Consider the following 261,952-nt stretch of genomic DNA (forward strand, 5'->3'; position numbering starts at 1 on the left):
ATTACAGAGCATTGGGATTGGAGTGATGACTACAGGCCAGCCATCTCAATGAAGTCAGTGGCACTTAGGTTTGCGTGCGTTACAGCTTGATGTTAACCCAGCACACCATGATAGCAACATCGCAGCATCTGCTGCAGTCCTGCAAGCACTGCCACTGTTGAGTCTTCTACAAAGCAGCCTGAGGCCATCCATCATCTGCCAATGTGCCAGTCAGTGCGAGGGGAAAGACAATTACCCACACAGATAGCAGCAGCAGCGTTTCATTAGACATGCAATAGAAATTGGCTATAAAGGAAATGCAGAGATAAAACCAAATAAAATTGGAGGGCCTGGCAGGGGATCCATCTGGTTTATCAAAACATTTATAGGCTTGGTTTTTCAGTTTGTTTTCCTGCATGCAGCCGCAAGGGAAGCATGGCCAGGGGGACAGGTAGCAACTGCCTTCCACGGCACCAGGTTTTGGACCTTTTTAAGCAAGCTCCTTACAAACAGCTCAAAACTTGCAACCAGCAAGTTAGCAGACTGCTGGTTCTCATACCAGTACCTCTCTCAAACACACGGCAATCCAAGTTCACCTCCGTCCCTCCAAAACTAACCACTCTTGGTTTGCCGTATTTCTTTTCAGCCAGAGAAGGATCTGAATTTCCATCTGCATCATCTTCTGTGCCCAGACAAGGAAGAGGACAGGAACAAGAAGCCAAGGAACAGGAGCACACTTCCTTTCTGGTGGCTAACAAAACTTACAGGGGTTCACAAAGCTGTGACCCGAGCTTTTCAAACAAGCATGCTATTCACTTTGCACAATACCTTGTAACACTCCTATAAAGTCACTATCACATGCACATGCTCTTTCTCTCCAACTTTTGGTTTCTTTCAGAACATCTATTCCAACCAGCAGAGGCCGGGCTGAAACAAAAAGCAGCAACCAGGCTCATCAAAAATGGCAGGTGGGGACTGATGTGCTAACAAAGCTCCAGGTGAGAGAACACTGCCCAAATCCAGAAGTGTCACCATGGGACCCTTTGCTCAAGGGTCACATGTGTTAACCAACTGAGATGTTTTTAACCAATTTCTCACCATCTCCTTGGCCTCATGGAATAGGAACAGTAAGATGTGGCAGACTGAAGGTGCAGTGATGGAAACCTCTGATGTATATCTCCTACAAAATTATGATGGAGATGGCTTGTTCTAGCAAAATACTCCCTCTCCTCCTCGCTCCTCCCCAAAACAAATGTTATCAAATAGGTTGGGAAGTATTTTGCTTATTTACATTTCCTCTGGACAGGAACAATCCAAAACCTCATCCAGTGAGAATACAAGGCAACAGACTACATCACAAACTTCTCGGTAGGGAGACGACAGCCATCCAGTGTCCTCATATACTGAAAGACAAGTGGAGAAGGGGAACTGGATGCTCCCTCAAGAAGAAGTGGTGGCAGTAGATGCAAATGGCTGCCTTCTGCTCCTGTCTCCCCTCCATGGTCCTGTATGGTCCATGTACAGAGATACAAGTGGCTCTGGGGAGCACGGTGCTAGATGCAAGCTGCTGTGGGAGGAGGAGAAGCAGCATTTCTCACAGCTGAATTCTTGCCAGCCTGAGCTGAAGTTCATGAACTCACTCAGCCTCTGGCCCAAGGCTGAGTTCAGCTGCATCTGTGGTCTGATGAAGCGCTCCACATAGTCGTAATATCAATTTCTATTTCAGCTGAGTCCTTCTCTAAGGCAGGAGGTGATTCCTCTTCCTGACTGAAGAGCAGGGTTTAAGCTGTGTTTGCTAATGTATTAGAAGGGATTTGCTCTGTTAATTTTCACAAATACCAAGTCCCTTCTGCGGGCATAATATTTATTTGTACAGAAAAAACTGTAATTTGTCTGGGGAACACAGAGCTTCTCTTTTTCTCTCCATTGTCTCCAGATGAAGTGATCAAGATCTGATAGCAGACAGCTCTTTATTCAAGTAGACAATTGCACAGTGAGATCTAATGATTGGAAACTTAGCTTGGAAACAAGATGCATTTTTTTCTATAATTTATCACAAGCCATTGAGAGCCATTAGCTGCTAGACCAAACTACCACTCAGAAACAGAGAATTTTCATTTCTGGATTCATTTGGTTAAAACTACATATTCCTCTAAAAGGGATGCTGTAGCTCTAACAACTTACAGGTCTGAAGCAGAAATTACTCTGCAGAATGCTACTACCAAAATTACGGAGGCTGGGTCAATCAGGCTGGATGATCTAATAGTTCCTTCTGGCCTTAAACACTATGAATCATGGATGTGGGGTGCCTTCCCTGGAGAGCTTCACAATGCCTTGCCAACACCAGGCTGTGATCTGCTCCTGTACTCTGAGCCAGCCACAGGAGCACCCAACAACCCCAAAGCTGTGTTATATGGCTTTAGTGGCCACCTCTAAAGAGATAAAGTTCACCCATTAGGGAATTAAATATTTCAGAAGAACAGCTACCAAATTTACATGGACGAATTTCCCTTTTACAAACAAGGGCAGACTGGCATTATAGGCCTTATCATCTGAGGGCCTGAAACCCCTCAGGACTTCTTGCCTTCCCTGCAAAAGCACCACGTTGCTTTGAGATGGTTGGCTTGGTGACCTCGGGTAACAATGGTGGTGAAACATCCTCTGATTTTCTTCCTCACAAAAAACTGACTGACCACCTGCCCCACCTCTCTGTAGTACAGGCAACCACAGGGAGCAGAGGTGCGGACCCTCCAGCTTAGGTAGTGCCAGACCAGCAGTGCCACTGGGCAGCACACTGTGCATGGGAGAATACGGTCATGCAGACTCAACAATATTAAAGTATTGTCATAGTGGGAAATAAAACACCAAGATGTGGGCTGCTCTGCAGGAAGGATTTGCTTCTGAAAGCCCAAAGCACTCCAGCAAGACTGCAGTAGCACAGAATCAGAGAATCATAGGCTTGAGCTGGAAGGGACCTTTAAAGACCATCTAGTCCAACTCCCCTGTAATGAACAGGGAAACCTACAGCTAGGTCAGGTTGCTCAGAGTCCCATCCCTTAGGCATCCACCACCTCTCTGGGCAACCTGCTCCAGTGCCTCACCACCATTACTGTAAAAAACTTCTTCCTCATATCCAATCTAAATCTCCCCTCTTTTAGTTGGAAACCATTTTCCCTTGTCCTGTCTCAACCTACTAAAGAGACTGTCCCCTTCTTTCTTATAGACCCCCTTTTAGATACTGAAAGTGTCAGGTCTTTCTGGAACTGAACAGCCTCAGCCTGAACCCAAATTGTTTCCAGCAGAGAGGCAATAGCTTCAGAGGCCTTTTCTGCCTGACTATGTGAGTTACTCAGCAAAGTCTGACCAAGGTGATGCATAGATACCACAGTCACGGAGGAAGTCTTTGCAATTGCTGACCCACTGTGTAGTTTCCACAATATTGATACCTTTCCATTATCTGCTGTACTTCTCAGATAAAGGAAAGCTGATGGCTCCACTACAGGCATTAACAGTGAAACCATACATGACAAAATTAAGGCTTAAAACAAGTGCAATTCTGGAAATTTCTAAAGAAACCTAATCATTGCAGCATCAGAACTGCTGAACCAAGGTTTGAGAACAAAGAGCAGGGAATGACCCTCCAGTGCATCATCCCAGGGCCCTGCTCCAATGGTGTGCAATGAGGCTGCTGCTCATGGCAAAGCAGATTGCATCAAGCCTCCTGAGGCATCCGTCCCTCCTCTGCAGACATTAGACCACACATCTTGTAGGTGGAAAGTAACTGCAGAACGAGCCTGAATGGTGCTCTGCCTTATCCAGACTTGCTGAAGACAATATTGTGCCACTAGATGCAGTATTTTTCCAATTAAACCTGTAGCAAGTGCTTTCCAATGTGCTACTGCATTGTTCTTCATGCTTTTTCTCTCTGTGAGCAGTTCCATTGCTCTTAATGTATTGTTTACTATTAAGTCTTACTTTGACTCGAGGTAGTGTTTTCAGCAGGCACACATCGTGTGAACAAACCAACAACTTAACAGGCTTGTGATTTGCTGATGCTCTTGTTAAGTAGAATAGAGAGCACACTCGTTTTCATAAAGCATTGCTACAGAAAGCACAGCCTATGAAAAAAAAAAAGTCAAGAAGCCTTTGCTCTGATCAAATAATTTAGCCTTAGGTCAGCTGCAAACCCTTCTGTAACTGAAACTGAGTGAAAGAAGGGAGATGAAGGCCTTTGCCTCATCGCTGAGCCTTTTTATCTCCTTTTTGCTGAGGATTTCTGGCTTCTGGAAAGGACTGGGTCCCATTTCTTATCTGCAGCAGACTATGGTAAGGCTGCATTACAGGAGTTATGGGTATGAGGCAGGTGGGAGCTATAAGAGCATCAGCTGCATCAGCAGGGATAGGGTTTAATGTTTCAGAATCACTGTGCTGAGGTTCTTCAAGACTTTGGCAAATAGACTGAGCAGAATACTAAAGTACATACTGAAACGCTTCTTTACATGAGCAAGAAAATCCTCTGAGCTCAACAAAACGTGTGTGCTTTGTCTCAGTTCCCTTTGTGCAAGGGGGGGTCATCACCAATCTGTCAGTGATGTGCTGAATTATGGATTGTGAAAGGCACAACTACCACAGTAGTAGAACTCTATAAACATCCCAAACAAAAATACGTGGACAGACACATGTAGCTGAAGGAGTTTGTATTTTAGTGGGCATAACCACAGCACACTGAATTAAATTCACCCCTGAAAAGTCTTGAAACTAAAAGGGTAATGTCTCCCCATTTCACCCTCTCCCATTTTATGACAATCACGGTCCATCAATGCATCCAGTTTTCAGAGGCAGAATTCTGCAGTCCCTTCTCTTCTTCTTGTGCATCAAAAGGCAGGCAAGAAAAACAACAGCTCAGTCTGAGGACAGTTTGGCCTGCAATATGACACTGGCTTTCTTCCACTCTATTCTCTAAGTCAAACCAGCTGACCAGCTCTGGGATGCCTATCTCTGTAGAGCCTTTTCCCACAGTCAACAAGAAAGGGGAATTGCTTTAGTGGCTGCCTAAATCAGAGCAGCACTTCTGGGATTTTTTCACCCCCTCTCTCTGTATAGAAGAGTCAACATAATAGTGCAACATGACAAGATGTTGAGCCACATTGCCAAGACAACTTGCACACTTTGCATTTTTCCTATTAGAGATGCATCAGTGAGTATGGCAGAGGGAGAGAGAAAATAGTCCTGAGCTGTCAAGCCCAGCCCCAAAAGCCTTTGTGTTTTCACGTTAGCATTGAGATGGAGCATTACAATACACTGATGATTTGTAGCACTCAACTGCTGTAGTAAATCTGGCCCTTTACTAAAACTGTTTTCCCAAGAAACAAATAAAGGAAACAAAACCAACAAAAACATTACAAATGGCCAGACCTGAAGTTCACAAAGTGCAGAGCTAACCTTAACCCTAAGACCAAGGCTTTCTTTCAGCTCCCTCCATCTTCCACATCTGAGTTATTCCCCCAGATTGCAGTATCAAAAATTGTAGGTTCCATTTCTTAACACTAGGAAGAAAGAGATGTTAAATGATGGAGGCTTTGAATACATTTTCAGATGTTTGTTTTTATTCTGAACTTAGAGCTGATTTTAGGCAAGTTTGCCCAAGCTTTTTTAGTTCAAAAATTATATTAAAACTCAAATACGTGAGCAACTACTGAGCCAGAATTTCTGAAAACATTTGTAAGAACCATTATAATGAAACACACTTCAGTGCCAGGTACCTATTTGAGTTGAATTTTATATGATCTTTGGTTGATGAGGATGAAAGGGCAACAATTTACTACCAATAGTCATCCAGCAAGTGGATCGAAGAAGAAAATTCTTCGAGAGAGAAGACAAGAAAATGCTCTCTCTGAATATTTTGTTGGATGAAAATTTGATATCACCATTACCAGGGAAAGGGTTTCTATAATTTACCTCTGCACCCCTCCAAATCCTATCTCTTCCAACATCCAACACAAACGACAGCAGCATGAATCAGATTCAAGATCTGATTGTTGCTCCTTCTTGTTGCACCCGAGCTCTTTCGATTTGCCATGAGCGAGACATGAGTTGCCCATTGCTGAGTAACACTGTGACCAGGATGAGCCTTTCTGCTGCTCCAAAAAGAACAAATTCATTCCTTCACAAACTGAAGGCAGTTCATTTTAAGCCTTTTTAATTGTAAATGAAGTGTGAGATTATGGGGAAGGAGTACTGTACGATGAAAATTGGCTTGATAATTATAAGTCAGAATAATGGAATTATTAGCATTTAACCATTACACAAACTACTGCTCTATTGCTTATACTGACACAGTCAACTTAAATCCTCAGGGCCATTCAAAGAGTTTACTCTGGGAGCTCTTGTTTCCAAGTAAGAAACAAAAATATGTTTGGATTAACCATCCCACCCTCGCTAAAGCTTTTAAAACGTTGCTGATGTGCATCAGGGTTTTAATAACACCTGACTGAAGATGTTGGCTTTTCTATGTCTACAGAATTGAACCGTGTGTTGGGCGATCACCTCTGCATGGCATTTTGGCAGAGATGAGGTTATTGGCTTTACTATTTTGTTGGATTTCTGACAGAACTTTTCTAATCCGGTATACTCTTTTTATAAAGGTTGCATCAGGAAAACACATACATTGCAGAACTTTGTTATCACCTACAAATAAAACCTTGGCTGCAGATCATGAACATCATACCTACTTGAGAAGCGCAAACATATCTATGTATAGAGATATGACAAATCACGTTCATCTTGACAATTAATCGCAGTGATTTGCTTTCATTGTAAGGACAGAGGAGAAAAAAGACAGGTTACAAGCTGTTTTCCAATGCAGCAGCCCATTTTAGCCCCAGCTGAACGGTCAGACTGATATTTGCCAGGCACGCTCGACAAGGAAAGGGGAGTATTTTTCCATTAACAAGAAAATTAATTGGAGGCTTGTTTTGAAATACAGCTGAGCAAAGAGTTACCCTCTGTTAAGATTCTGATTCCTGCACTGAACCATATTTTTCCACATAAACTCTTCTGCAAAAACAGCTTTCTCTCTGATAAGTGTTTAAATATAGAATGCCGTAAAGGAGAGCAACTTTTTCTGAAATAAATCACTTTTTAGCAAAACACTTTCTCTTTTGCCTTGCTTTTCAATTAAAAACAGTCTTCCAAAAACCATCTTTTTAAAGATCATAAAGTGAACTCTAGAAATGTTAGGATTTGGGAGAGCAGAAAAGGTCTTCATTAGATTTTCTTTTTAAAAAAGGAACAAAAGAAGTTGATTTATCAGAGAAAAAAATCCTTTGCACTTCCCTTCAGATTCACTACCATCTCTTTTCTAATTCAAAGTAGATTTTAAAGGAAAAAAAAAAAAGTAGCTTCCATGGTCTTCAAACTTTGTTTCTTGAGAAAACTATTCTTTAAGGCACTGGAACGGCCTGCCTAGAGAGGTTGTCAAGTTTCCTTCTCAGGAGATGCTCAAAACTCACCTGGACACTTTCCTGTGCGACCTGCTGTAAGGCAACCTGCTGTAGCAGGGGGTTGGACTCAGTGAGCTCCAAAGGTCCCTTCCAACCCCCATGATTCTGTGAAGGTATCTATCTACTACCTCCAGTCAACTATCCGAGGCCCACATGTGATCTCAGTCATTTCAACAGGATTTGAGAACTGTGGCTCTGCTGATGTTAAGTAGTACTTTTCGTCAATTGGTTCCTCTGGCAGCAGGGCAGGGGATAAGGGTGAGGCACCCTAGGCATCTCTGATTGCACTGAGGTTAATTGCAGCAACAAAATCGGGAACGTAACTCTCCACACCCTCAGCAAAGGGCAGGGCACATCCATGGGACTGCAGAATCCATAGCACTCAAGCCCTGTGGACGCTTTCGGACACACCAAACGAAGAGGAGGAGAACTTATGAGCACTAGCACACCCTTCTGCATGCAGAGCTCAAGGGGCAATAATAGGCTTGGCAGATACAGCCAGCTCTTTCCTCCAGAGCACATTAACCCATGCCCTCTCTTTCACGTCAGCAAAATGCCATTGCTGTGGTGGGGAATTGCTGGGTCCTGACCATGGCAGAGCTGGAGCAGCCTTTCCTCAAAGCCACCAGCCAAGTGCTGGATGTCCCCTGCTTCTGTGGCCTTGCATTTGCCAAAGGTACTGATTTAGAAAAATCCCTGCAAAAACAGTAACTGCAATAACTGGCACAACAATGTGCATGGGATTTGCTTTTTAGTGGCAATGAAAAACCCAGCATCTCCTCTGTAGCTGGCCGGCGCGGAGTCCTGCAAACCTAGTAGAATAGGAGCCAAGTGTTGCACTGTGTTGGCAGCCACATGCCCTGGTCACCCTTTGTCCGTGTCCACACATTTAGTCTTATGCAAAGACTGCAGCAACTATCAGCTATAAATCATATAAAGAGTTTGTACTGTTAGCATTTCTCCTATCACGTATGGAGTCACACCGTGCTGTTTTTATAAGTCTAGCAATGAGGTCATTACTTATACAACAGAAATGTAAATTCAGTAATCCGAAAGGGTGGGAGGGTGAGGCAGAAGTCCTTAAGGAGCCATAAAAGTTCCTGAAGATAATTCACAGGTACAAAGGGGCAACCAAACAAGAAGAAGAGATATTTTTCTGTATGGCAGAGAGAAGGAACATGGTGATCAGAGCAATTTCTCTAACAGCCACCTTTTAGAGTGGAGGAAGAGGTGAAAGCACTCCAGAATATGGCAGCCCCAGCAGATCCATCTAACACGCTGTCCTAACATGCAGCTAGCAGAGCTGCAGGAATAGCTACAAAAAATCCACGGTTAAGTACAGGCTTTTTTGTTTTCCTTTATCTTCTATAAACTTTATTCTAATATCACACATCCACACTCCTAAATTAACATTCTTTATCTCTCAATCTCATCTATTGAAAGTGCTGACTCTTAAGTAATGTTAAGCAACACAGGTTACTATTCCTACCAGGCTGGAACCTGCTGATTAGTGTGCTTTTGCAATAAGTGATAGCTGAAAAAAACTACTCCCTAGGGTATTGTGAAAGTGGCAGCACAGAGCTCCACTTAGCCACTAAGATAGAGAGGAGGAGTCTTCCAACAGCAGCTGGACACAGAGCCCCTTCTTACATGCAGCAAGAGAGCAGGAATGACCCTGTGCCCAACACTACACATCTACTTAGCAGGTCTGAAGCCTTTCTACTTCATGATAAAAGCGATATAACAAAACCCCATACAGTAGGAGCCAGGACACATATCTGAGGGAGCTCAGGACAGAAGGAACAACATCAGAGCCACTGTGAAGAGAGTAACCAGGAGAATCCCAGCAATCCTACCTCTTGGGCTCAGCACAGTATCTGAGGCAGCCCTTCATCCCCCAGCTGCCTCTCATCATCCTCCAAGCTCTGCACCCAAATGGGCCACCTGAAACCTATAACCTAGGGCTGCCCTTTTTGAACCACTCTCAACCCAAAAGGAGTACAACAGCTGCGTTTTGGCCAGACCTGACTGAAAACCACGCTCCTGCAGGCACCAGCACTAGGCTGGGCTGTGTGCACGTCGGAAGGCTACATGTGCAGAGAGCTAGGATTAGGGCTGTGGTCCCTATGCCCATGTATGAGCTGAGTTGTCTTCGCAATTCAAGCACACAAGCTGGCATAAATCCGCTCAGCTTCCATGACGCCAGTGCTGCTCTGTCGTGTGAGTCCTGTTCTTCACAGCCCAAAAGAGAAGTCTTCATGCTTACTGAGGTTAGGATGGGGAGCAGGATGTGACATCAGCAGCCTGAAATGTTTACATAAATGTAGGCAGCAGCATTCTGAATTCTTTGAGTACTGTTTGTTTCTCTAGAGGCTTTGCCAAAAAGGGAAAGAGAAAAAAGAGGTATGAGCTTGTGACTTTCTACTACATCAGAAAGCTTGAAATATAAACAGCTGCTTTCACCGACTTTCATCGGTGCAGCAGGGCCAGGCTGCCTAATCCTCGGGTAGCAGTGTTGATAAATAGTGCTCAGACAGACAGGTTGGATCAGATTTTCCCATGAGCTCACTCAGGAGGGTTAGCTTTCATGGGCAGTGTGCTGTTATCTCTTTCAACTGTCAGCGCTTGAAAGCCAGCCCTGGTTTTCAAAGAGTCGCTCCTGGGGAGGTGAAGGAGGAGGAGCAGGAGTAGAGTACCTTTCATCATGTACATGACATGGGTGAAGCCATGACTTGACTGATGCCACAGGAGAATACACCATCACTCGCTGTCACGTGGAGCTGGGCTGCTTTCAGCTGGCAGTGATAAGCCTGCTGCAGAGCTCTGGGCTCTCCCCACGGGCACAGGCACTTCAGAGACACTTCAGGGTTTTTGCTCAGGGTGAACGCAGCAGTATGGAGCTGATGTTCTGCACACCTCCGTGCAGGCCAGCAGCATGGCAGCCAAGGGAGTGGGTCTTCCCATGGCAATTGTTTCTGTAGAAGCACCGAAGGAGGAGGACAGAGAAAAAAGACATACATGTTTGCACGTGGGTTGCTCACCACAACATACAAGCTGTGGATGTTAACACCGAATGGCAACAATGCTTCCAGATGGACCCCTGGGCAGACTCTGTCCCTCAGGGTGCTCATCTCACAGCATGGTCACCTCCACAGCGGTGTGTGTGCCTTCAGAGAGAGGAAGGCACGTTCCTGAAGAAGGCATTACCTGCCACAGGATCAGTAATGGGAAGATGAAGTATCAGTAGAGCTTAAATATAAGAGTATGAGTGATCAGAGGATGGCCTGTGTCCAGCAGGAAAGTGTTAACTCAAATCTTACCTGTCAGGGGACACAGAAAATTTCTTCTAGTTCTGCTGCCTTTCATTTTTCCATAAAGTGTGGCTTTAGTTATGAGCAAATTATCGTTCCAGGAGTGTTTCCACAGAATGAGATGTAACAGCACAGACACGGCCACATGCCCTGGGGAAAAATTAGTGCATCAGAACCAAAGCTGGAGAAGTCCCACAATAAGAGTTGATTAAGGAGCATTTTGAAGAATATTATATAAGCCCCGATGCCTGCCATTACCTCAGCATTTGCCCCATGTACTGTCCTCGCGCTGATCTTCATAACATCCTTCATAGCTGTGGGCTGCAAGCTGCCATTCCTGTCAGAAGGCATTTCATGACAAACTTGCTGTGGGCATTTGACGGATGTCTCTGCGCCCAGAGAAGTGGGAGGGAGGTGACATTACTGCAGTTGCAGGAGAAAAAAGTGCAGATAACAAAAACTACAACTGTGTAAACAGTGTTTCTGTTCCATTGAAAGCAAAAGCAAACTCCAAGCCTAAAACTGGTTTTCATGGTAGCCCATGGTAGGATAGAGTGAGAAGCCCAAGGAGTCTGCCTGCCCTACCAGCAGGGCGCTGAGGTGTCCCCCATGGAGCCCAGCAAAGTAGCATGGGGCCATGGCCCCTTTCTCCTGGTTTGGCTGCTTGTTCTTCCTTAGGGCAATCCCACATCACCTGTGGTGTAAGCCCAGCTGGGATCAGACAGTATACCTCCTGCACAGTTTGTGGTTGCCCAGAGAGGAAGGAAATCTTCATTTCTTACCCCTGAGCCAGCTTGGAGAGGACTGTCCTCCCTTGTTGCTGAAGGTCCAAACTTTTGTCTTTACCAGTGGAGAAGTCATCCTACTGACAGTGCCACTGGCAGCCACCCAACCCAAAGAGCTATTAATTATGGCTTCCTTAAAGAAGTAATTACAGCTGGGTGTTCAGAAACTACCTGAAACTTTTGCAGCCAAGCCCCTGCTGTGGGCCCATAGCAGCTGAGGAAACCTTTTGCAGAGGTCAAGGCACAGGGACAGCAGCTCTCTTTTTTTTTTGGCCAAGAAGCTCCCTTTCTTTGCCAAGCTCCCTCAATCCTGAAAACATGTACAAAAGTCCAGGTCTTCGGGGCATCCTGCAGGCTTTGAGGGAGAAATGAGCTTCCTGTTGGCCAGTTTGGATCGCAGGGCTCAGAGGGCTGGCGGCATCCCCAGAGGCAGTACTTGCCTGAGGAAAGGTGATCTGTGGAGATGATTTCTACTGGGGCACAAAACCTCTTTAATCTCAGCTGCCAAGGTCTGCAGGATGGAAGGGAAAGGCAAGCAGAGGCCAGGATCATTAGCCTGTGTCCTCAGGAGAAAAGACCTACTCCACTGCACTCTGCCACTCTCTCTCTTGAAGCCAACTTCAACTCAATTCAGAGGAGTCTCAGAGGCATAAGTCTCAGCAATAATTGAATTTCTACAAGACTAATGAGACCTGAGAGAAGAGGAAATCCAAAGGAAGAGCACACAGCCAAGATGGTGGGTTAGCAAGTGCCACTCACCCAGCTCTTCCCTGCCTGGGCTCCCAGGGGACTGGGGCAAAGGCACAGCCTTGCCCAGAAGCTCTGGCCACACCAGGTCATCTGCTCTTGGTACAGCTGCTCTCTTTTTCTTGCTCTCACAAGACCAAAAGTAACTATCCCAAGAGCATGCAGTGATCCAAATCACTGTTAAGACATTCTTGGGAATTAAAGGAGTAAAAGATAAGATTTTCAGACCATATAGAATCATAGAATCACTAAGATTGGAAAAGATCTCTAAGATGATCTAGTCCAACCACCAACCCATTCTCAGCATGCCCACTAACCACATCCCTCAGCGTTACACCTCCACATTTCTTGGACACCTCGAGGGACAGTGACTGCACCACCTCCCTGGGCAGCCTGTGCCACTGCCTCACCGTTCTTCTGAGATGAAATCTTTCCTAATATTCCATTTGAACCTGTGTCAAATGTGAAGCAATAGGATTATATTCATTATATTAATTAATTGATCTCATGATAATTATATATCTAGCAGGATAATGTCAAACAATACAGAATACTGCTGGGGAGGGAAACTGTTTTTAGAGTTATTGATAGTTTTCAGCTTGCAACTGAAACTTGAGGAGGCAATCCTGTGCTTAGGCAAAGACTTAAACATTTTGGTAATTCATATGAGATACTGGAGTGACCCCCTGTTGGCCAGGGGGTTTCCATGCCATAGCTACAGACTCTATATCAAATTCCATCGCTGCAGCTTGAAGATACACAATTTAGATTGAAAATAAGCTGCATATTTTCAGAGGTGACTTGTTGCTGGTACTCTACACAAACTCAAAGTTTTCTATCGGAGGTTTCTTCACTCACTTCCAGTTAGAGCTGTAGGCTTGATGCAGAAATATCTGGCAGATGACCACAGCAGTCCTTCAAGCCTTGAAAGTAATACATCAATAAAAAATGTAAGGTAATCACTTTCAGTTATAATTAAATAGGTTTCATATATCAGACAGACACTTGCTCACCAGTTCTATTTCTTGATGGCATTACAAGCAAAAAGCCGGGAAGACAACAAAACTTTCTTTACCTTTCTTCCATGCATCACAAGCAAAAAAAGGAGAAAAAAAAATTGACAGGAAACAAACAGCTGCAATCCATTCTTTCACAGACCATTTTACAGACTCCTTCAATAAAAACAAACCCCTCAAGTGAGTAAGGACTTCATCAGGACCTCCAGCACAAGAAAGACATGGAGATGTTTGAATGGGCCCAGAAGAGGGCCATTAAGGGCTCAGAGGGCTGGAGCACCTCTCCTATGGAGACAGGCTGAGGGAGCTGGGTTTGATCAGCCAGGAGAAGAGAAGCTGCGGGAGACCTCAGTGCAGCCTTACAGTACTTGAAAGGACTGACTTTTTACACAGTGATAGGGCAAGTGGGAATGGCCTTAAACTAAAAGCAGCATTCAAGTCCAGGCTGGATGGGCCCTGAGCAGTCTGATCTGATTAGTGGTGGCAGCCCTGCACACAACAGGGTGCTGGAACTGGGTGGGCTGCAGAGTCCCTTCCAATCTAAGCCATTCTGTGATTCCATATTGGAAGCTGCGCAGTTCCTGTCACTTCTGACATGATTTACAGATGTCAGTTTGCTTTGCTTATGGTTCTTGTTCCCCATACATAGCTGGTGTAATTGCTCTTAGTGAGCAGTGAGGCATTTTTCTTTGTGGAAAAAAATCAATAAATATTTAATTCATAAAATTAAGAGAAGTGATGAACAAAAATATTCAACTAATAAAGATAAATGGCTTTTGTATTCATGAAGGCTTCTTATTAAACAGTCAGTGGAAAAACTGTCCCCACTGGGCAAAGAGAACAAAATAAATGGTGGATCTGATACTGCAAGCACAGCACTTGAAAGAAAGAGGGAAAGAAAACAACATTAATGCATCGTTAAGGTTGAGCATTTAAATCTACAGAAGCCAGCACAAACATGAAGGTAGGTTCCTGCAGCAACGTTAATTGGGACTTATTGCGGACTGTGTTATTGATGATTGCATACATTCAGTTGCATAAACAAATTGCCAAAGCTGTATCCAGCTGGAATGCAAATGAGGGATGTGCAGTCATGTGGCTGCTCCTACACAGTGCGATCCACCGGGTACCAAACACCACAGGTCACGGCTGGTAGGCCACCTGCAGGTACACACACATATACATGTGTAGGCATAAAGCAAAAAAAAAAAAAGTCTACCAAATCTTCAAGATATATCTTCTAGTTGCTCGCGTTTATTTATTTGCAGGCAAGTTAACAAAAACTGTAGCTAACAATGCATTCTTTTAGTGCACGCATAATTTCATTTGCTTCATCTGCTGTATCTGCAAATGCTGAAACATGACAAGAATGTAACTTTCCCAAAGTCGTAAAGTACTTCTATTTAGTAATTTCTACAGCCAGATGAAAACTTTGTGTTATTTCGTGTCCCATATTGCCAATAAAACTGCGGCTGAGCTAACACATCCCAACCCCTATGCCTGTTTACCAAAGCACAATGTCCTGGGGACATATTCTCCAAATTGCCTGTAAAGGCTTTGGAACAACACAAAACCAGTCCACAAAAAGGCCCCATCCACCCTGGCAGGCAAGCACTAAAGCTACGCTGGGAAGGCCAGCGTCTGCCTGAGCTCCAGCAAACGCTGTTGTATCGTATCAGCAATCAAAACCTGGGTAACGTCATTTAGCTGATGCTGCAGGAGTTATTACTGGCATCGCTGCCTTTCCCAGAGACCCCAATCTGTGATCAGATTCCTGCTGCACACAGGCAGAGATAGGAAATTGCCTCTCATGTCCAGGTAGGCTGTTAGCACTGCGGAGAAAGGGGTAAGGGGTGCTCATCCTGACAAATGATTCCCATTTCATAGCAAAGTTCTGACGTGTGCTGTGCCCCCCCCAGCAAAGCCTGTGGGTTTTGGTGCCGTAATGTTCTGTTCAAGATAAAATCAAGTACAACAAAGTGATGTCAGACATGTCATCGAGTTGCCCCATGTTGCCTGCTGTGACAGTGACCACAGCTGCCTGATTCCCCACTAGTGTTTCCTACCACTCGTCTTCCTCCTTCTGCCTCCCTGGGCCTTTTCTTTTCTCAGAAAAATAATGGCATTGCTCATGCAGTGCTGCATCCCATTGCTGCTTTTGCTTACAAGTTCCTCAGCAGCTGAGCGTAGGGTGAGTCAGATGGGGGGGGGGGGGGGGGGGGGGGGGCATTTTTCTTAGATGATTTAACTAATCTCATGCAAAAATACACTCAACAGTCTTGGTACACGGTGTGCTTTCACCTGTACAACGGTCAAATCAGCTGAATATTGCTTTTTTTCCCTGAAGATAATAGCATTTTTATGCATTGTTTCTTGAAGCTTTTTGTGCTCACACGCTGAAAAACAGCTTCAGCTGAGGAATAACTGAAGTCACTATACTTAGTTTCTGTCCAGGTAATTTTGTGTCCTCTTCCCATATTATCAGAAGAGGATGTGATGATGATAGGAGATCATTAACGTACCTATTTTTTCTCCCATTCTTACTTCAGGAATATGAAATGAAAACTGCAGTTAAACATCTATCATTACATCGTTTCTGGCTACGTTATATTGCATTTGAGAAGCAGGAAGGATTTCGCAGGCAAAACAAAACACAGAAGCTGGTTTCAAAAAAAAAAATAAAAACCTACCTTCCTCTCCTGGTGTGATTTATGTGATTTACAGGGCCGATGTTTTAGGCACTGAATCCATTAATTTCATTTTTATTCCAAAAAGGGAGATTATTGGCTTCCTGACTGAAAGACACAATCACACTGATGTGTTTTAAGTTTTGTTCAACCAGCATCAACTTCAGACATATTGTAACACACGGTACCAGCAGAAGTAGAATAAAAAATTAAAAATATTGGTCAAAAATCTCCCCAAAAAGCACAGGCCATGCAGCAGCAGCGTGGTATCAGAGTGACCCTGATTTGGACCTTCAGCTTTTAGTAACACCTGTGGTTTAGAGCTGCCACCTCCACCTCCAGTTTGAGAACTCCCAGACATGCCACAAGAAAGTGAGTTGTTGGAAAGGAGTTACTGCAAAATGAAAACAGCGTTGAAGGGTTGGTGCTTCTGTCACTGCTGGGGCTTTTTTGGCCTCATTCATTTTCCAGTTTAGCCATTTTGTGAAAGCAGTATTTGGCCAAAGCAGAATGTGTCTTTCACCAAATAACAGTAAAATATTTAACAAGTTTCTGTTCCCCAAAATTAAAAACAAAACAAAGCACTTGCTGAAATGGGCAACAAGTCCTTTGGGCAACTAGCCAGCTGGCAGCTGCAGCTCCATCAATAGGAATGAGGATACCTGATTTGGGTGCTACACATGCAAGTTTTTCCCTTCCATAAGTTCCTTTAGCCAAATTCTTGTCCTCCAGGCCCCCTCAGCACACATCTAATTGAATGCACAAGCAGCTTCCTAAGCTCAGGAAAGGGCCCGACCCTGCCCCACTGCAGTCAGCAGAGCCAGCTTGTTTGAAGTTAGGCACACGCCTAAGTGCTTAGCTGGATTTTTGCCGAAACTGTCAATCTTTTATAGTTAATCATTTATCACCCTGCTTATGTGCTGGTAGTCATGCTTCAGTGTGCAAATATGTAAATTGCTTTCATAAAGCTCCGCGCACCGAGCACAAATAGTGCTTCCTCAGCCCTTTGCTGGAGTTCTCCCGTCCTGTGACATCTCAGATAGATCAAACAGCACTTAGGGCTGGCAAGGAAGTTATTTTTCCCTTAATTAAACAGAATCATTACTGCGTTCCTGCTCTTATTAGTGAGGCGCATTGGTGGACTTGCAAAATGCACAAATAAATAACGGCATTTAGCTCTCACCTGACAAGCAAAGCGCATTTTGCCTTCAGGAGCGCGTACGTCAATCCATCTTACACACTCCACCACTCTGAGCAAGGATGGGAACAAGCTGTCAAACCCGTGAAAAGCATATTTGCATTACTGTTGTACAGACTAAGTTCGATAACTACTTAGAGTGAGGGTATTTGCAATGTATAACAAGGTAATTCTCCAAACGTCGGTGACCATTCTAATTTTTCTTTCTATTGCTGAGGTTAATTGCTGTGTGAACTATGGGGGAGGTCATCTCCACTTACCTTAGCTGGTTTGCTTTGCATGCAGAAAGCTCACAGCTGCCATGATTTTTCACAAAGAATTAATAGTTACAGCCACTCGGTCTGAATACATCGTGTTAGAGTGATAGGTAGCAGCAGGGCCTTGCTGAAACAGAGCCTTAAAACACCATTAGTGTGCACCTGCAGACTGCTGAGCCAGTTACTCTGCACTCCTGCCCGTGGGGTCCTGCATGCATCCACTAATGGAAAGCCTGCTTCTCCCCAGATGTCATGCACTTCTGCGAGGAGAAAGGACTGAGAAGAGAAAATGACAGAGTCCATTCCCCTGCTCAGTAGAGCAGTTTCTTGAGAATTCATTCCCTGCCAAGCAGAATAAATGCATTCAGCTTTTTTTCTCTAAGAGGAAGCTTGAGCACTTCTTGAGATGAGTCATATGAAAATGAATTAAGGAAACCAGCTACTCTCCTAGTCGTTAATTGAGGAAAAAAAATAAACAAATAAACAGGTAAAACAATCCTGAACAACCAAACAGAAGGAGCAAACCAAGAGAACAGGCTCCAGGGCAACAGACCAGCTACCACGATGACCCAGCGGGATCCAACACATCCCCTGGCCATGGGCACTGCGTCTGCACCAGTGCCTGGCCCCAGCCAGTAGGAGGCTAAGCAGGACCTTTGAGGGAAATTGTTGCGCACCCCGCTCAGAGCAGGGGTCAGCCAGGATTCACAGCAATACTGCCTGGGGGCTGGAGTAAAGCCCCAGGAATCGGGAGCTTTGGATGATGTTTCAGAAAGTTTATGTTTGATTTAGGTCCTGGATAAAGACTTGGCTGTCATCCCAAGTACTAGGAGGCTTTCTTTCATTATTTCATACTTCAAATATGACATGCATATTTTGTTTCTGCTTGCTGTGGTAAATACCAGTCAATTGCTAAGCTACAGTAAAGCAAGCAAATCTGTAGCATTTTTAGGACTAATCTTAGTATAGCTTAGAATAGATGCAGAACAACAACACTGTACGACAAAGTGCCTGGTGGTTACACACATACCTTCTTTCACAGCAGGTCAGATACAAGAAGCTCAAATCTGATTTTGGAAAATATCCACTCACTTCTAGAAATCTAGAGAAACAAACATCCAACCAGTCAAATATAACTCTGGGGAGCAAAGTTTTGTACAGTAAGTTCCAGCATCCCTTAACTTTGTACAAAAATTGATACTGAAACAAAATAGCGGTATTTCCAAAGCCCGTCTCTGCTCACATTCCCACCAGGACAAGCACCAGGTTTCAACCCCAGCTGAAATGACTGCAGTTCTTCTCTTGTATTGTCTCACATGCCAAGAAGGCAGAATAATGATGTCCAGCACAAAAGGACACATCTACTGAGATACATAAAAGGTTACTCCAAAGAAAGTCAATATGAGAAGTGTGCTCAACATGCCTTGTCCTTTAGCATTTGTGCAAAAGCGATAAACTAAGTTTAATTAGAGGAGCTGAGGCCTGGGTCAGAGAGTTCTCCAGCCCTAAATGTCAGCAGTTCGATTTTGCAGCATGTTTCTGCACGGCAGTCCTTTGGATCAGCCCTGGGTTGCTGGAGTTGTGCTGCAGACTGGCAAGGAAGAGGAGCTGTGCAGTGACACACAGCTTCCTCATCTCCTCCCATCTTGCTGCAAGGCAGAAATGGTGAATGAATGCAGCATTTTAAGTTTAAATTACTCAGGCCTGACTCTGCACCCCTCACCCTCTGCTTGGCCAACGGTTGAAGCATGAGCCAGCAGGACTTAGCAACCCAGCTCTTGATCACGGGATGGCCGAGGTCCAGAGGGACCTCACAGCAATGGAAGTGACAGGAGCCTTGCTGCAGATGGCACAAAACTCATGCTCTTTCACTGTGTGGTTCCTGTTGCAGGCACATCTGGTTGGGCACGTCGGCTTGTCATCTTCTCTCTCAGAGGAGTCACTGCATGTATCCAGTCATTAGCAGGCTCGTCAGCAGTAATGACTCGAGCAAACAGTAAACCTGTGAGCCAGCTTCACCATATGTAACATCAAAGGGAATAAAAAGAAAAAAAAAAAAGCATTTGCTCTTACATCTTGTCTGCAGAATAAAATGCAAATGAAATAGTGTGTTTTCCTTGATTTCCATTTGATATTACCCACTGTCAAAGTTAGAAAGTTATGCAGCTTGCTTCCAAGAACAAGTCAATAAATAAATGGAGAAAATATCAACAAGCTTGATTTCAAAGGTCACAGGAATGGGATGAGTGCCACGAGGCTTTCAGCCTTCACCTTCCCCATTCCAGTCCTCTCCAAATGCCAAAGTGCTCTCCTCTTTGCCAAAGGCATTTGAGTGAAGCAACTCTCAGCAGCCAGAAAGGGAGACACAGCAAAAGGAACTGCAGCATCCAGATAGACAGAAAATTCTAAGAAACAAAGAGCATCACACTCTTATGAATCAGATGGGAGGTGAGGGCTCAAATAATACCTGTATTGTGGCTTGGCCAAACCAGACTCAGGAGTTCACAGAATCACAGCATCACGGAATGGCCAGGGTTGGAAGGGACCTCAAGGATCATGAATCTCCAACCCCCCTGCCACATGCAGGGCCACCAACCTCCTCATTTAATACTAGACCAGGCTGCCCAAGGCTCCATCCAACCTGGCCTTGAACATCTCTAGGGATGGGGCATCCACAGCCTCTCTGGGCAGCTGTTCCAGCACCTCACCATTCTCTCTGTAAAGAAATTCCCCCTGACATCCAACCTAAATCTCCCCTCCCTCAACTTCAAACCATTTCCTCTTGTCCTGCTGTTATCTGCCTTTTCAAAGAGTTGATTCCCCTCCTGTTTGTAGGCTCCCTTTAGGTATAGAAAAGCTGCAATGAGGTCACCCCACAGCCTTCTTTTCTGAGGCTGAACAAGCCCAGCTCCCTCATCCTGTCTTCGTAGGGGAGGTGCTCCAGTCCCCTGATCATCTCTGTGGCTCTCCCCCGGACTCTCTCCAACAGCTCTCTGTCTTTCTTGTACTGGGTACTTGTTCAAGTGTGATACTAGAAAGCAAGGATTGGCTAAAAGCATGAAAGCTGATGAATGGATGAGTTCTTATTCAAGAAGTTGTAAGGCAGCTACAGCCTTCAGATAACAGCTGTGGTGTGCATTGTGATTGCCAAAGCTTCTAAAGTCTGATTTAGTCTGTGGGGAGGGTAGGGGAAGTCATTTGGTTTGAGTCATAAGAGGTCTTGATATAATCTAAGCTTCATCATCTCTGAAGAAACAGCTCATTTCCTGGACTTGTATCAAAAGGCTTTGTGCAGTCCTGATAACACAATAGCAGAGAACAATTCCTAGCAGTGAAGATTACAAGATCTTTGTATCGTTTGCTCTTGCATTACAACACCTGATGGGCATTCCAGGTTTACAGTCACTTCTTCAGGGATCCATGGCTCTGAAAGCAAGCATACACAAGCTTTGCAAGCATTGCTACGCTACCAGTATAGTTTAAAAAAAAACAACAATGGTGCAGCCCCAAAGTATTTGTCTTTCCCTGTCCAAGACTTCCACTGCCGGGAGCCTCACCTGCTCCAGGAGTCAGAGAGTCTGCAGCAAGAAAAGGATGGAAGGCAGCAGGGCTCAGTGTAGCTCTACCTTTGTGCTCTTGGCTGAAAACATGGGCCAGCTGATGCTTGCCCTGGCGCACAGGACTCAGCTGGCTCACAACGTGCCTGCACCTGTGCCTGGAGCCCCACTCTTGAAGAAGGATTAAAGACCCATTAGCAGGCAGAAGAAAGCCTAAGCTCACCTAAGTACAAACTTCTGTTCCCTACCTTGGCTACTAGAGATGGGAGAGGACTTTTTATTGCGAATGATGTTTGTTTCTGGAAAGGAAAGGAACAGGCATCAGCAGGAGGCAAGAGCCTACTTTATCACACGCCACATGGGGCTGCGTAAAGTGGCTGAGTGGGAGAATTTTTTACACTTCCCTGTCCTGGAGTAAACCCAAATGTGCAGGCCAAGACTCTAGCAAAAGCTTCCCCTGGGGAGGAATAGGAATGGCACAGCCAGCCCTGCTATTCCACCAGAGATCCTCTCCAGCACTCCCATGGTCTCTGCTAGAAACTGAATGTGCAAAAGGCACAGAGATGCACAGGGCTGGCAGGGGAAGGGCAAAGGTGAGATAAGGTTGCTGCCATGACGGCCAACCAGAGCAAACAGCAAACAAGAATGGCCTCTTCCAGAGAAGCACCAGGGAAAAAAACAGTATGTGTGATGCAAATGCTCATTATCTCCATTGTGTTCTTACAGGAGTGGAAGGAGATAATGAAAGCCACAAGCAGAAAGTTTGACTGATGCAGGTTATACTTTACACAGCCATTTCCATTCGCCTGCACACCAGCGTATTTTGATTATTCTTATTATCAGCACCAGACACAGTGGGGTAAGCCAATGCATTATTACCATACCCTGAGATAATAAAAGATGACCTGAGTTTCCACACCCTCTCTCAGGGGGCCTGCAGCTCTAAGCAGCACATATCTCCAGCGTCTGTGTTAGATAGGTAGGGCATCCATTTAGTCTTGTCATAGATAGCAAGCATTTCTGACATGCCTGCAGAAGATCTGTCTTTGGGATGGCAGCCCTGCGGGTCCAGCATTCCTATTTTTCGAGTCAATTCCTTCATGACAGAGCAAAGCCAGCTGTTCAGTTGCTCCCATCAGTGAATTTGCTCTGCAGACAGTCACTTTACAGAGGAATTGCTCTAGCCAGGGAGACTAGGATGCTCAGCGGTACAGCTGCCTATGGCTGCACACACTGAAGAGACAGAGCTGCAGACAGAGGTCTCAAGAGTTCAGTTAGGTCCCAAAAGCTGGTGGTGGTACCCAATGTGCACCTTTAGTTTGGGGTTACTCAATACGGGTCCAAGGTGGGAATAGCTATCCACAGCAAAAGCTTTCTGGATCCAAGGAGAACAAGTGTGGCAGGTTTCCACATCTTAACACGATGTTTGCTCTGGCAGCAGCTGTCAATATACTCATGGTTACTCTTTGCCTTTGGTATAACAGGGGTGACTGGCAGTAGGCACATGCCCACCTTCCGACACACAAGTCTGAATGTATGTCCTGTAACAAATGTGAAATATGTTCTGTGACTGAGACCAGCTGCACTAGCAACACACTTAGAAGTGCCACTGGACCACTACCTAGCGGAAAAATGGCTCCCTCTCCAGTGCTCAGGCACTCTCAAGAGGCATTCTGAAACCATGTGGATGACTGCAGGCCCACGACAGGATATTCTCCAGCACTCAGCAAGCAGATGGAACTTTGTGACTGGCTTCTCCCAGCCAAACTTCCTGCAGGGATGACTAGTTTCCAAACACATTAAACAGCCGTGTGAGCACGGCCAAATGCCAGATGGCTGGAAAGAATATTGGAGTAGCCCCATGACGAATGTCTAGCCTTGGCTGCCAGCGCCACGCACCATATGCATCACCTCTCAGACAGGAAGGCCTGGCTGCAACTTGGAAGGGTGACATGGGGATACTGCACAGCTGAATTTGTTGGTGATGCCATGACACAATGGAAAAAACTTTTTTTTTCCTTCTTACTTTCTTTACTGTGCATAGGGATCTGCTTCATGGAGCCACTTCACTGATAGTGTGGATGAAAAACACTGCTTCAACGACAGGACACATTACTGTGTAGGCCTCCAGCTGAGCGAGAAGTACTGTTTCTGTTTAACTCTTGCAAAAGATGACTTCAAGGAATGCTGCAGCATCATCGTGTAGGTGGGTGCTATAGTTTGAGCTACTTTATTAACTTTGGGCTAGTGGCAAGGAAGCTGATGTTTGCTGTTGGAAAGGCCACGAAGCTAGAAGACCACTCAATGCCTCATGCAATGGCTTTACAATTACTGGAACCCCAGGAGCACCCACGATAGCAGAAGCTATAAGCCTCCCAGTTCTTTGTGCTCTCCCTTCTAATCAGCATTAAAAGCAGGAGATTTGTGTTTGTGTTTTCTCATGGTGCCACCATTACCCAGCCTGACACTTGCAACTGAGACCAGAACACAAGTGGAAAGGAAAACACAGAAACAAACAAAAAAATTCCTCAGTACAGCATAATGAGCATCTCTCTGAGCAAACTACTAGCTCCAGCTGCAGTTTCACGACCTCTTTATGCCGATCTAACTCTAATCTGTCACTGAAATAAGCAGTCCTAACCTTTCTACCTGCCCTCCATCATGAGCTGGACTGCGGAATCTGTTGAAATACTATTCTACAGTTCCTTAATCAGGTTCATTTTCATTTGGATTGATTACCTCATCTGGCTTAGTGCTCAGCCTGCCCAAGTGTCAGCGACAGAGGCAGCAGACCACAGTTTGCACTCAGGTTAGCTAAAAGCTTTTGTCTCACAGCAAGAACTTCACAGCATACCAATCTTAACCTGTCTTACATACACAGCCTGTCTCAGGTTTACAGGCTTGCAAAAGTTATATCCAGTTTCAGAGATAGTCAAATGCATATGCCATACTGGCAACACACAAAAATCTGCCCAGACTGATTTTATTCATGCTTCAGTCTGAGAAGTGCTTGTGTGAGACGTGCAGTGAAGGTAGGACTTTGCAGACTCCAAATGAAAGCATGCACATAAGATAAACAGCTGGCAGAAAAGTTCTAACAACTGGAAAAAAAAAAACCACAAAAAAACCAAAAAATGATTGCCTCTTTCTTTTAAATCAGACTTTATATTGTTTTTATTTTCAAAAAATATGTGCACTTAGAGAATAAAGCCCAGGTTGTTTCAGCCCCACTGATGTCTAAATGACAATCTCCGAATACAAATTTCAGTCATAGGACAGTATGACTCTGTCAGCAACGCGCTCTGATCCAGGATGGGATTTTGGCACTCAAGTCCATTAACTTATATTTACATTACAGAAGTGGAAGTTGGTTCAGAGGAAGGCAGAGGGTGAACTTAAGGGCAGGAATATTTATTGCTTTATCATGTAGAATGGTGCTTAGTCCTTCTGGAAAGTTCAAGTCTCTTTGTAGTTAGCAGCTGGGCCAGTCCGTTCATCAGCATCATAAATATGGTCAACGACATCACCAGCACATAGTGGCTAATGCTGCAAAGAGGAGACAGACAGAAAACAGAAAATGCAAATTTGCCAAGTAGAAAGAATTGACTTTAACAACCTCCTGATTTTTATTTTTTAAGCTAGGCCTAATTATTGTTCACTTCATATACAACATTTCATACATGCCACTCCAAGAAGATGACTATTATAGCAATACTACCATGTAGAAAAACAAGGCCTGTGGCAAAATAAAATGGTGAGAACAACAGAAAACACAACTGAATGTGTACCAACTGAATAAGAGGTACTGGGTATATTCATTACATCCAAGGGGCTAATTCGATGTATGCAACAAACCACTAAAATTTCTGTTTGCTATAGACTGATAAATTTTGGGAAAACTTGCCATCAGGAAGACATTGCTTGTAGTAATACAACTCAGATATTTAAGTCAGCCAAGTTACAAATATTCTAGAGAAAACACTTCTCCAATGATGAGCAGCTTCAAGAAAACAAGCACTATTTTTTCACTAGCATTTCTAAAAATTGCAGATTTCACTGCTGCAGTAACACAGAGTTTCAAACAGATTAAACAAATTAGTTCAAACACAATATGAAGATGTGACTTCTGAGTGAGGAACTCCTCAAGTCACCAGTGGTTAAGAGGATCACACATAGAGATTGTTCCTAACTTGCTCTAACTCTCACAGTACTTCCTCAGGCATCTGATGTTTACCAGCATTACAGACAACTATTGGTTCAGACTGAGATTTGACTTTTTAACATTCAGCATTCTGTGTTCGGTATCTGAATCAAGTTGGTTGTTAATGTAAGCCATTAAAAAATGAGGGTTCTTCCAGATCATGGAGGTGGCTTAGGTTGGAAGATCATTCAGTTTCAACCCGCCAGCCACAGGCAAGGTTGCTCCCCACCCCCCCCCACCCCCCCAGCTCAGGCTGCCCAAGACATCATCCAATCTGGTCTTGAACACCTCCAGGGATTGGAGCATCCACAGCTTCTCTGGGCAACCTACATCAGTACCTCAGCTCCCTCTGAGTGAAGAATTTCTTCCTTGCATCTAATCCTCTTCTGAAGTTTAAAACTGTTCCTACTTGTCCCATCAGTATCAGATCATATAAAAAGTCAGTTTCCCTCCTGTTTCTAAGTTCCCTTTAAGTACTGGAAGGCCACAATAAGTTCTTCTCAGACCCTTCTTTTTAAGCTGAACAAGCCCAGCTCCCTCAACATATTGTCATAGGAGAGGTGTTCCAGCCCTTTGCCCTTTGTTTCCAGCCCATCTCTGTGGTAATCTGTTCCTCAGATCTGTTCCAACAGCTCCGTATGTCTTTCTTGTGCTGGGGGCCCCAGGCGTGGATGCAGTATACCTGATTGGACCTCACAGAGGGGGACAATCACCTCTCTTGACTTGCTGGCCGCTCCTCTTTTGATTTAGCCCAGATGCAGTTGGCTTTCTGAGCCTCCTCTGCAGGGCTGCTCTCAATGAGTCCTCCCAGTCTGTACTCACATCTGAGATTGCCCCAAACTAAGTGCAACACCTTCCACTTGGCGCTGTTGAACTTCACTAAGTTCACAAGGGCTCACTCCTCAAGCCCATCCAGGTGCCTTTCAATAGCATTCCATCCTTCTGTTGTACCATTCAGCTTTGTGTCATTAGCAAGCTTGCTGAGGCTGCACTCTATCTCACTGTCTACGTCACTGATAAAGATGCCGAAGAGCACCAGACCCTCAGACAGAACACTGAGGGACAACACTTGCCATTGGCCTCCATAGACCCATTGACTATAACCTTCTGGCTGCCATCTTCCTCATCACCCTGGAATGCATGTCCAGTCATTGGCCCAATAGACTTGTATGTGTTCGGTCTCATCAGGTGATCTCAAACTCTGCTTCCATTGAGAGGGATTTTCATCCCCCAACATCCGCCTAGAGGTTCAGGAACATGAGAGATGAGAGATGTGTGAGACCTGATTGAGGCAAAAAACTTGTTGAATAGTTCAGCCTTCTCTATACCTGCCGTTGCCAGTTCTCTTTTCCCACTTATCAGAGGAAGTACGCTCTCCTTGGCCTTTCTCTTCTTACCCAATTTCCTACAGAATCCCTTCTTGTTATGCTTTGCATCCCCTGTCAAGTACAGTTCCATCTGTGCCTTGTCTTTCCCAAACTCTTTTGTACACATCCGGACATCATCCCTGTAATCCTTCCAGGCCACATGTCCCTGCTTCTGCTGCCAATGCATTTCCTTCTCACACCTCAGTTTGACCAACAGGTCCTCATTCAGCCATGTCAGCTTCCTGTCTCCTCTGCTTCATTTCAAAATACATGAGAATGGAGAACTCTTGTGTTCTAAGAAAGGTGTCCTTAAGGAGTGGCCATCTCTGCTCATTTTCTTTATCCCTAAGGACAGCTGCCCAGGGGATCTTCCTCATTACCTCCTTAATCAAATGAAATTTCACTTTTTTGAAGTTCAGGGTTCTGACTCTGCTCTTTGCCAGGACCACATTCCTCAAGATCTCAAACTCAGCCAGGGCACGAGCACCGCAGCCTGGACTACCTCCAACCTTAACCTCTTTAATAAGCTCCTCTGCATTGGTAAGCACTAGGCCCATAATGTTTCACCTCTGGTCAGTTTGTCTAACATCTGGACCAGGAACCTCCTCTGGATTGCTCACAGCTTGCCATGTTGCTTTTTCAGGAGACATCTGAAATCCCCAATCATTAGTTCTGCTATTAAGTCCAGCCAGTTTGCTGCCCAGAGAACTCTTGCCCCGCCTGGTCACGTCTGCCCCTTCCAGCATCAACATACTCAGCATCTTGAAGGTGTGTCTGAGATCACTACACTTCAGCCTAGAGTTTCAGATGAAACATTGCTGCAGTCATCTGCATGAGAGCATCCAGAGCCACTAGTGTAGATGTTTGTTTATTCCTGGGACTACTGAAGACACCAGGCACTCTGACATGAGAGGTATTGATGTCTCCTCTATTTCAAAGCAGATGGTTCCTTAGGATGAGTAGGGTAACTTCAGACTTGATGAAGCCTGAGTTTATTTAGAAAAAAGGATTGCAAAGAGTACTTGCAGGTTTAATGATCTGGAATTTCTGCCTGAGGACTCATTCTGTTTGACAGTTTAGCCACAGAAGAGCAGTAAAGCTCGTAACTGATGCTATCAATCCTCACGACCCCAAGATTGTGACAATCTTGGCACTAGCGTAGCGTAATTTAGTTCTGTGAAGCAGAGAAGAACTGGCTCTTAACAAAGCTTGGCCACTAACCAGTGTGACAGAATAAAAGTAATCCAGAAGTTCACTAATGAGCAGGAGCTCTTCTGCAGCCAGGATATAAGCAACCAAAGGAACTGGTCTGAACAAAGGGTGGAAAATGCTGAGAGTAACTCGACTCATGCTATAAGATTCTTCTGTTTCTGTTGAGTCTGATTATAATCTTCTCACAAATACCTTGCTCCAAATGCATACATTTAAGTACTTTAAGTCCCAAAAATTCACCAGCACAAATATGCCCACAACTCAGCAAGCGCAATCCACCCCAACACCCTGCAGCTTGCATCTGTCAGCTCTCACCTGTATGCAGTGAAACTGACAATACTCCCTGCTGTGAATGAGTGAAGATTTAAATTGTCAGACAGTAGCAATCTTTCCTACATCCCTTTCCTACAAACATCTCCATCTCTAGCTCTAGCTAAGCAGAGCAGCACAGCTACAGGAGCCCAACGCTCACTCTGTTCTGTGGGGAATGTACAAAATCACACAGCAAAAGCACGAAATTGTGCACACACTTTCAGCTGGTTGGTGCACTTTGGACTTCACAACTCACAATGTATTTGTGACTGTCCACATGTTGTGTGCACAACTCCCTCCAGAACAGCCCTTGGAAGTTCACCTGGGTGTGCTGCAGACTCTGTCCAAGTTTCAGTGCTCTATGGGAAAGGACATAATGCTGCCAACAAAGTCAAATCCTCACTGCAGTTGTTTTCACAGTGTAATGTGCCCTGAGGAACTGTACAAGCACTACAGGTACAGAAGCTTGCATAGTATTAAGGAAACAACCACTCTGATGAACAGCTGTGTGGTTTGATACATGATGCAGATATAATATATATATATCAGTATATAATATATATACTGTTAACACCTCAGCTTTTCTATTCACAGGGCACCAAAATTTTAGTTTTTCACATAAAAACAATTCTTACATTCTAGCTTGAAAATGTGAAATCTGAAAATCTTAAGTCAAATGAGGGCCCTGCTTTTATTCCTACAGGTACACTGAGACAGCCATCAGAGGATGAGCTGTTGCTGAAGGCTTGCTGCCATCAGCACAGTACTTACACAGACATCTGATTTCCCCTCTGCCCTTTAAGAAGCTTTACCAGATGTGAGTGCTCATGAATTATATGCAGGGACATAGAGGGGTTTTCTCAAAGTAAAAAGTCTCCGCAAACGCCACTTAGCTATCTGCCAGGGACGGGTCCTTCAGGCTTTTATAAAGAACAGAGTGCCACACACATTTTTCTCTTGCTATACACCACAAGGTTGAATAGCTACACTCCTTTATCAAAATATCAGACATTCAGAGTAAAGAAAAATGTATATATTATGGCACAGAGCACAATTAGAAGCAATTTCAGTCAACTTGTCATGTAACTGCAAACAGCCAGCATCTCTGGGGCTATCAGTAACTCGTACTACAGTGCCTGCAGGCAGTTCTGCTTGGTAAATTAGTTCTCTCTACAGGTAATGCTGTAATTAAACAAACAAACAAAGCAAGATTCCTACAGGTACATACCACAGCAGCAGTGTGGAAAACTTGATCCCTGGACAACACACAACACTCTTGCCTGGATCAGTAGTTACAGTGAAACAGGTAATTCTCAAAAAGAACTTCCTTCATGAGAACTCAAATCTCAGCTAACAAAACAGAGTGTGATTTTAGGCTGCTGTCAAGTTTGACCCATGTGGATAAAGGGAATATACCAAGCACAGTGGAGCTGCAGCAGGGGCAATTGTTATGAAGGATGAGATGGGCAAGGAAAGGGAATGGTAAAAGAAACAGTAGCTGGTGCAGGGGAACATGGACTAACTAAGGTAAGGCAGACAGCACCATTCAACAGAAAGGTGACTGCTCTACGTATGAATCAAAGTGAGCAGGCAACACTAGTGCTAAGAAAATCTGGTATCCCAGAGGCCTATTTTGGTCACAAGTAAGTAGAAAGAAAATATATGAGGTAACATCCTCTCTTGGCTTTGCTCGTGACAGCGTATGTTGGTAAGATGTACCAATCCAAAAAGAGAAGAACCAAATATCACTAGAAAAGGAGCAAAAGTAATCTTGCATCAAACCATGCCTCTTCTCTCAAGTCAGGCTAACTTCTATGATGGCAGACCCGACTGAAAACTGGGAAGACGGAGTAAGTTACTCGGAACTGAATTAGAACAAGTAGAACAAAGTAACTCACACAAGGACTTGGATGAGCTCTTTCTAGAAGAGTTTGAGGACTTTATCTTTATGTATGTGCTGCTTTCATTAAATGCTTGGGTTGGAGGGGACCTTAAAGGCCACCAGGCCCAACCTGGTGCCATGGGCAGGGCTGCCACCACCAGCTCAGGCTGCCAAGAGCCCCATCCAACCTGGCCAAAGCTTCTCTGGGCAACTGTGCCACTGCCTCATTTTAGAGATTGTTGGTAAACACTATTTTCCTCCTTAACCTAAGACCTTTGTTTTAATAATCAGACTTAGAACACACCTATCACAAAACTGAAACTGTTTCTACTATGCAAAAACATAAACTATTTAATCTATGCTTTACCTACAAGCTTTATGTCCACTGACCTTTGAAAGTGCAGTTCAGATTGTACTTACCTCTATATCTTCCAGCAACTGATATAAAAAGATTGGGAAATCATGTCTGGATGAAACTATATAATACTGTCACATAATGAAGTTTCAAGGGTTTATCTTTACCATCTGTTTAAACAGCTATCTACAAACTGCACACACTATACAGCTAGAGTATGTTTTAAAGGCTACATACCTCAATTTTTAGAGCTAGATAGATAAAACAATTTTTAAGCCATAGAGAAATCTATTTTAGTGGCAAAGAAGCTGAAAAGCTATCTATTCCATTTATCTGTTATTCAAAAATATAAGAATCTGTCTGAAACTTCTCATGATCATGTACTAAATACTAATAAATCAAAAGTATTGAGAAGACTGCATTATTCTACCTATTAAATGTAACAGTGAGTTCTTCTACAGTTTATGATACAGTTTAGGGTTACCTCAAAACATACAGGTGCAGGGTAAGGTTAGCAGATCTCAGAAACTTGCATAACCAACTACTAAGAATTTTATGTTCACTGCAAGATTACACCCTGTTCTTACATCTACACAACAAAAAAATCTCTGAAAAATAAGTCCATGCTGATCTTAGTACCGCCGTTAAACAGAGGGGCTTGAACACTTTCTAAGAAGCCATAAATAGTTATGGTAATTCATAATTTCCTGAGAAGAGGAAATCAATGGCAGGTTTATGATTTGCTGAATGTGGTACTACACGACTGTATGTTAGGTGTACTGTTGTTCAGAATTTCATTAATGACCTGGAAGAAAGGGAAAAGTAAAAATGTCTTGCCACCGACAGACAATACTTGCAAGGTATGGTATATTCAACTGGAAGAATAAAGATGTTGTTAAGGCAGATAAGAGGCATGGTAGACTGAGATGCAACAGCCAGGAGAGAAATTAAAAGACGAAAATGTATCAGTTAAGCAAGCATAAACTACTTCCAAACAATAAGAGAGATCCCCTAGGAAACAAAACACCACCGTAAGATAGCAATGAAACTTCTATTTTTTTTTTCCCTGAGGTTTTTAAAATCAGATTTTACATATGAAAATAGTGAGCACTGCTATTGAAAAAACCCAGGTATTACCTAATGAGCATTTCCTACTGAACTTGCATATTCTTACATTCAAAAATTTTGAGGTGTGGTAATTAGAAAATTCAGAGAACTATCACAAAAAAGAATGAGTGGAAATATACATCAGAAACTTTCCAAATGCAAGATATAAAGCATTTCAGAGGATTTCAAAGGAACTAATCTCTTGCTATTCACTAGGCAACTAAAGTGCTGCTTTTCCACTCTGATCTCAATGATCTCATAAAGTAGTAATCTAAAATGAACCTGAAAACTGTATCCCTCCCCCCATCAGTGCCATGAGGAAAAAAAAAAAAAAAAAAAAAAAAAAAAAAAAAAAAAAAGGAAAAGAAAAGAAAATGGAAAAGAAAAAGCTGTCAAGACCCGTCCCTAAGGGTGCTCCTATTCTTTGTTCCATGAAATTCCGCACAGGTTTTGCTGAGATAAAAATGGCTGAAGAAAAAACAACCGCCATTTCCTTAACCGACTCAGTCTTCTCAGGAAAATTCTGGCAACATCTAAAATGTCAGCTGTGAGGGGATATTTTCAGACCTTGCTGTCAAAGCAACAGACAACACTGCAAGAGGAATGCCACAGAGCTGTCACAGGGGCTGTAAGAAGAGGACAGGAAAGAGCCATGTTAGTATCTCTCTCCCACTGATTTTGGGAATTGCCCAAAACCCCACGAAGCTCATTTTTCAGGAATAAACAACAAAGAATCTTCCACTGTTGCCTGCTGATTTTGTAAAGCTTGAGGATCACATGTTGACAAATCTGCTCAGGTTCAGGGGTCAGAACACTGCTCAGGCTCGGGAAGAGAGAAACTGCTTCAGTTCTGCTAAAGCTTCACCTCTTTTCTAATGCAGTCAAGTCAGCTTTAACTTATGTTCCCACACACACACACACAGTATACATAAAGAGACTACAGTATAATAATGTAGATTGTGAAGTCCAGCACTCAAAAATGAATTAATGACAAATTTAAGGCAGCCAGAGCATTGTGCATTACCACATTAAAAATTAATCACAAACACTTTTTCAAAAGAATTCTTTCAATGCTTTCTTCAGCGCTCAAACACACATTGAGAGGCAGAAATACATATGTATGTAATAGGCTCCCCTGAGCTCTCAGGAACAAAGTGTACCTCCAGCTGAAACAGATTCAACAATCTATCCCAGGTGTAAATCACTGCGCTATGAAGACTGTACATCAGAAACAAAGTTTTCTGTTACTTGTGACTTTTTTGTTTTCACTTGTCAACTCCCAATTAGAAAGCTTCTTGCTCAGCTAAGCACAGCTCTTCTGAGGTCTTTAATATCCTTATTAAACTACACAGGAATTCAGCCAAAGGATGAGGCCAACTGACTTACCACAAACTGACAGCAAGAAGGAAGTGTGATGATGTTAAAGCGCTGTTTTCGTTATTTGATCTAACTCAACCTCCTCCCATTAGGAACTCTCAAAACATATAAGCAGGAATTTCAATTTCCAAAAGGAAACAGGCAGAACGTGTGGATGCATGTTTGTATATGCATGCACGTGCCTGAAGAAACACGGGGCTCAGCAAAGCACAGGGTAAACACAGACCAGAGTATTAACAGTGAATCAGTATTCAACTTCTCTTTAAATGACATTTTCAAATTACCACATTGGCTGGATTATTCTGTACGTATTTCCTTCTAAACTTATTACAGAATATAATCTATTCCCCCTACTCAGGGAAGGTAAGCCTGAAATCTCTGCAATCCCAAATAGAAATGCATACCTGATGATGTATGCTGTAGGACTTCGCTATTCAGAATGCATTCACTTGCTATAACTATGATTTGTATGTTTAAATGCTACAGATTTATTCTCCCTGAGCTGAGGGTAGGATTAATTGAAGCGTTGTTACCCACCAACATACTTGCAAAATGTTCATTAATTCACAGTGGATCTTATATGGAAGTTTAACCAGATTCAAGATAATTAACAGCTTTGATAAATTACAACTTTAACAGTAATTAAAACTAATTACAGTGCAAATCAGTAATTAAGATATTTTTTGTGTCATTATTGTTCTTCAGGAAGAAAACAAGTACTGCTGACAGGATTTTTTGCCATGCTAGATTAATTGCCTATTCCATGTTGCTCTGGCACAGGTTTTAAGACACAAGTTTTAGCTGGGGCTATATCTACACGTGTATGTGGGTGTACGTGTGGAACACTCGCATGCGTGTGCATCTGTTCTAAGTACAGGGATCATCACTGAAGCATTTGATAAGGGGAGTAATTGAAAACATTACAAAGAGTTCGAGTAGATAAACAACAATATTAACCTCTGAACCTTCTCAAAATGCAACAGTGGCAAAAAATACTGTACCTTGTGCCTATGTCAAGCCAGCTTCCATAATCTTTAACCAAAAAGAAAAAGTGCTAGGGAATAAAACAACTTTCATTAGTACATCAACAGTGCACAATTCAAAATAAACTCAAAACCAGTGTTTTCAGGTTGTTTACTCCAAATTTCTAATTCAAGTGGAACAAGGGCAGGACCTTTCCAGGAATGCTCATTTGGACCAAACAGAAAAATACTGTAAGAGCCAGAAACAGACTTAACATGGTATCAAATAAGAGCAGCTAAAGATGGACCGAATTCTCTCTCTGTTTGCAAGAAGCAGAGATTACCACCAGCTAATCTTCTCCATAAGTCAGTCCACCTTGCTGCTTAAAATAACAGGTTCCCAAATAACAACTAGTATCAAAAAGGAAGTATACTGTTTTCGTAGAAATCTGCCATAAATGTTGGACAACTCCAACAGTTTTTCATCTGCAAAATGGCAATAAAGTCAGGAAAAGACAGAACTGAACTATTAGTGAATTCTGGCTTATGGTCACATGAAACACATGAAAGATTCAAGACTACAAACTAACGTTCTTCTAATTCTTCTTCTGCTTTATATACACATAGTTCCTGCGTATCACACCTCTTTGGTCAGACCTTCTTTGTACACCAACTGTATACTTATTAATTGTTTGAAAATCATTAAGTTAATATGCGAGAATATGTGAGGTACAAGATACTGGGGCTTGCTACACACCACTACTCGACATACCTGTCCTCTTCATTTTAGACTGATCCCATTAGTGAAACACTGAGTGTGATTCACAAATATTTTAATCCTTTTCCTATATAAGTTATCAAAAATTAGTAAAAAGACTTGCTTGGAATGAAGCAAAACTAAACCTTCTCAATTTCTTACTCTACAGTCAAATTAGTCATTTGGTTTTGTATTTGCTGCTTTTCCTATAAAGTAAGATCCACAGATCACACTATTTTGTACACTGCAATTTACAGTGATACCATATCTGCAATACTCACATCAAAGCGACTAAACTCAACCAGCATACATGAAGAGAAAACACGAGCTCTACCTGCTACTCTTAAACAATTTCAGCTGATTTGATGATACTGTTGTGGTTTAACCCAGCAGGTGGATAAGCACCATCCTGTCATTTGCTCACTTTACCACCCTCCCCCCCTTCCCAGTGTGACTGGGGAGGGAATTGAAGAAAACAAAGCGGAACTCATGGGTTGAGATATTTAGGGGTGCTACTTACTAAGTTGAAGACAGTTAAAGGAGAACTACAAAAATGTACTTTTAATCTGTGAAAACTATACTGGGTTATTATTGTTCGGATTTAGGTTATTTCATCTAGCTTTGATTGTGGACACAAACTGACTGAAGATTTCATTAAGAGTTTATTACGAAGGGCACAAAATCTCTTTTCTCAGACGTTGCAGATCTCCTGGATTCTGGCAACATCAACAAAGAAAACGATACATAACATGTATTTTCCTTTATGTCTCATAGGAAAAGTGGGGGACCATGAGGAGAAGGCTCACATTCCTGAAAAATTAAGCCTGGCACAAAGCTAAAATTGATTTAAGCATTGCCTAAGAGTTTGACTGGAAAGCACATGAAAAGCTCAGATTAAGTTGTTACTTCATTTTTGTCTCTTGCTATTATAAGAACATTATTTCCTTAGAAGCTTTAATTACATGAAATTCAAAGAGTGGTGACTGCAGGAGTGTTATCTCTAAATTATGCTGGGATTTCAATTCGTCACCCTAGCTGCAAAAACTTAGAAGACTGAAACAAATTCAGATCCTTACATGGAGTTAGTAAAGCCCCCTTGGCTCCATCTTATTTGAAGAGAACGTGCAACAACAACTTACCAAAGCCATAATGTCTGAAATCACAAGAACAATGAGGAAAAGGCTGCAAAGAAAAAAACAGAACCAGACTATTATCCAACATACATGCCCACAGACATTGCAAAGCTTACTAAAATCCCCACAAATAAAATAAGATACAATTTCTTGTGCTTGCCTTTCAATCACTCAGCTACTTTTGCATTTATTAGAGAACTATTAAAATACATGACTAGAATATTTGGTATTTGGTATTTGTAATCCCACCCTGCTTGAAACAGACATTTCACATTAGCAGTTTCAATTTTGCAACAGAGAAACCTAACACGAGTCATTTAGCAGAGAATAAGAGCGTGTTGGAAGCAGCGCCTGTCCATTTCTGACACTGGGAGCTCATGCACTAGCTAAGCCAAATAAAGCTGATTTAGAAGCTTGAGGATGGATTCAAGAGGGAATAAAACTGTTCTGGATAGGGAGATAACTGAGCTGATTGGTCCTACTCTGACATCCTCCCTGCTGAACAAAGCATGCCTCCTTTTCCGAGCTCTGGGCTCCCATAAGCTCTTCCAGCAAAGCACAGCATTTTGGAGGCATACTCCCAGACTCCTGGGAGCCTGTCAGGCAGCAGGTTACTTCTGGGAAGTAGACTGCAGCCAATAAAACGAACCAGAAGGGAGCACGTAGAGCTATTTTTTTCCCCATTAACCTAATGTTCTTTTCATTAAACTATGTAAATCCTAAATTGCATGAAAGCAATTACTATAACCGGTTAAAACTAGTTTCTAGTTAATGACACTGAAGCAATGTAGCAAGAAGCTGACCCATTAGCAGAGAAGTCCTTAAGTATAATACAGCTAATTTGCCAGTAGTATCACCATAAATCCATGAAGCCTTTTAAGGGAAGAAGTGTCCTGCTGCATTCAATGAACCTGTAGAGGGGGACACCCGTACCGATGTCTTCTAATAAGGGGTACTGCCATTGCTTAAATCAGCTATATTTCATCAGTGAACTCGCATGCTAGAAACCTACTGCATCTCAGACTCACTGAAAGGCCTCTTTCCTCTTACCTATGGCTCAGATTGGGTGTTGCAATCTTGCACTGTCTAGGAATCACTCAGCTAGAGGGCTGTTTTCACAGGCAAGTTATAGGAACATTCTGACAGAATATTCCCCATGAACAAGAAAAAAAAAAAAAAAGTAATTCTTTTCTCTATAAACAAGGAGTTTGGGAGCAATTCGTTGAAATCACAAAAATCTACTTTCTGCCATTCTGAACTGTAGGAAACCTTTCACAAAGGAAGGACAACACTGATTTCACTGTATGTTTATAACACTACAAAAACAAGATTGCCTCCTGCGATGCCTTAATTTAGCTAGCAGGGGCAGCAAGAGCAATAATGAGAGCGCAGTACAGGCACTGGGATGCACTGAGAATCAGAGCACAACCCCTCCAGGGAACCTGGGCATATCTTGTGGTTTCTGTCTCATTCCCAAGCTGATGCTGTAGCAGTATCTTTGCTATTGTTACCTGAGCAGTTAAACAAAGAAAGCAAAAAATCCCAACCTAAGGTACAGCCACAGTCTCAGAGCTGTAAACGTGTACTTGTGCCTCACAGTTTAAGAAGTTTGTATAATTTTGCCTCTCACACACACACGGACATTTCATAAGAGCTTGCAATAGCTCTGGCATCATAAGCATTCATAAGTTGGGAAACACTGACCTTTATGATGCCTGATCCCTATACATGTAAAGTGCTAACTGATCTTCTGAACAACCCCAGTTCCTCAATGCAGCTCTGCTCCTGTATCACCCTTAGCGAGGAAGGTAGATACCCTTCTTTGGAGGTTCCAATGACAGCTCACACAGACTGCTTGCACAGCTGAGGCAGGAAAGGTTTAGTGGGTGAGCCTTGTGCTGTTTCTCCAAATCTGTCCTGGTCTAAGGTTGCCATGTACATCCTAGTACTGGGTTGCATTGTAATAAGGAGACAACAGGCAGGGCACGGACGGGATGAGAACGAACTGAAAGGCACAGGGTATCACAGTCAACATGGGCAACTTCCTCCAACTTAGCTGAGGAATACGCAGTACAAAGCCGCTACAGTACCCCTGCCACTGTCAAGTGAGACCCTCAGTCAATCTCACATAAGATCCCACTAAGACAAATTCAAAATCAAACGGCTGACCAGGACCTCCTCCATGTCAGCACCATGATGAGCAGAGGTTGGGTACTCTTCTCATACTCCCTCTAAAAAGTCTTTAGAGATGGAGAAAGAACTGGCAGTCATCTAGTCCTACTGCAAGGAAAAAATTATTTACTCAGAAGGCAGTGAGGCAGTGGCACAGCTGCCCAGAGAAGTTGTGGTGCCCCATCCCTGAACGCTTAAGGGCAGGTTGGATGGGGCTCTGGGCAGTCTGATCTAGAGAATAGCAGCCCTGTCCATGGCAAAGGGTTGGGGCTGGGTACGTATTAAGGGACCTTCCAACCTAAGCCATATATTTTTTTTTTTTATTAAATGCTACTCACAATGAGGTCAGTGCTACAAAGCTCTGAATTGGTTACATTATAAATAGGTTATTTTTAAAATATTACGCTATTGGCAGAGTTGCGATATGAAACAAAAGTCAAACTTTAGGTTCCACTCATTTTTCTACATTACGAGGAAGAAAGTGCTCTTTCTGTGTGTTGTCAAGAAAGAATATTAAATATCATTGCCTTAGACAGAGCAAACACTTCCATTTATAATCATTTATCACAATGAAAAGAACTCCTGAGCTTGCAAAATCACTGAACAAAAAATATGAACCACATTAACAAGTAGAAGTAACATTATAACTTGCTTTTTCTTTTAAATTTAGATTGAGATCTGGCAATTTTTAATTCTTGCAGAATAGATTTGTTATCCTTACTAATGCAGAAATACAGCACTTACTGTACCTCTTAGATGACAGCTGTGTTGTGACTTGAACAGCTTCAAAAGCACACGATACCAGAAGAAATGGTATTACAACCTGTTTAAAACACAAACAACATTCTGGTTTATAACCATATTTACAAAACAAACATGGCAGGTTGTGGAAATATTTTCCAGATTTTGAAATTATCACAGAATGTGTATGTTAGAAAAACAAAATATTGGCAAGAAAAGGTGGAAACGCATTCTGCAATAGTATGCTTAACAAACAAACAGAAAATCCCTCCCATAGTTGTAGCTGAACTGCAGTGAAATAAACCATGAGGCAATATGGAAAACTATAATTAAAACACCCTGATGATCCTCGTTTCATTTAGCCCTTTCTTAGCACTGATGATAAATACTTCAGCAAGGCCAAAGGAAAAAACTGTTGAGATGCAAGATCTCACGTGACAGATGCAGAGCTCCAAGCAAAGTAGAATAGGTCATCAAAATAGCCATCAAAAATTAAAAAAAAAATAAATAAATTAGAATATAGCTTGTATTCAGCAAGATAAAAGTTCACACTGCCCTCCAAACCCAAGGAAAGCAAATGAAAACAGTTCAGTAATTTAAGAAGAAAATAAAGCAAAAAACATTAGAAACATGAGCGCTGCCTTTTGCTCCTTCCAAAGTTGACTTGCATTCCTTAAGTTAGATGTGTGAAAGCATCTTGATTCTTACAGGCTAAAAGCTGTTCCCTAGAATCCAAAAGATTTTCACTGACCAGTGTCCTGAAGTATAACTGTAACATAAGCCTGCTTTCCCGAGGACAGAAAAAGCAGAAAGGCAGAGCAGGGACTACTGCATATTTTAAAGAGATCTATGAATACCCTATTTCCCTTCCTGTTTTTCTCATTAGCTCTGCCTTGGGCAGATCAGAAAAGAGCTCCCACACCCTGCCTGTTAGCAAGAAGTGCAATCCAGTCTCTAACAAATCATTAAGATATTAAAAACATGTTAAAAACAGTACTCATTGTAAGAATGACAGCCTAATCAGGAAAGCACTCAAAGCTCGTACTTAATGTAATGTAGATAGATGAAACTAATAAAAGAAGTATATATTCCCTCAATGTTTCCATAGATATTATACTACAGGGAAAACTTACCATTTTAAAAAACAATTTAGAGGTCTTCTTAACATTTGAAACTTCCATCTTAATATAATAAACCAATCTAATGCCATTAAATTATACTTTCCATACAGTTTAGTTTCTTTCCTTTGGGAATCAGAATTTAGCTCTAGAAACATTATAAAGGCTGAAAGCTTCACACATGGATGAGAAGGCTAATGAAGCTCAAACAAAGATATATGTTTTTGTAACTACTACGTACGTGCTACATCGTTTATTAAACAGTTCTTTGAGAAAATTTCACCAAGGTAGAATTACTAACCTTCAAGAGAAGCAAGCCTCCCATTATAAAGGGACTGAACACTGTCAGGAAACAATAGACAGACGCAGGATCAAAACTAGAGAGACATGAAAAAGGCATTACAACATGACTTCTAAATGGCATTCTGCATTTAAAAACATAGCATTTAGTTCATCCTGGGTACACGCATTTTTAAACAATGCTTCCGGATTTCTTTTCTCTTGCTCAAATATTGAATTAGCAAGGATGTTTACACTTCACTTTTCTTTCTCCACAATTTTCTCTGCTGGTGCCTTTTGGGAAGTCATGTGCTGATGAGCCACTAAGTTCTTTCAACTCCTTCCTATGTAATGAAAATTAAGATGACTTGTAACCAGTGTCAGCTCTTAAGGAACAGATTACAGAGAGTAGAAACCATATTATTTGTAATCAATATTATTACCAAATATTGCTTTAATTCTGCTGCCCTAATTTTGCTGACTAAATTTATATTTGGTACCTCAACTGTAGGATGTATTTTTGTAACCTACTGTTTCTCAAATGAATGAATACTACTTACCTGTTAATGGAAGCTATGTTTCCTGTGCCAAAAAAGGCTGTCACTATGAAGAAAACCTAGATGTATTTAAGGAAAACACACCACAGAAACAGTTGCAGTAAAACAAAGCATTTTCCCCTTCAATCCAATTTACTTCTCAAATCCTGTCATGAAACTCTAAGAAGCAGACCCACTATTACAGTTTCACATTGCATGAAGACAATCAAAGCACTGTCCAGCTCTACCCAAATTTCAAATATGACTGTGTCAAATTTTACTGATAGAAACTGCATGTATAACATTTTAGTGGCTATCTTGAAGTCCCCGCCAGAAACTTGGCAGCTTGTTCTCTGGGTTCCTAGCAAGACAGGAACATACCTGGACACAAACAAGCACATGTTTATGCTGACATATTGCATCACCAAACAAAATAGATGACTTTATTGAGGAATCAAATACGGAAGAGGCAGTTGGCCATGAAACAAGACTAAAGGTTGTTATCCCTCCCATAGCTTTGTCCTCCAAAGGTGCTGAGCCTCTTCTTTGCAACATGGGACTCCCACTGTACTCAGGAGGGGTAGGACAACTCTTGCACAATCAGTATAGCTAGAAGTTTTACCAACCTACCTTGTTCATCTAGATATGATGATTGCTGCTATAGCAGCCCATTAAAGATTATTCTACCTTCTGAGCTTATTGGGGCCCATTATGACTCACATCTCTTTGGTCAAAGAATGGTTTTAACTGCTTTTTCTTTTTTATTTTTCTTCTTTTCTTTTTTCTTCTTCATTTCATCAGGCAGAGAGTTTGTGACAATGGCTCCTGCTGCTAGAACACCCTCTGGGTCCTTCCGCTCCTGTTACAGCCACTGCATCAGATCATTTAAGTCTCTGCATAAACAGCTTGCTACCAACTATTCAGCAGAATTGTTGTGATTCTGCACACAATATTTCTGAAAGATTAGGTCAGCATAACTACAGAAATTATATCTCCCAAGTGTATCACATCATTTCAAGTTTAGTAACACAGCAGGCTAACAGCATAGCGCAAATCTGTCAGTTGAGATTTATAAGAACAACAATTCTGTAATAAAACAGAAAAAATACCAGTGGCACATAGGTCCAATCAAAATGCTAAGCATATGCAATTTGAATCTTCTGGAAGATAAGGTCTCAGTGCCCTATATAATTTTGGGCCCTATATACAAAGCTTGAGAGATTATTTTCAAGATATACAACTCACAGGGTTGCAGATGCAACATGATTGTTCTAATAGAAAAGGCCTCTAACAACACTATTTCTAATTGTTGTACATATCTAAATTTAAAACAAGCAAACATCCATGCCTTTTGAACTAGAATGTATCACACCTTTTCTCTGCAAAGGAGACTGCAAATTGTCTAGTTTATTTCAAGACCTGAACAGAATACATTTAAGTGTTTTCATGTAAGATGAGATTAAAGTACCATATTTAAGTGTTTGATATTATGAGGTAGTATACTGAAGTTTTAAAAAGCAATCTTTTCTGGGGGGAGGAAGGAAGAGGGGTTGGTTAATTTTTTGGATCTGACAGCAATAATTTCACTAAAAGCTTATTTTTTGTATAAAATCCAACATCAGTAACAAATGAAACAGATGAACTCACTCCAAGGTCTGATAAGCAGTGCTTCAGATTTCCTGCACAGAGAACACGTGTTCAACACCTAGCATGCTGCCTTAAGAAGGCATGCACCTTCTTTAACAATGAATTGCCTTTTTAATGATGTGACCATCTCACTTCTGCTTCTGCAGATTCCCAAATTCAATCAAATCAACAACACAAACTGCGATTCTGATCCACTCTATCAGGTTTGGTTATTCTACAAACTATAAAGCCTGTTTTTGCTGGAAGCAGTATTGAGGCAGCTTCTTCCTACCTCCATCTGTGACAACCCACCTGTGATAGAAAGTTGCGTATTCTAGTCTGGCTCATTCCAGACTCTCCCACTTGCATACTCATTACCCTTTCTGCCAAATCAAAAAAAAATCATCAGCAGATACAGTAATGCAAAATAACTGCAATGCTAATAAACAAGCAACGCTTCTCCTTAAGAACAAATTTCTTCTAGCAGCAAAATTGAGTGTATCACACATCCTTTCTAGGCCAGAATCTGGCAGTATGTTTTGTTAGATTCTGCAGGAGCTTTTCTTCTCATCTCCCCTGACTGGACATGGCCAATGCCCACCCCCTAACAGTTTCTTCCTAGTACACTGTCATACTCTAAAAATGATAAAACAAGAATAATTTTAATATCACTTTTTCCAATTAATTTATCAAGGCTGAATGAAATACCTGCAGCCAAAATGTAATAAAACACAAGCAAAGTTGAGAACCAGTGTCCTTAGAATAAAGGTTAACTCAACTGCAATAGTCGTCTTTTCCAACCTTAATGATTCTATGACTTTAAGATGCCAAACTTTACCAAGTTGCCAAGAAGATGGATTTCAAAAAAGCACAGTTCATTACAGTTTTTTGTTTGTTTGTTTTACTGCTGCATCAAAAAGCAATGTACAAGACCTCTGCCTTTTGAGCAACATCAGATAAATAATCTTCATTATTTTCTATTTCCAACCACTACCAGACTACAGTTTTTGACTGATTGAAAAAAAAAAACCAAAAACATCTTTTCCTTGGAACACAGCAGCCAACAAAAGGATACAAAGAAGAAAGACCTGCGGATGTCATCCAGGTGGAGCTGTCGAAACTGAGTTATATCAGTAGCATAGGAGAAGTTGAAAAAAGCAAGCTGGAAAGACAGCAGAAGAAATCAATACATAACATAACGGATGTACTTTGACAGACCCACCGTAGTTTTATTGAAATAAATGAGAAATAAGCCTAATTCCCTAGCAGTTGTTATTGGAGTGGTGTTACGATGAGGACTGCAACCTTTCCTTTTTTTCCTCTTATTATACTTTAATGAGTCTGCCAGAAAGACTCTACAGATGAGGTGATGAGATGAACACACTGGAGCTTCCACTGCTATCTACACTAAAAAAAAAAACAAAAAAAAACCCCACAAACCTTCTATGCCTTAGATTTATCATATTTTTCCATCATAAATATCCCTCCTCCTACACACAATCACTTTCAGTGCTCACATGAGTATGTGAAAAAAGACCCACAGAAATAAAAGACCGCAATTATCCTTAGTTGACTTACGCTGTGAATGAGAATACTAAGATATTCTCCATCTCCTTTAGTTCTCATCACAATAACACTTGACCTAAAGAGAACCGTTCATAAAGTTTTAGAAGCCAGTGAACTCCTTTTCATAGGGGAAAAGAAAAAAAATTCAAATAACAGACTTTCAATGCTGTCAACATTTTAATTAATATTAATCTCACATCAGAAAGCTGAGTTGAATTCTCAAGCACAAGATTTATTTTGGCTAAGTATTAACAGACATCTGAGAGATTATTTTTCTAATCTAAAAGTGGGAAGCATGAGAGAGCATTACTGTTCCTTTCACTTGGAACCCAAAGTCAGATGACGTACAGATAGCGACAATGTAAACACTAATTATGGTTCACTTACATTCTTTTCATTTGATTTTTGATTAATGAAGTGATCATCATTGTTCTAGTCTTCTATGTAATACATTGCTCTAGTAGAATTTTACTTAAAAACAACTAGAAGATCAGAACACTGTCAGGCAGGTAAGCACCACAGATTCTGACGCTTAGCAATTCAGATGCTACAAAACATCCTCACATAAAATATCTCAAGTATATACAGTAAAAACAAACAGCAATTCCCATTTTCATTTCTGAAACCCAGCCTTAAATTGATGAATTCCATTCTCTCTCAAGCTTTAAAATCATCTCCCCTGTGGAAGAAAAAAAATCACAGCATTTGTGAGATTCACTCTGGTGACTGCTTTGGCATGAAAGTTGTGTATCACCACTCTAACAAGTGACTCCGGCCATTCCCATGCACTTTCACCCAGATTTTCCCTGACCAGCACCAAGGAGGGCACACTTGGGAGAAATAGGGAAGAACCAGTTGCATATTTGCCTTGCTTCGAGCACACAGACAGCTCTCCAACAGGCACTTTGGCTCTAAACTAATGGCATAGCCACAGCTTGCTAAAACCTTGACCTAATCTAAAAGCAGCAGTGTAAGCAGCATAGGCTTTGGAAATAGCTTCAAAAATTTTAGGGTGAAAGAAGTTGTGTTGCCGTCTATTACAGAACTCTTTCTCCAGGCAAATCCAAGAATGTATGAGTTCCTATTTAGTCTTCAGTTCGCTGTCTGGCTAATTAAAAATAAAGGGCCTTTCTTGATGAAAGTGGCAAGACAAAGTCAAACACGATTTCTGGCATTTCCCATGGCTCATTTCAGAAATAAAAATACTTCTTTTCAGTCTCTTATGTGGACACTCGGTACTGCCATCAGAATAAAGAAAGTACAGTGACACTGTACTTGATCTGAAGAGTTACTGGACCTTACTCTGAATTAGCGTTACAGAAGAGAGCGTTAGTGTCAAAGAAGAGAGCTTTGTATTTGGCAGAACATACTGCTAAGTCAAAATGATTTTCTGCATTCCTAGAAATAGCTCTGATGTGAAACATCTTCTACAAGGTCACATTCCCATTTCATGAGACAGCTGTTACTGGGCTCCCAAGCTCCAAAGAAGAAAATGCAGTCTTGCTTTATGAAAATAACCCAGAACATTTATTGCACCTAAAGGAAAAAGAAGATGCTTCTGATAATTTAAAACTGATATAACTATCTGGAACTGTTACCTTTGGTTTGAGTGAAAGACCATAATGCTGCAATGCTTCTTGTTCCATCTGTATCCATACCAACATCAAACCGGAGAGCACCAGTGGAAATAGAGCTTCATATCTGATGAGCAACATAATAATCACAGTAAGGGCAGTCACTAGCAACCATTTAACATCAAATACCATCATATTTATTTTTCTTTACCCAAATCATACATGGAAATCACAACTGCCACCATTTCTGAGTACCCACAGCTGGTTGGTGAAGTTTAAAGCCACACCACAATTAAATTGTACCAGTAGACAGGCAGAATGTTTCAGTTTTGCTCAGTTGTGTTTTGCATCCATTTCTTCATCTGATTGTTGCCACAGCGTTGGCTGAATTCCCACTGGTATGGTTAATAAAACTGATCCAAATAAAATTGAATTAAAAAAGAAACAGGAAAAAAAAGTCACACCCAGCCCTTGTTTTCTTCAAAATTGAAAGCATTACAGTAAGACTTATTGATAACTGAGAAGGTTCAGACCAACTTAGCATCTAGGAAGTGTGTCTCTTTAGGATCTAATTACACAACCTTATACAGGTGAATTCAGACCAGCTGCCAGGAGAAAGGCAGTTGTGTGATAAAAAGAACATCCCATTTTATTGAACTCAAGTGTCTGTTTTGTTTTCTACGTATCAGTCTATTCCAGCAGCAATATCCATTCCAACAACAGTGTTAAGTCATACTCTAATCAAGGCAGCTCAGCTATTGTAGCAGCTAGACCTCTTGTCTCACAGGGGCATTGCTGGCTTCTACAACAAACTATGAATGTATTAATCTGAGAAATTAAAACATCCTGACAACTTGGGGGTATAGACTTTCATCAGAAAACCTTGTTTTTCCCTGCCTTCTATGTTCCAGGTGCACTTCACAGTGCTTCTCATTTATTTTTTTTTTCCAGATAAAATTCTAAAACAAACAGTGACTGTGACACCAATACTGACAAGACTACTAACTTGTCTAAAATTAAGAAAAAGATTGCATTTAATCCTGGTATAGTCTCTATAATTCCCTGATAGTGTATCTACAGACTGCTTTCAAACTGGAACAAAAGGTTTTGGACATTTCTGTTTTAATTATAAAAATGACAAGCAATTAAGAAATGTGAAAATGACAATGCTTGGGTTGTCAGCAGCAAAAGTAGCTGCAAGCCTCAGAGTTGTTTATGCTTGCCTGCAAACTGAACGTCTTCAACTGAGTGAGTGACAACTTGTAAGCAGCTATGCTTTGCAGCTAGCTTCAATACTTCTACCCAGCTACAGCTAGAAAGGTGCTGAAATATCAACACAGCATTGAGGAGACAAATGCAGAACCTGGATTTTGTTGCAATTTTTCTTCTTTTTTAAAAATAAATTTCTGAATTTGTTGGTCTGTGTGAACACTGTAGGAAAGCACCAGAGAGCAGTCAGCACTGAAGTGGTTTGGCGCAAGGCCGTGACATAAAAAGGGAGGTTGCCACTCTCATGAAAAACAACATTCATGCTTTATCCAGTAGCAGGACAAGTTAAGAAAGTCAAGTGCAAGAGTGTGTGTAATGACAGAAGACTGGAATCACAATTATAATGGTGAACTGCGAGAAAGGGAGATAAAAATTAGAAAGATGTAAGATATTTTATTCCACTTAATTTCCCAGTGCAATTATGTCCAGAGGATAAATGAGAGGGGAGGTGAAAGGGATGGTTCCAACATTCCCCGCTAGTTGTGCTTTTACGAGCTACTGAGTGGACAAAAAGCCAGTTAGCTGACACGGAGTTTTCTTCACTTAAACCTCCAAAGGGTTGTCTTTTGCCCAAGAGAGGAGCAAGCTCTGCTTTTTCTGGGAGCCTAGCACCCTTTTGAAGAAAGTTACTTCCATTACGTTCCACACTTCACTTATTTTAGGGCTACTTGTTTTCCATCACATCTCCTTCACTTTTTTCACTTCTTTTCCTTCTGAACAGAAAAGCATGTGCTAAACAACAGGAGATGTAAACTAAAACAGATTTTCTTATTTTAGTGCAAGACTGTTTGAATATGCATCCTTTCAGTCTCTGTTTGGTCTAGCTGAAAGGAATGTCAACAAAACAGAAAGCTTATAATAAATACAAAGAGAACTGCGGAAGTTCCCCTGAAATATTCGTCAGGGAACTGAAAAAGAAATACACAGTGAGATTAGAGCTGGAAGCAAGCATCACATCTTTAACAGGAATGCTCGTGAGATTCAGCAGACAATTTCACATTTAGCCCCTGATTTTCATATGCAAGAACAAAACAAATAGAGTAAGAAATACCCTGTGCTGAGGAGTAGGTAGGTGGCCATCAGTGAAAGCAGTATGCTGAACAGTCGCTGGAAGAGCAATGTGGGACTCAGTAATGGCAATGCAGAGGAAGAAGCTGCAATAAAGGAAGACCTGTCAGTCATTGCATGCAGAATATTTCCTCCTCAGTAACAAGATAACATTCTTCAAATCTTGACAGCTTTATGTACAAAAATTCTATATTGGTCATACATGCCCTACTTATTTCGAAAAGTTACTTTTGCTGAAGAAAGCGCAAATTTTGGCTTTTCTTTTTTCATTAACCCTTCCCCAGGGTCTCATGGGAGGTGAGAGAAACTGAGAAAACTGAAAACAAGCTACTGGAAGAGAGTGAATGAGGAAGAAGAAAAGTAATGGAAAAGTATCCAGGTGCTTGAAGTCAGGAAAGGAAGAAGGAAAAGAATTGCTCTGATTTGGCCATTTTAAACCTGTGGGGTTTTTTTGTTTGCTTGTTTTTAAAAATGAAGATTTTATGTAATATAAAGGAGTGGACAAACAGCGTTGGTGTGATTCCTCACTGTAAGAAGGTCCACTCGCTATCCAATAACCTCAAAGGTTATTGATGCTTCATGACTTAATGCTTCAGCATTAAGTCATAATTACTCATTCTATTAAGGAACAGAAATCAAACTATAATATACAGTAAGTACATCTGTTTTGTTCTGCTTATTGTCACAGTATCTATGTAACACATCTATGAAAGAGTAATGAGGCAGTTTCTGCAACCTTCATTTCATTTCATTTCATTTCATTTCATTTCATTTCATTTCATTTCATTTCATTACCCAGGGAGGTGGTGGAGTCGCCGTCCCTGGTAGTGTTCAAGAGGCGCCTGGATGAGGAGCTACGAGATATGGGTTAGTGCTTGTGGTACTAATAGGAATGGGAGGGTGGTTGGACTAGATGATCTTTTCATCTAGTCATTTCAAGGTTGTTTCCAACCTTGTGATTCTGTGATTCTGTGTGATTTCCTGGCTTATAGTCTTGGCCACTGCTACAATTACAGAATAATGGACTTCATCTCAACAGTGCTTCAGCCTTCTATTCCATTTACAAGAAAGGCCTGTTAGCCTGACCTCGGTGCCAGGGAAGGTTATGGAGCAGATTGTCCTGAGAGAGATCATGACGCATGTGTGGGATGACTGGGGGATCAGGCCTAGCCAGCATGGATTCATGAAGGGCAGGTCCTGCTTGACCTGCCTGATCTCCTTCTATGATCTAGTGACCCATCTGGTGGATGAGGGAAAGGCTGTTGATGTGGTCTACCTAGACTTCAGCAAAGCCTTTGACACTGTCTCCCACAGCATTCTCCTGCAGAAGCTGGCAGTCAGAGGCTTGGATGGGTACACTCTTGGCTGGGTGAGGAGCTGGCTGGAGGGTCGGGCACAGAGAGTGGTGGTGAATGGAGTTAAATCCAGCTGGCGACCGGTCATGAGTGGTGTTCCCCAGGGGTCGGTGCTGGGGCCTGTCCTCTTCAATATCTTTATTGATGACCTCGATGAGGGCATCGAGTGCACCCTCAGTACATTCACAGATGACACCAAATTGGCTGGAAGTGTGGATCTGTCTGGGGGTAGCGAGGCCCTACAGAGGGATCTGGACAGGCTGGAGAGCTGGGCTGAAGCCAATGGGATGAGTTTCAACAAGGCCAAATGCCGGGTCCTGCACTTCGGCTGCAACAACCCCAGGCAACGCTACAGGCTTGGGGCGGTGTGGCTGGAGGACTGCGTAGAGGAAATGGACCTGGGGGTATTGATTGATGCTCGGCTGAACATGAGCAGACAGTGTGCCCAGGTGGCCAAGAAGGCCAATGGCATCCTGGCTTGCATCAGAAACAGTGTTGCAAGCAGGAGGTGATTGTTCCTCTATACTCAGCACTGGTGAGGCCGCACCTCGAGCACTGCGTCCAGTTTTGGGCCCCTCACTGCAAGAAAGACATTGAGGCCCTGGAGCGAGTTCAAAGAAGGGCAACAAAGCTGGTGAGGGGTCTGGAACACAGGCCATATGAGGAGAGGCTGAAGGAGCTGGGAATGTTCAGCCTGGAGAAGAGCAGGCTCAGGGGAGACCTGATTGCTCTCTATAACTTCCTGAAGGGAGGTTGTAGTGAGCTGGGGGTCGGCCTCTTCTCTCGTGTCATTAGTGATAGGACCAGAGGGAATGGCTTCAAGCTACGGCAGGGGAGATTCAGGCTGGACATTAGGAAGTACTACTTTTCAGAAAGGGTGGTCAGGCACTGGAATGGACTGCCCAGGGAGGGGGTGGAGTCACCAAGCCTGGGGGTGTTCAAGGAAAGGCTGGATGTCGTGTTGAGGGACATGGTTTAGTGGGAGCTATTGGGAATAGGTGAACGGTTGGACTGGATGATCTCTTAGGTCTTTTCCAACCTTGGTGATTCTATGATTCTATGATTCTAGCATCACTTGTAGCTTTCCATGCTTACAGAAGGCCCAGCTTACGGAGGAACTCCAGGGACACTCACTGCAAGACAGAGCAGCTGGAAAGAAATTCAGTGTGGCAACTAGACTCTTGTGAATGGCGCTCAGTGCATCAGATGTGCATCACTCTCTGTATACAATCACAAATGAAAACAGATGTGTGTGTGGCAAATGATAGTTAGCCTTTCCAACTTTCATAAGACACATGAAATATTAACCATCAAAAGACTTGCACACTTCTGGCTGACCTATAAGGTTTCAGTACACGTTCCTTGTACAATTACAATGTGAAATTCCCCAAAACTTGGCTAGATGCTATGGTATGCTGATGAAAACTTTAAAACAATGTATATTGATTTAGAAACATCTGGTAACACTAAAAAGAAGGTTCTGAAGAACATGGAAGTGGCAGGAATCACTCTGTGCCTCCTGGGTTTAGCTCTGTATGTTCGTGGTTACCATACAGGGACTGCAACAACCACACAGTCTAACAGCTGAAGCCAGCAGGTCCTTTTTTCAGGCTTGCAGGCACACACATGAGTAATTTGCCTGATTCCTCCCAAACCAGTCTTTCTTTAAAATTTTAATTTAGGTCTAAAATTATTATTTTTTAAAATACGGTAGGTTCCATATTCATCAGAATGGCTATCTGAAGAGGGGACAACAATTTGTTAGAAAGTCTAAGAAATATCTAGCTTACCATTGTCACGAATAAATACTAATAACTGTATTTCTGGTTGTATAAATAGAGAGGGGGAAAATGACAGCTTAATAAGCAACAGTACTGTTCTTCCACAAGTAAGCAAAAAGATGAATAGACATTTGACCATTTATAGTGTCACCAATCTTGGGAAAGCTACAGTAGATCTTGGTGCCTTATTTCTTATTATAGAATTATAGAATCGTAGAATCATAGAATCACAAGGATGGAAACGACCATCAAGATCATCTAATCCAACCGTCCCCCCATTACCACAGCTACCACAAGCACTAACCCATATCTCGCAGCTCCTCATCCAGACGCCTCTTGAACACTGCCAGGGACGGCGACTCCACCACCTCCCTGGGCAGCCATTCCAGTCCCTGACCACTCGCTGAGAGAAAAAGTTCTTCCTTACGTCCAGCCTAAACCTCCTCTGGTATAACTTGTGGCCATTTCCTCGGGTCCTGTTTGTTGCCTGGGAGAAGAGACCAAACCCCTTCTCATCACAACCTCCCTTCAGGAAGTTGTAGAGTGCAATGAGGTCTCCCCTGAGCCTGCTCTTCTCCAGACTGAACAATCCCAGCTCCCTCAGCCACTCCTCGTAAGACTTGTGCTCCAGACCCCTCACCAGTTTCGTTGCCCTTCTCTGGACATGCTCCAGGGCCTCAAAGTCTTCCTTGTAGTGAGGGGCCCAAAACTGGACACAGTACTCAAGGTGCAGCCTCAGCAGTGCTGAGTACAGGGGGATGATCACCTCCCTGCTCCTGCTGGCCACACTATTTTTAACGCAGGCATTATGTCACATTTTTGGTGGATGCTAATGACAAGGCAGATGCTTGCTGTGGTTATGCAACCGCTTGTTGTGCTTATGACAAGGAATCTCTCTTCACTAGGAGTATTGAGGGCATTCCATTGGATGCCCTAGCTTTTTACCTGCTTAGTTCTGTGTTTAATTATGTAAAGCAACTTCAACAAATGCATAAGGCTCCTACCTTGAATATCATACCCACTTGAAAAGATTACTTCCAGTCTGAAAAATTTTGCTAAAATATTCAATACCAGCATGGCAGCAAAGAGGGTACACAGTTTACTTCATTTTAGCTTTATTTTTGTCACAGAAACAACATCAGCAAAGAGAATTTCTGATATACTTTTTCCTTATAACTCTAGAGTTCTCTGATTTCCCAAATCTCAGAGATGAAAAACACATTTCTTTCACTGTCACACAGAAAAGAATGATAACCTTTACCCTCAGTTCCTGCTACAGTAAGCCAAGCAGGACATCACTGATTTCACTGTCTTTAAAACTGCAAGGAATTAATCCACATGGAGACAAGCATTTAGCTTAATAGGCTACAAAGGAAAAGAGGATGGAAGGAAAACAAAACTACATTATGAAGAGTATTCCCCACACAAACAGTGATCACAATCACTTGTATTGGTCTTGAATTTGTTTACTCAAACAGAAGTAAGACTTCTAGAACTGACAGGATTTGATTAAGTTAAAGCAATGTCACCAGTACAGGAATATACAAAATATAGAGGACGTCCAGCAACAAGAGAAAACAAGTCACAGTTCTTCCATTAAGCTACATCTAAATTATAGGTCCTGACTTCTAGAAAACTACTGCTTTCAAATTTGAAAGGGAAATTTTTTGGTCTAAAACAATTCCCACATTTTGGATCAGACAGGGATAAATACTGCCTAACATTTGCTAATGGAGCCATACAGAAATTATTTTACAGCTGAAATACCAAATGAATTACTTTACTTTATATCATAACCCCAGTGATAATTACATTTGCTCTGTTTAATGATCCTACAATTTTAATTTAAGAGCAGTGAAAAATCCAGACTTGTAATTTTTTTCTTTAATAATTAGCTTCTAACAGATATCAAACATATACTAATTTTACTAGTTCATAAGCATTTTCTAAGTCAGCACTGAAAAGCACATCCAGTAACCCAAGGCTCTTTGCTGTCAGCTGCAGCTTTAGTTTTTACTGAAATACAGCAACATTCTTTTCCTCATGTCCCCATGTTTTAATTGGCTTGTTTGTAGGACACCTCAGATCACTCTTATCTGGCCTCAAGTAAACAAAAAGGGCATTTTTATTACTATAACCCTAAAAAGGATATTTAAAGCAAAAGAAAAAGCTACTTGTAAACTCAGTTGTTAGTGTTTTATAACAACCTTAAAAAGGAGTAATATTTTAGAAAATTTCCCAATGTGTTTATGAGAAAAAAAACTTACCTTAGTAAACACATTATCAAACTTTAAGAAATCATGAAATATGTGGAACAGTAAGATGTTGATACTCAACCCAATCCCTTACACTGAAAATATTATAAAATAAGTTTGGGAAGCAAGAAGCTTACCTAGAGTCATCCAACTGATAATTTGATTGAATACAGGCAATCCTTGCTTGTTTTTAAGACTGTTATGAGTACTGCTCACAACATACGTTGAAAGTGCAATACTGAACATCTTGGAAGAGGAAAAATCAAAGAAACACACAGTTAGTCTGGAATCTCTGCCATTCCATATTAAATATGCAAATATGCTTTCCAGTTACATAAACACCTCATCTGAATCAACAGAAGAACAGGAACCCTGAGGAAGACTCTGATGTGCAAGCTGAGTATTTCTACCATTTTCCACCCATAATTTTTTTTATTAAAATAAGTGCAACTGTGATAAAAGGAACCAAACAAAAAGCCAAACAGAAGTACGCAGAGGAGTACATGCCCTTGACTGGAAGCCATGAGGAATCAGCACAACTTCTGGCTTCACTGCAGGACCAGGTACAGGGTGAAGGGAAAGCGTAGTTAAGAGCTGCACAGTTATTGGGAGAAGAGATAGTAGCAGCACAAACTAGAGGTGTAGTTTAAAGGACAAAGAAGCTGCAGCTTCAGCAAATTGCTCAGATGAAATAGTCTGAGCCACCTCAAGCAGAAACCTCTGCTTTGGAGAAGCAGTAAGATGGAAGGGTTTTGTTTTGGGCTAATTCAGGAGATGTCAGCCAGGCATCAAGTATGAGCCAAAAAAAAAGGGAGGGGAGAAAATTACCACACTCAGTTATTTTGTAAGTGGACAATTACTCAAGAAAACTTTTGGGCCAAGTATTCAGTTATTGTCATTTGTTCACAACAAATCAAGCATACACAGCACTTTGCAAATGCGCCTTAAAATGGCACTCTAAGAAGCAACTACCACTTCTCTGCCTTCACTTTTTACCATATGAATAGCAGCCATTTCCCATCCAGACACACTGACATCTAGCGGTACCCTGCCCAGAGAACCTGCCCGGCAGTCAGGTCCTTTTGGGGCTCAATTTCAGAGGTGCTCAGTATCTGCTCGTTCTGTTTAATTTCATGGCTCAAGAATATCTAAGTTGCATTTTTGTCTGACATTAATAAACTAGATCAAAGGAGTACACCTCCAAGAGCTCAGGGAATTGGCCCATTTAGACTTCTGGTGCTTATTTGGGATCTCTGCTGTACTGTGGCCATATCTCTCTCCCTCTTGATGCATCTTTTCAACTTCTTTTAGTGTCATGAGTTCTGGTAATCCCCTACAATTTCCTCGTCACTGGTGAAGTCACTTTGCACTTGTAGTCATCACCCATAGTGTAACTTATGCCTTTTAAGGTTCATGATGATCAGAGCATGTCAGTAAACTCCATTTACTTCTGCTAGTTTTATCCCAGAGCCCTGGTATCTGCTTCAGAGACTTCTATGTTCACAGTTCAGCTACCATCCAAACTGCTCTCAGTCTTCAAAGCCATCTCCAGGGTTGTGGAGCAGCATGGAAGCAACTTGGATGTGTAAGCAGAGATTTCCACCTAAGAACCTGTCTTCTTTCCCCCTTTAAACCTCCTCTGAAATTCAGAGATTACTCCCGAGCGGTTTATGGGCTGACCTCTGAGAAATGGTCATCTGCAGGTCTCAGATAGAAATAGGAAATCAAGGGTGTCATCAGCACCTCTTTGCCAGCAACTATCCTAAGCACCATACATAACAGCAATACATGAAAAGAACTGTGTAAGAATCAGAATCGTCTGTTGGACTTCTTCTGTTCTGTAACTCTAGAGTTCGGATGTGGATTCCTATTGTGGCTTTAAGTAATTTAGAGGAGAAAATTAATCAGCTGCCACCTTGGACCTACATGAAGCTGAAGTCTCCTAGGAATAACAGTTTGGTCCAGAACAAATCAGCCAGTGGTAACAACAGTGTTTTCAGCAGTGCAACAAAAACTGGACTTCAACTATGAAAGAAGATGCTGGCAAAGAGATAAACTCCAGCAAAAAAATTAAGTCACATGGTAAATTCTTCAGCAGTCCAGCTTATGGATTATAAAAAGACCTCAATTTTCACCATTCCAGAAGCCCTCTCTAAGACAGAAGTGGCACTGACCAAAAAACAACACTCTCCTTGCCACAGCGAAGAAAATTCAGAAACAAAATATTACTCCTGCTTTAATATGAAAAGAAAACCTGAAAATCTCTTGACAATTTTCAGAAAAAGTAAGGAAGTAATTAGTATCTTCTGCCTGCAGGACACAGTGACATATATCAAAACTGCAAATGTAGGTCTAAACATAACTGAAGATTTTGTAACTGAAAGGCAAATGTAATCATAATTAAGTTAGTTAAGCCTTTATATTTACTTTCTTATTTATACCCTTTCATTGAAAAAAAACTTTTTGATCATGATGTTTGATTGTCTGGGACAACTTGTTTTGGTAAGGCTAAGGCAATGTAGGAAATCCACAATCTCTAGGTACAAAAGACAGTTAACTACTGAGTTGCCTGTAAGTGGACTCTCAAGTCCATACAGGTATGCAGTTCATATTCATTTCCAAGTCGTACATTCTGTCCCATCCATGGGAAAACCAACACAAAAACACACAGTTCAGGACTGGATCTGAGGGACTTTGCTTCACTGGGGAGAGCTATGAACAAGCTGTCTATTTTTTTTTTTTTTTTTTTTTGCTTACTCTGTGGATCCCTGGTTACTTACATCTCTTTTTGACAACAGGAGAGAAGTTAATGTAATGGAGCAGAATTTGTTCTTTACCAGTTATAGTGTCTTCACTACTGGCTAGTTCTCAGATACAAAAGGAAGCTCACATGGACAAGAAAGGAGAAAGTTGTCTTCTGAAGAGGAAAAGATCCTTCAAAAAGCTTAGATAATGCTGTGCTTTCCCATTTCTAAATTTAGAAGAAAAGCTAGGACCACCAGCTATTCCTTCTCCATTGTTGAACCTACAAAAAAGGTTAGCAAAGTTGCTAAGGGAATCCCAAGGCACACTGTAATGACTGCATGTACAGAAAGGATGCTTTGTTTTTCCTCCTACTTCAGTCAATGACTGACAGGAGGGAAGCACACAAAGAAGAAAGTACTGTAGCAAAGTAAGCTATCCTTTCATTCATGAGAGAAATCAAACAACCATCTTATTTTTCAGTGTAAGTGGTAACAACGTATCAGAGGAAAGCATAACTTTCAGTGACAGCCTCCAACAAACAGATACATGGGTGCCATAAAAATTATCCGTCAGCAACCTCTCATCAGATGCAAAGCAGGAACCTGATCATGCGTACAAACATCAGTGCCCCAATCAACATCTATTTTTGCAAGCTAGGCACATATTATCTGATGAGAAGATGCCATGAGTTCAAAATACTCCAAATTGAATATTTTCCCCACTTCACTCCTTCCAAAAACTCCAACTCAAAAGAAAAACTAAAGGGAAAGCAAAAGAATAATGTTGTCTAGCAAAAACACCAGTCTTCTGACCAACATTTTCCACTTGCATTCTTGACAGTTCAGAGCAATCACAAACGTTTTAACCATAAAACAAGATCTTAACTGATGAACACCCATAATGCCACTGTAATGCTCTTCTCCCTCTTGGAGTCTGAATGCTCTTCCCAATCCTTTCTTCATCCGGAGTGAATGAGGAATCCCCTATTTTTCACTCCTAAGAAAGCTTTTGAAATAAAAATCTAATGGAGAGTAGTAATTAGATGTCACTGTTGTAAAAATATCCCCTGATTAAGGAGAAATTTGAGGAACTTTACGATCCTCTTGTACATTGGGAGAAAAAGAAAGATGTTTCTCCCTGAACAAGCAGGCAAAACATTGTCATCTAATTAAGCATCTCAGGGCTTGCAGAATTTCCTGTCTCCGAAGCTGGCTCATGAAGCATCTGGTATTACTCCCTGACTACAGATCTGTTTCCACCTCCCTATTTATGAGTTTCTCCACAGTCACCCTGCTGAGATGCTGTAGCAGTTACATGGTGGGTTGACTTTGGATGGCTGCTAGATGCCAACCTAGTGGCACTCTCACTCCCTCATCCAGATCAGTTGTTTCCAAGCTTTCCAGTGAGAAGAGTCCACGGCTGGGTATATATGTACTGGAAATACACAGGACAGGAGCTGATAACTCTTTTCCAAGCAAAGCTCAAAACATTAAGAGAAACCACCTCCATATTACAAACTTGTGCGCACTCAGGTAAAGGCATTTTAAAACTTCAATATTCTTGCCTCTCCTCTTAACAAATCTGAATTCCATTTCTAAAAAAAAACACCCAACAATATAATGAATACTGTGCTTAGCTCAATAGGAAATTCCACCATTTAAGTAATAATCAATAAAGCTTTTAAGAAACATTACTAATCCCAAAATAAAACCATTATCTTGTAAGAAGTTTTTTTTTTTTTTTTAATGAAAATAGCAGACATTCTCGAAGCATTATTAAAATCTTAAAAGCTCTCTAGAACTTAATTAGCAACTGCTATGAGAAGATCTACCTATTTCATGAAGTTGCCAAGAAAAATGCCATCTTCCACCTGAAAGAAGATTTAACAAATGGAACACCCACTCAGAAAATGGAAAGAAATCCTTGAACCAACAAGCTTGTCCTTAGTGTACACAGACAATCCATGCAAAAGTCAGTGTGAATTACATACACATACTGGAGGCAGGATAAACTCTGAAATTCTTGGAGAAGAATATCAAAATGTGTATGCACTTGTATGTACCAAAGCAAATAAATATGCACAGTATGAACTTTGAGAACACAGCATTACGACATATAAAATGAATATCATGAGCATATGGTCCTCTTGAAGAGGACAGTAAAGGGGAAAACTCAACAACAATCAATTCATTCTTGAATAGCGTGGCTTTGGTAGGAAAAGGTTCTCAAAGTATGCAAAAATTTCCAGGTTAAAACACTAACATTCAGAATTACTGCAAAGTAGCAAGTTACCTGATAAAAATATACTTTCAGATCTTCTTTACTTTGGTATTTATTTTTACTTCTAGAAAAAGATGCCAAGGAGAAGCAAGAGATCAAAAGTGTCACCAAACCAGCAGCTACTCTATAAAAACAAAAGAACAAGAAGAACATTGGAAATGTGACCAAAAAGTACCAAATCAGGTTTTTTCACAGATGTGTTCTTCATTAAGAGGAAATAATTTGTTGCAGTTATCAAGACAAAGTACATTAAAGAAACTTTAACATTCAGTTCCTGAAAAACAAAACCCAGAGTCGCCTATGTGTTTTTCAGAAGCTTTGTGGCAAAAATCACCAAAAATCACATACATGCTTTGTTAGCCATCAATTTTAGCTATTTTCAATTACCTCCATTTGTCACTTGGCTTCAGCACAGAAAGACTGCTGTCCAAAATGTCCATTTGTGACTGCTCTACTCCTGGTGTTGTCTCAGACATAAAAATGTACAATTATTTCATATATAAAATCAGTCTGCTCAAGCTGTATTGCAAAGGTAGATTTCATTTAATGATCTACCCAATATAGGAACACAATTGCAGGCTTCTCAGTCACAGAATGGAGATTGGAAGGCACCTCTAGAGAACAGTCCAGTTCAACTCAAAAGTATGGTCAGCAGGTTGCTCAGGGCAATGGCCCAATTGGGTGTTGAATATTTCCAACAATTCAAACTCCACAACCTGTCTGGGCAATCTGTTCCAGTGTTTGACGACTCTCACTGTAAAAAAGTTCTTTATGTTTAAATGGATTTTTTTTTTTTTTTTTTGGTACCTAAATTCATGGCCATTTCTTCCTTTTAAATGGATACCATTCAATCTGATGCCAAGAATCTGAATCAGTCTTTACTTAATATTGGTCTCAGAGCTTGGGGTACACCACTGCTGACTGGCCTGTAGCTGGACTCATGTCACTGACTGTAACCCTCTGAACTTCATAGTTCAGCCATTTTACAATCCATCTGACTGCCCATTGACCTAGTCTGTATATTTTTAGTATTTGTTTGAGAATCATAGCCACATTTTCCCAAATTTCCCTTTCATACTTTTTTGGTGTCTTGCTTGCACTTTACACTCCTCACTACAGCTTTGGCTTTCCAAACTCATTCAGTATACTCAGACTGCAGCTCTATACTCCCCCTTGGTCATATGACTCTGCTTTCATCTCCCATACACTTCCTTTTTACTATTGAGTTCAGTTAGGAGCTTCCTGTTCACACCATACACATTTTACTAGTGCACTCAAGAGGCCCTGGGCTGATCTATAGTGACCCTGTTCAAGAACAGCTTTAATAAATGCACATATTTCTGACTGGCACTTTAATTTCATCCTGTTGTAGCTTTTCTTCCACCATCTCCTTATCTTCAATATCCCGAAGCAACACATATACATATATTTTTCATTGTTACTTCAAATCTTTTCAACTTCAAAATTCTCTTGACAAGACTCAGACAAGCACAAGCTGCTTCAGAGGTAGAATGTTTCATTAGAAGAATAAATAGGAAGATGTATAGTTAGGGTAAGGTGAATGTAAAGAAATGTCAGGGAGGAAGACTTGAAGGTAATTTATAATTTTATTCCATTTTGATTTCTTTTTAATTTCTAGGCTGTTACAAAGAATAATTAAAAAAACCACTTCAGTTTGCACCAGCAAAAATTGGTATATAAAACCAAGAACAAGTGTTATGGCTGTTGCAAATCTGTCTTGAATATTCCTGACATTCCCAAGCAACACAAATAGCAAGGGTTTCCAATGGACAGATTTAAACTATGGTGAAAAATATTGAGGCAGAATGTAAATAATTTGGAAAATATCTGGGCTCAAAATTTTACTGCAATCATATGTTGCTGCTCTCTTCCCATTTTTTTACCGAGGATCAGGCACTACATATCCTGGTTTTGATGGGGCACAGTATCCTCTGTCAGAGAGCAGAAGGAGCTGTTGCAGCCTAGGTCAATTCAGGTCTCTCTGCAGTAGCTAGAAGGATACCAAAAGGCTAACTCCTTCAGGCTAACCAACTGGATTGCATCCAGATAGAAAAGAATGCCCACACAGTGAAAGACTAGCAGATGACAGAACTCTTGTCACCCTGTTTGTTCTATTTCCCTGAATAACTCATTAGTTACAGAACGTTATTCAAAAACAAACTACTCAATATTAGAGGGAGGAATTAAGAAAGATTCTGTCAAAGTAAATTGCTTCTGAATGAATGTTCTTATTCACATCACTGCTATTTACTACATTTGCACCCAAGCAAAGCTTCTCCTTTAACGACGACCCTTATTTTCATGTACAATTTGCAGATTTTGGTATTACGAGAAATGTTTCCCTCCACAAGAAATTACAGAATAATGCAAAGAGCAAATGGCTGTGACTTTCTTTGAAGTACTGCAAGAGTATTAAAAGTCTCTTCTCATTCACATTAGTGAATAACTGAGGTCTCTATAATCAAGTTATTTAAATTCTGAATTTCAATACCTGTCTCAGCCAGCTTTCAATAATGTAATTCCTTGCATATATCAAGTCAGCCTAAATTTTGAATATCAAAGAGGGAAATGATAAGTTTAAAGAACAAGATGAAATTCTTACACCAGAGGAATGTTTGGTTCTCTTCCTACAACAGGCATTAAAGGAAATACTGCCAGGAGCACACACAGAAGAGTCCAGATCAATGTTGTTCTCTAAAGGAAAGAAAGAAATGTGGGATATTTTGAAGTCACACAGGCAGACTATTGTCTAAACGGAAAAGAAATGTACAGTGAACTAACAACTGCTACAAGCACCTCCCAACAGATATCTCCCCACCCTGTATCTATCATTAAGAAAATGAACTGAAAAAGGGCACAAAGTCATTCACATTACAGCTCTTCAATTTAATAGAAAATAATCTCATTTCCACAGTGTCAAAATACTACTGAAGACAATCAGAATTAAAGCTAACCTTATACTTAATAGCATTTTGAGAAAGCGTGACCTTCATACACACTGCAGTCACCAGAAGTCTGATGAACAGTCTTATGGAAGAAAGCAATAAAACTGATCTCATCAGAATTTTGCAGCAGCTAACTAATCGCCAATTCTCTAGTAACACAGTAATATTTCCCAGTTTTTGAATCTGAATGCCCTTTGATTTTCCCACCATAATCATCTAGCTAGTTGTTGAAACTCTGCTATGGGGAAAGAATCCCAGGTATTTTGTTCTCAATGAAGTCAGCAAGAGCTACATCACTTAAAGTTTTCTACCTCAAGTCAGATTACAGACCTTAACAAGGATATTTTTGGTGCTACAATATGCCTCTTCCACTTTAAGACATGCTGTTGATTACTCAAATACAATTAAAAAAGGCTAAATAAGCAAGTACAAACTTACATCTCAAAAGTTCTTGCAAAGCATGACTTTAAATTTGTATCCAAATTGCTATTTCAATTAAAATGCTAATTCTTTCCCAGACCTCTAGGTTTTAGGTAGCCTGTGAAGTAAGAATTTAAATGAACAATTGGAACAACTGTCTCATATTAAAGACTGTGCCACTTCAAATCCATATCTACCAAAGTGGAGTTTGCTCCTGTGAAAAATGGTACAGGAAGCTACCTCTGAGGAACAATATATGCCAGCTGACTGCAGACAACAAAGACATGAGAAGCATTTTTCAGTTACTTTTTTTCTATTCATTAAAAAAAAGCATACTTCTAAAATGGTAGAAAACTTTCACTGATTGTGTATGTCATCGCTTTTGTCATTTTGGCAATTCAACAAACAATGCACATTTCATTTGATTTTAAGCTAATCATTTTTCTTACTTATCACTAACAACAGTAAAATAGTTAACTCTCTGCTATCCTGAAACAAGGACAGCAGCAGGATATCTGACAACTGTGATAGAGAACTTCAGAAAAAAAATCTAGAAAGTTGTCAGACTTTCTGGATTACAACTGTTCTTGCGTAAAAACACCACACTAGAATGTCAGCTGTCAGTCACAATGTCAGACAAATCAGTTTTGATACCTAAGCTGCATTCTTGCTTGTCTAACCTATGAGGAATCTATCCAGATCATATTAAATTCCTATGCTTCGCTACATGCTGCTGACAACGGAGAACAGAGTAAGTGCACAACTGAACAAGAATCAGAAAAGATTTAAACGCAACATCCTTATTAAATGTTTTTTTGGTGTTGTTGTTAAGCAAAGCAAATGCAGTACCTTTGCTTGAACCCACAGCTGTGTGATCATTGGCCAGCCAGCAAAGACAAGAAGACCCACAGTAAGTGTAGAGCGGTAGAAAAAGCTGAAAACCTAACAGAAAATCCAACATCAGACTGAAAACCAACACACATTAAATAAAATTTACAATTCTTCAAAAAGATAAAATGCTAGCAATGAGATACTCCATTGATACATATGAATACAATACTTACCAGTAGTTCAATTCCCAGTATACAAATCAACAGGAAGCCCAAAGACTGACCAATAGGAAGTGACCAGAGATTTGCAGCAGGGTCTTGAATAACACGAAGTCTGTTCAAAACAGTGGAACAAGACAGTGATTATTTTAATACAACAGAAATAATACAGAATTTCAGCTTTGAAAGGCAGGGGTGAAGGCTCAGAGCACAAGAAATGATTAAGGTATCACTGATCCTGCCTGCAGCTAGGAGACAGCCTGAGTGATGGCCTGAGGCGCCTTCTTCCCAGTTGAATTTGATATAAAACCTACAATAAAACCTTTCGGGTTTTTTTCCCTCCCATTTCTGGCATATCTTTGTGAGTATTTGGACAAACTTCAGATTGCTCTTTATCCAAATTGACTCTGAGTTTATGAACATTTTTGGTTATGCTGTGCTTAATGTCAGTCATAACTGATGAAACATTCACAAGCTTTAGACAGAAAAAAAATCCCCAGTTAGCTCTTCCAGTGTTTTATGAGGCAGCTCATTATCTAACTGCAGTTGGTCTCATTTTCCCTGAATAATACCTAGCTGGTATCTACAGAATTGCCAGTGGATTATGGAAGCAATAGCAATCAGAAAATAACAAATCTTTTCGGATGTGGAGCATTCAGTCAAGTTAAAGGAGAGACAAGTGAGACAAGTTTGTTTTGATACCAGAGCACAACCCTTAACATGGCTGGCACATCCTCTTCAAAAGCAAATGTAGTTCACATACTGAACACTTTGCAGGATCACACTATTTAAAAATAACTGAAAGAAAGGGAACAACCCACCCCGTTTTACAAAGCCAGTCAGCTGGCTTTAATTCTCCCAAGTTTTTAACACCCATTTGCTTCAGTTACCAGAGTACTGAAAACATATTGGAAAGACATGAATTTATGTTTCTTAATAGGAAAACTATCTTTAGAACTGGCAGTTGCATTAATCCGTTTGGAAACTGCTCAACACATGAAGTGAAATATAAACCAGAGTACTTTGGAATACCTCAGAAAACATTTCAGCAATTCTAATAAAATTGTATCTATTCTGCTCCAAAACTTACAAGGAATAGTTTAATTGTCAACAAAAAGGAAACACAGATCTGGTTTTATAAGTCATTCTTTGTAAAACATATTCTTTACTCACTCTCTCACAACTGCATACCATATGGGTACTGGCAACAGACAGTACACATAGTAAGTCCAAGGGCTTGTTTGAATCAACAGGAAAAAAACTATTATCATCCCAACAAATGTAAAACCATACAAGGGACCAGTAGATTCCTGAAAAACAAACAGTTTGGCAAACATTGCTGAAACGGCAGTAAAACGGTTTAAACAGCACACTATGTTACACTTGCAAGTTACATCCTAAAGCAAACGTTATGCTGAAATGCTGCTCAAGCTGCCTTGTGACTATGAACACTATGAACACAACTCTGAATGCTATCTCCAGCAAAATACAAACACTGACAGTAGGATTTGAAATTCCAAATATTTCTCTACATAAGATTCTGCAGTAAGCTCTGCAGAGGTAAAGTCCACTTGTAGCACTTGGAAGCCTAATGCATGCACTGTTACATATGTTCAACAGATGCTTGAAATCCAATGGAAGACAGAATTCTTTGCCTTGGAAAAAAATCAGCTCTTAAATTTAGGTTCTAAAAAGAGCCTTGGAGCACAACCTCTTGAGTTCAAGATAATAGCATTAAAAAAATAAACTCTTCAGGATTTAGGGACAACTACTGAAGGTACCTTGCCACTAGCCTTCCACAGCTAAACTCCTCTGAGTTACAAGAGTTTTTTCCATCTTTGGACATTAAACTAAACTAGCCTCAAATTCTATTTGCTGCAAACAAAACAGAGACAAAAGCTGGGACAGCAGTGCAGGAGGTGCTCCATCAGTCAACCCAACTTTTCCTGATGCAAAAACAGGGCGGCTGCTGAAGAGCCCATGGAGGCTGATGGGGACTAAACATCAGTTAGCAGCAACCTCCCACTTGTACAAAGAGGAGCATTAAACAGTCAATCCATTCACCTTTCACTAGGCCAATGAAACACTTTTCCTTATGTAGGGACACTGAGTTAAGGCAAGATTACATACAATTTTAAAGAATTTTATCTTCCAGTATTGCAATTTGAGGTAGCAAAGGCAGCTTTAGTAACAGCAGCCCCCAGCATAATGCGTAGGCAATGGCTTAAGGAACTACTTTCTTCTGTATGATCTGTTTCTTAGAATGAGCTGTTTAGGAAGGTATGTGACAATGTTAAATATGCTGAAGACGACAAGACACTCAATTAGCAGGTCACATTGATGAGTTAGCAGGTTTTGGTTTTCCCCTACTGTAACTGATATAAAACTGCCCTGATCTAAACTGACAGCAAATGCACGTTCTAAATGATTTTTAAAATAAAATTTCTGCTAAGATATGCCATTAAGGAAAAAATGTTATACAGAAAGCTGATCTAATGCAATTTTGTTTTATTAGTTTTAAACTTCACATTTGCAGTCATGTAGGCAAAATGAATATGTATAGCTATGATAGGCACACAACATAATTTATTGTTGAATGAGTAAACACAATCAACGTTTTATTTCATACAGAGGCAAAGATTATACAATCCAATAATTGGTCATGCACTGAAGATGGAAATCAGATTTGCATTTTCTCTGAATGTTTAAAAGCAGATTAAAAGGTTAGGCTTCTTGCTAAGAAAACCAACACACTATTCTAAAAGAAAGGTTTTTTCATAAGTAGCACAAGGAGCCACAAACTTTTATAGATGACATATACAGGATATGAAGTTTCATTATTCAAAGGCTGCTACCAGATTTTATAAGGCTGTGCTTTGCAGAAGACTGTCAGTGGTAGATTAGTTTCTCAGCAATATTCTTTAAGTAGCTCCACTATTATCTATAAACCAAATAACTTCCATGTAAGAAGTATTGGTCTCTTACTGTGACTCTCTAAGCATACAGCAACATAAAAAAAAATATGCTTCTACAGAAAAGGGTCTGTTGCTGAAACTGCATAGAGAAAATTCTATACACAACATTCTCTTTTTTCCACTGTACTGGCATAATGCGTATCTTCAGGGAAATCTCAAAAGAGGTAGGTATCAAATTACTTCAGGATTAAGAATTTTACTATGACTGAAAATATCATGGTTTAACTTCATTGATTCACATTCAGTCCACTTTCTGTAATGATTTAATTCATATCTAACATGTATCAAACATCCTGAACTATTTCTTCTCAGTTATTTGATGAAAGAAATCCTAAGTCATGCACAACACTTATGAATATTTTCCAATTCAGTTTTGTTTGATAACTTTCACTAACGGCCGAGACTCTCTCACTTCATCCTGTTGTTAAAACACCAAGATAGCATGATAGAAATTTTCTCAGAGTAACATACTGAAGGCAGTAAAGATGCTAAGTGAGTGTACCTTCTTATTTATATTAGCAAATTAAACAATTCAGCTTGTTCTGAAGTCTGGGAGGGTTTATTTTTTTCCTAGGGCTTTAATCCTGCCATAGCGAAATGCTAGCATTTCGCCTGTGCACCTTTTCAAAGTATGTCTTTACTGACAAATGACTGAAACAAAAATGAATTTCCTAGGATTTTGTACGTTGTGAAAAATCAAACCATCAATCTTGTCCAAAAAAGTTTCTTTCAGCTTTTATGCCTTCTGCTTTACTCTTGCAAATTATAAATAAAAGAGTAAGCTGATCTGTGAAATCACAGTTCACTTTTCTATTAAAATAACTTATAAATTTTAAAAAAATGCCATCATGGAACCACTTGGAATCTGAAGGCTGACTACTCACTGGCACAGAGGACAGGAAGAAAAGTTACATGCAAATTTTGGGCCTTACACTAGAAAGCAAAAATCAAAATGGAAGTGCAAAGTCTGTATTATTGTAAAAAATTATTATCATTAACAGAGTGCTGGAAATTAATTATTAGCATTAATTGTAATAAAGAAATAGACTCTCTAATAGTTTTAAATCATTACATCTGCATTGGCATTTAGTAAAACGTGTAGCTGTAGGAAAGAAACTCAGAAAATACAGTAATGCACATTGTGATTTATTGATTCTAATTCTAATTCTAAAGGACCAAGTAGTAACACCAGGCAGGATGAAAGCATCAAGCTCCACAGCTTCCCAGTTTCCATGTGCAGCCAAGAGAATTGGGCAGTGGAAGGTGTACAGCTTGGTCTCCTGCACAAAGAGACCCAGCATACAAATAATGCTGAAAACAGAAATCCCAATTTCCAACCTACCTTATTATTACCCTGAGTAGCCTTAATCAAATTGGTGTGAGTCTTAATAATCACCAGAATCACGTAAGTCGTCCATCCCACAAAACTTACTGCAATGCTTAGGCCCAGGAATAACCTGTCATAAGTATGGTAATACGACAGGCCTTCCAAAGCAAGGTTAATCAGGGTTTTGCACAGAGATACCTGGAGGCAAACAGAACATACAAGCATCAGTTTAAAGCAGTCTAAGCTCCGTGCAACAAATCAACCTAACCAACAGCAGCTGGAGCTCAAGCAACTTTGATGCTCTTGACACACGTGTGCAATCAGGTGCAGTGTTTCGGCCAACATGTCTGTTGGAGCAGGCTCTGCTTCAGACTCCTGTTGGACTTAAAATCAACCATCACGTGGCTCCTTCACCACCCTTCTGAGCCACAGCAGTGGTGAGATGATGAAAGCCATGCAGGCAGCACAACTTGAATACCATCTACTATCAAACACATATTTTTCCCATCAGCATTATAACATATTTGACCTTCACAGGTGAGTCATTAAAAAAGCAGCCCTGAGTTTCTGAAGGTACCACATTTAAATAGGAGGAGAGCTATGAAAGCAGCTGCAGCTAGGTTTTACTCAGTTCTAATCATAGGTCTTCTCTATCTCAGTACTTCCCTTGCCAGTTAGCAATGGCTGGGGAGACACCAAGATAAAGATGGCTTGTTTTCCACTGAGCATCATTCCTCACACATGGGTGTGCTGATCCCAGTGATTTTTCCAAAGATGGGAAACTGAGCTGTGCAATTTGCGAACACTTTGTGAACACAAAGAATTCTCTGGTTGGTGGAAAGATGTCAATAATAAGAATCTGATTATTTGTGACGCTTCTTTTATGCCTAGGTATCCAGTAATTTTATTATTTTTTTTTAATAACTTAGCAACTCTATGAATTCACTCAGCACAGTTCTCAAGTCTAGGCACAGTAGTGGACATTTTACATCCATCTCCCAGTAGAAGCAATATTCTTTTCAATTTGAGTGCCTGAGTTCCAGTTCCAGCTCATTTTGAGAAAATCTTGACCAATAATGTGTCGTTACTCCCTATGACACACAAAATATTAGAATATCTCAAAAAGAGAAGTTGTTCAGCGGATCTGCCCCAATCAGATAAGAGATCAGGTACAAGGAGAAGGGCAATAATGTTTAACATGTGTCTTCTTTGAGAAGAAGCCTTACACACAACTCTAGGAAGGGCAAAAAGTTCCTCAAAATAGATGAATTACAGTATGCTGATATCATCTGCTTACTGCTACCTGTTGAAGTGAGGTGATAGATGCTATTTAAGCCATAATATTAGGACAAAATTCCCAGCAGTTATCAACTGAAAGGGACAAACTCCACTAAAATCATGTCATTCAGGATAAACAATCAGGAGCACAATCATTATGTGGAGCGGTTGAGGAAACTGGGATTCTTCAGTCTGGAGAAGAGCAAGCCTGGGGGAGATCCTACTGCTCTGTACAGTGACCTGAAGGGAGGGTATGGAAAGGGTGGGATCAGCCTCCTCTCCAGAATAACTAGCAACAGAATGAGAGGGAATGGCCTAAAGTTGTGCCAGGGGAGATTCAGGCTGGACATTAGGAAAAACTTCCCTGAAAGAATGGTCAGGCACTCATGAGGAAGGGAGAGGAAGCAGGAAAAAAAAAAAAAAGAGCTGACCTCTAGCATCTCATGGAATTATTCTTCCATGTAGTTGCCAGGTTAAAAGCAATCTCACAGATTAAATTTTTCCACATGCTTTTTAACACAGAACTCAGTAACTAAACTGAATGCTAAAATGGAAGACTTCTTTGTACCATTTAGCCCCACCAATTATTTCTGTGAGTGTTAAAACACAAACACTGGGGAACTGCCATAACAAAGTGCCCTGTCTCAGCAAGTGGCAGCAAATGCTTAGAAAAGTATTTAAAAACGGGGAAGCACAGAATGATGCTGCAAATGGCTTTCAGTTTCTGACAAACTGAAATGTGAAACAAAAACATGAACAGGTGGGTCAGGTAAGAGGACTGCAAAACAAAGCAGGGTCTATGATGGAGTGAGACATACTTTTTCATGCAACTAGCAGCTTAGAAAGGATGATCATGAACTACACTCCTTAGTTTCCCTTCAAATGGGCTCTTTTAACAGTGGAAAATATAAACACTGTGCTAATATACTGTGAAATGGTAACAAAAAGATTGAGAATTATGAGGAAAAAATGAGTAAGACAGAATTATTTGCTAGAACTGATGTCATGAAATGCAAGATTTTAGAGACATACGACAGGATTTTTTTGCTGATAAGTGAGATGAGCATCAGAAGGATGCAAAAAGTAATTTCTAGATTGCCTTCAAGTTAAACAAATTGAAACGTATTTACATATAGCAGAAGATCTCAGAGTTTCTAGAAGAGACATAGCAAAGACACTTACTGCTTCATTGTACTTTTGTTGCTGAATATATTCTCTTGCTTTCTTTAAAAAGTTGATCTGTTCAGAATCAGAAAGTGGTCTGTACAAGAAAACAAACATACATTAACATTAATGCTTCTTTTCACAAACAGAGGAAGAGACACAAAAACTACTTTGTAATCAAAAATGACTCTGGAACAAAAAGTATTCAGAACTTCGTAAGGGAATAAGCCATTTCTTCTCCACACGAGTCAACATTTCTGCTAACTAATTTACCCCAAAAACTTTTCATTAAGACTTTTTTTTAATGTCAGGATTCCCATCCATTTTGGTAATGCATATTCTCTCCCTTGTGCATTATTATTGACCACTGCTGTGGACAAGAAGCACTGCACACACAAGAATTAAACCATTTAATTGATTTGCTAGTCATGGTTGTAAGCTGTTTGTAAGCTTATCAGCGTAGAATGAATTGTTCAGGTTCCACAGTTGCAGTAGATGATATCTAACAATCTTCTCTTTAAAAAAATCTGAGAACTTGTCTCCTCTTCCACAGAGAACTATTAGAGTCCCCCAACTAGAGTTACGGTTGCACTGAGGTGTATGGTGAAAACACCTGATATTAATGAATTTGATTATCACCCTAAATAATTTCTATGATTCTTCCTTTACAGGAAATAGCACCATGGAAAAGCAAGCCAGTCAGCCGATCCACCAACCGGAGAAGACAGGAGCTAAGTCCCATTCCACTTTGTTCTAGTTAACCTAGGATGGCAGCAGACAGGATCTCCTAGGCAAGACAGCCTCTACCCCCAACCTCCAGCACTACAGGCACACACACTGACATGGATCACAATGCTGTGATAGCTGATCAACAGTCACAGGAAAGCTTTCCTTCACACCCTGCACAATGCCACTGAGGTACAGCACCATGCCCTCAGCACATAGTGGCCCAGCAGCGTGACACTCTCCCCCACACTCACTCCTCCACATGCCTTGTGCAGAAATCCCAAATTTATGTTTAGGCAGTACCAAATCCAGAGCCAGTCTTGGGGTCTCATTCCTATGATTTTGATCTGCAGTAAACACCTGGGTTGCCTCTTAGTTGAACAACGAGGCAGCTTTTGTTCCCACGCCACCACTGCCTTGGAACTCTTATTCCCAATTGTTTGCTATGAGCTTCAGGAACTACTTCTGCTTTCCAGCCAGAAATAGCTCATGCATCATAAGAATACAGACACTATCTTTTGAGCCCTGAAATAGATGAGAAGGATTCCGTGCTTGATCAATCTGAATTTTCATTACTAATAGTATCTTGTAGTATTTTGCTACTGTTTGCTTTGAGTTCAGAGCACAGCGCTTTTTTTGTAGGAGTCTTCTACAGCAAAATTGGATCTTACAAGCGCATCCTACTTTTTAAAAAGTTAAATAAGTAACTGTATTTTAAATGTTCATGTGTTTTGCACTTAGAAAAATCTAACAATGGTATTTATAAATGAGCAGAGGGAGAGAGGGAGTGAAATTCAATACACTCAATAATATATAAGAAACAGGGCAGGAAAAGACGACAGGGCAATGGCAAGTGTTTGATTATCTTGACTTTGGAGGGGAATTTAGAAAACAGTATTGAAGAGCACCGAGTGAACTCTGATTATTTCTGCACTTACTGATATGTCTCAACTTCACAGCCCCAAAGGCTATAGAACCAGAGGCTGCCACCCTGTAGCCAGAGAGCATGCACCAATGCTAATGATAAATCAATGTGGAATCAATTCTTCATGTAGGGTAAGAAGATGCTGAAGGTACTTCCCCAAAGAAATCTCTAATTTCTCCAGTTTTGCTAAAAGTCTTTTGGCAGAGGAAATTGCCCAAGGAAACAAATCAAGTTGGGAGTTTCCACTGCGTGATTAGCAGGCAGAAAAAGAGGTAACTTAACTTTTAGGTAAGGAATTTTTAAATTTTAAATCTGCAACAAATGTTATGCAGCTTTATTTAGATCTTCAAAACATCAGAAGTGTGAGACAATGCGCACTGCCTCAATGTAACCTAAGGAAACAGCATGGAGCTGTGATAGAAGAGGTTCAAGCTGCGTGTCAGGAAAAGGTTCTTGACAAGAGAGTGGCTAGGCACTGGAGCGGCCTCCCCTGGGCAGTGGTCATGGCACTGAGCCTGACCAGAGTTCGGTGAGTATCTGGACAATGCTCTCAGTCATATGGTCTGATTTGTGGGTGATGCTGTGTGGAACCAGGACACCATGGGCTCTGTGATCTCTATGGATCCTTTCCATCTCGGGATATGTTATGATTCAAATTTTATTGTTGCTGCCAGTTTTACTCTTACCCTATTTAATGCAAAGGCTTGTACTAGAAAAGCTGTATTTTTATCTTTCACATTATACCTTTCCATATAGTCATTTAACTATAAATACCTTAAACATCTTTTTACTCTCAATAGTCGTTTTATTACTAATGATAGTTTTAGAGAAAAGAATAAACTGATCAGTTATTTCCCTGTGTTTTAGTATGCAAAAACCCAGAGGCACTACTATTATGCTAATGTATTCTCAAGGTCATCTAAGGCACGTGTGCCATTAATATTAATAGAAATAAAATGAATTTACTGATCATTATTAGAAAGATAATGAACTCTACAAAGAAACAAAGAAGTTGTTATGGGATTATATGTTCTTCCCAGCTACCCATCACCAAAATCCAGTTCTACCAAATACAAAATGAGAAGCTCACCCAGTAAAATGAGGTATATTTCCATGACACAACAATACTTAAGTTTTATTCTCTCTATTAGCAAAAGCACACAAAAATAATGCAGTTGGTCAACTCAAATTTGTTCTCCTTTCTTTGAACAAGAAAATATTACAGAATACATCACTCATGTAATGTAAAATGTACCCATAAATTTAAACAACTAAGAACTCAATGGTCACATATTATTTATATTATAAGCATTCACAATGTAAGGGCTGTAAAGATTTAAAATTACATTCTCCACGGAAAATGATGATGGCACTATGAAAAAGCCACCTTAAAAAAAATAAAAATAAAATTACTTATCAGAAAATTGCTTATCAGAAATTAGCTCCAACAGGAAAATCCCAGCTTCATCCATGAATAAACACCTTAGTTGAATAAACAACTTAGTTATGGAACAAAACAATTGGGCTAATTGTGCAAGTGCTCATAAACTATCCCTTATGAGATGTTAGCTACCCTTCTCATAAGTGTACCTGACAAAATTAATCTTTCCAACACATCATTCATGCCTTATTTATAAGTTCAACTATTTGACAGCACTCATAGCAAAACTGTGATGAAGGAAGGCTACCATAGCAATGTCAAGGGGACCTCTCCTTGGCCAGTAAGTTTTATTTATCATCATGCTAAAAAATTACCATCCCCATCAGCATGCTACAGACAACCTATGAAATAAAAATCGTGGAACAAAAAGAGACATCTTGCAATTATATCTTTCCCCTCCATTACTAGTATGTTAATTTTATTACGTCTGATTATTTGAGTAATGATTTATAGCCATTATTTCATATAGTACATTTTCCAGAATTATACTATAAAAAAGTAACCCCTTAAGATCTGTAGTAGTTTAACACTTAAAGGCTCCAGATGTAATTATGAAAGTCAAGGATGCACATGCAGAAGGGTAATGCTTTGTATGAAGAAAAATGCTAAGCTTTTTTAAGATTACTGTTAACTGAAAAACTTATTTCAACTGTTTTGCTTCGAACGCATGCAAATGTCCTTGCATGTAAAATTGACTGCTCATGCTTGAGAACTTTTAATTTCTTGCAGGAGGATTCAATAATCTCTCCAGGACAAGCTTCACATCTATGATCCACAATGCACAGATGTGCACTGTCAGCTCATGTACATCTACATCCTATTGCTTCCTACTTTCCTCATTAACAAATAATTATACATATATACACACCCATCCCGTGCATCCTACAACACTGCAATGCAATGCAAATGCAAAGATTGCATTTCTATGACTTGTATCCACCAGCAGCAACAGCAGTAGCTGCTCAACAAACTAAAATCTTCAACTCTTCATATTGCATAGTTAGAGATGGGGGAAAAAAACCAAGCCATTCCTTTTGAAAGAAGTTTGAGATCTAGAAGGTAAAGATTCCTTAAACCTCAAAACCCTTAAGCCCCAGCAAGATGAGAAAGACAATTGGAATAAAGCCTGTTAGGATGTTGAATGTGAGACAGCAGACCTTCTCATCTGCTTTACTATGAAATTTCTAGCCCTAAAACAGTTGGCAGGTAAAGAGGCATCAGATGGCCACCTGCCAAACAATCCCAGTAAACCCTTTTGTCAAAAGGCTGAGCAGCCACAGATTCTCATCCTCTTCTCAAGATGATTCCTGGCATTTTGACAAATTACAACCTGAAAAAAAAAAAAAATGCCCTGAACTAACATTGCCCTTCTCATCACAAAATTATATCTGGCACCATCCCACCCACAGAGCAACCCAAGCTTGCATGGCAGGCACTCATATTTTGCTATGATGTGGGCACCGAGGGGCCAACACTATAATTTCTGCTCTCACCAGGAGGGAAAATAGCCAGCAACAGAAGTAGTTGAATATATTCAGGCTGTTTACGATCTAGCCCACTGTGAGGGAGCCATACCAAGAAGGACAGATTGCTTCCAGTTCAGCAATCCTGCAATCAGCTGAAATAGTACTTAGAGGACCAACTATTACTATTTTGATCCACATCACTGCTGTTGGCAAAATGGCATCTTAAAAGCAGAGAGATAAAATGGTTCTGGTGATTTTGCTGGGCCGCTACTCAAGATGTACCAGTAATGGAGCAACACTTTCTCACAGCTCTTTTCAAAGCAGCAACAAGCTTCAAAAACAAAGTCAGTCTCCTATAAGATGCCTTCATACACTCCCACCATACAACAGACAGCATTTCATTGCACTCCAGGTGAGCAAGGAGAAAGCAAGACAGTGATAGCAAGCAATGCAAGTTCATTTTGATACAAAAGTGGCTGCATGTTTATGCCTGATCCATAACAACCTCATACTAAAAAGCAATCTGCAAGAGCAGAGATTTGATACTAAATATTATTAACTAGCCTAATCTTATCAACCTAAAATTTCTTTCACAGGCATCGTGGATAGCCTTTTAGGAGAAGCAGAATGAAATACATAATATAAAGCCTTGCCACTTCCCCATCAAGAGCAAAGAATCGTCAGAAAGTGAACTGCAAGCAATGTGAAGCCATGAGTTCATTCAGCAAACCAGGGAAAAATCAACCAAATAAATATTTCAAAAATCACATTCTGGAACCATGATGTTTACTTCCCATTGAACTTGCTGTATAATAGAGAATACATGATGCTACTAGAGGCAATGATCAGGAAAAATGACTGTGTTACAGTTCCATGGACTTCACCAAACGGCACATTTACATTAATTTCAATATTCATTCAGAAGCTGATTTTCTCCATTTTTGTCCTCTATCTAGTTCTTTAGATATGCTGGTTCAAAGGACTGCTCTACTGTGTATTCTTCCAAAGATCTGCTGCAAGCACACACTGTGAGAACGAGAAACTCCTTTGCATATATTTCAGTGATCAAACAGTGAAATATCAAAGATTAAACGACTCAATGGGTAACTTGGTGATGCTTAATCTGTTTAGATAGACTGAATCCTAACAATTTACTGAAATGCTTTCTGCTCAGCTACTGAACAGACAAGGCCTATGAAATTTAGTTCTCATAATTCAGAAGACGCACATAATTTAGAAGTGAAAAAAATCATGGCAACAGGGTAGTGTGGTAAAGCTGTGCTTATTTAAAGAAAAGGTACTCCACAACACGTTTATCACATCTGCATAAGGGTCAGGACCCTCAATATCCCCACTACTGTCTTAATCTACTGCTCTCTATTCTCCCACTCCTCCATTGTCAGGAGCTTCAGCTTTGTACTGTTTGAAATTCAGCTGGGTTTTTGTGGTTTCTGGGTTTTCCATCTACTTTGCCAGGGGGCAAATGGGTCAGTATAACTGGAGGGCTGTGCTCAGTTGTCTTTGCAAACTTTTTTCTTTAACAAGCAATAAAAAAAAAAAAATAAAAAAAATCACAGAATGAAAGAAAAGCAGTAAGAACAGCAATAAGAGACTCCTGTTTTAAGATCTTTTTTGCTCTTTTTGTTCTGTAGAGCATAAAGAAGAATACACACCTGCAACAGTTACCAGTAAACATTGTTACTGATACATTTCTAACACTTAGGTTTTCACATTTACAAATATACAAAGTAAGAAAGAGGACATCAACAGAAGCACAAGAAGTGGTCTGACTGCTAATGGTTTAACTCTGGGCTAACAAATCCTAAAAACTAAAATAGCCTTTATTTCCACAGTTCAGCATCCCTGATGAAGCATATTCATATATTCAACAGCAAAGTGCCTTAGGATATTTATGTAAATTCTTCAGATAGCAAAGATGAGAGAAAAGGAGCTAACTGCCAGCTGCCAATTCACTGAACAGAAAGAAACAAGATAACTGGGCTGCATATAGCGTGTGTCTGCACGCAAACTACTGCTGCAGGAGGTGCAGACAAGCAGAGGCCGTACTCTGAAGCGGTCCCTGTGGCCCTCAGCGGAATTGAGCAACTGGAGCAGGGATCTTGCAGGGGTAGGGTGTTCTGTTAGAAAAGTCAGCCAGACTTGATGCAGAAGCCTTGGAAAAAGAAGCAGTAGAAGGGAAGTTGAAGATCCTTGAAGGAACATAAACGAACCATTTTTATAGTTTTCTCTCTTTCAGTAGCACAGGACACACACGCTGACTATCTGATAAAGTACTGTGTATACAACAAGACAGTCCTAATCCCTGTGAAATGTATGAAGATCTATAATCATATATTGAGCTGCATTTAGATATCTGCAGTATTATGGCACGCCATGCTGTGCCACAGGTTGCCTTCTGCTCCATGATCCTTCATGCTGAATACTTAAACACGGCTTGTAGAAATCTACTGCTGAAACATCACCCACCACCTCACTGTGCTCACACTCACTGTTTGGCCTCCATAAACATTCGGCAAGCATTGATGAATGTCAGTGGGCACCACTGTTTCTCACAAAGAAAGTCAGTGAGACACCTTCACTTGATTCACATGGCATGTCCATTTTGGATATCATTTTGTTAGCTACCCCTTTGCTGCCATCTGTCACACAGCAACAAAAAGTAATGGAGTACTGGTGGGAAGGTTCAACCTCTACTGTCACACCACCAATACTCACCTCTGATGTTGCCAACGTAGCAAAATTAGAAGCATTACTTTCAGAGTAGCCCTCGTACATAGGCATGGGGTGTTTTACCCAGCAACCCAAAGGACATCAGATTTACTATTTTCTTCTTATTTTAACTTATTAAAACAGCTATTTTAAGCTATTTGTCGTGCCTTTCTTACTGATATCCACAGAGCCCTGTGCTGGTTCTCTCACCTCACTCACTCAGGAATATTCCCTGCCTTTCCCATGTCACTGCCTCTGCCCATCCTGGATGTGACCCCCATCTTCATTACATGAAGCTTCAAAGTCCAAGAAAAGGCCAAACAGATTTACACAAGGAAGCACAGAAAAACATTTAAATCTTTTGATATATTATCTTATAGATTAGCCTCTTAGCTTCTTCTAAAGACCTTACCTACTTCCCACTGGGTAATAAATCCAATTACGTTCAGTCCTTCTGCACAGAAGCCACTGCCAGTAAGCTTTTCATATAAAAACTAAAAGCTTCTGGGTGTGTTGCTGAAGCCTGAGAGCAGCAGGACGCCTGCCTTCTAAGAAGATTGCATCCTCCCTGATCAGTGTTCAGCAGAGCATTTTAGACACAGCATATCTAGTGAAACAGAAGCTCACTTTTTTTTTACTTTTTTTTTTTTTTTGCCAAAGCACGTACATTTTATAGCACAGAAATTAATTTCTAGTACATCTAACAGTGAAGATTTTTTTTTCAATATAAAAAATTGGTATCATAGCTTTTTTTCCTCTCATAACTTTTTGTTCAAACATACTTACACCAGTTCTTAAAACTAAAAGCAGAAGAGCTTTTTAAAAGCTGTGGTCTGCCTCCCTGACACCAACAGGCTAAAAGTACCCATATTCACCTACCTGTACTGGCTACCTCAGAAGCAAGCAGACACCAAGATCCCCATGTTCTGACACAGTGGTGGTCCAAATAGGAAAAGGAAAAGGCTGGCTGCCTTGCCAGACCTCACTAGCTGTTACCAGAAGTTGCTGTCCCTTATTCTTACCCACAGGACAAAGGGGCTGAAATGTCCTCCGCGATGAATTTAGCAGTGCCTCTGATAAATCAGAGTTCCTCTGGAAACACAAAGTATTCACACAAATGAACAAGGGGAGTAATCACTGTTAGAAATACTCTTTCCTCCTGCAATAGTTCCACCCTTTCTCCTCATATTTAACTGTGAATGTAATATCAGCACATTACGTCTCACTTTCCCAAATAGATGCCATTTATTTGAACAAAACAAGAATGAGATGCTTTAAAGGATGCACTATGTCTAGTGACCTTAAGGGACCCTAACCCTCATGGGGGAGGAGAAATTACTTGTTGCACTTTGATCCAAACGTCAGTTTTGTGGAAATATCAGTTTTGAAAGACAGAGTGAGCAATGTAGCGCTGTGTCTTCAGTCACAAAAAGGAAGAAAAAAGTATTAGTGCATAAGGCATTTTCTGAGTTTGCTGTACATCTTCAGAGACATTATGAAAGAACAATTTTCTATCACCATGACAAATACATGATGTATACCTATGTGGAAGGACTCAGCCTATGTGATTGATATTTCCCTGAATGAAACCCATGCAAATTTTTAAGGAGTCATACATCTCCCTGGAGAGCAGGGAGAATGAAAAGTTGCATTTGAAAGTAGCAGAGAAGCATGGTTAATAGCTGTACACTGCACATATTAAAAATGCTGAGATTTTCTACAGAGCTATAGCTTTGGAAGTCATGGCTTGACTATACGCAAAAAATAAGTCCTTGGGATGATTAAGATGTTGTATTCAAGCAATTAAGTTATTTTAAAGACGTAATATCAATGTGGTATGGAATTTTTCATACATGAGAAGATACTGATCTAACATTAAACCATGCTTAAGCTATTTCCTGAAAAACAATACAACAAACAAAAAAATGCCTTACTGATATAAAATACTGAAGATATCAAAAAAAGCATAGCTAGAGGAAAGCAAGCACTGATTATAATCCAGCTGCTCATCTTCTTTGTATATGATTCTTCTTAACCTAATGCTCCTGCCATCTCGCTGTGTGTCAAATCAGAACCTGAACAGCTGGAAGCAGTCTTCTCCAAAAGCACTGTATGCACTGGACATACACAAAAAGCACTCCTGTGCTTCTATGTAATTTAATATATTAAATCACTTGCACCTGTCTGAATAATCAAATTGCTTTAATTGGTTAAGAGAATTTCCATGCAACACTGATGTTCCCTCTACTCACCTCAATACACCAGTCCTCCCATTCTACACCTCTCAGGATTATTTCCACAGCCCAGAGATGCCAGCTTTGGGAATGCTTTTGCAGCAGTAGCATCTGGCCCCTTGGCATACACCTCTTCAAGCTATGCCAGCTCTGCAGTTGCCTTAAGGTACATCAAGTGGTCAGAATGCTAATAAGAAAGTTCACTATCCTGGATATCAGTTTTCCTCTGTCAGCAGTCTTCAGGTTTGTCCTCCCTCTCTCTTCCAAAGCATCTGGCATTTTTGTACCTGCCTTTCTTAAATATAAAGGTCAGAACATAGCCAGTGTTCCAGCTTCCCAATAAGGAAAGTCTCTGATTTTGCAAAGCAAATAATTTCTGAAGACTCACTTGCCTTTCATAAATAATGGAAAAAGCGAGTAAAAGGAAGCGGGAAGGAAACTCAATTCAGACAGTAAATCCCTTTAGGCATTCAACTAGAATAGACTATAAGTATTATAAACAATTATTCAGTGTAAGCCTCACAAGTAACTTGCATATAAGTGAGGGACATATCTGCTTTGTATATTCATCCCCCATGGGAGAAGGTTGTGCACCTGACCCTGCTGAATCAGCAGACACTTGAAGCTGACTTCCTTCCAAAAGGTGTACCTGTGAAACAGGTAACCCTCAGCACACACTTTTAGAAAGGTTTGCTCCTTGATGAAGGGACTTGGACTAAATGTAAACAAAATCACTTGTCAGCCAAATGCATCCTTATCGATAGATACAACTACCCAAACTCTTGCCTTCCCTCAAATGTGGGCAAGTAGACTAACCAAAGTTTCCATTATACAACTAGATCCCTCCTCCCCATCCTTATCAACTGGACAGACGATTTAGGGGATGCAATTTGGATCCATATAAGGGAACATTCTCTTTCATCCCCTATCCACTGAGCTAATCACACCTCCATTAGAGGATTGATTCCTCATGAAAATCAGAAATCCCAAATTAACTCAAGAAATTTTCTCTCTGCCAACGGTATTGTCTAAATAAGAGAAACAGAGCCCTGTAATATACAAGAAATAGTTTAATGCTTTTAGTATAATAGATTCAACATACAATTCAAACACTTGTTTTTAAGTCATTGCCTCTGAAGACACGAACAATTTTCTAGTCACTTGATAGTAATACACTTGAAAATTCAGGCTCAGAAACAGGATTTTCACCACAATATAAAAACATTTTTTACATGCTGAAAAATTAAGCTGATGTTTTCAGTAAATTCTGCTTTCTACAGAGTATGTTATCTGTGAAAGTACCTCTCTCCTCCTAGATATATACAACCTTAATAGTAATTCTATCAACTTCTCTGAAAATTGAATGTCTCAGCTGGAAGTTTTAGATTCGCTTACCTCTTTGAACTCACACCCACATTTCTGTTATACAGACTTAAGCAACGTTTATTCAATTACATCATTTAAATATTTTAAGAAAAGCAATTCTAAGACATCTTTGTTTATTTTTCCATTATCATGATAGTGAAAGAGAATCTCTAATATTCAAGAACAGAATGCTACATTTTAAATTTCCACATAAAATTGATGGTCCCAAAAGCCATGAAGTATGCTTCACTAACCTCCAATAAACTGGGGAGTAATAAAACATTATGCTTCCTGAGCTTCGAGTTACAGATTTACAGCACCACAAATATTTTAAAAGTACATTAAACTCCTTTCTACAAAAATTCAAATAAACGAACAGATGTAGAAGAAACTACTTACACCTTACTGAAAGGATGGTAGCAGCCAGAACACACAACTGTGTTCAGCAGTGAGCAGGGTCAATCACAGATTAACAATAATTTGTGGACAAACTGTCCAGACAGAGGACAAATCCAAAAAATGCATAGCTGTGCTTAAATACAACCTCTATACAATTACAAATTGTTCTGAAACAGCATAGCAGGAAATCACCTGCTTCAGATGCAAAAGTAAACTATCCAAAGCTTCACCTATTTAATTTCTATTGAGAACAGTAGAGCAGCTGCATCATTCCATACCCTTTTATATGCTAAATAATAAATACTACTTTGCATCTGCAGAGATTTTTGCCTTCTAAGAGGTTGCTAATTTAAAATTATACATAAACAATTATACATAGACTCCTACTAAGCATTTTTTTTCAGTGTAGTAGTATTAGTGGAACAACAGGTATTGTATTAACAGATTTCAGACTGGATCACACGGGCCGTAATGTTGCTGCCTTCTGAGTTTCTAGCCTTCAAAACATGTTTGGTAGCACTACTTAGACATTTTAACTGTCAGATCCTCAGATTTCTTCACACGGACAAAGCTAGCTGTGAAGTCCTGAAATGCACATCTCCTTGCTACCAAATACACACAACCTGACCTACAGTATCACAGAAAAAGCAGTCAGAAGGGGGATACGTTCCCTGAGCATTTCACTCTGGTTCAAGCAAAATTTACTTAAACCATTGATGAAAGTTGGCTTACTCTAACACTACGACATCAGCTACAGCTGAAGCTCAGGCTTACATTTCACCGCTCCCACAGTCACCTCCACACAAAGGAATAGATCTGTAGGTGCCATATGTAGAATTATCTCAGGTTTTCCTTCAGTTCCTGCAAGCTGGACTACTAGGAAGCCATTTGTCTGTTTAAGAATAAGTTTGTCCTCAAATGCTTTACCACAGTTATTAATAAATGGTTGGAGAAGGCCTCTTGGTAGCTTCTCAGACACAGGCCCAGTTTCAGAAATGAAGGAATGCTGTGAATGCTACTTAGCACCTAGGCAAACACTGCACAGTATATGCTGGATGAGTATTTGCATTATTATGTGATGGTCTGCAGTATGAAACTTTTCCTATTTTCCTGCAGTGAAGATACAAATTTATCTTCTTGAGAACCAAATAGAGTCTTTACTCACATAACATGCAACCATTGATAACTTTTGTAAGGTAATTCACAGACCCAAGGAATCTATTTGGCTTCACATAAAAACATTTCCCATGAAACCATTACACTAAATTCTCTTTCAGAAGCTACTTAAAAACATTGAGAGTCAAACAAATTTACTTTTTCCAGCATACCATGCCAAAAAGTAACAATACTTTTACAACAAGTTTTAGTCTTATTTTCAAAGTGATGAATGTCTCAAGAGTTTCAACTTTGAACAAATTAATATATCACAAAAAAGAAAAAAAAACACCAGTTCATAGGGTAACTAGTAGCACTTAGTTCCTTTAAAGATAAATCTAGCATTAAGAAAAACTCATCCTATTTTACTGAACCAGATATTTCTTGTACAAAGGTAAAATTTAATCAAGAGCTATAAAGTCAATCTAAGTCTTCCCCACAGAACCAAAGATGACTGACCATCCATTCCACGCAGCAATTTTGTTCCATATGATCAGTGAGTTCTTTGATAATACTATCGTCAAGCAGAATGTTAATTAAAACATTCAATATGTGCCTAAGATTGACTTAACTGTGGTTGCACAGACTAAGTGTCTCAGAGCCTTTCCCTTTGAAGAAGTTAGTGGTATAAAATAACACAATAAATCTCTGTTCATAAACACAACAATCTTATTTAGCAGTTAAATGTGCTTCACAAGGAAAGATTCAAGTACTTCACTGTTCCTATGACATAAAGATCTTAATTAACATCAGTTTTATGTCTCAAAGGAAAACAACTGCGCTCAATGACAAAGCATTTTTGGAGCACTCCACATAGTGAAAACAGAACTGATCCTGTGCACCCAAAGCAAGTTTTCTCAGACCTTCTGGGGCAGGGGGATGGAAATAGGATAAAGCAGCTTTAGCCGGATAAATCTGAAGGGTGAGAAGGTCACTAACAGCTCTGCACAATAGAACAGAGAGCTCACAGCTAAACAAATCTCTTCAAAAACTCCTTCACGGATTTGGAAATTCTAATACTAGGCAACAGATTCTAAAGATTTTGAACTTCATTTCTAGCTGTAAGATATTTTGTTTATTGGCTTTTGATTAGAACTTAAACTGCAGAAGAAACAATTCTTAGTCCAATTTTGATTCACATACAAACAAGGAAGAGAACAGATTTTTTTTTTCCTAACCCTATAGTGACTTTAATCTCCCAAAGAATGCTACAAGAACATAGCAAAAGGCTGCAGTGAAAGTTACCGTGACTTCTCTATAAAGATATATTGTTAAAAAGGTTAAGCAAATAGCTCTTAAAAAAAGATTAATTGTAAGGAATTAAACTTTTTTCTTAATCTACTTCTAATCAGATCTTTGAAATATAAATGAATTCAACAGTCTTCTTTCTAATGCAAAGTTTCATAGTTTCGTGAACACTATGATTTAATATAGACTGAAGAGACCAGATTTGTCTTTTGTTGCATTTCACTGAAATAACAAAGTGCTGAGACAAGCAAGTTAAGTTTTAAAGGCACTTACTTAAATGGTGTGAACAGAAATGACAACGTAGTTCTCTTTTTCTGACTCATTTTAACCTGCGTAAAAAAAAAAAACAACAGATGCAAGTTACAATAAGAACTGTATGAGGCATTAAACTAAGTCACAGAAGAGACTCTTCTATGGAAGAGTCTTCTAGGAAAAGGAATGAAATCAAGTTGTCAGTATATCATCTGTGCAACTCCTCTGAGCACTGAATCAGTGTTTCTGGAAAACCAAAGCTGCTCCAGTGCAGGTAGAACACAATCCCCACTCCCTCAATTGGTGATTGATATAGAAGGATTTCTACAGTTCTTGGGAGAAAGGAAAGATGTAGCAAGAAATACTAAATGACTTCAGCAACAGTCTGTTATGAAAGAGCCATTATTTATGCTGGACAGGAACTAGAACTCAGCTGCTACAGTGTTCAAACAATACTATTAGATCGATTAACCTGCGCTTGGCTAAAAATAGAAGATTTTGATGACAGAGTCACTTTGCCCAAGGCCCTTCAAAACATCTTTAAGGTCTCCTGTACCAGATTGTCTTGAGTTTGACTGATGGCATAAAACAGAGAGAACTTTCTAGCACAGTGCTCTCAGAATCTGACAGCTTGAAGTAGCAACCCGCATGTCTCATCCTATCCATGCAATACAACATTCTCTCTCCAGGGAGTACAATCTGTGGTCAGGTCACTCCATCACAGAAAAAGTAAAAACTCACTTGGCATGTCTAATCCAATGCACTACTTCTGCTTCAGCAATGAAATGCAAAAGAAATTCACAAACAGTTCTTCCGAAATAATTCTAGAAAAAAGCCACTCAACAAGAAAATAGTCTAACGCTAAGGAATTACAGAATAAACATAAACTTACAGAAAAGTAGGACAAGAGCTACTAACTTTTCCTCAAGAACTCCTCAAGACAATCATTAACAACAAAAAGCCAAGGTACATCTTTAATACTTAGAGCAGACTTTCCTCCAACCATGGAGGCTGTACCAGCACAATTCAGCTTCACATCCAGCCAGTCACTTCCTCTGCTACATGGCAGCTCTCCATCCCAGATTTGGAAATGACTGCTGTTGACACGGCCCATTTGTGATGCACACAAACCATATTTGGGAAGCTGTGCATTTAAGGGACAGAAGGTGCTGAAGGCACTAATCATCACCTTACAGGTGATCTCAAATCAGTTCCTTGCTCTGCTATTGTCACACGCATTTCCTTACGGTTCTGCATGACTCTGCTTTCTGTCAAAATTGAGATTTTGGGATTTGGGACTGTTTCTTACTCCATAATTAGGCAGCATCTAGTGAAATAGAACCTTTTTTGTTTGCTTGGACCATGTGTTCTCATAATCTCCAATATGAGATGAAACAAGATAGAAAGCAGAGATAAGAAACAAAGCAAAACAACAGACACTAAAGCATAAGCTAAAGGTTAATTAACCCACTAATTTCATTTCTTTAATGGACACATGCCTGTTACTTTTCAATCTGTTTGTTGATTCCGCCTGAGAGCCTTGTCTCCCAAACACAGTTGGAAAAGAGATGCCTCTTTTTCTGATAACAGAAGTTGGTATTCAGCTTGAAGCCTACCTACACACTGCCTATAGGTTAGTTTACGCTAATATCAATAAACATCAGCACTGAAGTTAAGAATTGAGAAAAAAAAATTGCTTCTTTTCCTTAAAAAAAAGTTTATTAAAGTCTTTCAAACCTCGTCAGATATTCTTCACCACTAGTCAAGTGGATTACTTAAAGGGCTGCTCTGAAAGTAATGCCTCCAATTTTATTACGTTGGCTCAACATCAGAGGTGGATGTTGGTGGTACGGCAGTAGAGGTTGAACCTTCCCACAGATATTGTTTTGTTTTCATGCAACAGATGGTAGTAGAGGGGCAGTCTGACAAATTGGTGACTGACACAGAAGTGCACATGAAGCAGAAGCATGGAACTGAATTCCTCCAATGAGTTAAAACCAGCACCCACTGACATTCATTGACACTTGCTGAATGTTTATGGAGACCAAACAGTGGATGTGAGCACAGGGAGGCAGTGGGTGGTGTGTTTCAGCAGCAGTGACAGCAGGCCACCTCCACTGGTGCACATTTTTAAAAGCACAGTATGTAGGCTCTATTATTTCACTCTTTGTATCTGTTGAAGTTTCCATAGAAATAAATGGGAGGCATTATTTTCAGAAGGACCTATATAGCATACGCACGCAGTTTTAGTCCTTTGAATTACAGCATGCCACATACACTGCATGTCCCAGAAAACTATTTTACACAGCACAGCAATAATTGTTATTCAAAGACATATACTTCTTTTTCACCATATGCTTAGTTACCTTAAATTGCTCGAGAACCTGAAGAGCATTGGTAAACATGCTCTCTGCTTTGAAATGATCACTATTGTTCAGGTATTCCAGAGGCAGGGTTCCCTGGGGAAGAAAAAAAAGTACTAGTTACATAACTGCCATAATAGCTTTTAAGTATTCTACATCATTTTCCAACATCACAAAGACTGTCCATATCACCCTGACTCCCACAGGAATATAACAAAGGTAAGTAATGGAGGTTGTTACTATACAACATAGCATAGAGTAATAAGACCTCATCCACTAATCTGAGGTCATTTTAAAAATACCTAGAAGCTTTCCACCTAAACCCACACTTGGTCCTGACTTGCCCAGCACTTGTGATGAGTGAGTGAACAATTCATATGCCACCAACCCCTTTCCTCACAGTCTGTATGTCCAGCAAGGACTGCAGTACAGGGGGACATGCTCTTGAGCAGAGTTTATAGTAAAAATATTTTGAAAATGTGTTGTAAAGAGATGTTTTTAAAACAAAATAAGAAGTATGACAGTATGGTAGCATAATGCTAACCGTCAGTCAGGTATTTATTAAACAAACTTTGGGATACCCAAAAATAGCGCAAGCAAATTCAAAGAAAAGGACATCTCAGAGAGGACTCTCACTGTTTGTTAAATTAAAGGCACAAGGTATCATCTGAAAAACCCACCACACTAAATTAAACAAGAAATAATTAAACATTAACTTGCAAGAACTAGCTTGTTTCGCAATCAAAATCAAACATTATTCAAAACATATTCTATTGGTAAAATCCCTAAAAAAATATAAAAATCTTTCTAGCTTAACAGTGTAAAATTGCAGGTTATAAAAGACCAGCTGCCTTTCCAAGTACTATCCATATAGCCTTATACCCCCTCTAGTAATTTTCCAGATTTTTAATCTTTTTCCTTATGTCTTAATCCCAACATCCCTTCCTCTAAGACAAGCAGATTGCTGTAATATGGTAGAACGTTTGTAGTACTTACCACAGAATTCAAGGGGAAAGGAACACCAATGAGGGAAGCCATCAGCGGTGCTATGTCAGCCTGTGCAAACAGAAGCATCCTCATTTTAACATAATTAAAGTTTCTAGGACTAATAAATTCAGTTTATTTTTAACTTTGACAAATGTAGATATGTTAATGATATCATAATGTGAAGCTTTAAGTTAAAACTACTTATTAATATTTCTTCTACAGTTTCCACTTGTCATCATGAAATGGTTAACATGCATAACATGAGACTCTACTACTGATAAAGTTTCAAAAATATATTTAGCTTAAAAAATATAAAACACCATGTTTTTTATTTGAAGGAATTCAATATCTTTCTTCACTGCACTCAGAAGCATGCCATTTTTATGACAATTAATATCAAGAAAGAATGCCATATTTACAGTTTCAGACAACAGGTGGAATACATTGCTCTTCAAAACGCTCCTCTACCCATATTCTCACAGTGAGGATTACTCCTCCCCCTCAAAGCAGGACCCTAGGAGTTTTCTTTTTTCCACTCAGCACTCAATCCGCAAGGAAAACCCTTTATTTACATCAAGGCTTCTCAGAAAGTAAGTCACCATTAACTTCTACCTGTAATGATAAACAATGGTTCTCACTTGGTTCGTATTTTCCTGTAATATATAACTAGGCATAAAAATTCCTCCACTACAAATCTGAAGAAACTGCGCTGAAATCCAAGGCAGTACTGCACAGCTGTGCAGAAGCAGACTCCAAACTGTTATTTTTAGAGGACAAAACATATGCACTGCAATATAAAAGCAGAAATCTAGCTTGCTGTTATTACCTATAATTCCACATATACTATGGAATGCTGGAGGAAGCTGTCTTTGAGGAGTCCATTACATGGAACAAAGTGATGCTTGAGACTCTTCATATTAAAACCCAGTCTTAAAATGACATCCCTGTAATTCCTGACAACCTTGAGATGAAAATCCAGCTCTACCTTCATGCAAGGATTTTGTTGAAAGCAGCTGATCGAAGACTTTCCCACCCTTAAATTTCCAGCACAAGTATCTTTCCCTTGTTATATCACATTTGGAGTCTTTTGTTCATATATTGGGGTTTACAGAATAGGATGAAGTAAGAAGCAAGCCGCAAGTGCACAGATGTACATCACATCTAGGACTTCACAAAGCTTGGCTGATTTAGTAACAAAAAGTTGTCAAACACCCAAGTGGCTGGGCCATAACTATAGACTTGGTCGGAAAAAACAACAGCAATAAAACAATTCCACCACATAGCAAGAATTAGTTTTAATTCAGTGGTGATAGCAAGTTCTGGAAAGAGTAATCACAGAATCACAGAAACAACAATGTTGGAAAAGACCTACAAGATTATCCAGTCCAACCATCCACCTATCACCAATAGTTCTCACTAAACCAATAAAAATACAGATTTCAAAATAGCTCTGAAAAACATCAGTAAACAAACAACATCACCTTAAGTGTAGCAAAAAACACACAGCAGCTGTTCACTAACTTCAGAAACCATGTTGTTCAAGTCACTTTCAGGTAAGCGGTACTGAGCTTCCAAGGAATACCTGACACACTGTATGCATTACAAATGTTCAGAGGGCAGTTCCTGAGATTTAAGTAACATTTTCTAGGGAAACACTAAGTGAGTATGGTGATTCATTCAAGTTCCCTCAATTAGTTTAAATCGCACAAAATTCAAGCTGAACTTTTATGAGTTCTTAAATTAGGTACGTGTGATACCTGATTGACATCCATTCTCTTCAGATTCTCCAGCTTCCATTCTGCAAAGAGATAACAGAGCACATGAACAGCACGTTTAAGTAGATTTGAAAAGAATGATTCAGCTGACATTTAATATGTTGTCGCCACTTTCTGCAAATTGTTGTTACTAAAGAAAAATATAATTTGGCTTTAGGACGCTCGCTCAAGAGAGGTTACAGATGGAGCACAACAGGCGGAAACAATAAAATGTATTTATTTTGCTTCACATTTTCTTTTACCCACCAGAATAAATTGCTGCTAGCAATTGTGACCCAGATCAGTAGAGGGAAGTCCAAGCTTTTTACTTTTTCCAGTACAGCAGAGAAAATAACAAGTAATTTCCTGTGCCAACTAAAAGATCAAAACTCAGTTTCTAGAGAAGAACTGTTTAAATCTCTTCAATAAGGTTTTTTATTGTTTTTGTTTTGTTTGTTTTAAGGAAAGTGTTAACTCTAGGTCCCCCAAATACTGGTACAGACTAGTACAAGTACACTTCATGTTCCCCACATGCAATACTGGCTAAAACTGAGCTAAAGGAAAAGTTCAACTACTTGGCAATCAAAACAACTACAGCACAGACAAAGCCAAGTGTACAAACACCTGAAGCTGTGGTGCATCATGCAAAAAGCTGGTTCAAAACAGCACTTTCCTGCTCACCATTAATTTCTAAGGAAATGAAGTAGTTATTTTTCTTTGGGAGTGGAGACCTATTTCAAAACAGAGTTTAGGAGGGTTCTTTCTTCATGTCTTTTCCCAGTGATTAAATTAGATGACCCAATACCTACAGAAACAATAGGAGCAAATAAACCAAACCAACAAACTAACAAGTAACAACAAACTAACAGCCTCTGGGTTGACGTGAGTGAAAGTTTAAGTGTAGGAGAAAAAGATTTCCTTGAAAGCACTGGTAAACCATACTGCAAAGTTCTGGCATAGCCTCATTATTTTCCAAACAGCAGCATGCATTCAAATCCTAGACTGCAATCTTTCTCTGACTTTCAATACGCTCTCTCTTTCAATACACTCTGAATATATCAGACCCAAACCTAAGCTGAAAATTAACCAGGATGGGAAAAATCTCTGATTTGAGCATTGCATGTACTGAAGTTTCAGTAATTAACTTGTAGCAGGGCAAGCTGCAGGGATTTGATTACAAGTTCATTGTTATTTATGTACTAAGAACATCCTGAACAATAGCAATGCATTTTAACAACAGTAAGAAATAGTTAAAATGAGTTCCCATGGCAACAGAGGGGAAGTATTATGAGTATTAATCATGAATTCTGTGTTAAACTCCACCAAAATGAGTACGGTGGTTTTCTTGTGCTTTCCAGAACAGGAAGCCAGGTTACAGACATTTCTAGAGATAGAGTCTCAGCTATATTTTTATTATATAAAAGCAATGCTTGTTTTTCTTGAATAACATTTTCCAATCAAAACGGTGGTAAAATTATCTATATAAATAGATGGCAAGAATGTTCAGGGCAAGAAGGAACTGCAGCTTTGCTGGAGAAGCTTCTGTTAAATCTAGCAGCTCTGCTTTCCTTATTCAGATATTTTCAACATGAAACAGATTTAAGACATGTCCTGGACCAGGAGCTATAACACATTAGATCCAACTGCTCCCAAGCAATGAGACACTCCTCCAGACTGACCAAACTGGGCTGTACTCCTGAAAATGAGACAGGGTGGATCTGTACATTTATTTTTATTTTTGTAGTTATTTTAAGCTTGCTGTCCAGGTTTCTTGTACAGTGTTTAGCAGTTTACTATCTGAGAAGATGCTTTTCTTATCTTGCCACACTACTACTGCAACTCACTGAGCTCACTGTTAGATGCAAACAATCCAAAGGAACTGCAGGGAAATGCCAGTGCAAGAAGAAAGGCTAAGCATGAGGCTACAGGAACCAAAGGACAATTCATACAAAGCCTCACACAAGCAGAAATAGCAAAGGAATACACTGAGCTACTTCAGGTGAAGCAAATAAGGCTGAGCTTCATCTGAAACATGTAAGACTGTAGATAAAAGCTGCCACCACCACATTTAAAGGCTGCTGAAATGGCATTTCAAGGCCACCCGGCAGGGTCTATGCTGAGGAGCTCTATCTTCTCTCTGCCTTGAAGGGTCAAGCCAATAGCCAAATGGGTAATGCTGTGCATTGCCCACAGGATGCAGCTCTGCCATCACGAATTTTTCCAAAACAATTGCATGGACAGCCTTGAGGGAAGGCAAAACACAGGTGAAGGGACTGATAAGGAGACTGCTGTCACTCTGGAGCAGACACTGCATCCCTCAGGCACCCAAGAAATACACTGATCATTGCATGACAAATTAGATGGACTGAGTCCTGACTGTCAGCACTGCCTCTGGGGGTACGTACCCTTGATGGCAATGATGAGAAAGAGACGATTCACTGAGCTGCCTAGAGCCTGCTTGCACTGAGCAGAGCATAAGTCTGGCAGCATTGAAAATACAAGTTCATGGAGGCAGCACAGTAACTCAGCACTTAGGAAGGATTCTGTCAGTAGAGGCAAGAACTGGAACGCACAATCTGAAATATAAATCTGTCACTTGCATAGAACTGTAATGAAGCAATCTTGAAATTGCAGTCTTCACCTGCACGTGGTTTCAGCTTTTTTTTTTTTTTTTTAATGAGCAGAAGAGGCAAGCTCACAAAGCTTTTCTTGAGACTTCTTTTACTCTTTTTTTTTTTCCTTACACGCCTGGGCTTTATGAAAAGATACAGGTTTGAAACTTAATGAATTAACTGAACTGAGCACCAAATTCCAGCTCAACAATTTTTTTCTTTACATTTGAGCTGCATAGCCTACTGGAAGCTGTAATGTAATGACCTAGTGTCATATCACAGAGATAGTACTTTTTGTTCAAAGGGAGATTAAAACTCTCAGTTTATTCACACAAATTCAGAACTCAAATAGAGATTGTTCCTGGCAATTAAGAACCTGTAACCAGTGTCTAAACCAAATTAGCACCACACTCTTCAGCTGGAAAGATGCAAAGCAAGTCTAGAACAAAGGGCAGCATCAGATGCCTGCCTTGAATAAGAACAAAACAAAGAAAAAAAACCCAAAACAACACAACACCAAAACACCAGTACAAGCAAAATATGAAGCAGGCACAGCAGGGTGCAGACATATTCCTTGCTTTAAAGAAAATACACATTTCCTAACAGATGACAGCCAAGTCTCTTTTCCTATTGTGCACCTAGATATCAGTTCAATACTCATGTTTTTGGAGTGCTCTCACACTATTTTTATCCTTACTTCAAGTCAGACACTCATGTTTACACTCAAGTTAAGAATAAAAACCGACAGTCATAAAAATCTGCTATTATGTATAAACAGAGCGACTGAGCATCCTTGGAAGTCTTGAAGATCAACTGCTGCAGGCTCCAGAGTCTGCCGACGTTATTCTATTCTACTATTTTTCAGTTTTATCAGAGATGCTGTAATTTTTTAATGGAGATGAATGAGCACAATGTAATTATTGCCAAATGCCCTTGTTCAAGGGCAATGGTTTTAAATTATTTTTTATGCATTTTCACTTCTCCAATGTACGAAGGCTACTCCAAAAGTAATGCCTCCTATTTTATTACATTGGCCCACACGTCAGAGGTTAGTGATATGGGAGCAGAGATTGAACCGGCCAACCAATACTCCATTGCATTGTATTGCTGTGTGAGAGATGGCAGCAGAGGGGCAGTCTGACAGAATGGCATCTGGCACGGAAATGCTGATGAAGCAAAGGTGTGTCATCACGGTCCTCCAGGCAGAAAAAATGGCACCCACTGACATTCATCAACATGACTGAGCACAGTGAGGTGATGGGTGGTGCATTTCAGCAGTGGCAACAGCAACATGAAAGACAAGCCATGTTCTGAACAGCCATGTACATTTTCAGAAGCACAGCATGCAGGTCTTCTGGGGAAAATGCATAGCTAATGGTGTTAATTATGATGAAGAACAGTTTTGTAGCTGAGAATTTGCTCTATCAGATGGTGTTTTTATCCTCTTTATACCTGTTATAATTTCCATTGAAATAAATAGAGGCATTACTTTTAGAGTGATCTACATACCTTGACAAAAAATCCAGCAAAACAGGAAGTAATTAGCTCATTGATCCCAAGCAACAACCTGAGAGAATCAAGGCTTCTTAAGATAGAGGAGTGAAACACGTGAAAGAGGAAGAGCTAGTGCTGTTTATCACATCTAGCACTAGAATCTCAAGAAGATTCCAGTAAGACAGTACTTATTATATATATGAAATATTAAATTTTATTTTTTTTTAAATGTTTTAAATACTGATGTTTACTCTTCTTCAAGTATGTAGGGGAAAAATAGAAGAGTCACAGTTTGTCATTGAGAAAGACTGTTTACATTTTCGCAACAGCCACAAGGATGAATGCAAGATAGGACTCCCCTGGCAAGTTCCCAGGGTCCTACTGTAGAGCTAGGAAGAGGTTCTTACACCGTGTCAACTTATCATGTTTCTATACAAATAGCTTTTAACCTCTGGGTGTCTTCATAAAAATTAAATCTCCTCTGGAATTAAATTTCAGGAGGGTAAATAGTCTCCCATACCCAAAGAGAAATTCTTCAGTTCCATGGCTCACTGGAAATTACTCTGATATCATCTACCCAGCTTTACTGTCTCTTCCACGTACATGCATTGTCAACTTTTTTTTTTCTCCACACTTTCTTGCAAGAAGCATGTCACTCTTAGAGTAATGGAACAGATGCTAGAGAAGCTTAACAGATTTAACTGTTGAACCTCATCCATTCCACCAAAATCTCAGACTAAGTTTTATATTTTACATACCTTTCAAAAAATTGTCTTCAAAGAGCTGGGATGTAACTTCCTGTGGATAATTCACTCCAGCACCCCAGGCAATCAGTGGTGTTAAAGTCTCTGAGGGATGACCAGCTCCATGGGATCCTAAGATGCACAGAAACAAAACCAGTGTAAAATTTAAAATGCATAGAGTAAAAAATAAAAATTATATATATTTACACATTTACACATAAAGTTTCTGTTATAATATACTAGGATTCTCTTACAGAGGACCTATTCTAGCTTCACAGCTTTTTTTTTCCCTGTCACTAACAATAAAGGCAGAATTCAAGCTCCACATTGGGAAAGTGGTATCACTTAGGTCAAGCCTAGAAAGATGTAATGTTGAATGCAGAATAAAAAGAAAGAAGAAACCATTAATATAGAAACGAAAGCCCAAGTGGTCAAAAGGCTACAGGCACAGAGGAGTCACTTACTCAAAACACACTGCGTTTGTCTATCCCTAAGCATTCCATGGAAATCAATGGTGGGTGATTTGAGCAATTAGGTAAGTCCCTAGAAATCACATAGGACCAATTTCTTTGCTACCCAAGTAATCATTAGACTTCCTTTTCAAAAACAGAAGATACAAAGCAACTGCCATTCTTTCTCAGTGATGCAAATTCATTTGTTAAGGTTTTAAAGCTTGGTTGCAGACTAAGAACTGATGAATCACTGATGAAAACATCCCAGATTCCCTTCACACTAACATACCAGTTGCCAAAAGAAGAAAAAAACCTTTAGAACTATGACATCTCAATACCAGCTGCGTTGAGGCAAAAGCCATAGAAGCTTGAAAGCAGCTTGGTCATTGAAGCCAGTGGGTGAGGTGCCACAGTAGGACTTCATCCAGTTTCGAAGGCAGTCAGGTTGTTATACAAACTACACTGGTCTAAAGACTCCAAAACAATGCATATTTTATTTTTGTGTACATGCGTGCAGACACATCCTGTTTGTATATATATTTCAACCATTACAGAGGATACAGAATAATGCATCGGTTCAAGGGCAACTTTATTAAGAAATAATTAGGTATGAACTCATAAATAACAGAAGCTGCCTATACAACAACTACTATGACAGAACTAAAAAGCCAGTTCTATGCTTAAGAAAATAAGATTTCTGAAAATAAGGTCTGAAAATAAGATTTCAGACACACTGAAATCCTTTGTAAGGTGTTCTCTGGGCTTGAAAGCAGCAAATATTCTTTTTCACAGAGTTTGGGAAAAGAACAGATGGGGACCATGCTTTCCCTGTCCTCCAGGCATCACTTATTTCCTTCTATTGTAGAAGGAAAGCACAATTTTTGGTGAGTTTTCATTTTAGCTGAGCCACTAACTCTATCAGCATTTTATTGAGATCGTACCTCCATTAACTCTGTAAAACAGATGCAGCTGAGAGAGGCAGCTGTATCCATTCTTATCAATTTAAAGGTTTCAGCCTAATCCAAATTATACAATAGGGAAAGAAACAATGTTCAGCTGGGTCTGTTCCCCAGACACATCTTTTTTCAGGAGAAAGGGAAGAAGATGGTGATGCTGGTTTAGTTTTCTGTTCTCTGGTCCAGCATACATCGCAGCACTATTTGTCTAAGTAAGGCAGCAGGACCAAGTAGCTGTAAGCATGAGGCTCCCTGTGTTGATGGTGAGGAAGCCCCTCTGATCCCAGCTTAAAGGTGAATCTTGAAGTCAGACTGGGAAAGCAAGTGATTTTTATTGACCTTTGCTAACAACCACAATTTCGTTAATCTTGTCAAATTTAGAACATGTTCTCTTCCCTAAGAAATCTTCCCAATCCTCTTAGTCATCTAAATCTGTGCCCATCCCACTCTGCAAATGGTCTGTAAGAGACTACAACAGCTGCTGATACTACAAACTTAAATAAGAAGCCACTGAAATAGCCTTCAGAAGACCAGCTATGGACCTAAGCATTAGTTTTGCTGTTGTGTTCACTGAAGTCAACTTTAAAGTCACTGATGCTTCTGGCAGAAAAGCAAGCTTTCACTTCAGACAGAAATGCATGACAAAACTATGACAGATCAGTAGCTCTTAAAGCCTGAAGACTTACTCCTGTCACCTTTTATTCCCCCTTCAAAGGTTGCAGTACATAATGAAAACACCTAGAATACTTTTTACCTTTTTTTTTTCCTTTTCTTAAATACATGCCTACCTACTCATGTACTGACAGAAAATTAACCCATGATGCAGATGAAAGGTCTCTGAATACAATAATATGGCATCATTCTATATTTACACATGTACCTGCTGAAAAGCACATAGGGCACCCAGGAAGCTGATGGTGAATCGGCAGCACAATCTGGTAGCAAGGAAGGCTAGCAGCACCCTGGCCTTTGTTAATAAGAATAAAGAGAGGAGATCCAGGAAAGGGACTATCTTACTCTGGTCATATTGGATATGTGAAACAGCCCACAGGCACTGCAGCCAGTTTGAGACTCCCAGAACAGAGCAGACATCTGGAAGAAAACCAACCGGAATAGGCACAGTGGTCCTATCCCAGGCCCTAGACTGGTCAGAGGAGCATTTGGCTTGTGAAGAGAGGCTGAGGTGTTGGGATTTGTTCAGCTGGGACAAGAGATGGCTTTGGGGAGGAAGGGGAACCAAAGAGCAACCTGCCTGTACCCCAGTGTCAGTGGGTTGGCAAGAAGATGGAGTCAGGATCTTGCTGTGCAACATAGAGAGGATAAGAAATAAAAAGCATGTGCTGAAACAGAGGGTCAGGCTGCATGTGATGGAAGTTTTTCCCCCTCCATCAGGGCAGGGAAGAAATGGAGAAGGTTTACCAAAGGGGTTGTATAGGCTCAATCCCTCGAGGTTTTCAAGGCCCTAATAGATAGAAGCCAAGCAGCCCTGCCTGATCCCAAAGCTGGCCCTCCTTTGAGGAGGTAATTGGACCTCCTGAGGTCCTCTTGATCGTATATCATTTTACATACATATATATATATACACACACACACACACACACAAGCATTTGCACAAGCACACGTGTATATTAATTAAAAAAACACTACTTGAAAAAAACTGCATGAGAATTTACATATTACTGCAAGTGACGGCCACCTCAACAGTAAAAAATAATCAAAACAAATATTTTGCAGATAATAGTTAGGCTGACTGAATAAATAGGAATAGTTTTGTCATCTCTGATAACAGAAGAAGACAGCGTGTCGTCTGTTTGAAAAGTTTAGGATTTCACACACAATAAGATATTGAATTTTACCACATCCTTAGCATCCCTTGATTCAAAAGCATCCCAATTAATTAAGCTACAATTAATCCCAATAATTAAGCTACAAACACACACAGCATAGGAGGGCAGACTTATTTTAGTTGGTAACACACAAGGACAGGAATGTTCTTAAAATTCTTGGAGAAAAAAATAAGGAAAAAGATTTGTTTAAAGGAGTTCACCACAGGAAATTCTTCTCCTCTGCCCTATATATAGTTACAATAGAATGGCCTCAAGTCATTCAGCAGTTGTAATTGCGCCCTCGGAAGCTAACAGCCTGGCTGAGCCGCCTGCCTCACTCCTGTACTTGCAGCTGCTCCTCCTGCTCTCCAGCACCAGCCTCTTCTAAAGGAATCCCCATAACAGCCCCTCCTTTGTGGTGTGCCTAAAAGCATAAATGGGAGGAAAGACAAACGTGAGTTTGTCACCAGCTCCCAGATTCACCACCTTTCCCAGGCACTTCAGAGCACAAAGTGCTAACCATTTCTTTTCCACTTAGGCGTGAACAAGACCTTGCGATGTTGCAACTAATACTGTGTGTACAACAGGCTTCAAGATACAAATATATGTATACAGAGCCACCAATAAATGACATATAGAAGATAAAAACCTTGAATAATAATGAAAGTCTCTAATTTAAAAATTTTTGGAATTTATAACACTCCTCACAAACCTCAGTCAAAATATGAGGCTATGTGGCCTACTGTTTGTTCTCCATTCTTCACGCAATCCTAGCCTCCAAGGAGTTCTGTCACTTGATATCAACAATAAGCAGAAGGAATGGTATGTCTGTGTGTGTTCACACATGCCCACCTGTGCTCCCCCATTTCATACCAATACATGTTCGCACGTATGGTGTGTCTATGCTTGTTCAAGTGCATGGACTGTTCATTCATATTCACACACTGCATGATAACACGTTCTGGCACTTTTGGGTTCCTGGAGTGTTCACATGTAACCCAGCTAGACACCACGAACTCAGCAGACTATCAAAATTTAAAAATGCTCACCCCAATCTGTCATTCCATGGTCAGAAGTTAAGATATATGCAGTTTTCCCATCATTTCCATAGAAGCTTTCGAGCATTGAAACAATTTCTTTTACCCCCTCATCAACTTTTCTAATATTCTCCTTGTATTCCCTGAAGAAAAAAAAGAAAAGAAAAAAAACGTTATTAGATTCCAGGTGACTTCTGCATTTGGTATAGAGTAAGTTTTACAAATTAAGTTCAGTCCCTTGCGTTTATACAACCTCACTCCTTGCAGAACCTCAAGCTAACAAAAGGCATCCTAGATGTAAAATCTTTCCTGTTCTGAGTCTAATGTGAAATACCACTTGCTGCTGTTTGAAAGTCCTGGAACTACAGTCTCAATGGATTTTTATCTTTATTACATACCTGACCTGTTCTTGACATTAGACAATTTATTACCCAGAGCAATTAAGCAAATTTATGAGGGAGTATAGTGACAAGATAAGGAGCAACAGTTTTAAACTGAAAGAAGCATAGGTTTAGATTAGACGTAAAGAAGTGATTCTTCACAATGAGGGTGGTGAGCCACTGGCAGAGACTGCCCCTCTGTGGATGCCCCATCCCTGAAAGTATTCAAGGCCAGTTTGGACAGGGCTTTGAGCAATCTGATCTGGTGGGAGGTGGCCCTGCCCATGTTAGAGGTGCTGGAACAGGATGATCTATACAGATCCCTCTGAACTCAGACCATTCTGCGATTCTGAATTAAGGGCTAAGCAAACAATAAGGAATTCTGGAAAAATCAAACACCATAAATTGCAAGTTTAGTTACTAGCTTAAAGCAACTTCTGAAGATTTCACAATGCAAGAACTGGCCTGAGGTTATTCACAGACTATCACAGATCCCCGAGTTTGAGACAGGGTAAACCAAGAAACTCATTTTCTCCGTTTAGAGACAGTGACAAGGATTAACTTCTGGCCAGCTAGTTTTCTATTTATTGCTGCTGCTAAAGTCAATTTGAAAACTTTATCTTTTAACATCACAACAAAAAAGAGCATGAAGTATGCAGCAAGTATAAACTTAGGAATGATGTGTAGGAAATCAGAACAAGGATTTCAGAAGTGTGAAAGGATCGAGAGAAAATAAAAGCACAAAATCCTACATTCAAAGCTTGTGAGGAAGTAAAAGCAGAAGTTCTCAAATACCTCACTTCAAGGTGAATCAATGATAAGTACTGTTAAAAATCTAAACTTTTTATTCAAATGCCTTATAAAAACCAAACCATGGCTGACAAATTCTGGTGTCAGTTTTTCTGAACTTACTGTTTTCTATAAACCTTTCTGTAAATCTTAGTCTTTCAGCTATGTGAAACCCACTAAGTGTTTAAATTTTACATGTGAAAATGCAACTATTCTCTACATCAAGGATTAAATGTGAATTAGAGAACCTGCTAAAAAAATCAGATTTGAGAATTATAACCTGGCACGAGATATACGGCAAAATAATCGGTCACTTCTGCAGAGAAGATCTTAAAACAACAACTGCCCAAAAGTGATCATGGTAACACATGTGGCCTACAAAAGAGACCCTCAAGACTGCAAGTCTTTTTTGGTAAAAAGCAAGGTTAAGGAAAAAAAAAGAGTGACTGTATGCACCCAGCACTAATAAGAATGATAAGCTTAACCTCCCCACTTACTTTGAGTACGGCCGATGAGCATGTCCATTTGTATCTATGCCGAGCAAATGCAAGAACAGGACCACTTTTTCTTCATTTAGTGCAGAGAACAATGTTTGATTACTTCTGGAAGAATTAAAGAAGCTCTGTATGGAATAAGCCAATAAGATATCAATCTGAGTACAGTGGAAAAAGATGGCAGGCAGCTTATTAAAACTAAAACTCAGCTGGTTTTGTGTCATAATACTGGTAGTTGTGAAAGAAAGATTGCTTCCTGGTTTACCTATTGGAGGACAGCCACCATTGATATAATCAGTTCAAAGTTTCAACTTAGCAAAGATGGGAAACACCTTTGAGGTGTTTTGTTTTGTTCTTCTAGTCTCATTAGGTAGAAATACCAGACAACTGTGCAGCATCCTTTCCTTGCCTCTTACATAAACACGACTATGCACCATTCCTTACAGCTCTATATAGAGCTACTCACTTCAAGCTGGAAGCAAAGTTCTCAATGCTGTTTCTTTGGAAGCAGGTTCTGCAGAACTAAAATACTAAGCTGCAACCCATTTGCAGAAATCAAATTGAAACAAAACAAGACATGCTTTGGAAATACAAGAACTACAGAAGATGCATCTGCCTTGCACATGTCCTACTTAAGCATCCCCGAGGCAGATGCCGGGGGGTTGGGATCTTCTCCCGAGACTGAATGAGTCTTGACATGGCTATTCAGTGTTAGACCAGCCACATTACAGCAATGCAAAATGCAGGCAGACAGCTATTTCAACATGATCTCCCTAGTCACTGAAATGCCCAAGGAAACAAAGTTGGGTAAGGTTTAGTTCAAAGTAACAGTAACACAGAGAAAAGTGTTTTGAATTTCACACGGGAGCCTAGGGAAAATGTGGGCAGAATGAACCATTTCTGCCACCAAAGGCAAAAGCAACTTACCATATACCTGCATGACCATGGTGGAGCTGCTAAAAACTAAAGCTCACACCTTGTGTAAACTAAAATCATCGTAGCGAGCAGAAAACCAAACTGGCAGCAAGGTGTGTCAGGATACCACGATATTACTCAATTCCACCCTTTATCCCTGAACATACAGAAGTCTCAGATTCATATTTGCATGCTGCCAACTTCAGCGCTTCTCAGAAAAAAAAAGCTTACATTAAGATTTTTTGATGTTGCTGTTTTAAATGCTGAGATGTTTTAAATAAAACACGAAAAAAAAAATATCTGATTGCATTGGCTTAAAAACAGTGTAATTATTTTTATGGATGTCTCCACTTCCCACATGGATCTGTCTTCCTGCACATACCTGATCGCAAACTAAAGAAGTCTCCAAGTGCACACCAATAATTTACAGGAGACAGCATAATTCTGCTTTGTTATTTTTAATTAAATAACGTATCAGGGCAGATACAGGAAATACCTGAAATTACATCTTGAAATATGAATAAGTATTAGAATATCAACCCAAGCAAGCAAAAGAAACTTTCATGAGGAAAACAAGGCCTAAGGTTTGTCTCTCTCACTGGAGAGCTTCCCATATTACTCCAAAAATAGCCCGCTCTCCAGCATCAGCCACCTCCTAACACAGAGCAGCAGCAACCAAAACAGTTTGCCTGACCTCAAGCTAATTAAGAATAAGACAAGACGAGGAATGAAAATGTAACTTGAGATGCAGGATGTTTTCTCAGAGCAAAGAGCAAACTTTTTCCCATGGAAGCTTCTTAAAATTGCATACGGAAAAAAAAGTAAATTGGAAGTTTACTGCAAAGAGTTATCCTAGGCTGCTAAAGGCAACAAGTTGATAAGCAGGACACTGAACAGCTGGGGCAAAAACATTTAATCTTGCACTAGCTGTTGCCAAACTGTGTGCCCAACATGTGTGCCCTCACTGCCTGCTAAAACGCTTCCTTTTGTTTTGGTACTCCTTCCCAAAACTCAAAACCTTTGGCAACGAGTTCCCAAGCTAACATTATATGTTAATTACATATTTCTGTCCCTCTGATTTTTTTTTTTACTTAACTTTTATTTGCTCTGTTCAGTGATAATTACCTTCAAGTGTCTTCAATATGTTTTCGGAATGGGAATAAACTATAAAGCTTAAAAAAAAAATAAATTGTTTAAGGGGATCTCTGAGCCATTTACAGCCACCTACTAGGAAGCTGAAGAGAAAATGGAGCCAGACTCTTCGAAGGGTTTGATGATAGGCAAGAAGGGAACAGACAATTTGAAACAAAATACAGAAAGTTCAAATAAGATAAGGAAACTTATTTTTTAATTGGTTTTGAAACCAGAGTGTAGTCAGATCTTGGAACAAGTACTCAAATGTGATTAGGAAGGCCTGAGAATCCTACTCTAACTGGACCTCCTTCATGCAGGGAGCTACTGCTAGAACTCTCTTTCAACTTCATTTCTCCTATGACTTTTATGCTTTTGAAAAGCTTTACAAGAAGTGGATATCCCCATTTCCCAAATCCAACCAACTTTCTACTTTTATGGCTGCAACTGATATGCAATTTAGTGAGACTAGTAATAAATTTCCGATTAAAACATTCACAATAAACAGAAAAGTTGCTTGTAATGCAAGTACTAACTAAAATATTACAAGAAAAAATTGGTTATAACATCCATAATATTAGTATCAGATGAAATCTTAGTATCATATCCATTCCTGGATAGGAGAAAATAAAAAGAAGCTTACTATGTAGAAGGTCTAGCAAATCCCAATTTACTGATGCCTGAACAAGAGACAGACTCAACTGATGTCTACCAAGTTGCTGGGGACCCCTTGTTCCCTCAGATTGAGCCCTCCTTGGAAGAACAATCTGTTCATAGAGCTGATAAACTGTCGCTGACAGCATGGATGCACAAAAAGAAAGACTGAAACTTCCTCTTTCCACAGAGCTTCCTCACTCATAAATCCAGGACATCTTAATTAAGTTGAATGACGAAAGTTGTGCCCTCTGATCTGTGCTCATGCGAGAGTTGGAATGGTTATGGCCATTTTGAGACACCGACCAAATGTTGAAAGGCAGAATGAAAATACATACGCTGATTTTGTATCAATTGAGCGTGCTTATGCAAGAGCACTACAGAAATAAATAATTCAGCCACTGTACTGCTATTTAGAGCAAAGCTATTTGTACTCAAATCCGCACCAGGTCACGGCACTGCCTGCAGGACCTCAAAGGTCAGTATGATCCAGTTCTGACTCCAATTCCCAGCTTATATGTCCTCAACATATAAGGCACAGTCTGAAGACGTGGTCTGGTCTGCTTCCAGAACAAAGGGACCAGAGCAGTACAACAGTCATCAGGAAATAAGAAAAAAAGAAAAAAGAAAAAAAAAAGATTGCTATCTGTATCTCCATTTAAACCAGAAGACAACTCAATATTTTAAAAGTGTTTTCTACATTGTGGTGTTGATAAATTGTGGTCAGAGACTCATCTCACCTGGAATATCTTAATCGTTTTGTCCTAAGTGTATGAGTTGGATCCTGAAAATTCTTTTAACCAATATTTTTAAAAAACAGAACTGAATAAAAAAGAATTTCATTTTTTTCTTTCACTGTTCACCTAGTCTTACAGTATTTGCTCCCTAATTTCTTTTAAGCACAAAGTCAAAGTATGATCCACATAAAGGTTATTAACTGACCCAACTAGCTGATGGATCACATCCTGCCGAATTCCACTTAGCCACTTCATTATTTTAAAGATTTCAAAGGAAAAAAAAGAAAAAAAAAGAAGAAAAAAAGACCACTAACAGCCCCACACCTACATGGCTCTGGCCCACCCATGAGTTACTAAACCACACATTAAAATTTCACAAAGTTTTGATCCAGCTGCAGATTAAAAATGCACATCATTTTAGTCTATGCTCAGTTTTCTCAGACCCTAACAAACAGATGTTACAGCAACTACAAAGAATTATACATTTTTTCCTGCATTCTTGAGTTAAGCAATCTTTTTAAAATCCGTAGACATAAAGACTAGAGTTTACACGTCTCCTGATCAAGTGAGTTACTGCTACTTTGCACTTCTGAAGAGAACATGCAATTGCAGGAAGCCAGAGTTAGCAGCCCACACCATTCTCCATTTTATCTCCATCTTTTTGAGGGGCAGAGGAAGCCACAGAAGGTCCTCATGACGCCTGGGACATGCTGACTACATAACAAAAAGGGAGTACCCCTTTTCATTCTACTTCCTAGAGCACAAGACAGAAATGCAGGGATCTGAAACGTAACTCAAAATCAACTGATGTGCCATTAAGTATTGAGATAAAATTAAAGTGAGGAAAAAAACGTAGAAAAAGCAGACATCAGATTTCAGCGAATTATCATTGCTAAGTATATATTCTCATCATGTAGCTGAGACAGCTGCTGGAGTTACAACAGGAGTGACATCTGTTTCAAGTAGCCTCAAGTTTCACACTTCTGAAACAATCACTGATGTGTAACTGAGGAGATGATTAATAGAATGAGCATTTCACAATAGTCAGTCAAGTCCTGTCCATTCATGGCATGAAATTTAGTTAGGCAAAGTAAGTCTTGAAAATTATGATGGGTGCTGGTTCTAAGGAAAGTCATCAGCAATGGCATTATTGTTTGAAATGCCATTAGGTGTTTTGAAGCACCGTCCACATAAAGCTGCGTAACTCCAAACGACAGCAGGTTGTAACTTTAAGACAACTGTTTGAGAATAACTGACAGACTCATTTGACTTTTATTATTCATATACATTATACAACCTGAGACAAGTGCAAGTTTAGAAAGGATGGTGTTAGAAAAATAAAAAAAACAACCACAGAAAACAAAACACATCATGTCTCTGCTTGCAAACTCAGGAAATCACTTGCATTGAAAACTACTGAACTATAATGGACTTTTTCACCTCACACCATAGCTTAAGGCAGACCTAGCCTTCGTTTCTCAGTGCAGATAGATACTGATCTGATTTATATATTGTTTCAGTTTTGGTTTCATTTACACTAGTTAGCTCATGTATATAGCCTTGTGGAATAAGTTCATTAAAACACATTTAGCGTTACTGTGAGAATCACAAAGCTAAAAGTCCTGTCTTAACTACTCCACTATTGATAAACAAATAGCCACTACCAGTACTTCTCAATCCAGGACCGGTGAAGTAGAACAGCGTAATACAGATACAGGAATTCACAGATACTGCAACACAGTAACACAGACACAGATGTGCACTGGACATTAACGCAAACAGTGACAGTATCACAAATGTCTGTCAAGCCGAGCAGAGCACCACCTGAATGAGTTATCCTGCTTCAGGGCCTAATTTGCGTTTTACATAAAATTAACTGTGACTCCTTTGGTAGTCACAGCATACATGAGCCTCAAATAATCAGAACTCAACTACATGCATCAGGAAAGCAACACGATGGTCATGATGGATAGACAGAATCTTGACATAACTTAAGTCAATAATATTGTCTATTTGATTTCTAATAAGACTTGTTTATCCTATGCCGTAATACCAATTATGAAATTAACTAAAACACAAGATTTTCAATGGCTCATAGTACTCTAAAAGATGGGTTTCAAATAACATGCAAATTTATGTTTAAAAATATTCTTGGCTTTTCTTAAGGCAGTGCTTATAGTCAGTTTAATTTGCGTTGAATGACATATTATAATCTGTTAATGCTCATGATAAGTCAGGCTTTTTTTTTTTTAAATAGATACTGCTTCAAAAAATTTCCAATTTCTAGATCTAAGGTAAAATTGACATTATTTATGATAGTCATCCAGCTGTGCTTTTTATACATAGGCAAAGTATAAAAAGATTCTTTGCTCACCTTAACATGATCAAATACCCAGGTATCAAGTTTGGCTGCATCTTGTGCTCCAAAGTCTTCACTTTCAGCTGTGTAACAAAATGTATAAACATGATCTCCAGTAGCACCTGCAAAAACAATACAGATTAGAGTACTAGGAGACAACAGAAAGAAAAGTTTTCTTCCTTTTATCAGTCAAAAATACAGGAACAGTGATGCACAGGAGCACAAATCCATCAAGAATGACAATCCTGAGAGAATTCAAAGGGTCTCTCCTTAAATTACTCCTATATTTATATTTTCAAGCCTGGATATCATTTTAACTCATTAGCTTATCAGCATCACTGAGGGGGGTGAGGAACAATGTTATCTAGTATACTCAGGTGAGAAAACGCATGGAAAAGCAAATAGGAATTGAATAAATTCCCGTTAAAGTAAGTAAAATAAATTAGTTTTGAAACAAGGAATTTCACTAAGAAACTTCTCACAGGAAACAATACATCTAGAGCCATATTTCAACACACATTCTGTGCTTTTTTTCTTCCCTGTTTGTTGTTTAAGAAGTTGTACTCAGTATTTGGTTGTTAAACTGAATGCCTGGGCCTTTTGCAGAGGAGATGATAATACATTATGCACAGAGCAGGCAATAGGAGGAATGCAACTTTACTGTCTATTAATTCTTGAAGACAATAGTATTGAGAACAAAGCAGACAACTTCAACAAACACCTTCAAAAAGAAAGTATTCCAAGTCTGCATCTTTAAAATATGGATTCAAAATCTGAAGGGGAAAAGTACAGGACTGTGTTCCAGCTTCATAGCACAACACGATGCCCACCGACGCGAAAACACAGCATCTGGACAAAATGATTTCCAAAAAGCAAAGTAGAGAAAGAGGTGGAAAAAAGATGATGAAGACCTAGAAGAAAGTTAACTTCTGAAGTTACGGAAAGATCTGAAATTAGGTGCAGTTTAAGGAAATCTTTCTGTCACTGGCTGAGCTGTTACAGCTTGGGAATGCTATTTCTACTTTCACTACATAAACTCCCAAAGGGGAAATGTTCTTCTATCAGTTGAAGGCCAGCAACCTTGTAGCTGATTTTCTGGATGTTACAATTATATAATGCCATTTTGTAAGCTCCCAGGCCTGGAAAGGACTAACATCCCAGTATAAGGGAGCTGTTTAACTAAGATTACATCCAAACCCACACAAGTGATGCAGGTTTTTCAGACTAGAAAGATGAAAGCCAGCACAGATCTTCTGCTGCAGTTCCCCCTGGCTTCCCCTCAGAAGATGTTACTACTGCTTATCAACTAGAACTCACTGCAGTTCTCAATCTGAAAAAAAAAATAATACTCCAAGGCATTTAAGAATGAATTATGGAGTACAATTTGGTGGATTAAAGGAATTCAAAAGAAGAAATAAGCTCTAGCAATCACTGTGAGAATGACTAATGTTTAAGGAGGATAGAGTTCTGTGCTGTTCTTCCACAGCACTACAGGACATCTGAAGACATGTTTTTGCAAAGCGGAAGACCAAAGCCTGCCATTTGCAGAATGGGTAAAGGGACACATCAACTACTTATCCATTTCAATTTCTACCACAGAAAAACAAACAAGCAAAAACAAAAACAAAAACCAAAAAACTACCAACCTTGCATTGCTAAAGAGAAACACAATGGCAAAATGAGGCCATACGAGGAGAGATTTGGCATGCCTAGCAAGTTTTATAAAACAAGAAATAAGAAAAAACAACCTTCTAGATAATGTACTTTATAATATATTTCTGTCTTTTAAGAAGTGGTAGGCAACAACATGCCTGATACCATGGGCCAACAGAGAAGGAAGAAAAGATAGGATAGAGAAATAGATAGCAGCCAAGGACGAAAACATTCTTTAGAAGTAGAGAACTCAACTGTTTGTAGGTGCCATTACAGTAATGGAAGCCACTGGAGCTGCGAGAAACTCCCATACCAGATTATCAGCTGTTCTTACTGCAGAATTCTGCCTGGCATTGCAGCCCTTCATATCAAGATTCAAATATTAGAGTTAGGAATAAAATTCTCCTCCTGCAATAAAATCATATCCTTTGGAAATCAAAGCTATCATTCCACTAACAAGACAGTTTTTGTGTCTGACAAGTCTATCATGAGTCACCAGAATCCACGCTAGCAGGAAACTTCTGTTGGCAAATTTTATATGTACAAAAGAGGCAAAAAAACCCCCGAAAAACCATTAAGAGGTGCGAAGACAGTAAGATACTGAGCAAACAGCACACAGACAAAGTCAGATGAGCAGTGTGAAAAATTTGGCTTTCTTCTAGCCCACTGTTCCTACAGCACACCAAAAAGAGGAAACTGACAGGTCAGTTTCAATCCAAACATAAATACCGAAGCAGCACAAACTCTCCAGAATAACCCCAATGAAGCCTTGTCCTGAATGCCCTCCTGGTCTATATAGTACCATTCTCAGGGTTGAAAAACCAACAACATTAGTCCTGCTCCTAGTTCCTGAATTTGTGAATTCAGAGAAAAAGCATATAGTGCATCCCAAGCTTAAAGGTACTCAAGGATCACAAAATCTAATCTGCGGCTCCACACAGCACCACTCAAAATACAAACCCAATGGCTGAGATCGCTGTCCAAATGCTCCTTGATCTCTGGTACTTGGGGCCGTGCCCGCTGCCCTGTGCAAACCGTTCCATGCCCACCACTCTGTGTTGCAGACCCTTTCCCTGACCCCAGCTGCCCTCCCCTGACGCAGCTCCATGCCGTTCCCTCAGGCCCTGTCGCTGTCACACAGAGCAGAGCTCAGCGCTGCCCTTCACTCTCTGTGAGGAGCTGCAGCCGCCATCAGGCCTCCCCTCAGCTCCTCTGCTCTGGGCTGAGCAATGGAACCTCGGCTGCCCAAAGTGATGACAAAACAGTACAGACCTGGCACGCTGCAGACAAAATCTTCAGATTTGGCAAGCTTAGAAGAAAAACTCAGTTTTAAAGAACATTTTGGAAACAGACATTGTAAAAGTATGTTATTTTCACGTCCCATCAAACTCAATCTAAAAATATCTTAGGAACAAACAAAAAAAAGATTAAAATTAAAATACTGAATTAGCATAGTTTGGAAATATTGGAAACTAACACCTTCTAATACTACTTTGGATTAAATAAGTTGCATGCCCGTTCCAGAGATATTTAGTCATTTTCTCAGAATAGTTCTAATCACACAGCCTTCCACCAATTCTGATGTGAATGTGTTTTGCACTGAGAAATCCACGAGTATTTCATTGACCTTCTCCACAGAATCTACAACCGTTTGAAATATTTATTCTATGACAGGAAAAGGACTCAAAGACACATACTGACAGCAAACGGCATTTTTTACTCCACAGCAAGACTCAGGTTGTGTCATGTATTCCTTATTCATCATGCAACGAAAACGGTTTAACAGTTAATGGAATTCTGAACGTTTTGAGACGATAACAAAACCAACATAAAAATTCAGAAGATCTACTCACTTCCAACATGGAAAGAGGGGCCAAATTTAAGCCATGCTTCCCCCATCTTTTTAACTTTTAAAAAAGTGAAACCTACACATTCATAAATAATTGATTCAATTCATTTCTGTGATATAAAAGCCAAAGTTCTCTCTCTCTCTTTTTCAGAAGCTCATTATAAAGAGAAAGTGAATATCTTTAGTTTGATCAAAAATAGGTTGCTTTCAGATAAAGATTATATTGGAGAGAAGGAAGAAGAGGTAAAATACCTTTTTCCACTTAAAATTAAACCATCTTTCTACCATGACAAAGTGATTCACAAACAGCACCTACTTCTCCAATGGTGCCACACTAAACCTTCTCCAAGCAGTGTGGTCATAGGCCTTCGGCAGTTCAGCTTTAGAGAAATCAAAAAAATAATTCCATTGGTGCCACACAGAAGCCATACTGAGCCATAAGGGAACTAGATGGCATTACCCTTGCACATCACCGCAGAGAACATCAAAGCTGTTTCCAGTCCCCTGCTTATCAACAAAAACCCACAAAAGGACAAGGCTTTGAGAAATTCTAGGATTCCTCAAATATTTTCCCAAGACATCTGTTGAAATACAAATAATCTGTGCAAGGGCAGCATACAATCTTTCCTCGCTCCCCAGCCACCATCACAATATTTCTAAATAAAAGCTGTAAGCTGAGGTCATGGGAAAGCATAAGTTGTAAAAATATTTCCTGGTAGTTTATCATAAACTTAAATTTATACAGATCATCCCAGGAACAGTAAAAAGAGGTGTGTGTGGCAAAAGAGATACAGAGAGGATGGAGAGAGACCGAGTTCAAAAAAAGTTCAATAGTTATTATGAGAAATATGACAGATGCTCTTTCTAAACCAATATTAGATTCCACTGCTATCCTCCCAATCTTATTTTTCTAATTTATGTCAACATTTAAACAAAACAACAGCATATACCACTAGTTTGTTCTCATTCTTCCAAGAGAAGAATGAAATTAAATCTCGAGACCTTTTAAGCTGTTGAAATATTGCTCAGCACTCTGTATGTCCAGAGACCAGCCCATTGGGCTGACAGGACTTTCAACACACTGCGCACTAAAAATATCTCAAGTTTCAGGAATAATACCATGCAGTTCCTACTTGCCTATAGTTCTTCCCTTTACCCATAACTGTTCTGGAATTGAAGCCTGCAATAAGCCACTTCTCCAGCACAGACACTAACAAAGTATGGCTCCAATTTTATCATCTCAATCACTGGCGGCTGCACGCAAGACAAAGAAAAAGCCTCAGCTGCAGACCTGGAAGAACTTTAAACCAAAGAAAAACCATGACTTTTTTTAACTATGGGTGTTTTTCCTTCAACGTGTATACAGAATTAAGTAAAATCCATTTAAACGATGAGTAAATAAGGATATTTTCTTTAAAAGTTAGCTTTTTCTCCAGCTGGTCTTGAATTCACAAATTAGAGCAGATATACAAAATAAAATGGAAATTCGTAATTCAACTTCTTTAACTTGAGAACTGCAAGCACGTCTATTTTATTATCTGACAACTGTGAAGAGAGCTCATGAAATTTAAACCCCACCTTTTGCAAACATTGGCAAAATATCTGGGCTTCCCCAGCTCCACGTGTATTTGCTTTCATTGAAAACTGAGTCAAATTCCACTGGATTCTCCTTCCATCCTGTTAAAAAAACATACACGGATTTCAACAGGATTGCCAAAAGATCTCACTGACAGCTAAGACTAATAGTCCATGCAGTCTTTTAGTTCTAGAGTATTCCTTGTACACAACAAAATCCAGCTATGGTTCTCAGTTTTACTCTTCTTTACTGTTATTTGCACTTGACTCCCATTCATCAAGAAATAAGCTGAAAACCTAAGGCAATCTCATCATGCAAGGATTCAAGTATAAAACACAGCTGGTTTACTATCTACAAAGCAATAATTTTCCTGAATTCTAAATCCCCCTTTATTTGATTGCAGCTTTCAACATTTTATGCAGTAACACACATGCGTATTACATTACCAGCAGCCACGTTCCACTCCTTCACAAAAAAACCTTCGAGATTTTCTTTCTGTGATAAAGCAGTTAACAAATTTGAAGATGCTCTTAACAGTAACTCATACCAATCCCACATTTGTGGCAGATGTCAGAAGGAAGAATCTTTTGATTAGAAGTCTGGACAAGATCGCATAATTCCTCCCACTTTCCCTTTTCCAAAAGAGGCAGACAACACTGCAGAAGTTTGTGGGCGAATGCATTGAAGCACCCAAGAAAACAAGTCAGTAATCTGAAGGTTTGTATCGCATTATTAACCACCAAGCATGCAGCAACCACTGTCAGATGAGGTTTTTCACTTTTTGCTGCTAACTCCACTTAACAAAAGTTCAGCTAAAACACTGTAGTTTCTACTCGTTTGCAACATCACTTACATCTCAAATTAAAATTTATAACAGTAAGATGAATCCAAAAGGTTCTTCTGCTTTCAGTATTAGGGTGCTAAGTTTTCCTGTGTTACAAAACATTAATCTGTTTATTTTTACAACCATCAACAGTGAAAAAAACATCCAATAAGAAATTTTCCACATCACTAAAATTTGGAGGACAGTGTTCAAACCTTTGGGGCTGGCATACCTTTAGCAACTGCACTGACATCTTCATAAAACCCAGCTATCAGTGCAACATGTCCTGGTCTGGATTCTGTTGGGACTCGGGTGTGAGAGATGCCCCAGCTGCCATTATTCTCCAGAATAGCACTGAAAACAAGGTACAAAGCAGTTAATGCTTGTAACTTCTTCAAGTTAAACAATTTGCAGACAAAAGGAGTAACAGGTAGACGCTAGGCAGGAAATATAAAAAGCCCAGATTAAAAACAGATTTTTGGTTTAGCCTGCTGTGCAGGAATACAAACTGAACACTAACTTGCAAATAGCTCTGTGTTATAACACTCCACAGACAACACTGCTATTGTGTGGACCATCAGCGCTTCAAAGAAACTAGCTGATGATTTACAGCATTCAGAATTAATGTATAGTTTCTTTCTGCTGCTTTCTAATATGGCTGTTCCCCCACTTCAACACCCAGATTGTTGCTGTCTGGCATTGCTTTTTTTGTTCCTTCCATTTAGCTTGAAAGTACAATCTTCCTTTACTCATTAAATATGCTCAGCTATAATGAGTTCTCGTGACCACGTCTGTCTCCTTTATCCACGCTGAATCTTGGAATCCAGCAACAAAAATCTATAAACCAAATGCAAGTGTAAGGTACAACTCATTTGAGCAACACAAAAAATACAAGCAAACCCTGGGCTTTCTGCAGATACAGTGATGTGAAGCAAAGTACATCCTCAACATATATAATAAATACAGAAGTTGTCTAGGAATTTTGTACGCTCAGTAACTACAACCAAAAAAAAAAAAAACCCAACAAAGAAAATAGAAGACAAAGCCCAAGCATGAGAAACAACCTCAAACTATTCTTGTCTGCTGAAGACATAAACAGCTGGAATGTGCCAGAGAGCATGAAAGTGAGCATTATTATAGGCTGTTTTCTTGTCTCCATCTTCTGGAAGCAGAGAAACATTTACTGCCCACTGTCAGGGCAGGGGGTGAAGGGAAAGGAAATCAAAATGCACCCTGCCATATCATACAGTAATGTTCAGGAAGAAAAAAAAGAAAAAGAATCTTCTGAGCAAATCCAAAGCAATTTGCAGAATCAAAACCACTAGGAAAAGTTGTTTTTGTTCTTTGAGGCATAAGTCACAAAATGTGCTACTGTTATTAAACATGAATACAGACTAACTAGACTCCAAGTTCATGTTTTGCACTTTTATTTTTGATAGATCCACTTTGATTTTATACAGCTGTTATTATGAAATTTTACACTAAATTTCAAACATATTTCTCATTAATAAGAATCTAACTAAAAACTAACATTTAAGGCTTCAATATGCACATTGGATTCATAGTTGCTTTTTTTTAAACTCATATTGGATCTCACATGCTCAGGCCTACTTTAAAGTTCACAGACTATTTGGAATAGCTCAAATATTACAGTGAAAAATGAAAAAGGTCATACAATGTTCTGATGTTATTCCTAGCTATCATCTCAGCCAGGTTTTAAGACAGGTCATGTTGAAAACGGGTACTATTTTGAAAAAAAGGATTTTAGTATCAGCTGAAGTGGTTTCTAATTTATTCTCACTGGAGATTGATCAAGATGTATTACATTAGCGGAAGACTTAAGACAAAGATAAAAGAATTTTGGCTCTCCTCTCACTTCACTGTCACAACAGGTAGGAAATTGTTTTAATTAGACTTTGATTTCTACTCCTTTGGATTACTTCCCAAATCAATTTTGCTAAAGTCAAAAAGTAATCCTTTATCTTTGCTTCTGAGAGGTTGTATTACCAAACCTGAAGTTAACAATAACACAAGGCAAGCAGACTACAGCCAGAATGTATTTTACCTTCTCAAAATTCATTTAGTCATTTTGAATTATTTCAAAGCCCTTCATTGAGAGGAAATTAAAAAAAAACCAATCATTTCCTTGATAGCACAAACACTAGCTACCCATAGCAGTGATGTATATGATATAGCAATACGTATGAAACATGACTGACAAGGATTAGAACCTTTTTCTTGTAGTCCTTAGCAGCAGCATCACAGCAGTTCAGAACACACCACCTGCTGTCCCTTGCAGCTACTTGAACGCTGATGGATAACAGATTTTTCAAGAACATTTGCAGAAGAAAAGCCTGGGTACTTAGCATACATCAGCCAGCAATCTGCTCTAAACACAATGAATCTTTATTAACTTTATATACCTGGTAAAAAACATTGCTTTTATTTATAGCAAATTGCTACATGAGTAGATCTTGTTCATTTAAAGGTGATCTTTCCTCCTTAACAGAACACCTGCATGAGAATCACAGAATCACAGAATCACAGAATTGTAGGGGTTGGAAGGGACCTCCAGAGATCATCGAGTCCAACCCCCCTGCCAAAGCAGGTTCCCTACAGCAGGTCGCACAGGTAGGCATCCAGGCAGGTCTTGAACATCTCCAGAGAAGGAGACTCCACCACCTCCCTGGGCAGCCTGTTCCAGTGCTCCGTCACCTCACTGTAAAGAAGTTCTTGCGCATGTTTGTGCAGAACTTCCTATGCTGCAGTTTCCAGCCGTTTCCCCTTGTCCTGTCTCCACTCACCACTGAAAACAGTCTGGCCTCACCATTCTGCCCCCCACACCTTAGATATTTATAGACCTGGATCAGGTCCCCTCTCAGTCTTCTCTTCCCAAGGCTGAACAGACCCAGTTCACTCAGCCTTTCCTCATAGGAGAGATGCTCCAGGCCCTTCACCATCTTCGTGGCCCTCCGCTGGACTCTTTCCAAGAGATCCTTGTCTTTTTTGTACTGGGGAGCCCAGAACTGGACGCAGTACTCCAGATGAGGCCTCACCAGGGCAGAGTAGAGGGGGAGGATCACCTCCCTCGACCTGCTGGACACGCTCTTTTTAATGCACCCCAGTAAGCCATTGGCCTTTTTGGCTACAAGGGCACACTGCTGGCTCATGGCCAACCTGTCATCCACCAGGACACCCAGGTCCCTTTCCGCAGAGCTCCCCTCCAGCAGGTCATCCCCCAAGAAATTATCTGTTATGCCACAAACTAAAGCAAGTAAGAAAATGAACACATGGAACTTAGTAACAAATGTGCAAAAAAATAGACTTTATGTGCCCTGGACTGCCTCACCTTCTACAGCACACAGCATGCAGCAACATTTTCTTTTCATTATCTCACAAGCTCACACTTGTTTTCAATACACAAGCAAGAGAGTACAAGAGATACATAGATGGCATTTCATTGTCTTTACTCTTAACACATGGAGCATGGGGAACAAGCAAAAAGAGCTACAAGCATGTGCATGCCTACAAGGGCTGGCATCACTGAGACGTGGTGGGATGGCTCTCACAATCGGAATGTAGGAATACATGGGTATTCTTTCTTCTTCAGGAAAAGCAGGCGGGGGAGAAGGGGAGGGAATGCTGCTCTCTATGCTCATCAATGACCAGTTGGAGTTCATGGAGCTCCACCTGGGGGCAGATGAGGAGCTGACAGAGAGCTTATGGGTTAGGGTTAAAGGGAAGGCAGGGGAAGGAGACATCGTAGCAGGGGTCTACTACAGGCCACCCAACCAGAAAGACTAACTGGATGAGGCCTTCTATAAACACACAGGAGCAGTTCCATGTTCATTAAAGACAGTCCTCATGGGACTTCAACCACTTCAATATCTGTTGGAAGGAAAACACAGCAAGGCGCCAGAATTAAAGAGGTTCCTGGAATGCATCAATGATAACTTCCTCTTCCAAGTGGTATAGGAACTCAAAAGAAAAGGTGCTATACTGGACCTTATCTCACCAACGAGGAGAAGCTGGTGAGTAACGTGACGCTCAAAGACAGCTTCAGCCACAGTGTCAACAAAACAGTGGAGTTGAAGATCCTTAGGGTGTAAAAGAGGATACGCAGCAAGCTTGCTACTTGGGAGTTCAGGAGAACAGACTTTGACCTCTTCAGGGAACTGCTTGCCAGGGTGACACGGGATAAAGTTCTAGAGGGAAGAAAGGCCCAAGAAAGCCAGTCAACATTCAAGAACCATCTCCTCCAAGCCCTGCAGCAGTGCATTCCAAGACAAAGGAAAGCAGGCAAGAATGCCAGGAAGTTTAGTTTCTGTGGATCAACAAGATGCTCCTGGACTTTGGCACAAAAAAAAAGTCTATAAGGAGTGGAAGTAGGAACAAGTTACCTGGAAGGACTACAAAAAAGTTGTCAGAAAAGCCAGGGATCAAGATACGAAAGCTGAAACCCAGACAGAATTAAATTTAGCCAGGGACATAAAGGAAACAACATTTACAGATACAATAGTGATTAAAAAGAAGGCCAGCGAAGGCGTAAGCCCTCTCTGAAAGGAAATCAGAGACATAGTCACAAGGCATATGCAGAAAGCGAAGTATTCAGTGACTTCTTTGCTTTAGTCTTCACTGGCAAGGACTCTAGCTGCACCATTCAAGTTGCAGAAAGTAGAGGTAAGAACAGGGAGAAGGAAGATCTGCCTGCTGTAAGTGAAGATCAGGTTCAAGACCATCTAAAGAACTAGAAGGTGCATAAGTCCATGGGACCCAATGGGATCTATTCACAGGTTCTGAGGGAACTGGGGGATGACATTGCTGAGCAGCTATCCATTATATTTGAGAGGTCATGGCAATCTGGTGTAGTTCCCACTGATTGGAAAAGGGGAAACATAACACCCCATGTGCCAAGATCATGGCACAGATCCTCCTAAAGGCATTACTAAGGCACACAGAAAACAAAGATGAGGTGATGTGTGGTAACCAAGATGGCTTCATCAAGGGCAACTCATGTCTGACAAACTTGGTGGCCTTTTCTGATGGAGTCACAGCCTAAGTGGATAAAGGAAAAGCATCTGACGTAATCTAACTGAATTTGTGTAAATTTGTGCATTTGATACTGTCTCACACAATATCCTGGTCGCCAAATAGGGAAAAAAAAAAAAAAAAAGGATTTGATAGATGGACCACTCACTGGATAAGGAATTGTCTGGACGGCCTCACTCAGAGAGTTGCAGTCAGTGGCTCAGTGTCCAAGTGGGCCAGGCTGGGTGGGGCTCTGAGCAACCTGGTCTAATGAGAGGAGTCCCTGCCTGTGGCAGGGGGGTTGGAACCAGCTTTTCCCTTCCACTCCCCCACATTCTTTCAGCACCAGTGACAATTTCTGACTTGAATACATTTTAAAAGAGGACAAAGTAAAACAAAGGCAGTAGAAGTGCAGACTTCACAAACTAATGTACGGTTTGCGTTATCACCAGAAATTACAATAATGCTGAATTACTGAAACCGAAAAACTGAAGACACTTGATGACAAGAATATCCTCTTTCCTAGCTGCTACATACCACTGCTCCTAGAGATGGGGACAAATTCTCGATGCTGAAAAAAAAAACAACTGCAAAAATTTGTCATTTCAAAGGCAGAAGGAAGTACCAAGACACCAAAGCTGCCCTTGTTTCTCTTATTCCTCTGAGAACTCTTTCCAGCATTACAAATAACAACCTCCAGAAATTAAGCATTCTGGATCCAAATTATTTTCAGACGGACTTACCGCAGGTAAGGTGCTTGGGGAGTATTGTTGCTATTCAATTCAAACAGAGAATCTGCCCGCAGACCATCAGCAACAAAGAGTACCAGGCGCTTTGCTGGAGGTGGCAGTGGAGTTTGCTGAGGAGTCATACCATGAACCAGAGGGGAGCTGAAGTAGATGTCAAAAATAGAGGCCATGAAGACAAAATGCACAAGGAGACCAGCAAGTATGAAGACTGGTATACCCATGGTAATCGAAGGTCAGCAAGGAAAAACCCAACACTAAAAGAGTAAGAGAAATACAGTTAGTCATACGAAACTTGGTTTTTATTTATTATTGTATACTTATTTATCAAATAAATGCTATTACTAGACTGACTACCCAGACCCATAACCAACCTCTATTTACATAAAGAAGCTTGTTCAGGGAAATTCTGGTTCTGGTCATCACCTTGTTGACTCAGACTGTCAGATAGCTACATCGCAGCAATACACCTCTGGCATTTACAGGGATATCAGATGGCTTCAAAATACCATAAAATCAGGCCAGCTTCTGTGACAAGCAGCGGCCTTGCTTTATCTGCAGCACTGACAGCAGACCGGGACAAGGCGACGTCTCCATGAACACACTGCCCTCTACCGGCCGACTGCGTAACAGCGTTGTGGTTGTTAAGGCGCGTACAGAGCAAAGACAGCCAGAGAAAGCCATCCTACAGCAAGCACCAAAAGCTGCAAAGTTGCTTTTTCTAAGTTTACCATCAATTCTAGGCTCATTGCACTCTGCTTATACATGGAAATCTAATTTTAAATGAACAAAGATGCTGTGTGTGAGTGAAGAACACTCTTCTAAAATAGATAACAAAAGCACAACAGGTGAAGGATGATGTTTCAGCTGGCTACTAACCTGTGCTTTCACAGTGCTTTCCTACCCTCTCAATCTTATAAGTCAAGTTAGGGATACAAATATGCTTAACATTAGATACACCGAAAATGTATGCATCTACCACACATACAGAGAGTTTCACATGAAGGCAGTCCAAACATATAGGACTCAAGTAAGCTTGGGGACTGTCTGAAAGAGACTACTAGCTCTGTCAAAGTTGACAAAGTCATTGTATAAATGAGCTAATTATCAGCTCTACCCAAAAATCACCTGAATTTACTAATTCAGAAACAGATCTTCCTAATAAATAGCCTGGAAGGTGCAGCAGGCATTCAACTTTGGATATCAATGCACACCTCTCTCCTAAGGAAACTATTCAGAATCTACTTAATGCTCCTACATGAGAACACTTCTTATCTTGCTGCTTACAAAATAGTCAGAAACATGGACAGACAGCCAACTGACAGCCAACACATGGCATTATCATCAAGTAAAGAAGAAAGGCTTCACTACCATATAACTCATCCTCACAAAAACTGAAATGTTTTTGTAAAATAAAAACTTCAAAGAGCCAGGAAAATCACAGAGGATAAAATCCACCAACTGGAAAAGATTTGAAAGTTTTATAGATAAATAATCCAAATTAAGTGTAACTTGTCACAGTAAAATTCAGGCCTCAATGCAGCTCAACTGCAAGTTACAGCTCCTTTAAGTTTGCCTATTGAAATACAGATGCAACAGCCTCCATCCTAATCGAAATAATTAATGCAGCAATTTCCAATTTCAGAGATGGGAGAAAAAAGAAAGGAGACTGAGATAGATAACGCATTTCAAAGAGACATCTGGCAGTCATATCAGTAAAGAGTACATTTTGATCACTTAAGCAGGAACTCGCACACTTCTGTGTCTACAAGTGGGATTCCAATAGAGACCTACAGCATTTTTGAAGCATCTGTTCAGTTATTGCTTTTATAAGTAGTCAGAGTTCCTGCATGAAATTAAATACACAAAACCACAATCACAGAAATACCACTAACATGGGACCTCATTTTATTTTGTTTATTTTCCATAGGGGTGCAGCTTTTGATGCAGTTATGCTGTTTGAAAAGAGAATCTAAGCTATCAAGGCCTAAAACTGATATGACTAAATACCCCACTAAACAAAGCATGTTACTTCAATTGGATTCTTGCCATTGGGTGCTTCTAATGCTAGAATTCCATAGCTTAACATATTCTAAATTCCAACTACAGTAACAGTAACCTAAACCGTTTTCACCACTAGGCATTTCTCTTTATTTCAACTCTCCCCAGGCCTGAGACCAAGCTTGCAGCAGTAAGAGCGTAATCAACACAACTCAAGTTTAATATCATCAGATCTACAGTGATCTACAAATTTAATTCCAAAAAAGAGTTTTACATTTGCAACACAGTCTGATCATATTATAGTAGACTATGCTGGTCACAATTTTAACATATTTAACTGCTCATCACCATCAGGTGACAGCTTCACTATTAAATTTCTTGGTGCCCAGCAAGTCTCTAGCATGATTTTCTCGGTGGGAAGAACAGGGAACATCTATCCCAGAAAAACTCAGACACCCCTTGAGACAGCCTTCATGCCTTCCAGGCACAGAAGAGCACAGGTAACATGTCTAAGGAGCATGCATCCATGCATGTATCCTAACAGGAAGGATGCTCAGCTAAGCACTGTGCCTCTGCATCTCAAGAGATACCGAAATGTAATCCAGCTTTTACAGACCACCACACAAAGGAAAAGAGTTCCTTGTTCTTCTCCCTCCACCTATTGGAAAAGACATCACAAGCAAATTTATCTGTAGAGTCTGGTGCTTGGTGGTTCAAGGCAGAAACCATACAAGGCATGCTAAAAGGAAGAAATAACCAGAATCAAAAGAAAAGTAGGTTATGTATTAGCTTATTTATGAGAAAACGCTAAATGCCAAGAGAAGAAAAAAATACATTAAACACACACAAAGCTCTTTTCACTTTGGATGACAAGTGACTAAATCTAAGCACTTAGTAGTAGTGCAAAATCTATGCCTTCGTCAGCAAAAAAGTAGTTAAACAAACTGAAACTAGAAGACATATCTTACGTCTTCCTGCCAATAAAACCTAAGTCAAAGATATATCAGCATTTTGTTCCACTGATATTTTCCCAGGCACTGAAGTGACTTAGTATGCTAAATCCCAAAATCTGAAGATGTAATCTTCACCCAAATCTTGACTGCATTATTCAGTGTAGCTTTGTGTTTTCTGTCACATACCAAGAGAAAGGAACACGGCTTCTGGACTTGCAAACAACAGGCTGAGGGTCAGGAGCACCTATAGGTTGCAACCTATTTGTCATGCTATTTCTTACAGTCCATCCCAAATGCTATTTACAATAATACAGCTCAGCCAGACAACTCATCTCCTTACAGACCCATCCAAATTAGTAAAGAGAATATCACACTCAGATTTCTTGTTTTATTTCTATATTTGTTTCTCCTACTATCACCATCTCCCTAAACTAAATACAGAGCCAATAATGATGCTGCCCAGCCTCCAGCCTGACAAAATTTAAACCCCACATTTAAAGTACTTTATTCAAACAATTTGGAACCAACTACAGATTTTCAGATATTGACTGGAAAGTACTTAAGAACCATCAGGCCACTCACTGCTTGCAATATAAGTTGTACATGGGAAGAGAGCAAATGGGAAATTAGCACTGCACTGAGCTGGTGGGCTTCACCAGTGTTTGCCACTTCTGTCATTATTGGATTTTGTATGTGAGCAGACAAAAGAGCACACAGATGAAAGGGGAGCACTTGTCCTGAAATAAAAGATAAGACAGAATCAGCAGGCACCTTTCCTGAAGTCTACAAGATTAAAGACAAGCAGCAGAAACCTCCTGGCTGTAATTATTTTTTCTTAGGGGGGGTTATTCGAACAGATGAAAGGGTTGGTTTGTTTGTTTTAAAAGAATCCTCAGAGAGAAAACTCACCCCATCTGCACCAGCCAGGAACAAAAGAGACCTCCTCCTTCTTTGTACTCACATCTATCAAAAATACTGCAGAAAGCCCTCCTGCAGTTGCAAGTTCATCACTAGTGGTCATGGAAGTTAAAGAACTACAGTAATGAAAACTGTGACAGTAGCAGGGGAACAAGACAGCTACAATGAGCCACCAAAGCCCCATCAAAGACAAGAAGCAAGCAATTTATTTCACATTAGCTTTTTATTCCTTTCAATCTGACCCACATCTTGCTAACAAAATGTTTTCTGACTCATTTCAAAGTCCAGTACTTCCTTTGCAGTCAGTTCTGACTGCCACACAACTAGCATCCACAGTCCCATGAAAGATCAGAGCCCTTAAAGCTAAACAGGAATGTTGATATAATTAAGGAAATGAGGCACCTTATCCAAAGGAATCAACATCTAAATTCTATTTCCCCGAACTTGTAATCTCTCAGCATTATAAATTAGACAAAGAAAATCATATTTGCACTGCATCGTATAGTTCTTTGTGAGAAATGTCACATTTCCTTTCCCTGCCTTTTCCCCCCCTCTAAATATGCAATAAAACAACCACAAAATACCACACGGAATATGCCCCATTGGCAGGAATATTTTTTAAGGATAATAAAATGTCAAGAGAGGGAGCTCAAGACACATTAGTCATTTCTTTTAGAGACACCATTCCTCACTAAATATTGTCAAGTCTGTTGCGTAAGATGAAAAAAAATCCATTGGAAAGGCATTTTCAATAAGCATCAATGGCCTTGGTAAGAATCTTTTATAGAAAAAAAAAGAAATGGAAGGGAATGCCTGCTATGTTTCTAGCTGATGAATACATTTTTCAGCTAAACAGTACAGCACATTACATAATTTAAACTGTCAAATTTGTGGCTGTGCAATTTGTCCACATATAACACATGATCCTTTTGCTTAGGGTAGGGAAGCAAAATGAAAGTTTTGCTGTGTGACAGTACTTTAAATGCCGTGGCAATTATATATCATCCAAGACAGCCCTAGCAGCCTTTACGCTATTCTTTCACTAATTTAAATGTTTAAAGGGTTACACTAGTCAAGCAATACAAGCGATTTCCTGCTCTCAAAGCATATGTCCATTGACTACACAGACTTATACAGACTTACCAGCCAGTCTCAGATTAAGCTTTCTTGCATCTTTACACAATACTTAGACAAAGGAGATCCCAAAACCTCACATTTGTTTCACACGTGAAGCAAATAATAAAAATGAATAGAGGCGAGATTATGATCTAGACCCTTTTCCTCCTTTCCCAAACTCCATTTTCTCTCCCGTGAGGTATAATATGTTCTGTCAGATAATGAAGCTGCAATGACAGTATTTTTGCTTGCACCTGCACTGAAGTGGCTTTGGTAATTTAAACCATCTGTTTAAAATGATTTTATGTTCAACACCTCCACTAATTTTATGGATTATAATAGCAAATGATATCTGTTTTAAATTTTAAATGTTGTTCAGTGAAGTAGATCCAAACCTGAGGCAAAGAGCTCAAGGAATATTTAACTTCCTTTTTAACATCATTTGATAATCAAAATTGCTCTGCCTAAAAAAAAAACAACAACAACAAAATCTCTTTTGCTAAAACATTCCAAAGAGAAACCTGACTATGGACTACAAGGCAGAATAACCAACAGAACTTATCTGCAAATCAGTTACCTGTAATGCCAGCCTACACATTTCTCTGCAAATTATCCTGTAAACATGCAATAGGTTTCCACAAACCTCCCAGGCACAAAAACATACTCAAGTACAACACTGACAAGAAGAGAGCACTGAGAAAGGACAGTGGTGGTTTTTTCATGCTTTGAGGCATGAAAGAGAACAAAAGCATCATCCCCTGGTAACGCTTGCCAGCCAATTGTAGAAAAATGGAAGCGTAGAATGCAGCATTGTATTTGTTCATGATGCAGACAGATAAAAGGTCAGATCTCAGAGAAAATAAAACTCAACAGTAACAAGTGCTGTGGGCTTTTTTGTTGTTGTTTTGTTGTTGTTTTTCCCTATGAATCAGCTATTTCACTGATAACAGTATTCTGGGCCACTGACGTGTTTTCGGGAGGTCTTTACAACACCTTTTTGAGTTTTTTTTTTTGTTTGTTTGTTTTGTTTTTTTTTATAACTTCAAAGTCACAGAGACAATTTCTATTACTAAGTCTTCTTCAAGTATCACTGTTCTACAGCTAAACATCATATTTCCATCTCAACGTGGACTACTCAGTTCTTTGTCCTGACAAAAGAATTTTGCATTGCTTTGTATGACTATTCTTGCAGGGAATAAAGACTTTATTTTCATTTTTTCATGCTCTTCTTGCAGGTCTTGTAAACAGATTTTTGATATTAAAAGTTTCATAGGATATTTGGGGGGATAGAATGACACCTGGGAACAGAAACCAGCACATCTGCCACCAGGACTGCTAGGGTCAACAAACAAGTACTTAAAAAAAAAACCACAAGTGCATTGATGGCAGTTAGCCATAGCAGTCTAGCTGTCTCAGTGGAGACCTCCCTGACAATCCAAGGCTGAAAACACCCCCAAGATATTTTTAAAGAGATTTACAATAAAACTACTCAGTAAGACACAGACACAGTAAGATACAAGTAAGATACAAGCACTACAGTTTCTCGCTTCAGAAATAAAGGGCCAAAGGATCGAACACTTGAAAGTCAAATATTAAAGTAGAGCACACAGAGAAAAAAACACACAAGGAAAATGATAGAAGACGACCTTGCAAATAAATTTAGCTTGCAAATTTGTTCGGTACATATACAGAAAAAAACATTCAAAGAAAATGGTGCTTAAAGAAGCCAGTATAAGTAAGGATTTAAAAAGTTGACGCAGAAGAGTTTTGTTTTACGAAGTCACATTTTCTTTTCAACTGTTAACCAAACACATGCAATATCTCCAAAGCCACTTATCTGCTGGATCTTGCACATAGGCCTATTTTACCAATAATTTCAGGGTAAGGAAAAAGGGCAACAAGACAACCTTCTCTATGTCTTTATTACTGAAAGTATTATTTAATGCTTTGAAGTCGAATTATGATTTCACAGGTTCACACTCTTTCAAAGTAGAGTTTCTTAACTTACGAGCTCGTGAGAACAAAAGCACTATTTCAACCAATATACTAGCCAGAAGCATTGTATCCGATTACTCAGCTCAGCCAGCTATGAGAATCGATATCTTACTCCTCTTTACTTCACAAACCTGTTACAGCAATGCCGATCTAGGAAGAACCGAGCGCCCTGCAGACGCCGGACAGTGGTCGGCTGCTCTCCAAGGTGCTGAACTGGCGGCGCGGACCTGCGGCTTCGCTGCTCCGGCAGACCTACCCTGCCCACGGCCTGCCTGCATCACTCCAAGCTTCCCTCGTTGGGAGCTTTCAAAGGGAAATTCCTTCTTTCTGTTATCCTACACTTCTTTCTCAGACTCTTCAAGCCTTCAGAAGGATCTTGCCTCTGCTCCAGCAGCACGTGGCTGCAATTGCAGATCTAAGTCCCCAGGGAAATCCATCTTAAAACCAGGCTTTCAGTAGTTAGTTTTATCGTAAGGAAACCAGCACAAGAGGGGAAAGAAACCGCAATAACTAAATTGCAAAGAGGAGAAAAACATTTAAACATCACCTTCAAGAGAGCATCCAACTTCTAAACCAGTAATGCAAGTATATAGAGTACTTCATCAAGGACCCCGTGAGGTTTATCCATAAATGTTTATGCAAAGAAGTTGTATGGCGTCTTTCTGTCACAAACAGACATTTGCCATTTCCCAATTTCCCTGCTGGCAAAACAAGGAAGTGAGGCAACACTGGTAAGCAGATGATTACGAAGAGTAGACTTATTATTAGGCAGATACTGTCTCATCTTAAGAACACAAAGGCAAGCTCTACCTACATTATGTGTCTGCTCTCACAGAGAAAACAATTAACCGATTCTATAATGACAGCAAAAGCCTACTATTAACATCTGTCTAGCAGTTATTTATCTGTACCCACCATCTGTAGGAACTTTTTCATAATGAAATGCATCTGTTTCCCAAATATGTAAAATCAGCAGGTGAAATACTTTATCTTGTATTTCTGACATAGGAGTAGCAGTTAGAAGACCAAGAGGTTCTGACAGTTACAAATTCTGCAAGAAAAACTAAGTACAGCTGCAGACAGTTGCCCTGTTCCCTGCTTCCAAGCATTTATTCCCATACCAAGCTCTCTCTTTGGCTGGCCCAGCTGTCTGCATAGTGAGGCAGAATGGACAACTCTCAACTGAAAGTAACCTCAAGGAAAAAAGGAAAAAAAAAGAAAAAAAAAGAAAAAAAAAAAAAAAAAAAAAAGGAAAAGGAAATAGTTTAGCTCACCAGTCTAATTCATAACATAAACCTCTGTTGGCACCAGATGAACAGAACATCTTCTTCCAACAGTACTAACTCAGTATGTTCCAAGCACGTCCTCAGATTCCTACTCAGTTCTCCAATTTGTATTCCATTTATTCACACTGTAGACTTCAATGCATAACTTCCACTGTAACTTCCAAATATGCTCACTTAGAAACCTTTAATCACACTTTCCTCCAATACTCGATAGAAGAGCAGCAGGCTGAACAATGCAAGCATTGGCACGGTATCAGTCGTGGTAGCATATTTACAAGTTGGTGGTGTGTGACTCTGTAGTGATAGGAAAAAAGCCACACCTTTTCAATTTCAAGCCTTATTTGCACTTCCAGAAAGCTTCAATAAAAAACACATCAATAAATTCAGGCAACATAGCTTCTGGTGTGAATTTACTACTTTTAAACCTGTGAATGACCTTACAGTGACCATTTTCATACTTGATTTTCACTGTTTCCCTTTCCTACCTATACTGTCCTTCCACATGGATAAGTATGCCATCTTAAAAAGGGAACTGTTAACTTTCACGACTTTCTGATACAGCCCTCTATAAGAAAGATCATCCTTTATCTTCAAATCACTTGTAAATATCGCACATCACCACTAGAGGCTGCTACAGGACATCAGTAACTTTCCTCTCTCTACGGGACAAGGCAGACCGCAAGCACATCAACTTGTAGCAAGCTCGTACTGCGCATGTTTTAAAAGGAAAGGAAAAGTAGTAAGATTTCTTCACGGGTTCCTAACTCCGAAGTACCAACAGTGAATATTTTTTTCCTATTTTACGGTGGTTTAGATCAAATTCTAAAGCTTTTTCAATATACTGCTTTTTATTTTAGGCAACAACACATTCATGTTCCGCTACTCTTTTCCCTATGATATAAACACTATAAAAATTGTATTTTATCAGAATAAAAAAAGGTTTATTAAAGAACAGAATGTAAAATTGATTACATTTTAAAGGAAATTGTATGCAAAATAAGTAGAAGAATATATTTTTTATAGCATACTAATACAAAGACTATAGATTGCAATTATGATAGATAAGCAATATTTAATATCTAATAAACTCCAGTATATTAAGATTGTGGAGTCCTCGGTACAGAAAAGATATGGACATGTTGGAATCCAACCAGAGGGCCACAGAAATGATACAAGGGATGGAACACTTCCCCTGTGAGGACAGGCAGAGTGCAAGGACTGTCCAGCCTGGAGAAGAGAAGGCTCCAGAGAGACTGGTATTTAAATATATTAATAGGGGCTGTAAGCAAGGTGGAGACAAACTCTTTTTATTAGGGTCTGTTGTGACAGGACAAAGGGAAATGGTTTCAAACTAAAAGAGGGGAGTTTTAGACTGGGTATAATGGAAAAGTTTTTTTGTGGTTTTTGTTGTTGTTGTTGTTTTGTTTGTTTTTTTGTTTTTTTACAGTGAGGGTAGCGAAGAACTGCAACAGGTTGCCCAGAGGTGTGGTAGATGCCTCATCCCTGATGAAATTCAAGGTCAAGGCTCTGAGCAACCTGATCTAGTCACGGATGTCACATTTAATCAGCCTGACACAGTGGAGTCTTGAGTTAGCAGAAATGTGGTGCTTTCAAAGAAACGACAGAAACCAATACTGACTCGAATCTGTACTGTTTACAAGTTGAACTCACTTCAGTAGGGAAACATATAATGAAGGGAGCATGTAATAAGAGAATCCCGCCAGGAAACACCAGAGGTAACACTATGGTTTTGGTTTTATCAATGGAAACAACATGCTTCCAGACATACAACTTCTTGCTACTCTAATTCTCAGTCTTGACAGATAAAAGGCAGGCAAAGACACCTCAGAAAAGCAAACTTCCAGTTGTTAAGAGCATTAGCGCAGGGGAGCCCTCGGTTCCATGAGAGGTACAAATGAAAGCTGGAATCTATTCAAAGACACTTTTCTTAAGGCACAAGAACTCTCAATCCTAACCTGCAAGGAATCAGGCAAGGCAGGCAGCAGAGCGAAATCAGGGCACTGAGACAAGATAAAACAAAACTGAAAGGGACAGCAGATAGGAGTACATATACTGGGAAAGCTAAAGTGCTATGGATGGGACTGCAGGGAGGGGACCAGGAAGGCACAGCTAGAGCCAAATTTGGCTTAAGACATAAAAACAAAGTTAAAACGACACGTGTTTCTTCAAGCTCAAAGGACAACAAAGATGAAAAAAAAAAATAAAAAAAAAGCCGCACTTCCCACACCGAGCGATAAAGGACGACCCCAGGCAACCGTCCTCCCTCCTGTGCGGGCCCAGACCGACTTTGCCACACACCCACAGCCCTCATGCAGCCCCACATCCGCACAACACCGGGCTGGGTCCGCCCCAGCCCACCGGACAGCTAAAAACCCTGAGGCTGACGTGCGGGCGACCCCAAGCCGCAGGAAGCTCCCCCTGAGCCGCCACATGCGGCCCCACGCGTAGTCCCGGACCTCCCCCCACCACACGCAGCCAGGGAGCGCCCAGTGCGCAGGCGCCAATACTCACTGCCTCCCGCCGCCAGCTCCGCCGGTATTTACTTCCGCTTCCTCTGCTACGCTCGTGTTCCCGCCCTCTGCACCCAGCCCCTTCTCCCAGCTGCAGCCCGCCTCCCGGAGCGGGCCGAGGGGCGAGGCCTGCGCGTCGGGGCGCCGCTCGCGATTGGTCGGAGAGCTCTCGCGAGAGGCGGGATCCGGAAGCGGCAGCGGGGCGGGTGCGGAGTCCGAGGAAGCGGTGGTTGTCGGGGGGAAGTCGCCGGCGGCAGCGCCCGTAGCATCTGGGGGAGCTGGCGGCGGCCCCGGCCCCGGCTCCGGTCCCGCCAGAAGAGGCTGCTGCTCTGCGCGGCTTTCACCGCGGCGGCGCCTCGATAGCGCCGCGTCGGGGTGCAAGATGGCGGCGGCGGGCGGGGGGCAGCAGCGTGAACCCTTTTCTCAGCGACTCGGAGGAGGACGAGCCTGAAGAAGCCAGGCCCGGCGGCGGCAGCAGCAGCAGTACCGAGCCGGGAGGGCCGGCGTACCCGGCCCGCGGCGGGAGGAGGCGGCGGCCGCGGGCAGCCCCGAAGAGCTGCCGGGTTTGCGGGCGGCGGGCGATGCGGCGGGGGCGGGCGGCGGGGCCGCCGCTGGGGATCCGCCGCGGGTGTCGATGGACGCGATGGCGGCTCAGCTCCTGCGGGACCAGTTCCTGCTGACGGCGCTGGAGCTGCACACGGAGCTGCTGGAGAGCGGCCGGGAGCTGCCCAGGCTGCGTGATTTCTTCTCCAACCGGGCAACTTCGAGAGGCAGAGCGGCACGCCCGCCCGCCGGAGGGGGTCTGGGCGGCGGCGTGCTCGGCGGAGCCGGCGGCAGGGAGCCCGGCTCCGGGCAGCTCAGTAAGTGCCTCCTTCTGGCCGGGGCTGGGAGCGGGACTGTGCTGGGCAGGGCACGGACGTGATTGGGCCTCTCGTGAAGGTCACCTCGTGTGCCTGGTGTGAAGAAGTGTTAGAAACGAGCGTTTTTGTGCCTTCTTTACTACCCGCTCACAAAAGATCAATCCACGCCCTGCTAGGAAAGAGTTGAGCTTAACCATTTTAACCATTAAACCCATCACATAATGTCTGAAATCTAAAAGCTATCAAAAATGGATTGTCAGTGCATTGGAGTGGCTCAGTGGTCCAGAAGTGGTGCTGAATTTCACAAGTATTACCTGGTCGTATACAGCGCAGTGTGTTCAATCGCTGGTGCTGTACTGCTTCCCAAGTGCTGGCAAGGGCAGTGGGGATGGTTGAGTATAGTTTCTGCAATGTTGAAGGCATTTGGAAAACTGTCACGAAGCTGGCCTTAAAAGCTTTTGGGTTTTAATAGGGCGGATGGCTTAGAATGCCAGTGTTTGTGTGCTTCAGCAATACTGCTTTCAAGACCAGTAAAGTTTTAATAATCTGGTAGCTTATGGAAGTCATTTTGGGAGAGAGAAGCTGCCCAGCCACCTGACTTCTGAGGGCTTAATAAACTCATAGGTAGTATTGATGTGAGAGGGGCTGTGGTCATGGTGAAAGACTTGTTAATATATGTGTGTATTCCGAGATACCTAGAGGTATTTGGTAAGCAGTCCTATGATTTCTTTGCTTTAGAAGAAGTTTCAAATGTTGCAAAGAGATGCAGTTAAGATTTCAAATATGGAGATAACTGGTAGTATCTAGATGGCTTGGACAGGAGGCAACAGAGAAGCTTTCAGCTTTTGTAATTATTAAATATATTTTGAAAATTGCATGGTTTTTTCTTCTTGCTGCTTATACTGCACTTATCTTGTTTACAAGTACTTAGAATTTCACACTTGACTTTGACAACCCTTCAGTAAGGTTCTTTTCATGATAAGGTTGGTGAATGTTGGAAAAACTCTGTTTCAAGGCTAGGAACCAATATTAATTTCTGTTTCATTAAAAACAGCATCCTTACAGATTTCAATTGATTCACCCCATTGACTACGCATTCTCTATGTTTTGTTAGTGTATGTTGTTTCCAGTTGTTGGTCACACCTGTATTAGAATTTAACAGCAGCCTGTGTATCTGTGGAGTTAAAGACACTCAATTTACTGACTTTGTGGAGTTCTAGACCAATGTATATTTATACACTGAGAACATCTTAATGATCATTTTGCCAAACTGCTGAATGATAGATATGGAGAGGTTGCCCCACTCCATAGGTTGCCCCTCTCCATGTCCTTTGAACCATCAAAGGATAGAGGAGAGGATCTAAAAAAAATTTTTTTGGTGCTGTGTGATAATTCTGAGGCATAATAAAAGTAACTGTTGTGTTAGACCTTAGGTTAAAAGTTATGAATAAGTGTACTGAAACCTGTAATCTATAATAGAATATTGGAGTGTACCTTTTTGTCTCAAAAATGTTTCAAAAGGCAATTAAGAATGAGTGATATTGGAAGTCAGATGACTTATGGTCATCATCAGACTTCATTGAATCTAGCACAGAGCTAGCCATTGTGTCATTCCTGTTCTTCCTGAGTCTGGTTGATGATAACAAGAACTGATAAGGACTCATGTCTGAATTTAAGTCAATTTGCAAATGTTAAAGAAAAATAGATTGCATAAGACTGATGGGCTGAAAGTTATCAGATCTTTGCAAGAGTGCTTTTTATTTCTTCTGCCCCTCTAGTCTGTGTTGGTGAGACCCCATGTGGGTACTGTGTCTGGATGTGGAGTCCTCAGTACAGAAGAGACGTAAACCTGTTGGAAAGTGTCCAGAAAATGGCCACAAAAATCTTGCAAGGGATGGCACACCTCTCCTATGAGGACAGGCTGAGAGAGCTGGGGCTGTTCAGCTTGGAGAACAGAAGGCTTCGGGGGGGACCTGACAGGGGCCTTTTGATGTCTAAAAGGGGGCTATCAGAAAGAAGGGAACAGACTCTTTAGAAGGATCTGTTGTGATAGGACAAGGGGAGATGGTTCCAAACTAAAAGAGAGGTTTAGACTGGATATAAGGAAGAAGTTTTCTGCAATAAGGTTAGTGAAGCACTGGAACAAGCTGTCCAGAGAGGTGGTGGATGTTCTGTCGCCCAAGCTGGATGGGGCTCTGAGCAGCTTGATCTCACTCTAAGTTTTCCTTGCCCATTGCAGGGGAGTTGGACTAGATGGCCTCTAAGGGTTCTCTTTTCAGTATTTGATATTGTATTCAGTTAGAGAAATAAGCCACAGGTCAAATCCAGCATTGAATCTGTCTGTTTGCCTGAGTTATGAAGTTAAATTCTGTTGAGAGGCACAGACAGTTATTCCTGCATTTGTGGGGACTTGCAGAGGGTTTCTGCAAGAGTATTGCAGTTGCCTTCTCTCACTTCAGTATGCCTAAATGGGTTTGAGAATAGAACAGTAATTTTCTTCGGTAGAAAGTAGTGGAATTAGGCATGATTGTCACTTCAGGGTCACTCAAACTTTGTCTCAGTGGAAAAAATTAATCATGTGGTCAACTTTTATGTAATAGAAGAAGTTCTGTTGATGCCTCCAGTTGGAATTCATTCTCAGCACTAGTCCTGTACCTGCTCCCACCACCACCAACTTAGGTGAGTCTTTGTGGTTGTATGCTGAGGTTTTTTGATAATTTGAGTGGTTGTAGAAAAAGTGACTGGCAATTCTAAGTGGATACAAAGCATGCTTGGAATGCTGCCCTAGGATTTCTATAGCGCAACTGGAAGCTTTGCAGTGTATGCCCAGTCATTTACAGAATGAGAGAATTTCAGTGCAAGTAGCTATTGGCAAGCTAAATATGAGTGCGCACTGCGTACTGGCATTTTTCTTCTTCCCATATATTTTTTGTTTATAGGCTGCTACAAAGAAAGTGTAATGAAATATCACAGCAATTAAACAACATCTTTTGGTAAGGTAGGGACTCAAGAGCCGTTTTGTCTATGAGCCATTCTTCAGAGAACTTGCTTACAAAGCAGTTGATAGTCAGATGACAAGGTTTTCTTGTATTTTTGGAAAAAAAAAACCTCTCTGTTTTCAAACAGCAGTAGTGTCACAGCTGCAAATAGAGATTAAGCTATATTATGCTGAAAAATATGGAAAAGATGCTTCTGTTGTTAAAATTTAGAACAAACTGACTTTGTGAAGGAGTCAGCACTGCTCCTTTAGTTGCACAACATGTCCTTTATATCATGTATTTCAGCTAGATCTTCCCAAACTTCTTGTTTGCCTCTTCAGTGGTTTCAGTAGCAGTGATCCACATCTGCCAGACCATTTTGGAACTGCTTTCTTTAAGCTGGTCATATGAATGGTATAGTGTGGAAATTCTTGCTTTGTATAGTATTGGAGATCTCTTGCAAGACTTTGGTTGTCACCTACATTTTAAATTTAAATTCTTGTCCCCTTTCCCTCACCTTCACACAGTATATAAAAGTGATACTTCAAGTTTAGAAATAATTCAGTGGCTTGAATGTCTCATGTTTGTTGCCCAGACTCAAATGCTGTGTTAATAAATCCTTGTGGCTGACAGCCATAATTTGAGCTCGAGCATCGTGGGCTATGCCTGGTTAATGCTATTTCCTGAAGGGATGCAACTTACACTCCTGGAACCAGCTTTAGTACTAAAGACAAATTAGAATTTGCCTTTTAATTTCCTCCTTGTAAAGAAGAATTTTTTTTAAATTTGAAACAGCTTTGATGACAATCAAGAGAGACAAGAAAGAGGTTAAACTGGGATACTGCGTTTCCTGAGTATTTCCAAAGTGAAGTTGTTTGTAAGTTTCCAGAGAGTTGATTCCAATTATGTTAAATTATCTGCAAATATAAATATATTAAGTTAATTCTGCTACGGTGCAGTAAACTCCAGTGTTTGTTTGTGATTTGGGATTTTTTTGGTTTCAGCTGTAGTGAAGTAGCTCCCTGGTTGTGCTTATAGCCTTTGAAATTCAGTTGGGTCCTGCTGCACATGGGAGGAGCTTATTGATGATGGTGCTGTAGGAAGCGGTGTCTTCTAGCAGCCCTGAATGCTGAGTTGCAGGCACAGTGAAAGTGTGGCTGTGTATGAGCCCTTGTCATCATCAGTGTTTCACTCAGATTTTTGTTCTGAGTATATGCCATAGCAGGGATACCTGTTCACTCAGCTTAAATGGCAGTTTAAGATTGGAAATTAGGAAATAGGTGTAATATCTGTTGTTCTTGTGACTAGTTCTTTTGGTTGGCAGGGTAGTCTTTTTTCTCCTGGGTTTGTTTGTTTTATTGCTTTTGTTATATTAAAATGTTTGCTGATACCTTTATGAAAGTAACCAAAAATACCTGTGATCTTGTTTGCTGCCCCTCCAGGAGCTGTGAGATCATGTGATGATTTGTGGGTGTGATGGTGGCTGCAATATCTGTGTAAGGAAGGGTTCTCCCTTTGTGAGGGATAGGATAGAAGGGTGTAGGTAAAGAGTGAACCAAACCTGTCGATAGTGACAGATGGGGGACAGCAAATGTTGTCTCTAAAGTACAGAAGACTGTTCAAAAAGGAAGATGCTTCTAAGTAATGCCCAAAGAAAGAGGAATGGAGTTGTTGATGCATTCAGTGAGTGGATAGTTTAATCTTTGGCTGGTATCTGTATTGGAATGATTTGGGGTACTTTGATAGATCTGAAGATAGGTTAGTGTAATGGTATAGCCACACAAAGAAGTAAGGTAGTACGAAGTAAGTGTGACAGTGTTGGGCAAAGCAGGGCAGGTTTATATCATGTTATCACTGAATAGCAAGTGTTCCCTATGTTCAGGTTATACTTTACCTTGCAGTAACTCATTTGTGTGTTCTTCTCTTAGGGTGCTACATTCCTTCTGGGGAATGTAGCTGCATGAGTTTGGGCTTCCTGTTCTGTCCCTGTGCCAGAGCTGCTGCTAACGTTCTGTGTGGGGAGAACAGAAGTGAACCTGTGCACATAGGCTGGTGCTGTAGCTAATTCAGTTTTGTGTGAGTTTAACCATGCCTTACTAGAAAGTTGTAGCAACGTGAGCAAACTTTGCACTGAAGCAATGAGTGCTCTTTCCTACCAGTTCTGGTGTTGTGGAGAGAAGGGAGAAGGCAAGAAGATTAGAGGGCTTTGTGTTTGAGAGCAGCTTTTGGAAGCTTCTTAAGCTTCCTTGCATGTAATTTCAGTTCTCTATAAAGTATGCAGAGGTTCTTGTAGTTTCTCTTCCTCTGAGAATTAAGTTTTGCAGTAGAAGATATAACTTGTAAATTCTATTCCACTGAGAAAGTGTTTGCTGGAAATCTATATGAGCTTCATTGCCTGGTATTAAAAGATTTGTCTAGTGCTTGCAGGCAAGCCATGATAAATTAGGCAGTGGTATCAGGGGTATCAGAAGTTGGCTTGTGTGCAGAGTCCATTGTGATTAGTTCAAATGTTGTAACTAGTGTATTTTGTAAACTTGGAATCTATGAAAATATGGAAAAAAAAAAAAAAAAGTATTTTTTGCAGGAAGTTCTCGTACTTTCAAATTAAACTAAGATTTCTAATATGTCCTGACTTAGATTATTTATATATGGAACTATTTTGAATGTAGCACCAGAAGTCTCTTTCCTGTCAGTAGGTAGAGATATCCTTAAATCTTATTCTGTTTTGTTTTATCTTGCAACTATTTACATTAAATGTATGACTTGTATTTGTTTTTCAGATATATTGTAAAGATGCCACTCTGACATAAGCTAAAAATTTCAGTAAAGTTTTTAGGCCTTGTATTTTTAATTATGATACACATTCTGAAACATGACATAAATGTATGCTGAGTTTGGACGAGATGTTTTGTTTTATTTTCTTTGTTTCATCTTAAATAGCCCAAGATGAAAAAGCCTTGGAGAAATACTGAAGTCTCTTCCCCTCTGCGCACCATAGGGGATAGGCAATTTACTTCCTCCCTTCCTGCAATGCACTGCTGCATGATGGTGACGCAACTGAAAACTTCACTTTTGAATTGAAGGAAGTACTATTACGTAAAAACAGAGAGCAAAAGAAATTCTTATTTATGTAGCAAGTAGCTTTTTATGTGGGTTTGATGTTGGTGGGGCAGGGGGAGGACTGGCAAGTGTTCTGATTTGACAGACAACTGTTGAATACCTCGAAGGAGGGCGAGTCCACAACCTCCGTGCAGCCTTTGCCAGTGCTCACTCATCCTGAAAATGATTGCTGATGTTCAGAGGCACCTTCTTTGCTCTAGCTGTACCTATTGCTTCTGCACCCAACATTGGTTGCCATTGGAAAGAGCCCCTGTTGTCTTTGCATCTTCCCTCCAAATGTTTATACGCAATTATAAGATCCAGCCTTAGGCTTGGTTTTTCTCTAAGCTGAATTAATGGAAGGTAGTTTAGCTTGATACCAGAGAATATAACAGGAATCTGGGTTACTATGGAGAATGGAAAAATCCTTGTAATGCAAGCTGATCAATATGCTTGAGGCCAGGCAGTGCTGCAGCTGAGCATATGGAGTTTACTCAATTCTTTTGATGCTTTCTAATTTCTGCTGAGGCCAGCTGGGGTCTGGAGCTGGAAGAAGTGCCCCTGTGCCATGCTCCTCCCTTAGCTCTTGTTTTGGGAAGCTCCGGTAGCTCAAGCACACCGCAGGGAGCCATGCTGGGTTTGGTGTTTTTCCCCAGGGTGCCATGCTGTCTGGATCTCTGCTCGCTGCAGCAGTGCTTAAATGGCTTTTAGCAGGGCCAGCTTGATTCTTTGAGACTCAAATAATTTGGGTTCTGCCTGAGTTTGTGCAGTAAGCTACCCACTGAAGCAGTGTCTTTGTTGTCAGTGTGGCTCTTTGTGTGGTCAGCTGGGGTGCACCTGTGTCTTAAGTCAATTGTGAATGTGTTCTGTTATTTTCCACTTGCATTTCTTCCTTCTCATGAGCTTCTGCTGTGCTTCTATTATGGGACTACTGTAATGTATTTAGCAAAGCATTTGTTACATATACTGGCTATTTAAATTGATCATGAAGCATAGACTTGTTTTTTTTTTCCAAGTAGTTTTAGGGTTTTTACTCTCACATATTCTACAAATTTTCTTAGCTCATTAGAGATACGAAGTAGGTTTCAATTTGGTTTGGATTTCCTTACATGGACTAGTATGATATGAACATCCTGAACACTTGTTAAAAATTCTGGATATCTTGTAAATTAATTGCTCTGATAGCTGAAAGTTAACTTTATTCTGCTAGCTGTACTTAATTTAGTTCAATTTAATGTGATGGTTGGCTGAGAACTTCCTTCTAGCACATAGCAACTTTGAGAATTCATCTGGTCTCATTTAGCAAGAGTGTTCGGGAGAGGGCAGAAGAATGCTTACTGTAGTAAAACAAAGCTCATAGGCTAGGTGTGTAGAATTCAGTGCTCAGTGGGATAAATGACTTACAGGATTCCCATTTCCACATGAGAGTTAGTGTAGCAATGTGAAACATGTTCATCTGCTGTGAATTTCTGCAAGTTCAAATGGATTTTAGAAACCTGACCAGTAAGCCTGTTTCTTCCTCAGGTTTTATGCAAGGTGAGGTAACTGCTGCCATGGATCTGGTTTGCATTGCTGAGTGATCCAGCAGTGCTAAGCTTTGGAGCAGGTTGAAACGTGTCACAACTTTAAAATTCAGCATCCAGTTAAGACTTTTCAAAGTAATGTTGCTCCACGTTTGTCTTACGAAATCTGGTAAGGCTTAGAGTAAAGAAAGCTGCTGTATCACTTATGGGGAATTAAATAGCTCAACTAATTTATTCATTTGTATTGCACAATGTATTACACAATCTATTTCAGTTGCTACACAATACAACCTCAAATATAGGATCTGAATCAATAATTGTGTTTTGAAGTGTTAATGATGTCTGATTCTTTAAATTAATGTAGAAGATCCTCCAATGAAACTGTTCAGGTCTCTGTTTCATTCCACATCTGTGAATGCTGATCCCTCTTGCCAGTTGGTTTATTCACTTACATGTATTTGCATTTGGGTGCTGGTGTGGAGTTTAAATGCAAGGAAGTAATAAAGGAAAAAGTGTATTCCTTGTCCCAGATGGTCTTTGTCTCCACTTTCTTCAGCTTCTGCACCCGTCTGCCTTGATGTTGTGCAGGATGGCTGAGGATGCAGATTATTCAAGGACATGTTTTTGTAGGCTGGTGTCTTTAGAAGAAAGCAAGAAATCAGTTTAGTGACTGTTATGGCTAGTTTAGTCTCGGTTTTGAATATTTAAGGTAAATAGTGTGCCTACTCTGCTGGCTTCTTTAGCAACAACAGAAACAAATCTAAAATGTGTATTCATACACTTGAATTTTCTCAGGCCTGAACCTGAGCTTTAACAGTTGTATTGTACGTGTAGCACAGGGGAAAAAGGATGAAAGCAGCAAATCCAAGTAATTTCTAAGGAATCTTGTCGGTTGGGATCTGTTATGAGAGTACTTCTGGTGTGCCTATGTCTTTTTACTTAAAAATACATTGGATATCCTAAGCATAACAATAAGCAACAGCCTGACATTTCCTGGAGCACAGCTTTTTTTTTTTTTTTTTTTGAGATGGAAGCAGAGTGTTTTTCCAGTGTCTTTGACTTGCAAACCCCTGAGAAACAAGCAAACAACAACAGAAAAAAAAATCTTCGTTCTCCTTATGGCCTAATTTTTCTTTGGGTGTGGAGATTCCTTACACAGAGGAACCTCTGAGGTCAAAGTTGCATGTATATGCTGGGAGGAGGGAGAGCTTACTCAGAACAATAGCACAACTCATCTGGATAAGCTCTTAAAATTGCCACGAATCACACCCTTACTAACCTCAACCATGTCTTGATAATAGCCTGTGGGTTGTAGGTTAAAATTCACTACAGTAAGGAGTATTTTTTTTTTTTTAAAACTTTTTGTTTCTTGTGCATCTGAGAGTATCTTATATTGAATTTTTTTTCTTGATTCTCTCAAATACAGCTGTAATGGCATGGTTTTGTCATCTCTACTTCCCAACTGCTTACTTTGTATGACAGTTAATAAAATGTGGAGTCTCATTTACTGTTATATGTTACTTTAAAGTGAAGCATGTCTGTTGGTTTAATAATCGTAGCTTTTTAATTCCTAAAAATATTAAACATGAACAATTCCCTATTATACTCTTTTTCTGCAAAGCTTATTTTCTATGATCAGTTCAAGAACGAGGAGTAACTTTTTAATCCATAGCTGCAGAGAAGTACAACTTAAGAGTTCTAATGTTAAGGAGGCCTTGTTAAGCTTGAAATCCTAAGTCGTTAAAATTTAATTCAGTGATGAGAGTTTGTTGTCAAATAAATTACTTCTGGTAGATCAGGTTGCTTGTACAGTTCTTCTAATACCAATGTCAGAGCACTTCAGCCTTCTCTGAAGTAAAAGATAAATATGTCAGCGCTTTCAGATGCAAAGCTTCTGGAAATCTGCACCTTAAATATTCAGAATTCTCTATATAAATATTTTCTGGTGTCCACTAGAATTAACAGTACTCCATGATGGGTTTTTTCAGGTCTGTGGTGTTTCTAGGCTGTATTCCTGCTTACTAAGGCTACAATAAACGACAAGTAAAACTCTACTAACTAGCCACATTTAGTGTCTTCCAGAATTGTTGTTTCTGTTGTTTTCTATTTCTGTTTTTTTGTATGTGTGGAAAGTAGTGGATCTTTGTTCCTCCTTCTCCAAATAATGTGTGAGGAAGGAAGAGCCTACGTGATGGCTCTCTACATTTCTGAAGAGCCTACATGATGGCTTTCTAATAGCATGATAGGCTGAAGTTTTTAGCCAAACTAATGGGCTGGGGACTTCCAGTGTCTCCAGAGAAGTTTGTCTTCCTATGCTGTCTTCTTACAGCTGTTTCTTTCTGCATAAAAACACATAATGCACTTAAAACCTGGTCTAAAATGGAAATAATTTGATCCTAGTATGCTGCACATTCAGTAAAAAGCTACCTTTGGACTTTATTGGGAAGTATTCTTTGTGTTGCCTCTTGTTCCGTATGATGCTGATCAAAATAAAATTGCTGGCAGCCATTTATTATTCTGATTGGTTTAAAATGTGATAAGTCTTGCTTCAGGTTACAGATGCTTTGCAGTTCAGGTGAATGCTTACAAGTAGAGATGCCGAGTGGATTGGTCTTTTACGTGTGTATCAACCCTTGTTCTTGTTTCAAGAAGTTCTTGGTCTTCATATGCACTGTTTAGATTTGTTAGGTACACAGTGATATGGCTTCTTATCATCACGGGGAAAAGATGACAACTTCCTAGCTGTTCTACCAGCTAGTTATTTTTAAATTAATTTAGGTGTTTGCAAAGTAAATGCAGATAACTTCTAAATTATTTATTGTTTTTTGTTTCTTGAGCCTTTTTGATGATATAGTTTGTTTGTTTTTAAGTGGTTTAAGAAATACCTCTACACAAGCGCTTTATTAAATAGTCTTTGTGTAAGACAGCAACTTATTCCTGCTTAATTCATGTACTTTAAAACTGTGGTTAGTGTGGTCCTTGTTGGAATCCCTTTAGATAAACAGATGGAAATAAACTGTTTTAACCATCAGAGTGAATGAAACTTAATCTTTTTGGGGTGCTTGAAACTAGATGAGGTAGTTGCAACTAGATGGTATTTAATGTCCCTTCCTACTCCATCCATTGTTGATTCTGTATGATTTTCTTGTTATATATGTCACTGGAAGGCACTACCACTTCTTGAGTTTTAGGGTTTTCTTGTTTGTTTTTTTCCTTAACATTTTCCTCCTTTAGAAAGTTATACTCAACTTAAAGTGAAAGGAGGAGGTGAATGTGTCTGGGGAGCAGAAACTGTCATGTGGAATCTGCCTGCATCACAAGTAACGAGTCTGGGAATAAAAAGGGAATCAAAGTTACTTTTCTCTGGAATGAGGCAGTATCTCAACAAATAAATCAAAATGTGCAAAATGTGATGATGGACCTGATTTTAAACTTCACAAATGAAATTAGAGTAGTTGCATTTTCCAAAAAAATGGATTGAAGAACACTTCTGAACTTTGATCAAGTGTCATTTGTGTGATTCTCAGCTTTCTGATTTTTCTTAATCCCTTTCCAAATGGCTCAGATTTGCCCAGGCTCTGTGTTGCAATCCCGCTCTATTTCATGGCATTTCACTACAGGAGGTCTAAAAAATCAAACCCTATCTTTCTTGCTTGCACACTTGTGACTCTCTCTTGCCACCTTGCAGTGCTGCACTTCATGGAGTTTTTCATACCTGCTTGTCAATGCTTATTGCACTGTTTTGACATTCTGAAACATGAAGCTGATAATGCTTATTTTTTTTTTTACTGATCACTTACAAGGAATTACTGACTAAAAAGAAAGGTGTTTCAATTCAGAACACCAGAGAAACAAATAGAAAATCCGCACGCAAACTGCTAGTAAGAATGTGCATAGTATAACAGCAGGATGGTTTCCTACTACTGTGCCACTTTAGTTTTTGTTAAAGCAGAACCGGAGTTCAGCCACAGCAAGCTTTCTCCCTGCAGGGTTCTGCCTTTATTATCCTTGTCAAATAACATAAGCCTAAGATTTTTCTTTCTCATTAAAAAGACATTATCTAAAGAAATATACATTGTTCCCTACGAAATTAGTGCTTCTTATCAGCTCAGAAAGTAGTTCTTATTAGAGCTGCATGAGTTGAGCACAGCTCTCCCTGTCCTATTTCTTCTTCTAACAGCCCTACTAGTTTTCTCAGTGAGTGAAGCCATGTGTTGTCTGTAGGGAAGTGCTGTTTTCAGCCTCTGTTTCTTTCTGTGTGGATATATGCTTTATAGAAGCGCACACCTTGAGGCTATACAATGTTATTCCATAATTTTCTGGGGGCTGCTGTTAGTCTTTGGAGAAAAGCCATCCACTGATGGCTGCTTGCAAAGAAAGTGGGAGGAAGTGAGACAACAGTTTCTTGCACAGTTGCATTTCATGTAGGTGAAGCAGTGGAGCAGGCATGCTGTTGTTTAGCTTTTGGCAGCCTCCAGCATGTGTGTGCTTTGACTGCTGTTGATACCATATGCTGCATGCTTGTCAGCCCTCACCTTTCTGGGCACCATTTTCAGTTAGCTGTCTCCTCCTTCTTTGCTACCCAGGTGATCTTGCAGGCTGATCCCTCAACATCTATCCAAAATTCCCCTCTGCTGTTCAAACTTACTGTTTACATTTATGTTGGATTTGGTTCTGTTTCTTCAGCAGTTTCAACATGTGAAATAACTCCAAAATTCATCTCATAGTACCAGGAAGACAGAGGTCAGTGGTGTTGCTGTGGTACTGGGTGGAAGGAGGGGATCCTTTTGCTGTCTGCTTTCCACTTGGCTTAGTAACATCAGTGCCCTGGGTAGAAGCTGCCAATATAGCTGAGGTTCATGTGGCACTGACTGCTTTGCAGTGTGAGCACGAGAAGGAGGAGTTGCCAATTGGGCCTCACCTCACCTGGCTATGTTGGGAGCCCGTCTTTCCAGGGGGTGGCAGAAACAAGTTACCTGCTGCCTGAAGCACCTTTGCTGAGGAGCTGTGGCCCAGCAGAGCGCTGGTGACTAAGCTTTCTCTATAGCTGGCACTTGGCAGGGCCCTTAACCTCAGCAGAGATGGCGTGCTGATGCCTGAGGAGCCAGTTTGGCCCGGAGATGTCTCAGCCCAAGTGCTTCAGCCCAGTGGTCTCTCCCCACTGTAGCAGGAACTGGTTGGTATAAGAGCCACACTACGTATTTTAAAGGTGGTGTACTGTAGCAAAGTGGTAATAAAAACCTTGTTACATTGTTCAAGCTAAGCATTTAGCTTGTGTTGCGTTCTAGAAGCTGTAATTTCACAGAATCACAAAATGGCCTGGGTTGGAAGGGACCTCAGGAATCATCAACCCCCCTGCCACATGCAGGGCCACTAACCTCCACGTTTAATACCAGACCAGGCTGCCCAGGGCCCCATCCAACCTGGCCTTGAACACCTCCAGGGACAAGGCATCCACAACCTCTCTGGGCAGCCTGTTCCAGCACCTCACCACTCCCTATATTTTCCTACATCTGCATTGTGTATTGCTTTGAGAGACATTGATCTGAGAAGCTGGTGTTCAGTCTGTGTGCATATGCTGCTATGGTGCTTTTGCTTCAGCGTTTGCTTGGTTGTTGTATGGGCACTGCTGAGGCACGGCTTGAACCTCTGATTGATCACCTGAGGCGAGCCATGAGTCAGCCAGAGGAGCACAGGTGAAGGCAATTTTCCTGTGCTGCCGGAAGGGGTGGAGCCAGGCTCCAGCCCTCCTAGACCTATTTAAGAGCTGGCTACCAGTGGGGAAGGATCTCTTCTGGAGATCAGCTCTGCTGGAGTTTTGTGAGTGAGCCCAGGATAGGGGTAAGCCTTCTATTTATTCTCTTTTGTTATCGTAGTCTGCTTTGCCTAATTCTCTTGCTTATTTTGTGATTATAACATCCTAATATTCTTTGATTATACAGTTGTGCTACACCTCTCTCAGTCTAAATTCAGGTTCCACCACAGTGATAGATAAAAAGGTGGTTTTCATTGTAAATCTTAAATTTAGATAGATTCTGTTAGCTCCACACTGTTGAAGCATACAGACCAAGTTTAATTTACCTGTTTGAGAAGTAAGTTACGTATGAAGGAGCTGTATGTACCAACCCATACGTAAGGAGGGCTTCAGATGTTTCTGTTATTGTCTATACTCAGATGGTGAGGGGGAGTTTAAATGATGAATGTACGAATTTCAAACTTAGAAATTGCCAGTGTGCACATAGGTGTGATGTTTAAGGCCCTTTCTGGATGTTCAAATCATCAAAGTATGTGGTTGTTGAGGGTTTTTTTTGTTTCTGTAAGGACCTTTTATCATGTAAGAGTGGTGCATATTTGCTGGCTGGGAATTGTTAGATTTACAGCTGCTGGTACAATCTTAAATGGTTTCTGTTGTGTATGTCTTGATGCAGAATTAAATTGAAAGATGATTTTTTTTTTCTCTTTTAATTTCTGGTTGCTGTTTTGGTAAACAGGTTTGTGTTTTGTTGCTGGGTTTCTTTTTTGGACTTTGGGATGGAAAATGTATTTGCATGTACAGCTTTGGATGAGCCGTTAATTATTATGTGGTTGGCTTCCTGAAAGTTTGGCAGTTGTTACTCTGATGTTACTGCTGGATAAGAGGCGTAGAAAATGATTCTGTGCGTTTGCCACAATAATAGTATGCATAAGACTGGGTCACCTATCTCAAATGCCATTTTTGTCATTGAAACCTTTATTTGTATGCTGTTTCTTTGTTTAACTTGAGCCTTGAATTCAATTTTATCCAATTTCAAGTGAAATGAATTGGAACAGTACTTACTGAACAGCATTAGGCATCCTGTAATATCAGATCTGAAGACTTTCATGCCATGTATTCAAAAGTCACGTTTTCTTTTGACCTTAATCGCTTCTAACCGTGGTGTGTGTGTGTGTATATATCTACACATTTGTCAGGCACTTCAGTTTGGTGCTGTATTATTCTGCTTGAGCTAGGAAACTTGTTTTCCTGTGTAAAGTTTTGCAAGTAACCAAAACAATGTGTATCCAAATGTTCTGATGTCCTTTTGGAGCTGGTTTATGTACAGAAGGTGTCACAAGACCTTATGTATCAGTGTAAGGCTTAAATGTGCGAAGAAACCCCAAACATTAGTAGATTCTTTAATTTTTGACACAGTATAGAATTACTTCTTTTCCATTTTACATGTTTTCCATGGTGTTAGTCATGACAGAATGTGACTGACAAGGGATGAAATTGCTTCTATTCCTGCTGGCAGTTACTTTTTTTTTTTTTTTTTTTTGACAGCCAAGTGGAATTTGCTCTTTGTTAAAGTGACAACAGTTCTAATGTAATTAAAATTATTTCAGGAGAGCTACACAGAGATTAATTTTGAAAGGAGGGGTGCGGTTTAAAGTACCTGATACAGTGGAACGTGCAAATCATGAATGTATTCTACTTATTTTGGGTTCTGTTGCTGTTTGAGCAATTCTACTGCATATTTTTTCTAATGAAAGAAGGGGGAGATCAAAAGAAAAAGGTAGAGCCAAGGTCAAAGCATTTTGCTGGTTACTGAATTTCTTGATTTAAAAATTAAATTCTAGAGCATGAATATTAAAACCGCAGTACTATGAACTGTGCTGGTCTTGCTTTATTTTTGCTATAACACAGTCCTTGGTTAATGTTCTATTAAGTGGGTATGTACTGAATTTAACAGATGGAGTTGAGAGTTAATACAGCATTTGGCTGTGCTAATGTTTCAAAATTTCAAAATACTAAAAAGGGGAAGAGAACTGCTTGCAGCTTGTTACAGAGCGGTCTGAATCTATTTCTTATTGTTTGCTCGGTTACATCTAAGTAAAGTCTCTAGCCCTTGTGGAAAAGGGAAGGAGCTCTGTATGCTGCTCCTGCTGTATTGTGGCAAGGGCAGAAATGCTGTCTTTACAAGCAGAAAAGGGAAATTTATTTGTCTAAAGACAGACTTTATGGAAAATGTAGTGAAATTCCACTGTTGCAGCACAGTTCACCTTTTACTAATAGTTTTTGAAATGAGATGTTTTGCCTTATTAAAGTAGTCAACTCTTTAAGACTTAAGTTGTTTTTTGCTTTTCGGCTCTTTCTTCTCTCTTAAGATCGCGCTGGAAGCATCAGTACTCTTGATTCCTTAGATTTTGCAAGATACTCCGACGACGGCAATAGGGAAGCGGACGAAAGAGTGGCGGGTAAGTTTGTATGATTTAGGAATCACAGATTGCCAGCTTTACCATTTGGCACGTTGTTTTTAGCAGCAACATAGGTAAATATTCCCGAAGTTTATATTATTTATTATAATATTCCCAAGACTTCTCTGTGATGGTTTACCTAGTCACTTAATGATAGATTAGGTTTCAGATGTTGTACTGTAATGACTGTGAACATTCAGACAGGTGTGCTTTTATATGACTTATGTTACTTATTTATATGAGTAAGGAATATACTTGAAAGCTGGGACCAATCTCAGACAATGATCAATATGTTGATATTGCCTATTGGCTGCAAGCATGCAGTTGAAACGCTTCTAAATCACTGTGTAGCAGTCTGTGGCTATTGCAGAGGTAGCAGCTTTCTCATGTGAAGATTTGCAGTGAGGCAGCTGGTTAAACATAGCTTATGTGTAGATCAAATATGCATTGCCAAACCCATAGTGAATTTTAGATTTTGTCAGTTCCACAAGTCATCTTTGCTACAATCTTAACTGTAGCACTTTTCTTCCCATTTTATTTCTAGATTGTTTAAGATATTTTCTTGTGATAGGACTTCTCGCTTCTTGTAGTTCTCAATTAAGAATCTCGGAAATTTTAAATTTCAGGATTTTCAGTTACATCACAAAAGGTGATGTAAAGAGACTGCCTTTCTTTCATCTTTGAAGTTATTATTATAAGCTTTTTTGCATGTGAGCCATGTTGCTACAATCCACTTTCTTCCTGAGCTTAGTTGTTTAGCTACTCAGCTTCTCTGGAGAAAACCATAAAAATGTCAGTAGAACTTGCTGCTCAGTTTATTTCCAGTGAAATAGTTCCACTCAGTATCGTAAACACTTGGAATTTGTCCATGCTGTGACCTTTTTTCACATTGTTTATCTTTATGAAGCCTGAAGTGATGGAAGCTGCCTTGTTTCTGCTCCGTACTGTTATCTGCTTCAAACCCTTGTGTTTCTCATGGTGAAATCCATGAATGTGAAGCATGTTCAGATACTTTGATATTCTGGCCTGTAACTGTAGGTATTGATTTTTCTTTTGTTTATATGAAAACTGCCAGGTTTTCTAAACAGTGTTTTTAAGGAACCCGGATATTTCTGTATCATGTTCTGGAATACAATGCGAAAGCAAACATTTGCTAGTGGTTTTTAAATTTTCACCATCTTGATAGATTTTTTTCTATATCTAGGCAATCTTTCTTGACAGTACTACTATTGAGAGAGCTAGCTTGATCTTAGCTTGGAGCTGTGTTTTCTGATCGAATTGGATTACAGAAAGTAAGAACTGAGCAGAACTGACAGTTAGCAGAGCCATTCATCTTCTGGCGGTACATTAATGACAAAATATTGATTGTTTACAGTATGAAATCAATGCATCCTAAAATTAAATACTAAGTATAATAAATCGTTTCCTAGAACAAAGATTTTGGAAGACTACAGTATAGTAATTGACTGTCGTCATGTAATAGATAAGTAAATTATTTGTCAGAATATTTAAATTACATGCTTGTGATCTTTAGAGACGTTTTTCCATGAGTTGCTGGAAGTGATGTAAGAATCAAAGCAAGACTAGATAGGATTTCTGGTTGCTTGTAAAGTTGTAAGTTTTCCAAAACATCACATTTCTAGTTCAGTTGTAATTGCTTAAAATATCTTGCACCAATTCTGCATCAGACCGTTTATCCAAGCAGTAAGCTGTCTCATGGAAGTCCATTCAGGAAAATGCAAGTCTTCAATATGCACACAAAAAACATTTCAGTAGAGATTGCAAAGCCTTTATATGCGCAGTTCCTTCTTTGAACAAAAACTGGCTATTAGCTTCTACTTTCAAAGTCAACCTTACCTGCAGATGTGCTTTCAAATGTAAGTCTACCTTGCTTCTTACCGTACGTTTTTTTTCTCAGCAGAGAGAATCAATGAGTAGGCATTAAAGCTGTAATCTATTGCAAGAGCTGCAGGCTGCAATCTGATAGTCACATATTCTTTTGATAATTCTCAGAGTTAGATTAGAATAGTTTCTTTTTTTAAAATACGTTCCTCACATTATTATCTTTGGGTTGTTTTTTTTTTTTTAACCATTTGGACAGAATCCATTATTTCTATTATCCATTTCCTAGCAAATGTCAAATGAAGGATAAAAAAATGAATGCATATCAGTCAGTAATGAATCCTGAGTCAGAAGTACTATTAAAATGAAGTTATTGTGTATCCAGTTACAAATATTTTTTTTTTACATTAGAAAAGCCAGATGAAAAAAATGTCTGTATGGACCGTCCAAAGCCATCATGTTTCCAGTTTTGCTTTTATGGATGGTGTTAGGGTTGGCTGCCAGGTTTCTCCTTTTGGCAGTCCAAAAAATGTTGGAAATAAATACAAGGATTATTGTTTGAAGTAGATTTCAGTATTTCAGTTGTGTTGGTCCAGCTCATTCCATCTGACATTAAAAAGCCTTGAAGCGAAAGTGTTTTGAAGAGTTGGCATGAACTTGTCATTTGGGAAATCTGATCAAAGGAAGTTTAGTGACTCTCATTTGTAATACTGTCATCAGCATGTCTGAACAGATATAATTCACAGAAGCCAGTCAGGATGCGGATAAACATCACAGAACTAATTGTAGTAGAAAATATCTATTTTCTTCCTCATCTACCTGACATCTGCTGGATCTTACTATGGATGTAAAGCGCCGTGTAACAAACTGGATAAAAAAAATTCATAATCCTCAAAGTTTTAACAACAGCAACAACAACAGAAAAGCATCATTGGTGCTTACAATGCACTGGATGAAACAACTTCTTCTGTAAGACTATTAAGTGCTGAACCAGTTGGTACTAAGATAAGGTCAGTACTGAAGGATTTATGAGGCTTAGGGAACCTTCTCCAAATACTTGTTTTCATGAGAATGGAAAACCTACTTGAAGTCATATACCTGCAGTATTCAGTGTAAATAGGTCATCTGACATTCAATCTAAGAACTGAATCTTCTGCCACGTCTTAAATTGACTGTGCAGGTATGTTTGTGACCTAAAAACTCTCCGTATTTTAAAATATTTAGCATTGCCAACCTATCACTGTCATCTACTGTTCTGAGAATCTGCTCGTTTTAGAAATATGATACTGTTCTTTTGGTGATAATAAAATTAATTATTGTCATGTAAGTAGAAATACATGCTGAAAACGTTTACTTTTCGACTTATTTGCCTTTGAGCAACAAAAGCGCTGTTCGTGTGCATCTCATTGTTCAGTATCCCAAACCACAAGTTGCTCCTTATAATTAACTTCTTGATCTATGGTTCAGCAAATTCTGAAGTCATTAAAAAATGTGGATGAATAGGAAGAGATCCTTGAAAAAGCCTTATTTTAAAATTTGTAAGCTGTGCAGATGAGCTTCCCATTTCATCTATGCACTTCTTTTTTAAGGTGTGCTTGAGTAGCTGCCTAAAAACAGAAGTGCTGAATTGTTCTAATCCTTAGTTGCCTTCTTGAAAGACTCAAGTCTTTTAAATAAGGCTAAGTAAATTTTTTTCCCCCGCAGATGGTAGGTGTAATGATTTGAGTTCTTTAAAAGAGAAAAAGCAAGAGAGTCCCTGAAATTCAGAATGCACTCTTCTTGTTGCAAGATAACACAACTATATAGCTCCTAAGTACTGCTCTGTGCCTTCCTATAGAGAGTTAGCTTAATTCTTTACTTTCCTAGCTGTGTGTCAAAAAACTCTTCTGTATGTCATGCTTAGACAGTTTAGCTCCATTCACTAATGTATTATATGTGGTATGAATTCAGTCAAGCATTAAGTTAATATTCAGCTGACTTTATCAATGTTATTGAAAGGTTAAACTTTCTAAGGTAGGTAAACATTAGGAGAAGGAGGGGAGGGAGAGAGAGAGACCAGGTGATTTCTTTTAAAAGCCAGTGGTTGGGAAATGGTTACAAAGGAAGTCAGGTCATTAACAAATGGGGATTTCCATGTTGGTTTCATTGGTGTACGCCTTGAGTTAAACATCTCTGTGTATTTTGGCAAAACAGTGCATTTCCGTATAGTTTCTGAAATAAAGAGCTTCTAATTATAATACAAAACTCTATTAAAATTGCATTGTAAATATTTGGAAAAATTGACTAAAACCTAGGAACAAACTTCTTCAAATAAAAGCTAAATTTGTGTCTTCCAGATGCACTATGGTTTGTATAGTGACAGTTACAATGTTGACATTCCTAAGGCAAGAAACGAGGTACAATTGTGAGCTTACTGTTTGTAGCAGCATTACTGTGGCTGTTATGACAGGCTGTGAAGTGAGTTCTTCACAAATATGGTACGTTCAGAATCTTCCACTGTATACAGAGAAACATGCAGCAGAGTAATCTTCTTAAAAGGTTGACTGGGTGAAGTCCTAATGGCTTCTCAGAATTTTCAGCACCATCAGAGTTTACTAAAAAAGTAATTCTTGCCGTCTGACATGGGTTTGTCTGACATGATTTTTTTTGGCTTTCTATACCTTCAGTCATGTTTTATTCCTATTTTCCTTGATGAGATACCTGAGTTTTTCTAGTTTTCTAGTTTATGTTGGTTTTCTAACTTTTTTGTTGTTGTTTTAAATTTCTATCATTCTAGTGCAGGGCACTCCTGATCTGCAACTGTTCTGGTCATTGATAATATTTTCAGAGAATAAAATGTTAAGAGTCATTTCCATCAGAAAAAAATTAGTCAATTTGAATTTACTGTAATTTGCAAAAACTGAAAAACAAGCAGCTTTCAACTTAGAATCTTAACTGTGAATGCAAGGAAGCCATAAAACGATCAGATGCTTCACTACAAGAGCATTTTCTAACTTTGTTGCACAGAAGTATTTGCAGATCAGCATTGCTGAATACTAGAGATTTCGCATATTTTATTCATCATATCCTCAGTTGTGCTTTTAACATCGCTGCAGTAAAATTCTGTGCATCAAACAAGTTCCTTTCATGTAGCAAATGTGGTGTACTGTAGTTACTCCTTCAGTTTTTATGGAAAAATGCAAACTGAGTGAATCTTTTTTTCCATGCATGCTATTGATCAGAAAGTTCTTAATCACGTGTTCCAAAAAGGAAACCAGTTTTTGTAGTCTTCAGCAGCATTCCTTACAGATGAGTCAATTCAGTACTTCTGCACTGTGCTGTCCTTTGCAAATATTTAAAAATGCCACATTAAATTGTTTCCAGGCAATGATTAAAAGTCTTATTAATATATTCGTATTAAAAGCAACTACAGTATTTTTAGCTTTGCTTTGGAGTCAAAATTAAGTAAATGTTAGGCATTCACTTCAGTCATGCAGACATTTTGGTGTGGAAACTGCTTTATGCTTCTCTCAACTAGTTCATTACAAAGCTCATTCTTTACAGTAGCTATTAAGACACTTACTGTATCTTTTGCAAGGTACAAAATGTTAAAATTTGACACCACAGTACATACATGTGGCTTAAAATTAAAATGTGTGAAATTCAAGTGCAAGCAAAGCACTCCTGGCTCTTTCAGAGAGAGTAACAGGACGTGAGAAACTCACAACAGTGATAGGGCTGAAAGCAGGTGGAAGTGTCACCTAGAATTTTGTGGTTTGAAATCTCTAAAACTTACGCTAGATGGCTAAAAATGTTTTATCCCCAAGACTCACTGGAATATTTAAGGATAATGGAGCAAAGACATTTTTCTTGCAGGCTTCTCTGTATGCACTGAGGGAGCTGCAGATTTTGCTTTTTTTTATTTGCATCTCTTAGATGTATTCAACATTTAAGTCTTAATTACTTCTAGGGTATTCCTGAAAACATGAAGTAAAAGGAAAAAAAAGGTTTTAAAAAGAGATTCATTTGAGTAAGAAAATGAGGCAAGCTTCAAATTCTGCCACTAAAAATAATATTTTTCAATGTATAAATATTTCAGTAATTTCAATATATAAATTCTTTTTCAAATAAAAAAAGAAATCAGTAGTCTCAGTGGGACGGTGCATTCACATTAGGGTTTTAGTTTTGCTACATGGTGACAGCTAACACTGCCACCAACATGTATGTGCATTATTTAGATCTGATCTTTGTCCCCTGCCCCTTAGAAATTAAAATTTTGACAGTACCAGCTGACCATACGTGAAGAAGAAGAAATAACAAACTTTTTCCAGTAATGCAGAGTTAAAAACAAGCAGCCAAATAAAAACAAAACAGCCTACAGCGAGTCCTTGTCAGACAGCTTGAAATTTTGGCTTAGTTAATTAATCCCAATGAACCGATGGAAAACATTCACCAGTTTGCTTTCAGACCAACTCTGCTGCATGTGTTCATAAGTTCCATGAAGACTGCATGCTTTCTGTTGAATACAAACTGTATATTTTTTTTCATACCCATCCTTGCTTTTTATATTTTATTTTTTGTTTCCCTTGCCTTGGTTGGATGCCTGTGTGTGTTTAATCCAAATCCCTGTCCAGTCCTGGAGTTTGAACTACGGAAAGCCAAGGAGACCATACAGGCCCTCCGAGCCAACCTGACTCAGGCTGCAGGTGGTGTACACAAACCTTTTCTTAAGCCTCTACTTTGAACAATGTAGAAGTAGCTGAGCTCATCCTGGTTGAAAGAATAAAATTTAGTTACTGTTTTTTTTTTTTTTTTCCTCCCCAGAAAATGAAGTTCCTTTGCAGGAACGAAAAAATTATAAATCAAGTCCTGAAATTCAGGTAGGTGGCTGGTGAAAACTGAGCTTTGCATGGGCCTTAATGCAGATATGCTTCAGTGGCTTACAGCAAGATGAATCAAAGATGCAGTGTATTGTTTTCTTTTTTTCCAGGAGCCAATCAGACCTCTTGAGAAAAGAGCTCTAAACTTCCTAGTTAATGAATTTTTATTGAAGAATAGTTACAAGCTTACATCAATAACATTTTCAGATGAAAACCATGATCAGGTAAGATTTTCTTTTTTTATTACACATGAATTTTCCACATTCAGATCTTTCTGTAAGCTCAAGTGAGCTTAAATGAGTATTCTAAGAGTTAAATGTTAGCGTTTTCATATAAAAAGCATGGCTTGGAAACAGCTGTTTGTGAAGTACATTCTCCAAGTCTGTAGGAAGGAGACAAGAGTCTCTGCTTTCTATAAAGGAAGCAAAAGAAGGTAATGATAACTATCTCTAATTGTATTTTACTATTCAGCTTATGTATTTAGAAAGGCAGTTTCCAAACAATGTCATAAAATTCTAGAATGTTGAGGTTGGACAGCACCTCTGCAATTCGTCAGGTCCAGCTCTTGCTCAAGCAGTGGCATCGAAAGCAGGTTGTACAAGTCCATGTCCAGACAGCTCTCACCTCTCCAAGGAGGAGACTCCACAACTTCCAACCTGTGGCAGTGCTTGGTCACTCTCACAGTAAATGAGTGTTTCCTGACATTCCAGTTTGTGCCCATTGCTTCTTGTCCTGTTGCTGGGCACCATTGAAAGGAACCTGTCTGCATGTTCCTTGCACCCTTCCTTAGGGTATTTATATACATTGATGAGATTTCCCCCGAGCCACTTTTCTCTGGGCTGAACAGTCCCAGCTTTCTTGGCTGCTCCTCACAGGAGAGATGTTCTAGTCCCTGTCCCTTCACCATTTTCATAGCTCCTTCCCATTACTTTCTTCAGTGTCCGTGTCTCTTGTACTGGGGAGCCCAGAACTGGACACAGCACTCCAGATATGGTCTTACAAACCCTGAACAGAGGGGAGAGGTCACCTCCCTTGGTCTGACTGCACTTGGCGTAATGCAATCTAGAATATCATTAACCTTCTTTGTAGCAGGAGGACATTGCTTTTGTATGTATTTAATATTAAATTTATACATAACCAGACTAGAAAAAAATTGTCAACATTCTTGAAGTAAAAAAATAAAAGCATGAATCTATTTGAGATTTAACTCCTTTTAAGAGAGCATCACAACTCCTCCTCATCAGTGTACGTGCTTATTTGTGTATATAAGTGTGAAATAATCTTGTAGGATAGTTAAGTTACATGTCAGTGAAAAAAACAAGGTCGAGTTGTAACAGTTTGAGATGGAAGGTTGTATTATTGTATTCATCAGTGTACACTGAATACACTTATGTCCAGATTTTGCTGAAAATACACACCCTGTCTATCAGTTGTCTTCAGAGCTATTTGACTGTCTCCTTTTGGAAGATTGTACATGTAAGTGAGAAGGGAACAAAGTGATAGCCCTATCAGTAGGAAGTCTTCTACCACGTTTACTGGCTTCTGTTAGAATTTGATCAATTATACGTTTGATTCTCTACGTTTGATTGATTGATTGAAGTATTTGTATCCTAGAGCACAAAAAAAATTGTGAGCTGTGTGTTTTGGAAGGTTCTCTTTTTTAATACACTGCTTAGAACTGTCTTTAGGGTGAGACTGCTTTAGGTTATGAAATGAGCTCTTATTACTGCAGTGCAGCTTTGACATGATTATTTTGCTCTTCTTTGAATGCAGACCTAAGTTAAACAAGGAAGAAAAACAGTGCTAGAAATAAGTCTATTGTGTGGTTTGTTTTCTCTTATTGCTTTGAAGGATTTTGAATTGTGGGATGATGTGGGATTGAACATTCCAAAACCTCCTGACCTTTTACAACTCTATCGGGACTTTGGAAACCATCATGTTACCACAAGAGATGTGGTGGATGTATCAGTTGGTGTAGATGATGATGAGTTGGAGGCTGCCACCCCTATACTTGGGACAGTTCCGGTATTTGAAACAACACCACAATCAATAGAAGTAAGAGGCTGCACGAAAGAAATTTCAACTGTTTGCATCATTACTTCATTGTACTAACCTCTTTTGTCTCTATCTTGTATTTAGCAATGTTTGATAGTGCAGAAATTAGAAGATCAAATTAGTGTTTTAAACAATGAGAAATGGTCTTTGATGGAACAAATCCAAAGACTTGAGAGGTATGTATTTATCCATCTGCTTAACTGCTAATAAATGTCAGAATAACTTCTCAGTGTTTTTCTGACACATGTATCAAAACACAGTTTTTACCTATAAAACTGCTAGGAGTTCTTTGGAGCAGTGCAATCTTTCCTTTTAGTATGTGGTATTTGATTTGGGGGGAAAAAAACCAAGAGACTTTAAACTGAGTATTTATCTTTTGATTACTGACATTGTTTAATTTTGGAATTAGCTTTGTTCCCTCAGTGCAACTTCTTTATTTACTTAACTGAAAATAGCATCAGTTCTGATGTGTTTTGTGTAGATTTTGCTCCTCAGTCAGCTATATTTAACTCTGCAGTACTGCACTGTGGAGAGGTTGCAATGCTGTTTAAGGTTGTATTTTAAATAATTTATTTTAATATCGTTTTTCTTTCTGTAATAGAAATGACAAGATCTTGAACAACGACGATAAAAAGCCTTTAAAAGGTTGTTCAAAACGTGATTCTGTAAGCTGTAAGATTCCATTCTTCTTAGGAGAATGAATGTTAGAACAAGTTAGACAATTTTTCAATGACTTTAACGACTTGTACTCTTACCATTTCAAAACTAAGTGGGATGCTTTGTACTAATTCTTTTCGTAGTGTTTTGAGTTTTGTACCCCAGATGGGTGTCTCTCTGTGGACAGTATGTTTCAGTACTAAGAGTTCAGCCAGAAACATTATAACACTAGCTCTTGTCACTTATTTATAGCTCTGAATCACTTGTTCTGAATGCAGCATTTTTCCTTCTACTAATTGTTGACTGAAGACCTCTGGTAAACTGGTGCTCATCTGAAAAACTTGATAGAGACTTTGAACGTACTGGATTTGAAGAAAGAACTGTTCAGTGTGTTGTCCTTATTTCTGTCCTTGTTTTGTGATTCCGGCAACCTTGTCAGGAAAGTAACAAAAACATTCATTCTTGGTTTTAACTTTTTCAGTGAAATAGATTTCCTCAAGAATGAAAACTTTGCCGTGTCTACAGTTTATGGTGTAGCTCCCCATCCTTCCTTAGAGCAAGTGCCTCACACAGTCTCAGAGGACAATGGACGGTACTTGGATATCAAGAGCTCTGAGAATGACAGTAAACATGCAGACACTGAGGAAAAAAGCCTTTCTTCATCAGCTGAACATGATACAAGGACTTCAAAAGATGATACGCTAAATTCTGTCCCCTGTAAAGACGCAGAGAAAGTGTCCTCTTGTGCTCCATCAGCTAAAACTGCAGTGCACTTTGATAAACCGAATAGGTGAGCGATTAGTTTTAAAATAAAATGCTTTAAAAATTAAGAAATGTGTAATTTTTCTAACAAAGCCCAGCAACAGGCTTAAATCATTTTTGTTTTGAATATGAATGAAAGGCTTAGCATGCCTTTATTGAACACTGATGATACTTTCACATAGTGTTCCTACTGATTTTTAGGGAGGACAATTTTTAGCATCAACTGTAAGTGCTTCTTTTCACCTCCTACATGTTTCTAAATCTTGCCATAATCTTTGTGTCAAAAATGAAAAGCCAAAATTAAAGTGATGAATGAGAAAACAGGTTGTTTGTGTTCTCCATTACAATTTAGTTTTGTAATGAAATCTATTCCACTTGGAGAGTGGTTGGAAAGACTTTAGTTTTTCCATCTGGAAATGCAGGTTTAGTAGTTATTCTCCTAGGGCACTGAAAAACTTTAGGTTTTTTTTTTTTTGTTTTTTTTTTTTTTTTTTAAAAAAAAAAACCAGAAATAGTATCTACTGATATTCTCTATTGTTTTTTGATGTTTGAATTTGAGGCTTGTCTTCATTAGGTGACTATGATTCTTTTTAATTAAATAAAGTATTCATGTTATTAATTGGAAACTATGAGTCTGTGCGTTTGAATGCTGCTGGGGAAGTCTCTGAAATATATGCAGGATTTTTAAGCATTATAGTGAAGAAGGGAAGTAACTTATTGAATAAGTAAAAGACAAACAACAGTGTACTACTAGGAGTTGAGCAGGCTGCAGAGATAGTAAAGTGTGTACAACTGAGGGCATGCATAGGAAAGTAATACAAAGAAGAAATGGACGTGTGTGGTATTCTGCACAGACAGAAAAATGAATAGAAGCTGAAAATTACTTTCCCTGCTCACCTCCCTCCAAAAAAGAAAGAAAAAAGAGTAACTACCCTTGCTAATAATTAACTTTGCTCACAAATCCTATGTGTCTTGTAAGTTCTCATATTAATCCTGGGAGATGAAGGCAGGTTTTTTTAGAATGGAGCAGCAGGAAAGATATTTGATTTCTGAGTACAGTATGTTAGCGTTACTACTAATTTCATCTGTTCTAATTGAATGATTAGTGCTTAGTAAGAAAGTAAAACTCAGGTGGGACTTATCTGAGTTTTTTCAGTGGTTCCATTTAAACTTTCAGGATTTGTTTAATGTATTTTTATATTTCTTTCATATTCTAGCTGAACACTGAGGCTGTGTAATAATCAAAATTTGTACCTGTCATACATTTATGACTGTAAATTTGCATGCTTGCCTTCGTCTGTGCCTTCTTACAAGTTTCTTTTTGTTCAGTGTAATTGGGACTGCTGGGAGGAATTAAGAACACAAATAGTAGGTTGGTGGTTTGGAGATAGTAGAGGATGAGTATTAAAATAGGATGAGATCTATGAATAAGGAAGGAATTCCAGAGGAATATATGACAGGTTTCTAGAATAGATAATTTATTTTGCTGGCTCACAGGCCTTTAAAACCCATGTGCAATGATGTATGGCTGCTGCAGCATTTTTTTTTTTTTTTTTTTTTTTTTTTTTTAGAGAAACAACTACCCTGAATAAAACCTTCAGTTTACATGGAGTCCATTAATTTCAGAGATGCACTGACACAGCATTTGGTGCACAAATAAGTGACTTGTGTGTAATACGTAGCTATTTTGGTACTGAATTTCCTATTTTACATGTCAGGGAAGGATCAAAGGAAACAATCCTTGATAGTGTTTTATAGATTCATATCTCTTAGCTGACTGCATGAAAGAATTATACTGTTTCTTAATCAATGCTGCTTCTCCCACAGATCTCAAGATACTCATGTACTGCATATATATTTTATTCAATCTAAGGCAGCCATTTGTAGAGAACAATTACTGCAGTTTATTCAAGAGTTGTTAAAAAACTGCATTAAAAGCTAGGACTTGGTTCTCAAAGACAAGACTGTTACTACTGTAGCTAGAGGATGGATTCTTGGCATAAATCTTAACCAGATGGGAAAAGATGATGGGAGAGCAAGTGAGCCTGCTTGATGTGACTGTAACAGGAACAGGTGTGTGTACATGCCCAAAAATGAGGACCTGGGGATCCTTGGAGAAGTGCCTTGTGTAACAGATTGCAGCAGAAAGCACTAGCAGAAGTTTAAATAGACTCCATTGCATATATTTATTCAACTCGTTTTAGGTGTTTGGTAATTTGAACCAAATACAAGGTGTTTTCTTCATGTAGCAGTCAATTTTTCAGTAAATTGTCTCCTTTCTCCTAGTTACGTAGGGAAAAGAGTAGTGCTTGCATTTTGTCTTCATCATGCTTTCTTATATTTACACTTCGTTACTGGCATCTGCTGGTCCTTGAAAAGGCTTTCTATTGACTTGGTGAAAGAGGCCTGAGTTTGTCACTGTTTCTGTGAGGACAGGCTTTATTAAATTTCATAAAGAAGCTTTCTAGAATGTAAACATAGGTAGTAGAACTTATAAAGCCTATGCTGCCCAGAGCTTGCTGTTAATTAACCCCTAGGGAAATTCAAGGGAAATGCTGTCACACTTGGTCTTTTTTTCCTCTGCAAAATGAGGATAGAACTTTGTCCCAATTTGAGTATTTAATTAAGGTTTCAGGTAGATAAGAATTTGACATTCTGTGGAGTGCAAAGGTAAAATTAAAATGAACAGCCAAGACAGATGTTGGCTTTGATTCTGTTGATATTACAGTACTGCTTTGCAACGCTTGCTCCAGTTCTCCCAGTGTAATTAAAGGCTGGAATTGCATCTGCAAATATGGCATTCAGTAATGCCTTTATGCAGTAAGGGCTAGCATATTATTAAACCAAGGTCCTTTACAGCTCACTACCATCTGGATCTCTTATTTTTCTTAAGTGAACTCTTTTACAAAATCAAGCTGATTTGAATTAAAATAAACTGACTTCATTAAAACTTAAAGAGAAGAGGAAGACTATTCTGTATATTTATCTAAATCCTTCTGGTTTAGATTAGACTGTTTTAAGCAAGAAATTAGATTTTTGATGTTGGTGTTTTGTGTTTTTCTTTCTTTGGTTAGAAAAGATTTGTATATATTTCCCGTGGATAATGTAACTTTTCAACCTATTGAATAAAAATATATATGTCCATACATGTACAATCACATATATGTAGGCTTTTCTTCACTTAAGCTCTCAAAATAGCACTTTTAAGAGTTGAAGTATTAAAAGGTGTATTTTCCACAAAAGAAAGAAATTGCCCTCTGCCTGGAGGACAAATGCTCCTTCTCTCTTGAAGCATGGTGGATGAAGCAGTTAGATTAGTCTCTAAATACAGAAGATAAAGGCATAGGATGCTGCTGCCAACAGTTGCCTGTACTACATAATGATCAGTCAGGGTCTTCTGAGGTCATTTCTGCCAAATTATTCTCTTTGGACAAACTAGTTCTGAGACTCTTATCTGAGTTTTGTGTTTGTACTTGAGGCTTTGAGTAGTTGGACTGTGTTTGCTGGTTCAGTGCATATCCACAAGGTGGTACTTCTAGAAATAAACATCGGGGATGAAACAGCAACTTAAGTCAGGCTTTCACTATCCATCTGAACCCAACGTTTTAGATTCTAGATTGGCAGTTTAGTCTGGATTTAATGCTGAAGCTTCTAAGTGATGGACTACTCAAACTTTTTTATCCAGTGTACAAAATTGGAGCATTGAGCAAAAACTGCTGGTTGCTTGCAGTATTTTTTCCTTCAGTTTGCAAAAGAGTATGCTTCCTCTTGTATTGCTGAAACTTCCTTTTCTTTACGTCTTCTTTTTCTTCTTCCTTTTCTATTTTTGTCTGTGAAGCAATCTGAAAGACATTACATTTTTAGGAACTGAAAGTAACTTCTTAATTAGGGCATCTATTGTTTTCTAGTTACAAACTGGAAATCATAGAAGTGAAAGGTAATTGTGAATATTCTACTGCATGCTTCACTGAAAACTGAAAACAAATGCTGTTGAATGTCATTTTATCTAGCTGGCTGAACCAGAGTGAAAGTCATTACCTTTCTGATCCATACTTTCCCTCACCCTCCCTTTTTGATGATATTTCAGGAAATTGTCACCAGCTTTCCATCAAGCACTACTGTCTTTCTGTCGAATGTCAGCAGATAGTCGTTTGGGATCAGAGGTATGTTTCCCAGTTGGCATAAACTAGAAGATTCCTTCTGTATGATAGCAGTAGTTAAACCATCAATTGTTTTGTGTCAACGCTTACCAAGGTACACGGAAAGGGCAGTTTATGGGCATGAAAATTAAGGAAAAAGGATTCTAGCTAAAATATGCTACCTAGTTATAGCTATGTAATTACTGGAAAATTTTGAGTTTCAACAAGTGGATTCATGCTTTTGAAGTTAGCCCACCAGCTGCCAAGCCCAAACGTACAAGTTACTATGAGTAACCAATCAAAAAGGATGTTTTTCTATTCCTTTACTTCAGTTAAAAATATGTAAATATACTCTATTTTCTAGGTATCTCGAATTGCAGACAGTGAGAAAAGTGTCATGCTAATGTTGGGACGCTGCCTGCCTCATATTGTTCCTAATGTGCTGCTTGCAAAGCGAGAGGTGAGGAACCTGGGAATTTTGCTTTTTATTTTTACCAGGATGCTTTCTTCATTTTGAAGATTTTACTTGCAATCGTGTTCTTACTTTTGTGCATGCATCTCTGCTTCTAGAGAATGGTTTTACATCTGTGTCAGGTGAGTTCAGTAAACCTGCATGATGGTATCTGAATATTTCTTCCTTTGCTTAAGGCACCTGTTGGCGTTCAGCAACACTAACTCTTACTGTAGGTCCATCCATTTGTGGTAGCACCAGCGTTTTTGTTAGAGAAGGCTCTGGTTGATGTGGGTCACAAAGAACAGAGGATGAAGTTCAAAAATTAAATTTAATTTTATTTCCTCAGTTTTGAAGCGGATTAAAGCTCAGGTTATTTTGCAGCACTGCGTACTTGTGAAAAAATGTATTTTTCCTGAAGATCCACGTATCAGCCAAGACAATGTTCATCAAAAGCACCTCTTCATAGGAAAATTCCCAATCTTATTCATGCATTTTCCTCAAATTTGTAGTAAAACTAAATAAAATTGAAAAAATGTGATGTTTTGATTCTAAATGAAGTAAATCTTCTATATAGCCATTCACACTGCGTGACGTAGAAAAGGAAGGTGGTGATTGAGGATGGGGGCAAGAAATGCTGTTATGCTTTGCTGTGTAAGTATTGCACACTAGTAAAAGCATGTTTAAAAAAAAAAAAAAAAAGGCAGAAAAAAAAATGTAGCTACCCTATTCTTAACCATAGCAGGGGTATTAAAATAGCATATTTTGTTGAATAAGCTGTAGTCCTTGTTGAGGAGACCTACAGTATGGTACATTTAGTAGGGCTTATTGCATAAATTTGTTTTAAGGCTTTTAAAACTCCTTTAGAAATTTGTACTGATCCTATAATATAAAACTTAGAAGCATACAAGCAATTATTAGTGGTCGACGTGGTCAATTTGACATGTTCCACACTTTGATTACAGATGTACTGTATTTGAAAGTATCATACTAAATAAACTATATTACAGGGTTTTGGATGGATGAGTGCAGCAGGACTTTTGTTTGCTGTTCATGGAAAAGATTTTGTTAGTAATCTTTCAGAAATAATTCTATAAATGTTCTAGGATCAGTGCTTAATTTCTGATTTCTTAATTACTCCTTCCCTTTGCTTGGCAGGATGTGGTATTTTGGCTTATTACTGCTTGTCGCATAGTCTGTGCAGTACACTTAATATTTCCATGACCTTTTAGGCTATTTCCTACTTACTTTGTTTTACAGTTGAAATACGTCTGATTACATTTATTTTTGCCTTGAATGAATCATCTATTTCCATTTGACTGAAGATCTCAAAATTGAGGATTTTGTAACTGGATTGCATGGGATGCTTAACATTCTGAGAATTGAAATTTTCTTTAAAAACAGTTATTGTTAGTTACCACTCATTGGTATAACTATTGTAATGTTCCTTTAGGTGTAATTACAGAATTTGAAGGACATTTTGGGTAGACCATCTGTTAGTATTTTTCACATTAGCATTGTGAAATGCCAAACTAAGATCTAGGCTCTCTTCAACAAGGTACCCTCTTGGGTCTTATCTATACAGTCTTACTGTTAAAGATTCTTAACTGAATTTTATTGATAACTGGTCTTGAAATGTACTAAAAATTCTCAATATGAGCAATATACTTCATAAGTGATCACCAGGCAGTGCTGAAAATATATAGTGGTGGTATTTAAGGTCTTACACTGTCACTGTGTTTAATGTGAGAATTAAACATGGTTTTGTGGTAAATCTCTAAGGTCCTCCCTCATCTTTGTTCCTTAAGCATCATCACATTGTAATTGATTGCAAAATCTGCAGCTGAACATGTGTTGTGTATTGCCATTTTGAAGAAGCTGTTAAGTGGAAGATGACAGTCTCTTAATAGGTTTTGTCCCTAGCCAGGGATTTAGGGGCCATTTCATCAATCCTTTTCACCCTCTTAAAAGTTAGAGGCAGCCTCCCTGACATGGGGCTAAGTAAATATGATCCAGTAAATACGATAGTTGACTTCTGAGCAGCCACTTAGTGTCAGAATGGCTGGCACATTTCTGAAATGGCTTACTCTGTGTATTGGTGCATTGGTTACACTGTGTATTAGTTCTTTGATGTCTGTGGTTTAGGTTCTAATGGAAGATCAAAAAGAGGTAAAAACCTAGTAATGAACAGGGTAGCTATGGAGATCATTGTGGTCGTTTCTGAAAGACCAGGTCAACTGGGTAAGATCAATAACACACAATGAAGGTCATGAAAATTCCATGCAGCAAATAAAGTTTAGTTTTAAATTTATCCCCCAAAAATCCAAATCCCACTTTATCACGACTGCTAGAAAATATGTATGTGTGTTTAAATCTTTATGTTCAATCACCTGTAACAGAGATGTTGCAAGCCAAATGTTAACTGGAACGAGAAGTAGCAAAATGTTAAAAACTCTTCTTCTTAAAAAACAAACAAACAACTGAGTATGTAGTTTGCAATAATGCTTCTTGCAGATGAGCAGTTTGAGTTAATAACATTTTATCTGCATTAGAATCTCACTCCTGAAATATGTTTACCACTTAAACCTGAAGAACATTTATTTAAAATAAAAGTCACCTTGTTTGTCTGGAGGTAAAATATAAAGATTCCATTGGCTAAATTTTAGGAAAAAGCTGTCATTATTTTTTTGTGGTAACAATCAGTTCACATCTGCAAATAAGAATCAGTTCTTAACTGATCTGTCAACCTTAATGAGATGTAAGAATCAATGTCTTTCTCTCATGTAATAGGAAGTACCATGCTTCTGTGTTCTGTGCTCTGAAATATGTAGTCTTTGAGCAGAATTTAGGACACAGTAAAGTTTTTGGTTTAGCATTAGGATCTTGTTCTCAAGCAACGTTCTTCCATGACTATTCTTACCCTTCAGTTCATTGTTGTTTCAAGGTTAGTTTTTCTCACTTGTATGCTTTCATTTGTGTAGTGCAAACTTAGGAAAATGATAACAGTAATAGCTTACTGAATGTCCTCCACTAGTTTTTTATTTCTAATTTCTATTTAAGTAGAATCAAACATACTAAGAACAAGGTTGTGCTGTTGTTTGCAAAGTTGAAGGGAAAGATAATGCTGAATATGCAAACTTTGAGTGCCGTTCACTGCAAGAGGAAAGTAATGCGGTGGATCTAAAATTGTTTTAATTAGCATATAGTAACTGTACATAGACATCACTGAGGTACCTTCATTCTCTGACAGGTTTTATGGGCATTTGTCTCTTAAAAAGTAATTGTGTTGATTTTCACCAGTCTTATCCTCTCAAGTCATAAAATTCCGGCTTTATTTAAAAAAAAAATAATAATAATGAAAAGCCCATTTTATAAACAACCACAGACACAGAAAAACAATACTGCATTTGACCATCCTCCTAAATGAATGTGTGTAGAAGTCGCACCAAGTAAATGTAATGACTGTTTGTTCTGATTGTGTTTGGATAAATGTATGTAAGGTTGAATTCCCAGGCATGAAAACAGTCAGCCATCATTCTCTTCGGAAAGACTTTCTATTTTAGGGGGGAGAATTACAATAGGCTTGGGATAAAGAAGTGTAATAGAAGAGAAAAATTCACTGAGCAATTACTTTTTCTAATACTTCGTACAACATAGGCTGAGGTAGGCTCTTATAGATGGTGCTTCTGTAAATAGGTATATTGTTGCTCTGAGCCTGTTTGCTGGTTCTTTTCCCGTATATGTATTTTGTTTTTCGTTTGTCTCCCCACGTTAAAGAGAGGCAGAACCATTTTCCTTCCTTAGTTCCCATCTCAGGATATGAATTGGTGAGGTAGTTTTCTTAGAATTAAATAAGATTGCCAAATATCCTCTTGATCTCTAGTCTTTCAGCACTATGTCCTTGAATGAAATGTACATAATTAATGGATTCAAGCAGTCGTATTTAATGTTCTGACTTGAATTGCCAGTTGTTGCTACATTTATTACAATATGCAGCATTTCCAAGTCACATATTAATCCTACGATTTTCTTTATTTTCAGTCTGAAAGGATGAATTCTGAGTATATAGTCTCTTCTACAAGGGTGTATCTTTTTTTCCCTAGTACCTGCAGCTGTTTCAGTTGCTTCAGTTATGATTTTGTTTGCTTTACTGACTTTCAGAGACAGAATCACAAAATTGTAAAGGTTTGAGTCCAACCTCTCTGCTAAAGCAGGTTCCCTGGAGTAGGTTACACAGGAGAGCATCCACATGAGCTCTGGCTATCCAGAGAAGGAGTCTCCACAACCTCTCTGGTCAGCCTGTTCCAGTGCTCTGTCACCCTCACAGGAAAGATGTTTTTCTTCATGTTCATTTGGAGTTTCCTGTGTTCCAGTTTGTGCCTGTTGTCCCTTGTCCAGTCACTAGGCATCACCAAAAACAGCCTGTCCCCATCCACTTGACTTCTACACCTTAGGTATTTACACATATTGATAAGATCCCCCCTTAGTCTTCTCCAGACTGAAGAGTCCCAGGTCTCTCAGCCTTTCCTCGTAAGGGAGATGCTCCAGGCCACTCATCTCTGTGGCACTCCACTGGACTCTCTTCCAGTAGCTCCCTATCTTTCTTGGGCTGAGAAGCCCAAAACTGGACACAGTACTCCAGGGGTGACCTCACCAGCGCGGAGTAGAGGGGGAGGATCACCCCCCTCTACATGCTGGCTACATTCTTCTTAATGCTGTTGACCTTCTTGGCCACGAGGCCTCACTGTTGGTCAAGCTGTTCTGTTACAAAAAAGATTTCGTGTAGCACACTGATTCACAATTTAAACACTGACTAATGGAAATTAAAAAGAATGCATTCATAGAATTCTTATTTGGGTTAGGTTGGAAGAGATCGTAAAGTCCATCCACTCACTGGATTAGGCTGCCCAGGGCCCCCTCCAACCTGGCCTTGAGCACTTCCAGGGATGGGGCATCCACAGATTCTCTGGGCAGCCTATGCCACTGCCTCACTACTCTCTGAGTAAAGAATTTCTTCAAAAAACCTATATCTTTTAGTTTAAAGTCATTACCCATTGTCTTATAACTACACTCTGATAAGTCGTTCTCCAGCTTTCCTGTAGGTAGTTTTTAGGTACTGGAAAGCCTCAGGGAGGTCTCCCCAGAGCTTTCTCATCTCTAGGCTGAGGAACCCCAGCTCTCTCAGCCTCTTTTCATCCGGGAAGTGCTTCAGCACACTGAAATAATCACAGTGTCATCCTGGTTTATTTGTCATTGCTTTCACCTATTTACCATATTACTGCATTTAACCTTTGAAATAATAAAAAGATGACAATTCCAAACTATGAAAGTAACTGATTTTGGCATTTAATGCTTCTTGCATTTATTCATTGAGATAGTTATTTTACTGACAAGTATTTCAGCAAAAAGGTATCAACAGTGCTGCAGGAGACTTCTCTAAATGTCCCTGTATGTTGCTCATTGCGCAGTAAAAACAAAATAACTTGTTTACTCTCCCTTCTATAATTGGATATCTCACAGGTACAAACTGCATCAAATGCAAACTTAACTTTCTAGTAGTGGAAGTGAGACCTCCAGCGTGTGGTATTTTGTTTCTGGGCTTTTTTGTTAAATCACAAATTCTGGGATTGACATAGTGGCAGTCACCTTGGCATCTAATGAGAAAACAGTATCTCAGTTCTTAAAATCACTCTTTCTGGTATTGTTTACTGGCACTAACAGAAACTAATAACACTTTTCTTAAGTCATAGGAAAAGGGAATGGTAACTCTGGCAATGAACTGGATGTTTTTAGAAATGATCTCAAATTAAATGGAAAAGGATTTTAAATTTGCAATGTATAATCGTGAGTACAACTGTTACTCCTTCCCAGGGAAGGCAGAATGTTTCAAATGGCACTAGAAGTCCTTTCCTTGATTAGACAAATGCTAATTCTATTCTGTGTTATTATAAAATGTTCAACTTTCTACAGTGTTCCTCTGCTGTTTTTGGAAGTGAAAAATAGGGGTTTTTTCAAAGAAGTACACATCTAGGGAATGGCCCCTAGCAGCAGAAAGGAATGATCTTGAGCCTGTCTGTAAGTTAGTTTTGTACAGCTGTATTCTAAATCATCCTGAATATCTTGATGTGAATCTGTCTGTCCTTTTCAAAGCCTTCAGGAGATTTCACTATCTTGTCCATCTGTGAGCACAGTTTTTGTTCTAGACCTACAGCAAGTCCCTTTCCTGTCCAGTTTTATATTCTTATCCATGAAGTCTATAGGAAACACAAAACACTGTTCAAGACTTCTCACTCTTTCTCCGCTCGCCTTAATAGAAGGAACTGTAGCAGCACTGATGCAGCGATGCAGAGAACACTCTCTTCTCCCATAGCATGCATGAAAGAATGATCAAAGGACAAGAAAATACATCTAATTCCTTCAGCTATAATAACCAGCTTTCTGCAAGGTAAAGAATCAGCCTTGTATCTGCTCCCATGTCAGTGGTATTAGGTAATTCATCAGTCTTCATTTAGGTGAATACTCAGGAACGTTTTCTCTTCATACAGATTCATCAGGGAGAAGGAAGAGGCAACAGCTTTACTAACTCCCTTTAACTTGAAAAGAAACTTTAAAAAACAAAATAATAATATGGCACTTTTGAAATGTAGTGGAAGTTCTGAGTAAGCAACTGAGATTTTTTCATTAGGTACTCAGGTGTATTAGGAGAGTGGAGTCAGGGCAATGGTTTCAACAGATGAATCAAAGGCATCATGACAATATGCATCCTATTTCAAATATTTCTAAAAATCTATATAAAGAATACTTAAGAATACTTGCAAGTTTATTAGTATGATATGAACTTAGAACAGATTGCAGAAAGTTGTATCTCAGTATGGTAATATAGTTATTTTTTGTATAAGTGTTTTCCAGATGCTATAATCAATACGGTGAAGTTAGAAATTAAGTTTTGTATATAGAAAGTGCGAGTTCATCTTTAAAAGATCTTAATAGTATTAGTATTTAGAGTGGTATTTTTTAAATAATTTTATTTAGAGCCTTTGAGTTAAAACAGTGTTTGCAAAAGAGAAGATGCTTCTGTGGAGTATAAAACAAAAATAAATGGGTTAAACTTCCTGCCTTCTCAGAACTTTAAACAGGATCAAATACTGCGTGTTTAGTATGCAAAGAATAAAACTAACATTCAGATTCTAGAGGGAAGGGAGCTCTCACTCAAAGAAAGCTGTTTAGGTCTTTTTGCAATAATGTTTGTGATGTTTAGCTTTAATACAAATTTTCAAATCACGCTATTTTACGTTGTTCTAAACTCATATAAAAATAAAACCAAAATCTAGTTCATGGTACAATACTGGGAAAAAGGAGTGTCTAAATTGCTCAAATGTATTTTTCATGTCTCCTTCAGTATTTCTAGATTTTTCAAGTGATCGGTGTGATGTTTCTACATGCACTCTTCTGTCTTATTGTAAATTCCTTAATTGTTGCATTAAATATTGCCAGAATATGTTGAAATACATCTTATGACATGACTTGACATTTTCAGTGGGGGGGGGAAAAAGCAGGATCTTAAGAATTTTCTAAAACACAGCATTGTTCTGTGTTCACAGTAAATGTAGCACTGGGTATTTAGGAAAATCAAAGTTGAGCTTGTTTGATAGCCTTACTTCTCAAGGGCATCAAGAATGGGTCTCTTTGAATGTCTGCAAGAGAATTTGGGGAAGTTCTTGCAGATTCTATATATTTTTCTAAACTTTGTATAACTTTTCCTGGTGATTTAAAAAGTGTTTTTCAGTGTCACTTCCTTGCTTATCATTGCTTATTAATTTGCAGAAATCTTGTCTTTTGAAAGTAGCTCAGAGTGTGCGCTGGGGAAGTCTTCTGAGTCCTTGCCTGTTTTCCCTACAGACAACCTTGCTTTGTCTTGATCTTCCCCCCACAAATTCTTATTGCAATGTTTCTGTCTATAAGACACTAAAATCCTCTAGAAATCTGTGGCTTCCAAACTGGGCTGGAAGATCCATGAGAGGGACTTCCAGACCATGTTTTCAAACATTTTTTACTTCTAGGAGAAGAAGATTTTTTCTTCATTCGCTTTGAAGACATATGGAAAACAATATATATTTGCTGCTATGAACAATCTTGGTTTTTTTTTGTTTTGTTTTGTTTTTTTGTTTTTTAATTAGTGTTTCACATGGTGTTTTATTGATAATTTGTTCAGTAAGAAAACTGAATTGCTTTGAAAACAAAATTTGATCTTGGATCTTGCCTCCTTGTTGAGAGAAAAAAAAAAGACAACTAACAAGGGGAACACCTTTAATTATATATTTCCCACTCAACAGAAAATAGGGGGCATTTGTCTGCAGTCATCTGTACCAATGTCTTTTCCACAGTGCTTATTAAAAGTTGTGCGCGAAATTGTGCATGCTGAATTGGTGATTTTGCCTTTAATTCCACGCTAAGTTTGTGTCTGTCTGTGGAGCTTTCTTACTTCATTAGGTAGTGGAGAAACATAAACCAAGGTCCTCTAACTCTGGCTAAAAGTGACCCACATATGTTTACTGTAATTTTTTGCAGAATTTTTATTTATATATAGATCTTTCCTAGCAGGAATATAATTCTAACTTCCACAGACCTTCACTTTGCTCAGGTCACTTTTGTAAGAGGTCAGGACTCCAAGACATCTTCTCTAACTGTTCTGATTTTATGTGGCTAGATTAATCTTCTTAGTTTCTTTTGCCGTTGATGAAGGTATGCCCAAAGCATGTTTACTTTGTTTGCTTTTCCTGCAACTTTTTAGGAACTGATCCCACTCATACTGTGTACAGCCTGCCTTCATCCTGAACCCAAAGAGAGAGATCAGCTTCTACACATACTGTTCAATTTGATCAAACGACCAGATGATGAGCAAAGGTGTGTTTGCATTTGTGTGTTGCGGGTCAAGAAGGAACATTTTTTTTTCTTTGTCAAAGAAACAGAACTAATAGAAACTGGAAATTATTGGATGATTTTAACCAGGTTTCTCTTCAGCTGTTATTTCACTGCTGTGATGTTTACAAATTTGTGTGGACTTTGAGACTGCATTTTCATAAACTGTACTTTCTAGTTACTGAAATTCAAGAATGAGGTAAGCTGCAGTGTAATGTTTCTTTTGCTTAAGGATGATCTGGGATGTTCTCTGTTAAAATAAGCTTTAAAATCGTAATTCTTAGTGACTTTATTTACAGGAATCAAAGCAGCTGTTTTAGTGTATCTTAATTACGTATATGGTTGTAAATTAACTACCATGTGTCATGTGGGAAAATAGTTTGAAAAAATAGCATTCTTTCTATTTGTTCAACACTATGGTAGCAGTAAAAATTCAATAGACTGAAGGAATTATTTAAATTTGACAAGTGTTAAGAGCTTTGTTTTACTTGAGACTTTGGAACAAAGAGTACTTTCTCTTGTGTTTTATAAATATGGTTATTTCTTTTAGTCAGAAGAAGTCTGATTTTTATACCAGCGTTAGCAAGATTATCCTTAAGGTTGAAAGACAGTACGTGAGCTGGTTGTGTCATCTTCACTAATTGTGAAAAGATTTTTCATATCTGGAGATGTACAGCTCTTCCATTATTTTCATTACAAGATGTTTGGCAAAGCTTCTGTATCTACTGTTGCTCTATTCTGTCTTCAGACAAAACTGGTTTGAATGAAATAAATGGAAAGTGTTTCTTTTGAAGATTCTCTGCAACTCGAGTGGTCTGATCTTTTTCTAAATTTTTTCCATGGTAAAACTTTTGGCATAAATAAGAACAGCTTATAGTGCAGGAGTACCGTGCAGATTGAAGTTGCATCAAGAAGTGCTCCCCGTTCTACTTCCAATTCATTAGAAATTTTCTTCTGAAAATTCTGCTGTTAAGTGAAATGTTTTGAATGTCCCATGCAGACTGTGTAGCTAAGATAGTTTTGTGATTGAGAGGGGAGGGAAGTTGCATTTCACTTGTAATCTCTTGTAGTTTATTTGCCACAAGACCGTGGCCTGTCAGGTTGATTTTTAGATTTACCTGTTCAGCTGCTTATGTCTTGTTACATCCAGTGGCTAAGAAAGAAGAAAGTCCAAGGTGCTTTTTCTTCCAAGTTGTTCATTCTTTGTTGTGAATAGAGATTTATATCCAAGACTAACTTGCTTTCTCTAGAAATTTGGGAAGAATGTTCTGTCACACTTTCCAGGGATTCTGACAGAACATGCCATATATGCATAGCGTGATTTACACACACAGAAATTGTGGTTTGCTTTAATGTAGTCATAGTACCTGACTGAAGAATAAGTAACATTCTGTAAAATCAGATAAATTTTGATAAAAACTTAGAGGATGCTTTTTCAGAACTCATTTCAGTCACTTTGTTATATGTTTATGTGAAAGTATATTATTAATTCCTGCTTTTTATCTGAGTAAGTTTAGGTAATGTTTTAGCAGTCTTGTGCACTATGCAATGGGCAAAGATATTCATATTTGACCACCAAAACAACTATGTTACTAAGCTCTTAACATTACTCAGTCACCTTTTGCCATGCTGTACGGGCCTACGTTCTACATTCAAGTAGCAGATGATAAAAAGTTGACTTTTTTAGTTTGTTAAATAAGAGACATGTTTATAATAAACACATAAAAGTAAGCCTTCTTAAAAAGTTAAGCCTTCATAAAAGTAAATAGTTGGCTTATAAAGTATGTTCATGGTTACGTGGAAAGCTTGTGTTACACTTCTGTGAAAGACATCTTTGTGCTTGCAGATGTAGCATTTCACCATAGTTTTGTATGTTTGTTACATGTGACAAGCCCACTTTCAACCCGAGGGCTCTGCATATTAATACACTATTGGGATTTTCTAAACGCATATAAAATTCTCTTCTGAAAAAGAACAAATATGTCATGGTTTTACTTCTTTTTGGACAATTACATTGTTTTTGGAAGCCAGGGAGCCGTGAAGAAAGCAGATTAGCGGTAAGGTCTTCTATGAAAAGGTTAAAACATAGTTTGTAATGTGACCTTTTGAGAAGATCTGCAGGTAATATATGTAGAAATAGCACTCTTAATGAAGTTAATACATCATGCTTAGTGTGACTAGTATGTCTTTTCATAGGCTATATAATACCATCTTGCAAAATGCACGTAACTTAAGAACATACTACAGAAAACTCTAGTAAACTAGCTTTCAATACAGGAGCGACAAAAGACTCTGAACTGTGTATTATGAAATTGAATTGCTTACCAGTGCATACAACCACTTAACAAAACCTCAGGAAAGAGTTAAGAATTATTAAACTGTGTTCTGCTTTAACTCCCACCTTGTTCCTTTAGTCTCATTTTTTATTTTGCTTTGCTTTCTGTACTGACGAAGCAAAGTAGTGCTCTATTGAGTAGTACTGATTTGCTTAATGTTGCTCTTTAGCAGATTGTAAGTGGTAGTCTGAAGAGAGCTATTTGAAGAAAGCCTTCCAGCACCTTGTTAATGAAAGGGATCATCATGACAGTAACAAGAAAGATGTTCCTCCAGTCTAGGCTGCAATTTTTGCAGTAGCTGAGTGTCAACAAACTTTGTTTCAATGACCTAGCACTGAGAACTTTACTCCCTTTCCTTCCTTTGAAGTATTAGTGGTTGTCCTATGCTTCTAGGATGGCTACAGTAAAATATTTAACACATTATTTTTTGAATACTTTTGTAAAATCTGAAAGTCCCCAACTTTATCAGCAAGGCAAAAAAAGAAAACAAAAAATATACTGACTTGACTTGGAGATTTCATTAAACACTTTTGAGAAGGCTTAGTGTAAAACAATGAATTTTCTTTCCCTTCTTCCGCAGTAGATTTCAGATGGTTGTTGTATCCTCCTATTTGCTATTAATACATTATGAAAGTATGTTCTGTTGCCCAGTTATGAGATTAGGTGAGGTGTGTAGATCAAGAGCCAAAGGCACTTTATTATCTCTTTTGTATGCTGTAGAATTTGCAGTTGCCACAAGCTTTTGTCTCCATATTGCTATCACAAATCAGCTTTTGATTTTGATGGATTTCTTGAACCTTATCTAATCATCTATTTGGTTTTCCCTGAACCTTTTTACCTTGTTCAAAGGTCTAGTTCTCTGCATGTGGTAGAGAGGGGAAAAATAAGTAATTGTTTTGGTTTTTTTTTCTCTCAAATTCCAGAAAAAATCTTTTAGGTAGACTGTTTCTCCCAGAAAATAGTCTGAAAGTGAACGTATCTCTTTTTGATGGAATATATTGTATGACTGGTTAAGAGAGAACCAGCAGAATCTCTGCCTTTCGACCTTAAGGGCATGCTATTAGCTGTGGTAATATTTAGGAATTAAGACGTGACGCAAAAATGATAACAGATTAATCGTTATTTAGTTTCCATGAGGTAGTAATGAACAAATTCACAGTGGTATTCTAATCTTACTGTAGAGATGATAAAATGAGCGTCTCTAGTCTTATGTATTACCATTTAAGACTACTGATCTAAGTTCTGATGTAAGAACTAAAACTAGATAGAACTGGTAAGTTGCATGCAAAGTTGACATGATTCCAATCCTATTAGCAGGAGCAATAACAAACTCAAAAACCCTTGCAAAATAAATACTCATTAAATGGAAGTTAAAATATCACAAAGTACAGATTTGCAGATGCTTGTAGTTTGATCTCATTTTGCCTCAGTGGGTGTAAAAACAAACATTCTCCCATCCCTTCAAGCTTCCTTATTTTGCAATAAATTGGTCTGTCTCTAATCTTTCTGTATGCATCCACTTTTTAGTATAATTTTACACTCCACAGTATAAATAAAAACTCATTCTATGTATAGCTACCTGTGAGGAAGGCAGTTCTTCAAGCGCCTTGAATGTAGAGAAGATAATGGGACAAATAATGAGGGATTTTTCACCTCATGTGTTTCTTACTCAGCTGCTTTCATTGACTGGTCATGTGGTCCACTTATATTTTAAGGTTTTTGAATCTCAGTAGTAAATAATAAACATATTGGAGTCAATATTTTTTATCTCCTAAATATTTGTTGAAACATGAAATGCATTTATATATCTCTGATTTCCTGCAAATTGAGGAGAGTTTTCTTTTCTTAAAAGACAATTATTATTTTTTTAAAAAAGCAAGAATATAAATAAAATTACTCAGGTGATCATAGATATTACTGGTTAATTGCATTCCTTTTTAATTATTTTCATCCTTTAGAGGATTTCTGACAATAGTCCAGTATGTTGGAAGAGATGACAGTAACTTGCACATTGGGATATTACAAAATAATTTCATGAAAGAAGTAAATTACTTTAAAAGTTATTAAAACCAACAGATGGTTCTAAATAGAAGCCATAGGTAGTGTTAAGTAACTTAGATCCATTTATTGCATGGTGAATCATAGTATTCAGAAATAAGGTGTAAATCAGAGATTTAGTCAAATTCTCAAACCCAGATATTAGGAACTAAGTGCTCAGAGACTCCCAGATTCGATATTCTCAGGTCTGGTTCATGGAGTTTTGGATCTTCCAAGTTTCTGGAAAAGGCACATAAAACAGAGAACAGTATATCAGCTTTCAATCTGAGATTTAGTCAATGTGTATGGTGTGAGATTTTGAATCTAAATGATTACCTGTTGCCTGATGGTATCTCCTTTTCCTAACGTAAAGAGTTGAGGCATCATATATTATAGAACTTCTCATTGTCAGCAAATTAAAGTTTTTAATTTGTGTTTTCAGGCAGATGATACTGACTGGTTGTGTGGCATTTGCCCGACATGTTGGACCAACGCGTGTAGAAGCTGAGCTTTTACCACAGTGTTGGGAACAGGTAACAGCTTATTTTGTGCTTTGCACACAATGTAAATTAGTTACAACTTCATAGATGTTGAGTTGTTCAAAGTGACTGTTCAAAGTATTCTTCAGAAAGATGTTTGGATGCTCTTTGACTTCATTATATATGCATTGTTATGGCTTGGAAAAGAATTCAGGAACAGAAAATTTGAGAGGTTTCTCTGGAGGTGTAGTTACTTGCATGTCACATACCTGCATGCATTATATTGAAATACAGATATTTGTGCACTTTCAGCAGTGTTACCCAACCTATTGCCAAGCAGGAGTGTTTATAAATTTCACACAGTCATTTCCAGACCACTGGGATTCCACTGTCATTCAGATGTCATTTACTGATTTTATATTGAAGTGATGAGTCCTTCATCACTTCAGCCAGCTTAAATTCTTAAACGGAAAATTAAAGATCAAAGTAGTCTGAAATAAGTGCCCTGTAGATGAATGTATTGTAAGCCTGAAGCTTACATGTGAATTCCAGAATCCCAGTGACCTTTTCCACAGGTGTAATAAATTAATAGAATACCAAACTGAACAACCAAACTGAAAATCTCGTTCTCTTTCATCTGAGATACAGAAGGAGACCAACATGAGTTCAGGTAAAAAAAATTTTTGTTTTCCTGCAATGAAAGAAAAGGGAATTGATTGCCAAAAAGATGCTGAACAATTAAGCCATGACAAGAGTGGTAATGCTTGCTCTGATTACAGTCTTTCTGTTATGGTATTTGTCTACTGTTTCTCCACATGCATAACTTAGCCCTTTCTGTTTTGCGATGACGTTCAATCTTTAATAAACTTAATGCTTTCTGACTGTCCAATTTACATGTTAAATGCATAATTTGTGTGACATTTGCGTAATTAGATGCATTACCTGTTTGACTGATGTATCTACTGATTAAAGAAAAGACCTGTAGCAGTTGAGCATAAACCAGTTTGTTTTCTTAGTCCTTCTCATGAGATTTAAAGAGAGTTTAAAGGAACTAATCTCACTTTAGGAAGAGCACATCTTCATTATAACATTTTCATAATTGCTGATGCACAGGAGAAACCAGTCCAACTCTATCAGTGCCACCTATCAGGCTGCCAAGCCATATGACATCATGCTTTTACTTAATGCAGTTTGCCAGGCTTTGTTTGCAGTACTGAAACCAGGTCAGCGTTTTCTCTAGTAAATACCAGCTGGATCTCATTGCCACAAAACAGATTGTAGAAAGAACTCAAAAATACAGTATAGTTTTCTACTGTCTTTCAGTGATGTCTTAGTCATGAGAGGCTTAGTATAGTTGGACCCCAGTCAAAATCTACTTACAGATGTAAAGGACTAGGGCATCAGAAAATATTGCATTTCTATCTATGCATTTGAAGCTCAGAGTAATCAGGCTGGTCTTTGCCATTTTTTTTTAACCTGCTCTTCACAGCTGTACATGTATGCAGGCTTACTCATCTGTGTTTAGTATGTAGATGCTAAAAGTTTCCTAAGAAATTGTAACCAAGTAATTGGCATCTAAAAATACAATACTGCTAAATAAAAAAAAACCAAAGGAAAAGAACTGATAACCAATTTACCATTATGTTTACATTCTCATGGACCAATAATCTTCTCTGAATGAAAAGCTTTATAGAAATTTGAGTACTTTCTTTCCTTTTTCTTTCCACTACGTCAGTATGGCTTAGCAGTATACTGAAAACATACCACCTGTGTTTTATTGTGCAACCATCAGCTCTCTTCTCTCTCTGACCACTAAGGCTGATTTCCAAGATGCAAACTTCTTTCAAAAACAAGGCAGAATTTTCGTATGGCATTTCAGTGGAAAGGGGAGGCAGGCAGCATGGGAACAAGAGGTTCTTAAGAACAGGAGCTGTTTTCAGGCGCATCTTGGAAACATGACGTCTTTGTTTAGACTTGGAAACTGAACTTTGAAAGAATGCAAATACTTCTTGGCTTAGTACCTGTGTCCTCTTCTGACCCTTATTGCTCAGCAGGACCTGGGCAGTTGTGCTACAATGGTTGGCTCAGATCACTAGAGGGCACTCTTGTAGTTCTTAGATGAACATCTTTACTTTGTACACATACACGCTTCCCAGAATGTTCTCTTACTGTAAGCTCCCATTTACAGGACAACTAGAGGAGGCTTGTATCTGCCTTGCCTTTATGCCTCAGTACAAGAATTTGAGGCTGCTTCATATGCGTGTGCAGCTTCTACAGGCACAGCTAATGTTTATCTAAGAGGTTCACACGTATCCTTCTATTGTAGTTCATACTAACCACATTTTAAATGCTGGTCACTGCAAAGCAAATAACCATTCTTTTTTTCTTCACTAGATCAATCACAAATACCCAGAGAGACGGCTACTGGTAGCAGAATCTTGTGGAGCACTAGCACCTTACCTTCCTGTAAGTATTCATTCTGACCCTTTATGCTTCTTGTGAAACCAAGGTTAAAATCTGCTGCAATACTTGAATATCCATTAGCTTTTTAAAATAAGGTGGTTTTTATACATAGACAGGAACATTATGTTCTACTTTGTCACACGTATGAAATTCAGTAAAGAGAAAGTGAATTATAACAAAGGAAGGCAGGTTGGTCTGGCTATAAAATGTCTTAATGACCAGTATGGCTTGAGCAAATTTTCATAGTTTTGGTAAAAATGAAATAAAGGTAATTAGGATCAATCAAGGAAATCACCACTGAAAAAATAATTGGCATGCAGTAACAGAATTCTTTAGATACTGTGAGATGTTTAAAGTGAAGAGTACTGCTAGTCAAAAGCTGTAGCAGAGATTAGTCAGTGACAAACTGGAATCTGAAGCTTCAGAGGAAGATGAAAATAACCAAAGTTAAAAGCATGCTTCTCAAATTTAGCAATGGAGTGATTAAAGATTATGTTTTAAGTACATCATGCCAAGTCTGGGCCTATAGTAGCTTTTTGCTGTTAGTTATTTTTGATATCCATGCTTCCATGTTAGTTAAAAGACTCCAGTTCTTTGCTTAGTAGAACAAAAGACTCTGATGAGGCTACTAGCACTTTATTTTCTTTGGTCTACTATTGTCACAGCTGATTCATGGCTGTTGAAAGGGATTGTTGTTTGTAAGCACTAATAGAAATGCAAATCATTTATAAAAATTGATACAGACCAACATATCTTGTTTCATTGGATTTCACAAGTATTTTTCTTCTTTATACACAGAAAGAAATTCGTAGTTCACTGGTACTTTCCATGCTGCAACAAATGCTAATGGAAGATAAGGCAGATCTGGTACGAGAAGCTGTGATCAAAAGCCTTGGCATCATTATGGGATATATTGATGATCCAGACAAATATCAACAGGTACAATTTGAGTTGGATTCTGTATGTATGGAATGTGTTTTGTACTTACTTGGTGAATAGGAGGGTACATTGTTTTACACGTGTACATTAAAAACTTCATGTTGATGGTTTTGTATTGATGTTGCTTTTTATTGTGTCACTAAGACTGAAAAGAGAGCATATGCTTTCAAATATCATTAGAATCTCAGATGTGAGCCGCACAAAGAAGTTTCTTTGATGATTTGTAATTCAAGAGTATTCCAATTCATTGCCCACATGACTCTATTAGCCAGTTTGTTGTCACCACTTGCCAACAGATTAATCTACTCCAATAAAGCTTGCTTGTAGTTCTTCTTAATGTTGGCTGGTAGTATTTTAGGTTCATGAAAGTGAACAATTTACCTTCCTCTCCTTAAGTTTTTGAAAGTGGAACAATGAAAACGTGTTTGTATAAATGCTGGTAACTGCTAGTGGGATCATTGGACTGTTAAACTTTATGGATAAGGTAGGAATACATGTTGAGAGGCCTCCATTTTGGTTTACTTTTTATTAGTGAAAAAGTCTAGTCTGTGTATGCTTTGCACAGTAATCCTTAGAATAAATTGTAGGAAAAGTAGTTAATTTTCTTTTTATTTCTTCCAGGGCTTTGAACTGCTGCTTTCAGCTTTAGGAGACCCTTCAGAACGTGTAGTTAGTGCAACACATCAAGTATTTCTACCTGCTTATGCTGCCTGGACAACAGAACTGGGGAACTTACAGTTCCATCTTATACCTACGCTGCTTAGTAAAATTGAAAAACTGCTCAGGGTATGTCTTTAGCTATTTCTACATTGGAGACTTCTCTATGTAGCTTTATTATGTATGAGTTCTATGAGGGAGAAATTTTCTGGAGATTTTTCTTAACTTTGCTTTGATAGGGGAAACAAAACACACACACACAAAAAAAAAAAAAAAAAAAAAAAAATCAGATTCTTCTCCAATATTATATTGCTTTATAGCCAATTAATGTACAGTTCAGAAAGCATTTTCTTGAGCTTGTGACCAGATGGTGCCTGTTAGTCTGAATGCATTTGTCCTGTATTTAAATTGTGTCACATTGTGTCATATAGTGTCGCTTTTAATAAAGTGCAGCCTTTATTGCATGTAAGAAAAGGTGTAGTTGAATGGTTTAATTACATGATATGCAGTTTGCATCAGTTTTGCTGCACACATTTATTTTGGTAGATATCAGGAAAGTTCTGGAAAGTAGGGTAACTCTGACGCTATAACCAAGATGCTTATTTTCACAACACGTTTGACTCGTTCAGTTTTCAGATGCACTGATCCTTGAGACCAAGGAATCCTGTTTTCAAGATGTGCCTAAATTTGCTCTTTCTGAGTATCACTGTGTTCAGTAATGTGAATCACTCAATCCAATGATTATATTGCTGGCTTCTCTTGAGAAGTGACTCAAGAATGACAAAAGTGTTTGGATTGTAACGCCAAGTACTGTAGTGGTCAGGATAAAGGACCATGTAATGAGTGTTTCTGGGGAGTTCATCACAAATGTCTTCAAACTGAAAATTTTAACTGGATGTCCTGTTTGTTTCAGGAAGGAGAACACGGTTTGGATGAACATAAGCTCCACATGTATCTATCTGCTTTGCAGTCACTGATTCCATCATTATTTGCATTGGTGCTGCAGAATGCACCTTTCACAAGCAAGGCTAAACTTCAGGGAGAAGTGCCACAAATAGAAGGTACGTCAGTTTCTGTTAAGTGGAATTTTTGGAAACGGGTATAATTCAGTTACAAATCAGTATTAAATGCAAAGGAAGAATTCAAAGAATTGTTCACGTGTACCTGGAGCTCAAATATACCTCGGGTTACTAGGTAAACATAAGTTGCAGGATTCATATATAAGCTTTATTTTTTTTTTTTTAAACATGTCTATAAAATAATAATTTCAGTTCCTGACCTCAGGCAGATTTTTCTAATGCGCCTTTTTTATATAGTATTTTCAGATGTAGCAAAAACAGAGAACCTCAGGAAACCTCTGTCATGTTATGAATTTCCTTCAATGTGACTGAGTTGATGGAGAGAATTTTTTTTTTTTTAAAGCTAGTTTCCAACATAGGAACATTTGTCATTACCTTTTTTTTTTCTTCTGTTTTTTTCCTTTTTGGGAAAAAGTCTTTCTACTTCCCTTCTTCGTCTCCTCTCCAATTTCACTGCTATGAAAGAAATAAGTCTTAAAAAAAAATCTTGTCATACACGTAACTAGTTACAGACATCAGGTAATTCACACTGAAGAAATACAGAAGTCATAAATATTTACCAAATGACTGCCAGTACTACAAAGGAAAACTAGATTGTATCTTTTAGGATTTTTTTGACTGAGATTTCCATATTCATTTAGCAGCATTCTATACAGTCCATTATAGGCCAAATGTCTTCTGTGCCCAGTGGCTTATATAATCTTATGAGAGTCTTTCAGTGAAGCATTTTGTTGTCCTGATAGACCATATAAATTATGGAGGGAAAAATAAATGCTTACCTTATGATTTCCCCTGGAAATTTTTTCATATTGGTCTCCCTTAGCAAATCCTTAAATAATGCTTCCTTATTCCATTCTCTCCTATGCCTGAGTCACTTCAGTAATGACAAAATAGATGAGAATGAAATAAAATAACATTTTTCTTCATTTCATCTCTCAGTATTTCTCTCTACTTCACAAAAGAACCTTTTGAGAAAACAAAGCAGTTCTTAATTAGACTTCTGAAGATTTGTGAAGAACTGTGTTCTACAAATAAACAGTAATAACTCAAGAAGGCTGTCTTTAGAATTAGGGATTTACTGCAATTTTTTTTTTTTATTATTTGTAAGAAGTGGAAAAAATACATCCTGGTGCAGGAGCTTCACCCTCTGTTATGCATCTGTGTAATTATCTTGGCAAACTGAATGATCTCTAAGTGAAGTTAAATGCTTACATCAGCACTCCAAGCCTCTTTAACATTTTCTTTTATTACGAATACTTTTTAAAGATTTTGTTGGTACATGGTTTGCTACATGCTGGCACTATTTCTGTATATCAAGAGTTAAAGAATGTTTAACAACCTTACATTTAAAAGGAAATTTAGAAAGGAGCAAGTGGTGTTACGTGCTTGAATGTAAAAATGTTGGACATGCCACAGTGAAGCTCTTTCAGCTGACCTGAGTCATTTGAAGATGAGCACTTTTTCCCTGAATTGCTAGTGTTTAAATAAGGAATTCAAACATTTCAGCCTTCGGTGTAGTCTGACAGTTGCTTCCTCAACACAAGTGGAGGAAACAAACCTCCTGTACTTCCCATGTTTGCACTAACACAGTAGCACTGTTGGAACTGCAAGCCTGTCTTGAATTCCACAGTAGGAAAGATTACATATTTGCCACTTAACGTCTTTGCTGAATAATTTTCAGTATATTTTGCATAAACTGAATGTAATAAAAGAAACATTGGTGTAGCACGCTTTTGACCCTAGGATATTTTTATGGTCTAGAATTTTTTGAGTTCTATCTTTTTCTTTGTAGATTTTTCTTTTCTCTTGATCCAAATAATTGAGGAGATAGTGTAAAGCGTAGCAGAAGTCAGGAGACTTTGTCTTGTACTCAATCAACCATAAATCTACAGCGTGATCTCTGGGGTCATCCACGATCTCTGCATTTTCTCTTTTTAGAAATGAGGGTTATGTAGTCTCTTTGGAGTTGGATTTAACTCATGGATTTTTAAAAGGCAATGTGATAACCTTACACAGAATTTACCAAAGAGCTTCAGACTTTAACTTTACTGACATGATTTCCAAGCCATCTTTATCTTGTTTTGTTCATGATTGCTTATTCTCTGCTGTCGCAGTCACTAGATTTCCTCGACCTGCATCACCTCTTCAGGATGTGGCTATCATCGTCGGGAGCCGTGAACAATTGGCAGTACTGTTGCAACTTTACAACCATCAGCTAGAACATGAGGGGACCACAGGCTGGGAGACTTTGCTATGGGTAGTCAATCAACTGTGAGTTAATTTGTACCTTACCGTTCCTAAAAGTTGTCAAAACTAATAGTTCTTAATAAATTGTTATGGTTAGGAATGTTTGAACTTCACAGTTTTTAAGTATGATTGTGTTTAAGAATTACTCAATTTTAAAGAGAAGATGATTGGATTTTTTTATAGTTTTTCTTAAATATCACTCTGAATTGACTTCATTGATTTTATTTAGATGATATTGTTTACCTAATGGATTGATAGACAACTGCTCACTCCAGAAATTTTTTTCAGCTTTGCCCTACTGTAGTCAATTCTCTGTTGAAGGGAAGTTTCTTGTATTCTGATTATTTCCGTCGATATGCTGTTCCTCAGTAACAGATGTTTGAAAATGTATATCAGGCTTTCCTTGAATTCAAACCTTGCTTTCTTCAAGGTTTAGGAATTGTACAGAACAGTTAGATAATTTTACTAGTACTTTATATGTATACTTATTAGCATATACAGTAAATCTGTATTCATATAACTGGAGAGAAACAAAAGATCAGGATAGTGTCTGATATCCTTCTTTTTTTTCCCTATTTGCAGGTTACCACAGCTTATAGAAATAGTTGGCAAAATCAACGTAGCATCAACTGCCTGTGTCCATGAGTTCTCCAGATTTTTCTGGCGACTCTGTAGGACATTTGGGAAAATTTTTACAAACACTAAGGTAAGGTGGTACCTTAAATGTTATGCCAACATTGTACATTGATAATAAGAATATATTACTGAAATTTTATGGTTTGAGTACTCATGTTTTGTGTGACATTTGTATTTATGTGCCATACTGATGCTTTTCCTTAAGTACTGCAAAACCTGATGTTTTTAAACCTTAACACGCATCTTTTTGTTGATAAAAATGAGAGATCATTCTCATTCTAGTGATTTCATAGTTTTCTTCCTTCAGAGCAACATTGTGTCCATTGTTTGTACTCCACTGTGTACTTCATTGCTAATTTTAAAATGAATATTCCCTGCTAAAAATATTTACCACGGCTTATACCTAAATATTTTTATCAAGGATGTATGTCACCTATTTCTCAATAAGTTAATTTTTGAATATTCATTGAGAATATTTTGAAGAGAAATGCTAACACACTGCAATATTATCAAAAGATAAAATTAAACATTTAGCATTCTGTGTTACTGCATGCTGCTTCGGCAGAGACTAAAACCTCTCTCTGATCTTTGAAGATCCCATCTGTAATTTATCTTTACAATTCTTGCTTCAGTAAAAATTACTACAACTGTGTTTTGGAAGACAGCACTCGTTAACAGAGACATGAAGCAAACTCAATATATTACTGATTGTTTTTTACATATAGTATGGTAGAATCATAAAGCCCAACTAAGCAAACTGACAAAAGGCTTCAACTCTTAGCAGCAGGAGTGCTGAATGCTGTTATCTCAGTGATCACTACTGGGTGGGCACTCATTAGAAATTTTTGTTCTCGGTCATATTTTGAATTTTGATAGATCAGCTGCTCTTCTTAAAGATTCTATTTTTTTCTTTCTGTATCTTCAAAATGTTCTTCTGTCTTAATTTTTGGCAACTTTGATACTAGCAATAAACTTTCTCATGTGGGTTTCATAATTCTTTATGTAGGTAAAACCACAGTTCCAGGAAATACTAAGACTGTCTGAGGAAAACATAGGTGAGTGATATTCTATTCTCATGAATAAAATTGATCTTAATAGCAGCTGGTAAAAATGTTATTGTCCTGTTCAAATAACATTTTCAGTCCACAGTTCTCAAATTTGTCATTTATCTTTAATCATAATCTGAATGGAACACTCTGATGTTGTACACTGTATATGTGTTTAAATTAAAAATAAAATCTTTAATCCAGATATTAGTTAAGCATTATTTTAGCATGTGTATGTATGCCTATGTATATACATTCTTTACATAAATGTAAATATCTGCATACTTTATATATGTATATATGCAAAATAAATTCTGTAATGTGTTTCATTAGATTCCACAGCAGGTAACGGAGTGCTTACAAAAGCTACAGTTCCCATCTATGCAACAGGGGTCCTTACATGTTATATTCAGGTGGGTTTGTTTTTATGTTTCTTAGATTTTACATATTATTCTATCAAAACAAACAAACAATGAACACCCACACCACCTTAATGTTCTCTTTGTAAACTTCTAGTGCTCTCATGCATTGAGGATAAATAAATAAGCAGCCCTAACTCTATTTAAAATCTAAGTTTCCTAAGTACTGCATTTACTACAACATTTAGGTGACGGACATCAGTGTTAAAAGATACTAAATTCAGTAGATCTTAAGATGGCATCAGGCACTGTCAGCATTGCTAACTCTCAGATGTTGACAGCTGCCCTGTGCCTTTATCCAAAATATTAGTTATGTTCAATAAATGGGCTCTTTGCCATTTAGCTGTGGTCTTTGCAAGCCATAATTTTGCAACAGTTTCAAAAATAAACAAGCAGATAAATTGCTATTTTGGGCACAGTTGGAGTCTTAAAATTTTAGTGCTGTTTAGGTCTAAAATAAACACCCCATAAATAACCCTACCTAGTCCTCCAGTAACCAGCAGTTATGAACTGATGTATACATGACTTACAAGGAAAACTAAACCTTTCATCATCTCACAGATGGACTTGCATTCCTTGCAGTGGACTGTAAGCAATCACTAACTGTCGAGAGCCATGAAAGTGGGTTTCAGTAAACATCTTTGGGGAATTTTGTGCATATATGTATTCAGCTGATAAAATATAGAAACAGTCTTGTGTTTCCTTTAAACGTTCTTTTTCTAAAAGCGTATTTTGGAAATTCTAAGAAAATTAAGTGCTAAATCTAATCTGCTCTTTCAGTTTGTCTTTTTCACAGCTGAACGTTGTCAAACCATAACAATTCTACTACGTTTGAAATTGTATTTCTTTTAGGAAGAGGACCGCAAACTGTTAGTTGGATTCTTGGAAGATGTCATGACCATGCTATCGCTGTCCCACGCTCCTCTTGATAGCCTGAAAGCTTCCTTTGTGGAACTGGGGTAAAGAACCTTCGAGCTGATTAAATCTGAATACATTAGAAGCTTTTATTAAAACATGGTAATGTGGCTGTAATTTTATTAACTGTGCTGCCTCAGGGGAAAAATGAGTAGGCTTATGTTTTTCCTCAGTGATAATCTCCCAAATGAATAATGCAGTGTTTAAAAAAAAAAAAAAAAAAAAAAAAAAAAAAAACTTTCAAGCATAAAAAAAGAAAACCAAGAAAAACTCGCACATGGGAGTAAAAATAAATACAAAAAAAAAAATCCTCACTAAGGAGAAAAGTAGAAATTGATTTACTGTCTCCTATATTCTTACTGCATGTTCTCATATGTATTTTCGTTCAATTCGCTATTGCAATATATTGAAATCTATATTCTGAAGAACTTCTAAAATCAACTTCAAAATGCAACCTATTTTCTAGACAGCAGCATGTTCCATGCCCTTTGGAATGGAGTAAATGTTATGTATCTTTCATAAGGGATAAAAATTGGAGTTTCAGATTTGCTGAGACAGCTTTTTGTAGGAAAAAGATCCACAGAGGTGTGGAGGAATTTATTTTCTTTTTTTTTTCTTTTTTGATTGCTTAAATATTTTCTTTTAGTGCAAACCCAGCTTATCATGAGTTGCTGTTAACTGTCTTATGGTATGGAGTTGTCCATACTTCAGCTCTTGTTCGATGCACAGCAGCTAGAATGTTTGAGGTAAGTGATACCTAAACTTTTTTTGAATGCTTTTCTGAAACTGCAGTGTATTTTTAAACACTGATTTCAGATGACATATTCTTAAAAATTATGCATGACTTAAATAAGTTGTGCACTGTGTGATGGAGCAGTTGTACAGTTGTTTATCTGTTGTGTTCTCTAGCACATCTCACTATGTAATTTGTCATTAGCCACTTGCATGATGTTTCTATAGTGACTGTGTGTGCTTTGATCAACTACTGATTTCACTGTTGCATTCTAATTATTGCATGCTGAAAAACATTTTCAGATGAAAATGAATTTCCCGGCAAAGTTGTGTTCAAACCAGAACAAAATAACATCATCAAATGTGTTTGCTTAGGTCCGTAGGTAAACGTAAGCGTCTCTCTGTGCATTTTAACATTTGCTATCGTTAATTAAAAGTTACCAGTTTTCAGTACCTTTTTCAGTGTACAAATAGTGCACCTGTAATTGCAGCAAGTTTCCACTGGCACCAAACGGAGTGGTAAAAATGTACATTTTTACCAAAAATAAATAATTGGTGAAATCTAGGATTTCTTAATATACCACAGTGTGACAACTTCATCTTTTTATTTGGAACAAATTTATAGATGACAAGAGAGGCTGTTAAATTTAACTAGTAAGTTCTTTATTTCCATACCATGCTCCTGTTCATCAAGTGTTAAAGATAAAAGGCATACCAAAAGACTGGGGCATACACCACTTGCTGAACAAAGACTATCTTTTTTTTTTTTTTTTCATATTTTTGAGAGTAATTTTTTTAATAATCAAATTCCATTTTCTTTTATTTTCTTTACAGTTTTGTTAAGCTTGACTCACTGGTTAGCTTTGCTGTTGACCTCTAGGTGAATCTGCCGTGTCGTATCCATTTCTGAAAACAAATCTCAAGTCTGCCTTGAGGACAGAAGTGCTTAATGCTACCATTTCTTTTCTCTACTGCAACTCTGCTAGTCATTGCAGACAAAGCGCTAAACAGTGACTTAAAAACATACTGTGTGACTTCCCTTGAAAGTATCCAACTCTGTCTTGGTTTTTTTCTCTTGTGAAAAGGAGATGGCAGTTTTGGTCACCCATAAAACATTTCTTAGTTTGTTTACAATGCAAGCACATGGCTTATATTTCATATTTGTAAAAATGTTGTTTCCTTTTTTGTGTAATCATTAACCCAATACACAAAAAACTTCAGTTAATACAAGCTGTTGTCTTGGTTGTGGTTTATTTTCCACTGCAAATTGATAATTTTTGGGTAGTTCTGCATGCTACTTGTTTGCTTTCTAATGTATTTCAGTTTTTACTAGTGCATAGACAGCCTCACTGAAGACATTTTTCTCACTAGAAAACTGATTTACTATGTTGCCACTTCATAGCTGTAGTCTGTGCATTTATACATGACAGTATGTGAATTTTGGAAGTCAACTGTAGGAGGAGATGATAGCAGTTCATTTTATTTTGGAGGATTTCTTCATGTGAGGAATTTTTGATGTCTCAGAGATCACTCACTGGCAAAACACAGCAATTCTCTCAGAAGATAGACAGTAATGATTGGATAACATAGAAGAGTGTGTCTTGAGCTGGACAGCTGTACTTGTACTGCAAAGTTTTAGACCAGTACAGTGATCTGCAGCAGCTCAGGGACTGCTGTGATTTAGGCCTGCCAAATCGTGTTATGAAACCCTTATCAATCTGTTCTGGAGTAAAAGAACATGAGTGATTTATAGCCAATGTATTTTTGCTTGCCCCTGGGGTCAGGAAGCTCTGTGCTATAGTTTTTAAGGTGTGGTATATATGAAGTAATGAATGTGCATTCCTTGGTAAGAATCAAAAGAGGATAAAACTTTGTGTTGTCTGTCTCACTGTAGCCTTAAATGCAACGTGGCTTTGCCCATCCAGCTGTTTCCTTTGTGCCTGTGCATTAATGTTTTCTGTCAGTAGTTTCCCATTTGAGTGTTGATGCAAACAGATTTGACTGCTGCTGGTTTGAACAGTGAAGCATGTAGCTGAGTTACAAGCATTGTTGGTCTGTTCAAGGTTAGGAACTCTTTTCTTCAGAATGACTCTTAAATGATGATACATGCTTTTACTTTCTTTAAGACGGAATGATGCTATTTACCATACTTTACCATGATTAGCAGCCCATATAGTTGTGGAGCTGAGATCATTCTAAATTGTTTGCTAATTACACAAATTCTAAGAATTCCAGCCTCCAGACTTTTCTCAAAACAAAGATTGGTAAAGAAAACTCATATCCCTGTTTGTCCCCAGTTAAAAACAATAAACATTGTCTAGTTTAGTCAGTGGGAAAACTGTATGGGAGTAAATTTGTTATGGCTGAACAGAGTGCTACGACCTTAGCATCAATCTGAACGTGAATACATCAGCCTTATGTTGATGCATCCAACCAGTGCATCAACCTTAAGGTGAATAGGTCAACACTTTATAAGTTGCTGCTACTGTAAATAATTATGGAATGCATTAATATTAAAATGTAGTAGAGTAGCTGACATTGCTAGTACTTTGTGAGTTATGAGCGTAGGAAGTTGCAGCTTTCTGCTTCTGAGATTTTGCAGCAGTAATGCTTATGCAGCTTAACATTTCTCACCCCTGTGCTTCCTTGTCCAGTCATTACCTGTAAGACCATGATACGGTCACAGCATCTGGGTACATACACGCACACACATGCACACTCAAATATTGCTTAGTAGATGTCACTGTTTTATATAGAAAGTCTTCTGGAAAGTCAGACTCCTTGCAGTCTTTCGTAATGTTCATGTTTTAAATTCAGTCAGTAAAATTGGAACGCTCAAACAAATAGCATAATGTAAAACTCTAGTTAGAATGTAACTAGTGCTTGGTTTTAGCACTGCATGATACAGTAAGAGATGCTGCTTTCCCTATGCTTTCCATTTTAACTAATGCAGATTTTAAAAAAGAAAATAAAAAGCAACAACCCGCACCTGTTTTGCTGAAGTGGGAAGTTTAGAATTTGCCATTTTCTAAAAATTAAGTTTATATTATTGTGTAGAAAGGTATCTGTTTCACATGTAGTTATACATACATAAAGACATGAGCAGGGCAGTTCTAAACGTAATCAGTTTCCACGTATCTGTGGGTAATGACAAATTTCAATGTGATCTCAGTTTCTAATACAATGGATAAGTCAGGTGTTGTCCATTTTCTACCTGCGTAGACCAGCAATTGTAACTTGAGTTGTTACAATATAGACTGCTTGGATGGCCATTAAATCTAAAATAGTTCACAGTGACTTTGAGGAAAGCTTAGTGGCCTCTGGGGAAGTACTTTTTGTCATTTTGTGATGTCTGAAAGGTGTCACTCAGTGCTGGAAAACCACGTGTATTTGGCCTGACTAAAGAAATCTACCTTTGCACGTGACAGTCTTCATGTACAATAACATATGCCATTGCACTGAGGTATAGCATCATTTAGACCAGACTGTCAAACTCTAATTGGCATCATTTTAGTATTTTAACAGGTTTGAATTATACCACCTAAATTACTTGCTAATCTTTCTATATTTTGAGTTACAAAATAGCTGAAAGCAGAGCAAACAACACTGTGTCATTAAATTTGTCAGGTTTGTGCTGATGGCCAGACCACTTCAGCTTTCTTCATGCCTTTGCATATATGAAGCACTAGTGTAGCAGTATTTGCTTAGCTTCTAATTTTGGTTTGCTTTTTGTGTTTTTTCTTTCTCTCTCTTGGTTGTGCCGTTCTTCTTCCCATGATACTGTGCTCGCTCTTTCCGTGCATCACCTGTGATACCCCCCTGCTCCGACCATTCAGCTGTTGGTGAAGGGGGTACATGAAACTCTGGTAGCTCAGAGAGTTGTTCCTGCTCTCATTACTCTCTCCAGTGACCCTGAAATGTAAGTTTTCTGACTGTCTTATACACCTAGCATCCCTCTTAATACTTAGGAAGAAATAACCATCAGCTGTGTTTGTTATCCTAGCTGCAAAAAAAAGTCAAACTACTTTGTTTAAAAGGTAACTTTTACCTTACAGACACTTGTCTGTAATAACAAAGGTTTATTGCAATACCTGGAACTAAAGAGGATAAATTTGCTGAATAAATGTTAAATGGAAAACTAAATCAGTTATTAAAAAAAGTATTAAGTCATACTTTCGGTTTTGAAATTTGCTTAAATCGTTTCTAGCAGGAAGCTGCACATCAACGTGTTCTGTAACTCTACCAGTTATATTTAAAATTAAATAAGGCAGTATCAAAATGTGAAATAGTCTTGGGAGTACTTAATTTCTGGTAGACAGCCTTAATATTTCAATTCCTGGACGTGTTTGTGCTATAGTATTCTGATGTGATATTTCTTTCAAGTTAAGGAGGGATGCTTTGCTAATCTCACTAACAGGTTATTACCAGTAAAAGCTAGAGCATGATGTGTCTTAATCATTTTAATGTGTCGTGAGGTGACTAAACCAAGATAAATCCCAAGAGTCTGCCTGCCCATCCTCAGCCACAGCTAATCCAGTTCTCCTTCCAGTTTACCAAACCATTTTTTATTGCATGTTGACTGGTTTACAGCTGACTCTTCGAGGCATGAGTGAAGCATTAGTTGACAAGCGGGTTGCACCGGCCCTTGTTACCTTGTCCAGTGATCCTGAATTGTGAGTTTCAGATTGAGACCTTGAGTTAATCCTGTCTGTCTTTTTCCTGGTCTGCTTTTTTTTGTTTCGTTATTGTTAGAAACTAATGTAACTTAAAGTACTAATCTTTGAGTTTTGCTCTGTTTTTTTTTTTTTAAACCCATTTTATTCTTTAATGCTCAATTAAAGATAATGTATTTCTATTGTAGTTCAGTGAGGATTGCAACAATTCCTGCTTTTGGGACCATCATGGAAACTGTTACACAAAGAGAGGTAACAGTGCTACTGTCATCCTTTGTTTTGTAGAAATAGTGGGAGATTTTATGATACGTTAACTTAATTATTAACTTTGGGGGGGGGAAAAAGGAGAAAAAATGTTTGTAAATTATTTTGTTGTTGTTGCATCTTTGTTTAATATGCTTCCTGGTTTTGCACTGGTTATTTTTGGTTGGTTGGTTTGTATTGTTGTTTTTTTTCTTTTGTTTTTCACTTGTTTTGTGTTTAAAAAAAATCACACAAGCCTTCTTTCTACTAAGAAAGACATTTACTTATATCAAGCTAAACATTTAAAAAAAAAAAAAAAAAAAAGAGGTAGAGGCCTGTGCTAGAAGATGGGAAAACATGAATAAAATATTTTTTAAAACTTTTCCTTGGACAGTCAGTTAAGATAAGTCAGTTAATCCAAATCCATTATTTCTAAATTAAATGGGTAGTTTAACTTTCATGTGCTAATCAAGAAGTCATGGTGATAATTATTTGCCTCCACACAAATATATGATACCATTTTTAGATTGCATGGGGTATCATGCTTGGCTTCCAATTACTTTAGGAGGGCACAGATCACTTGAAGTTCCTGTCATATCTGCTGGTCCTCTGCAGCCATCTCCGATAGCTCATGACATCCAAGATGATGTTGAAGTTACAGAGAAGTAACTGAAATGATCCTTGAGAATAATGCAGATCTGTAACGTCTGCCTGTTTCTTGAATGATGGAACTTTGCTAATAGATCAGAGTTCTGAAAAAGACACTTGAGATTCTGCTCTAAATAGTAGAGGCACTGCGCTTTGTTTTACGTAATAGCTGTACCATCAGATTTCTTTGTAAAGTCCCCACAGCATTCTGCAGAGCTTGCATTCTTCCTGTAATCTCGATGTATTCTAAAAGAATGCGCTTGAGGAAATGTGAGTAATAAGTCTGTGATGACTCACAAGTACTTGGAAGGTGGATAAGTTACCATTTTGTAGTTTGGATTGCATGCCTATAATCAGTTTGGAAAGAATATGGTTTTGTTACCACACAAAAATTACTGTATTCATTGCACTATTTATAATAAACTGTAGAGTACAGAAGTGACAGCTGCTTTCAAAGTGTATTAGAAAATGTTACTTTAACAACTTTGAATGCAAATTAAATGTTGGTCATTCTTAGATAAATATGTATTTTATTTTGTTTCAGTTTTTCTAGCCTCTAGAACCCTTTCTAATTCCCTTGATTTTATGATGCTTATCTATCTGTCTTCTGCAGGAAAAAAAAAAAAGGATATTTTTGAGATGTATTACAAAGAAACTTAAGTGAATTCAATGCTATTTAAACAGGAAAACTCTGAAGATCTTAATAATGAGGGAAGTTATAGTAGGTAAAAAACGTGATTATCAAAACCAAGCAAACTTCAGGAAGAGACTGGCTATATGGGAGCACATGCATAGTAGTTAAGAATAGAATAGAATAGAACACTGCTAAGTCTTTAAAATAGGGGACAGCAACAAAAGGGGTTGGATCATCCTGTCAGAAAAGACTGTAAGTTAACAGAAAATCCAGGGCTTATCATCTGACATACATAACCTTTATAGACATGCTCCAAGCTTAATGATTTCTAACTTCTTCCCTCTTTGTTGTACTTAAGCTTCTGGAAAGGGTAAAAATGCAGCTAGCATCTTTCCTGGAGGACCCTCAATATCAAGACCAACATTCTCTTCATACAGAAATCATAAAAACGTTTGGAAGAGTTGGACCTAATGCTGAGCCCAGATTTAGAGATGAATGTAAGTTGCACTGGTGGAAGAATGTTTTCCTCTTCTTCCTGTCCCAAAGCTAATTGTTGGCTGGTTGTACTGATTTTTGTTGTTACCAAAAAGTTAATGAAAACTCTTTTGTATTCAAGCTTGGTGTGCCCCTATGTCCCTGTTTTTGTTTTTATTTTTTTGACCTTGCCAATAAAATTTTCATTTTACCTAACATTGATGTACATACAGAACACAGCATGCACCAACTAATCTTTTCACAGCTGAAAGGCAGTGGTCACTTTGCTGCAAAATACACCAGGATTTCCCTTTTTTTTTTTTTTTTTCTCTCAATTATTTGACATGTAAAATGCTTTCTACTCCACTTCTCCCTCTTCACCACAGCCTCTCTTGCCTGGTAAATATGAAGTATCCCACACATCTTGAATGTGAACGTATCCCAGATTAACGAGATAGGGTTGTGGGTTTTTTTTTCCCCCATAGCCCTGTAATGTGAAGCAAATTGAAGAACAGAGTTCATTATTAGATTGTCTAAGAGATGCTTGTAAACAAAATGTGAGGACCTATCATACTCATAGGATGTAGGCAGCTAGTTTTGCAGGCTAAACCCATTAGTAGAAACATATTTCAGACAACTTTAGCAGCAGGGGAATAATAATTTTACAGCATGTTTTCTGTAATGGTTGCTACTCTGAGGTACCTTTTTATTCTAGATAGTCTTATTACAGTTTTGTTTCAAGTTTGCATTAGTCAATTACATTTGCATGAGCAGTCCTATCAAAAGCCATTATTTGCAGCTTTTATCCCACATTGATGAGTGATGTTTTGGATGCCTGCAATTATCACTTAACAACTTCTTAATGCTAACCACATCTATGGAAAGCAGTTTCAAATGCTTACTCTAATATTTACTTTTACAGTTGTTATTCCACACTTGCACAAATTAGCCTTGGTCAACAACCAGCAGTCCGTGGATTCTAAGAGACTGGATATTGCTACCCACCTATTTGAAGCCTACAGTGCTCTTTCCTGTTGTTGTATCCTTTCTTAAGGTGAAGTTTAGTTGATTCTGTTGTAGGTAGAGAAGATGAATATTCTGGAAATAGCTACTTTTGGCTTTGAATGTGTGATCTAAAGTATGATCTGCTCAGTGTAAAGGTGAGATTTTCACAGAAGGTAGAACTTGTAAGTACTTTAAAAAAAAATCCCTTGATCTTAGGCAGTAATTTAAACTGTACTTCTATGTGAATATGTGTGTGTATATATATGTATCAAAAAATTGTATCATATGAAATATATGAAGTTAAATGTGCTTCAGACATCTTTTTTGTTTGTTGTGAAGAATCAAATGCAGTCTTCTTGGGTATTGCTGCTGTAGCTTGTCTCTGTGTTCAGTAGAGCAAAATTGCATAGTATCAGAAGAGAGAGAAGACATACAGAATTTCAAGAGGCCGTCTTTATAATTCCTTAACAACTTGGTTTTTAGTTATTTCAGAGGATTTAATGGTCAATCACTTTTTACCAGGACTTAAGTGTTTACGGATTGACATGGAACATCTCTCACCAGAGCATGAGGTGAGCAGCAATGTTTACTGAGCATGAGATGGAAATGGCAATAAAAGTTGAAATGTCGTGGTATTTAAAACTAGAAGTTAAGAAGAGCTACTCATAAATAGTACCACAACGTATAGCATTAAGGGGTCTGGAACAAAGGATAAGTCCCATGATGTAAAATCTTTTAGAATATATTTTTAGGTTGAGTAACTCTGCAGAGAAATACTGAAAGGTCAGAAATGCAAGTAGAATCGCAGATGTTTACAGGCTGAAGAAAAATGAAATGTTTTTACTCCAATTCCAGTGAATTAGAAAGCTCACTACAACTTTACTGCAGAAAAGGAAAATTTAGGCCTTAATCAGCTCCTGGCTGTGGCATGATGCTTGTAGGAACTGTGACAGAGACCTGTGAGACCCAGTTATTTCAAGTGTCTGTCTTTCAAGCAGGAAAGTTTAGTCTAAAATATTCTGCAAAAGCCTTTTAATACTGGATTTGCTAAAGTAAAATTAAAAAAAAAACATCTAGATTCATACAAACCCTGTAAGATGTCAGTGAAGTGATATTTCGTGTTTGCTTTAGCACTTCTTTTCCATAAAAATGTTGCCTCTACACACTATCATTTTTTCCTTTTCTTCCTTTCATTGCATTTATGCACAGTGCTGGTAATTGGAAGTTATAAAGTGTACTTGAAAATACAGAGAACATGGATGTATATAAAAGCAAATTGCTAATGAATAAACTACTGCTTTAAAAAAAGGGAAGAGATGAAGATGTATAACAGAAGTATGTGCAGTTTGACTCTATTTAAAAATAAATGAAGGGGGGATGGGAAGGAGTCTTGAACTCTTGTAGCTGGTTCAAAAACCTTTTCTTCCTTAAAGTACTTTGAATGGTTTTGTTGTTTCTAGCCACAAGGCATTATCAATTAGTTGCAACTTAAATGCAATTCACAAGCAAGAGAACCTTCTTAAACTGTTCCGCTGGTGTCAGAATTACCTGGGGAGCAGATTTGGTACCAATTGTTGATGTAAAAGAAAAAACATCCTATCTATGTCTTCCTTATGTGCTTTAGGTTATTTTAAGCTCCATGATAAAAGAGTGTGAACAGAAAGTGGAAAATAAGACCGTCCAAGAACCGCAGGGGTAAGACTTCCACTTCTCTTTTTTTCTGTGCCTCCAGCATAATGTTCTGTATAGTGTCTTCCAGAATGGTGTCCAGTGCTTGTGACCAGAAATCCCACACTAATGCTCATATTCAGAACTTTTATTCACTCTGTGGTTGTTTCTGCTTCCAGTATAAAGCACAGGGCAACACAATTCTACCTGTATCCTAGTAATGAAGTTCCCATTTTCCTATGATACTTCATTTTTAGGTTTTGAACCGTAGAAAACAGCATTTGAATTTCTGTCTTGAATCTGAGTGTAGCAATTGGACAAATCAGTATGGTGGGAAAAGGTGTAATGATGGAAAGATCGGCACAATACAAAGGTGCTATAAGGGAAGGGAAGAAGATTGTTTACCTGTATCAGAAGATTCCAGATTTATAGGGGAAAGCTCCACCAAAGAGGGATCTCCAGAAAGAGAATCCTTCCCTAGTGGCAGTCAGCCCTTTAATGGGGGGGGTCTAAGAGTGGTGCAGCCAGGCTCCACCCCTTCTGATGACACAGCTGAATTGCCTTCACTTGTGCTCCCAGGGCTGATGGGGTCCCTTTCTCCAGGTGATCAATCAGTGCTTCAGGCCGTGACTCAACAGTTCCATACACTGGGAAAGCAGGAGATGCTTAGCCTAAGTTTAGAGCAATGCATGTAGCATGCACGCTGCAACCATCTTTTCATGGGGATTGCCTGCAGGTGGAAGGAATTCTTCTGATAGTGTTAAGAGCTTACTCCAGGCTGCTGTCTTTGTTTGCATGTGACCAGTGCACAAGAACAGCTTCTCCAGTATATAGACCAACTGACCTGTTTGAATGCGCTGTTTAGTGAATTAGCTTTAAAAAAAAAAAATTAACAATGTGGACAGGAGTTTGAGAAGAAACTGCAGATACTGGAAAAAGGGATAACTTTACTGTGCAAATAAAGGCAGTTACTGAAACGTGTTTGTCACACTTGCATAACTGTCACAAACTGGTAGAATATATTTTAAAAGAGTTCAGACAGCCAGTAAATAGTAGTAGTTTCCAAACTACTGAAGTGGGAAAGACATACAAGAATTGGAACAGAGGAGACGTGGTGCAGAAAAAAGAGTAGGTTTCTTAGGCACCAAATAAAGTATCTCAGGCTTAATCAGTGGTCATTAGACAGCTTACTGGTGTGGCTGGCAGTGAACGAGATGTAGTAAGGACTGAATTCTTTGGAACTGCAACATCAGGCCAACCCTCTGGATGTGTACCAGAAATTAACTTTAGACTTTTCAGGTGAAATGATTTTAAGACTAAAAATGTTCAAGTTCTACAACTAACTATAAATCCATAGCATCTGCTCTAATAAGGTAGATGGTCTTTACCTAGTCACAGAAGTCCTGTCCGAGAGAAAAGAAATTTAAAACTTTTAAGACCAAAAGAATGTACTGTCATCTTCTTGTTTATGAAGAAAGTAGACCATCCTAACAGAGCATGCTCCAATTGTTAGGGTATTCAGTGATGAAATACTTACTCAGTACTTAATGCTGTTTTGATTTTTTTCCTCGTATCTTCACCACATACTTAAAGAAAAACCTGTGGTTTTTCTGCCTTTATCCTTTTTGCCTTCAGTTGAAAGGAGCTCTTTGACATCTGTACCTGTGTACTCCCCCATGTAGGCTCTCTACTAATCCCACCCTTTTCCTACTCCATGCAGATTCTTCAGCAACTGTGTATTTCCTTTTCATTTTCAAGGAATGGTGAATGCTCAGCTCTCTTTCAGCAACATCCTCAAAAAACAACCTAGCAGTAATGATTCTGGCAAGATACAAACCTAATCGTGTCCAGCATTAAACCTATCCTACTTTTTACAAGTAAGCATTAGATTGATTTAGGTCTTTCCTATACTCTGCACTCTCCATAGGTAGATACTCAAAAGGTAGTTATGATCAGACAACTATCAGCAGTCAGGCTCTATGCAGATATGCTACAGTTGCTGTGGGTGCTCACCAACCAAGCTGTGCTAGGACATCCCTCCTCCTCAGCAGTGACTTTGACTAACAGATTGAGGCATGAGAACTGGTTGTGTATATAGGCATTATTGGCAAATATTTCCCTTGCCTGGGTTTTATGGACTCATTTATTGGACTCATATACAGTTAGACTTACAGAATCACCAAGGTTGGAAAAGACCTTCAGGACCATCCAGTCCAACCATCCACCTATCACCAATAGGTGATAATTGCTGATATTCTTTCTTCATTTTAACTAAAATAAAAAAGCCACCAGACCTTGACTAGGTAAAGAAAAACACTAGAAGCAGGGTACGTATCTAAATGTATAAGATGAAACTTGTGTATGCCTGATAAATGTTTTCCAAAGTAAAGTAATTCATCAAATTGTAAGCACTTTCTTGACAGCCTTTTAGGAGACTCTGTTTGAAAATAGTAAACATCTCTTTAAGAATGCTTCCCTGAGGAAACAATATTTTTTTCTCACAGATTGTGCCAAATGTATTCAATATCAAGCTGGTCTCTTTAAAGAACTTCATTAGTCTTAACCCGAAGAGTTATGTTATCTGACCTGTGTTAGCAGGAAAACCAAAGGTATCAAACAACATGCCTTGACTGAGCTCTTCTGAATTCTCATGTGGCACACGTCAGTTGACCAGGATTTTTTTCCTTCATTTTTTTGTTTATAACAAAAAGCCTATTGGCAAGGGGGATTGTTATTGAGTCTAATGTTTTTAACCTGTTTAGTTCAGAGAGTTGTTCTTTACGTGGATACAGTTTGAATGGTAAATTCCTGTTTCATGTAGAGTTTGAACTACCTGCCTTTAGTTTATATTAATGTAGTTGTGTTAACACAAAGGTCTCTGCTACTTAGAATCTGATCTATGAAAATATGTTGAAACTACAGTACTATGAAGCCATTACAGATAAATGCAAACATGATACAACTTCCAGCTTATTTTCTTTTAGAGTGCAGTTGCTGAAGACTGTAAGATTTGGAAAAGATTAGTCTTCCTGTTGCTTCCTTCTTTCCTGGCCTTTCCTCTTCAAAGTGAGCCCTATGGTTGCAGTCTTTTACTGCACAAAATTAACACAATATGTTAGCACTGAAGAAATTAACTTTTCATACACATGAATCTCCTTTTAATTGCTAAGCCCTTGCCAATTTCAGTTCCTAGTTTTAGCATTAAATATATATTTGATGAAGATTTAAATGCAACTAGGAGATAACTTACTGAAAAAGCCTTGATGCAAAAGTAAGATACTGGTCGTTACCGTATCTTTGCCCTTGGTGTAAGAAAACCTATGTCAAATAATATGGAATGACAAAAGATTGATTTGTTAAAAGATTAAACTTCATCTTTTTAAAAGCTGAATCTTTTCCATAGCAATTTTTTTTGTTAAACATTTTCTGCTGCAATTAACAGGATACTTAAAGCTTGGGTAGAAACATTTTACAAACTCATTTTTATAAGATGTCCAGCATAAATGTTTGTTTGTACCCAGAGCTTCCCCATACAAGAGGCAGAACTCTATGCAATGTATAATCCATCTCAACACCAGTAAAAAAAATAAGCGTTTTGACATTTTCATTTCTAATTTTTGTAATTGTGTAAATGCAAGGATTTTCCTATAGAAGTACTTGCTTTAGACAAGGTATGTCAATACCCTCTCTGGCTATTTTTAAAGACATGAGATTCAAATGATTTGATTTCATATTGATTTTGTTACTACATTGAAATACGCAGTTTCTGTAGTAGCAGAAGTACTTTTTGGGCATACTGACTTTTAAGTAATTCACTGCTGTAGCTCATCTAAATATTCAGTTTATGATCGTGGCATACTGTTGGAAAACATGAACCAGAATTCCAGTTCTTAAAAGTATCAGTGTGAGGACAGTAGCTGATATCACCCCAAACTGTGTTTCAGAAGTCATTTGTACAGTACCTGGTTTTCCTTAGGTTTATTCAAGTGCACGAGACAACACGGTTTGCTTAAAGCTGCAGGTTTGACATCAGGTGTGAGACTTACTTTCTGAAGTGAGCTGTTCTATTTTCTCAGTGTTGCTAGTGCTTGGAATGTACTTTTGTTCCTAAATAATTTTCCCTTGCCACGCAGAGCTGCAAAGGTAGTTAAATGCATGTATTTTTTTTGTGCATATATATATGTATGAAATAACATGCACAAAAGTATTGTACAACTTTCCACTAGATCTGTTCCTGGGGCCACGATCACTCACTTTATGGTGCATATGGCCTTACTGTTGATGGTTTTCCAGTTCTTCTCGGTGGAGTGACCTTTTGTGCTCATGAAACCACTAACATGCCGAGACGATTCAGTTGCTTATTAAAGAAGAGCACAGTGTTTTGTTTGTAGTCTTGTGTAACTAAACTGTTGACTTTCCTAGCTCGATGTCGATCGCTGCGAGCCTTGTGAGTGAGGATACAAAGACCAAGTTTCTGAACAAAATGGGCCAGCTGACTACATCAGGTGCAATGTTGGCTAACGTGTTCCAGAGGAAGAAGTAAGGTGGGCAAAGGAGCTCCCAACTAACACTAAGATGGACCTCACAGAGACTGGTTCCTGTACTTGAAGTACTTGCCTTTTAATTTCTTCTGTCTTATGTTCTCGTAGTATAATTTTATTCTAACCTCCAAAGATATTTGCACTGCTTTTGAATATCGCTGTGTATCTGTTAATTTTTGGGTTAACTGTGGTTGATATAAAACTGAAATCATAGTCTGTACCAAGTCCCTGTTCTGTGTTCTTGTCTTTCCAGCATATTTTTTTTTATATAGTGGAAGGGTTTTGTTTTTGTTTTTTTTTTTAATTATTATTTTCTGACAGGATATCAGCAAATATCTGTATTATACATGGAGCTATTATGACGGTACTTAAAATAATGTAAATTTGAAGTCATTGTCATGAAGTAATAAAAGTGAAGATTACTTATGTATTTAAATTATGAAAGAGTAATGCAGATTTTTTTATTATGTTTCTAAAAAGAAGAGGAGGAGCCACCAGCATTTGTCTGTGCTTCTAGGGTTGTTTTTGTAAGTATTGTGCATCTTGAATCCAGAGGAATTGCAGTACCTAATGTATAAGGCTGCTTGCACTGCATCAGTCTGCAGGGAATGCTCATGTTTCAGATGCTTTATGCTGACATTGTAAATGCTGTACAAAATCCTTCAGATAAAATTCTCACATCTGTTGTGGTTTTTTGAGGGATGTTTTGTTTTGTTGGAGTTTTTGTTTTATTTTGAAGCACTTTAACAGCCAGTGTACGCATCCAGACACACATACGCTTACGGCAAGGAAAAACGTGATAATATTAACAAACTATAAGCTACTACAGGGGACCCAATGCAGTACTGCAGGCAGAGTAACCTTATGCAGGAGAAAGAATGCTCTCATCTTGCACTCACTGTGCAGTTCTGTGTCCTATGAAAGCTAAAATCAGAAGATTTTGTCGTTCAGTTTAAATTCCAGTTCAAATTTCATTTCAGAATACGTGAAACTATATTAAGGGAGTTGGACACAACTGTTTCTTTCAAGCGTTACCTAGACTGAAAACATATTTTGCAAAAGCATTACAAGGAGTATCCTGTAATCGTGTGTTTTTGTTACCAAGGAAGCATTAAGAACCAAATCTGTTCATTTTTATGCAGCACTTATTTTTTTTTTCCTTTATATCAATGTAACCTTCTGAGAGTAAACTCAAGTGCATGCATAAACTGGTAATATGTGGTACGATGTAAAGCATCAGGCATTCTCTGACTCAGTGCCCTTCAGTTGGAAGTATAAACAGGATACTTTAAGGATAGCAAAGCAAAAGGAGTGATGGGAGAAATTACCATCTCCTGAGACAGAATATAGATGGCAGCACTTCACATGCTGCCCTCAGAAGTAACAGAGATCATCTGAGCCTTCTGCCTGCTTCGTGTTTGTGCCTGCTGGCTCTGCATAGACGGTTGCCTGCCATGTTTGTGTTGTGACAGGGCCTGCTGCACACTTGCACACTGTCAGTCCCTTTACACTGCACTGAAACATTTTTCTCAAGATTGCAGACAGTTCCATGCCTTCTTGTTGCTTGTTACCATGAAAGTATGCTTTTAGCAGACTGACAGTCAAATGGAGACATTCCTGAGGAATGGGAAGTGGTGATGTTTCCTCTCTATTGTTCTGTTGTCAATAAAAAGTTTTGTATACCTGCCTTGTCTTGTGACTTCCAGTCTTCTCCATAAAGAGAATTGCATCAAAACAGCCATTATATATACAAACATATATGTATATATATGTCCAATACACAGAATTAGCCTTGTTTTTCTGTCATTATCTGTGCCAATAGTTGCAGTGCCACAGGTGGTAGCGCTGTAGTCCCGAGACCAAAATGAGTTCTTATGGCAAAGCTCTTCATGGGAGGGCAGCTACATCCAGCCTGTCTGTGAGTGAGATTCCTACCCACACTGAGCTTCCACCAGTGTTTGGAAACCTGCTGATCCGAGCAAGCCAAAAAGCTGCGACAGCCATTTAACTGTGGTGACTGCGGTGTGAGAGTCTTTATTTCGTGGATGCAGACGTAGCATCTTTGTTCAGCCTCTTGCAAAGTTTAGCTTTTGGTAGTCAGTGTTTTACTCTCTACCAAAGCCCCAGCAAGACCAGCTCCACTATAATAACCTGAGCTGAAAAAAATTGCTGTGTACTCAACAAACTTTCTGTGAGTAGTCTTCAGGAGTTTCAGCTCCTGAATTTCATGTCTCTTTTTAGTATATGTTGGTTGCAGGAGGTTTATCTTTTAAAGTGCTTGTTAGTTTACCAGAGGCTGACAAATTTCCAAGAAGATGGCAGGAACTATCTATGTTTCTTCTTGGCTTGATTTTTGTTTTCTCCAAGCTATGGCACTGTAGCATTTAGGAATAGGAAAGAAAAGAATGAAGAAGTCTTTTTTTTTAATTCTGTTATTTCTTTAAAATTAACTTCTGTCCTTCCTGTTTCTATAAAAAAATAAAAACATGTAAGTGAACCTTTTGGGTGAAAATGCTCTACTGAAAGAAGAGAGGTGGATAGCCAGCATGGAATGCAATTCATCCTCAAAGGGTTATCTTCAATTGCTTATGACTTTGTAAAAAGAAAAAAAAGCATTTTGTCTTGTACGGAATCCTTGGCTTTATTAGCTCTGCATGAACTGCAGCGTGTTGGTTTTAAATAGGGGATATGTTGGAGGTCTCGTGCTGCCCTTAGTGAAATCTTAGAACCTAAGTATTTTTTTGAAGGCTTGACTCTTGTGCTCTCAAGTAAAAATCAGCCAGCAGAGAATACGTGGCTTCCTGGGTGAGAGTTCATGATCTAAGTATGTTTTGTACAGATTAAATACAAGCATGACTTATTATATGCTTGTATTTTGTTCTGGAAGAGACCCTTTTCTAAAGCTCTAAGGCAAACTGCTCTTTTCCCATCTTCTAATCAGTGTGAACAAAGGGCGTTCTTTGAGGAGCTGCACATTCTTCACCATCCCCTTCCCACTCCCCATCGAGAAGAGGAAAAAATCCTGCTATTGCTGTGCATAAAAGTACACTTTTGTTAGGAGAACTGAAAGCAGTATTTGGATGAGTTCATGGCTAGAGAAAATGAGGAACGTGGCATTAATGACTGCAAATTAAAATGTTAAGATTTCATGTATCGTTTTTTTCTCAATATCTCTTGTGAAGAACGGGGGAATTCTGTAATACTGTGGTAATTTGTTGCTACATGCAGATAAGATTTAAAATGGTGCAGAAAAATGAGCGTGGAATATGTCTGTACTCCCTGTTGTGATAGTGTTAGTAGGGTTGTTCTCTTCTGTGAGTTTTAATGTAGTTTATACAAACTGAAGTCTTGCATTCAACAAGTAATTTTCTGTATAGAATGCACTAATTACACTGAACAACAAAAAAACAGCCTAAATGAGCAGAAAAGTCATTAGTGTGCTGATAGAACAGGCTGATTTGCAAGACGTTGATCCTTGACAGATTAAGTTGGATTGGATGCTAATGCTTATCACAGTGCCAGGCAAGAGCACTTGAAGGAAACTGGTTTGCTGGTTTAGTGAGTATATTTGGCTAACGCTTCTAGCAATTAGAAACCATGAGACAGCGATAGCTACTGGATTGGTTTAGGCAACAAAATGAGTCAACAAAGGTATAGAGCAGTGCTGCTGTTGAGTATGTAGGCTAAGGAGATCCTGGATGTTAGCACTGCATGATAATGTAGCATGTGTTAGCTAATCTGAACATGTAATTATGAATGAGTAATCATTTTCCAAGAATGCTGTTTCTAAAGCACCACACACCTCTAGGTTTGATGCTCTCCCGTGCTACAGGTAAGCTGTAAGAAAACATGGCTCTGCTTACAGAGATCGTAAAAGACACACACATCACTGGTGAACGGTGCAGTTCTTTGTAGGCATCTACATTCCGTATGTGTCATTCTTCCAGTAGAGATTTTGTTTGGCTGAAGATGTACTTACCCTTCTTTTTGCTAGAAACTTTCAGCAGAAATCAGTGACTTGGAAATGTGACTGCTGAACCTGCCTGGTTCCTTTCCCAGCACTTAACATAGGATGCATTCCTCAGTGTCTCCCTCATCCTTTCCCTTTTGGGCTGGTCTGTACCATCACCTGTGAGAGTCTTTGAAACATCAGCTTCCCCAGGAGGACAGCCTCCAGCATTTCCATTCTAGAAACAGACACTTTTTATTCTGATATTTAAATACTTTGTGCATACACAGAAGAGTGCCTGTTGTGCATTTGAGTATGACTGTTTGAAATATTATTTTAAAAAAATTGAAATATTATTTTGTGACCTTGGAAATCTTTCCTATCTCCCAAAAGCTGAGAAATTTCCATGGCTTCAGGTGCAGCTGCAGAGGTGGAGGCATGATGACATAGGATCCTTTGTGTTGTTCTGCTGGGCCTGTCACACCTTCCCTTTAAGTGTGCTGCATGGGAACTGGGGTGGGGACAGGGAAGAAGCTGTAGCATTTAGTAGGTGACAAGGTTTCATTTCAGCTTGAGCCTTTGCTGAGGTATCAATGAGCTCATTAATCCAGGCATTGGTCACCTCAAGTGAAATTTCAAAGTTCATCTCAGTTTCAGTGCGCTGACAGATGGCGTGATGGATGGCTCTGCAGAACTGATAGTACGGTGTTTCAGAGCAGTGCTACAGCGCCTGTCCTCACAGCAGGGTGGGCTGGCGAGGGCTCCATGCTGCACACAGCTTGAGGGGGCCCTGAGCAGTGTGAGGAAAGCTCCCCAGCACTCTTGTCCTAAGGATGACTGCGTGACTCATCTTGGAGATCATCAGGTTGGTCTCAGAAGCACAAACAAATATTCGAAGTTAAAAATTCACCACAATGTTTGTATTTCCTTCCAGAACTATGTGGGCATTGTTATCACCAGAGAGGCTGGTGATAACATATCAGCTCAATCCATGCTTGCCTGTACTTCAAATACTCAGCAACATCGCAGCGGCAAGCTGTGAGCTTTTACTCCTTTGAACGTAGCAAAAGTTTCTGAGAGGCATTCAGCACTGCTGCGTTCTTGTGGGATTGCCAGAAGCGCGTTTGATGTGACCCACATTGCTCCGCCACGACATTTTGAAGCACACACGCTGTGCAGATTGGGCAACCATCCGCTGTCCAAACATGTGCTGCACAGGAAGAAGGCAGTTTCAAGTTGACGGTGTTATTTGTGTTTGGGTTTCTGGAGGGTAAATAATACAGCTTTTTGATGGATTCATTTTAATAGGCAGAATCCAGGACTGAAATTAGACTCTATGCTAAACATGTGCAGGCATGTATTTATTTTTTTTCTCTTTTGCTCTGTTAGCAAGCTCACACCCTGCACCATACGGCAGGGCCTCTCCCCGCACTGGGCGGTGGAACAGCCAGTGCACCCCTCCTCCCTGGTTCCCTGCATGGCTTGCTGCTGCCCTGGCAGCTTTGCAGGTGCTCTGGGCTTCTCACCTGTCCCAGCTGAGAAACAGGTTCTCCTATTTACAGAGCTTGTGTGTAGTTCAGAGCTTGGAATCCCAACCAACATTTTCTATGCTGAGTGGAGGAAAAGCCCTGACCTAGATCCAACAGATTTCCCCAATCCTTTGCCAATATGCAAAGCACTTCCACAGCATTTCTCTGTAGGATGAAGAGAGATCCTCCGAAACAAGCATGTAAAAGCTTTCAGTTTTGCATCTCTGCCCAGAATTGCTTTGTGTCCACGTGGGACATGGTTACTGGAAATGGTGGGGGTGGGTTGGCAGTTGGACTTGATGATCTCAGTGATCTTTTTACGAAGACCCAAGCTTGCACACAGCCCCTATCCCACCCCCACCCCCCCTGCTGGGGAAGTGGAGCCCAAGTCCTGCCTGTGCACAAGGCATCGTGCTGCTGGGTCACAGTTGCCCAGATGTGCAGCTGGGGCCTCAGCCAGACCATTTGCTTCCTTACTGCTCTCTGGTTCTCAGCACACGCAAACCAAAGCACAAAAGCCAGTTTGCAGATGTGACACTTGTGAAAAACATCAAAACCGAAGCCCCTGTTCATCCCGTCCATCCTGTGTAGATCTTACGACACAGGACTGCCTGCTGAACTTCCTTGACGTATTTTTCGCCTGTAATTTCCACTTCTCTCACTAGGATGGAGGTAAGAAGAGATCCATCCTGACCACGGCACTGCTAATTTATCAACTGCTGTCACTGTCTGTTCTTCTGAGGGCTTCACAAAGAAAGGGATCCTGACATTGATCAGTTTTTCAATTCTGTTGTAGCTGTAAGGCTGCCCATTGTTTTCCGTCTCTTCTGAAGGCAGAGCATCACAAGGGATGGCCCCGGTGAGGCTTGCACCCCATAAGGGTGAAAAGAAACAGGACACACTTAGACACCATCTGAAGTTCAAAACTTTCAGATTTCAAGCATTTCAATTTTATTCAAAATAGATATTTTGCAAAGATAGCTGAAAAAAAACCACAACTATTCTATAATTGAAAATATGTTTTCTGTGAAAGAAAAGCTGACAGCTTGGAAGTAAATTTTTAGTTTTTACTTGCACTACATAGAACAATATACACAATAAATGTAAATGCACTGATAGCACTTTCTATCCATTCCATAGTTTGTATTTCCAAGCATTCACTTTTCAGTTTCTAACTATCTACTGCAGTACATGATTAGGACTATAAAGCACCCAGTAGTGGCTTCTGTGGGTTTTGGCTTAGAAACATTACATTTAACTCAGAGGAAAATGTCTGAATTTTTCAAAAAGAGGCTGTTCTCACATACTGGGGAGAAAAAAAAAGAGAGAAATTCCAGCCTGAACAGCACATACTTCAGGCAAGATTAGAGATCAGAGTGCAGAAATGCTGCAGCTGCTGTGCAGCACAGAGCTCCCTGGAGCAGCTCTGCACAGAGCACTGTGCTCAGCACCTCCCCAGGCCCAGGATAAGGCGTCCAACTGCTTACAGCAGCCAGCTTGATCCTGTAAACCTGTGGTTAGAGAGCAGCTGGCAGATAAACACTGCTCATAGCTTTGGTAGTGCGCTAAACGTGAAAAGGGGAAGAGCCTTAATAAAACTGTTCTGTTTAAAGAGAAGCATTTCCTTGTGTATCTCAAATATGAATGCTTGAAAATGTGCTGGCCGGCCCAGGGCTGCAAGCTAACCACAGTGGCGGAGATGGCTCAGGCAGAAGGATCCATCCATGAGAGCAGAACCACCCTCAGCAGCCAGGGACCCGCAGCACTGAGGCCTCCCAAAGCAACCAGCCAAGGAAGCCTTAGGCACAGCCCTCCAGACAGATCTGACACATGGCCTCCTGCCTGTCCCCATGTTTGTTTCTGTTTGGCAGCAGAGCTGCGGCCTGTTTTGTCCCACATCCCGCTGTGGAGAGCCAGACTCGCATCAGGTGAGCAGTGCCCTAGTGGCCACATGGCGCCTGGACCCAGAACAGGCATTGAGGCCTGCTGGGCACACACTGGGCTGAATGCTCACAGAGGACACTAAGGGTGTATGAAGTGTAGATAGGAGCTTTAGGAAGATTAAACAGGTCTGGCTTCACAGCCTCTGGATATCATACACAGGTAGAGAGATCACAGCTTTCTTTTGCTGCGCAGATGGATGTTCCGTATCAGCTACAAGAGAGAAATCCCACAGATGCCCCTACTCTGGTGCCTCCCTGCCTCTTCCAAGCAGAGACCACAGCGGTACAAGTAAATAAAAGGTGTTTTAATCTCCTTCATCTTCCGTGTTTGCATTTATTTATTTGCAAACGTAGAGCAAAACAGAATCATAGAATCACAGAAGGGCTCAGGTTGGAAGAGACCCTAAAGCTCACCCAGCCCCAGCCCCATCTGCTGTGGTCAGGGCTGCCCAGGGCCCCATCCAACCTGGCCTTGAGTGTCTCCAGGGATGGGGCACCACAGCTTCTCTGGGCAGCTGTGCCAGGGCCTCACTGCCCTCCGAGTGAAGAATTTCCTCCTAAATATCTCACCTAAATCTCTCTCCTTTTAGTTTAAAGACATTTCCTCTCGTCCTATCACTATAAGACCATGTAAAAGTCAGTCCCTCTGCTGTTTATAAGCTCTCTTCAATTTCTGGAAGGCCACAATGAGGTATCTCTAGAGCCATCTCTTCTGCAGACTGAACAAGCCCAGCTCCCTCAGTGTCGACATAGGAGAAATGCTCCAGTCCTATGATCATCTTCACGGCCCTCCTCTGGACCCTCTCCAACAGCTCTGCATCCTTCCGGTATTGGAGGCCCCAGGGCTGGACGCAGCGCTCCAGATGGGGCTCACTAGGGCAGAAGAGAAGGAGACGATCAGCTCCCACTCTCTGCTGGCCAGTCCTCTTCCGATGCAGCCCAGGATACTGTCGGCTTTCCGGGCTGCAAGAGCACGCTGCTGGCTTGCATCCAGACTAACTTTCTCTCATTTTCCTGGCCAATGGTTAAATCTAAACACACGTGTGAAAGCATCTCTTTCTCCTTCACTCAGCCAGAAACACGCTCCTCGCTCTTTTCACTCCAACAGGTGAGCATGGCAGATGGGGCTGCACGGCATGAAGGCCGGGCGGCTGCGTGAGGGCAGGAGGGTAAGGGATAGCAGAGGCACAGCGGAATCCTGAACTACCACAGAAACATAGAACACCCCGAGTGGAAGAGATCATACGAGTTGAAATCCTGCTGAGAGAGATGTCCTCGTGCCCAGAGGTGTTGCGGAGGACACGGCAGCACCGCCCCAGAGCACAGTGGGCAGCAGGAGGCAGGTGGGCGCCCCGCCGAGAGCCGTGCCCGTGGGCAGGAGCGAGGCCGGGGCACGGTGACTAAAAGGGGGTGGAGAGAGGAAAGGGAGGGACGAGAAGGGGGGGAGGGAGGAGAATAAATAAATAACCAGGGGAAAAAAAAAACCTGCATGTCAAGTCTGAGGAAATGCTGTGGGAACTACAGCCGGGCCCTTTTTTTTTTTTTTTTTTTTTTTTTTTTTTTTTTTTTTTTCGCTCTTCTCTCTTCTCCCCTCGCGTAGCTGAGAGGAAGGGCGGCACGAAGGAGAAGTAGGCAGCCCCATGCGCCGGGCCGCGCCGCCGGGGCGCGGGGGCTGTGCCGGCCGGCGGTAGCGCGGCTCAGGCGCCATGCCGGGCCCGCCGGGCTGGCTGGCGCTGCTCTGCCTGGCCGCCGCGGGACGCCCGCAGGTAAGGGCAGCGCGGGGACGGCGGGACGACTCCCAGCGCCCCGCACCCCGAGCCCGCCTCGGCTCTCTGCCTCTCTCTCTCTCTCTCTCTCTTGTGGTGGCGGTGGTTTCTTTTTCGCAACTCGCGAGCGTCTTTTGCTTCTTGCAAACACACATACTTTCAAACGAAGGCAGGGGATCGGCGGGGAAGGCAGCCCGCTTCTGTTGAGGGGCAGCGTTTGCACGTAGAGCGAAAAAGAAGGCAGGCTCCACCCTGCCGAGCGGATTTACTCCGGGGAGTGTGAGCGCGCTCCTTGGCCCTTGCCGTCGTGAGCCGCGCCGATCGGGCGTGGGCCGTGGCCCAGCTGCTCGCGCGGAGCCCACGGCCCGGGCGGCTGTGCGAGCGCATCGAGCGGCCTCCGCGCCTCCGGGGGAGGGTGGCAGCGAGCGCTGGGTGCCGGCGGGCAGAGCGCTGTCCGCGACGCTCCCCGAAGCACGGGCTGGCTGCCTGTCGTGTGCGGTCGCCGGCATCGCCCCGCTCTCGCGGAGCCTTTCCTGATGCGGCTGAGCCTCCTCAGCGCCGTGCCGAGGAGCTCGTAGAAGGGCTTGGGTTGGACGGGACCCCTGGAGAACATCAGTCCGACCCTCTGCTAAAAGCGGCTCCTTCCTGTAGGTCGCACGGGAAAGCGTCCCAGCGGGTTTTCGGTATCACCGGAGAAAGAGACTCGGCAGCCTGTTCCAGTGCTCTGTCGCCCTCACAGGAATGAAGTTTTTCCTCATGTTTGTGTGCAACTTCCTATGTTCCAGTTCGTGCCCACTGCCTGTCACAGGGCACCGAAAAGAGCCTAACCCCATCCACATGGCTTCTACGTTTTAGCTACTTGTAATCATTGATGAGCTCCCCCCTGAGCCTTCTCTTCTCCAGGCTTAACAGTCCCTGGTCTCTCAGCCTTTCCTCGTTAGGGAGGAGCTCTCACTTTACTTTTTCTAATTAAACTGCTTAAAAGTAATTCCTCTTTCTTCAGGTTATCTCGGGCCTTCTAGGCTAGCAGGTTTTTCATCCTTCCTACACTACAGACGCTTTATTTCTCCCATTAATCACTATTTGGCAGCCATGTGTGCTTCCTTCATGTGAACTTCTACAGTTTCTCTCTCTCATTACTCTTTATTAGGTGCAAGTGTCATTTTAAGTGCCTCCCTCAACTTAGTGCTGTTGTAGTGCTGCGTGAGTCATGGTTGGGCTCCCTGAGAGCAAGGTGCAGCTTCAAGGAAAAGAGATTACGGAGGAAGAAAAAAGCCTCTGTTGTCTGCAGCTTACAATTTAATGTCTGACCACATAGCCCTGAGAGCCTTCCCTCTGGATCTCTGTTCCTAAATATGTTGCCTTGAAACCACACAAGCCTTTTTTTCCCCGCCAAAATATATGTTTCTTTCTGTCCACTCTCACCCCTTAGGCTTCTCTTAAATAGCTGCTTTCCAGGTGTCCTCCATATGTATATGAACAAGCCTGCGTGTTTCAAAAGAGACCTGCCCATCATAGATTTTGCGTGGATTCTCCCACCTCCCATCTGTAACCTCTATCTGCCTATTTTCTGCCTGCTCTTCAGAACTGTGATCAGTGCACTGAGGTGAGCAGACTTCAGTGGTCTTTGTACTTTTGTTCCAGTGACACCTTCTTCCTTCTGGAGCTGTTTTGTTTTGGGGCGCTTGTTCCTTTGGAATCTCCTTGTTGCCTGAAACCTGCTACATTCTAACCTTGGAAATTTAGATTCCTGTGTTTTAGATACCTTGAAGTAGGAGCCAGTAGGTCTGTCAATTCAGTGATTTTCAGAGGATGCAAAACAGGGAACTTATATTTACTTGGGGCAAACATGTGAAGTCTTTTCTCTGCTTTCAACATGTGCTTAGTTTTGAGTCTGTAAGTGCATGGGGTGCATCCTTCCATGGCCAGTTCTTCAAACAAGTAAGCAAGATAATAAGGGATTCCAGGAAATCTGTAGTATTAAGTTTGCATAGAAAAAAAAACATACATTGTTGAAGAGCTGGTTGACTTCAGTACCTTGTCTGCAACAGTGACAGAGCTGACAAGTCCAGAACGTAAATGCAAGGCAGGCCTGGAGAGATGCTGCTCCCAGAAGTCCTCCAGGTTCTCCTTTGGTTGACTGGTCTGAACGGCGGCTTTGTAATCCCCTTACGGGTTGTCATTTCTGATGGAGCCAGTTATGAGAATCAGTGCAGCTGGGCTGAAGTTTGTCTGATGCACTCGTGTTAGTACAGAACCACCAATATGGTGGGTGGTGGTAGGACAGTAAAATCCGCAATGTATTTCCTGTGAGGAATGAGAAACACTTGCAAATGTAAGTTAATGGGTACTCATGGTGCTGCTGAGAAAAGACATCATCGTCATCATTTTCGCCAAAGAGGAAGCAGGAACAGAGAATTCGTGACTTGCTGTAGGTCACACACCGAGCGTGGAGCAGAACTGCTGGGAGCAGAGCTCACCCTCCTTGTCTTGTGCTTCAGCCACAAGATGATCTTTTCCGAGTGATGCATCCTGGGCAGCTGTCAGAGCACACAGCATTAGGCTTTATGAGACACAGTCTGCATTTACAGTGTGCATTTAGAATGTGCATTTACAAATACGCAGTAACCCAGCTGCCTGATGTAACATCAACTCTTCTTATTCTCTTGTTAGCAATGGGATTCCTCCACTGCTTCGTAGTCTTTGCTTTACAGGGAACATTTAGAAGTCTTCATAATCTAGAAAAGTTTTGGCCAACATCTGTCTGTTAACTAAAATGCACTCTAAGGTGAAAGGGGAAAAAAATAGATAATAAAAGTGTCCATGCTGTGTTAGATCATGGGTCCTCCCAGTTCGTGTTCCTGCTTTGATTGGGACCAAAGGAATCACTCGATAGAGCAGAACTTCTGTAACAGCTCATCTGAAGCCTTGGGTTTGTTCTGGAGTTAACAGTGTAAAAATTACTGTAGTTTATTTGTCCAAATGCCCTTGCAGGAAAGGCACCTGAGAACTTTTTATTGCTTTAAAGTTTCTGCTGGATTATATGAAAAACATTTTACAGCACCGCGTGTAAGAGGAATAACGCATTGCATATAAAACCAAACCAAAACATGGTTTAAGAAACTGGTGTTGCTTCTCTTTTCATGTTAAGCATCATCTTCCTGATGTAATTTCTACTTTCCCACAGACAGGACCAAAACAAACCTTCACCACATTCCACAAGTCAGTAGAACTCAGAGCCTATCAGCTGTCTGTAGCAATACTAACCCTTGTCGTTTACGGCACAGAAAGTCACAGAAACCTCAGAGCATTCTCCTCTGGCATTTATGCCTTAGCACTGCTCAGAGCAGTCTTTGCATGTGCCTGTCTGTCCCTCTGAATTGAAATGCTGAAAGCCCTGCTGTAGGAGGGACACGTGTAGATGCAGTGAAGGGGTGACACGTGCTGTCCTGCTGCTCCCTGCCCACTTCCCCTCTGTGTGACCAGGGCTCCTGGTGGCATTTGCAGTGGACCAAGCCAGCAGGGTTCCCTGTCTGTATTCCAAAGAAATAAATAAAGTAATTCTCATAACAGCAGAATCCAGTGAGATGGTAGGTGCTCCATCCCTGGAGACACTCAAGGCCAGGCTGGACAGGACTCTGAGCAATCTGATCTTACTGTAAGTGTCCCTGTTCGTTGCAGGGGAGTTGGACTAGACAGCTTGTAAGGGTTCTTCCAACCCAAATGAGTCTGATTAGCTTACAGGAGGTGGGCAGCAGGGAGAAGAGGGAAGCTGGGCTGTATGGTTCTTTGAGTCCTCAGCTGCAGCTGTGTTCTTGCAAAGGCTGCCCTTTCCTTTCCCTGGAAGCTTGGCATGCCATCCCATCAGTTGTGGGCTTCTGCTGCAGCTGCTCTGAGACTGGCTCGTTATTACTGATGGAAAGCACAAAGGCAAACATTTGTGTGTTATAGATGCAATATAAAAATTAAGTTCTGTTTAACCAGGTTGCACTATGGACTTGGGTAGGCCTCTGTCTGTGTAATGCAATAGTCTGCCTGCAAGAACTTGCCCTGTTTTATGACTTAGTCTTTAAACACAGCCCAAAGTTCACACAGATGTGGGATGGAGCAACTTGAAAGCTGCAGGGTGAGCTGCAAGGGTGGCCCTGGCTACATGTCAGGGCTCCAGGGAAGTGTGGGTGTCCTGGTGGGTCACTGCACATTTGTCACCGTGCCGAGGCATCGTGCCTGTGACGTGGTGTCTTAATGGTGGTGGGCACCGTGCTGGGCTCAGCCCCACTCCACGGGGCTGTGCTAGCTGGTGCTAAGCACTCCAGAACACTCTGGTTTCTGTCCTATGCCTGCACACCTACCTCAGCTGCTCTGCATTTCTCCCTTTAGTTACCTTTCTGTTTGTCTGTGCCGGCTATGAGTTCTCTGGGCGGAGGATTTGGCTTTCTTCTCTGTTTGTACAGCGCTTAGGATGTCATGGCTGCAAACACAGCTGAAGACTCATTAATCACAGCAGGTTAGGGCCCTGTCCTCTTCTCACCAAAGTCACATGGAGGCCTGCTGGGAAGGAAGCAGATACATCCTGTAGCCCACAGCCACCATGCCATTCCTAACCCTCACTCTTGTTCCCCACCCCAATGGCAGGGACCAGGAGAGGCTGTGCGTGGTGGGAGAGCCAAGCTGGTTTAATCCACCCTGCAAGAGCCAATTAGCTGGGGAGGGGTAAAAAAAAAAAAAAAAAAAAAAAAAAAAAGTGAGGTCATTCACCCTGACCGCTTTGTGGCTACTCCAAAAGAAAAAGAAGTGTATAGGAGCTGTTCAAGAATGACAAAGAACAACATTTGTGACTGCAGATTGGTGCAGAGTATATTTAGTCAGTGGTCAAAATGGAGGGAAAAGAAAAAGTCTCACATGGAAAAAAAAATACTGTGAAGTTTTGTTAGGCAACCTATTAATCTGGAGTACAGATAGGGAAAAATGTGCCACTAGGTTCGTATGAAGGCTTAAAAATTGCTTATGTAGCACACAGGGGAGTCTATTTTGAGCCTGTTATTTTGCTGCACCAAATAGTTTTGCCTTACGAGCATCGTGTTCTCTGTAACTTTTCATTGCTCGGCAGCAAGAACAATGAGATGATTCCATGAATCTGTTCTCACAGGAAGAAAAAAGCTCTCCCCTGCTATAATACTGCATGTAGTAAAGCAGGCTCATCATGGAAATCAGCCAAAGCCCCATCAAGTCGGGGAGGGGTATTCCTGCTGACTTGGCTGAACCCCGGCACAGTTGGTTCCTCATGGTGACACTAAAAGAGTAAATTAACCATTTCTCAGCCCAATCCTGCGTCCCTTCGCAAAAGCAGTGATTCCTTCTCGATGAAGGCAGTGCAGACAGACCCTGGAAATCTCTCGTGGTTATTTCTGCATTGAGATTCAACTTCAGTGATGAAGCATGGACAAGTAATCTTCTGAAGCACTCCCTGTAAATGTGTCTCTAGTGCCTTGTAATGATTCTAATTGGAAGTGTCAATGGGTGAAAGGTTACTCACAGCAGTGGCTGACGCTGTGCCTGGAGGGCTGGGACTGTTGAGCTCTCCTTGTAAGCGGTGCTGTTGCACCTGTTTCATTTAGGAGGGAGACCTTGCAACTTTCCTCACAAGCACAGCTATGTAGTAGCTTTGGTTATGTCCTTACTCTGTTGTTCTTATTCCTGCTTGTTAGGGACTGTTGTGTTGCTACCAAACCTCTCTGTTAAATATTTTGGTTTGGTTGGCTTTTGGGTTTCTGCTCTCTGATTCATCTTTAAAGCATCCTACCTAGTAGCTGTCAGTCTTTGAGTGACTGTGGCAGCGAGGACCAGCAGGCTGATGCATTCAGGATGCCACGTGTTGGCAGACGCATGTCACAGTACACAGGTCCAAGCCTGGAGCTTGTTGTGTGGAGATGACTTTGCATCTGCTGGGCATGTGATGGCGAGTTTTCAGCCTGCAAAAGAAAGCTGCACGATGGACGTGCTCAGTTGGCTGCATTCAGCCCCGCCATCTATCTTCTCAGCCATCTCCCAACTGCTATCCCTGCGGTCTCAGCATGCTGCTGCCAGCATGGTCTGTGTGACACTTCTTTGCGTGGTGTACCCTCTGCAAGCAGCACTGACTGCTGCTCCTTCCCCTCTGTGGAGCATGACCTGTTGCTCAGATGCTTGCTTTTACCACATGTTAAAACCAAAAGGCAATGGTAATAGTCAGGATTGAGCTTTGACCACTGCTTATCCACTTTCTGGCTGCAAGTTACATTTTTCTCTTAATCTCTTTATTATCTATTTTATTCTTCATGTTCCTTCTGGCCTCTTTAGGTATTCAGGCTCTAGCAGGGTTTCAAGGACCTATTTTTAAGATTGGAATAATATTTAGTCGGTAGCCGTTGCCATTTCCCGGCTATATTTTACCACGTGATGGTAGTTTTGTGATGTGGTTTACTGGTCACTGGAAAGTTGACATCACCAAAAGCATTTCATTCACAATCTGAAATTTTTGTGTTGAATTACAGACCTGCAAGTGAATAACTGGAATTGTGTGGTGGTGACTTGCGTGCTGTTCTAATTTAATTTTTTGTATCAGCAGTGAAGCCAGTCCCTGCTGAAGACCAAGGTGCCAAGGCTGCAGGGTCTACTTCAGATTACCTGAGAAACTGTTGGTCAGAGCTCAGCCCTATTGACAAGGGTAAATAAAGCCCAAGCCAAGGAGCCGTAGAAATATTGTAGCAGTACATTAAGTATGGCTAAGAATCTCAAAAGCAAGTAGTATGGGTATGTTCAGGGCCCAGAGTTCAACTAACAAGTGGCGTGCAAGGCCAGAGCCACCTGAGTTTGCTCTCCCATAGGTAGTTTGGGTTGGCAGCACTAAATGGAGAAAGAATGTGCTTTGCTCAGTGAAATGATGGGAGATATCTTGAATGCTCTCCAGAAAAAACCACACTGAGCACAAAGGTGTCACCTTGAGGTAGGTAGGCTTTGGCGTGTCCCTTTACATCTCAGCTTTTCTAAACTAAGATTATCGCTAATGAGCAGTCCCCATTAAGGCCTCAGGTTCTTGTTCAGAAATGACATGGGAAAAAGGCTGTGGAAACCCCCGAGCTTGTTCTTCCAGATTTTTTCTTTTAAAAGAAAGAGGCCCGTGCAACTTTATCTTCTCCGAAATGTCCATCTGAATATTCATCTGAGTGAGAAAGTAATTTTAGCATCCATGACACACAGCTTCTGCTGTCACCCGATTGCTCAACAGCACCGAGAATAAATATTTCCGTAAGCCCGAGGACAGGAATCTGAATGCTTCTGGTTCCCCTTTCAGAAGCACCTGTGTGTGTGTTTTTTCAAGGCCCAAGTAACATGGTTGTGCTTTGCAGCTGACTCATTGAAGTTCTCCGACCCTACGAGCACAAGCACACTCTTGCTTAGCGTTCTTTTCAACAAATGGGAGGAAAAAAGGGCTTGGCACTAAAGCACAGTCCTCCTGCAAACCTTGACAGGAGCATGCATGTTTCTCCAAGGAAGTCAGTGGTGCTACTCATGTGCTTGAAGGTAAGCAGGTGTTGGCATGCTTTACCAAACAGCCTTTGACAATCCACTGAGCCCAGAGGATATGCGTTGTTTTTTTTTCTCTGGATTCTTCTCCTGTTGGGTATTCTTGTCTTATTCTTCTGAGGAAGTGTTTATCACGGCTGAGGAGGGAAAGGACCACCAGTGTTCTTCCAGTTCAGCCCCTGTTCTAGCAGGACCCTCTACTGCAGGCTGCCCAAAACCAATTGAAAGAAGAACAACTAACTTTATTCAGGAATTGGTACAAATATGTGTGCTTTGCACACATTTTAAGTGACAAATTAAATGTGCAGAAGATACCTAGGCCATTTTAAAACTTTCATTCGCATCTTGTGGTGGTATTTACTGCAAACATTTACCAATAGTGAGACTTAAACAAATAACCAGCTTGGGTTTTCTTTGTTCTGTGTGATTACTTCAGATGAGGTTGGCATCTTTGCTTTCACCGAGGCCCCTTATTTAAAGAGAAGAGCTCCACGATGTCAAAATCACCATTGCCTGGACAAGCTTAAGACTTTGGAGACTTGTTTCTCTTTCCTGCTTCGCCACTAATTTCCTGTCACCTTTTGAAACTAGCTGGCCTCTGGGCCGGAGTTCCTCCTCTGTGAAATGAATTGCACTTCCTTGTCTCAGATGGACGCTGTGGCTGGGAATGCGTTGGTGCTGGTGGAGCATCAGCCCATCGTGCTGCTGGCAGCACATGTGCTTAGTATTGGATTCTTGCACCCTCCAGAAAGCTGATGTCCTGTTTGACAGTGCTCTGCAGTCCTCTGGCAGATGATTGGACAAGGAACAACCAAACTTCAATGGGGCCCTGTTAAGAAAAGGCTCCAAGATCACTGGATCTACCCAAAGAAAATGTGAAGGTTCTGTTGTTTCCATTCCCATCTTCTCCATGCTCTTCTTTCACACTCAGCAGGTCCAGCCAGTCTTTCACCTTTGTGAGCTCAGAAGGGAGTTAACAAATGGACACTGATAGCTTTGTCTTTATTTCATTGAGATAAATAAAAGAAGGAATAGTGCAGCTTTGTAAATGCATTGCCTTGTCTCAAAAGGGGAAGGACGCTGTCGCAGAGGATAATGCTCATTGACACAGAGCATAGATTTACGCAGCTGCAGCTGGGAGTATTTTGCAATAATTGCCCTCTTCATGCTACAAAGCAGGAAGGTCCAAAGCAGTTTACAAAAGGTAGTGAGCAATTAGCATATGCTCCTGGCCTCTGCGCAGGGAGGTTGCTTGTTCTTTTCAGGATGAGTGTTGGTTCTCATAAATTATTCCAAGCCCGTCTGCTGAATGTCCTTCAGCAGATTTGCATATCCTTCCTTAAATGGGACAACTTTGCCCTGGTTTGACACTTCAGTTTTTAGCCTTTTCTTCTAAAGAGGAACTTTCAAACTGGGGCAAACAAGGAAGAAAAGAACGTTCTGTTGATAAAGCAAGTGGCTGGATCCATCCTTGGTCTCACTGCTTTTCTTGGCACTTCAGACTCCTGGGAATAGGAATCGATTGCTCAAGATCTTCTCTCTGCTGCTCAGGGAAGCAGCATAGTGTGAGCCCCATTCTGTCGAGCTTGTTTTTAGCTCCTTGCATTACTGGAGCATTTCAAGAGAGTCTCCAATGGTGCTGAGCAGCATCTCCATTCAGCTGCCAGCCTGGCCAGCTTTCTGTTCATAGATCACCTGTTGCTTCACCAGCACTGGTTGTTGTCCTGGTAACTGGGAAGATGAACAAGGTGGCTGTCAGGAATAAAGCAGAATGAAAGCTTTTGAGAGTATGTAAGTGCTTATTTATGTTATGGTAGGTGATGCTTTTGTGTGTGGTGCTGTGCAAACATGAAATGCAATCTTTGTTCCAGAAAATGTATGATCTGATCAAAAAGCAAGATACTGCTAATAAGTGAGAAGAAAGAGGCAAGGAAGCAATAAGACAAAAGAAGTGTCCTTGTAAGATTGAACTCTTAATTTCACATGGGATCATTGTAGTGATAAAAAATGGCTATAAGATGTTAATAAGCTGTAAAAGTATGAAAACTGAAAAGCTCTGGCTTGAGGTACTTACTCTGTTTCAGGCACAGTTTTGGTAAATGCAAGTCATGCACCAGCTTATGGCTCAAACTCCAAGCCAGGAGGTGGTGTTTTAAAGAAAAAAAGTCATCTTCTTTCATCAGTTTTAAGTCACAAGACCTGTCCCAGCATTAGAAGATCAAGATGCTTGGAGAAAAATAGTTTATATTCAAGATATTACAGTTGATGCGATTAGAAAAGGAAGAAAGAGGAGAGGAAAAGACACGGAGGAAACCAGGGGAGAACAATAAGTAGTGGAATAGAAACAATTATCAGCAGGCACAGTACTTTTATGCACTATTAGACAGCCAAATCACTTGCTGAGCAGCAGCAGAAGTCCTGGTGCAGCTTTCTCCAAGTAAAAAATTGAGTAAATGAGATTTTAATAGCGGCATTCAACCATAATGAGTTATTTCTTGCTGTGATCTGGTTTGGAGTCATTTTACCAATTGGAGGATCGCCAGCTGGATGTGAGGTGTTGAAGTTGCCTGGAGCACCAGTGCCAGGAGACTCCCAAAGCAAGGGCCTCATGTGTAGCACTTCCACCTGGTTTGTTTGGGATGGGTTGTGTTGGATTTTTTGGATTTGGAGAAGAAAGAAGGCTGTTGGCTTAGTTTGTATCGCCTTGGTGGTGGCTGCCTCAATTAAATGAGGTCACCTCTGCAGAACACCTTGGGAGCCATAAAAAGCTGCAGAATTAAGGTCTGGCATTTTCTGGGACTAGCCAGGAGTGTTGTGTGTTCTGGTGGGAAGCCGGGAACTTCTTGAACTTCTTCTTTTCAAAGGATGTAAATAATTCACCGTATTTGTTTGCCACATGCCATATTTCAAAACTGTCAGTGACCCAGGTCTTGATCTGGGGTCGTATACGTGGCAGGGACTATAGAATTATGTCAACACCTTTTTTTGTTTGTTTGTTACAATTGTCTTGAAGTCATAGGTTCGAAATAATTGAGTATTGTAAAAAAAAAAAAAAAAAAAAAAAGGTTAAATAGCATGCCAAAAGTTTGTGACAATTGCAGATTGTGGTATGATTGATTTATCACCTGGCTGTATTCCATGTTGTTGTCTACAAAGAACCTTTGAAGTCATAAATGTTTAATGCTTTACTGCTGGGCTACAAAATGCTACACTGGAGAAATTTTTTGCTTCTCTCTCTCAGCACTGTGATGAGATAGGTGTGAAGCTTTCCGGGTATATTGGGTCTCATGCCCTCTCTGTCTTTTCTCCTCTCCAGTTGTCACTACAAAGCACTCTGCCATGTGACAGTGAACGACACTATGAATACTCTGGACGGTGCTGCAAGAAATGTGAGCCAGGTATGTGAGTGCTGGGCTGTACTGCCTCACTAATTGAAAAGCTCCTTAGAAACAGCTCTGGAGGTCAGTAAGGCGACTTGCTCTCGTGAGCTTCACAGATGTCTCAGTGCCACTCTGGTTCCTCACCTGAGTGAGGAAATGAGTGGAGCAAGAGGAAGAAATGGTTGTCCCCAGTAGCACAGCAGTGTTAGCCTATCTCATTTTCCCTCAGAGTGCTCAGAGAAATGCTGTGGAGCTTGGAAATTATCTGCTTGTCCTTCTCTCCTTCACAGGAAAGTATATGTCTGCTAAATGCACTGAGTCTTCTGACAGTGTGTGCCAGCCATGTGGCCCCAATGAGTATATGGATGTCTGGAACGAAGAAGACAAATGCTTGCTACATAAAATATGTGATCAGGGTGAGCTGTTCATACTGGAGAATTTTTTAATCCAAATTAGTGAAGCATGAGATGGGCAAGTGGATCTAGGGAATATCCTCCTTTTGGGTGCGTGGCAGTGAGTGCTGAGCTTGCACAAAAGAACCTGGTGGATGGGGAAGTCCCCAGATACCAGAGGGTTTTGATTCTATGCACTGCTGAACACTGCAAATATGGTCTTCGTGATGCTGAAAAGATTATCTTCAGTCAGGCCATTCACTCCCTGTGAGTTGGATCTTAATGTCCTTCTGCCCAGCATATTTTGCACTCACTTCTGCCCTTGTCTCACTCTTGCAAAAGCTCTATTTATTTTCTACAGGAGCTACAAGGAAAAGTATTGCTCAGGAGCCCAATCAGTGAGGCTGATCAATGGCCTCCCACGCTTCTTGAAAGATTCCTCTAACATGAGTGGTTTCACCTCTGGCATTCGAGCAAAGCAAATAGGTAGAACAGGATGTAAACTCAAGGCTTGTTATCAGAGAGATATTTACTGCCATCTGCTTTCTCTTCTAGGGAAGGCTTTGAAAGAGGTGAACCCAGGAAACAGCACGTTCCAGCGGCAGTGTGCCTGTACCACAGGTTACCACTGGAATGAGGACTGTGACTGCTGTCAGCGAAACACCATTTGTGCTCAGGGGTTTGGAATTGGGCATCCTGGTGAGATACAGAGAGGGGACATACAAATGAAACATCCAATCTCTGGCCTACACTGTGTGGGTTGTGACATTAAAGAGTAGCTACTGTAGACTCTCAGACCATTACTACTGTGTGTAACTCTCCAGGACTATTTGCATTTGAAAGGCTTCTGCCTTTGTAGTTAAAGTAAAATCTTGAATCAAGTGAGGTTTGCCAGCTTTAACATGGGCATGGCAATAACAGCAAGGTCTTCAGTGCGTTTCTAATGTTTGCTGAGGTGCCTGACTGTGGATCATTAATTTATGCATTGCCCCCAGCTTCAAAGAAGTGATCCACTGGTGGTTGTTGCTGCGGTCAGATTTGAAATCAGTTTTTGTCAAATGGCTTTGTTTTGCCTTTCTATGAGGTTATGAGTTAAACGCAATAAACACCTCTAAGGTAGCGCAAGCGTTCCTTTCCTTAGATGACATGCAATGCAAAAATTTATTACGGACATGCAATTTAGTCCCACATCTGACAGAAAAGCAAAATGCAGGTGTTTTGTGGGTGGATAATGGAGATGGTTAAGTTCAGGGTTGTAATGGACGCTGGGAACAGCTATATCACTGAAAATTCAGCACACAATAGAGCAATAGAGGACGAAATGCTGCATGGGCTTGGAGCAGAGTGGTGGTGTTTTTCCTGCAATCTAGCAAACCGTGATACAGAACTTTGTTCACTGTGGCTTCACAGAAGTGACAACATCAGTTAACGTCACTGCCTGTGTTGTATTGACAAGAGGAAGTAAATGGAAGTGGACTCGTATGAGAGCAGTGTATTATTTTGCAATAACTGGAAATGGTGCCTGATCATTTTTTATTCTGATCGTGCAGGGGAATGTGCTCCTCTCACCTGAGCACTTTTTTCTGCCTATGTGTGACTGTCACTGTTGCTTTATTATAATTTTAGGTCCCTCTATCTTCAGGGAAGCTTTTGGGGTGGGGGTGGAGTGGGAGGATGGGGGAACATAGTCACCTTCCCCTCACTTGGAAAGAACTCACAGAAACTCAGTGGTGATGTTTTTCTTCCTCTGCTACACACAGTGCAACAAGATAAGGACACAGACTGTATGCCATGTCCCAGAGGCTACTTCTCAGAGGTTGCTTCATCCACTGATGAGTGTAAATCCTGGACCAAGTAAGTTACTTTGCCTTCCAAAAAGCCTATTACAGCCACAAGGCAGTGAGAAGCTTGAGCAAACACACTTTTCAGTGGAGTGTCTCTGCTTCTCTGTGGCATTTATAGAGCATGTCGGTTGGCTGGATAGAGATAAGGGCTTTCTCATGTTGGATCTCAAGTCTTTCTGGAGTGGGAGAAAGACAGCTAGGACAGCAACTGCTGAGTTGACATAGATGAAGATAAAGAAGGTGTCTGAGCTTCAGGATGGAGAAATGCAAGAGTACTTTACAACAGAAAGTATTACTCTGCAGAAATGTAGGAGCCACAATGAGCTCTGTCTTTGGGATTCTAGCTTCTTTGTCTTTCCTTTTTAGCTGTTCAGCTCTGGGATTGACAGAAATAGTCCCTGGGACTGATAAATCGGATGCAGTTTGTACAAAGCAGAAGATGGCTGAGCAACCAGAATATGGTATGTGTCCTCATAGGGCTTATCTATTAGAAAGTACAGGGAGGAGGAATATATGTTCACTAGGGTTTTTGGCTGGCTTAACTCCTTTCCCACTGTGGATGAGTCAGTGGGAATCAGCTGTAGACCAAGACAGAGCTCTTGTGAAATCTTACCTTTAAAGCCTAGCAGCTCTAGGGCCCATGCCCAGTGCTAAGCAGTGCTTCTCACTTCTCTCTGAAGCTGCATGGTGAGCAGTTGCTATTATACATCCATCATTTTTCCATCACATTTACTGCTCTTTCATTTGTCAGCCTGCCGGTTTCTGCGCACGTTAACAGAAAGGCCATTGACTTCTTGTGTCTCCTGCCTAATGTTCCCTTCTTGCCAGTTGCCCTCTTCTCTATCCTGTGAAGCATGCAGTGATTCTTAGACGAGGACAAAATTTTGCTGGCTGAATTCTGTAGCTTCCACAAGTTATGCATCCCTCTCATCTTGAGACAGAGTAAGCACAGCCCATAGGCTGCTGGTGGATTGCAAGAAAACTTTCAGAGGAGTGTGGCTGAGTCATACCTCCCTCAGACACTAAGTAGTGAGATGGCTCTGTACCATGTACCTTTAATGAGACTGGTTGTCACACAATTCCATAAGTGCTAGAGTGTGGTCCTTATTATAGAAACTGAAAATCGGTTAGGAAGAACAAAACCGCTCTCCTGTGGAAAAGCAAATGACAGGAGCAAGGATTGTCATACTGCTGAGAACAGCAACATGTTGATGGTATGATCTTTCTTATACCTTACAGGAACAAACAAGATCTTGTATGTGTTGATTGTCATCTTGTTTTTTGTGGCACTAATTGGCATTGTCATCTTCATCGTATACTACAAGAATAAGGGGAAGAAGCTGACAGGTACATAATAGCTAATGTTATGTGTGAATGTGACAGCTACGTGTCTATTTGTGCACTCTGTTTTCACAGGTACCCACCAAGATATGAAACTCAGGAACTTTTTTTGAATTCCTGTCCATATGGATGTCTTGACTAGCACAAAGCTGGGCCTGAAAATCTTTCCTATAGGCAGGAGTATGTTATACCTATGCATAATGCATCTTGCTCAGCATCTTCCTGCAGCCAGCTGTGCCAGGGAGATGAGTGCCTTGAGACTGGGTGTAGCCACAACATGTATGATGGAGGGGTGGGGGAGGGTTGTGTATCAGCATGGTAACTTCGCACTGCCTGGCACAGAAGAGGAAAGCAGGGGGAGAGTAACATAAATAGTAAATATATATATACAATCTAGCAAAGATACACTGGATAACATTGGATTTTTGAGTATATTGTGAATAGGACAGAAAAATTTCCTGCAGTAACTCGAATCCGTGTTAAGATGTGGGTCTTCACAGTTAAGAACATAGTCTTAGTGTTCTTTTCATTTTTTATTTTCTTCCCCTAAACATGGAAAGCATTTCCTGCCGTATTTTTCCCTCGATCTCCTTTCCTAAGCCCCAGAAATCTATGAAATGTTTTGGGAGCAGTGGAAGGGAAGGCAGCAACCCTTGTAAGGTATTTTTCAGCCCATGTTTTAGAAATATGCTGCCTCTACCACACTAAACATGGGTTGTGCTAAATCTGGAATTCCTGGGATGGGCTGAAGGAAATGGTGACTCTCCTTGCAAAGCAAATACTTATGATGCACAGCAGGTTAGGGGAGAGTGCTCTTTACTTAACATTCCTATTGACCTGGTGCTCTGCAGTGACAGTCCTTCATTGCCTTTGCACAGTAGATCCTTCTAATTAGAGTACCAGAGACTTGCAGGCTCAAGAAGAAACTCTTCCCGAGTCTGCCTTTGGGGACTGATTATAAACGTGCAGACCTGACATCAGAGGTACAGAGTCATTGCTGGGAAGTGACAGGGGCTAAGTGACTTATCTATCTTCAGATATACAAAAACCAGTGCAAGCTTAAAGCAAAACTTAAGCCCTGCACAATCTCCTGAAAGCATAAATAGCAAGAAGAATTGCTGTCTCTATAAAACAGCTTTAAAGCATTATTCGACTTGAAGGTTTTCCATGGGAGATACTTCGATAAACTGTGTTTCCTAATTAAGTACATCTCTGTTACGTGGAATGCTATACTTGAGACTGCCATCCCGTGGTTTCAGTGGCTTACCCTCTTCTCTCCAGTCTCCTCACTCCTGTCTGGGAATGGTCTTTGTGCCATCCATGTGACTTCTCTTGAAATAGACTGCACTGTTCTAAGTGGGTCGGTATCGGGCCAGTCATAGTGTGGTGACATATGACAAGGAAAGAAACCCCATTTGATGTGGAACACAGTTTAACGTGATCTATCTTAGGAGCTTGGAAACATTTGTTCCACAGAAATACATCCCTGTTCCAGTTAGAATGAATCCTCAGACAGCCTGATGCTGGGACACTTGAACAGTCAGTAAAAACAGTCTTGCTGGTTTTCATTTACTATAATATTATGGGTCGTGAATGACTGTGGGTGTTTAGGTCTGTGGCTAGTTTCAGTGCCTGCTCTGTGTTACAGCTACTCTTTCGTTTTCCCTACAGCAGATCTACAGAATTGGGCTAACGAGGTGTGCAGCCAAATGAAAGGAACAAAGGTAAAGTCAGGGGCACTAAGATTTTCCCTCTGTTTTATGGTTTCCTCAAAACATTCCTGACACCCCTCCTTACTTTAGACTTCATATTAGTGTTTGGCTAGAAAACAAATTTGGAGTTTCTCAGAAGCCACTTACAGCTTTGGCTTTTTTAGTCTGTTTTTCTGTAAATGTGAGGCTTATGAAATCAAGATTCTCAAATAGCTTCTGAACCTGCTCTTTGGTTTCAGCCAGCTTTAACAGTGGTAACAGTCTCTGTGATGATTAAATATTCGTTAGAAGAGAAAGTTGAACGTAAGCCCATGCTACTGAACACCTGAGACTCTCACCTAAGAGAGAGCCGTTCTGAATTCTAAGGCTGGGAAAAACTAAACGTGAGTTGCATGCTTTTACATACCAGAGTCCTCATGGGAGAGAGACCTGGATTTAGTGCGACACCAGGAATGCTGAACATTCAAGGAACTAAGAACAGAGCCATCAGCTAAAGGAAATGGCCACAAGCCCCTTTAATTCTGTCAGTCACTGAAAAACCTCGTGTGTGAAGAGCGTATGACCTTCCTAAGGGTTTTGCTCTGAAACAGCCTCAGATGCCCTTGCTTGAAACTCTTGGTTGGGAGCAAAGATTCGCATGCGTGTGCACTGTGTGATTGACATCAGGGACGCGGACTGAGGTCCCCTAGCTCCCACGTGCATGCTCTTCCATTGCCCCACCTGCCAGTCTAAGAGCTCTGTCTAGCTTAGATGTGGTAACACTCAAGTCCTGTTGCTACAAAAAAGAAAACAAACCCAGCAGCTTTTTGAGCAGGCAGTTCCTCTTTTGTCTCATAAATGTTCTTGCAATGTCCTGCACTGGCAGCTGCTCAGATCCTCTGGGACAGAAGAGTGAATCAACAGCAATTAGTGGCTGGCAGCATTTACTTTGTGTCCTCCACTGTGGAGGAAGGGAACAGATGCTAGAAATGAAAGGTAGCGGTTCCCAAATACCCATCATTATGCATGACTGGCAGGAACTGAAGGGAACCCTTGAAGTATTTCCCAAATCTTTATTTTTTATGGAGCTTCAACCAAAAATATAACTTAACTGTAGAACTATTGGCAAAATGATGTCACAGGCATTTGCAATTGTTGTCTTAAAGTATTCGAGGTTAAAGCAACCTTGTCTGTTTGACTTCTGTTTTTCTAGCACGTCTCTGAATCAATCCAATATTTGAATCAGTTATTACTACTATTACTATTTTATGGTTACTAATAAAGATTTTGCTCACAGTGAGGTCTTCACAGATCAACAGCCCTTCAAAGACGTAGATTATTCAGAGGAGTTACAAACCTTTTAAGCAGTTAGGTAGGTCTAACCGGTGTCCCCAAGAAACAGCAGAATCCAGCAGCCCTTCTAGATTTATTAACTCTCAGGTGCTCTGTTGACTGGTTGGACTTGATGATCGTGAAGGTCTTTTTCAACTGAGATGATTCTGTGATGCTTGAGAGCTGGCCAACTCTATTATCCGAGATTATGTTTTATCGAATCCAGCAATGCCACTCAATCCCACCAGCTCCACGCTGAGGAAGCGTTAAGGCATGCCTACTTCTTCTTCGTTCAGAAAACAACCTTCAACCAGTTCCTTTATTAAATACAGTTTTATTTCAACTTTCTTTCAGGAGCCATCCAGAGATGCCTACGTTACTGTAAATATAACGAACACCACCGTCCCGCGGCTCTCCGAAGACATGCATCTCCTGGGCCCTGCTGGCTCCCCTGCCCCCGGGAGCTCGCCCTGTGCTCAGTCCACATGCAGGCACGGCAGCCCAGGCACGGCACTCTGCAGGGCTGGGGGAACCTTCCAGGAGATCTCCGTGGGGACTGAGACCGATGATGACCATTTCTCCCCCGTTCCCACGGAAGATGAATATATGGATAAAGATCTCAATACTGCCGATTATTTACCTTTACTGAGTCAGCCTGACAGTAAAACTTTGTCACTGTTTTCAGAACCGGTGGAGATAGGGGAGAACGATAGCTTAAATCAGTGCTTTTCAGGGATCGGGAGCACAGAGGATGTGTCCATCCCTCGGGGCTCTGACCCTTCCTCTGGTGCAGATGGTGTACATGCCACCATGGACAAATACCTCCAGAAATCTTGCCAGCATTCCCATGGTTGCCCAAAGGAAATTGACAGCAAAGACACAGATCGTTTCGCAATGAACCGTGACTCAGAGAAGATCTGTGTGAGGTGTGGCATTTCATACAAGGAGACTCCCAGAAAGGGGAGCAGACCCTGCTGTGCTGCAGTTGTTGGTGCCTCCACCTCCCCAGAAACTGGATGCTACGCACAGTGCACCTGTGGCTTGAATTTTCTCTCTGCTGGTCAGAGCCCTCTAGCAAGTGACCATGGTATGGAAGATGTGTCTTCTGATGGTACCAACACAAAGTACCAGAACACACACAGAAGCACTTCAGGGACAAACAGCAGCACTTCAGACCTCCCTCCAGCATCCGGTAAGTCCATGGGATTGGCCTGTACATAGTTGTGTAGGGTTAACTTCAGTGCTAATTTGGTGTTGTTCAGAAGGTCTGATGTGGGAGAAGGGAAAAATGAAATGGTGCTTTTTCACTTAGTTGCCCTGAAGCTAATCTGAAAGACAGAAGTGAAATAGGATGGCCATTTGGTTTACAGTGAATTTCACATGTAGCGTGAGCACTATGAGGGATCTCTGTAGGGGACTAAGAAAGAGGAGAGAATAGTGACCAAAAGGCTGAAGTGAGAAGAGATGCACAACTCTGAAGGGCATGTTTTCATTCTGCAGCCTGCATGTGCATTTTTGCCCTTGCCATTAGGTTGCAGTCCAGTTACAGTCACGTGGTAGTCCATGGAACCAGCCGCAGCTGTAACCTGCTGGTCATGGTTGGGTCTGAGAGACAATGATCAATATTTTGCTTTTAGCTCTTTCTCTTTGTTTTAAATTGCTAATGTATGCAATTTATATTTATACATATATAATATATAAACAAAAGTAGGTGAATTTTGTGATTCACTTAAAAATAATTTCATATAGACATTTTTTCTCTAAATATTAGCACTCGGTCTCTAAACAACTTTGAAACACCGATGTCTCCACTTTTCTAATTGACTCCTAAGTTACTGGTTCAGGGAATATAGCAAAATAGTTGAAATGAAAGCAGGGATGAAAACCACCAAAGAAGGCAAGTTATGAGCCTTTTCTGGACGAAGCTTACGTCGCTTTTCTTCATTATTAAAAGCCTGCAATCTTTTTGTCGTATCTTATTAGCCATTCAAGATGATAATCTCCTGAAGACGGATGCTCTGTTTTTATTTGCCTGTGCACTGCCAAGCATAATGGGACCTTAGTTTTGTCTGGGACATCTGAGTGTTACTGTAATACACACAGCGATCATCAGCAGTTGCCCTTCTTTAAAACCACATCATGCCTTAACGTTTCTCATGCAGACATTCTTGTCAATCTGCCAAAGACCAAAAGTGACACTTTGAAGACCCGCAAGTGAAATTTTGAAGGCCCTTCCCTTCTAAACATACAGTGCGGTGCAGGAATCTCGTAATGTGCAGTGATCTTTCTAAGAGCAGACACTCTTTCTACTGCTTCAGTTTCCTGAAATCTTTAAGCAGTTTCACTGCTTGATGTGTACAAAAGTCAGAAGTAGCAAAGAAAGATGGATTTTATTTCTGTGGAAGGTGACTCTGAGGTACTACTGAAAGTCAAGTCATATCTGGCACTGCAGAAGTACTGCTTTTCTTTCTGAATCGCTCGAGAAGAGGAAGAGAAAATAGTAAGGAACAAGAGGGCAAGCAGGTTTAAGTGCTTGCATATGCTATCTTCACTCTGCACCATAATTCTTTATATATGATTTTCACTGTGTCAGTACCTTTGGCTGTGTACTTGCTATCGTGCTATCTGGTGAAACCTGAGCATAGATGGAGAGTTCCTGGTTCACCCCAACCTTGGCATAACTGCCTGGAGGTGCTGGCTGAGTCGCAGGCAGTGAGAGTGTGGGTTTAGTCAGGATGGAGCTGATGTGCCTTCTGGAGTGGCCTTGTCTGCCTGTAGCATGGTGGGTGCCCTGGTGTGGCACTCTCCAGCTCATTCTGGGGCTGCTGGTGGAGCTGTGGTGGTGTAAAGCATTTTGCTGGGCCTTGTGAAATGCCCAGGTGGAATAAATATGCATACGTAACAAAGCTTCTTCAGGCAGCTACTTTGGATGCAGCTGTGCTAAGGCAGAACTGTATGAAAGTGGGTGGATGAAAAAATGGGAAGAAAAATGATGTGGGTAATTCCATGAACTTTTGGTTTTAGTTTCTTAGTACTCAGAATGACAAGGGAAATTGCAACATCTGCCCCTGATGTGAAATAACCCTGGAAGGACCAAAGCAAACCTCTGGACAGGTGTCATTCAGGCTTCATGGATAGTAGTTGATAGGAGCCTTCAAGCACCTTTTAGATCTCCCTGAGCCTGGAAGCAGTCAGAATGTGGAGCATTGGATCATGGCCATCTCAGACCTTGTGCAGGACTTCAGCATCAGGCATGAGTGGTGGAGGACTTCAGTGACTCATGGCTAGGGATGGCTTTGCAGAGCCTTCACATTCACAGCCCACACCATCCCAGCTCAGCTACAAGAAGCAACATCAGATGGCTCTGAGGAAATTAATCACTTGCATTGTTCCAGTTCCTAGCAGATAATTACCACAAAAATATATCTGTTTTTGTAATTAACATCATCAAGAGATCGAAAGGCTGAAGTGTTGCAGGCAGCAATGCCTTCATTTATCCTCTGAAGGAGTCCTTTATGTGTTATCTGATTGGAAGCACGTTTCTTAGTGCAACCCAGGAAGTTCTTGTGTCTTCTTGCTCTTCTTAATCTTGATCTTAAGGTGTGATCTTAATCACCTAGCTCAGGTGAACTTTTACAGTGCCTTTTTTGAGTGAAAGGCAGTCCATGCAAAGGCAAACAGGTATTGGTGTAGCCCCATGGTGCCTGACACAGTTATGTTGATGGCAAGCAATTAACCTGAACACAGGGGAAGCACCTAGGAGGGAAAAATCCCTGTGGAAAGCACTCAATTGACACCTCGTGTTCATCAGCAATACTTGGAAAGAAAGCAAAGAGCCAGAGGTGTGATGGTTTAGCTGAAATAAATAGGATTGCTTGAGGAGAGCTGTTAGAAAGATGCTCCAGTACTGCCTACGCTTGGTTGGGTATCACATGAGGTCTTCACTCAGCTCTAGTGAAATCCAGTGGTGTATAAACAGCACCTGGCGATGTAAGCAGCACTCTTGGCTGCTGGAGAAACAGCACTTCTCTGGGCTGGGCCATGCTCAGTGCCTCTCATGTCTAGAAACGCATTAAGAAAATGACCAAAATATCCCAAGAGATGCATGATCAATCTGCAAGTTGTGATTAAGTGAAGCTCAGTGGGAAAAAAGCATTTATAAGGAGTGGTGTTCATAGGCTTTGAGAGTTTCTCTTTGGTTTGGTCGGTTTTATTTCATTCTGGGGACGTTTGTTAGTTTGTCATTTAAAGTTTGTTCTTGGATATTTTCTTTCTGTTCTGAGAGAAGTTTGTTAATTCCACAGCCTGGTCCTGCTGTCACTTGAGTCAGTGACCCAGTCCTTGAATTACAGAAAGATTGAATAAATAGTGAAAATTCTCTGACCACAGGGAGACTTGCTGAAACCATAACACTGTTGGGTTGCTGTGTATAGATTGTCTGTTCCCTGTAGCGGGCTGTATCCCAATAAGTCCATGTGGGCACAGGGGGAGTGCTGGGATGTGCCTGTGTGGGAACGCAGACAATGCAAGGTAATCTTACAAGCTCCATTCCGTGTGACTGCAATGGCCTGACATTAAATCTTTCAGCATTTATTGATTAAACCTGCTATTTTGTCTACACGCTAGGAGTGATCACGTACCAAGGGGGAAAACAGGATACTAATAGCTGTTTCCTCACTAACTGGAGGCAGTCTGCGAGTAGCTCATGTGTCCAGAGGCAGTGGGAGGATGAGATTATCACGCTTTCTTGCTTGTGGCAGTGCAGCATGTAGGAACAGCTTTCCCAGATGCCACAGACAGCCCCCCTGAAGCAACAGGCTTCATCCTGAGGAGGCACAAGTGGAAATCGTGAGAAAGCCCCATGGAAGGCATTGATTATGAGAGCATCCCTATGTCACGGGGAAAAAATCATGGAACAAAAGCAAAGCTATCGCAGCGGATTGAACTCACAGTGCTAAACATCCTCCTCATGAGAGAAAATATTAATCATGCCTGTCTTTTTTTCTCCCCCCTCCTTCCTCAGGAAATGTGACTGGAAATAGTAACTCCACATTTATTTCCAGCGGACAAGTAATGAATTTCAAGGGAGACATCATCGTCGTCTACCTTAGCCAGAACTCCCAGGAGGGAGCTGTGGCCTCGGGAGCAGCCGAGGAGAACGTCAGCAGCCCAGTGCAGGAGGAGAACGCCAGCCGCTGCGAGACCTTCGCCGGCAATGCTCAGCACTACAAGGAGAAGTGCGCTGAGCTGCATGCCAACATCCCAGTGGGCAGCGGCGGGACGCGGCACCACACAGCCCCAGTGCCAAGCCTGGCCCGACACAGCGAGGCCTCACCGCCCGTGCAAGAGGAGGGCAGGCTGGGGCACAGCTCGGAGAAGGTGTTGAACTGATGTGAGACACCGTCCCACGAGGGGTCGTCCCCAGATCCCGGTTGCTGGGACAGATTTGTTTCTTCCGAGAGCGCTGCTGGCCCCGGGGTCCTCCAGGAGACTTGGGATTGGGAGGCCAGGCCCTGCGGGCCGCCTGTCTCCTCAACGGGGTGGCAAGTTCTCCATGACTTTCCCAAACAGCAGCGAGGGACAGCTGAGGGAAACTCAGGCTGGGGGACTTGGCGAGAGGGAGGACGTGGATCACCAGTAGTCGTCCCCTCCTGGAGAGGGGCAGCATGCTGGAAGGGGCTCCAGACCAAGGTATTTTTTTTTTACTGGGTGGGAATTGTAGTAGCTCTGTAGGTGATCCCTCTCACTGGGACTTCAGTCATCCTCGATACCTCCCATGAGAGAAGGAAGCAATGGCCACCTCTGCTGTTGAGCTTGGTGCCCACCTGGCAGGGCAGGGATGGAGTAAGTCGCTTCAGCCCTTCTCATCAAAATGTAGCAGGAGCTCCAGTCCTAAACCAGCACAGCAGTCAAGATCCTTGCATGCCCCTTGCTAACTTGTGGGTGTGAGTTGGTATAGCACTGCCTTGGGTTACAGTAACAGGCAAATTAGCACTGATATGCCTTGAAAGTGCATCAGATTAATCCTGAACAAGAAGCATTTTTATAGTTTTGAACCCTGATTCACTGCCACCTTACTGCATCTCCTCAGAGGAACACAAGCCCCTGCAGCTGAAGATGAACAGCTAGCAGGTGAAGGAAGGATCTAGGACAGCTAGCTGCAGACATTTCCCAAGTGACAGGAGAGGGAGGGAGTGCCTGAAGATGGAGTTTGCTGAGGGTCAGGCACATGTTCCTTCATCTGCCACAACAAATTTGTCATTCCCGTTGATCTTTTCATTTATAAGCAGCGCTTTATTTAGGCAGCATGAAGCGATTTCCAGAGCTCAGCCTGTCTGAGCTGAAATCACTGTAACCACTGTCACACTTAGAGCTGTAGGACCAAGGGATTGGATTCAAAGAATAATAGCAATTGTTAGTAGAGTCTCAGCTACTCAGGTGGCTTTGGTTCAGATCCTGTATCCTTCAGCCTCCTCCACCAGCCACTGCGGAAAGGTGAAGGGAAAAGAGCCTCAGGGAACCCCCAAGAAGAAATCATGGTATTTTTTACATTTCCTGACCAGGGGTAATTTTCTGATGTTCTCCTTATGCACAAGAGTTGCAGGAGCCTTTCTTCAGTCTGAACGTATAGGAAGATCAGTGCTTGTTTCCTGCCAGAGTGAAGGGGTTTCTGGTCAAGTGTATTCTCATCTGCTCTGACAAAAAAGATCTCAGCAGGGAGGGCTCCTCTCTAGAAAGTTATTAAAGCTGTTTGCAGTAGTACTGCTCTGAGGGTGAAGAGAACCCATGAAGCTAACAGGGTGACCACTGTGTCATGATGAACTTCTCATCCACAGAACAAAAGGATGGCCTCAGCCTCCCTCATCTCTCAGGAGAATAATTTTGCATTATTTATATAGCTGGGGTGGAAAGCTCAGCCCAGTTGTGCGAGACTCTCTTGGGTTGCTGGGGCAAGGGGTGTGTGACCAATCTGAATCCCTTTCACCTTTGTGTGGCCTTCAAGAAAGCAGGCCATCTGACCTGAGGCTCAGCCAGGCAGGAAGGCTGTGCCATTCAGTGATGGCCAGTGCTACCTCTTCCTCTTTGAAGGAGGTGTGCAACTGGGGCTGTCTTATCTGTGGTACTGATTTGTCTCTCCTGCTGGATCCTGTACCCACCTCACTGTAGCCTCTTCAGGCCTGCGTCTGTATCCTCCAGGCACTGGTGCAGTGGGGACAAGGAAGCAGAACTGCACATCAGGTTCATGCCAGCTTGTGCAGATCCTTTCCTGCTTCAGTTTTGTAGATGTATTTTTACAGAAAGCATTCTTCTAGAGCACCACTCAGCCAGCCCATTTACAGGACAGGAGAGACTGAATTAGTGCGCTCAGCTCTGGGTGAACCAGCTGCACACAGGTCTGTCTCCTTCTCCATCCTGTGGTCTCTAGGCACCACCAGGGAGCAGGCTCAAAATCTTGGTGTCAGAGAAGACAATGGGAAGTTTACTGTGCTGTTGTCACCAGTGAGAGATTTTTCCCTCACTGAATTATAGGATTCTGCTGAGTGGGTTTTGAAAATGGGATCAGCAGCAGGCATGAAGAAGAAGGTCATTGGGATCTCAGCACTGTGGCCGCTCCCGTATGGGAAACACACCGAAAGGTCCAATTCTTGGTCTTCCTCCAAAGCCTGTGTAAAAGTGAAGAAGCCATATCACAGTCATCAGTGTGCTGCATGCTCCCCAGGTCTCTGCCTGGCTGCTTAGATGTGGACCCCAAAAGGGACTTCTGTACCTTCGTGACTTCACATGTTGTCAGCTTGGAGCAAAGGCTGGTGTTTAACATGGCTTTGTACAACAGGGCCTTGTGCATTGGGCACTAACTTGGAGGCTTCTGGCTGCTATTGTAATACACATAACTAATGGTAATAAAAATCTTAAGGCCTATTTGAGAATGAGTGAAGATTTGAATTAACGGAGAGAATCAAATATGTTATTATTTGCCCACACTCATTTTTACAAAAATAAATCATTAATACAAAAACATTCCTGGATAGGCTTTTGTAACCTTTATATGTGGAATTGTTTTAACAAAATTCTGTATTACCATCGGAAAACGAGGAGCAGGCTTGTGCTCAAGTGTGCCAGAGCAGCTGTTCATAACCCCATGAAAATCAGTATGGGGTTAAAGATCAATATGCACAAGAACTGCTGTTAATCTCAGTGCCTTGCTGCACGTTCAGACACAGATGAGAAATTGCTCTGCAAGGGGACTGCACACGTGGCACTTCTACCTGCCCATTCCCTTCCTCCAGGTTTCTTACCGTAGCAGTGGTACCTCAGCAACTGCACCGCTGTGTCTGTTACAAGAGGAAACCCTGCTGAAGGCTGCCTTTGTGCTCATCAGGTATTTTAGTAGAACTGTAGTTTTAGCCATTCAAATTAGCCTTAAAAACCATCCACAGTGTTGGAGAATTCCTTTCTGTCAGCACGTGCCAGCGAACACAGTAAGCTGCTGCAAATTCTTTGTGTGGAAAAGATATTTCTGGAGCATGTAATATATGTGTTCTTAATAGACACTTAATTATAGCCACTGTAAAATGGAAGTGTATTTGACCACATTGCTTGAGGTTTTTGTGAGGAAGGCTGAACTGCTCTGAGCTTTACAAGTTGGTTTTCTCAGCCTCCTTCTGAATGGCTGTCACCCTTTTGAGTAGCCCAGGGATACTTTTGGTCCACAGGGGATCTTTCCCCCTGACCTGAAAGGCACACACTCCCCACAGCCTGCTCAGGGCAGCACTTTGCAGCACTCTCACTTGCAAATGTGGGCATGGGAGAGCTCTGCCAGCAGAATTTGGTCTCATGGGGGATTCTCACCCACCGCCACCCCAGGATGCTGAATATCTGCCACATGCATTCATGCATCTCTTGGAAAATCAGACTGCTTGAGACCATAGTGGCCACCTGAATGCCCAGCACCAACAGCAATAAGCTTCATTTCAGAGTGAAAGATTGTCATGGGATGTTTTTCTCCTCTCTTCCTTTGTGCTGTCTTACTTTCTAAAATGAAAATTGAGTTGTTTCTATACAATAAATTATTTCTCCTGGAGCTCTGCTATACGAGTTTACTCTGCCTCCATGCTGCAGTGTCAATCACCTTGTTGAGTGGGAAGATCGGAGTATGGAAGGTGCATTCGCACAGCTCCTTATAATTCCAGTCTATCCAAACCATTTACACAGTAAAAAATGTTTCTTTACATCAGCAAAACGCTGTGAGGGACAAATCAAAGAGCAGCATTTCCCCCTCGAGCCAAGAGGAGGAACTGCTGCTGTTCAGATGGTATTGCTAATTGCATGTGGCGTCCCTTCTAGAGGAGATACTGCAGGAGAAAATCCTTTTTTCTTTTTTTCCTGTTTTTGGAGGTTTTTTCATACATTATTTCCTTTCCAGCTCCACTGTATATGGGGTGATTTACTTAAGCTGAGTAAATGTTATTTTCAGTCTTTGTGACAGCTTCATACCCATTCTACGCGGCAATTTAGTGACTGGTGATGAGCAGTGTGCAGTTTTATTGCATTGGGAGCCTCTGCTATCACCCAGTGATGGCACCCTCAGAAGTCTCACCACGAGGGTCCACTCCTTAACAGCTGCCCCTTGCATTTCCCCTTGCTCTCTATTTAGTAGTCTGCTTGCCTGCTTTTGCCTTCTGTGGGGCATCAAAGCTGTTGGTGGCGACCAGTGTTGGTATCATCTCCACAGCTGGACTGGCTGCCTCTCCGCTCTTGCTTTCAGCGCCCACCAGTGCTCCTCGCTGCACTGTCAAATATTTGCTGAGTCTTTGTGTAAAGTGGAGCATACGTGGGCCCAAACACAGGGAAATGCACTGCTACAATTCTCCTGGCTTATGCATGAGGCAATGATAGGGTGCAGCATCTCATCTGGGTGCCCTGTTGTGATGGATGAGAACCCAGAGTGCCTGACTGGATGTGTCTCAACACTGCCTTTTCTCCTTTTGGATAGCTGGCTGGCTTCTTTATTTTGGCTGAGGATTACCAGGTTCTTTATGTGCTTAACCACCTGGTTGATCTCCAGACGTTGCACTAGCTTTTATTAGTATGAAAGTTGACCAGTCTGTTGTATCTGACATATCTACTGATGGCCTCAATTCTAAGCATTATCTGCAACAGATCATATGCAGAACTGCACCCAACTTCAAGGAAATTGCACCCAGTTTCTGGGAAATTGTTCCCAAGGAAAGCTGTTAAAGAGGCTGAAGAAGCTCAGGAGTGCCACGACCACTCATACAAACTGAGTATACCCAAGTGCTTGGCAGCATGTGTCTGAGGGGGTTTGGAGGACTGGATGATGTGACTGCAAAACCACGCTTCGACATTTGTAGCAGGGGAAGTCCCATATGACTGGAAAAGGGCATATATTACACCCATCAACAAGTGCAAAGAAAGATTTGGGAAATTACAGATGAGTCAGCCTCACTTGAGTCCCTGGAAAAATTAAGGAGCAGATTCTCATAAAACTTATTTCCAAGAAGAAAACTGAGAGAAGCTAATACCTACCTCAGCTAACCCAGCCCTCTTCCACTGTCAGAATTCACCATTTGCTTTCTCATTGCTTCAAGAGAGGCCTGAGAGGCTGACTGTGCTGATGGAGATGAAGGCAAAGAAGGCCTGAAGAAAAACCTTCACGTTTTGTCATCTGTAATTAACCTGACTGCCTGTTCAGCAGCAGCCTGCCTTTTCCTTGACCTATGTGACAGTATACATACAGTAAGTCAGTACTTCCTTGCTACTCTTGACATCTCTTGGAGGTCTGGGCTCTGGCTGGGCTTCCATCTGCATCTCTGCATGCCTCAGCAGTACTTTTCTTGTTTCCTTTGAGCCTGTTCCTTCTTCCATACCTCTCACACTCCTTTCTGCAACTGAGCTCTCCCAGCAGCTCACTCTTCAACCATGCTGGTTTCTGTGCACATTTTGCCCTTCAGGGAGGCAGGGCAGGTGGCAGCACCACTTTGGCTTTGCCACCCCCAGTGCTTTACACCAGGTACATCACCAGCCCACGTAGAGCTGCTCCCCTTTCCCTCGGGGAAGGAGCTCAGTGGCCAGCCGCTGGCTCAGGTTTCCATCTGCGCCTCTCAAAACAATCAGTGTCGGAAAAACAACGTGAAATTGGCCGTAGGCAGCTGCAGAAGAGACAAAATCACAAGGCAGCGCAGGAGGACCAATTGTTTCAGATGCAGAAACCAAGGCCCTAATGGGCTTTTCCTATTGATCTGCACCAGATTTTAATGGCAGGCCATTTCAGTGAAGTCTCAGTTGTTTGAAGCTCCTTAAATGAGGATTTAGGAGGTGTTTTTCAGCACGTGGGCTAGACATTAAAGTTCCTAATTATTTAGTCTTTATGAAGCAGCTTGTTTCCTCTACTTTCTCTGCTTTTGATTCTTTCTAGCATTTATTTCTCTCTTTTAGTGTCCTGAAGTACAGAAGCTCCCGCTCCATGTGGGGAATACATAGCACTGTTTCCCTAAGGACATTTGCTTTTTGCATCGTTTCAGTTCCTCGCTGGGCTTTTTGCAAGCTTAGTTGGTGATAAATGAGCCAGACAACAGATGGCAGAGCTCCCTCTGTTAACGTGGAAAGCGGTCCTTTACCAGGGGCGTCCACTTAAAAATGCAGCTGCCCGCTGGTGTGCAGCCAAACTTCCTCCTGAGAACGCCCTCTGAGAGCACTGCAGAGTGGGATGGATGCGAGTGGCTCTAATCATCTCCTCAGCAGGCTGCTGCTAAAGGCATCCTGCAGTGCAGCCCTGCTCTTTTCATCCTCACCCTGCAGAGCCGACAGCTCTGCCGGACGGGCAGCGCTTCACTGCATGTTAGAAGCTCATCCAGCTCATCATCTTCATTTAGCCAAACGGTCACGGCAAGGAGTTGTTTCTTTTGTCTGAAAGGATGTTGCATGGATAGCATAGAGAGACACATGGAAATATATCTGCTTCAGTGCTCGGGTTATGTGAGCCAGATCAGCCTGCCACATGTATGTGCTGCCATACTCTAAGGTTTTCCTTTCCAGAGCTGTCTTTTGTATCAGGTCTCACCTGGGTCCATTGCATTACGCTTTTGTCTGCTCTGTAATAAATATTGCAGCTGGTGCATTTGAGGAATAATATTAGAAATCAGCTTAATATTCTTATTCTTTAGGGTGAGACTGAACGTGGCAGAAACAGACTCAGGAATACTTTCCCACTGACTGTTTTTAGAAGCTTTGAAGATCTGAGAGCTCTTGGATCCTCATGTTTTGCTGAGATGTTACACTGACGGCGAGCACTGCCATGGTGCCACCATTTTGCCCTCTTACAGCCCTTTGCTGCTGCAGGAGGGCAGGACAGCTGTAAGCTGAAGGTGTTACTGGATGAAACTCTCATGTGAGCCTTCTACCAGGCAGACGCACACTGTGCCCACAACACGGCTGCTGCAGGGACCGTGGTGCTGCTGATGGTGGGCACAGCTAACAAACCCACCCACAGCAACCTCTTTAACCTGCAGCCGACTGTGTTTCAAACAGCAAAGCTGTGCTTGGCTTTGGCTTCGTTTTTCTTCTGGTTTTCTTTCCCTCTCCGAAGCTCACCATTCCTGTTTTTGGTGTAGATACAAAGGTCGTGGCAGTCAGTGCGGTGGTGACTCACTCTCATATTTGAGCAATGTGATCAACGTGGAAGCACCGAAGTCACCATGCAGTGCGTGCTCCCCGCGGGCTGTGTGCATGGAACGCGTCGAAATGGGTTCTTGCTGCCCTGAGCAGCGGCAGCACCGTGTGAGCTGCGTGCCAGAGCAAAGACGTGCTGGTAGGAGGAAACAAAACCTCCATCTCTGCGATTTCAGTGTCATACACATCCTGTTCCCTCCCCCGGCGGCACCGGCACCGCTAGGTGGAGCCCTGGGGCAGCTCCTGCACAGGAATGGTTTGGGTTGGCAGGGATCGTCTGGTCCCAACCCCTTGCTATAGGCAGGGTCACCTCCCTCCTGACCGGGTTGCTCGAAGCCCATCCAGCCTGGCCTTAAATGCCTCCAGGGCAGCTGCAGCATTTCTGGGCAAGCTGTTCCAGTGTCTCACCACCTTCACAGATGCTGATGGTCTCCAAAAGAGATCTCATTGGCTGTCAAAATCAGTGGGACCTCGGGCTGCATGCACACAATGCACACAGTTATGTGTTTTATCAGACGGATACACGCAGAAGCTCGGCGAGCTGGGCTGCAGCCAGCACTGAGTGCCATTCACCAGCACGCTTTGCAAGAGCAGACATTCAATTAGGAGAAAACAAAATCCGAGGAGGAAATGATTGGTTTTATCCGTCTTGTGCCAGCTAGAAATTAAACCTTTGAAGTCAAAGACTGTTTTGTGCTGGTATTAAAGTGTTCCTATCTGGCTCTTGTTCTGCTGGGGCGAGAGCTGCCTCCTTTTGAAATCCTTTCCTCGAAATCTTCTCGTTTCTGAGCTGCCTTTGAGAGTAGAAATTCTGGAGGGAAAAAAAAGTCTTAAAAGAGAAAAAGGAACCCTGAAATACACTGTATGGAAAATTACAGTCTGATTTTTTTATTACTGTCACTCACTGAGTCCAACCTGTGCATCCTTTCCTGACGTGAGGGAGAAAGCAATTCTCGCTCAACACAACAAAAACAATTCAAATTATGAAATACCTACCATGACTTCTGCAGAGTCTGAATGATGACATTTATAGTATCAGAGGTGGAGTGTACTTGTGTGCATTTTTTCCACTTCAAAGTCTAAGACAAGCACTGATCTAGGGTAGGTGATTTGTGAGCAAAGACTACTTACTGAGATTAAAAAATAGCATGTAGACGTAACACAGCTACTGTAAAAATGTATTTATTTAAAGCAATGATTGGAAGCCAAGTGATCGATAGCCTTATGGACTTTCCTTGCATGAACAGCTACCACAGCATCAGAAACTGGTAGAACACTTGCGTTCAGATTCAAACCTGATGGAAAACACCAAACACAACTTAGTTTTGCTTAGGATAGATTTTAAAATAGCTGAGCAAAGCTGAGGTCACACAGCACTTGGTTTCAGAGCAGATTGTCCCTTCATCTTCTTTTACATAGAGCAAACCACCTCTAAATGAACCAGCATCGTCTAAATTGCTAACAGAACCTGTCACACCTTGCAGTGTTTACGGGCTTTAGAATGGGGCATGTTTGCATGGGAGCCACCTGAGCAACCAGCACACTCCCACTCTGACACATGGGCTGTTTTGTTCAGTCTGCAGGAGCCACTGCAGACCTCCTTGTATAAAAAAAGGTTTGCGGGAGTATTTACAGTTCTGATTGTGTCACCTTCTAGGTAAAAATAAATAAATCAGTTGCCTTCCCTGAGTTCAAACCTGCCTAAATAATCCATTCCTATAAAGCCCAGGTCCCGTCACACAAACCAAGGCTATGCTTTCGCCTCAGTAGACAAAAACAGGGCTTAATGTCCTTGATATGAGGGAATGACCAAAGGTGAGAACTGTGTTCAAATCACTATGTAGGGCACTACGAAGAGGAAAACCTACTCAGTGGAAAGCCTTACTTAATCATAGAATCACTCAGGTTAGAAAAGACCACTAGGACCATCTAGTCCAACCACTGACCCATCCCTACCATGCCCACCAACCATGTCCCTCAGTGCCACAACTACATGTTTGTTGAACACCTCTAGGGATGGTGACTCCATCACTTGTTCTAGCCTGTTCCATCTCCTCACCACTCTTTCTGAAAAGAGATTTTTCCTAATATCCAACCTATATCCCTCCTGGAGTAACTTGAGGCTATTACTGTAACTGTTACTTCAACTTGTTCCTTGAGAGAGCTCATAAGCCTTCATCCCAGTAGGGTACAATCATGTCAATTTCTCCCTAAGTTTTGAATAGACATGGGTCTTTTTCTTCCTTTCCCCATGCCAATTTTCAAGTCTTTTCTGAAATTTATGGCTCTTTTCACAAAAGTTTCTGCTGTGGACCTCAATATATATAAATGAAGTAATGATGGCACCACACACAGAAGATAATCACTTATCAGATAATGTCACTTATCAGATTAACAGCGAGAAAGATACATGTTTGCAAAGAGCAAGACTTTTCCCTCCCTGAGTGGGTGTCTGATTAGAGCAGCTTATCCCATATTAAGACTGACACAGGACCAAAGACTTTGCATGTAGCTCAGGGCTCCCAGGTTGTGCAAGCTGCCCAAGCATGACATCCCCTTTGAAATCATTAGATGTTCTGCACCCAGCTGTGCTGGTTATGTGACGGAATCACACATGAGGTTTGGCACATGTCAGGAAAAATGCTCTCATAGAGGCCTTGTAAAGCAGAAGTCTGTTTGCTGCACCACTGTTGAAAGGTCCAGGCCATGTGCTGCGAGATGAATGGAAGATATTTGTAATCTTCACAAAGTATCTGACAAGGTCACTCTGTGTGCAGAAGGTCGTGCTGCTTAGTCCATTCACATCTGCTTGAGAACAGATACATCCTCTGCCAGTGAGATCTGAGGGTGCAGGCTACCCACACAACTTGCAATCCTGCATGAATCTGATTGTTTTTGACATTCATACTTCCTCTCTAGATTAAGGTTTTGCAGCTCTGACCTACATTCATTGAGCCAGCAGCTATAGCTCTTAATCATCACATATTTGTTACTACACCACTGCCGGTGGCTTTCAACCTCACAACTAAGCAGAGCAGAGCTGCCAGATCTCATGTACCTTTCTATGTGGCCATTTTACTCCTGGCTTCAAGGTGACGAGTCAGACTGTGATGTGGGCTGACCAAGGAGCCAGCATCTGAGACTGTGCTGCAGGAAAGGATGGCGAGGTAACCTCCTTCTCAGCCATCTCCAGGGATTTATATTGCATGGTTTATGAGAAAGTATTTCCTTTTATCTGTGTGCACTTTCCATCTACCAATTCGCTGAATGTTCCCTTGTTCGGCAAAGAAGGAAAATGAGAAGCCCCAGATCTCTCTTCTCCACGTCATTTCTCATTGCCCACTCTCGTCTTCAGGACCTCTGCTACTTTTCTGCTTTGCAGGGTATGCAGTCTCACTCCTTCAAATCTCTCTTTGATTGGGAAGGTTCTGTATTTGTTGTGTTTAAGAACTTCCCCAAGACCTTTTTTGTGAAATCTGTCAAGCAGTGAATATACAATATTATTCCTGCCTGGGTCTGCCTAATGCTCGGTCATTTGAAATGGCTTAAAATCTGTTATTTTTCTATCTTTCAGCCCACTCTTTAAACTTCCTAATGTCTTGTCAACGTTTTTGATTGCCTGTTGAGCTCTGCAGTGCCACCTGGGTCACTTCGTGAACTGAGACAGTTAATTTAGAGCCCTTAGGTGCTTGAAATGCTGTCATTATGCTTCCAGCCTGGATTACTTTACATTTACTGACACAAAATTTAATTTCTGTTCATCTAACTAGCTCATGTCTCCAAAGATAATAGCAAAGAATTCCAAGAGGGCACTTTACCAGGAGAAGCATGGCTTTATGTTCGTTACCAACCAGTCTGTGTAATGAGGAAGATGTCCTGTGGAAAAGAAAAATCTGTGAGACTTCACTCAGACAACGTGCTGAGGTGAGAAGGGGGGATCTCCTGTTTTAGGCACTCAGATTTCATATGAAGCAACATAATAAAGCAGCGCCCTTTGTGGCTGAAGGCAGTGTTGCCAGGGTTAATGAGGGATGACTTTCATTTGCAGGACTGGTGCTGGTGAGCTGTCTGAGCATTCCAACCCAACTCGACAGGTATTTGTAATGACATGCATCAGACCATAGTGCTGGCTTCCTTCTGTTTCCCAGTGCCTGTAATATTGAGTCAAGTAAGAAACAAAGGATTTGTCCTAACCACATAGAGAAAATTTTTGTGCAGGAATAATCCTGGTGAAGGATATTCATGAAGCACATGGATCCAAATTTTCACATGGATTTATTAAGAAAGCTTTTTCTGGAACCAAAAAAAATCAAGAGTCAGACAGACACTTTGGGCATAAACACGTCTTTCTGGCAATCTCGGGTGGTTCGCTCTCAGCTCTGAGAACACCCACTCCTCCCTGCTGTCTGGATCAGAGAGGCCATGGGGGTGTTTCAGTGCACTTTAGCAACAGCCTGCATGACTACAGCCTGCCATGCACAGCCCGAGAGCTGCTCACCTTCTCACATATTAACTACTTATTCCAGAAAGCATCAAAATAATCGTAAATGACAACTGTGCATCCTTTCGTGATCTGCTTTGCGGCATTACGTTCTCACCAAGGCACCATTAAAGCAGTGGTATTTGGGATGTGAGAGTGTTCAGATTCACGGTAATCTTGCTCACTACAGCCCTTCTTGGAAAACTGGGGAGGAAATGTGCAGCTCCCAACTCCTTCCTTTGCTGGGCACCTCTCTGTGCATCCCCAGCATTGCTGATGCTCTCAGGCCAGCGGCCGCCTCATGCTGCTGGACCTCCTGCCCTGCCCCACAGCAAAGTTATTTTAAAGCCTGACAAATTCAGCAGTGTTGATGTGTTCCTCATCCCTCTCCCTGTAATATCTAGTTGCCGTAGTTACCTCATGTATCTAAGGCAACCAGATGTTGGAGACGAAGGCACTGAAATAGCATCAACAAGTGCGAGAATGACAAGTGCTGTAACTGGCTGCCCAGAACTAAGCTACCCAGGGCTGGTTCCCACCAAGGAAGAGGTCTTAAAAGAGCTGTGAAGGGATTTTTGGAGCGCGTGGCCAGCCTTATCAATTTTTGCAGGGAAAAAAAAAAATCCAAGCTGGAAAAGGAACAGCTAAGGCACATTTTATTTAAATAAGCTGCAGAGGAAAAGGAAGAGTGGAAAACTCCTAAGCTAAGCATTGCTGCTTTATGAAGAAAATTACAGTGGATCTACAGCACCTTAGGTGCTACCATATTCCAGCAGGAGCACCTCGCTGCAGCTGCTCTCCTGCACCTCCCTCCCTCCTACAAAGGCTCTGACTCCACTGCAAGGGGCCAGGGGGAGCTCTGAGCAATTAATTCAGGTGTTAAAAGCACCCTCCCTCCCAAGGCTGACAAAGCACAAATCAGGCACAACACCTTTTCAGAGAGCCTTTCTCACCACTGAGGGAAGCAGGTGCTTAGCGTTACATTAATTTTAAACCCCTAATTAGTGTTACTTGAATCCTGGCCCAGTTCCAGGTTAATTCATTATATTCTTCCAAACAGAGCTCCCTGCTGTCTTTATTTGCATGCAGCGGGCTGGATGCCCACCCACCAACACCTTTTCTTTGCTCTACGTGTAGGGAATGGAGTGGCATTGAGCTGCTGTGGAGTTGGGGCTTTGCTATGAATCCAGATCCTTTGCTATGAATGCAGCATCAGCAGCAAAAGTCACTTGGAAGCCTTCAGTGCTGCTGGAAGATGTTGAGTACAAGGAGTCGCTGAGGTCCCTGTGTTGTTCAGCCCAGGGCAGAGGAGCTGAGGGGAGGCCTGATGGCGGCTGCAGCTCCTCACATGGAATGGGCTGCCCAGGGCAGTGGACATGGCCCTGAGTGCCAGAGCCCGAGTCGTGTTTAGACACAGGACCACCCAAAATCCAAACCTTGTGTGGAGTTGGGAGCTGGATTCAATGACCCTTGTGGGACCTTTCCAGCTTGGGATATTCTGTGATTCTGTAATGCTGGCCAGAGGTGGGATGGGGCTGTGTGTGAACCATGCCTTGGCCTGCTGATGGCCACTACAGAGCTTTGGTGGTTGTTGGCCACTGGCACCTTGGGGGCCACGGATGTTTTGTGCCTTGTGAGTGGGGTCTGCTTGTGGGAGCTGGGGAGGATTGCACAACAACCTGGGCCTTTGTGGCACCAGCTGGCAGCCCAGCTGCACGCTGTTATTATAGAACCATCCAGGTTGGGAAAGACCTGTATGATGCTTGAGTCCAGCCATCTGCCTGGCCTACAGAGTCCCATCACTAAGCCGTGTCCTCTGACACGTGTGTCAAATCTGCTTCTGGCTCTGTGGAATTTTAGCTGAGTAAGAACTGCTGGGCCACCACTGCTGGGGCAAGGAGCAGTACAGGAGGGATGAGGAAAAGCACTTGGTGTGTTTCAGCCACGATTTCAGCTTGGCTGAGTTATCAAGTGATCAGAGATGTAAAAATGTCACTGTGCAGAGCTGGTTCCAGAGCTCGTCATGCCTCAAGCGGTGAGGTGAAGATGAGGGGAGAGGAGGGCAGCAGGGGCACTGTGGAGGGTGTTCAGGCACTAGCATGGCCTGGTGCACAGCAAATGTGAGAAGAATGATCACTTCTTGGGTGTTTACTGGACTGGACAGGATGCACTTAAGACCTGCGTGAGCAATTAATGCTGATTAGCAGTTCCCTCTGCTGGCTGAGCTAATGAAGTTATGGCTTCTGTCCTACAGGCGTACTTCTGCATCTGGAAGATGCATTTAAGCCAAGTGATATGATATCTCTGCACATAACCTAATGAGAAAAGCTACACAAAACAGTGCTGGGGGATCTGTGGGACAAAATAAAAGCATAGCTCGCTTTTCTGCCATCAAACTCCTTTCTGGTAATGAAAAGAGCAGAGCAACCAGGGCTGCTCTGCTTAGGAGTGTTCTGGGCATATATTTCCCCAAATAGTTCAGAGCCACTGCTGATGATAATCTGTGTTGATTTTGTTGCTGCATCATCTCACAGGTTCACATGTGCATACAGGCGCTGTTTGTGTGGGACTTGGAGCAAGAGTGGGAATCTACCAATTGTTTAATGTTTTATAAAATGTTCTTTTAAGAGGCTGTGCATTTTATTTTTTAATGGAGCAAAATACTTTTCCCTCCTCCTTTCTTTCTTTAAGGAAGGGTAAGACAGACCATTAACAAGTATTCTGCATCTCTCATGAGATGGAGATGTGGTGACTTACATAAAACAAGATATGAGCCAATTGTTATGAAGCTCCAAAGTCTTAAATCACCATGAAATAAGAAATAAAGGAAGCCCATTTCAGGCCAGGTAGTTGGTATCCGATCTGCTTCCTTCTGTCCAAGCATCTCTCCACGATGCGGTTCTGCAGGAAATGAGGACTTGCTGTGAATCCACTGTCTGCTCACAGACTTGAAATCATCAGCTGGAGTCACAGCTCACACAGTGATCCTAGGAAAACACTGTTACAGACAAGTGTGCTTTTCTTTCATTCTGTGGATTTATGTACGTATTTGTTTTGAGTGTGACTGACTTATCTGCTGCGTGCTTTTGGATATCTCTGTCTACTTCTCTCTGTGGAGCGGGGCCAATGCCAGCCCACCTGTGCCACAGGGCTCTACAAACAGACACAAAAGGGGGGTATGAAACTAGGTGACTGTTTTCACGTTCAGGGTTACTGGCTTGAATCCAGCTGCTGAATGCTTTCCACTGTGGGATTCTTGTGGGTTTTTGTGAAGAGCTCTTACACCTTCTGCGTCTCTACCGCTCGGCAAGGGGGAGGACTGGATGCTGGACAGCCACCTCCAGCCTTGCCAGGGAAACCTGCTCCTGTCTGGCCAAAGCTGTAAAGGGTCTGAAGTACAGACTTGAACTCCTCAGGAAAACTTCTGCTACAGCCAAAGCAATAGCTGAACACAAGCATCTCATGCCCAGACTGGGCTTACTGTGGGAACGACTGGATGCAGCCAGGGAAAGAAGGCGGCTCAGAGAGTGGCTGCGGTGGGAGGCAAGGACGGCCAAGCTAAACAATGTCAGTCTGCTACCACATTCTCCTCATCCTCCTCCTCCTCAGGAGAATGATGGGGAGCAGCCGCCCTCCCACGTGAGCTGGGGTCAAGGTGCCCTGCTCAGATCCTCACTGTTCAGGGGCCAGGGACCCCTGGCTATGACCAGCTCTGCTGGCATCAAGCCTTTGGGCTTCAACTCACCCCTGTGCTGCTCGAGTGCTCCTGCCCGGGTGCTCTCTCACTTTCTTACTTGAACCGAGGGAATTTGCATACAGAAAGCCCCATTCGCCTCGATCAAGTGACATTTATGTTGTGATGTTAAGCAGCCAGAAGCAGAGACAGAGAAGTTATGAACTGAACACGTTTCCCTTCTAAAACTGAAACAATTGGTGGTGTCACAGGAGTTTCTCAGGAATGTGTTCATAATAATTGTATGGCTTTTCTTGCTGGGTTTTCATCAATACATTAAAATTGAATTTCGGCAATAGGAGGAAGCTTAGTAAAAGTAAAATGTCATGCCCTTTAAAAAGATATTTTTACATAAGGCATTGAACCTCATATACAGATGCATTGATTCACCATTACCGTTTGAAATTTATTTGATTTAAGCCACTAATTATATTAGCTATTAGATAATAATTGTAATAGAACTGCAAGAGTCCTCATTCACTGCATGGTTCAAACTACCAACTCCTCAATAAGGACTGGGTTGTTGCTAGCTAATGATTCCCAGATAGTTCCCAACTTTGTGAGGCACAATCAGTGCTTATGTTGCTTATTGCTTTATATACTGGGCTACCTGAGCTGCTACAACTACTGTTTTAACTGGGTTAGGAGGTTGCATTACAGCAGACAGAGAAGTGAGAAATTGGGGAAACCCCACATAGAAATGTATTCATGGCAAGAGTTGCTTTTGTGCATGCACACACACTTAATAGATCTCAGTCAGGTGGGAAATTCAGAGGTCCCTGTGTGAAAGCTCAGAAGTATTGGTATGCAAATGTGGGAGCTCTCATATGTGGGCTCCCTGTTCCCAGCATCAAAATGAGAAGTGCCATACTGCGAATATGGCACACTGTGGTGTGCAGCACTGAGCCATTTCAGCACTGTCTATGGGTTGTTTCATTGGATGGGCATGGGGATGGCTACAAGCAGGTACATATACACAGAGAGAAGCTAGGAGGAAAACAAAACAGAGGATGCAGAAAAGGGATTCACCAGCAGCAGGAAGGAGGAGTGGGCTTTTCTTTTTCTCCTCTTCCTCTCCTTTTCGAAGGCCATGAGAAGTTCATTTTCACCTCATACCCATCAGGTGTGGGGTTTTGGAGCAGCAACCCAGCAGCCTGCAGGCTCCAGCTGATGTCTGCTGCAGGATAAAGGTCTTGTGGGTGCTTCGGGGCATTCTATCACATGCTGGGGACCAGAGACCTGTATGGATGAGCATGTGGAGGAGACTGTGCAAACAGGCTGATGGCTGAGAACGTGGGTCTGGAAACAGCAATGGAAAGTGAGAGGAGACAGAGCAGGAGGTGCTTGGCCAAGGAGGGTGAGGCGGGAAGGCCCAGGCAGGCTGAGGGAAGAGGAGGAGGCTTTGTGGTACTTGAAGGTGTGGTGAGAAACTTGCATCGTGTTTCAAAAAACAACACGTGTTATCCGCAAACCTGAGTGAGAGCAAATTCTGAGCATCATTTTAAAATGAAATAGAAACGTTGAGAGCAAAGCTGTACTTAATTTGGTTATAATCCTTTGAATTGAGATATATTTCAACTCAACTGAAGACTCCTGAATGCCATTCAAAGAAGAAACCCGATCACTTGGCAGAGGGAAGGCTTGCTTGCCTGTTAGAACTAAATTCTCTCAGCTGGCATGTTTATCACTAGAGATCAATGCAAACCAGAGGATAAATAAAAGCAGATTTTGAAAATGAGCAGGCAGACGTTCAGGCACCAAAAATCTTTTCTTTTCTGGGGAGGGGAGGAGGGCGTTCCTTTTGTTTTTCTGCCTTGAAGAAAATGAAATTGAAATGTATTTTATTGACAGGTCAGTATCTTCTTTGCAGACCTGGTAAATCAGCGGGCAGCATAGCAGAAGTCTTGCATCTGCTGCCCCTCACGACCTATGAGTTTGCCTTGCTAAATGCAGGCACTGAAACAGGAGCGTATCTTCCAAGGGGATGTTCTGCTTTAACAGGAAGCATGGGGTCCAGTTCTTAACTTCATCACAGGATTTGGACAGGACTAAAACTGCCAAATAAGCTGTATTTTCCCAGGGATGCTTGGTATTTTGAAGGAAAAGAGAGTAAGGAGGTTTGTTTTTGACAGACTCTGACAAACTCTCTGTCTTCCCTGACCTTGGCTCAGAACTGCTGCTTCCCTCCTCTGCCAACTCCTGCGCTCATGCTCAGCCACAACATCCCCACCAAAATGATCAGCCCCTCGAGCTGGCAGCCCTGTTAAGTGCTGCTGTCTCCACTTTCTGGAAAAGCCAATGAACACCACCACGTTTTATCCAATGCTACTTTTCTTACTGAAGAAGGCACGTGTGAGGCTGCTTTCTTGTTGTCTCTCATTGGCCGCCTCAAAGCACCCTGCGTTGTTATGGTGCTGATAAAAAGAAATGACAAGGGCTAAAGCCTCCAGGACGCTGAGATCAGGACATCTTGCACTGATGAATATCTCTTCGTTGCCTCTGTGCATTGACTGACCTCTGTGCCCGGCCTTACACCCTCTGCACCCCCCCGCCTTCCTTTTGTTGTTGTGTTTGTGCTGAGTATAATGGAACCTGCATCCTTGCTTAGATCTCAAAGGCTTTCTGCAATTAAACACTTAAGGTGCTAGCTGAAATCTCTTCATTAGCAACCTTTTGTGTGGATAGAGTAAGATTTCAAACACAGATGTCTTTCATTCCGCGGTTCTTCCTGTGCTTTTTGTATATAAATGTGTGCTCCAATAGGAATGGTGTAGATGGGTGCAGAGCTATAATTTTTTTAGAGCAACAACAAGGTGAGAAAAAATATGATCAGTGTGGGAAAACATAGCCTGTTTCTGTAACATGCTATATCTGAACTGGAGCCTGTCCTACAGCTGCCTCCAATAGACAGATAAATCATGCAGGGGAAGAATTACCACAGTGATGTGTGCCACATTTATAAGCAAAACCTCATCGGCTCCTGCAAGGGAGAGGATCTGCCACTGCAGGAGTATGTGGCCTTTGTTGTCTGATAGAAAAACATTAAGACCCCTAGAAAGGTATGTTGAAGGAAACGTATGTAATACTCAGCTGTCTCAGTGATGAGAGTGAGTTCACTACCCCTGGTAACTGAGGTCTGTCTGCCTCTTGATTTTCATTTATTTATTTATCCTGATAAAAGCTCTGCTATGCAGAAGTCCTCAGTTACTACTAGAAAGGCGTAATGCAAAAGAAAACAAAAAAGAGCTTGGATAATACAGAAGTGTGATTTAGGGAGGTGTGTTCTTCTGATTGGAAGGAGCCTTACCAAGACTGGCTCTGTAATTTCCCCATGTTGTCTGAGGCAGACTCCTAGTACTTAATGAGCTGCAGAACACAATGACAGCCATGATTTGGCTAATTAAATGTGACAGGCAGGGATTCTCCCAGAGAGATAGAGGGGAAAAAAAAGAAAAAAAAAAACGAAACAAGAAGCCACTAATTTGTCTTAGCTGTTGTCCAGCGAGTCTGGATTTTCTCCCAAGCCCATCCTGCAGTGAAGATCTCCTCCATCCAGGCCAGGGCCTGGGCCCATTTCTGGGAGGACACAGCTGTGCCGTGAAAGACCTGACATGTTCCTTCACAGACCTGGTGTCCACCCCAGCACCAGGCCCTGCAGGTTGCACTGGGGCAGGGTCAGCAGCCACCAGTCCCAGCCCTCAGCCTGTACTGACACACTTGTGTTGCTGTTGTCACCAGGCGTGGAGTTAGCCTGTCTGTGACACATCACAAATGGCTTCTTTACGCTTCTGCCAGTTTACTGCTGTGGCAAGAAGGAGAACATCTCATCAGTTTAATTCCACTGCCTCTCCTTGTCCACCTTTGTTCACTGCATTCATAGAGTATCCCAAGTTGAAGGGACCCACGTGGATCATCAACTCCAAGTCCTGCCTCCACACGGGACAAAGCAAAAAATCAAACTCTATGTCTGAGTGTTGTCTAAATGCTCCTTGAACTCTGAGAGTTACAGAGCTGTTTGCCCAGCTCTCTAATTTGACAGGAGCTCTCAGCAAGGCTTCTTCATTCCTGAGGACTTAACAGCTCCTCCCAGTTCAGTGCTGTCCACAGATTTAGTATATGTTGGAGGCCTGTGTCCAGGTCATTTCAGAAAAAAATGAAAGAGAACTGGCTCTGAAATGGAGCCCTGCCAGTGGTTGGCCACCAGCCTGATGGAAGCTCACTTACTATAGCACTCTGAGCCTGACCTGTCAGCCAATTGTTCACCCATCGCATTCTGTTTTTGTCTAATTGTATGCTGGACAATTTTTCCAGAAGGATACTGTGACAAACAGTATAAAAGCTTTGCTGAAATCAAAAAAGATTGTACTAATGGGCTTCCCTTGGTCGATTAAGTGGGTAGCACTGTCACAAAAGGAGATTAAGTTCATTAAACAGGACTTTCCCCTTGTGAACACATTGGCTGTGACCAATGACTTCACTGTTTTCAGATGTTTTCCAGTAACATCCAGAATAATCTTAAAATTTCCTAGTGAGACCGAAAAGCATGTAATTGCTGGAGACTTTCTTCTTGCCATTCTTGAAAAGTGGGGCAACATTTACTGGCTTCCAACTGACTGGGACCTCTGCAGATAACGGATGATAATCAGAGGGCCATACCATGATAGTGAGCTTTTCAGTAATGTCTCTTACCCTGTTTCCTTCAGAACAGAGTCCCTCGTGACCACAGCTCTCATGACACAACATCCCTAGCTGCCAGCAAGTGGATGGGGTGGTTCAGAAAAGGATGCAAGTGATGGTATGATGCCAGCCACAAGGGAATGGGCACCTCTGAGGAGCTATTTAAGTAGACCAGGACAAATTCTTCGAGTGTTAGCATATACAAGCATGGTACATATCTATATTGCTCTGTTTCTTTGAAAAGGGAGCACAAATGAAAACATTTAAAGTTTTTTGATACTTCTGTATCATGGGTAGGCTGGGATTCAGGTAAGACACTGGATTTGCTTGGATTTAAGCAAAGAACATTGAAAACAAAGACTGAGTAGTTCAAAGTATGTGTAATAGGAGATGAGGACTGCACCAAATAAATTGCCAGATTAAGTAAACTCAAATGTAGTATCTAGTTAATATTATGTCTGTGATATCTGCTTGGTGGTCCCTGCAAAGAGCAAGTTTTGACCTTGAAGAGATCCCTAGGGAATAGTTAGTAATAGCTCTAAAGTGGAATAACACTGGCCCAAGCCTGGAAATTAGAAAACATTTGGGATTGGTGTCCCTTACAGTTTAAGCTAGTGTAAATCAGAGCAGGAACAAGTGTAGTTCCAGTCCTAGCCAAATGCTTGCTTGCCTCAACGTAAAGTTTGTCCAGTGATGAGACAGTTTAAAGAGTAAAATAGAAAACTAATGGATGCAAAACTATAATTATATAGTTAAAGAAAAATCCAGTAATTTTTTGCTCAGTTCACTGCCTGAACCAAAATGAAGTAGGATCAGAAAAGCACCAGAGCTGATGGAGAGAAAAGGCAGGACATGCTGTCATCCTAGGGCAACCATTTTTATGCAACAGAACTGTGTTGAAGCTTCTACTGCAAGATTGAAAAATCCTGATGGTTTATTTGTACTTAGACCTGATTGACAGTAGGAAGATAATGCCAGTTTTCAGACATCATCAAGGATTTCATCACAACTAATATATAACTCCATATCACCCCTGAGCTTTGGCAGAACAACATTTTTTCAGTGCAGATACATGTTGTTGGAAGTTCTGACTGGTCCAGTTATTTTGCTTCCATTTTAAACTCCTTTTTATATAGGTACAGGTCTGCAAAAGGGATCACAGAATCACAGAATTGTAGAGGTTGGAAGGGACCTCCAGAGATCATCGAGTCCAACCCCCCTGCCAAAGCAGGTTCCCTGCAGCAGGTCGCACAGGTAGGCATCCAGGCAGGTCTTGAACATCTCCAGAGAAGGAGACTCCACCACCTCCCTGGGCAGCCTGTTCCAGTGCTCCGTCACCTCACTGTAAAGAAGTTCTTGCGCATGTTTGTGCGGAACTTCCTATGCTGCAGTTTCCGGCCGTTTCCCCTTGTCCTGTCTCCACTCACCACTGAAAACAGTCTGGCCTCGCCATTCTGCCCCCCACACCTCAGATATTTATAGACCTGGATCAGGTCCCCTCTCAGTCTTCTTTTCTCGAGGCTGAACAGACCCAGTTCACTCAGCCTTTCTTCATAGGAGAGATGCTCCAGGCCCTTCACCATCTTTGCGGCCCTCCGCTGGACTCTTTCCAAGAGATCCTTGTCTTTTTTGTACTGGGGAGCCCAGAACTGGACGCAGTACTCCAGGTGAGGCCTCACCAGGGCAGAGTAGAGGGGGAGGATCACCTCCCTCGACCTGCTGGCCACGCTCTTTTTAATGCACCCCAGGATGCCACTGGCCCTCTTGGCCACAAGGGCACACTGCTGGCTCATGGCCAACCTGTCGTCCACCAGGACACCCAGGTCCCTCTCCGCAGAGCTCCCCTCCAGCAGCTCATCCCCCAACCTGTACTGGTGCATGCAATTATTCCTCCCCAGATGCAAGACTCTACACTTGCTTTTGTTAAACCTCATCCAGTTTTTTTTTGCCCAGCTCTCCAGCCTGTCCAGGTCTTGCTGAATGGCAGCACAGCCTTCAGGTGTGTCAGCCAATCCTCCCACCTTCGTATCATCAGCATCTTTATACTTTATACAGATCTTTATACTGACTCTTGACAGGGTCAAGCAATGCGGGTTAGGACTACAGAACTCCCTCAGAAGGGGCTGAGTGAAGCATAGGGCTGGTACAAGCTGTGTGGTTTGCCCCTTGGTTCCAGCAGAGAAGGTTTGCTGCTTGGAGGTGACAACTTCACCTCCTGCTGCATCACTGCACCTGTGGATTTCACCTTACTTTTCAGGCATCTTACAGAGCTTCTAAACAACTGTTCCCACTGTGGGGTATGATTATCACATTCTTCTTCTTTTGTCTCTGCTTGCTTTCTTTGGAACCTCCTGTTTCTCGTCCTCATCAGTTGCTTCCTTCAGCCTTCAATCGTGAAGATGGAATTGCTGAAGAGATAACATCTGCTGGGGATAAATTCTTAAATGATGAGGCTTAACTATGTTTATTTCAATTTCTTCACCTTGGAAAAGAACTCAGTGATTTCTTAACGGTCCCCCAGGAGAGGGTTAAGATTAAGTAAACAGTGTCTGAGAAGCACTTGGCAGATGGCAAAAGAAGGCAAAGTATTTTCAGAGCTCTGGTGAGAGGAAACCTCTTGTTAGGCTGTATGTCTCAAATCAGCTTCAGCAGATTCACTTTTATGATCATGAGCTTTAAAAGGAAAAGACATGTTCACGTTTGTGGCACTTGCAGCTTGAAATTCACGTGGCTGTCACATTCCCTTGGCTTTTCTCTCGTGTTCATTACTATGCTCTTTAAGTGCTTAAAAAACGTGAGCTCTTCGGACAGCATGAATTTAAAGTTAGCCAATGTGTGATGTTCAGAGGTATTTATAGAGCTGGGAACCCCTTGGAATTCATAAGATGCTGGATTTAAGCTACATGTCCAAGCTAGAGATTCACATTTCAAAGGGTTTGGGATATTTTTTTGTTTTTGAAGCATTTAAACAGAATGTTCAGAGCTGAAGAACAATGATCCCTGGAGAACCTTAAAAATGGGAAAGGAAGAGAAAAAAAGAATTGAGCAAAACTATCTTGCAACTAGCTTCCAATGCAGACTAGCAATTACGCTGTTAGAAAAATAAATTGTAAAAGGAGCTAAAATCCTGGTACAGAACATCCCTTCCCAAGGAACTGGAGTATCATTTTAGGGATCCCACAAAAAGGTTTCAGCAGCGTAATTCGTGTGGTTTAATTGATTTTTCCACCTTTTCTCTAGGAAGTGATAAAGCTCGTTGTCAGGTCAGATAAGAAAGCTGCACTGTGCACTGCACAGCATTTTCCAATTTAATTTTTCTGTCACTTTTTTATCATCCCTAGGCAAACTCAAAGTATTACGGTTTGTTATTCATTCAGCATCTCAAAGTACATCAGGCATATTAAAGACATAAAAGTAAAATGTGTCCCTGGCTAAGACAGAATTTCTTAATTACTTTTTCATTTTGTATGTTATTACTTTCTAGAGGCTCCGATCAATGCCTTGGTCACTGCACAAATACAGAGGAAGGATCAGTCACAGACAGGTGAGCTTGCCTCCAAAACAGATGGTTCAGGTGTAGGGTGGAAGGAAAGGAAGCTCTTGAATGGAGACCTCAGGCAAATGCACCAGTCCACACCAGTCCTGAGCCAGCCAGCTCTGGAAGCAGCATCACTGCCCACCTTGGAAGCAGTGCAGGCCTCATCCATGTTGTCCTTTCAGCAGCCTGGCTTCTACAGATGATGCCTTCCCTCACAGCAGGCAAATCTTAGCACCTCCAGGGAAGGGGTACTGAGCAACCTTGTTTGACCAACACTGCAGAACAGAAACGTTATAGAGACAGGAGGCAATGGAGGCCCTGAAAATTACAAAAACTGGTTACTGCTGTGTGTAGGTGTGCATTTAATTGCACCCTGGGGTATCAGCCTTCTTCAAGCACAGGTCTGGGATCTCCTCAGTTCCAAAATGGGCCTCTTACGGTCAACTGGCATAGCTGTTCTCTAGCCCACTTCAGGGTTGCTCTTGTGGCTGAAACTGGAGGATACCAAGATATCTGGCACAAGTCACAGCAAGAAAACATCATCTGGGCTAAGAGCAGATTTATTAAAGGAATGTCTTTCAAAGGCCATCAAGAGGCATTTCATTGATAAGTAATGGTAAATATTTAAGGAGTAAGGGTAGTTATGTATCAAATGAAATAAAGGGGAGAAAAAGGAATAAAGTCAGTAAACCTGGGATTAGCTTAATTGAGAGGAAGATGCTAAGAGTACTTTTGACAGAAAAAAAAAAATTTAAACCATTTGTTACTAAAGCCTTTGACCAATCCTTCTTTAGCCAGGCCTTCTAGCTTTTTCAGAGCTTGTAAAACTTGCCACACTTGCCACAAAAAACAAAAACAAAACAAAACCAGTGTTCCTCTTTGAAATTCTCATTCAATACATTCTAGAGAAAGCAAGGATGACTAGTCTATTATTTTCAAGAGTTAGTAGATGATTGTGGATGATAATTATATCCTGTTAAAAACATCCCTTGAGGTAGGGATGAAATAGAGGCAGGGTGAAATGGCGTAATTTTATGGCCCTTCACTTGTCTTCAATTATTAAGGATAGTCTGTAACTGAGGATAAAGGAAATGAGTGAGGCTTTGGGCTTCAACCACTTGAAATGTCTCTTTCTGCTAAGCAAAGTACAAGCATCATCACTTTTATATGCAAGTAAGTTTGAGGTATGCATATGCTCAAACTCTGCTCTGCTCTGCCCTGGAACAGTTGAAGTGCCATGGTTTGTTCCCCACAAAAAATACAAGGCTGAGGAAAGGAAAGGCCTCGTGACAGCCTGCAGCTGCCCACAAGGGGAGCGGAAGGGCAGCACAGATCCAGATCCCTGCACTCTGGTGACAGCAACGGGACCTGAGGGAATGGCACAGATCTGCTTCAGGGGAGGGTCAGGTTGGATAACAGGAAAAGGTCCTTCACCGGAGGGCGGTGGGCATGGCCCCAGGTGGCGAAGTTCAAGGAACATTTTGGACAATGCTCTCAAATATGGGGTTGGAATTTTGATTGGTGCTGTGTGGAGCCAGGAGATGAATGAGACCCACAAGGAACATTGAGTCCAACTTGGGATATTCTGTGATGAGTGATTCTATCATTCTATGTTGGAGCACCTTTGCTAAACGTGAACTGTGTCTATCTATGTACGGATGATGCTTGTATCCTTCATGCAGGAACCACTCTGCTTTATAAAAAAAAAGAAACACAGCTGGCCTCAAAATTGGACAACACTACCAAAAAACCAAACCACCCAACCAGAAGAGGAAAAGTGGAAGTTTGCAGCACTCTAGGCGCTAGGGCTGAATACTGCCTGAGCTGAGGACAGTACTGGTGATGCACTCATCATTTTTTGTACAAGTGTTTCCCACTTCAGGTTTGCTCAACTTTCTTGATTTTGGTACTAAATGCCAAATTTGATGCTCTGGCCCTTCAAAGATCTCTGAAGTGGGAAACCCTTGTTTCAGTAGGACCAGAAATTTATTTAGATTTCTTTTCCCTTAGGAGGTATCAACTCTATTTTTCTAATTGATTTCCTTTTTTTTTTTTTTTTTTACCAGAATGATTTTTGTGATGCTTTTCCTCAAATATCCCAGATTGTAAGCCATCCCACTTATGTGCTATAAAGTCCCTAGTAAATATATATCAGACTTAAAAAGCTTACACAAGTGTCATTATTTCAGTGCAACCTACTCATTCTTCAGAATTAGAAAATGAAAAACCTCTCCAGCATGAAACATCTACTCATCAAGAGATTTCCAATTCTTTGTTCTATTTTCAAGAGGATTGCCAAAGGGAGAAGTTAGTAGCATGGATTTACACCTGAACTGAATACTGGATGTTCCCAAAGAGCAAACATCAAAGCATTCAAGGACTGGTAATTTGAACAATGAACTTCTCAACACATACATTGCAGGAGACAGCATGGGGAAAGTGAGGGTTTTTTCTTTGGATTTGTGTATTTTCACAACCTACTTTACCTGAGCGGCAGTGTGTAACATCTGCTCTTGGCAAGCATTCTTGCATTATTTTCGGGTTAATGAAAGCTGTGGATTCAAACAGCAATGGTGCACCGAGGTCAGCTGAAGCTTGAGGTTTTTTTCAACAGCAACACTGTGTGCCCTGAGCCAGTTAAAGTGTGCAGAGCTGGAGTCAAGTGAGCAGTAGCAGCCGGCTACCCCACACCTCAAGTAATACTGTGAAATGTGCAGCTGAGGAGCTGGACTTTTTTTTTTTTTTTGCCATCCATAGGCTTATGATGACAACTCCCAGCCTGGAGGAAGATCCTTCCTCTTGTTGTACAGCCTGGCTTGCTGGCTAAATCCTGCGAAGTCCTAGTGTTGAGAAATGAGCTCTGGCAGTTGCAGGAGCTGTTCCTCTCTTGAGGCCTTCTATGGGACGTAAGCCACAGGGGTTTCCCTGGCTGTAGCTAAGATCAGTATCCACAGCTCATGCTATGCAGAATGCCATGTTCTGAGCACTGACAGCAACTCTTTTGCACAGTGATGGTGAGAGCTATGTGTCTAATTTAGGCGGCAGCAGATGGGACTCCTAAGACAGCAAGAGACTGGCACTACCAGCAGAGGGAAGGGATAACGTGTTCCTTCTGCAACAGAAATTTCACAAGTGACTCATGACTCTTCTGCAGCTCATGCTGGCATCAGTTGGTCTTTCTAACCGTGACTGCACATTTTAAAGGTCAGGATGTAATGCTTCTTTTCCAATAACCTTTGAGTTCATATTGATGAGGGTTTTGTTCTGAAGGACGTTCACACAGAAGTTCCTTATGATCTAACCGGGAGTTTTCTCCTGCTGGCACAAGTCTAGAAGTGATGAAATAATCCAGCCAATAAATCGCTCAGGGGAGTTTGATTCCTGGGTCCTAAATGCACACATAATTATCATGTACATGACTAACACCAAGCAGGCCTCGTGCTTAGGCTCTGGCATGCCTGAGCCGCACCTACATTCCTCCTGCAGGCCCTCATTTGAGAACAGATTTCAATTAGCTATGATCAGATGTTTAAGGTGGCCTAGGTCTTTTATCTTATGCGTAGGTGTTTAAATTTTACTGCTTTACACTTAAGGATATAGTTTGTTGCTCACTAGAACAGGGGCTGATTTAGGCACGTGCTTGAATGGTCTCAAATAGGACTTCCCATGACAGCAAAACCCCAGCGTTGGCTGAACTGTGTATGCAGATTATCCGCAATGCATTGTGAAAGCTTACAGCAATGGTTCTGCAATTTTCCACAGTCAGTGGCATTTCACCACTGTCCTCTGCAAAATGTGAAAGCCCAAAGCTGAATGCTTTTGGGAGTTGCATTTGTTCTCCCCAGGATGAATTCTCACCTACATTAGGTAGTTGTCTGTGCAAATTCCAGCTCTAGCACGGTTCGTACTTGCTTGAAATCATCATGATCTAAATCAGCACAGTCTGGGATCTGTGGCATTAAAGCCACAGTGAGAATTTCCAGTAGGGAAATTGCTGGCCAGAAGATCCAAAGGATACAAACTTCTCAGTGCTACTGTATTCTTTGCTCTCCCTAAATTCTCTTGTTAGCTGTCATTTACTATTTTACACCAGAGAAGAGTAAACCAGTTCAGACTGCTATTTGTACCATGGGTTGTAACCCCATGCAGGTATGTAGCTTGCTCCATCTAAACATAAGCTGAAATCTTTGTACTTTCGTAATGTTTCAATCTTTCACACATATCTGATCAGCATCCAGTTTAAAATAGTAATAATTCACCTTTGATAGTTACGTAAAAAAGGGTTGCAGCCTCAGTTCAAGCTTTCCTTGAGTGGTGAACTGAAATTTGTGACTGTGTTTCGTAACAGCACCTTTATTGGCCAGCTTGCCACAGAGGCCTGGGACAGGTAACCTTTGCAAATCAGTAACCAACTTTGACTTTAGAAATTGGCTTTCATAATCACGTTAATCTTGGGGACACACCCTCTGCCTACACTGAACTAATTTTTCAGTAACTTTAAATTGAAAATGACGTGTGAGCGATTTAAACTGGGTTTAAAACCGTATGTTTATCCCTGGCACGGGATGCAAACATGATTAGGACTAAGGGTTATTTGCATTTCACCGGTCATACTGAGTATTAAGTTGTAGAAACACCTGTATTCATTCCACATATATATAGGAAAAAAAAACAAAACAACAACATTGTTAAGCATAGCTTTAGCTTTCAAAACAGTCTAATAACACACCATGAAATGGTCCATCCAACACGACTAATCTTATGTAATAAAATGCCCTGCCAATACCAGTTTTATTTCGAGAGGAAGTTGCAATCTCAGATTTAGAAGATCCATAATTAAAATGAGCACTTAAATGTATCCTTCTATTATTGAAAACATAATTAGGCTACAAACAGTGTACTTGGGAATATGGCTAAGTAAATGCCACCATTTGTTCTGTCGACTTGTTTCTTGATTGAGAGAGCCAACCTCAGAGGTGCTGCAGATATCCTAAGCCTTCCATGTACAGTCAGACTGCCTTATGCCAAGACATTAAATCCCACGTGTGCTTGTTATGTACAGGGGAATATAAGCTTGTTCAGCTTGTGCTGAAAAAGAGGACACAGGAAAGAACAGATGAGCTCAAACATTCAAAATCTATACAATAAGAAAAAAACAGTAATAAGCTATTGATTTGTCAGGCTTTGTTTTCAGTGAATTACAAATTATCACCTCCTCAAGGCTTTCTTCTTCCAGCTGTCTCAGCTAAAATGTAACAAACGCCTGTTCCACAAAAGGTAAGATACTCCAAAAAATGCCAACTATCATAAGGTAAATGACAAATAATGAACGAGCAAAACTGCTCTAGTCTCTACTGGAGATCTGTATTTCCCACTCTAGTTAGATTGTTCCCTCTGTGTGCACCACACTGTGACCAGCTCAGCTGCTTTGAGAGGTTTGCCTTTGTTTTCCCCTGACACTGTGCTGTGTATCACACAATGTCACAGTTCTTCCTCTCATCTCACAGGTCACTAAGAAAATCAGGTTAACATCTCTCAAGCTCAGCTTATCACATCAGTATTCATGCATTTCCTCACTGCTTGCTTCTTCTGCCCACAGCCCTGAGTTTCACTTTCATTTCCTCTGGACACTCAAGGTTTCAGTTCTCATTCCACTTTGTCCCAATACTTGCTACCAGCTCCTTGAGCTATAGAAATACTTTTAAGCTCTTCATCTTCTTTTTCCTTTCTCACACTATTTGTTTTCCTGGTTTTCTTCTCCTATCTTTCAAATCTCTTTTCCTCTAGTATCACAGTTTGAACCATTGGAAAAAGGGAAACAAAATAGGGCTGAGTTAATCAAATTCTTCAGTTTATTCATGAAACGAAGTATCAGCTTGGAAACTATCACAGATTGGGATGGATGTAGGCACATGCTCAAGTATTTTCTAGACTTGGGGAGCAAACTTTCAACCATAACCTTTGCATGCATACTATTTATCCCACCTTTTTGGACTCAGGAATGAGTCAGTGGACTTTCTCTCACTGCCTTTATGCCTTCTACCAAAATTAAATTCATTTTTGCCTCTCTGTAGAATCACCTGTTTGGAACTATTGCATTTCATTTGAATCACATTTTGTTCAAGTATAAGAAATCTTACTTTGAGCATCCGTTTAATTCTGATCCAGTACACTTTATTCAGATAGAAAAACCACATTCAAATTAAGCAGAAACCTCAAGCCTTGTTCTGGTGCATTAAATGGTTCCAGTTTGGCATATCTGCTATGGTAGTCACAGTATTTTTTGTTTGGGGAAAAAGAAACAAAAAAAAAAAACAACAAAACCCATAACAACGTGACTAGAATTACTGTAATTCCAGAATTACTACTTCACAATGACAATGTGAGAAAATACTATCCTGGGGTATTATGATAACTGCTCTGACTAATAACTGTAAGGATTTGGAATGATTCGTGAGCCCATCAGGCCCTAACCAGAGAACAGAGAACAGTATAAAATAAAGAAGGATAAAATGGCTTTATGCAGCTCTTTTTTTGTGCACTATTCACCTTCCTTGTCCTGGGACTGACAAAGAATTGCTAACAATCTGGGATGATGTGGTAGGACTTGAACAATTTCCCCTCTTTGCTACATTTCTGCTCACAATGATCTGTAACAATAATGAAAGAGCTTTGCTGATTCAGGTTCAAGTCTATTTGTGTTACTAGAAGAGGACAGAACAACCATTAGGAAAGTAGAAACCTAACATATTGTACCTTAAAGTAAATAAAATGCCATGGACTAGACACATAGATATGAGAAACTGGGGTATGGTTTAGTCTGTAAGCAACATTTAAGAGTAGATTGATGCTCTGTGGCAAGTCTGAATGATGCATGCTAGATTATTATAATCTGCATGACATTTACTTGGTTAATAAATAGGCTCTTTCATTGCAGCACAATCAGCTTCTGGACAGATAGATAAGGGGGGTTAGCACTGGCTGTTCATACTTCTTTTCTGTAAACAGTTTAGGGATGCTGTTTTGCATAATTCTGATTAAAACACATTTCATTCTTCGCTGTGTGTTCTGCAAGCCATGGGCTTGAGTCTGCTTCCAAATATACTGGCTTTCTCTAAACATGTGGGGACTGAAGTGACAGGCACCACAACTTCCCAATTACTGACTAATGCTTAATGGTGCAATTGTAGGCTCTCCATCATCTCTGATCACAACAATTGGTAACAAAATGGGTGAAATCAGGGCGAATCCAGTGTTCTGTTTCAGGATCAACTGTCTCAAAGCGCATTTTGCCATACTTTCTTTACACTCTCTGTTTTTCCATACTGCAAAATTACCTGCAAAGTCATGCAGAAAGCTGCACGATACTGTAACAGCAGCAATACCCTCTGTATTCAGCACTGGTGAGGCCACACCTGGAGTTCAGTTTTGGGCCCCTGACTACAAGAAAGGCATGGAGGCCCAGAAGCGCTTTAGAGAAAGGCAACCAAGCTGCAAAGGGTGTGGAGCACAAGTCTTATGGGGAGTGGGAACCGGGATTGCTCAGTGTGGAGGATGCTTGGAGGAGACCTCACCCCTCTCTGTGACCTGAAAGGAGGTTGTGGCTATGGGGGGGAGGGGGGAAGGTTAGCATCTTCTTCCCAGTAACAATGATAGAAAGAGAGATCATGGCTTTAAGCTGTGCCCGTGTGGAGGTTCCCAGAAACTTCCCAGAAAGAGCAGTGAGGCAGTGGCACAGGCTGCCCAGGGAGCCGGCGGAGTCACCGTCCCCGGAGGCGTTCAAGGACCCTGTGGATGTGCTGCTGAGGGACACGGGTGGTGAGCACGGTGGGGAAGGGCTGCCGGTAGGGCTGGATGAGCTTAGAGGTATTTTCCAACCTTCATGATCCTAAGATTCTGTGAATATAAAAATGACAGCTCTCGCAATAGCGGTTCCCATCGTGTTGGGAATGCAAGCACACCAGCGGGTTTGCACCCAACGTTGTCCTACAGCTGCGGAGCTCCACACACCAAAGACAGCAAGTGGCGTTACCTCAGGAAAACGCCTTTTTTCTATATCGGGGCTGTGAGGCGAGCCGCGGGGTCCGCGCGAGCCTAACGGAACGCAGGACGCACCCGCACGGCCGAGGCAGCGCCGGAGCCGGCTCAGCCGCCCACCACCACGGCCACTCCTCCGCTCCCAGTGGACGGGCACGGCAGGTGGGATAAAAATAAATAAATAAATAAATAAAAAAAAAGGCGGTACACTCGCCGCCCCGCCCCGCCGGCACCGACCGAGCATCACAGCCCGCCGTCGCCGGAGCGGCCGCCGACGCAGCGAGGCCCCGCAGCCGCCGGCGCAGCCCGGGCGCGGGGCGCCGCACGCGCTCACGAGCGCGCAGACGTCCGTTCGCCCATAGGCCGACAGACGCGCCGTGCCCGCCTCCCCGCGCCGGCCCCGCCCCTCGCCGCGAGCTCGCGCTCGGTCGGCTTGGGCCCGGGCCGCGAGCGCCGACGGTGGGCCGACGGGCGCGCGCAGCGGCGCT

The 261,952-nt window shown here is 40.6% G+C and overlaps 3 protein-coding genes across 3 annotated transcripts; 2 read left to right on the plus strand and 1 right to left on the minus strand.

Moving 5' to 3' along the window:
- Positions 1–24,461: 24,461 nt before the first annotated feature.
- Positions 24,462–117,144, minus strand: PIGN (phosphatidylinositol glycan anchor biosynthesis class N; the record flags this gene model as incomplete). The annotated part of the gene is given in 30 exon segments (XM_079533491.1): positions 24,462–24,585; positions 33,854–33,906; positions 35,711–35,753; positions 38,626–38,699; positions 40,037–40,112; positions 40,575–40,630; positions 43,252–43,338; positions 45,341–45,443; positions 47,637–47,739; positions 53,182–53,290; positions 58,082–58,193; positions 60,693–60,784; positions 62,305–62,397; positions 62,520–62,619; positions 63,678–63,814; positions 66,822–67,004; positions 69,267–69,345; positions 83,211–83,266; positions 85,556–85,648; positions 86,549–86,608; positions 88,297–88,337; positions 93,158–93,274; positions 97,426–97,556; positions 99,080–99,204; positions 104,888–104,994; positions 109,953–110,051; positions 111,006–111,127; positions 116,545–116,783; positions 116,787–116,804; positions 117,103–117,144. Coding segments are annotated over 30 exon segments (2,874 nt in total).
- Positions 117,145–127,729: 10,585 nt separating this feature from the next.
- Positions 127,730–197,578, plus strand: RELCH (RAB11 binding and LisH domain, coiled-coil and HEAT repeat containing; the record flags this gene model as incomplete). The annotated part of the gene is given in 33 exon segments (XM_079533227.1): positions 127,730–127,744; positions 127,746–127,860; positions 127,863–128,095; positions 128,101–128,130; positions 128,132–128,207; positions 143,932–144,021; positions 150,477–150,548; positions 150,667–150,722; positions 150,833–150,946; positions 152,574–152,777; positions 152,862–152,953; positions 153,916–154,224; positions 158,284–158,359; positions 158,700–158,795; positions 167,578–167,690; positions 172,521–172,611; positions 174,952–175,023; positions 175,819–175,959; positions 176,581–176,745; positions 177,530–177,677; positions 179,810–179,966; positions 180,525–180,648; positions 181,585–181,633; positions 181,958–182,037; positions 182,896–183,002; positions 183,605–183,704; positions 187,527–187,609; positions 188,552–188,615; positions 190,247–190,385; positions 191,285–191,401; positions 191,851–191,939; positions 192,992–193,062; positions 197,458–197,578. Coding segments are annotated over 33 exon segments (3,609 nt in total).
- A 9,125-nt stretch (positions 197,579–206,703) lies between these two features.
- Positions 206,704–229,700, plus strand: TNFRSF11A (TNF receptor superfamily member 11a; the record flags this gene model as incomplete). The annotated part of the gene is made up of 10 exons (XM_079533423.1): positions 206,704–206,763; positions 217,646–217,727; positions 218,000–218,125; positions 218,657–218,800; positions 219,862–219,955; positions 220,312–220,406; positions 221,185–221,292; positions 222,958–223,010; positions 224,664–225,501; positions 229,333–229,700. 10 exons carry the CDS (start codon positions 206,704–206,706, stop codon positions 229,698–229,700), a joined length of 1,968 nt encoding a protein of 655 aa, XP_079389549.1.
- Positions 229,701–261,952: the final 32,252 nt, after the last annotated feature.

The sequence above is a fragment of the Tetrao urogallus genome (assembly GCF_951394365.1).
Source record: "Tetrao urogallus genome assembly, chromosome: 3".
NCBI lineage: Eukaryota > Metazoa > Chordata > Aves > Galliformes > Phasianidae > Tetrao > Tetrao urogallus.